This window comes from Lingula anatina, chromosome 10 (genome assembly GCF_051362555.1).
Source record: "Lingula anatina isolate TDL-2025a chromosome 10, LinAna3.0, whole genome shotgun sequence".
NCBI lineage: Eukaryota > Metazoa > Brachiopoda > Lingulata > Lingulida > Lingulidae > Lingula > Lingula anatina.
Genome location: NC_141776.1, coordinates 3550137 through 3818189, shown reverse-complemented (window position 1 = coordinate 3818189; position 268053 = coordinate 3550137). Strand labels below are relative to the sequence as shown.

The following is a 268053-nucleotide window of genomic DNA, read 5'->3' as shown; positions in this document are numbered from 1 at the left end:
AAAGAAATTCAGGTTTAGTGAGCATAACTCGGACAAAACAACTCAAATTTTGTGCTGTGTTTTTCAGATTCTTACTCATTCCAACAAGTTATTACTCCGTCAACTTAAACAGTGGCAAACCCTGTAAATATCGCGTGGATATCTGCACGTGGCCACACGTTTTCAGAAAAGTGCGCATAATTAGTCATTTTGTGGATATCTACACATAGTGAACAATGAATCTATAGATGGTAGCTATAGCCGTCTACTCATTCCTTGTCCAATGAAGATATTTGACTTATAATGTTAACCGACGTTAAGTATCAATACGATGATACTTGCAAGACAATTGCAGACCACCTGAAAGTCAAGCCTTGGTCTTGATCTTAGATTGGGTCTTGGTTTCTGCAGAAGTCTTGGTCTTGGCATTAGATTCATACTTCTTATCTAACGGAAGCATGTTGTAAATTCGATCACAAACCGCGGTGACATTTTTCTCGCCAAAAATAGGCATCCCGTGTGATTTGTAATATGTCAACAACCGGTCCACTTCCTCGTAATGTCTCTTTTGGGCTGCCATACATTCGGGATGCCAAGTCCAGTCCATCCGTTCATAATTAAACATGTCTCTTTGAATGGCGCTCCTATTGAAAAATCTACAGTGTGACGGACACATATCAAACCCACCGGAATAGCAAATTCCCATCAAAAGAGCTTGAGGGTAGTAAGTTTCCATGTTGTACGGTGTTTTGAGCAGTTCTTGTGGGGGTGTTGAATGGTATTTCCAGTGTATCGAGGTTCTGACAATAGGCTTGCGTTCTTCAGCTGTGAAGTTTTCTTTGTAGGTTTGGAATGGTACTCTCCCGGGGAGTTTGCCTTTGAAGTTCCAGTTTGGAAGTGGTTGAAGGTGAAAGGCGTACTCATTGCGATGAAGCGTGTAAATGCACTGACACATTATGCTGAATTGTGAATAACGACCATGGACTGCTAATTCTTTGTAGATAGCATCAAAAGATTTATTATGTAATCGCTCTAGGTAATGGCGGCAATTAATAATATGTTTCACTTTCATGACAACGGGGAAGTATGACATGCATCTCATGACCTCTCCAGTTCTGAATAATTTGGAATGCTTCATTGTTAGCACTTCCCAATCTACCGAAAAAAAATTACCGACGACTCCAACCACGACGGGTTTGCCGTCTCGAAAAAGGTCTCCCGGCGTAACGACCGTAACGAACAGAGCGTCTGTATCCACATAGCCAACGTACTCGGCCTTGGTGTAGTTTTCGGGATAAAACATCGACCACTGCTTTCGGTTCGATCCTTTATTGATGTTAATATCTGGGTTAGGATCTTCAAAGAAAACTTTCGGATACGGCGGTCTGTCTCTAATTGCTTTTTCCAACGCATGATCTTCTTTTGATTCGTTGTCTAAGATAACCATCACACGTAATTGGGGCGGCCAGAATAAAACCACGCTGGGGCTGAATATCTTCTCGTAAAGAGGATAAGTTTTGTGGAACATGCGGAGGAATATTTCAAGCGTCGGGACCGAGTCCCATGGTGATTTGTCAATCGCGTTTTTAAACACAAATTTTGTGACGTGGTCACGGATTGGCTCCTTCCAAAACAGCATTGCCATCAACCAGACGACAGCGAGTCCAATCACAGTGGCACTGAGAAATCGAGATTTCATGGTTATCATGCAGTAATTCTCCTTTGTATTATAGTTCTTTGACCAACAGACCATGTTTTAATGACGGAAATTTGCGTGGAAAAAAGACTGGAGTATCACAGCCAACGTTTCGACAAATATTCCAAGATGACTGTTGCTAATTCATGTAGTTTGTCCCGTCTGAAAATAAAGAAAAAATGAACAAATACATCATTATTTGGGAAAGCACATATGCTATGATAAGTAATTACACACACACACACACACACACACACACACACACACACTGGACAATAGAAGTGTCACGCCCTAAATCAGAGTAATTAGATTAGGCAGATCTTGGGTACTTATAATGCCTGGTCTGCTTATAATATGACTAATGAGTATAAAACCGCTGTACCATGGGATTGTATTTTTGGTCTTGTACATGTACAGCAAATGTTATTCCTGCCTTCCTCCAATATGACAAGATACATGCAATTATGTAACGAGTCTTTACTATTCTATATAGCATACACAAAACAAAGGCAAATACTAATTTGCCGACTAGCCTGGCCGATAGGAGGAGGGAGTCGGTTTTATTTCTTTGAATTGGAATTTATAACAATTAAAATAATACATTGAGTGTATTTCTGCTGTGTTATGTTATAGAAAAGAAAAGAAAAATAAATGGTGAATATTCCCTTTGAGTATCAAACTCAATTACGACAAATTGAATTAAAGCCCTTTTTGCTAGTGAACTGACGCAACATGATTGGACACCTCTTTACCGGATGAATAATTGTGCCGAACAATTCAAACACTTCACGGAAACTGTCCAGGACGCTCTTGACATCTACCTTCCCATGAAAACCATCACAAAATACAGTTCAGATAAGCCTTGGGTATCAGTTGAGTTCAAGGAACTCATCAAAAAAAGGCAAAATGCTTTCAAGCTTGGTGACATGCAAACAGCCCACTCTCTAAGGAATAAGGTGAACCGGATGAACCGTTCTCTGAAAGCCAGATACTATCAGAAAAAGGTAGAGGCCTTGAAAGATTGTAGTTCAAAGAAATGGTGGAATCACACAAAGGGACTCTCTGGAATATACAATCGGCCGAGTTCTCTACAATCCCTAGCAGATAAAACCTGTGGTGGTGACATCAACACCCTTACAAGTAGAATTAACAAGTTCTTTATCTCAGTGAGCCAAAATCTCATTCCATTAGCCCCACCGTCTTCAGAATACAAACCTGAATCCATTGCACATCTTTCAATAGACCCAGACGATGTCGAGAAATGCCTACTGAACCTCAACACTAGCAAGGCCACCGGCCCAGACCAGCTCCCAAACTGGGTGCTGAGGGATTTTGCAGGATTCCTTGCAAAGCCGATTTGCGCCATTTTTAACAGCTCATTGCGCGAGGGATTCGTCCCTGACGTATGGAAATCAGCAGATGTCATCCCTCTTCCTAAATCCTCTCCACCAATGTCTATTGAGAATGACTTGCGACCAATATCACTCACTCCTGTTCTTAGTAAAGTGTTAGAATCATTTATTGTTAAGTGGATTTGCGAATACATTAATATTGACAGAACACAGTTTGGAGTAGTCAAGGGCAGTTCCACTACACATGCAGTAACTGAACTCATTCACAATTGGATGCAGGGTCTTGAACCCTCTCAAAATCACAAGAAGTATGCCAGAATTCTTTTCCTGGACTTTTCAAAGGCATTTGATCTCATTGATCATAACATTTTACTAAGAAAACTTTATGACAAGGGTGTACCTGAACCACTTGTCAGGTGGGTGCAGTCCTTCCTATCCAACCGCTCCCAGAGAGTAAAATATAAAAGCTCTCTCTCTGAATGGCTACACCCACATGGTGGAGTACCCCAGGGTACCCTTCTTGGGCCACTGCTTTTTGCCATCATGATCGATGACTTAAAATCCAGATGTCCAGACTACAAATATGTTGACGATACAACAGTGTATGACATTTGTAATATTGACGGTCCATGCCACTTACAAAGTGCAAGTGATGAAATAGTGCTGTGGACACAAAATAACAATATGAAACTGAATGCCAAAAAAAAAACCCAAGACCATGACCCTAAATTTTACACGTTCTAAACCAGACCTCCCACCAATAGTTATAAATGACACGCCAATCTGTGAGGTTACACAGTTCAAACTTCTGGGCATCCATATTAGCAATGACGTAAAATGGGGTACTCATGTGGATCATATATACAAAAAGGCATGTGCAAGACTCTATTTCCTCCGTCAACTGAAGCGAGCTAAGCTCAGCCCTGCTGACTTAATCCAAGTTTACCAAAGTATAGTGCGCTCAATTCTAGAATATGCCTGCCCTGTATGGCATCCAGGACTAACTATAGAGCAATGCAAACTTTTAGAGACTGTCCAAAGTCGTGCTTTAAAAATTATTTTCCCTGACCTACACTATGATGAATCCCTGAACCTGGCAAATATGTGCACTTTAGAAAAACGAAGGGAAGATCTGTGCAAAACTTTCTTTTACAAAATGACTGAATCCTCTGACAAATTGAATCACATCTTAATTGAGCATCCCAATCGTCTTTTAAGATCTAACAATAGATACAAAGTGCCAAAATTTAGGACAGACAGATTCCGATGCTCTTTTATTCCATATGCACTTTTAAATTTCCAATAGTATTATGCTGTCTTTTATCCTAAGTACAATAATTTTAAAGTTCAGTTTGCAGTCTTTTAACTCAGTTTTATTCATGCAAATATTCATTTTATACTCATTATATATATATATATATATATATATATATATTTTTTTTTTTTTTTTAACATTCTATGTACAACTTCAACCCACTGGGTTGCAATCTTAATAAATTATTATTATTATTATTATTATTATTATTATTATTATCTTAATAAATTATTATTATTATTATTATTATTAATCTTCTACCGTTTACTTAACTTTGGACTCCGTTACATCATTATTATCATACAATTATTATCATACAATTATTATCATACAATACTGCATAAATTGTACGTAAAACACATCTCCTTAAGAATTAGATGCCGCCCAATAAAAACCATAGATAAAACTGTGCATGCAAAACAGCAAATTCACTATGGAAAACTGCGTCTGTAGCCACGCCTGGCAAAATATGGGAAAACATTCATGAGAAAAAAAATCTCAATAAGCTTAAAATGAAAACGTTAACGCTTTCATGCCAAATTTAATATGCCTTTGGCTGAAAATGCCCTTGCGTTATCTCCCTCTTAAATGAAGTTTTCCTTAGGCAAAACGCTTAAATTAACTATGTGCTCTTCGAATGCGAACAACAAAGACCAAAAAGGAGAGAATCTCCGTCCAGGTATAATTACTGTGTCTCTTGACCGATCTTTAACGTATTTTCTCAAAACTTTACATATCAAAGCAGTAGGAGGCACTATAAAATTATTTCTTTCAATCAAATTTGAATATGTTTATCCCGGACGTTCCGGGACACCATGCTCTCAAAAATGTTTGCATTTCTTATTATTATGAATGGCAAATAAGCCCCTGTCATAACGACAGAAAAAGGGATTATAAAAAATGAAAAACTTTGTGGTTGATACTCCAAACGTCTCTGTCGACAATTCTACTAAAAAATCGGCTTTATGACTGAGCAATCTCGGTATCCAGGTATAGGGAAAATAGCTATCTGTTTATTACTGCAGCATTTATGAATATCAATTGCGATGAAGTAAATTTTGCTCTTTTTATTTCCCACATTAAGAATATGTGTGACATTCATGTTGTCAGAGTTGACCTTAACTGAACAGGAAGACAACTCGCTAGGCATGAAATTCATGATTTTGTTAATGGATTTTAATACATTCCATGTTGAAATTTTACTAGCCTTTTGCGTGCTCCAAACCGATCTTATGAACTGACAAGTGTAGGGCGCTTTTTCTCACCGAAAAATTATCTGTGATATGTGTGCAATTTTCATTCAATTAAGGCTCATATTGTGCTTTAGACACTGTATTAGTACTCAAATCCGATAAAAACGGATATACCCCAGTGCTTTTCCTCAAATGGAGGTTATCGCTCGTCAAAGGCGCATTCTTTTTGTCGTCGTCAACCAAATGTGACGTGCAATGTACCCTCGAAGCCTCATACGCACTCGAATACGATAAAAAGGGATATAGCTCATTGCTTTTCTTCGCATTGAGAATATTGCTTGTCAGAGGCACATTCATTTTGCCATCGTCAACCAAATGGGGTGCGCAATGTACCCTCGAAGCCTAGAACACTCAAATCCGATAAAACGGATATAGCTCATTGTTTTTCCTCACATTGAGGTTATTACCTGTCAGAGGATCATTCATTTTGCAATCGTCAACCAAATGGGGCGCGCAATGTACCCTCGAAGCCTGGTACACACTCAATCCGATAAAAACGGATATAGCTCATTGTTTTTCCTCACATTGAGGTTATCGCCTGTCAGAAATGCATTCTTTTTGTTTTCGTCAACCAAATGTGACGCGCAATGTTCCCTCGAAGCCTCATACACACTCAAATCCAATAAAAACGAATATAGCTCATTACTTTTCCTCTCATGGAGGTTATTGCCTATCAGAGGCTCATTCATTTGGCCATCGTCAACCAAATGTGACGCGCAAAATGTCCTTAAAAACGCATACCCGCTCGGAACTGACAAAACGGGTGGCAACCAAGTTCTGTTCCTCGCAATGAGGCTCCTTCAAATGAGAGAATTGTTTTGCAAAACCCAGCCGAATTTGGCTTGTTATGTACCCTCGATACCAAAAATGCTGAGCAAAACTCTTGAAGTCGGAATCTCTGCTTGAATCAGGAAAATTTGAACAACCTGGAAAACCTCAATACTGGATGAAAGGCTTTAATATCGCTGTTCGAGTCTAATACAGACGAGTTAAACATGTACCCATCATAACCGCTGTCAGACGTGTCTGAGTATAAATCAAAATCAAAATGATCAACGCACTTCCTTGACTGATATCAGCACCGTTGTTGTTCCATGATTTTTTTATTTTCGAACCAAAATCAAATCCATTTGATTGTCTGTACGGAATTCATTGTTTTGCTTTTCTAGCTTGCTTTGAATTCAATACAAAAATAGCAAAATTTTGCTTTCAAACCTGGCGATATTCCCCAAAATGGAACTACAACTGATTATCTGTCCGACGAAACTATCAACAAGCTTCGCGCTTAACAATAATTGGCCTCTCTGTGCCCGTTCGAGCATGTCGCTTGAAACAGAAATAATACGTTTCACCCCCTCACTGCTGATTCTGAATTTGCCCGAAACAAAAACTCAATCAAAACTAAGCCTCGTAATAACCTGCTTCGGTTCCAATTCGCATTTATCTTCGGCTAGAACAAAACCGAAAAAAGCAATTCTTATCCGATTAAATTGCTGAGCCGACAAGAGCTAGAAAAATTGGCGTCTTCACCCAAACCATCATCCGAGCACATGACGATTTTGTGTCCCTTCGACATGATGTATTTGACAAAATGCCTTGTAAGTTTAGAAAATATGAATCCGGAAGTGTCTGTTCCGAATGGAAGTGAATTATAAACAAATTAAATTTCCTTTCCCGTCTATGATCAAACTAAATCCTAAAAAGGTGAGGCGATCAGGAAAAACTGAAATGTGGAAATAAGCCGATTTCAATTTGTATGAAAACACGTAGGCCATATACCGCCTTTTTTATCTCTTTTTTAAATATATCTCTGGTTACGTACGCTGGAATCTTCATACTTCAATTTTCATTTGAATAGGTGGGGATTACTGTGCCTGCAATCTAATACTAATTGAGTTTTACCGTAAGCGACGGAGAAAGGGTTGGTCACCTGGGGTTGGAAATGTACCTCTGATATGCAACTTTTGTCCAACAAAGCTCTAATTTCGCTGGATACGAAAGTAGCGTTTTCTACAGCGGATTTGTTGTTTTTGAGAAAAATCTTCTCAGGTGTATCTTAAAAAAAATTTTTTTTAACCTGATACAAAAAATTTTCAATAAGCCTCTGTGCCAACCCATTTTGAAATGTGACTTAAATCTATCTACTGTTGACAAAATACAATTTCGCTGTGCAAAACATTCTGTTTGGGATAACTGCTCAAAATCCCATTCTAATATTTTACTTTCGCTATTGTTTGAACATTTATTATCACACGATAAACATGCATCATCTAGAGGTTCAAAATTTCCTTTGTGAGTATAACAGTGTCTACTTATCGTTTCATTTTTTCATTTTTTTTTTTTTTTTTTTTTTTGGCATCGATGGGGCAGTCTTTGGTTCAATGCCCTCTTGTGCCGCACGAGAAACAATTTCCCGGCCTGTTTACTGGACACTGTCGATACCCCGTTCTCTTATACATGGCTCTAGGTATAGCTGAAATCTCCAGTTTCGTTCACTTTTTTTAAGGCTTCCTTGAGTTTTCCATGTTAGCAATAAGCTTTTGTGTTTAGTCCATGAACTCGGTGAATTGATTAATATTCGAGTCTGCGTCAATCATGCTCTGTAGTTTGGATAGCACAACTGTCTGAGAGGCGACGACCGCATTTTTAACTTTATGGGTTATAATGTCGTTTAGGGATTCAGTTTCTCCTCCGTTAGGAACCGACTTCCCGCCTTGAGACATCTTGAAAATTTTAGTGTGTCCTGACTTCTAAGCCGTCGGGCTAGAACTGAAGTGCTACTGCAAAGTACACCTAACAGTCACACCTGGCCCAGCGGGCAAATTATGTTGTTTTATCGTTGAAACAATGTTGAACCATAACGTTGAGAAGACATTGAATAAACGTTGGATTTGAAAGTTGTGTTAACCTCAGAAAACAATGTTATATCAACCCCACCCAGCGGGAAATTAGATTGGATGTGTTTAGCAGGACATGTTTGATGGCTAAATATATGTAGGGTATAAATGTATGGCCGTTAAGTTAAAATGTCCAAGGTTTACATTAATACATATAGTTCTTATATATATATATATATATATATATATATATATGTATATATATATAACAAAGTCACAGTCATCTTAACCTGTCTATCTATAACAGGTTACCAAGAACTGTTAACTCCCTCACATTTACAGCAACTTATTCATCCTGGTGTTAGCTGACCTTGCAAGGAATTCAGTTTATTGGAATGTATTTCTGAATAACAAGTTAAGAAAATTCACTAGTTAACTTAAGACACAAAACAACTGTCACTTTTACTTTAAAACCATTTTGTTATTATTTTGATAAATTTAGTTACAGTATTGATAAACAAAGTATCACGTTTTCAATAATTAATATTTTAAATTACAATCCATAACTGCAAGGTTGTGTCATTGACCAAAATACAACGTTGAGTCAACGTCACATTATGACGGTGTTTTAACGTGGCTGGATCAACGTTGATTTTACGTTGAATTTAGGTAGATCAACGGCAATTCAACGTATCAACCTGTTTTCAACGTTGATCCAACGCAACTATGCCTGCTGGGGTGACTACTACTCAGCACTGTCACATGCTTGTGACGTAACGCAAAGACAATCATTTTTCACTATACGCTGTACCGTGAAAAATATTCATTATAGACGTCAAATCATTAACTTAAACCACGGCTAGCACGTAGAACAAAAGATTCGGCCGTGCTGTATTCGACGTACAAGCACGTCATGTACGAGTGCGTTCCACGGTCTGTTGCACTACTAGTGTAGTAACCAATCAGAGGCCGTGGTTTAAGCCAGATACAACACTAGTCGCCGAGCTGTACGTGAAAATTACTCGTGTATTGTCTCGCCTGCGGCTCGCCAATACACTCGTTATATTTCACGTACAGCTCGGCGACTCGTATTGTATCTATCACATGTAGATTGGGGAATATAAGCAATGCCAGAATATCGATACAGTTGAATTGTTCAGTGAGAACCGTGTAGAGGGTCTGGTCTCGGTATAGAAACACTGTGTTGAAGTTAAAAGTAAATATAAACTTGCGCTGGTTCATTTTTTAATTTACATTAAATTCAAACCACGTGTGGCCAACAAACATGTCACAACTGCACCCCGCATGGAGTCCACAAACTACTCTCTTCACTCCTTTTTTTACCACTAGAGGGACCCACTGCAGTCACCTCTAACACAATTTAACACAACTGGTCACAACCATACAACAATATTTGACATTCTCCCCACCTTGAAATATATTACATATATTTCATTGAATTATACAATGATAATAAATCTTAGTTTATTACTAGCAATACAATACAGTTAATAGTGTGCCAATTATCAAGTCCATGTCCAGTCCTTTGTCTTAATTCCAGTTCATGATAATAATATTCACAGTTCACATTGAACATTCACAGTTCACTTAGGTCACAGTTTATCATAACAGTTCATAAGTCCAATATAGTTGGTTTTTTAATCTTTCTTCCATATCTTGAATATTGAGCAGTTTCTGTCTCAGTTGTGTTGTTGGGAGAAAGCGCATGATCAATGTCAAATTGTTGCTTTCTTGTAGAAATGTTAACCCCTTGATCATCTAACTCAGGTTCTACTGGCAAAGATTCTAAACCTACCCCACTACTAATTTCAAGGTCATGTAACTTTTGTATTGGTCTGGTAATTAACCCTTTACTAGTTTTGACCTCAATTGACCTGACTAGACCATCTCTACCTAGAAAAACCCTTTGCACTACTCCCAATTGCCATAATAAACGTGGAGAATTTTGGTCTCTCCTAATACTATCCAGGCACTACTCCTGATACTATCCAACCAAAAATGGATTTCTGAGCAATCAAATGTTGTGAAAGTTTCACGGTTTCGCCAGTGAAAAATCTCCAATATGAATCCAGGCCAATGAGGAGATCAATTGACACCTTCTCCCCGGGACTATTTTCCACATTTACCACTTCTCCCTCAAGGGAATTAAAAAATGTGGAGGTACTAATGGACAAGCAAGTGGTGCTGAAATGACTGGGACTCCAGTTGCCATGATTAAAATTACACACTGATTTTCTTTCAAGACCACATTGTAAACATCACTAAATGAAGTTTGGGTTGAATTCTCATTGCCAAAGTAACTATAAGAAACAAATTCACGATCCACCCATTCAGGTGAAACCCTGCACACCAAATCTTGGGAAATGTAAGTTTTATCAGACCCTGTATCAAATAACACATTGGCATAAACACTCTCCTTGGGTCCTTGAATCTGAATTTTCACAACTTGCAAAAGTACCTTGCCCTTCCCAGAAAGTGAATGGTTAGTTACACCTGACCTATGAGTAGCTTGGTTAGTCCCACCTGACCCAGGAGTTAAATCTCATTGACCTACACCTAAGTTGGATCTAACAGGGCATGCTTCAGTGACTGATTTAAATGCACCACAAAGTAATTTGTTGTGGCTACCATTGCATTTAGTACATGTAACCCTACACCTACTAAAATTGTGACCCTTCTTAACAGCTAAACATCTAAAACATGCACCTATCTGACGTAACATGCGCTTTCTCTCATTAGGTGAGACTGTAGTAATATCAAATCAGTGGTCAATAGAGTGACCTGTACGATGGCAATAGGCACATGAGTTACCTGAACTGTTCACACTTGTCTGCAAAGCTGCTGCAGTACATGGCAATGTTTTTGACTTTCCTGTTGAACCACATGTAGTAACTCCCATTGTGAATGACTGTGACCTTTCCATACGTTGAATTTCTCGGTGTAAAAAATCTCTGGACCATTCCAGATCACTCTCCTGATGCAGACTGTCACGAGCCCACTCCAGTCTCATGGTCTGTGGTAACCTTGATATCACCAAGGGCGTGAGGATAACTCCATATTGTCGTCCATGAATTCCTAAATTTTCCAAGCTCCTCACATGTGCTGTTAGGTCATTGTAGAATTTCCAGTACTGAGTAATGGTTGAATTGGATGGCAGAGTTATTTTCAATACTTCCTGGATGTGATTGAAAATGATTTTCTCACTATTTCCAAATCTATCTATTAATAGTCTTTTTGACACTTCGTAGTTGTCTTTGGTAAGTGTTAGGCCTGCAATGGTGGCCTGGGCCCTTCACTCTAGCAAAGAGCGCAGATACGCAAACTTGGAAATAGTGGAAATGTCCTTATTATTGTCAATGACTGCACAAAATTGATCGAAAAAAACGGGCCAATCCAAGACATTGCCTGAGAATTTTGGTAAGTCTATTTTTGGCAGCTTAGCGTACGGACAATGCTTTATATCACTGTACCTCTCGCGTTCGGTCACTGAAAGTTGGAGCTTCACTAGATACCCTCTTCGTGGCCTTTATATACCATCCCTTGGCCGTGTCCCTGAATGCTGCCGCCTCGCGTTGGTCTGCTTCCAACTCACCGTCCGATTCAAACTCTAATTCTACTTCCAACTGAACCTCATCCAGCTTGGAAATCCGCTTTTCAAAATCAGCAATACAGTCCTTTAGAGTGTCAATATCCTCTTCTTCTTCCAAAAGTGTTCTTATTTGTTCACAGGAACGAGCGACCCATCCTCTAAGTGAAGCTCTGGTTTTCCTTAATTTAGACATGGCTAAGGCGTGCAAATCCTTGACACTGTATCCCTGCTATACATGTATTCCCGGTGTGGCGTGTACCGCTCGGACCGTGAACCATCCGTTCTCTTCATGCGCACAAAGCGCTGGCAAATCTGAGATACTTCCGGCGTGTACAGTCCGTCTCTATAGAGTCATCAATACATTCTTAACTTTTAATAAACAAACACTGTTGAGAACATACTGCAAATTCAAACGTAAGCTTTAGAAGTATTCATATCTTATAGATGTTCACCTCTACTGCGATTTCCCTCAGGTGGTCATATCAACACACTAGCCTAGTAAAATCAATACAAAAATAGTAGCTAGCAGCTGAATAACGACGGCCCGTTCACGGTAGGTTCATCTATGAGTCGAACTGTAATTTGACGCTGATTCTCTATCAAAATTATCAATTAACACGTGAATTTTATCCCCATCATAGTAAATGTATAATGTGGTAGGAAATGAACTAGCCGAATATAACAGTACTGGTGAATAACAACGGATCATTTACGGAACGGCTCATACACGCGTCTGCTGCGTGTACAATCAGTCAGGACGGATGGTTCACGCAGAACGGACCGTACTCGTGACACCGGCTCGCGGCACCAAATGTTGAAGTTAAAAGTAAATAAAAACTTGCGCTGGTTCAATTTTTTAAAAATTATTTTACAGTTTTACATTACATTCAAACCACGTGTGGCCAACAAACATGTCACAACTTCACCCCGCATGGAGTCCACACTCCCTCCAACATGGAAAAACTACTCACTTCTCTCCTTTTTTACCACTAGAGGAACCCACTGCATAGTCACCTCTAACACAATTTAACACAATTGGTCACAACCATACAACAATATTGGACACACTGGATCAAGAGACAAATTGCCTCTGATGCGTCGTCAAAGAACAACTACTGACTACGAAGACCGACAACTGATATTGATGTCCAGGTTGTCAAGGTTCTACATTGCTTGTCAGTTGACAATACAGTGGAACAATTTCACACATAACAATCTGTCTGTGAAAACTGCTAGGCGTCGGTTACATGATCAGAGAGTGTGCAACAAGGTAGCAAGACTGCAACCTCTTATATCGTTACAAAACAGGCAATGTAGAGTGAACTAGGGCCAACAGGGTCTGGAACCGGACAGTCTATGGCAATTGGTCATATATAATTTTTCTGATGAGTGTCGCTTTGATCTGACCTCTGATGACAGACGGGTCCGATGCTGGCGAACTCCTGGTAAAGCGTTTGAACCACATGCACTGAATTTTTTAACCTGGAGCAGCATATCCATCATGGTGTTGGGCTGCATCAGCATCAATGGCGTGGGTGAATTGGTAGTGGTTAAGGTAGATCAGTCGTTACATGTTCCAACGTTTGAATTTTTTTAATTTTTTTTTTTTTGTTTGAAGGGACACCCAAGTACATTAAAAATTTGCAAAAAAAATTGGGGGTCACCGACCAAATAAGAGAACTAGCCCCAAATATGATACACCCTGCATATCGCACTAGTCCCCATTCAAATCAATGGGAAAATGGGTGTTTTCTCACTAAAGCATTATTTTTTATGACTTTCTGACGTTCGAATTTTTTTTTAAATTTTTTTGTGTAGAGAGGCCTCCAAGTACATTTAAATTTTACCAAAAAAATTGGGGGTCACCGACCAAATAAGAGAACTACGCCAAGTTGAAGTGCGCTACACCCTGCGTGACGCACTAGTCCCCATTCAAATCAATGGGGAAATGGGTGTTTTTCACCAAAACGTTATTTTTTATGATTTTTCTAACGTTTGAATTTTTTAAAAAAACTTTTTTGTGTAAAGAGGCATCCAAGTAGATTTTAATTTTGCCAAAAAAGTTGGGGGTCACCGACCAAATAAGAGAACTACGCTAAGTTGAAGTGCGTTACACCCTGCGTGACGCACTAGTCGGAAGTCCTCATTCAAATCAATGGGAAAATGGGTGTTTTTCACTAAATCGTTATTTTTTATGATTTTTTTTTTTGTGTGTGTGTGTGGAGAGACATCTAAGTACATTTAAAACTTTCATTATGTTTAACAGTTGAAGTGAGTATACTTAGCTATTTTCAGATTTGTCAAACTGATGAGAAGGTGTAAGCCATTAACTTTACAACAAAATTATTGAAGAGAATAATAAGGAAAATACTCATGCATATGAAAATAGTTTATTGCCGTTGTTATTTATTAATGAATATAACATGAACGTGACATCGTAAACACTGTGTTGTCAAGTAAAATGAAGCGTCTGATACAAAGTATCAAATGCGGCATTCACGTGCTTGCTTGCGGTGCGTTCAGTACACTTTGTTTACACTGACAAGTCAAGGTCAGAAGTGCACAATTTTTCTGTATAATATAACGCAGTTTCAATTTTGATTAGTGAATTTTCTTCAAGCTGTAGACCCTATGGCCATTTTCTGAACATTTGTATAAGCTACGAAATATTTCTCAGTCCAAATTTCTCTATAAAGTCCAAATGAGTGGCGTTACGACGCACTTCCGGTTTTCGTCGAAATCTAAACTACAGCAGCACATTCAGGGCGTTCTACCTCAAAATGTACGCAGCCGCTTTGATTGGAATTTACAACACTTATTCTTTACATGACATAGCACCTACGTGCATAATTTGTGAGCTTTAGCTGTCATACATTTTCTAGTGCCAATTCAAATTGGAAAAGGAGCTATTCCGACGATTTCTTGAAGGGCAAGTCTATGAACGTGCTACAGTTGTCGTATGGAATCATAGTCGACAAACGTTGTCGAAAATCTGTATCGATCATACAGAGTTACAGACAAGTTGATAATGTGTGTTTATCTTATAGATAATTGTTTTATTTCCTCAAATTGATAAAACAGACTGAAGTGTCGTTAGAGACGATTGACGATGCGATGAAATTGCGCAAATCGTCAAATTACGTAACGACCGATCTACCTTAAAGGGATAATAACGGGAACTCTTCGTTTCGGCCAAAAAATGAATTTTCCTGGAGTAAACAACAATTTTCCCATACTAACCAATGGTTAATGAATCCATTTTTACATTCAAAGTTAGTCCCTGGTTTTTTTCTTAAAAGTTTGATTTTTTGTTAAAATCTCTTAAGAGATTTTAACAGAGTATAGCCATCAATGGAGGTCACGTGGTCTAAAGACAAGCTCAGATATCAGAATAATAGCTATAACTGTCGTTTTTGTGGTAAAACAGAATATATTATATTTCTATGAGTTATTCACAATGTTTTTATTGTGAAATATAGATATCATACGAAGAGTTATTATCCCTTTAATGGAAACATGAATCACCAGAAATATATCGATATTTTGGATTCAGGCTTGCTACCATCTACTATTAACATGTTTGGTATTCAACAGGATGACAATCTCCTTGTCACAGACCCAGATCAGTTGATGATTGGTTGGGCCAACAGGACATTCGCAGGGTGATATGGCCTGCCCAAAGTCCGAATGCAAACATAATAGAAAATATGTGGAATGATACGTCAAACCTTTTGACAAATGCCCGTCCAACCAGCAGACAAACTCTGTTATATTCAGTGTTTCATGCTTGGGCCAGCATAAGTCCTGAACGCATCAGACAATTATATCAATCCTTGCCTCGTAGACTGGCAGCTATTATTAGGTCACGTGGCTATGCCAGTAAGTACTAATTTTTGACTTGAAACTGCGTGTCTTGATAAATGTATATTTTGTTCTCATTTTGTGTTTTTTTTTTTTTTTTTTTTTTTTTTTTTTTTTTTTTTTTGCAAAATTAAATGTTAATGAAATAATAATAATACTCATTATTGAAATATAGCAACCCGAAGGTTGAAGTTTTACATATATATATATATATATATATATATATATATAAATACTTTTTATTTATTTATTTTTATAATTTTTTAACTGCTGCACTCTATAGTCGCTCTCGCCTCCCTGGGGAGGGTACAGCCCGGCTGCCATATTAGGCGCTCTGAGCTAACAACGTATCATTTCACCACCGCCAGAGAGGGCCCTTGCTTCAACCCCTTAGTGCTGAGTGCCAAGTGGGGAGACAGCAGGTACCGTTTATAAAGGACTGGTATGTCCCCGGACGGGTTTGAACTCACTTCCCCCGCTTCGGTGGCAGACACTCTAACCACAAGGCCACCATGTCGGTCGGTTGATATCAGGAGCATACCATTCCACATTCATTTATCTCCCCCAAAGTATTGGTTCAGTAGGGGTGACGCTTCTTTTGTCCAGTGTGTGTATTTTTGTAATCATTATAAACGTTTGCCAATGACTAAAACGAGTCCATGCATATAAAGATGCTCGCACGTAAAGATTTGTCAGACAATCATTCATTGCAAATATCACGTGTGTAGCCCGTACGGACCACAGATATGATATAAAGTCAAGGCATAAGAAATATATTGAAAACTGACAGTGTAGCCGTGCTGTAAAAGACTTAAAACAAAATAGAAAACATATGAATCACAATCGTTATGAATTATATGCCATTGCCTATACCAAAATAATAATCTACAAATAGTTATTAGAAATGAACAAAGGGCTATTATATGTAGGAACAAGGGTAAATCATACGAAAAAGAAAATGGCAAATATCTACCTGTAGATACTAGAACAGTTTAAAGTATTTTAATTTATACTTAACTTGAACAACAATTCAAGATAACACGACATAATGAAAGGGCAGTTCAAAGTCATTTGGCATACTATATATCTTTATGTTATGTGAGGTACCTCCCGGTTGGTATCCTTCAGAAACTATGGCAACCGTGTAGGATTCGACATGAAGCCATATTTACAGCCTGTTTTGACACATATTAAACTAACACATAACACCGAGAATGTTTCTTTAAATGTACAGGCATCATGATAATTGCAACATCGCGAACTCACTCCAATGTTCAATCAAAGTGGTTAAATAATTCAGCCTTTTTCTCTTATCAATATCACTTTCCATTATATGTTTGTTTGAAAAAATAAATTATATCACGTTTTAATCACAATTCTGAATCCATTGCGTGCACATTTCACGCACCAGTGCACAGGGTTATGGAATCGTCCTTTAAGCTAGATAAAGCACTTGGCGCTGTCAGTCGCTGTGCGGCGCAAAGCATAGTTGGCACATGTGGGAGACGACTTGGCACGAAATGGATGAACACACATCTGGTATGTGTCAGGTTGTTCAATGCGTAGATCATCTGACCACAGGAAACGCATTGCACAACCGACCCACGGCTCTGCAGCACTTCGTCTCAGCGGCCCACAGCACGATCTACCGACCCACGGCTCTGCAGCACCTCGTCTCGGCGGCCCACGGCACGATCTACCGACCCACAGGTCTGCAGCACCTCGTCTCAGCGGCCGACAGCACGATCTACCGACCCACGGCTCTGCAGCACCTCGTCTTAGCGGCCCACAGCACGATCTACCGACCCACGGCTCTGCAGCACCTCGTCTCAGCGGCCCACGACACGATCTACCGACCCACGGCTCTGCAGCACCTCGTCTCAGCGGCCCACGGCACGATCTACCGAACCTCGGCTTAGCAGTACCTCGTCTATTTCAGTGACTTAACAATATCAATCTTTTCCATTTTATATCTATTTTATTCTACATTTGTTTGTACAGTATTTTTTCGTCATATTAAAATTATTATTTATTTATTTATTTCCGCCCTTGTTGTTTTTTAATCTTCAAAAATATCCTCAACCGTACCTTTTGTAAAACGGTTTTGAAAAGGAATCAACGATGTTTATATACAATAAAAAGCATCTTGTAGTAGTGGCAAAGGAAACATCTTTTTTCACAGTTGTTTCAGGGTTATAGTGTATGTGTGAATGGGGAGTGGGGGGTGTGCAAGAAAAACAACAACGTCTTAATAAAAGAGAACGAACAATGACCGTCCCGTAGACTTTGACAGCACTGGCCGTCGGTTTTTTAAACTAAACCTGTAGCCCCACAGGTCATAGCACTGGTCACTTTAGAATGTGTGTCTTCTCGAAACTTCTCATAGTCAGGACCCCCCTGACACCCCCTGAATCCCCCTAAAAATAAAACATCACGACTTTTTTTTTTAATTTCCGCCAATACCCATTGAAAAAAGAATCATTTCCATACCCATTCAAAAGTGGTCATTTCTGTGCAACAGAACTATAATATTGGACCACACCACTATTTTAGTTTTGTGCAAAAGAAACAGGTCAGTACGGTTTCTTTTTGTATTTGGAAAAGTGCTGGGACCGTTTAATACCCAAAATAGCCAACAACAGTCAGGAAAAAGTTTTTCTCATTATTGCTCTAATAATTGAACTGTATCCTGCTTCATTTTTGAATATTGCACTGAACACATACCTCATATTTTGAGTTGGCTTAAATCCGTTAAGTAGAAAAAATAATATATTACAGCTTATAAACGTTGCCCCAACTTAAAAGACTCCCAATCTTTGTTTCACTACGGTTTTACCTAACCTTACAGAATTTGAAATTAGTAAGAAATCATTTTGCTGCCAGCTGATAAATCTTAAAAAGCCTCTGGTTGCTACTTTTTTCAATAAGCTTGCTGAGAAATTTGCATGAACCAATTGTATGGAGGCACAATTCATTCCTCCAACATGGAGGCATCACGTGATTATACTCAAACCTGCCACCAGAGGGACAACGCTATGTCTCCTCTAACATAATATGAAGACCACACCGTTATTTCACATCTTCAATAATTATTTTTGATAACCTTAATCACTAGAATAGTAAAGAAAACTTTGCTCAAAGTCATCAAAATAAGTTAAGAGAAAATGTGAATCAACTGTTTACACCCGTACAATGTAAAGCATACTGCATAAACACTCAGTTTTCAAGGTCATAATCATAAGAAAGCCATGACAGTAGACCCTTCATATACTGATGGAATTATCTCGACCTTGTCCAAAAAACCAGATCTGGCATTTCAACCACATGTAAGTTCCTTGAGATATAAAACGCGGAATACAATTCTAGGGGAGAAAATTCTACACTTACTGATCTCTAGACGCGAGTCAACTTCAACATACTATTAAAATGTGACTGTCAAGGATGAATTTACATGTACATATCTTATTTTACATGTATCATAAATATGACGCCGTTAGTTCAGTAAGCTAATACTGAGTATAGAATTTAATTATCCATTATATTTACCTTCTTTTTCCAACGAAACAAGGCGCAAGTTCATATCCTTTTCTCTCATCATGTTACTTTGCACCACGCTATTAGATACGCATGGTACTCTTTGCTAAGTAGTCCTTTCATAAATCGACGGATTTTGCATTCATTTAGAAAATAAACAGCTACACAAACTAAAATGTTCTCTCTGTCCTTGAATATAACAACATGAAATAATATTGTTTGCAGTTTTACGTAAGACTCTCTAACAGAAAAAGACACTATGCCCAGTGATTTACCACATGTAAAGAACTATTTCTAGATTAAAACACACCCAGGGATAGTGGCAGTGACCTGAGATGACCTTGTGCAACACACTGGGATTCACTTATTGTGTCTAAAATTACCCCAAGATTATTTGACATTCCAAAGGCTAGCGAAGTGTGTGAAAATGAATGGGAGTACACCGCTGCACTCTGTGGACAAAGGGGCCGAGCGTCGGTGGCCTTATCTTTTATAGACTTGTCTGTAAGCAGGTTAATACAGAGTTTTGCAGCACAACGATTATGTGGAGGTCGATTTATTGAACCATTAAGAAAGAGTGCCTATGTCACAAAATTGTTAAGCGATGTTGTATGGAGAGATTAATCCTGATTTAACCGTCTGAGATATTTATATAGATATAAGGAATTTCATGTTCAGAAATTTGAAAGATTGTTGCAGTGCAATGTCACCGCTGTATATGTCAGAGGGCATATCAGGGACACTAACTGGATAAAACTTGACAGTACAAGCTTTTTTACTAGACGTACATTGGGTAAAATTCTGTGTGATGTCCCACAGTCAGTTCAATTAAAAATTAACAAGACCTCCGCCAGCGAGGGGACGAAAAGTAAAGTTTTCACCAGGTTTTTTGGCTGTTCACATGGTTGCACACCCTCTCAGTCGCATTTGTGAAATTAAGGAAACAAAATGGACCGGGTTATCTAGTATTTCGTCACGTCTATATTTGCCTGTGTCACTGGACAAAGAGACGAGGGCCCCGCAGAAGACAGCGTTGGTATGTTAGCCAGATTAACGAGTGTTTGTGTGATGATGGTATTGACTTTTGCTTTAGATGTTACGCCAGGTAGAAACAACAACGCCTTTATATTCTTTCATGTCATTTATTTACTATTTTACTTTGTTCTCCAGATTGATGCATATTTTAATGAGATTGTGCTGTATTGCATCCTTATAAAACAATTATTCGTGCCTTTTTCGAAGCGGTTATGAAAAGGAATCAACGATGATTATATACAATAAAAAGCATCTTGTAGTAGTGGCAAAGGAAACATCATTTTTCACAGTTAGTTGTTTCAGCTAGATTGCAGATTTTCCTTAAAATATTCAAAATGCATTTTTTCAAATTCATGCCAAAAAAGGAAAAGCTATCAAAGCTATCAAATGTACAGACAAAAGGCAGAAAATAATAATGCACAAAATAGGCTTCTGTCAATTCTGATGCAATAATACATTATGCTTAACCGCAAAGTCAACATATAATTAATCTACTTAAAATCTAATTAATTAATCACAACAGTTAAGACCTATCCAAGAAAAATGTGTAACTATTAGCATAAGGCTTCGGGCTCATGGGATACATTATGCTTAACCGCAAAGTCAACATATAATTAATCTACTTAAAATCTAATTAATTAATCACAACAGTTAAGACCTATCCAAGAAAAATGTGTAACTATTAGCATAAGGCTTCGGGCTCATGGGAGTTCAAGTCCATACTTTTAAATTGCCAGAATGAGAAAATTTCACAAAAGATTGCATAAATTCAAAAACAAATGATACTCCAATAGAGCTAGTATTCTAATTTGAGTAAAGTTAAAAAAATAATGAGTCACACAGTTTTCTTTTTTTTATAACGATTGTGGTGGCAGTGCACAAAGTAGGTTTTTTGATACAGTGTTACATAATGATTAACTGTATAATTACCACCAATTTTTAATTATCTGCTATAAATAATATGGACATTAAGAAAATTTGCCCGTGGGAGTCAAGTCCCACACTGAAAATGCAAATAGTTAATTCAACACATAGTGTATAATTTATCTGTATATAGTATCTGTCTTTTCACTCCTGTCCAAATCAGTTATTTGCCTTCGAATGTTGACTGACATTAAGTACCAGTACAATGCTTCTTGCAAAAAAGTCTACATCACTGGAAAATCAAGCCTTGGTCTTGAACTTAGATTGGGTCTTGGTTGATCTCAGAATTAAACTTTTTTTTGGTAGATTAGGTCTTAATCTGGGCATTAGATTGATACTTCTTATCTAACGGAAGCATGTTATAAATTTGATCACAAACAGCGGTGACATTTTTATCGCCAAAAATAGGCATCCCGTGTGATTTGTAATATGTCAACAAACGGTCCACTTCCTCGTAATGTATCTTTTGGGCTGCCATACAATCGGGGTGCCAAGTCCAGTCCGTCCATTCATAATTAAACATGTCTCTTTGAATGGCACTCCTATTGGAAAATCTACAGTGTGACGGACACATATGAAACCCACCGGAATAGCAAATTCCCATCAAAAGAGCTTGAGGGTAATATGTCTCCATGTTGTACGGAGATTTTAGCAGTTCTTTTTTGGGTAGTGAATGGAATTTCCAATGTATCGAGGTTCTGACGGTAGGCGTACGTTCTTCAGGTGTGAAGTTTTCTTTGTAGAATTGGGGTGGTACTCTCCCGGGGAGATTGCCTTTGAAGTTCCAGTTTGGACGCGGATGGAGGTGAAAGACGTACTCATTGCGATGAAGCGTGTAAATGCACTGACACATTATGCTGAATTGATAAAAGGGTCGATTGGCTGACATTTCTTTGATGATAGCATCAAAAGATTTCTTATGTAACCGCTCTAGGTAATGGCGGCATTCAATAATATGTTTCACTTTCATGATTACAGGGAAGTAGGACATGCATTTCATGACCTCTCCGGTTCTGAATAATTTGGAATGCTTCATTGTTAGATCTCGCCAAAATTCGTTAAGAAACTGGCCGACGACTCCGATTACGATGGGCTTACCGTCTGTAAAAAGATCTTCGGGCGTTACAACCGTCACGAACAGAGTGTCTGTATCCACATAGCCGACGTACTCGGCCTTGGTGTAATTTTCGGGATAAAACATCGACCTCTGCATACGGTCTGAACCGATATTGTTGTAAACTTCTGGGTTAGGATCTTCAAAGAAAACTTTTGGATATGGCGGACTGTCTCTAATTGCTTTTTCCAGCGCATGATCCTCTTTTGATTCGTTGTCTAAGATAACCATCACACGTATTTGGGGCGGCCAGAATAAAACCACGCTTGGTCTGAATATCTTCTCGTAAAGAGGATAAGTTTTGTGGAACATGCGGAGGAAAATTTCAAGCGTCGGGACAGAGACCCATGGCGATTTGTCATTCGCGTTGTCCAATACCGGTACAAGATACGTGACGTGGTCGCGGATTGGCTCCTTCCAAAACAGCATTGCTATCAAGCAGACGACAGTGAATCCAATTACAGTGATTCTGCGAAATCGAGAAGATTTCATGGTCATCAGAGTTTAACCTTTATAATTTAGTTGTTTAACCAATTGATGGTTTTATATTTATATATAACGATACGTTGCGTAGAAAAATGACTATAGTAGCACAGCCGACACGTTGAAGGATATTTCCAGTAGAAGTGATGCTATAGGTAGTTCATGGAACTGAAAATATAAAAATTGAAAATATGCAGCAAAGAGAAATAGGTATTACGGGTGAATGTGTTAGACAATTATTCATTGCAAAAATCGCTTGTGTAGCACGCAAAGGCTATAGATCTGATGATATAAAGGCATAAGTAATATCCTGGCTTCCTGTTTATTTCACTCCAGAAATTTACAGTGCAGCACTGTTGTAAAAACTAAAATAAAACATAATAAAAAAACTAAAAAAATCAACAGCGTGATATATATAATTTCAGATACCAAAATAATATTCTCTAAGTAGCAATAACAAATAAACAAAGGGCAATTACATGTAGGACTAAAGGTAAACCCTTATACATAAGAAAAGGAAAATGGCAAACATTTTGCTTCTACTAGAAGCAAATTTAATATACATTTAAATTCAAATTTTATATCAACAACAATTTAAGATAACACAACATAATGAAAGGGTAATTTAAATGGCTCACCATTTATGCCTTAAACTTTAAAATAAATATGTAAAGCTCTGTCATTGATTCTTAAAACCTAATGTTTTTTCTTTTTAGAAGAACCTACCGGTATGCTGCACCTCATGTCACGAGCAGGATTCAGGAAGTGGCACACTGAATAACTGTTCACTTATGCAGTAATACACCGGAAGTGCTTCAGATGTGCTAGTGTCTCTATAGCAATATCAGAAAGGTTGACATTGACCTCACAACGTGATCAGGGTGTTTGGAAGTTTTTGATTGGTCAATGGGCGTTTTTTTTTAATGTGTGGTGTCTCTCGGTTGGTGTCCTTCAATGTTAATGCCAACCGTGTAGGAATAGATTTTGAAGCCTGTAAAGCACTACGTACTTGCGTAGCGTCCACACAGCTATTTTATGGACTTATTTAAAGACACGGACACATTGTACGAGGGGTAAAGAAATATGTAATTTTGCAGTGCCTTTTTGTTAATCAGAACCCATTAGAATTCGATATTGATTGTTTTTAATGCCCGCACAACACGTACTCAACTCTTAGGATGCCACTGATATTTAAAGGTGAATAAAAAATTGAATACTGAATACTGTGCATAAATGATCTTTCAATAATGATAAAGGTTTAAATCGTAAAAAGTTAAAAATTAATATGGAGGTAGCAACATGATAAAACAGTTATGCTATATGAATGACTAACCACATTTTACATGAATTTTACTGCTTGAATGCTGTCGTTTAGATTTTTACACAAATTCGTTAAGTAATGATGCAAAAAACGTCGTAATGCATGTACCCTGTAGTACATGTACGTATACAGTTGTACATGTAACATATGTATGTATGATGTATGATTGTGGTTGTAGAGAAGTGTGTTCGTGACTTATCGTTTGTGTCCGTGTGTCTTCGTTTCTATATAAAACACGCCCCTCTTTGTTTCGCGGCACATTCGTTTCTTGTTTCTGCCATGTTCACACACAGGTATGATAGACTTGATTGGTTTACTTTTCATTTTCTTTGTGTTTAGATTTTGTATTTCTATAAGTTTAGTTTGATCATTTAAGTGCTTATCATTTATTTTCATCCTTATTTAGTTTAGAAATTTAGTAAGTATCTTTAGTTCATTAATGTTATTCATTTAATTTTTTCTAAGTTTGTTCAGTTCTGCATTAAGTTCATTTTATTTATTTGTAAATTATTAAAAGACATTCGTTTCTTGTTTCTGCCATGTTCACACACAGAGTACACTCGGGTTCGTAAATAAAGTATATTGAGAGCTGTTACATACAGTATATAGACAGATAAACAAGTTTCTGTCCACGCCAACACGTGTGCATTTTGTGATGTCATAAAACTTCACGTGTCTAATAATCTCATTAAACAGTTGTTTCTATCCCACTTCTACTTGTGATCCTCATCCAACGATAACTACTACTGCGAAAAGAGGTCATTGAATGTCGGTCACTTGTTGCCGTGGGCAAATCCTCAGACCAAGCGTAAACCTGCCTGACCAAGTCCGCTGTCAGCCGACGAGCTGAGTTCCGCATGCTTCCTCCATATCCGTGAATTCCGACCACCATCCAGTTATATTTGTCCCAAGTCCACACGGGGCTACCGCTTTGACCTCCTTCCGTGTCGTTGTCGTAATGGACGGCATACGGCAACACGCGACCAATCGTTCCCCCGGCAACCCAAAGAGTACCATCCGGTTTATCGCCAGGGTAACCAGCTATTGTTATCACACGTTTTTCTAAATCAGAATCATCTAGAAGCCTATATCCAAAACCGTACACCGCTTTAGGGATAAGGTTTGGATCTGTGACGAAAAGAGCCCCGTAATCGTACTCTGGTGATTTGGATTCTAGCCAAGCATCCGGGACTTTGAAACACTCCGGATACACAGTGAAGTGGCCGTATGGAGTGTTCCCCATGTCTCTTCCAGGGTACACTCTGATCTTCTTTGCATAGCCTCCATGATTGTGGATGTACAAATTGTGCGCACACGTCAGGATCAGGCCAGGTTTCCCAGGGCCTAACATAGTATTGAAAAACCCTGTTCCTTTGTACGTAAGTCCAGTTACGGTTGTTATTTCTAAATAACAAATCCACCTGTACGGTTGTGACGTGCATGGCGTGACACGCAACCTTTCATCAGCTGCGATGACATTTTCTGCTGTAAATTCCGAATCTGTGCTGTCAAAGTCGTCGGAGAGTTTCCGGATATCCGGACTGTTAACGCATGCGTATTCTGAAGAGTGGACAACATCCCTGGACATGACTGAAGTTTTTTCGCTGAACATGATTTCTTCTATTATATTGCCTGGCGCTATTGCTTCGGGAATAGGTTTGTTAATCACTGGAATAAATTAAAGCGGATATTAACTTTTGACCCAAGCGATCAAAATCAAAATCTTGCCTAAATGTTTTCGCTGAAATATTAAACGAATTCATCAAAATGCAAAATGAATTACGAATAATTAATAGAGCGAAAATGTACTGATGAATGAAATACTGAGTATGAAATAACAATTTTTTCAGATATTTTTACTCTTTATAGAGAAATTTGGGTCAATTGAGTATGAGTATGGAACATACATGTAAAGTAAACCAATACCGTCTTCAAAATGACAGTAAAAAACTTTATAGAAAGAAAAAACTTTATAGAAAGAATGATTAAATTTTATATAACTTGACTTGCCATAACAACATGTAGGTGGCAACATTTTTTTTTTTTTTTTTTTTTTTTTTTTTTTTTTTTTTTTTTTTGTAAATACCTACATGTATTCCCTGTCTCCTCTCTAGTTTCTGTGCGGCTACATGCACCAGAATTCACGGTGCTGCACGTGGTGCTGTCAATCTCGGATGTTGTCGCGGAGACGCCCCGCCCGAATTCGGATGATGGTAGTGAAAAGTCGGGTAATTCGCTCATTTCTGCACATCTGAAATCAATCAAAAGAGGTGAAGCTCATGTAGTAACTAGGTACATGAATGCTGGATTTACAGAATAGTACCTTACCATAACTAGCCGAAGCGTTTTTCTTTCAGAAAAAAAAAAAATATCCGTCGTAATTATACAGTAATAATAATAATTATTATTATATTAAAAATGAAAATATATAAACGTAACACATAATTCCTAGTAGATTCGGTGGGTACATGTATTATGACACCGTGCATCTGTATTTATATAAACTAATTTTATATAAAAATAAATCAGCCGGAGGTGTAAGGACTACTAGTGCCCTATCTGCCTCGTAACATGGTATTAATACAACCAGGTCACTGTTCAGCCCACATTGTAAGTTAAAGATACACGTATATGTTAGTCATCCAAATTAACCGCCGGGATATAAGTAACAAGGTGTTAAAACAGACATTTAATGTGTGTGAACCCACATGAGTTGGTATACCATTATATGTATTTTTTAAATCCTTTATAGTTATTATTTACTTTATTTTTTATTTTATTATTATTTTTTGAGTTACTGTTATTTGTCTGCATTTTGTAAAGTGGTTTCCATTCTCGCCTACACACTTTACTGAATCATGTCACAAGGTGTACAAGTACACGCCGACCTAAATAAATGTAGTAAACCATGACAAGGACAGGGAGAAGAACGCCCCGTGACCTCGTGATCAATGTACTAAAAGTATTCAACACATATAAAACACATACGAAACTGATGTACTATATGTACTAGTTCATTGATGTATAGGGACCTGTATAGGGATGTATAGACACATTGCGTAGATCTATCACGCGGTGTTTTATATTGACATACACCTCCTGTAGATACATGTTTACAACAGCCAAGGACAAAGAAGATCGGATTGTCAAACACCAGTATGATTGAAATACTGACCTGGGGCCTTACAAAACGGGCTTTCAGAAAACGCTACGACTACTTTTCAACAGACCTAAATGTACCGGGATAAGCAAGGCACAATATGTGGGGACATAAAGAGCTGCACTAAAATACAACTATGTTAGTACATGTACCTGGACTATCCAACTTAATTAATATTTAATGATACTTGCGACTTGAAGGCCTACATGTTAATGTGCTATCTCATTCTATATAAAGTGTCACATTCCCCTTACAGCAACATGTACAACTGTACCATATACAGTGCACCCCGGCATATACATGTCATCGTACAATGTACATAGCTATACACACAGGCCTGCAGTAACTGTTGACATGCACCTGTACTGGAAATAGTCAATTGTACATCTGCCCAATATACTGAACATTGTACCTGTACGTTCAATATACAGGTACAGTGTGTACATGTAAAAAGCGTACCTGAATTACAGAACTGGAACTGCTGTGCTGTCGTCTGTCTATATATTAAAAATGTATAACTGATGACACACTTTAAGTACCCAAAGACCTCAGGACGGATGAGACGCCATCCATTAAGTTCACCTCTTCCTTGTATCACTTTTATTTTTGGTTCCGAGTTCTGAGTGTCACAAGTTAAAAATAACCGAATAAGTCATTTTCTACACCAAAACCTCGTTTTCGATCAACATACCTGCATATTGCAGACGCATAGAGCGTGTGATTTAGTTCCGTAAAAGAGGTCAATGTGAGACTAATGACGCGACCATCATGATAAATATCCTCAAATGACACATTGTGGGTTTTTTACCTGACTAATACAGACACATACATCTAATGACCAAAAACCTGATGACAACTCTGCGTAGGCGGTGACAATTGACTTCCATTGACACCTATGTTTGATAATTTTGACAGTATATTTTTTCATTATGACGATTTGTTGAGAGCGATGCCTATTTTATCTGAAATATCAATTAACAGTTTCTTCTGAAACAGAGGTTGCTCAACTGTTTATTCTGATTTTAATATTTCATTGAAGATCGGTTTTATATCTTTATAATATATAAAAACGGTAATTAGTTAAAGTATTGATTAAGATTAATTAATTAATCAATAAATTTATCATTCAATACAGTTATTAAACCGCTTGAATAAAACACCTGTTTATTTATTTATTTATTTATTTATTTATATAATTTTACTTTGAAAAAAGCCCACTCATGAAAGTCCCATATGATAAGTATGGAGTTAGGGTAAGTCGGACTACTGGAGTTGGCATGTAGGACGAATGTCGCCTGTACAAAGTAATAGTGAACGGACTACGGTTCCTAGCGGACTACCATTCTTGTCATATCGGATTTCTAAAGGACATTTTGTTCAAATTCTGTGAAATCCGAACAACTTCATGAGAGTTCATGTTGTAATGCTGAAAGAAGTAATTTTGTGTAGGTCCATACAATACTATCTATACCACTCGAATTTGAGATGTGATTAAGTGATCACAGAACCCGTATGAAACAGTCATCAAGTAAGTGAAAGGCATTCAGAATCTATTGATCTATACAAAAAGAACTTTCTTTGTGAAGAAGTTGGACACTAAATGATGTGAATGCTATATATGTTGGTACAGAGGTAACTTCTTATAAAGCAATTTATAAGCAAATTAATCATTGATTATTATAATTGTTTTCATTATTATTATTATTATCATTATTATTATTATTATTATTATTATTATTATTATTATTATTATTAGGTCAAGCTAACCCCTTAGAAGTGTTTCACATGCATACGTCAATATCTAGCGAATTACCTTTACCTGTGCCGTTACACAGTCTAGCATGCCTTATTAGCTACACTGAGCAGTACTTCCATCCACGTAGCTTACTGTGATTGCAACCGGGTGAGAATACAAGTTTGACACCATGCAGTGACCTGTCTAGGTCATTGTGGACATTTATAACTGAGGATTGAGGAGGCGGATTGAGGAGGCACAGTGGCGCCATCTTTCTCTCTCTTTTAGTTGCCATCCCCCCCCCCCCCCCCCCCCAAAAAAAAAAAAAAAAAATCAATCAATAAATAAAGTACATCAAACGGACTCGGTCAACTTTTTCTTTGTTGCCCATTTTATTTCAGTTAATTTGACTTCGTCTTCTTCTTCAAATATGCTGAGATTTTTGTGCCCCCCCCCACCCACCCAGTCCCCACGTGCAAAATCCTATATCCATCAGTGATTACGCGGGTAAGTACAGGTATATTCTCTACCTCCCCAACAGAATCTACGTGTTGTCTCTCCTACAGCATTCAAATCTCTCTGAATATCGATTCTCGTCTCACCTACCACATTTTAAGCTCTTGTGAGTACCATATTTTTAACCATAATTTTTCAGCAGTGGTCAGTATCACAAAAAGTCTAAATTCAGTTTATCCAAATATAGAGCCATTACATTATTTTAACATTTTATAAAATTATACATATCAGGGAAATACATGTATCATGATTATCATAAATCTAATGTGTGATTTTCACACTTTCATATAAGCGAAGTAACCTCGTCTGTTTTGCACGTCATTTCTCTTCGTTTTGAACAAACAAAAGATTAATGTTTTTTGCTAATCAAATACGTGTTTATTCATGAAATCCAACCATAGCATCATAGAGTTTTGGTTGGCCAACTAACACTGTTACATTGTTTGTATGCTTACTAGTAAAAGTAGAAAAAAAACATGAAATTGTTGAAATTAGGAATAATTGAAGTTCAAATCAAAAGGCACATCGGAGAATATAAATTTTCTTTCTGTCATAATTAGCTACATTTAGATACTTCTAATTAGCCAGTTATAAGTAACAAACCTTAATCGGTAGGTTTTCCTGTTTCTTTTAATAATCATACTTAAAGATTATAGATTAAGAATTAATATATAAAACAATAAATGGAATGAAAAATCGATTAAAAAAGTATGCCTGAAAACATTTTGGTCTACTACTTTTGGTCTTTTCATTAAAAGTAGGAATTAAAAATCATAATACAGATCAAACATATGCATTTCTAATAAAAATTTAATTATTAATTGAAAAAAGTTATATATAAATATATATAACGCACAATGGTTATGACAAAAAAAACGTTAAAAGTGGTAACCGGAAGTGGTGCAAAAACATCTGGCTTAAGTGAAAGTTTTTTGTCTCAAAACAGCTGCATATAGCAACAAAAAAGGTATCGTGCAGAGAGTCGAGATCAGCTGTCCAATAATTCATAAACGGCTTCATATTGCACAATAACTTTAAATTAAGGCGATGCTTATTTAATGATTTCAGCCTCGTCAAATTCAGATTATTTGAATTGCACAAAATCTAAGCTATATAAATTCATTATTAAGATGCGAATTTTCAAGTTCAGAGCTAAGACAGTCGTTATCCAGTAATAGTCACAGCCTAATATTAGCAATGTCCAGTAAATAGTTATAATAAAAATAATTAAACATATAAATGTTCATCCATTAGAATAACTGTCATTAAAAGTAGTACATGACAACATCAGTGTTAAATATTGAATGTCAATAAAGAATTCTTCACATAAGTTGGTTGTGTAAAAATCACAATCATAAAATATTAAACCAAACAGTTAAGGACATTGGATGTCAACATTAATAATCATATTAGAGATAAATTGTTATAAGCTGTAAATGTTTGCTGCCCAGCTTGGATAGTAGCTATTGATTGGTCCTGTCTTAGTACGGGTATCCTGGCGGAATGTTTCCCCGGAAGTTGCTGAAACCTGATGGAAGTGCATTATTGTCTTCTTCTTCTTCTTCCTCTTTGTCGCACCTGTCATCAGGGTCGGGGTCTACTCCACCTGAGAATAAAGGTTTTTTCAATTAAAGCAAACGATAAAAGCAATTGCCAAGTGATGATAATAAATGGATATTCAAAATGTATAAAAACAAATGCATATCATGGTTTCAAACTGAATATTATTTGATACATGTATAACGATATTGGGAACCTGCACATGTGTCTACCTACATGTATATGATCAATTGGCGTAGACACGTGGTACTAAAATGCACCATTACAAACCTTCAGTTGGATACCCGCTTACATACTTTAACAGCTGTAGGCCTATTGTGATAGGCCTATAGTATATTAGAAAGAGCTATGTTTTTCAAGAGGAATGAAATAATGGCGGAAAACCCGGTATTTCTATATTATTAACGCACCTTTGCAGACGACTCTGTAGAAGAGTCTCCTGAGCTGTCCCCTCAACTGGGAGTAATCCTGCAGCCTGATCACGTGTCTTCGTGACGTAGCAATGATGCCGAGTTCCTTTGGCTCGATATTATCACCCACGCCGATGGCAATCAGCTCCACCCCCGCCTGTTTGGCGGCCTTAGCAGCAGCATAGATTGCAGGTCTGTTTTCAGATTTCCCATCGACAATGACCACTGCGATTTTCCTCACTCCAGCTCGTGCGCCATTTCGGACGCTGAAGGTTTCACGGGTCATGTATCTGAGACGCGCAGCTGTGGTCTGCTCAATTTTCTGAAATACAAAAGCGATGTGTATGTGAGAAAAAAATGTTTAAAAGACTCAAAAGATATAAATAATGACCTTCTCAGTTCCTGATTTTTCATTCCGTTTTATGTTGGAAACAACAAAAGCGGCTTTGTTTTATTATTTCGCCGAATCAAAGTAGCTGACTTCTAAATTATTTTTATCACCTGAACTTATCGGCATTCCAGTCGCCTTAAATATTAAAAAATGGCAATGTCAACATTTCTACAAACAATTTTATTACCTTGTATTTGTCCATGTGGCCCACCATGGATTCGTAAGTTGAATACTCGTTGAAGTGATACCCGGGTGTGTTGCACTCCTTCGGAACCATAGCAACTCGAATTTCGTTCGGGCCAATGTGCATGTCTGCGGTGACGTTTTTCACAAAATCCAGCGCCCTCCCTGTCGACACCCCAGACCTCGTGACGGTCTCGCCCAACACAAATGCCACGTCAGCAGTTTTGTTGATGCCGCAATTTGTGGTGACGTCACACGGCGGGAGGACTTCCGGGCAGGCTTCAATGGCGAGTTCCTTTTTGATGCTTTCCAGCCCATCATAACTGTTGACTGTGAAGGCGTTGTGGTCCTTGGGTTCACTGGCAAGATCCATTATTTCACCCATGTTTACCTGTGGGAATCATAAATGTTGAATCGCTTTTAAATTGTGTACATGTACCGGTACCTCTAGGTTCGATCGAGATATAACTTATTTAATACAGCAACGAGAAGAAATTAATAACAAATTGTTTTTAGCAAAAAAAAAGTCATTGAAATTGAAATTTCACAGTAATTGTCAAACTTGAACCAAACTTAACAACGTCATATATGAAGCCACCTGCAAAAATATTGTCTAGTCTATTATTTCATTTCGTGTGTACTTTTTTTTTCTTTCTGCCTTGTCACGTATGCGCACAACTTTCACTATAATTTATAGCCCTGGCATCATAAACCTACAATATTTTCCTCGCTCAGTCGGACACGATTTAATGAAATCTAAATTATACTAGTAAATATACATGTTATGTTGTAATGGAGTGTCAAAATGATGGATGACCCTTCTCGCTTTTAGACATTTTCATTAGCGCGGAATTTGAGGATAATTTACAACTTTTCACCCTTAGCGGATATTACCGGCTCTTAACACACATATTATCGCGCCCTTAGCTAAAATGCAGTCAGATGTTGCCTTATTTAGTTCCAAGTACACGACAGACTAACTGTTGCAGATGATTAATAGACCGATCTTAGCTGATATTCCCGCAAATTCTGTTATTAATGATCCGGTACAAGCTAACTTAACACGGTCATGCTTTTTGTTTTCTTTTTTCAATGTACAACTGTTCCCCCACCTCCTTCGGAAATTACAAGCTGTTACTTGAAGGGTGCCAAACCTAAATCAAGAGAGGACATGAAGTGTTCACCTCAAAATTAATGGCAAATTTAAAGGGGGAAAAACAGGGGGACACGAGCGCACCCCCCCCCCCTAAAAAAGTAAAGCCTCCCTACTACCTTTCTCCCGTTTTCCCCCCTCAAATAAGGTATAGCAAGCGTTTGAAGACAAATAAAACAAAATAAAAATATAAAAGGCCACTTCTGTTGCCTACATATTTCAGTAACTTTTCCCCGTGTGCTGTATCAGATTCTTTTACTCTCCCCCCCCCCCATCCTCCCTCCATAAAGTATTAAAACTAACAGCACGTTTATGAACAGGGAAGCACTCATCGACATGATACTTGTCACCTGATCATGAAATAAATTCTGACCTGAAATACAGTCAGGAAATTACAACTTGTTAGCTCTCATTCCGCGATAAAACGAACAGCCTCGAAAAAGTACAATGTAAATAAACCATTTTCCTCTTTCATAATCGTTCAAGTATAGTCTATATCATTCTAATGTAGCATGCTGAACATCTATGGTAACATAAGGTTTACACTGCTCAGATTTTACTAAGGGGGTTACATGTAAAACAGTTGTCGAGGGCACATTCAGTGATTGATATATAGGCACGGGGATGGCCAAAAATGCTCGGTTTTGTCTCGTTTTTCTTCTATGTTGTGTTTTGTAGTGGAAGATGGGTTAATCACTGAAGCTACGGAGTGATGAAATATAGTACGTGTCGCAATATTAGATTCCTATTTTGTTTAACACACTCTTTAATGAACAGATATACCAAGTAGCAAACTGGATTTTTAACTCTCATTTTTTGTCGTAACAAGAAACGTATCGAATGAACAATATTATGCCTATAATGATTGATTTCTAAACAAGAAATATATGAATTACCTTCAATCCAATGCCAAGAGAGATTATCTTAACACCTTTGATATCCTTGATTAGCTGGGCTTGTCTTGCAGTCTCGGGCGGGTCTTGTGAAACGCCATCTGTCATCACGATCACGATTTGTGGAACTTCACTGTGCATTCGAGCACCTAGGAAAAAGTAGCCATATTTTGATTAAATAGTTGGGTTTAGGTGACTCTAGTAGAATGAAAGAGATATAGAACTAAGACTCGATTACATACACGTATATTTTCACGAAGCAATAATGAAATACAGAAGTATTGATGTTATTTTAATAAATAAAGTTGATGGAAGTCGTTTATCTCATCCCTCATTTCCGTTCCCACGCACCTCTTTATAGCTCACCTATATCACATACTTCTTATTAAATTTTAACAACCTTATCAGTTATTACGGGAGGACCAGCCATACTGCCCAACCTAAAGGCTCACCCCACACATGGTCTTTACTTGACACAAACAGACCCGTAATCAACGACCATGACCTCCGACCTTGACCCTTGCCCTCTGACACACTCACCTGCTGCCTTGTTCAACAGCTTCGTGCGCACCATTTCCAAAGCAGTATCCGTGTATGTATTCCCGCCCATCTGCTTAATACCTTCAATAGCCTTCCTTAAGGCGGCTTTACCGAAGTGGTCGTTGAGGTCAAACGCTACCCTGGTCAGCTCGGCGTTGCTGAAGACCACGGCTCCTATCCGGGTCCCTGAACCATCGTCCTTGACGTTGAATTGGTCGACAACGTTTTGGATGAATCTGAGCTGCTTTGTGAAGTGTGGTGGCCAAATGCTGCTGCTGGCGTCGATGACAAAGATGATGTCTGATGGTTTACCGCAAACTGAAGGCAAAAGACAATGAATCTATTAGAATTCCCACACGCCCGTACAGAGGCCGAACCCGGTTGCTATTGGTTCGGGGGACCGTCAAAATGACCGGAAAAGCTTCCCTCTGAATTACAATTTGATTTACATGTTAATGTTGGTTTGAAGGATTAAAAAAAAAACACTTATAAGATCCACCAAATTTAGGTTGCCGCATTTTTTTTCTTTCTTTTTTTTTTTTTTTTTTTTTTTGAAAATTGTAGCTAAAACGGATGCCCTTTATATCCATGTTTACCACGTTTTTTTCTCAACGATATGACTGAATAAAATAGAGATTTATGCTTATACCATCAGCCTCACCCCGGACACGTGCACATTTGTAACCAAACGCGAGCACATTGCTTTAGTTTTTCTTTTAGATTGTTTACAAATCCGAGTTGCATGCCGATCTGAGGGAACTAATAGCAGGACCAGAGCATTCTTACGTCCTTTTTCAACGTAGTTTTCTTATCCTTAAGAAATTGGGTACTTACACTTATTCATTGCAAAAATCTACGTGATATAAATGCTTTAAAATAAAAAAAGCCAAACGGGAGTATAAATTGTTTTTAATTTATGTAGATATTTCTATTTTTCAGCCCACTTAAATATAAATTAGAAAAAAACCCTACCACGATACTACTACAAGCACATCTCGCTTCATATAGTTAAAGCAAATACTTACTTTTTTCTTCTGCCCTCTTTGAAACACTCGCCGCAGACGCCTGGTCAAATAAAAATCATAAATTATAATCGAGATAACAACCGGTATGAGAAGAAACACTTCAAGCTAGCTGTTGATGAATTGAGAAACAAATAGTCATTTACCAATTTAATATATTGCAAAACACTGCAAATAGATCTCTCAAAAGTATAGACTTTGTTTGCCCGTAACGAAAACGGGAAATAATATAAATAGTAATACAATTAACCATGATTAAGCATGGTTCTTTTGTATGGAGTCAACATACTAGTTTTAGAGTTAGATTTACAATAGTCCGTGCCTTTGGTCTGGAAAGTTTAGATAGTTAAGCGGCACACGCCTGCCAAGTGAGAGGGCAATGAAGTTTACCAAGCGATAAACACTCCGAGGTCATAACGTATGTCACGGCTTGCTAACCTAAATAAATACCAACAAGGGCGAGGAAATTTATAGCGCCAGCGTATACTAGAACTGTACTAACACTCATTCGTCGTCAGCATAAAGCGTAGTGCAGAACACTGGTGGGGATTTCCAACATATGAACCGTGACAAAAACTCAGTCAAAAGGTATCAAAACATCACTTGATTTGTCTTTTAGAAGTAACGTATATTTATGAAATCTTGTTGTTGTAAGCCGGTCAAGTACGACCCATGGTCGAGGTGAAATTGAGATTGAAATAAAGGATTTAACTACTCATGAAACCATTACAAATGAACACTGCAGTTAGATTGAAATATAGGAAGGATATGAAAAATAATGAATCGTAAAGCGAATATTGGTGGCAAATACACATGCTCTTTGTGACTTAAATTCGAGAACTGATGTGTTTTTTTCTGTCTTTCTCGTCTGACTACTTTGTTTCTTATCATATTTTGAAAAGGATAACGAATTTTGAAATGTTATACAACGCACGTAGTTTGCATCAATGATTTTTAATTTAAAATCTGCAAGTGGTTGTGTGCATTGAGATTGCCTTTTCGCAATGCAAGAAATTATATAGTGTAAATCCAATATATTAACATGGGACCAATATTTTGCTATTATTGAATTTCTGTACACTTAACTATATGCAACATATGTTCCACAGCGCTCAAAATAGTTTTGAACACAAGAATACTAAAATGTACTGTAAAAATACTTACCATTGAGCAAACCGCTGCCACTGCTAGTACAATATGCCTGAGATCCATGGTAAAGTGACTGTAGAAAGAGATAACTGAAATTGGAATTAAAGTCTGGAAAATATCCTAAGCAGTCCTTCTTTATTGTAAGTCAATTTCTTATAGAACTATCGTCTGCTGCTTTCAACTCTATAAATCTTCCCTTCTTGTGATTCGCGCTCTATCTTGTACACTTCCACTTGAAGTTGTGCAGTTACAGGTCTTTTCAGATGCTTTTATACCTTTTCATAACAATTTGAGCTATAAATAATTTAGTTTTTCTGGTACTAGAATGTTTCCGACATAGTATACCCCTGGAATCTCCCAGAAGTGACGTCAAATCCCGGGGGCCGGACATTGTCCATATATGGAGTCATAGCATGCGTTCCCGTGACCATATTTGGAATGCTTTCTTCCGATGGGCGGTGCATACAGCGGGAGGCAGCCAGTCCCTGCGATGAAAGAGCCTGATCGGCATGCGGACTGATGTCCGTTTGATTGGGGTTGAGAAGTTGAACAGGCAAAATGGGATCGACTTAATAGAGCCACCGGAGTTCACAAACAGTGGAACGCTCATTAATGCTCTAAATTGGAAGCTGTTAACCACGCAAGTGACGATCTCAATCAGCATTGAAATTACTGTACCCCTGTTTCAAAGAACAATCGAGGTTGTGGAGAGCAAAATACAGTCACCCCTTTCAAAAAAAAAAAATAGTGGATTAAAATTGAAATGAATAAAGGGAAGCAGGATACATATAGATCGGGCCTACATAAGCGCTTTTGAGTGCACTTGAACAAGTACACTTTTTATATCACACCAAAGTGTGTGTGTGTGGGGGGGTCTGTGTGTGTATGTTGGGGTTGGGGGTGGGGAGTTGAGGTGCAGGCAATTCTTCTTCTCTCCGTCATTTTGTATAATTTGGATCTGGCGGCGAGGTCTGAATTTTCTAGCAACTATTAATGCTAGTCAACTTTCAACACAAGAAACATTTTCTCTTTATTTTTTCCGAAGCAAGAAAAGAGTACTATCCTGTAAATTGGGTGGTTTAACTAAGTGCATGATTGGGATGGGATTCATAGTGTTTTTTTTCTCTTAAATGTCAAAACAAACGTGAATTATTCAGCCTATTTATACCGGTATCCATTCAGATTTTGCAAATCTGCAGCTATATTTAGATAAAATTCAAACGCAAGACATGAATGTTTTCCTCCTTTCTGTCTCATGTTAACGCGATTAGCTAACAGCATTGGTGTGAAGTTAGGAGATAAGCAATGGGTCGTCACGTTCTAGGGGTGAGTTTTATCCGATAACTGACAAACAATGTGTTCATCACTGCGCCTCGTGACCGCAGAGCTATGAACAAGTACACTGACAGACACGGAGGGTTTTTTCGTATATCTTGGCGGTACATTTTTTTTTAAATTTCTCAATTTAATCCATTCATTTATTCATTTGCTAACTCATTATTGGTGTTCGACTATTGTTTTCTTTTTTCTTTGTTAGTGTTATTAGTGAGGTTAATATTGGATACGATAAAGAATTGATGAGCTGGTTTCTCTAGGATCAAAAACATATTTTTCTGTGTTTCTGTGTTTTTTTTTCCTTTTTTTCAAACACACTCACGCTGGGGCTTACACCCTCACTCCACATCGGCAACAAACAAATACCGGTACGCTTACATGTACGAAATATAAAAGAATTCCAATTCCAAATCCGCCAACAGATGTTAGAGTTTTGCCTCAATTTCCCTAATTTTGCAGCTTGTATTTACGTATATACATTAGAATAACGTGTTAAATTCAGTAATTTTCAAATTACAGGCTTTCGTCAACAACATACTTGTCATCTATTCAAAAATGTTTTGCGATATTTATTCCAAATCACAATAATAGTTTCTTCAAACAACAACTTAACTCAGAATTACTAGTTTCACCACTCTCGGATTAAGTGTCTAAGAACAATCTTTCATCAGAGAATGTGGTGGGTGTTATACACCTGATATAGAGTCACTTTTAAGACAAAAAATGTTTTCTAGAACAGATCCATGTAGTTATCGAACACCGAACCCTCGCCTTCCGTAAGAACTGCTTCCCTGATTTTCTGCTTCAAAGAGCTGCTTAAAGCCTATCCCGGTCGTTTCAATTATGAGTTGAGGCGTATGGAACACTTTCTCTCTTTTTTCTCTCTCTCTCTTTTATCTCATTAGTGGATAAACCTCGCAAAATACTGTAACAGGCGACAAGCGCCTCAGAGGAGTTTTGATTTTACTAAATAAACAGGGGCGAAGACAGTATAGGAGCGCTTTGGTTGGACACCCTGGTGACAAAACATCATGGCGGCATAAACTCACGGGCGGATCGATTGGGTGAGAGCACAGCGGTACAGATAAACCCTTCCCTTTGATTTTGAGGCATCTCTCCCCCCTAAGCTACCCCCCCCCCCCCAAAAAAAAAAAATGTATAGCGAACAAAACGAGACAAAACCAAGTGATTTTTGTCACATGCGTGTTGAATACACCAGTGTTTACGCTAAATTACATGTTTAAGTGTATGGCCTTTTCTTTCTTGTCTCTCTCAAGTATGTTTAAGACTGCAGTGCGAATTAAACATTAGAACTCCGTGGAATTTAAAATTTATGCAATGAAAACCATTTGTTATCGAGTTAAATGCGATTAATTTTTTACTACAACTGGTGCACTCGTGTGCAAGAGGTGTCGGCATTCGAGTTCATTTTTTGCCCACGTCGGCAACGTTGATGTGAATTCCGTTCTTGCAAATACTCGGCTTGGTATTACAGGAAATAATGACGAGCAGCCTAGGCCCTTTTTTGCCATTTAAATCATGCGCTTGCAGCCAGAGATTAAGGAAAAGCTGGGGTCAAGTAAACAATTTGTTTACTGCAGATGATGATTAATTTTTCTTCTTGAATTGGCGTTGGTGGTGCGTGAATCACGAAGAATGTGAAAAAATCGCGTGGAATCTGGAAATTGATATGGAGAATAAATTATTAATTAATAACAGGAAACTTTCTGTGGGACCTGATATTCTGATGCGGAATGTTTGATGCATTGTATAGATGCTCTTCCTCTCTCTCTCTCTCTCCCCTACACCCACGTCTTTTACAAACTGTACTCATCGCTTTGCCAGCGTTAAATGTTTGATGTAGAGTCGTTGAAAAACACACTCTTCTCAATTATCTGCCGTCCTACTGTCGAAGGTCTCATTTTGGTCCAACATGACTCATGGTTGCATTTCAACCCTCGTTTGAATACATCAACTCAATACAAGTGATTTTTGTTAGCCGCTTTTTATGGCTATTCATGTTCTAAAGGGCGTGCCAAGGATATAAGAGACCATTCACATCTCATGAGTAGAAAATGCGAATTCTGGAAGAATAACTCCTCCTATATTTAGACACCAAGAGCGAAAAAAGGTACTCGATGAAATAATATCAATTAAATTGTTTACAATGACGCATTCCGAAATGGTCGATTATTCTCTCAAATGGGATTAATATCACCATTTCAGGGAAAAACGCATATAATCAGTAAATTCTTGGGATGCCATACATATTATGTTTTATTAAAAAACAAGGAAACAAGCAACACACCCCTTCACTCTGGCAATTACACACTCCTACCGGTAATGTAATTATGACATCTCTTTAGTATTACATTTCAATTGGAATGAAACAGTATCTATAATTTTTTTAATGTTTGCCATAAATCAGTTATAGGCGAAATACATATCTGTAGCTATAAATCATGTGTGAAAGTATGAAAAAAACAGGTGCTTAAAGAAAACGCACAATCTTACATATATCAGATAATTGCTGATGATCTTTTTCTTCTTTTCTTACTTCATCTACATGTACTGGGCCCCGTATCTCGAAAGCATCGCGTATTGCGAATCGCTTTATCAAATAGAGGCTACAATGTATAATATGGGACGAGTATGGGCGAGTTACGGAATCGAGACGCTTGGGCACGACCGCAATGCGCGATGCTTTCGAGATACGGGCCCTGGTATCTCTTTCTCTCTCTCACACACACATACACACACACATGCACGCACTTCGAAACTCGCAAAATCATGTGCAATAATGCACACATTTCTTTCCGGGTAAAAACATTGACGCCACCAAAATTATAAAGCTACAAATAAGGACATCCCCAATTCATACGTGCAACAAGTTACTCATAAAAACACCCTTCATTTTAATAATTAAGGAAATCACATTTTCATCCTTAAAAGACACACACATACCAAACCCCTGGCACAATTCCAAATATGTCAAAAGGAACACAAGCCTGTACCTTCAATGATATATATGAAATACGTACGGACTCACCAATTTTGCTATATACCACGGATTGCTACATGTTTCAACGCCAATTATGATAAAAGTGAGATACGTGTACTGGGAAATAACCTTCATGTCACTAAATTACCAACCTGTTTTAATATCCGCTGTCAACCACAAAAACTGATTAAAAGAGGAACTATTTTTGTTTTTGGGGAAAATTGCAGATGTAAGGTGTGCAACGGTTGTTTGTTATCGCAGGATCATCCTCTGATTGTTATACCGCATTTTGTCATAAACAATCAATCAATCAATTATCAGCCTGTCACGTACACCACTTCAGCATCTGGCAGATGGCCTCCGAAGACTAATTTCTCCACGCTTTGCGTGTTGTCGGTGAGGGTTTGAACTCTAAAGGGCGCATTCCCATAGCTTTTAGATCGATCTATCCCCGTGGGGAGTCTCACTAGATTACTGTCAGATAATCCGGCTTAAATTTCCGTCCAGCCTACTACAAGCTGTAAGGGGGTAATTAACTTTCGTGCCCGCTCGGCTGACAGCTATTTAGCGTAAACCCCCAGGGAGTTAGGTCGATCTAGTTGGATCGATCTTATCTCTGGGAATGGGGTCTTACTCACCGCGCTGGTTCAGTGTGGGTCGGTGAGTGCCCATGATGCCCGATTGTTCTAACGCAGTTTTTATAAACGGATTAGGCCTAGACTAACACTACCTGTAGATCTTTTAGCACTAACCCACAAATTAACCAACACTACCAGAGCGGATGGATGTTAGTGGCAGGTATCGCTTTGTTGGTGCTAAATAATTGTACTGTATAATTTGTGGGTTATGTGGTTTTATAGGTGTAAGTGCTAAAAGATCTGACTGTAGTGTTAGTAAACGCTTAATCCGTTTATAACACCTGTAGCGACAGGACCAAGCATAGGTTGCATCTGGTTACGTTTTACCCGTGGCTGATCTGGCTCAATTAACATATACGGTTGTCGTAAATCATTAGCTTATCTTTTGGCCCAACTGGGAGATAAAATGGGGTTGAAACTAACCATGGATTCATTGACTTATTCAACTTGACTTCTTAATAGTAGATTTAGATTGGGTTCAACTTATTTTTTTATGAATATATCCAGCATATACGATACAGATAAAGACACGCCCCCCAAAAAAAATAAAGGGGACAGGGCGAATGCTGAAATACATGTCAATACTACGACTACTACTAATACTACATTTACTAGCAATAATCATGATGAACAAAATTGTGAAAGACTTGTTTATGTTCCCTTTTTACATGCCATTGAGATAAGACAGAATTATGGATATTCACAAACAGGCAATCAAAAAGACGAAAAAACTACTCTAGTCGCAAAACTAGCGTCCATATCTGGTTCCCAGAATTCATTTACTCAGAAAAAGTGGAAGCTAGAATTGTGCAATGAAGGGTCAAACCAGTAAATGACTGAAAAACAATATACAAATACCAGTTTGAAGGACAATCAACTACAAGTCACGACGCAGCACCAAATGACATCAAAAGATGTGTATTATTATCAGTCACGACCAGCTTCCAGTTTTCCAGCTGTGTCTACCATTGTTGTGTCTACTTTGGTCAAACTCAATTTCCTCTGTTATAAAAAACGATTAGTACAGCCAATCCTGCAGATTTTTCCCCTTTATTGTAACATAAAATTGGTTTCACTGATCATATCATCTGTGGAAAATCGAAATTAAATTCGTGTCTTGTGGTAAAGGTCCTTTCTTGTAAACTCAAAAACAATTATAATATTCACTTAAAAATGAAATAGAACAAAAGATCTAGAATCAACCCCTCCCCCAATTAAAAGAGCCACACAAGGGAAATATCCAATAGTTGGTACAGTATTTTTTTTATTAGCTGTATCATACGATATGTGTAAATAGGTTCTTCTATCCCATTAATTCTATCAGTGAGTATCATTACCAAATTTATTATATATAATAAGTGGTGTAATCGCTTATTCAGTTCGTGAGTTGTTATTCTCGTGACTAGTGTGTGTAATTGTCTGGGAGTGATGCACTGGCGGTTCGGGAGAAGGGGGAAGGGGTGGGGGGGGGGGCGTGTACCTCTCCCCTCCTTGGAAGTACACTTTGAACTCCTGTAGTCCAAAAATAGTACATTTTGCGCAACGCAACAAAACCCAGTGCTATTTCAATATCTGTGCCCTGATTATACTGCAATATCTTCGTCGTTTACATTGGCTTGCTTCCTTCGGCAAATAAAGTCATTCCCTAAATTCTCACCTGCCCTCTCTCCTCCTCCTCCTCCTCTCCTCCTCTCCTCCTCTCCCCATTCACGGTATAAATAACAAAACCCTTGACAACCAATTTTCCACCCTTGTGCCCAAATAGTTAAATTGTCTACGACTACTATTACATATTCTATATAAACACTGCTGTATACTAGTTCTGCCCCCCCCCCTTCCACACCTCCCCCCCCCCCCCCATCCTCTTCGCAAAACCCTTGTTCCTATTCTGCAATGCACCAACAGAGTAACCCCAATTGGAAGTAAAGCACCCAATCCATCATGGTGATTATTTCAGTATCAAAAAATTGCGGAATAAATGGCCAATTATACAGTCTACAATCATCAAATGATACATAGAACCGTAGGCAGAAACACGTGTAATATGCCCATTAAACGCAATTGAATTTAATTGTGATTCACGACCATGGGAAGTTTGTTGACACTTTGATCATTGACCATCTTACATAAGGGCAGGCTCTGGTCAGAACTGATTATATGTATTAAACTATATGAAAAGTGTTTCTATTCTGGTAAAAACGACATGACCGTACCTACTTGGTGCACAATCTTATTACACTTCCAAAATAAAAATCCGCAGCAAAGGAAATACTATTGATCATGAGCTTTACTAAGGGGGCATTCCCATAGATTTTAGATCGATCTATCCCCGTGGGGAGTCTCACTAAATTACTGTCAGATAATCCGGCTTAAATGTCTGTGCCGCCGACTACAAGCTGTAAGGGGGAAATTAACTTTCGTGGCCGCTCGGCTGACAGCTATTTAGCGTGAACCCCCAGGGAGTTAGGTCGATCTAGTTGGATCGATCTAATCTCTGGGAATTGGGTCTAAGACACATTTTATAATTTCAAGACATGTTTTATTGCAAATTTGATCATTCAAAAGTCATTCTTTATTCATAAGATTAATACCTGGCAAAGGAAAAGAACCTTTTTGTATACCGTAGTATCAACCACGGATTGATTATTGTCAGACTCTGAGTGTAAAATCCATTGTGTACTTGTTTCTTTCGATTAAGAATCCTATTTCTGAATTGAAAAGGAAATTTTTGTACTTTGCATATCAGCAATAGCATCAATACGCTTGGCATTTTGTCTCAATAAAGCAGGTTGTTTAACTTTAAAGATTAATTTAATCAGCAACAAAAGAGTGGATGTAAATGTAACGTAGAAGTTTTTTAATGGCTTTAGTGTAATTCCCAGTCAGCAGGGGGTGGACCTATCTTAGAACGTCCTATCTTGCCTAACTTCTTTCCAGTATATGCTCACAATTCGAAGCAAATCTAAAGCTCCTTTTAAACCAGGTTTGCCAACACTTGGAGTAGGATTTTCTTCCCACTTTGAGAAATATTTATATAACAAAACAAAAGACTGGGTTATTTAAATTTCATTGAAACTGATATGTCAAATGTTGCCAAATCTAAAGGATTTAAAGGGAAAATGTTTCGTTCTCCAAGCGAGCGCAACGTCGTTGTCTCCGTCAGTCACCTAAATTGTCGCAGTACACTGTAGATTGTCTCCCCTTGTCAAGAATACTTGTGGTTAGAAACTGCACCCTACAACAAAGCCACAAATTGATTTTTCAATAGGTATTCACATATGTGTTTTCTGAATAATTCTACGCAATTTTTTTCTTCACAGCGAGGATTTATTTGTGGAATATGCGTCATCTCCCGGCTGGGTTCTGGTATAGCGTAGTTTTAAGTTAAGCAGACTCATAATGACTGGTTACAGGCCTCCAGCCACATGTTTTTACAACTTGAGACGCAATCTTGTGGTGAGTGTTCATGTAATAGTGTTTGACATCTTCTCACTGTAACGCAAATTGGGCGTTTAAGCGTGCTCCATTCATAAAGAGTTCCGGGCAATAAAAGTCTACAAGTGGTAATAAACATGCCTTTTTTGTTTTGATGTAAGAACACACATGTTTGCGTAGTTGTCAACTCTTCCCATTTACGAATTCAATAAAAAATTAGACATTTAAAGTTAATGAAAAAACAGAAAAAAAAATGTTGATTCCACCCAATTTGCAAAAAGTGCATCTTGTGTTGACTGCATGAAATTTTATATAAATAAATCGATAGATAAATGAGAAAATAAATAACCAAATTAATAAACAATTATATATTGATTATAGCAAAATAACAGATGAGAATATTAGTAGATGATAAATAGATCACTAAATGAATGAAGGAAGAGGTTAAACCAACGAGCGAGAGAACAAATTGAAACACAAGCACATACTGTACACGAGCACTTGCATGTGCGTGCATGCACACAAACAGGAAGCGGAAGAAAAGAGGGGATGACTGAGAGACAGGCAAAAGTATTGAAGGCATATTTTCAACTGTGCGTTTTTGTAAAAAGAAATAATAAAAAGTCGAAGTTGCCCTTTTCCTTAATGAACTCCTGTCAGTTCAATGCATGTTGCTCCTACAGGAGCTCATTTGAAAGCGGAAGTGAAAAAAATTGCGGTAAGCAGCTGCAAAGTACGCATTATTTCACGGTTTTTTAACAACTTATTCTTAAACAAAAAAGGAACAAATGAAGTTGTTTACAAAGATTTTCTAGTGAAACAACACCACATGTTCATATCATGTTACATAATTACACCTTTTTATTTCTATTAATGGTCAACGTTTCGCCGCAAAAATTAGGAAGATCCGTTTTAATTCAGACAGTCAACCATATCGTGCCAATTAAGCGATTTATTAACAGCTTCCTCGAGGTTAATCCACAATTCCCCCATCCCTTTCATTGCTGGTGGAAAAATGAAAAAAAAAACATTGAACATTAATGGTCGGTGTTTAAATCTAATTTAATTTTGGATGTTTTTGCAATATTTTATGACTTTTTTTTATTTGCGTTTCTATTTCCTTCCATTTTCATGAAATCTCATCAGTTTTATTTCTATATGTTTCTCACATAGTATTTGGGATAAATGCATGCACCTCAGCTCATTTTGAGATGTTGTATGGAAGTTCCTCCCTATTATTATTATTTTTCTTTCTTTTTATTGATCTGTGTTGACATCGCACCTACGGATAAAGAACGACCCAAGAGCAAAGACCTACGGCAATAAAACAAAGCAATAAACTATTAACAAAAATATTAAGAGTCCCGAATCCAGTTCGTATTAAAATCATTCCTTTCTCTTCCGAATTAATGTATATGCTGGGAATTTCACCAAATCACTAACGCCGATGAAAACATATCCTCATTTGCACTTAACCCCGTGCGTGGCAACGATTTGAGACACGTTCTTTTAAAAAGACGGATATTTTTTTATTTTTATACATTAAATACCAAATCGTAATTGGAATTCCACTTGAATAAATTTCAGTTGAGAACATCACAAAAACAAGTCGTCAGTGTGCTGCAAACGCTTTTTGATTATCCTTTAGGTTTCCGAAAAAAAATGAACTTATGTCTAAAAACTAGTCGAAACTTTCAGACTCAAACTGTCGTTTGCCTAGACCTATGGTGAGTCGATCAGGCAGCTATATTCAGTCTAGATGAACTGCTTGTCCTGAAAAAAGTAATCGAGGCTATTGTTTCAGACCAATACATTATTTAAGTTGACTACTATAAGTAAGCTACAACAAATTACTATATTAATCTTTGAGTCTTTAATTGTAGACCAATATACGAGTTTATTTAAGTTTTTTCGAAACCATGCTTTCCTTTGGGCTCCATACATCAAAGTTCTCTACCGCAGGGAGGATGGCGTCTGTTTCGCTCCTCATGTTAACTGACGGCCAACACAATGCGAGGGGTAATTTCAAAATGAAGAAAAAGTGGACCAATCCCTTAGTAAATTAAATTATTGGTCCTTGTTTTATGGTTTCCGCACGCTGGCAGGCCAAACACTACAGACTGGGGTAGCAGGTATCTGCCAGTAAAAATGAGTCTGGTGTCTCCGTGTCCAGTAGCGTAGAAAGTAGTATTTAATTGTGGTGTCTGTATGTCTGTGGGAGGTTGGGGTGGGATAACCATTTGACAAAAAATAGTGCCGGAGGGGGAATGTCAAACGTTAAGTACTTGGAGGAAGACGGTGACTGATTGTCTGGGGCCAAGCCCTCAGCTGCACCCCCCCCCCCTCATCTGTCTAAAAGTCTTTGACATAAAAGATGAAGTGTGCGTGTGTTTGTACATTACTGTAAACATTACTGCATTTGCTTTCCACATACATATATACAGTATGTCCAGAAAACTGAAGTACCGTGAGAATATTTCTGAAGATATCTCAACCACGCCACTGTCCAAACATATAATTGCTCGGGAGTTTCCGTTGGTGCGGTTACGGAAATAGCCGAATTGAGTGTTGATTCTTTACGACTAAATCCATTTCCTTTTCTTATCCGATTATTTAACCACAACTTTCCCTATGGTTTCTCAGTCTTGATTTTTAATGATGAATGCAGCTCGGATATTGCACAAACATGAATCAAGTGTGAAAGAAGGGTTTATTTCAACTGAAATTTTAAAAAGAGTGTTCCGGAAGACTGTTTACGTAATGTGTGCTTCGATCTTTATTGCATTTACCAACGTAACTCCTAGTTGAAATAAAATACATGGTTAAGTGACCGAAACTGTAACTGCGGGCTTATTTTTTTTTTTTAGAAACTGCGTTTTTCGTTCTTTTGAAGCACACAAACTCTTCAGATCTTTTTATGTGGTCGCTGCGGTTTGTTACTTTGTCAAAGATGCATTCTGCTTTTTATAGATAACTTCTCATTACTAGGCTACAGGAATGGAAAAAATTGTCAGAAGTTAGAAATTTACATGTGGCAGCTTGAATGAATATCATGTGCATTTGCTTTCCGTATTTAGACCAGTCACATCTTAACAAGTACGCTGCGTACATTCTAACACAAACAGCTTGATCTTGAATGCTAGTAGCGCAAATATATAATTCCAAAATACAGACTTGACATTTAATATGGAATATTTCAGTTTCGAAGGTATGCCTAGGTAAAAATACGTTCTTTTTTCAAAAACATCCTATCTCATATAAGATTTGTGAATGTAAAAGTGTGCAGTAAGGTGTGTCACTACCAATTAACTGTTTTTCATGCCTATTGCGCTGCTACATTATGTAATTTGCAGTGATTTAATTGGGTAGTGTTTCTTTGGGCTGATCAAAGCTTGGCTTAGGCAAAGCTTGGTTCTGCCAAAAAAGTATCCATATTTCGACAACTACTGCATAGAAGAATTTGAAATTTTGCATGCAAGCGGTCAGTTTTTCAGTGCGTAAAATGAGTCAAGTAGTGCATTACAAAGTTGTTAATCTAAGGCAGAATGGCGCGAAAAAGACAAACATAACCAGACAGATCATAGCGCCAAACGGAACGGTCCCCACAGCTTTATAGAGTAATGCCCAGACTGATGTACCTACACAGAGGTCACCCCCAATGTATCAAAATTTTACCTACAGGGTACAGGACCCACTGTCTATCGGGATACGCTGCTGCAACTAAACAAAAAACATTTAGTCCGTTCAGAACGAGGGGTAAATTGCCACTAAAATGCGTTTTTCAAAGCCCTTAGCGAACACCAAACTGGTTTTAGCAGGTAAGAACACCAAATGACCTCCGAGTTACCCACTGTATACAGCAAAACATCGTCGTCTGTTTCTCTCATGAATTGGGGGCCATGAACGATTCTGGGTAGAACAATGAAACTGCGTGGCTTTCTTTATTGAGGTCAGATTTCACCTGTACCGCCCAATTAGTCAAAACAGAGTTTACAGATATCCAGAAGAGGCCTACGACGAAGCATATGCCGGGTCTAAAGTGACAAGGGTGATTGACAGCGTCAATATTTGGAGTAGATTCCACATTGGTGCCAAAACACCAATGGTAGTCATCGACGAAAACCTGAACCAGATCAAATAAAGGAATAATCTCGGAACCACTTGACTATCATTTGATAGGGGGCACCTTAGGAACAAGTCTAAGTTGCACGATGAGGTTGATGGTTCACACAGAGCACTTTTAATAGCAGATAACTTACAGAACCAAGGGAATGACCAGCTTCCCTGGTCATCAAAATCGCCACATTTGAACCAAATAGACAATATTTCGGTAGACCATTATTCACCAATCAACTGCCTACATGTCCTACAACAAATCTGGACCAGATTGGACAATTTTAGACCGATGCCTGGAATGCTATTCCAGATTGAACTCTAAAAACCTACCCCCAAGAAATGCCTTGCCGCTTGAGAGCGCTGGCAACAGCCACGAAGAGGCCAGGCGTAACAACGAGCATTACTGTGACTAGCAACTGACATGAGGGTCTTTTGTGGAGCGTATTACCCTTTTACAGACGATAATTTGGAAAATATGGAGATCCAAAATATCTCTTTTAATGGTTGTCGTATGACATAGAATAGGCAATGTGTTTTTGTTTGCTTCTCTGGCGAATTCCATTAATAAACTGATGTCACAATGACATCAAGGAGATAATTAAAAGTTATTAAAACACGATTTTAATCCTTATTATCATTTATCAGTCAGCAAAATAGGAAAAAACTGATAAAAAATTATTTCGAAAAAAATATTCCATATTAAATGTCAAGTCTGTATAATCTCAAATACATGTAAAATATAAAGTGTAATTTTTTTTTTTTTTTTTTTTGGGGGGGGGTAAGGGGGCACGGCCGATCTTTTATCACTTATGTATTACTTATTCAGAGTCTTCACACTTCAAAGTGTTATTCCTCTCACTGGGGGGGGGGGGGGGGGGGGGGGCATGAGCTGTAGCTACACCCTTTGCATAACTGACACTTCACCGGGGATGATGAGTTTTATAAATATTTCGTCCGTTTGGCATATTCACATATCAAAGACCTTCAAGTACCTCGGCAAATGAATGCATATGACACTCTGTGGATCTTTTTATCTCTACTGTGTTTGTGTGGCAACAGTTTTCTCTCAAATTATTACTGCTTTGTAAAGGTCTAACGCTCATATGCCTCATTGTGTTAGTGGTGAAGAATAAAATGTTTCATCTTTGTGTTGTCCTACCAGTGCAAAATGTGACAGTAATTAAATCGTTTCCGAAATTGCGTTCGTACTTTTTCGTTTGTCTATGGAATAATCGCATTCCGCAAGGTACAACAAAGAACATCAAAGTTTTATTCTGTCTTTTATGATGTTTTGTGTATATATTGTCAATAAATCCATTTTGGTTCACGAAGCAGGCGCTATGTTATAGGTGTGCTGTTTTGGTGGGTTTTAAAACATATGGGCGAGGGAAGAACATTCAGCAGATACCCGGATTTGCATGTTATCTGTATGTAATAACGTATAATTTGTTGCCTTTTTTAAATCTGTAAGTCTGCACATGCACTTGCATTCGTGTGCCTGCACAGGAGCACTGGTGGAAAAGAAATCAAAAAAACTAATTTATACAGTTTGTCGCGCCTATATCTTTTTTATCTGGAAAAAGTTAATCACGACATCCGTTGCATGTCCGTACTAGCGCTTGGATTCAATAGTTTGCAACATTTTAATTTAGATCCAAAATATTTTGATAGAACTGAATTCGTCTTCCTTGCATTTCAGCAAGAATAAATATGGGCATCAGGTACTTTCATCGAATATTTTGTCTCTTTTACAAATATGAGATTCATATATTTTTACAATAAATACATTGTAAACAACCCAAAGAAATTAAATAAACTTCATATTAACATAAAAAGGCGCTTAACGCAAATATTCTGGAACGTGTACTTGCCATCGGTCCACGTGTATCTTCAAAGATGGCTACTCTCTGTCATAATCTGTTCAGAGATAATAATAAAAAACTTTAAAAAAACATGGACTAACTTTGAATGTCGGAACTAATTCATTAACCATTGGTTAATATGGAAAAATCGCCGTTTACCAAAAATGGTGTCACCAAAAATGGACAATAGAGCCCCAAGTGACGTATTTACATAAACTCCCAGAGATTTGCTTCATAACGTGATATTTTCGTATTATCCACAAGGATGTCTCTCTACGCTGCAGCACGTTATACTGAATATATGAACAACCCTCTATGCCTTAATTTCACTATACTGGTATGCGGGGGGTTTTCCAGCAAGTTCGGACACCAGTTTGCCGACTGAATGACTTTTGATCATGGCCTATCATAATTTGTCTCATAAAACACAACAAGCTGCGGTTAAATTACCTTAAAACGCATATAACACGCCAAATGCAGCAGTGACTTGCGTGAATTAGGCTACCTCCAGTACGAAACACGTTTTTATTGACGACTGTTTTGTTTTTTAATTTATTCGAAATGCTGCTGGTATGAATACAAAGAAGGATGGATGTTTTGCTTTCACACCTGTTTTGCATCCAGTATATCCTAATAGCTATTGCAGATTGAAATTATAAAGGCTTGAACTTCCGTGCTACAATCATCATCGCTGCGTTACACAGGAATTACAGCCAGTAGTTGCCACCAATTGCTTAATTTGAAGAGCTGATAACGGTGAGAAGCATTATATTTTCCTTCATTTTGCAAGAGCTTCATTTAAATTACACTCACATTGTAGCTCAGAGGGTTAGGTTACAGGTAAAGAGGCATTTTGTTTTGTTAGTATGCTTCGTCATTTGATATTTTTTGACAATAATCGACAGTTTATGACACAATTGTTTCCTTTCACTGTTGCTTGATAAAATAACAAGACTCCGTCGTCGTTTTGCTATTTCAGATAATGGCTGGTAGCCTTGTTGTTTTTTTGTTTGCAATCAGCCTTACGGCTTTTATCATTAAAGAATCGCATGGTGTCTGCTGCAATAGAGGTATCTCAAAAATATTTTGTTACGATTGTACACAGGTAAGATAGTATTTATATTATACCAATGTTAAAAGTTATCTAAGACCCCATTCCCATGCGTAGATCGATCTAGCATGATCGACCCGTCTCCGAAGGGATTCTTGCTAAATTGCGTTCAGATTAAGCGGCTTAGATGTCTGGCACGTCTACTAAAGCTTTTAAATAATAGTTTATTACCTCGACAGCTTCAGTAGGCGCGTCAAACCTCAGAGCCGCTAAAGCTGGATGTAATTTAGCGAGAAACCCCTCGGAGATGGGTCGATCTACCCTAGGTTCTAGATTCCGGTATTGCCAGCTCGATCTTGATTTCATATATAACCCATATCGGCAATACCAGGCTCTAGCGAACAGCGGCAACTCGGGGGCGTTCTTCTTCAAAATTCTGCCTGGGGCGCTTCCATATTTGGAAGTCATATGTCTCGTACGTCACAGGTTTGGCCGCCTGGAGCTGTCTTTCCCGCCTTGCGCTGAAGTTATCTCGTGCAGACGAGACAAGAAGCAATTCATGTAAAGTGCCTGACGCGGTGTTAGAAGTTTGAATTGAAAATATCTTGCAGTCGAAGGTTAGTGCCACAATACAAGCAATATTCTGCTGTAAAAACTGATTTTCGTGTAGCCATTGCGCAGCCCTTATAGTGGTATCGGGCATACAGTGTAGCTGTCAAATTTGGCACACGGCAAGCACGTGTATTTTGCACGTGTATTTCTCAGGACTAAATGTTCTTTGATAAGCAAAAAATACAAAAACATTAGATATATCTTTTCTTTTCGAAGAATATTTTTTTTCACTTAACATCTTAAATACAGCAAATGAAATTAAATAAAGCAGAATTAAATTTGTTTTACGTTTCATTTTAATGGTCTGATGACATTCAACTGCAGAATCACTGCGGAGCAGTTCTATTTGATTGACGGAAGCCTAACATGGCCGCTGTTCCTCAGAGCTAGTAAAAATGACTCCAAGGTATATTTAATATTTACAAGCTAATTTTTACGTTGCTCTGACACTCAGGGTAGATCGATCCTGCTAAATCGATCTACCTGTAGGTATAAGAATGGGGTTTAAAGGTGCATAGGGACGCATTATTTTTTTTTAACTTCACACATTTCACGTTTTTCCTGCTAATATGACATCAAAAGAAATATTAACTAGCTACCGTACCTTGTTTTACCGTAGTGTAAATCTAAGCAGTGACTTACAAAGGGATAATTTTCACTTCTGTAAATATATTCTTTAAAAAGGTAGACTTGCCTTTCAAGAAATCGACGGAAAATAGCTCTTTTTCAAATTTGAATGGTCACTGTAGAAAAAGTATGAAGCTAAAGCTTTCAAATCATGCACATAGGTGCGATATCATGTGAAGAATAAGTTTTGTAACTTTAAATCCAAGCGGTTGCGTATATTTTGAGATAGAACGCTTTAAATGTGCTGCAAATCGTAACGCTAATCCCTTCAAGATATCGACGAAAACCGGAAGTAATCGTGACGTCACTTTGTATCAGACGGTTCATTTTACTTGACAACACAATGTTTACGATGGGCAAGACAGGAAAAACAGTTTTAAAAAACGCGTGCTTCCGGTTTTCATCGATTTCTTGAAGGCGTCGATGTCTTGAAGGGCGAGTCTAAAATCACAACCTGGGATAAGCACTGTAAGAGTAGTTTTTCTGTCTTACTTGACAAAAATCACGGGCTTATGTTGATAACTAAGTCAATCCAGCGTGTACCTGAATGGACCATTCTTTATTGACGTCTGTAAATTTTATTGTTCTCCTGGAAATTTTGCTGAAATGCTCTGTTTTACCAATATTCTACATATTTAGTCGTGGAAAATGGATCTTGTTTCAGAGGCAAAATATCTATTGTGGGAAAGGAAGCTGTAATGTATTCGGCTGCGCTTGCGAGGGTGGCTGTAAACGGAACTGTGATCCCATACTCTACGATGTCAAGTGGTCGTAAGTTGAAATGTCTTTATTATTATATCTCTTCCATCTCTAACTGTAGCTACACTGTATAAGAGTGCAGTAAGATATAACTGTATAGGCACGATATATAAGTTAATTGATATTTAGCCTGTTAAGACCGCGATAATAAAAGCTAAACCCTGGATACTTCAGAATAAGATAATCCGCCGGCTAAATATGGCCGATCCCACTTCAAAAGCGATGTCGCTGATTCCCGATGGTCTTCCTGCCTCCAAGCACTCTATTAAACGGATTAAATCTCGGCTCTGAGGTTTAATTGCTAGGCCCCTGTAGCGACGGTTGGAGGCGGGGAGACCATCGTGATTTAGCGGCATCTCTTTTGAAGTGTTGTCGGCCATATTTAGTCGGCGGATCAGTTAGTACTCGGATCATCTGCCCCTAGTGAGATTTAATTACGATATTTAGTGATTGAACATGGAATAAAAATGTGAATCGACATTGATTTATAAGAGAACTGCAATATAAGATGACTAAGTACATGTAGATACAGCATCACCAAAACATTATGATATCAGTTACATACAAAGGATATGTGTGGGTCTTTGCATACTACTTTTCAATGTATAAGCCTATATTTGTTTCACACACGATGATAAAGAATAACCAATATTTTGTTATTATTTCAGTATAGGTGTAGGTGGTGCCTATTATAGTAAGTGCCGTTGTCGCAACAAGAGATCCGTAACAGACGAAATAAAAGATGGATATGTTGCTAGGGCTGTCTCTTTCGCTATCACTGATACAGACGGGTAAGAAACGCACTAACATGAGGATTATGTTACAAGTACACACACTGGACAATAGAAGTGTCACCCCCTGAATCAGAGTAATCAAAGTTATAATGCCCGGTCTACTTATAATGTGACTTGTGAGTATTATACCGCTGTACCATGGAGTTGTATTGTTAATCTTTTTGTGAAATTTGATGTTAATAAAATGATACCAGGAGCATATCAGTCCACAGTTATTTGTCTCCCCCAAAGTATTGGTTCAGTAGGGTTGACACTTCTATTCCCCAGTGTGTGTAGCTACACGTTAAAATTCTGTTGCTTCAGACAATGTATATGTAACTTCCAATTTGGAATTAGGCTTGTAGGGTTACAAAAGTAAGTTTGGTGGTGGATATTTAATTTGACTTATCAATTTTATCTATAATTTATCAAAATAATTAAAGAAACTTGGATGAGATATCGCATGTAAGAAAAGTATTCTGAAACCAAGTAAATTTCGACTAAATTGCTAATCTTGTTAATCTCGACAAATTATTTTTAGAAGATGGATAATCATTCCAATTAATAATAATAATAATAATAATAATAATATTTATTTCTTATATAGCGCATTCCATTTTTTACATTTCAATGCACTTTACAAATAATTAAAAAGTCTAAAAATAACAATACTAAAATACTTTAACATTTACTGATAAAATTAATTAATTAAAGAAAGCAGAGAAAATTTATTGATATAACTTTAAAATACTACTAAAATTAACCCAAGCTCACTCTTAATAAATGATAAACAACTAAAAGGTTTAAAGGAACACTAACCATAAAATTCTTTAAAAAGATGAGTTTTAAGACAGGCTTTAAAAGTATTATAGTCACTTTCAGCTCTGATACTAAAAGGCAATTTGTTCCACAATTTTGGAGCATAAACAGTAAAAGCCCGGTCTCCATAGAATTTGTTGCATTTTCTGTCTATTTCACAGTGATTGAGTATAAAATTGTTTTCAAAAGAGTTTCTTGTTAACCTGCGTGGTTCAGATGACTGAATAAGATGTGCAATATAGCCAGGTGTGTTTTCTTTAAAAGCTCTAAAAATTATGCACAACACTTTGAATAAAATTCTTTGTTTGATTGGCAGCCAATGCAATTCCTTTAACACTGGAGTGATATGATCCAAGCTCTGGTTCCTTATCTTTTTAACTAATCTGGCCGCTGAATTTTGAATCAATTGGAATTTTTTCAATTTGCTGTCACTCACCCCAAAAAGAATACTGTTGCAATAATCTAATTTTGATGTAATAAAAGCATGAACTAATTTTGTAGTTGTTTCTATATTTAGTAAATTCCGAATCTTCCCTATTCTCCACAGTGAAAAAGATGCCGACTTACAAACATTGTCTATATGCTTGTCAAAGATCCCAGCTGAATCAAAAAACACACCTAAATTTCTAGCACTGACAGATGCTTTCACAGACACATTGCCAATGCGAACATTAGTGTTAGTAGCACAGTCCTTTCTATCTTTAAATTTAGATGAAAACCAGATTATTTCCGTTTTAGTGTCATTTAGAGCCAGCTTATTTGAAAGCATCCACACCCAGATCTCATCAATACATTTCTCTATGTCTGACACTACAGAATAATCACACCGACTGTCACAAGTTACATAAATCTGAGTATCATCAGCAAAAATTGTGGTCTGAAGATTGTGCTTAGAAATGATCTCCTCAAGAGGCACCATATAGAGTGAAAAAAGTAGTGGGCCTAACACCGATCCCTGCGGAACACCATATTTCAGGGTTTCAGGGGCAGAAAGAAGGGAATTAATTTCCACTTTTTGTGTTCTTCCCTTTAAGTAAGAGCTCAACCAATCAATCGCCATTCCTGTAATGCCAAACCTGCACTGCAAACGTTGTAGTAAAATATCATGGTCAATCGTGTCGAAAGCAGCAGAAAGATCCAAGAGGACCAAGATGACATCACAGTGATTGTTTAATGAGAGCATGATATCATTTTGAACCTTTAGCAGGGCTGTTTCAGTACTATGACCCGTTCTGTAGGCTGATTGGAATTTACCATACAGAGAATGTGCTGTTAAGTAGTTGTTCAGTTGCGAGAATGCCATTTTTTCCAGAAATTTACTAATGAAAGAGCAGTTGGAAATTGGTCTATAGTTTTTCAGCTCGTTTCTTTCAAGACTGCTCTTCTTTAAGAGAGGCTTTACAACAGCAGTTTTACAGAGATCAGGAAAAATTCCAGACTCAAAAGATGTATTTGTTATTTTCATGAGTGCTGGAGATACTGCTTCTATGCAATCCTTTACTAAGTATGTTGGCATTGGGTCCAGTGAGCAGGATTTTGCTGGCATGGCTTTCATCATGGCAACTACTTGTTCGATACTCACTTGGGTGAATTTTGTCAGTACTGTTTGAGAAGAAACTGGTGACTCTATGAGCTTTGGATGACATTTTGTAATGGTCTTTTTGCTCTTTTTTCAGAGAATAAACTTTCTTGGAGTCCAGAATTTTCAAGCGACGAGCACATGATATGCACATATGCACATGAAAAGAAGCTGTGAGGATCATGTTTGATTCCAATAATATTATTAATATCAGAAAAATATAATTATCATCAATAGAAGTCGAATATTCAGCTAGTAACTCCCATATATATTACGTTTTTAATTATCGGAAATTTGCCAATTAATAAACACCGGATTTTGGTGATGTCTGTGTCCGTTTTATATGCTGTTTCTGATTCCGTGAACCTGAGAGGCGTTTGGGGTAGATCATTTTAGGGCTTTGTAATAATGTCATTAAATGTTGTTGTTTTTTAAACTTTCTTGCGGGAAAGCGATTTCCGAACTACCTGTATGTTTTTGGGTTGTGCAGCTTTCAAACAAAGCATCAATGGCTTGATTAGACTTGAGTTTTTCATTCATACAAACGAAGCTGTTAAAATCAGCCCGTATGTTTTAAGCGTAAACATTCGGTTTTTCTCAGCAAACTTTTCCCCCAGCAAATGTAATTAAGTCTTGCTACACATTGGTAACAGCTACGTCTATATTTTAATATGTAAAGTGGTAATTCTACATCTCTTATACATGTATAGTACAAATTATACGTGAACATTTACATCTTAACACGTGTACGTGCAAACAAATGTTTTTACCCGAACACGACATATTTTCAACTGGACCAAATTTAAACCGCACATTTCTATCTAAAGACACCGTGTTAAATTTAGATAATCGCTGCTTACATGTACCTTGTTCCTTTACTGGTTGCAGCCTGTGTAACGGCTTTTGTCATTGAAGGATCGCAAGCTGTGTTACATGTATGACGAAATAGTCTCGATAGCAATTTGTTATGATAAGACATATAACATATAACATACAAATGTATTTTGAAATGAGCAAACTAAATTTATTTTGTAAGTGAAGATTGGCAAAATGAAAGAAAAAAAGGCAATATTCTTGAAAACGTTGTTAACTGAATGAATATGCAAACAGGTAAAGATTATACAGTAGGTAGGTGTTGATAATGGACACACAGACACAACAAATGAATAAATAAAAAGGCCTATATGTAAATAAAAATGAAAATGGATTTTGAAAATTAAATTAAAAATTCGGTGAAATAAATAAAAATTAAAAGTTAACATCTGTGGCGCCACAGTGACGAACCCATGTTGAGCAATATGTGCACAATTTCTACTTGTCAAATATTATCATCTATTTTATCCTATAATGCACTACAAAATAAAGATAAATGAACAGTGATGAATTAAAGATTGCAAATATTTCAAGGATAAATCCCAGAATACCCTTTAAATATGTGTCTACATGGATCCATGGCCGTGTTGTAGCCTATATATAAAGCTTTATCAAAAAAGACCAAAAAAACGTGTATGCGAGGGACTTTGCACTTTGTAGGCCCTAACCACGTTTTGCATTGACACTCGATGCCTTGTGTTGTGCCCGTTCAATCCTATGTTCTTTATTACTGCATATTCATATACCTGCACAAGTAGCAGTAGCCCCCAATAAGAAGGGCAAAAACTTTGAATGGCACTGTCCTTACTTGACAGGAAAACATGGTTTGTTATTGTTACTCGGAATAGCTGTCTGGTGTGTTATTTATAGAAACTGCATTGTAGCAGGCACGCTAGGAATAACTAATTTGAAAAATGAAACACTTCAGTTTGGAATATTATGTTTAAATAATGAGAAAATATGTTGTTCATAATATGGTCTACCATGGTTAACCGATGTTTTTGTAAGATTCACGCCGTTCAGCTAAATGATCATCAGCTGATCAATTAGCGAATATGTGATTTTTGACCGAACAACTCACCTGAGCCGCCATCTTGTATTTCTTCACTACATATAGACAGAGAACAGTACGAGGAGGTGTCCTCACTACGGTGGGACATATACTAAAATTGGAACGATACAGAGAAGATTAGCATGGCCCCTGGCGCAAGGATGACACGCACATTCGTGAAGCGTTCCATATTTTTATCTAAAAGTTAACAGAAATGATAAGTGTATCAAATATTTACCTACCAATAAAAGTTTATAACCCAAAAACCTTATAAAATATCTTCAAAAAGTTTTTTTTTTAATTTTTATTTTACTTTAATCTTTATTATTATTATTATTATTATTATTATTATTATTAATTTATTTCTTTCGCAAACACGTTCCATTGAGACGCAAGGCAGTCCCTTAATGTTTTTTCGTGCCATCCTTGACAATACTGTCACCTGGGTCTATACCACAAGCCGGATTAGGCACAGAAATGATGTAAGGTTCGATTTTATATTCACAGATCGAGAAGAAGTAAACAACAAGAGTCGTAGATTTCCAAACAGCTTTATTCCCACTGCCTAAATTAGTTCTTAGGTCCTAAGTTATAAGTGCTCACTCCACCCACCACCAGTCCAATTTATATTCAGCTCTACCTTACGTGTCTTATTGAAATATTATATCTATAAACTTAACATATCATCAAGTCTCACTAGAGAGGTGTCACAAGAGGCGCGCGACATCTTATGGGGCGTGGCACATGCTAAGGGGCGCCTCCGCGTCCCTTACAATGATACGCGGAAAAAGGGCTACAAATTTTGGCATATAGAGAGATTTTGATGTCAGCATTTCGTGGCTGCTACTCCTCTTCATATGCACCGATTGACCTCAATCTCACATGAAAGGAAACCCCAAAGTGTAAGTATTCACCATTTGTTAAGAAATTATACATATTAAGTATAAATGTCCCAAATTTCTCCTAATTAGGATAAGCTTAGTTTAAACTAGGGCTAGAAATATGACATTAAGTTTTCAACATACTTAATGCAAAAATCCAAAGATTCCACGGTTCGTTTTCTCAGACAAGAGGACCATACTGTCCATCAAAGTGCGTTGTGAAAAAGTGAAAACTGATGTTAAAGGTATCTTCGCGAATTCTTCTTTTCTAAGTCCCTGATGACAAGAAGTTTTCTAAATCTTAAGCGACAAAAAGTGATAAATCGAACTTTTTATGTAAATTATGGGAAAACGCACGCCTGGCAAATATGGAGAAAATTTATGTATTTAGTAAAGAAGGTGTCAGCTGCATATGTTTCTTCAACCAATTTTTTTTTAAATAACGACCTTTTTGGATAATATTTGCAAGTTTTTAATAATAACAAAAATTAGAATGCAATCGAGGGTCATTACGAGATGCACGTTTTACTGACACATTTTGTCCTCGACCTCAAGTGTATTTTTACACAATGCCAGGTAATGAAGGTTTTATAAATTACTTTCTAAGAGAATCGAGCTTTGTCGTATTTCCTGTAAAACATAGAACTGTGCTCTGCCACCTTAACGTTTACCTAATTGTGGATTTAACTCAATTGAAGATTTTAATAATGGCTAAAACATTACATAAACATCAATCAACTAAAAGTTATGGCCGGTGCAACAAAAACAAATATAAAAAATAAATTTTTCAGTGAAGAGGAATTGTATTTAAACAGATAACCTTTCTGAAATAATACCTAAACTAAGCATTTCATGCAGTTCAACATTTTACTTAAAAGCCGAAGTGCCTTTCAACAAAAAGCGGCAGAACCAGGACATTTCTATATCATTTAAGGTAAAACTCAATGTCAAATATCATTCCATTTACAGATACGAGTTTAAAAAAATAACAAAGGTTATTGGAGGCCTAAAAATAACAACTTCGCTCTAGGCAAAAATATTATGAAGTCAACAATTTCAAATATGTGTTCTGGAGTTTCAACAAAGCAATCCTCGTGCACTTGCATTTGCCATATCTTCAAAGCCCAGTTTCTGTGGTGATATTTGCGCTGCCATGGTAACAACATCGCCCCTGGAGCTCACGTATCCATGGCAACAATAAAAGAATTCCACCGGCAACGAATAAAAGAGATCCGGTGATATAAAAGGTGACATCATAGGAGCCGAATAAATCATACAAACTACCTGAAATAAAAATGTCATTAATTATTTTAGATACATTTCTTCTAAAACAAATGTATTTAAATGCCTGGCGTGACAAAATCAGGTATGATGTAGAAAATAAAATTGGATAGATTTTCAACATACATAATGACTGTATTTATCTTCTTTATTGTTATTATTATTACCCCCGACAAGGAAGTTACACAGTGTATGTTTTTGGTGCTGTTACTGTAGTGTGTTTGTTTGTTTGCTTGTTTGACTGTATTCAGCCTCGTGCAAAATAAGTCACGAACGGATTTTGATAACGTTTTCACGATAGGCCACAAATTGACCAAGGAGTACGTCTTTAGTCTGTTTTGTAATTTAAATATATATTTAGATATATATCTTTCTCGAAAGTGTTTCTAAGCACATGCATTGTCAATTGTCTGTAATTTCTTACAGGTGAAGTCCTTGGAGGTTTGTGCTCTCCGAGTGTGTGTGTGTGTGTGTGTGTTTTTTTTTTTTCTTTTTCTTTCTTTTTTTTTTTTTTTGTTATCATTATAATTAATTTATTATTTTGTCAAACAATATATATATATATATTTATTATTTTGTCAAACAATATATATATATATATATACTTAACCATTTCTACTATGAACATATGCCTTGCAAAGCAAAAAAGGATAAGTCAATTCTCTCTATCCTATTTCGCTACATACCTCCAGCAGATAACAAGAGGGAACCCAAACCTTTGGCTAGCATGGTAAGTCCAAATGCAGGTCCAAGTTTCTCGATGCCGACTAGATCTCTCAGAACAACAGCAGTCAGGGAGATAATGGTGCCTGTAAGAAGAACAGATTTTTTTACTTGTGTGGTGTGTAGGAGGTTTATGTTGATACATTTTATCAAGAAAAAAATGTACTTTTATTGTGCGTTTGTCCGCTTACTACTAGCGTTGATCGGAGTGTTTACAAATTGCAGATTGTCTTTTCTTTGTCAAACATACCATCAAGCGAAGAAGATGATATTATGCTGGGAAGATATGATAAAATAAAATATGACTGAGATGTAGAGAGAGAGAAAGACTGTATCCGGTATGTTAGACACCAATGAGTTATGCAAATGAAAGCAGAATATTATAGATGGATTTCCTGGTTTTATTTTTGCTGTTACATTTTTTAATGTACACCAATATACAAACGCAACGTCGCCCTATAGTTATATAGAAATTCAAATGCAATAAGAAATACCTCGTGTGTCCATGTATACATGTACTTGCATGTAGTAGTGATTTGTGTGAAAAATACAACTTCTATACTTTTGTTAGTTGTCTATAACCATGCTTTTACACAATATAAGTAAGAATGAATAAAAAATATCATCTTAAATCCACTCACCAAATGATAACCCGTAAAACGTGCACACTGTTGCAATCACGCCGTACTCCTTCATAAACGGCAGTATGGCAACCATAACCCCTGCAATCATAACACTGGTCCCAAGCATATATCGCCTGTTAGCGCACCGAAAGTCTGCAATTACACCCATCACGACTCGACTCACCGTGCTAGTAATGCCTACGATGGAGACCAAGAACGCCGCGTTATTTACTTCTATCCCCACACCTACAGCTATATCTGGTATATACGTGCGTAACACTACGAACCCTATCTGGATGATTAAATGACACAATAGCCACACGACAACATCAGCTCTTCGTAGTAGGGAGATATGGAACATGTTTTTGGAACACTTTCTCGTTTTGTCAGTGAAGGATAAGGTTGGCTCTTTCTCAATCCCCTCGTTGAATTTTAATTCCGGCGGAAAAAGCAAAATGCTGAAGCCAACTCCTGAAAGAGACGCCCCTGCCAGAACAAGAAGAGCGTATCTCCAAGAAATGGTTTTAATCAGAATTTCTATACAGGGTGCCATAGCAAATATCCCAACGCCTGATCCGCACACTGCAACTCCCATGGCTAAACTTTTCCTCTTGTTAAAATGATCCTGAACGGAGACAATGCCTGGAAACCACATCAGTGCCAATCCGAGACCAGACATGACCCCGTATGTTAGAATAAGGAACGGCAAATTCGATGCTAATGAACTCACGCCAAACCCCGTCGCAGCGAGAACAGATCCAATGACTCCAACAGCCCGGTGTCCAATTTTGTCAGATAGGGCGCTTGCTATTGGACCTTAAATGTTTATTCGAAATATCTTATCCCCTTTGATTTGTTTAATAAAATGTCATATATTATGGTTTGAACTAACTCTATAATTAGAGAGCGCACTTATTCAAAGTATTCATTTTATATCAACATGAATCATCGACAATGTACAACTTTAGGGATTTTGAGATCAAATCTGTAAATTTGAATGGTTTCAGCGCATGCGTAAAATATACCGTACCCATACCCCAGGTCACAGCTACTTGAATGGAGCCAACCCAAGACGTCGCTGACTTGCTTTCTTCAAACTCATTTAGCAGGGTGATGTAAAACACACCGAAAGAATTCAAAATCCCGCCCACAATAAAGTGAATAAAGAAGGACGCCAAGACTACCAGCCAATCGATGCAGCGGTCGGTTTGAACTCTGGGACTCCTTTCAATCGACGCTCGCTTTGAGTCTGGAAAGCTCCACGAAGGCGACTCTAATGTCAGCTTGCTTTGTTTACCTGTACAAAAGCACAAAGTATTTTTCGCCAAGTGACCAAGTGATTTGATTTCAAAGGAGGAAAGTTTAACGACTGAAGTCCTATTTAAAACACCCTAAAGTTGAGAGAAATACAACCGCGTGAGCACTAAGAACACTTTTTTTGCAAGAACAAGTCAAACTTAAATACTTAAAGCAGAAAACGTCTACCCAGACATTCAGTCAGACATTCAGTATAGGACCAATAGCGTTGTGACGACAAGAACTGAGGGCGAATACTTCAGAAGCAAGTGCGTGATTCATTGAGTGAAACGCTTCTCAAACTGCACCAAAGTAATGTAACAGAAAAACCTATAAACTAGTCAAATAAATTACCTGAATAGCCATTTTCTTCTCCTGCGCCTCTCTCGCTTAATTCCTCAATATGTTTAGAACTAATTTCATTTTCATCACCATCAGAGTTGTCATCATGGGAGTGGCCGCCTACTGTATCGTTCTCAAATCCGTCATTGGTATACCAGTCTTGTTCTGCAGTTTTTAGTGCAGGGGTATTCGGCGATGAGTCGACCATCTTAGCAGCTTCCAAAAATGAAGCAAAGTTGTTTACAGAATATAGAAAAAACATCAAAAACATAAAAATGTCAAAACATGAATGGAATTCTATTTAAAAAACAGAGAACAGGCGCATATATTTAAAAGGAAGTTTTCTTTGCCTTTAATCCCACTATATTTTAATGCATTGATAACGACAATGACGCTACTTCTTAAAGCACATTTTAGAAACATTAGGCAACATTATTTAGCCAAGCACCTACGTGTCGTTATGTTAGGCGGTTTTTTTAATTACTTGTTTCTCAAACAAGTTTTATTTTTGTCAGAGGTCAGAGGGGGGGGGGATAAAAAATATTTTTCAAAATAATGACCTTTTGGTCACTCATTTTCAAAACTTCATTAGACAATGGTAAATACTGGTTTTAACACAGAATTTTTGGATACAAACAGCAATTCCTTTTCAGTGTTTTATTTGTCTGAATCATTGTTGAAAATTACAAAACAAAAAACACAGTTTGCCTTTCTATGCATTCATGATGGCAGTGCACAAAACAGTTTTTTGTCGATCATGATGCAATTTTATGTATGCTTTAATGATTAAGTGGAAAATCATCACCAAATTTAAATCATCTACTTCATGTAATATGGCCATCCAGAAACAATATGGCTTTGTGCCCATGTGAGTTCCAAGTCCCACACTGAAAACACCGATACATGTATGTGAAAAATGACCATTTCACAAAAACAGCTTTACTTCCATAAAAAGAATCCAAACAGGCTATATTTCAGACCTTTGAATCTTTCAATAAATTTGAGAACCATCTTGTAAAAAGGCCTTCCTTAAATGGTCACTATGGCAGCTGCACTAAGCTAGCCAGTCTCTCCCTGCATATGGGCTTCTATACCATAGCTCCTCTGTCAGTGTCTCTGCTATGCGTTTTCCAAGATTTTTGGCTTGTCCAGCCCGAAAAACAACATAAAGGTCTTCCACTACTTGCGAGACGGAATTTTACATTGTCTGTCTTGCATTACTTGGGGATTCACTGAAAACTGAACAAAATTATTTCAGATAAGTTAACTGAGTTGGATATGTGCCTTCTGTTAGCTGCATAGGAATTGTACAATTCAAAAGACAGCAAACAATTGCTTAGCCAGATTGTTAAAAATACAAAAACCAGCAAGGGTAATATGGCCTGTTATGGAACAGTGGTCTTAATTTTTATTAAATCTAAATGGCAGCAACAACATAACTTATTTAATATAATTGAATAAACCGCCCTGTTATCAGGAAAAAGGTCTGCTCTGGGTCAAAATTGATCTAGGTGCATGAAGGTTTTATGGTAAATGGTCCACTTTTTCAGAAAAAGAACCCTCTTTTGAAATTGCTGGCTACGGGCCTAGTTAACCTTAATATCTATATACGCATTAAAAACTTGGTGGAAAACTTAACTGAACTATGAATTCATGTTGACAGGCTCATTTTCCAAAGCAAATGATAATTAACAGCTATTACCTGCCTTAATTTAATTAAAAAATGGCAAAGACACGTTGCTTCAGTATAGAAACATCTGCTGTTGTGAGCGAGCAATTAGCATTTAACATACGTTTTTGTGAAAGTGCAAAAACGGACATTTATTTACCAACATAACAATGCCTAAAATATATTCACCTTAAAAAACTATTACACTTTAGACTGATAAAACGAAAAAAAATACTCACATCATTTCTGGAGACTTTCAGAAGTAGGCCTACGCGAGTGCTGCATTAAAAATCCAATGCGCTCTGTATTTGGATGCTCTCGGAGACTTAAGTTGAGCCTGCCTCTTTAGGTGTTCACTGCCAACTGTTATCTGAATGCACTTAATGTCAATATCTACCACCGTAGTGACCGGCATTCTTACATTCAGTTCAGAACCTATTTTTGCTCCCTGTTGAAACCTTCCACACGTGACAAGTGTTGCAGTTGATATTTTCATTTCTGACAAATAGCAGTCAATAAAATTGTCTAAAACGTCTGTAACACTGGCCGGACAGACATTTTTGCATAATATCTTTGATCCTTCCTTCACTATAACACTGAGTCACACAACAGTGGTCAATTTCCTGCTTAAGTAGAGACAGCTACTCGAGTATGCGTCTCCCGCCATGCTGCATTTTAAATTTTACACATGCAGTGTAAAATATCAGCCAAGCATCGATTGGCTTAAAAACCGTTAGCTGGGGGAAATGAATCAATCGTTTACTTTGGCTTAAATGCCCTTCGTTTTGAACTTGTTGGCAGTCATGTGACGCGGGAGTCCCGTGAAACTTGTGAGGTTTCGTGTTTCCGATATAATTCCCTGTTCTGATCGAACAGTACGATCAGTCGGACGTCGGGGAAAAAATACAAATAGTTTTGGTTTCAATTTTTATTTACTTTGGCCATTTTGAGGTCGGCGGAGCTTGAGAAACAAGTTATTTTACAAATTCAGTCAAGCTTGGGCTGGAAATAGGACATTACCTTTTCAACTGACTTAGCACAAAATGCAATCCAAATATTGAACAGTTCGTACCAGACCTACGCAAGGTCTAACTACGGTGGAACGTATACTAAAGTTGGAACGATACAGAGAAGATTAGCATGGCGCAAGGATGACACGCACATTTGTGAAGCGTTCCATATTTTTCAAATTAAGGTTAACATAGAGCGATATGTGTATCTTATACTTAGCTACCAGTATAATTATATAACCCGGGAAATCTTTTAAATATATCTGCATATTTTTTTTCTTTTATTATTTCCTAGTCGTGTAGAAGGAGATCATTTTGTTAAACTAGTCAAAAATACAATAAATGTTGCATGATTTCTTTTTTATTTATCATTAGTTTTTATTGTAATATACGATTATTTACATGTACATTGGGTTTGAAGTCATGTTTCACAACCAATTACTTCCGAGGTCACTTAAAAGCTTTAAAGAACTATATAGAGAGATATATTTAACTAGATTGGAACTTCATTCCCAGAGACTGTTGGACTGACGTGGAATTGAGTTCAGAGCTATACCTTTACACTATGACACTTTACGGTTTCATTGAATATTCAACCGGGTTGACTGGCACCAACATTTTCTAATACCCTTGAGGGGAAAATCGAGAATTTCGATTGGTACTCAATAAAAATTAGGACCAGGTTCTTGTGTTAAACGGTAAACATAAGACTCGATTTGCCCGATTTTGATTCACGCCAGTGCTTTTATGTATATATATACAAGTGTAGCTCAGCATTTTGCAAACACGTTCCCTTGATCGATGAGTTCCTTTAATATTGAAATGGATATATCATATTTAAAGTTTTATTCTATTATATATCAGATTTCTTTAGAATTGGGCACGTTTCAAAAATATTGCCTCGATAACATATCCACGAATAGTATTATTCAACAAATTATTCGAAATTTACAAACCATCCTATGCAATCCAACATTTTACTTTAAAGCCACTGTGTCTTCGATGTAACCCTAGTGTTTCATATTAAATGAAAGGTCGAAACTACTTCATAACATCATTTGATTTACTAAATCTAAAAAAAAAATAGGACAACAGAGGAGTAAAAATAACCAGTCTCATGGAAGGCCATGCAATTATAAAACTAACAACAATATAAGATTTTTGCACTTCTCCTCCTAAATTGGCATTTGCTATAGTGTCAAGGTTCTGTTTCTGTGGTGATATTTGCGCTGCCATGGTAACAACATCGCCCTTGGAGTTCACGTATCCATGGCAACAACAGAACAGTTCCACCGGCAACGAATAACAGCGAGCCAGTAATATAAAAAGTGACGTCGTAGGAGCCGGTTAAATCGTACAAACTGCCTGAAACAAAATAAAGTGTTTTTAATTACCTTAAAAGTGTATTTAAAGTTACGGCAGTTACCTGGTGTCAGCATTCATACAGAATTAATTAATTTATTTATAATTAATTATATGTTATTATAAACAACATATCACCTATCAGTTTGTACCAAATGGCATTTTTGTATCGCTTCAGAAAAATAATATACATAGTATACACCCATACAAAGTTCTATTACAAATATGTATCCAGAAAGAAAAGACATTTGGTCACATACCTCCAGCCGATAACAGTAGGCACCCCAAACCAGTGGCTAACATGGTAAGTCCAAATGAAGGTCCAAGTTTCTCAATGCCTACTAAATCTCTCAGAACAACTGGTGACAGGGAGAAAAAGCTACCTGTAGAACGAGCAGAAATACTTTAACTTGCGTGTAATGTAAACTATTTCTTTATTGCTGTAAAGTGTTCCATTATTGCAGCAAGACAGGAGGTGAAATAATTAAATACTGCATCGTGCATTGGTCATCAGGGAGCTTAACTGATGAGGAGGGAGGTTATAAGCAATAGCATTTTATATGCATATGGTCAGAACCTATCGGGAAGACTGTGTGTAGTGATTCGTGTGGAAGATGCAGCGTTTTCTTTATATGGACACTCAGTATTTTATGCCATAGCAAAAGCTATGCAAGAAAGAGTTGAACACGATGATCAGAATTCCACTTACCAAGGGATAACCCGTAAAAGGTGCACACCGTTGCAATCACACCGTACTCCTTCATAAAGGGCAATATGACAACCATGACCCCTGTAATCATAACACTTATCCCAAGCATATATCGCCTGTTAGCGCACCGGAAGTCAGCAAACAGACCCATTACGACTCGGCCCACTGTGTTAGCAATACCTACAATGGACATCAGGAACGCTGCGTTCTTCACTTCTATCCCCACATCTACAGCTTTATCTGGTATGTAAGTGTATGGAACTACGAGCCCTATTTGGATTATCAAATTGCACACTAGCCACAGGACAACATCAACTCTTCGTAGCAAAGAGATGTGGAACATGCTTTTGAAGAACATGACCGTTTTATCGTTGCTTGACAAGGTCTGTTCTGTCTCATTTTCCTCCTTGTTTATTAATTTAGGTGGCACAAACAGCATGTTCAAGCCAATCCCTAAAAGAAGACAGCCAGCCAGTACGAGAAGAGCGTACCTCCAGGTTATGCTTTCAATAAGATATTCTATAAGGGGTGCCATTGAAAATGTCCCAACACCTGATCCGCACACTGCAATTCCCATAGCTACACTTTTCCTCTTCTCAAAATGATCCTGAACTGAGACAATGCTTGGAAAATACATCAGTGCGAAACCGATACCAGAGATAACTCCAAATGTAAAATACAGCAAGTACACATTAGACGCTAACGAACTCACGCCAATCCCCGTCGCAGCGAGAACAGAACCAATGACTCCAACAGCTCGGTGTCCAATTTTATCTGATAGGGAGCTTGCTATTGGACCTAAAATGGATAATCAGTGTGCGTCATAGGCTTTGAATCTTTCATGATGTTTAATGCTGAAGTAACTCTTTCTCAGTCTATCACTCTCTTTCACAGACACACTTTGTCTCTGCCAAAAGAGAGAAATATTAAGAGATATTAACTTGGCCGACCTTCACTGTATTGGAATAAGATCGTTCAAACAGCTGTAAACCAATTGTTAGGTTTCGATTGTTAATATTATCGATAACACTTCCTACAGTGTAGTTTGCGTAACTCTGTGAACCGTATTAGCGCATGCGTAAACTATACCGTACCCATGATCCAGCTAAGAGCTATTTGAATGGAGCCAACCCAAGACGTCGCTGACTTGGTTTCTTCGAATTCATTTAGCAGAGTGATATAAAACACACCAAATGAGTATAAAATGCCGCACACGATAAAGTGAGTTAAGAAGGACGCCAAGACTACCAACCAATCCATGCAGCTGTCGGTTTGAACTCTGGGGCTCCCTTCAATCGACGCTCTTTTTGAGTCTGTAAAGCTCGATCCAGTCGCTGAACCCAGCCTGATTGGTTTATCTGTAATAAAAAGCACAGTGTTCACTAAACTTTTTTTACATGCGGATATATAACAATTGCTGTTTCTGAATAAATACCGATTATAATTTTTTAGACCTTGATGGGTGGGTTAACGTTTTTCACCAAGTGATTTCAAATGAGGAAAGTTAAACTGACGTCATATTTAAAGCACTCTTTTAAAAGTGGAGAGAGTTACTACCATGCGTGTATTAAGAGTCCTTTATATGACATATTTTCCTTTTCAAGAACATGTCAATCTTTAAAACTAAATGCTGGAAATGTCTGCTGAGACATTCAGCATGGAACCCATTGCGTTTTGACGCCAAGTATAGAGAAGGCAAGTGAGTCATTTACCGGAAAACTTTTAAACGTTTGGAGAACTAGTCGGTTGACTTTAAACTAGTCAAACAAATTACCTGAATAGCCATTTTCTTCTACTGCACCTATCTCCCTTAATTCATCAAGATGTTTAAAACTATTGTCTTTTACGTCACAATCAGAGTTGTCATCTTGCAACTCACCGTCTATTGTATCGTTCTCAAATCCGTCATTGGGATACCCGCCTTGTTCTGCAGTTTTTAGTGCAGGGGTATTCGGCGGTGTGTCGACCATCTTAGCAGCCTTCAAAATGGGGCATAGTTATTTACAGAATTTAGAGAAAACATAAAAAACATTAAAAGCCCGAACCATGAATGAAATTCTACTTAAAAACATAATTTACTTATAAGTTTTCTTTGCTTTTAATCCCTCTATTTTCTGTGCTAAGCAATTTTTAATGTATTGATAATGACAATGACACAACTTCTTAAAGCACATTTAAGATACATTAGGCAACATTATGCAACCGAGCACCTACATGCACGTGTCGTTATGTTATGGTACACTGTGCGCTCGCGACGATGATTAAAATGTATTGCTCTTGTAATCCTATTTGTAGCCGAATAAATTAAAATTATATGTATGTACAGGTATGTATGTATTGTATGAATGTGTGTACATGAAGATAATGGCAAAAGACAATAATTCTAAATCTGTTCATGAAACATTAATTGTTTCTTAAAAGGTACCTGTTTTCTTAAATGTCCACATTTCCTTATTAAATACATTGCAATGAACTTTTTATAAATATGAAGTGAATGTCCTAAACTTCTATAAATTGAACTTGATGTGAAGTCTGCAACTTCTTTACACTCCGTCTCTCAGAGCAGTCTTGTACAGTGTATGTTCTCCAAATCTGATCCTTCCAGCTCTCTCGAACGCTCTTCCTAACATCCAACTTACAAATACTTAAGGGACGCGGTAGGGACGATTAAATCTTGATTACTTTTAATTACAGGGTTAATTACAGAACTCATCGTTTTTTATCGGTGTTCTACTGTGTTTACACCAGACATTTGCCAGGTATTCCTTGAAAACAAATATTTTGCCGATGTGAAACACTGCTCCTGTCGACACCTGTCACGTGACTCGGTGATGTGTTTATTTATTCATTTTGCACACGAAAGCCACAGATAAACACAAGTCGATGTAACAATGTCCTGAATTAAACATGAACATGAAGCAGAAAATAGCTGCTATTAAAGATCCATAAAACTTGTTTGATTGCTCTAACATATAGCTAGAATAAATAAATATTATTCACTGTGATTTACAAAAATGCTTAGGAACTCCTGCTGACGGGTTCGAAAACAGCAACCAACATAATTTTCTTTCTCAGAAAACTCCTGGGTCTGCATATGAGTTTACAGAATGCTGAGAATATTATATTATCTTTATATCCCCCCCCCCCCCCCCATCACAGTATCTCGTCTTCCAAAATTCAGAGTACCATATATACATTATCTAAAAGTCTAATTAGGGCTCCTTCCCAAAGTAGAAGACAGAAGCTGCTGATTATGCGAGTACGTTGTAAACAAGATGTGTGTTAATTTGTTGATCTGATTGCATTCAGCGAGAGTCCCCGCTGAGTTGGATCGATCTACATAGAACGCTAGTTGCATTGGGAATGGGCCTTTATATAAAGCATAAACGCCTACGGTTAATAAATAAAGAAAATTCTTTGGTGAATTATTATGTAGTCATTAATATTAGTGTAATGTATTGTTAGAAATTGATGTTAGTGCATTGTAACTTACTGGCATATTCTGGTGTGATTTTATAGGTAAAGGCACAGAGTGGAAAATAGTTGAAATGAAATATATTTGTTTGAAGAAATGTTAGATTAAAGATATATAAAATCTGCCAAAACCGTTTTAAGAAAAAATGTGCCTGTTTTGATTTAAGGCGGTACTAGTTAAATTGGCAAAATAATTAGCGAAATTATGTTTTAGATAGAATCCCTCACCTCGGTCGCCATCTTGTATGTCACCACTACATATAGACAGAAAGGAAGTATCCTGTATGTCTTCACTACGGTGGGACATATACTAAAATTGGAACGATACAGAGAAGATTAGCATGGCCCCTGGCGCAAGGATGACACGCACATTCGTGAAGCGTTCCATATTTTTTTAACCTTAAGAAAAAAGAAAGTATAATCTGCGTTTCTTTCAGTACATACTTAGCTTCTAGTGTAGACCTGAAAGGGGAATTGTAAATCCTTTAACGAGATCTATATAAAGGTTATTATTCCATTTTCTTTTTTTTTACGGAAAAAGCACGTTAATATGATATAATAAATTTTGCACAAATAAATCAATGCATGTTCAATCATATTTCAATTTCTAAAAATAAGATAATTTACGTGATGTATGAAGTCATGCTTTGCACCACTTCATTCCCGAACTTTTAATCACACCATTTTGCTTGTGGTGTCGCTGTAGATTAAACTCCGTTTGCCGGAAGTATAACTTCATTTTACAGCTATATCACACTCGTTAATATGCAACTTTTTGGACAGTTCTTTTTAGGTTATTGAGAAGCTTCAAAGATCGAATCACGTGGATATTGGACTAGGATGGAACTGCATATAGTTTTTGACATAGGCCTATTTCCCTAAGCCGTTCGACTGTTGACTGTTTGACGGGGATGGCGTTGAAGCGGGGAGGGGGGGGGGAGGTGCCACGTGATCACGGCTATATGGCGACACAGTACTATGTATACTCAGTAAAGATTGCAGTCACCGTAAGGGTAATAAGGTAAAATTAAATACTTCTTTTTTTATATCAAATAAGGTTAAATTTATCATTAAGATGTTACATTTGATATCTGTGAAATGTTGTGCGGCTATACTTGAAAGAAGCTATATTAGCTGAGTAATTAGCGTATTTGAAAGCGTCACTCATCTAAGCCGCCATCTTGCATTTCACCACTATATTTTTAGAAAATTGAAAGGTAGTCAACGTCTTCATTACGGTGGGACATATACTAAAATTGGAACGATACAGAGAAGATTAGCATGGCCCCTGGCGCAAGGATGACACGCACATTCGTGAAGCGTTCCATATTTTTTCCATTTAAGAAAAAGTGAGTGAATAATTTCCGTATATTTCACAAAGTAGCTATTGCAGAAATGGTTCCAGTCTTTATCAACACGTGTCTAAAGAAATATATAAATCAATTTAAAAAAATATGCCCCCCCCCCCCCCCCCCCACACACACACACACATCCAGTAAAGGCAAATTTTGATTTAATAAGAATTTTAAAAGCCTCTGGTGGGACAAAGGTTTTGAGATGGGGAAGCAACGACAATTTTTTTAAATTTTGATCTGTTTATTTCTTTCTTCTTTAATAGTATTCATTTAATACACTTTATGATATAGTTGACCAAGACAATTTACTGCAATATGAATAAAAATACAGGGATGGATAAGATAATACACGCTTCTAGGAAAATTTTGCGTTTTTTGAGTTTTAATTACGGTTGTTGAGACTCGATTGCTTTTCTTCGATTCGCCTGTTTTATTTATGTATTTATTCAGTCAATTTTCTGGAGCAGAAAAATGGGGTTCTTCGAAGCTAAATGAGGGGGTGGGGCACATGTTCCGCCAGGACCCACTTGGATTTGCCATCATTCAAAACAAATAAACAAAATAATAAACAAAAAGAGACAGTAAAATAGCGGCTAATCTAAGTTATTTACGCTAATTGCACAGAATAGTAGTTTTATATCTAGATATAGAGAAGTACCAAATTGAGGTGTCATAAGCAACTACTGAAGGTGCACATTTTTCTTCTCAAAAATAAGGTGTTTGCAATCATGTATTAGTACCTTTAAAGACGTCTGCATGAATAATCAGCAGAGAAGTATTTTTAGTCAAATTTTAAGTGATGGCGCCAAATACCTTGTTTCGCCACGATGTAGAATTTCAGTAATAAATTAAGTAAAGATACGTATATTCACAGGATTTTATACGTAGATGTCAAGAGTTAACGGGAATTAACTTAGAAGATCCGCTTGTAGACTGTAGACTCCTATCTGCAGGTTTAGGGAACAGGCTAGCCCAAGGAGTGATGCTAAGATGGTGGCAATCAACGGCGGGCAGCGTACGTGGCAGCCCTGTAATCGGCGTAGGTACTGTATCTAAGGACACATTTCCCGAAGAAAAAGGGAGGGACTCTGACCCAGGACGCCATGCCGTTGATCACATCCATGTTGGCGTCGTCGCCAACAGCAACAATACAGATGGTAGTTCCTGAAAAAGGAACGCGGTTGTTTTCCTTATATGCAGTGATAAACTAGATAAAGTACAAAATTACTTACAGATAAATTAATTTCTGTTTTCCCAGTTTGCTTTTCTTTAATGGACAGCATTCGTTTAAGGGGACAGGCAATATCGCCTTGAAGTTGTGGTAGTGTAGTGCAGCGTACATGTACCAGTGTTACAGGAATGGAAGTCCTCTAGGAACCGCAGTCCGCCTCCTATTACTTTGTACAAGTGACATTCGTCCCATATTAAGGCCCCTTTACACTGGATGTGCGTCCTTTCTGCGTTCTCTGTGCGACTATGAAACTGGCATCGCTGTGGTCGTAGAAAGGAGGCACAAGTATCTCTCTGGTTGCAGAATGAATGCTCAGGAACGGCCAGCAGTCGGCACGTGATATAATATACTTCATTTCATTCTTAATCGGGGGCGTACTGCGGGACGCAGAAAGGACGCCGTACAGTGTAAAGGGGGCTTTACTGACCCCAATACCCCAACTAACCCTAAAGCCGCTTAAGTTGATTGCAATATAGCTCAAATCCTCTTGGAGATAGATCGATCTACAGTTAGTCCGATGGGGTCTGGGAATGGTCCCTAATTTGCACCTACACAGACTAAGCATTACTTGTGATTTATTTCCCTGTATGGACCAATCGTTTTATCAGACTCTGGATGTTATTTTTACTAATGAGTTATTTTTGTATTCCTTTAAGACATTGTCCCTGTTAACACCTGTTAACATAAAATGATGAATGACAATTAGCTTCATCTTTTTATGGGTTGTTATTTACATGTAGTTATTGTAAAAACGTCTCCTCTGGTTTATAGCCATCTCATTTCTATCTTCATTTTTTTTTACCTTGCACACAAAACACTCAGATAACCACATGCTTATGTAATAAAGTCCTGAATTAAACATAATCGTGTATCAAAAATAGCTTGTTTTTCTCTACTTTAGGATCCATAAAACTTGTTTAATTGGTCTTAGCTAGAATCCATGCATATAATTCATTGTGATTTTTAAATGTATAATGACTTGTGCTGTCGTTTTCTTAAACAGTACAAAACTTTCTTCCAGTGAATATACCTAAGTGCTTGTATATGATATGTGTAATACTCAAATTTTCTCTGAAAGCTTTTTATACAAATCTTAAGCGCTTGCCCATATTGTACTTGTAAATGCTGGTCGTAGAAAAAACAGTTGAAAATACGTAGCTTTAGCTTCTTGTGAACTGTTTTCAATAATGTTACAACGTATGCAGAATATAGAGATGCGCGTTGTGTCAGATACGGTTCAGGGTTTGGAAATGGACAGCCATACTCTGGCAACGATTGTACACCAAAAGAGTATACGATCTTCCTGCCTGCTGCTACATGGTAAACTAACAATATCATAGTATGTAACATCATGTCACCTCCCCCCCCCACACACACACACACACATCATTCTAACCAATGGAACGTGCTTCACCTCACAGCACAACCTGAGACCTTGAGATCCTGACAGCCTTCATCTCACAGTGCTTGGCGCAAGTTGGGTTACTTAATACCGTTTTCTGGGAATCATCAAATATTATTCTTTATATTTTAAAGTCAAATGGTTACGATTCCATTAATCGCACATCAAAAGAGTTCAACTGAATAAAAGCTAGACAGAGTGTGAGTATTATTTTTAGGTGGTCATTGAATGAAAAAGTGCGAATTTTTTCTTTTATTCTATATTAGACAAGACCAAAAAAAATCAACTCCATTAGGTTCTGGTTGATCTAGTTGATTTCACAATCAAGACGTAATTTTAAATGACCTTGCAATAACAACTGCAAAGTGGACTTTCCAAAATTGACGAAATAAAAATTAATATATCTTAGTTATTTAGCTTACAAAGATGTAAACTTGTGCTTAATGGGAGATTTTCAGAACAAGCAAAACAATCGTGTAAAAAATAATATTTGAAAAATCCAACTTGTCGTGGTCATTAGAACATATGAATTTTGATTATATGTTCAAAATGTTGGCCTTACAAGCCTTATGTATAATCTGACAGCACGGACGGATCATATCTGGCAGCTGCTCTGGGGGCAATACCTCGACGTTGTTGGTTTTTGAGCACCATTACTATCAAATGAAAAAAATCAGTCATTTCTAAATTCTGCTCCATGTCTGCGTTAAAAAACACTCAAATCTGATCTTTTTGGTCCTTGTTGTTTACCTGTATCTCAAAGGATAGTTTATAAAATTCGGCTCAAGGCTTTTGAAATTTTTAAAGGACGACTGGTCATTCTGCCTTAATTTACAACTAACAAGTCCCGTTAGAACACCTAGATTTAGTTGGCAAATCAAACTTATATAGCTAAAACCAGCAGATAACACTCTTGAAACATATGCATATTATGGTTTTGAAACTGCAGCATCGCTTTTATGGTCTATAATCTTATTAACATGTCGAATATTTCCCTTAATGGCTCATATCATAGTATTAAGATATTTCAAAAACAGTATTTATTTCAATGCTGCGTGATTTGATTTATGCCCTTTTAAATTTTGTTAATTTTATACACAAGTTTTTTATTTATCTTTGTAATTTAAAATTCTATATGTCAATAGTGCTGAGACGAATGTGTAGCTTGTTTTTGAAAAAAATCATCATCATTGTTATAACTACATTATTACTACATTATCATTATTAGCGCTGCCGATGTTTTTTTTTTTTTTTAAATTAAAGAAGCACATATCCGACCAATATTTCATACTGAAGGATTCAGAATCCATGCCCAGGTTTTAGCTAGTAATTATTATGTTTTTACTAGTAATTATTCTGTTTATCGACTGGTATATACGCATGCAGTCAGCCGTAAAACTCGTTAGTCCTCCACTCCTCCAAATACACATACATACTTAAAAGCAGTCCAATTAATAAATGAAAAGAAACAATAAATCAACTTTTGAAATAGTTTATTTCCACTGATTGCATAGACAAAATTAGTTTCCATTATCTAAATTTAAAGTACCAAATGCCAGTGTCATAAGGACAGATTCAGCGCCCATTATTATTACTAATTTTATTCATAAAATAAGGTGTTTGCAATATTAAAAGCGATATTTTTTCTGTATTTTTATCTTTATTAAAAGTTATCTATTAATAATCACAATTATTATTTAAGAACAATAAAGCTTTATTCATGTCCATTTTTTCATTAAATTGGATCTTGCCATATTTTGTTGTTGTTTTTTTCTGAACTATCCAAATGTACATTGGTAAAAAAACCATTGACAGAGAAGCCATTCTGGCTGCAATCAAGATATTCAAATCATGATTTTCAAATGAAGAGTTGCAAACAGTGGAGGAAGATAAACTTTACAAACTTGCAAGACGCAGACTTAAGCTGATTCTTTCCCATGGTATCACTCTCTTTCGGGCATAAAACGTGCTAATCATATGGGATCTATAGGTTTTATACCTAAAAACACACTTCTGAGCCCTGTAGTAGATGCGACCGCCAGAGACGTACTTGACTACAACCCACGATGCCATGGCATTTATCCTTCTCATGTTGACATTGTTGCCAATAGCAACGATACAAATTATTATCCCTAAAATGGAAAAACAGTAGCTTACCGTATATATAGTAATTAGTAGAAAAATGGAAAAGAACGCGTTTTAGAAATTCAATGAAACAAATAAGAGTGATTTCGTCAATATGTAAGGAAAATATAAACTAAGGTTTACTGTAGCCAATATTTCGTCCGCTGATCGTTAGACTTCATGCTGATTGTCAACATACGGAGTGTTGACTGATAAATATCGCCGAATCATTTTCTATACTGGTAGCTATTGACAAAAAAATTATTTAATAATATAGCTAATGGAACTATCTAACGTGAAGGAAGCCCTGTTGTCTCAACTAAAAATTATGTTAAGCAGTTTTGTTCATTTGCTGTAATCTGGCTTTGATATAGCGGAAGTACATACCTTTCCTCTTCATGGACTGCGCCTGGGCCACCGGGTTACCCCACATATTGTGATGTCCATCAGTGGTCATCCAGACTAGGCGTTTGCCAGAGGAACCAAGCTGACCATTACACTTCACCAAAGCATGGTGTATATTCGTCATTCCACCTGTGAAAATGCATGATATAGGAATGTATGAACCCATAGAACTGCGCCTTTCTTCGGAACGTGTTTATAAAAATGAAATTCTTTGAGATGGCTTTCGCAAGGACTGGATCACATACCGTGAAAGCGTATATCATCAACATCAGGAAGCACGTTGATGTAAATACTCTGGGTCTTGATGCAGCAATTCGATGTCAAAATATGTGAAACAGCGTTTGTGCTTGCGTGTGTGTGTGTGTGTGTGTGTGTGTGCTTGTTTATGTATATATATACATGTATGTGCGTATGTTTGAATGTACGTACATGTGGGTATTTGTGTGTAATTGTTGTTCATATTATGAGCTACGTGCATAGCGATATTAACAAATCATCGACCTTACCTATTTTAGGCGCTGCGGCAATAGCTGCATCATTCTGTGGGTAGAACGGGTAAGTCCCCAGGGCGAAAATGACCTTTGCCCAGGTAGAGAAGACTACCAGAGCAATCCTATGTTTCCAAGGTGCTATACTATTCGGGCCGGGAGTGTTATTGATGATGGCAAGGGTGTCCTGAAACAATAATCCTTTGGATTAAAATCAAATACTTTGTTACGCGTTACAATAACGTCTTGGGACTTATTCTCAATGAAACTATCGATTCAACTCCGCGGTGACTCTCGCTGAATGCAATCAGATTACAAAGATTACCACACCTCCTCGTTTCCAAAGTAAACGTATCATCGCGAACTTTTCTGTATTCTACTTAACACCAAGAACTGACATGTCGATCTGTTTGTATTCAGCGATAGTCCGAATGGAGTTTGATCGCTCTACGTAGAATGAGTAAAATTATGTCTTTAATAAATACGTAAATGATACCTGTAAATTTAATCTAAAAAATATAAACATTTGCTTGTCTACAAGTAATCTTAACACTGTTACACTGTCAGTTTTACAATGAAATGCTTTGATCCCTTTATTATTTTTCAGACACTTTGTCGTGCAAATTTATCTAATATTAATCGTATAATAATTTTTTATGCTTGTTGCCAAAATCTATGTTTTTATTTAAAATTTATAACTGGTATTGAAAGAAAACAATCGGAAAAAATGTTTAATGGCAAATGACTAAGTCCAGTGTACACGTATCTCACCCGTGCCGCCCATTTGGACATTTTCCATTCAGTTCTGCTAATGCTGTCGCTGCTGTCCAAAGCAAAGCAAACTTTCCAGTAGGGAGGACTGCCCATCAGAGTTTTGATGATCTGGTCGATTGTGAGAGCCTCAGTGCCCAGACCACTGAAGGCCATTCCAACAACAACCAACAGCACTAGCGCGGCTAACTTCATCTTCGGTGACGGCAGGAACTTGGTCCACGTGCAGTTGATAGAAGTGTGGCTTCCTCGGTTGTGTTCATAGAGACGGGCTTCCAAACAGATATTTATACAAATAGTGCTAATTTATACTTACTCACACTGGCTGCATTTATTACAATTCATTTCCTTGTATGGACCAATCGTTTTGTTAGGCCCTGGGAGTTAATTACATAAGTGACTTTTTTGTCAAAGGGCTGGAATCTTAGGCTATTGCAATGCTGGTAGCATACAATGTTGTAAAATTTGTTCCAAACAATCATTAGGTATTCCTTTAAGCCACTGCTCCTGTTGACTTAGAAAAGTGTTTGGGTTTAAACTTTTAAGTTTATTTTAAATAAATACATAAATAGACAATTTTAACCAGTTAAAACTGGTGTGCGAAACGCGGACCCGGTGTTATGTATCCTGATGCCATAATTTTCAAGAAGTATTTGGATGGTAACACTGAGCGGTGCAATAATAAACTTTGCAGTAAACACTCTGATAAGCACATGTTGATGTTACAGTGTCCTGAATTAAACATAAACATTCATCAGGAAATATGTGGTTTTATTTTAATTTAGGACAAAAAACTTGTTTGTCAATTACGAGTCTTAGCGAGAACTCATAAATACATGTATTATTTATAGTGATATATAAATGTTTTCTTAAAAAGACAAAAATATTTTATTGCAGTGAAAACCCGTGGCTGTATGTAAATTCTAAACGCACGTGCTTTTGCTACATGTTGCCCTGAGTGTCAGGGCACAATAGCTAGCTTGCTCACATTCATGCCTGTTCATGTGGAAGCTTTAAGTATTGCTGATATGGGTTACATATGAAATCAAGATCGAGCTGGCAATACTTAAATATAGAACCTAGGGTACTACATGTTGGTTGGATAGCAAAATCAGTTGAGAACATTTGTTCTGGGTTCCCGCTTACTGGTTTTTAATAATGTTACAACGTATGTAAAATAAACCGACGTGTGTTGTGTCGGATCTGGTATGGGGTATGGCAATATGTACGGCTTTATTTTGACAGTGTTTGGATTTAATATCATAGGCCCCCCCCCCCCCACACACACACACACACACATCAAACCAACCCCATGGAACGTGCTTCACCTCACAGAACAGTACAACCTGAGACCTTGAGATCCTGGTGGCAGCTTTCACCTTACAGTGCTTGGCACAAGTTGGTTAATAAATAGAGATGTATTAATGTTTCTTATTTTGAATTCAAATGGTTACGATTCCTTTAATCGCACATTAAAAGGTATTTAGTAAGTTTAACTGAATAAAAGCTAGACAGTCATGAAGTGTGAGTATCATCTTGTTATGTGGCAATTAATTGAATTTAAGAAAAAGAATACAACCAGAAGTACCATTGCAGCTAACCTCTTCTTCATTGACGACAGGCAACTGGTCCACGTTCAGAATTTAGAAGAGTAGCTATATCGGTCGTTCTAAGGAGAGACGTGCATCCTAACAAGTATTACGCAAAACAAACTCGATTGCCTTTTCTCTTACAGACATTTTTATGAATAAATATTTATTTCCGTGTACTGGCAAATCGTTTTTTGGTAGACACTGGGTGTTATTTTCAAATAAAAATCTTTCGTGGAAAAAAATACTTGTATCTAGACTACCGTTATGTTCACAAAAACCTTGAACCCAGGTCAGTTAATATCACACAGTATGTATATGACACTCCAGGTTAACTTCTGTCAAATATGTCAAAGGAAAGCATGCGGAACTGTAATCAATCCCTTCACTCTTATAAGAAACATTTAGATAGGCTATTTATTGGTGCGTGAAACGCGAACCTGTGAAGCTTGTTTAAAAAAAATCATTACCATCATCATTGTTATTACTACATTATTATTACATTATCATTATTAGAGCTGCTGATGTTTTTCTAATTAAAGAAGCACCTATCCAACCAATGGTTCATACTGACAGACGCAGAATCCATGGCCAGGTTTTAACTTGGGTTTTGCAGGCACTAGGAATTATTCTTTTTACTTATCTGCCGTCATATTAGGGGCGGATCCAGGTTTATTTGAAGAGGGGTCGCGGATTTGAAGCTGACACCCCGCCCCCTTTGGCGTGGGACCAGGGGTCCTTTAGCGGGCCCCAAAAATATTTGGCATTTCAGAGGACGAACGGTGTCATTTGGTACTGTTTAAAAGTATGATTCAGCTAGTCAAAATTCTAATTTCAAGAGGGACTATGAGTTTTTTTTTCTTTTTCAGAATTCGAAGGGGGTCAGGACCCCCCCCCCAACCCCCCTCTAAATTCGCCACTGCATATGCCATGCAGTCAATCTTGAAACTCGTTAGTCCGCCACTCCTCCAAATACACATACATAATAAGAAGAAACAGTAAATCAACATATGGAAAATAGTTTATTCCCATTGTTTGCATAGAAAAAATGAGTTTCCATAATCTAAATCTCGAGAAGTACTAAATGCCAGTGTCATAAGGACAGATTCAGAGACAATCATTATCATAACAATCATAAAATAAGGTGTTTGCAATATTAAAAGCGATGTTTTTTCTGCATTTTTATCTTTATCAAAAGTTACCTTTAATAATCACAATAATTGTTTAAGAACAATTGAGCTTCTTTCATGTCCATTTTTTCATCAAATTGGATGTTGCGATATTTTATTTTTGGAACTATCCAAAAGTGCACTGCTAACAGAATAAGTACTGCTAACAGAACACTTAGATAAGCACATGCTTATGTAACAAAGTCCTGAATTAAACATAAATCGTGTATCAAAAATAACTTGTTTTTCTCGACCTTGGGGTCCATAAATCTTGTTTAATTGGTTTTAGCTGGAATCCATGCGTATAATTCATTGTGATTTTCAAATGTATAATGACTTTGTGCTGTCGTTTTCTTAAACAGTACAAACGTTCTTCCTATGAAAACACCTGAGTGCCTGCATATGATATGAGTAATATTCAAATTTTGTCTGAAAGCTTTTTGTACAAATCTTAAGCGCTTGCCGATAAGGTACATGTTAATGGTGATTTTATAGAAAAACCAGTTGAAAATACCTTTTTACAGAGTATGCTATAGCTTCAAGTGAACTGTTTTGAATAATATTACAACGTGCGGAAAATATAGCGACGCGCGTTGTGTCAGATACTGTGCGGGGTTTGGAAATGGACAGCCATATCCAGGCAACGATTTTACACCAATAGAGTATATGTTTTTCATGCCTGCTGCTACATGTTAAATTTACAATATCAAAGTATGTAACATCATGTCAACAGAATTGTTACCAATGTTGAAGGCTTGTCGCGCCGTCTACAGGAGATAATTGCAGTACGCGGCAGATGCACACGCTGTTAGGCACGTGATCGTTAACGAGCACACCCTAATGCTAATTGTGTGTGAATTTGGTGACATTTGATGGCGTCTTTTCAATTTTATAGACCTTTCTTTACATCTGAAGAAGTCACAGTGAAACAGTCGATTTGAGGGGGTACCTCTTATAAATGGTATAAAATGTGTATATTTTCACCACTATTTTGTATTTTTTAACCATTAATCATGTTAGACACGGTATCCGTAATTAAAAGCACTATTGCTAACAGTTCACAGCGGTGAGGTGATCATTCGTAAATAAAAGTACATGGAAATGGGGGTGGGACAACATTTTTGACCAATGTTGTACATGTGTAATCTGACAGGACGTGCGCAAATCTGGCGGCTGCTCTGGGAGCAATATCTTGCATTTGTTGGCTTTTTAGCACTGTTACTATTACTAGTTGCAAACAGTGGAGGAAGATAAACTTTACAAACTTGCAAGACGCTGATTTAAGGTAACTGGTTCCCATGGTAACACTCTCCGTCGGGCATAAAACGTGTCGATTATGAACTCTTTAAAGGTTTTATACCTAAAAACACACCTCTTAGGCCAGTAGAAGGGCTTGACTACGATCCATGATGACATGGCATTTATCTTGATCATGTCAACACTGTTGCCAATAGCAACAATACAAATTTTTATTCCTAAAATTAGAAAAACAGTAGTTTAACTTATGTACAGTAATCAGTAGGAAAAAAGGGAAAAGAATACATTTTAGAAATTCAATGAAACAAAAAAGGTTTGATCACGTCAATAGGTAAACTAAGGTTAACTATAGCCAATATTTCGTCTGCTGACCGTTAGAGTTTATGCTGACAGTCAACATACAGAATATTGGCTAGTAAATTTCGGCAAATTATTTTCTATACTGGTAGCTATTGACAAAACCAGTATTAATTTTCTAAAGTAATATAGATAATAAAACTTTCCAACATGAATTAAGCTCTGTTGTCTAAACAAAAAAATGTGTTAAACAATTTTATTCATTTGCGGTATTCTGACTTTGATGTAGCGGATGTACATACCTTTCCTCTTCATGGACTTTGCCAGGGCCACAGGATCACCCCATCTATTATGTTTTCCGTCAGTGGTCATCCAGACTAGGCGTTTGCCAGAGGAGCCAAGCTGAGCATTACACTTCAGCAAAGCATGGTATATATGCGTCATACCACCTGTGAATATATGAATGATATACAAATGCATGAACTTTGAGTGGCGCCTTCCTTTTAAACGTGTTTATTAAAATGAATTTTTGACGGTCTTGGCAAGTATTGGATCACATACCATCATACATTCAAGAAGTATGTTGACGTAAAAACTTTGCTTAACCCTTCTACTATGGGTTTAAATAAAGTAGTTCGATGTCAAAATGTGCATAACAGTTATTGTGTTTGTGCAGGCACGTGCGTGCGTGTGTGTGTCTATGTACGTATGTGTGTACTCAATTTTGTATGAACACGTGTATGCACATATGGGTATTTGTTATAAATACCCAGCAGACTGTGTGAATTCCATAAAGTTATATATTGATATTAACAATCCATCGACTTTACCTTTTTTAAACAACGCGGCAATAGCGGCATCATTGGCAGAGAAGAACGGATGGGTCCCCAGACCATAGATCAGCTGTGCCAAGGTAGAGAAACGTACCAGAGCAATCCTATGTTTCCAAGGTGCTATACTATTCGGGCCGGGAGTGTTATTGATGATGGCAAGGGTGTCCTGAAACAATAATCCTTTGGATTAAAATCAAATACTTTGTTACGCGTTACAATAACGTCTTGGGACTTATTCTCAATGAAACTATCGATTCAACTCCGCGGTGACTCTCGCTGAATGCAATCAGATTACAAAGATTACCATGCCTCCTCGTTTCCAAAGTAATCGTATGATCGCGTATTCTACTTAACAAGGAGAACTGACATGTCGATCTGTTTGTATTCAGTGAGAGTCCGAATGGAGTTCGATCGCTCTATGTAGAATGAGTAGAATTAGCCCTTTAATAAATACGTAAAAATGTTTGTAAATTTAAGTCAGTACACCATGAAAAAGTGCTCCACCCATGGCGGCGGCCAGTGGGGAGCTGGTATAATCAAGAATGTGAATAACTTATCTTCCTCTCTCCATTTTATTTTTAAAAAAAGCCCTACGGCCGTTTCGGCCCTGAGGCCTCGTCAGGGGCGAAAACAAAACCGTTTTGTTTTGTCAGTTTTACAATGAAATGCTTTGATCCCTTAATATTTTTCAGACACGAATAATAATTTTCTATTCTTTCTGCCTAAATCCATGTGTATTATTTAATATTTATAATTGTTTTTGAAAGAAAATGAAAAATCGGAATGTGTAATGCCAAGTGACTAAGTCCGGTGTACGTGTATCTCACCCGTGCCGCCCATTTGGACATTTTCCATTCAGTGCTGTTAATGCTGCCGCTGCTGTCCATAGCAAAGCACACTTTCCAGTAGGGAGGAGCACCGCCCATCAGAGTTTTGATGATCTGGTCTGGTGTGAGAGCCTCAGTGCCCAGACCATTGAAGGTCATTCCAACAGCAACCAGCAGCACCAGCGCGGCCAACTTCATCTTCAGTGACGGCAGGAACTTTGTCCACGTGCAGATGATAGAAGTGTGGCTTCCTCGGTTGCTTTTATAGAGAACGGGCGCCCAGACAGATATTTATACAAACGCTAATTTATACTTACTCACACTGGCTGCATTTATTACAATTCATTTCCTTGTATGGACCAATCGTTTTGTAAGGCCCTGGGAGTTTATTACATAAATGGCATTTATTGCCAAAGGGCTACAATCTTACAAACTATTGTAATGCTGGCAGCGTACAATGTTGTAGAATATGTACCAGACAGTCCTCAGGTATTCCTTTGAGCCATTGCTCCTGTTGACTTAGATTGATGAAAAGCATGTGGGTTTAACTTTTAACTTTATTTAAAATGAATACATAAATAGACTATTTTAACCAGTTAAAACTGGTGTGCGAAACGCAGACCCTGTGTAATATATCCTGATACCATTAAAAAAAATTTTGCAAGAAGTATTTGGATGGTAACACAGAGCGGTGCAATAATGAACTTTGCAGTAAACACTCTGATAACCACATGTTGATGTTACAGTGTCCTGAATTAAACATAAACATTTATCAGGAAATGGATGATTTTATTTCAATTTGGGATAAAAAAACTTGTTTGTCAATTGCGGGTCTCAACAAGAACTCATAAAAACATGTATTATTCATAGTGATATATGAATATTAATGACTCATTCTGCAGTTTTCTTAAGAAGATAAATTATTTTATTTCAGTGAAAATCCATGACGGTATGTAAATTCTAAACGCACATGCTACATGTTGGTTGGATTGCAAAATCAATTGAGAACATTTGTTCTAGGTTCCCGCTAACTGCTTTTAAGTGTGAGATAATACACTGTCACCCGAGCGATATATGCCAAAACACCTCGAGCGTCAGCGAGAGATGTTCATGGCATATATCGCAAGAGGGTGACAGTGTATTATTTGACATACATACCGAGAAAAAAATACAGTCATTTCATCCTAAAACACCCCTAAAACCGAATAAAGTGACACTTTATCACGCTCTAGAGATGTTATACGGAATAAACTCGTCCACGTGTGCTGGTCACCTCTCGCCAAATTCTTACGTATTGTCTGACCAATTTGGTCAATTTTTGCTAAATACTTGTCGTGGACGTTCAACCTGCTTGAGAAATATTTTATCAACCGTCGACACTGACCATGCACGTCTCAGCTGAGCCACACCTAGCTGGGACTGCTGCGGAAACAAGGTCCCAAAATTAAGGCAAAACCTCTACTTTTTAGTAACATTTCTGATAAAAAAGGAGCGTGGGACCGGAATATAGTCAAACTAATTTTTCACAAGTGCAAAGGAGAAAGATATTTACTTTTTGGTGATATTTCTGACAACGAAGCAGTTTCGGACTATATTCAAAATCGACGGATGTTTATTACAAGTTCACGGGAGTTATTATTCTAGTTTTTTATTGTCATTTCTTACGACGAGGCGGTTACGGAATATAGTCAAAATCAAACGGATGTTTATTTAAAGTCCACAGGAGTAATAATTCTACGTTTTGGTGACATCTTTTTTACCACGAGGCGGTTTCAGAATATACATGTGCTGGTTTTCAGAGCATTCATGTGCTACATGTAATTACAAGTTCAAAGGGGGAATGCATTTGATTTTTACCGATATATCTGATTAAGAGGAAGAATGAACAGCTTAAAACCAAAAGGTAAATAACACAACCCTCGTTAAAAAGTTATAGATTTACAAATAATTTGTATGCACGTGTGATTTAAATGTAAACTAATTCCCGTTTTCAAACTATACCCATATGATATGACTTAGTGTAATAAAATGATAAATAATAATTGTTAAACGTGAAAAGTTTATGCTAATTTTTTAAGAGCGTGAGAGATTTTAAATTTGTCTACTGGTAGGTATATAACGCAAGCAACGTCACTATTCTCTTGATGCCAAGAAGGTCACACGATCACTCTGTCTTTGGCTTTCAGTATTTAATAGACCTCGACTGATTTAACCAAGATGTAGTCGTGAAATTCAAGACTACATCGAGGTTAAATCCGAGTTTTCCGAGAGACGCTACGCATAAATGTCGAGTGAAGCGAGACATTTTTGGGCAGCGGCTCGAGCTTGCCCTTGATCTTCACTGAAGCTTGCCTAAATGGACAGGCTTCAGTGATCATCATATCGCCACGGTCATGTAACATCCCTAGGTATGTATTAATGTGATAATGTGCGTTGTGTCGGATCTGGTATGGGGTATTACAGTATGTAGGCTTACGGTTTTATTTTGACAATGTTTGGATGTGATAATATCATACACATTCCCCCCTCCTCCACACACACACACACACACACACACACATCAAACCAACCCCATGGAACGTGCTTCGCCTCACAGCAAAACCCGAGACCTTGAGATGCTGACAGCTTTCAGCTCACAATGCTTGGTGCAAGTTGGATACCTTTTTCTGAGAATCATTAAATAGAGATGCGTTGATGTTTTATATTTTAAAGTCAATTGGTTACGATTCCATTAATCGCACATTAAAAGGGATTTAGTAAGTTCCACTTGCAGAATTTAGAAGAGTGGCTACATCGGTTGTTTTATAGAGAGGCAGGCATCCAAACATATGTTTCTGCAAAACGTTAATCAAACCCGATTGTCCTTACTCACACACACTTTCAATGAATGAATATATATTTCCTTGTTCGGGCCAATCGTTTTTTTTTTTTTTTTTTGTTGTTGTAGTTTTTTTGTATTATTTTTATACAAAAATCTTTCTTGAAAAAAAAACCTGTACCTAGGCTACCATAATGTTCACAACAACATTGAACCCAGCTCAGTTTATACCACACAGTATGTATACAACGCTCCATATATACATATGTAATGAAGATCGAGCTGGCAATACTGAAACCTTGAAACTAGGTACTGCATGTTAGTTGGATAACAACCCCTGTCAAATACGTTACAGGAATGCATGCGGATTCGAACTGTTATCAATTCCTTCACTGTTATAAGTAACATTAATTTAAATAGACTATTTATTGGTTCGTGAAACGCGAACCAATGTAACAGGAATGGAATTTCGGGCTCCCATATGATAAGTACAGGTTAGGGTTAGATAGAGTATTAGGGTTAGTATACTGTCACCTGTACAAAGTATAGGAAGCGGACTACGGTTCCTAGCGGACATCCATTCCTGTTACACCTGGTGCAATATGCCTTGATTCCATTTTTGAAATATCTAATTTCACATTACATCGTACGTTGTAGCTTCCCGTGAACTGTTTAAATAAATTTACAACGTGCTCAGAATATAGCGTTGTGTCAGATATGGTATATAAATGGACAGCCAATTCTGACAACGATTGTTCACCAAATGTTGGTAAATTTACAATATCAAAGTATGTAACATTATGTCAGCCCCCCCCCCCCCCCCACACACACACACACACATCATTTTAATCCATGAACGTGCTTCACCTCACAGTGCAACCTGAGACCTTGATATCTTATTGGCAGCTTTCACCTCACAGTGCTTGGTGCAAGTTGGGTCACTTAATACCATTTTCTGACAATCATCAAATATTACCTTTTTAAATTTTAAAGTCAAATAGTTATGGTTACGATTTCTTTAATCGCACATTAAAGTAGTTTTAGTAAGTTTAACTGAATAAAAGCTAGACAGTCATGAAGTGCAAGTATAATTTTTTAGGTGGACATTGAATTAAAAAGTACGAAATTGTTTCCATTTTATTTCTCATCTGGCAAGATAGAAAAAAATCAACGCCATGAGGCTCTGGTTGATTAGTTGGTTTCGCTATAAAAAAGTATAGTTAAATGACCTCGTAATAAAAACTGTAAGGTATACTTTCCAAAATTAACGAAACAAAAAGAATTGCTTAGTTATTAAGCTTTCAAAGATGTGAACTTGTGCTTAATGGGAGATTTGCAGAACAAGCAAAACAGTCGTGTAAAAAAATAACATTTGAAAAATCCAACTTCGCGTGGTCATTAGAACATATGAATTTTGATAATGGTGTATGTTAAAAACGTTGGCCTAAAAAGCCCTATGTATAATCTCACACCCCGGGCGAATCTCTTACCGTGTATGGCAGCTGCTCTGGTCAGCGCTCTCAGAGTGCTTTTCTAGTTACTTTTTGATTTGATTTATGTCCGTTTTAACTTTTGTTATTTTTATGCAGTATTAGTTTTTTATTTATCTTTGTAATTTAAAATTCTATATGTCAATAGTGATGACACGAATGTGTAGCTTTAAAAAACATAATCACCATCATAATTGTCATTACTACATTATTACTACATTATCATTATTAGCCTGCTGATGTTTTTCTAATTAATGAAGCACCTATCCAATTTGAAGGGGACCGCGAATTTGAAGCCGACCCTTCCCTCCCTCCTTGGAGTGGGGCTCGGGGCCCGCTAAAGGGCTTCAATTTTTTTCTTTTTATATTCAGCTAGTCAAAATTCTAATTTCAAGAGGGGACCGTTTTCTTTTTCAGAAATCGAAGGGAGGTCAGGACCTGACCCCCCTCTTAAACCGCCACTGTACAACCTTGAAACTGGTTAGTCCGCCATTCCTCCAAATACAGATACTGTACATAATAAGAAGAGGCAGTAAATTAAAAAATAGTTTATTTCCGTTGTTTGCATTGAGAAAATTAGTTTCCATAATCTAGAGAAGTACAAAATGCCAGTGTTACAGCGACAATTATTGTTACAAATTTTATTAATAAAATAAGGTGTTTGCAATATTAAAATCAGTATTTTTTCTGCATTTTTATCTTTACTAATTATTATCTATTATAAACACAATTACATGTATTATTTAAGAACAATTAAGCTTCTTTCTTGTCCATTTTTACAACAAATTCGATGTTGCGATATTCTATATATATATTTTTTTTTTGGAACTTTCCAGATGTGCATTGCTAACAAAATAATTGGCAGAGAAGCCGTTCTGGCTACAATCAAGATATTCAAATGAAGAATTGCAAACAATGGAGGTACATAAACTAACAAACTTGCAAGACGCTGATTTAAGCTAATTTTTCTCCCATGGCATCAATCTCCTTCGGGAATAAAACGTGCCAATCATGTGGGCTTTAATACCTAAGAACACATCTCGAGCCCATGCCATATATCCACGATGCCATGTTATTAATCTTTCTCATGTTGACGCTGTTGCCAATAGCAACGATACAAATTTTTATTCCTAAGATAAAAAAAATAGAAAAACACATTTTATAATACAATGAGTCAATTAAGATATTGTTTTCGTCAATAGGTAAGGAAAATATAAACATAAGGTTTACTAGCCAATATTTCGTGTGCTCATCGTTAGAGTTTATGCTGACTGTCAATCTGTCAATATACATGTATACAGAATATTGTTTGGTAAATATCGGTTAATTATTTGCTATACTGGTAGCTATTGAAAAAAATCAGTTTCAATTTTCTACGGAACTGTCCAACGTGATTGAAGACCTGTTGTCTCAACTAAAAGATTATGTTAAACAATTTTCTTCATTTGCGATTTTCTGGAAGTACATACCATTCTCCCTCATGGCCTTTGCCTTGGCGACCGGGTAACCCCACGTATTGTGATGTCCATCAGTGGTCATCCAAACTAGTCGGTTGCCAGAGGAACCAAGCTGACCATTACACCTCGCCAAACCATGTAAAATGTTCGTCATACCACCTGTGAATATACATGATATACAAGGTATAGGGACTATTCCCCCCGGACAATTCCCTCCGGACAACCCCCCCCCCCCCCAGGCCAACTCCCCCCCCCCCCCCCCCCCCGAGCATGTTGATGTTAATGCTTTGCTTAACCTTTCTACTCCGAGTTTTGATAAAGCAGTTCGATGTCGAAATATTCGTAACAGCGTTTGTTTGCGTGTGTGTATATATGTTTGTATGTATGTACATGTGGGTAGGCCTATTGAATTTTGTACATATGTATACCCAGCAGATTGTGTGAAGTTCATAATGTTGTTCATATTCGAGCTACGTGTATACTGATATTAACAAATTCATCGACCTTACCTAACTTAGGCACGGCGGCAATAGCGGCATCATTCTGTGGGTAGAACGGGTAAGTCCCCAGAAAGAAGATGTGCTGAGCCCGGGAAGAGAAACGTACCAGACCAATCCTATGTTTCTCAGGGGCTATACTATTCTGGCTGGGAGTATTGTTGATGATGGCAAGGATGTTCTGAAACAATATTCCTTTGGAATAAAATATGATGCTTTCTTACGTGTTACAAAAAATGTCTTCGGACTCATTCCTTATGAAAATACCGATTCAACTCCGCGGTGACTCTCGCTGAATGCAATCAGATTACAAATATTACCACACCTCCTCGTTTCCAAAATAATCGTTTGATCAGGAACTTTTCTGTCTTCTACTTAACGTCAAGAACTGACATGTTGATCTGTTTGTATTCAGCCAGAGTCCGAACGGAGTTGGATCACTATACGTAGAATGAGCAGAATTAGCCCTTTAATAAAAACGTAAAAGATTTTGGTAAAGTTGAAAAAAATTATATTTGGTTGTCTACATGTAATCTTAACACTGTTATACTGTTAGTTTTACAAATAAATGCTTTGACCAATTTATTGTTGTTCAGACACACTTATTCGTGCAAAGTTATCAAATACTAATCAAATCGAAAAATTATTTTCTATTCTTTTTGCCTAAATCCGTGTCTATTATTCAGTATTGATAATTGGTATTGAAAGAAAATAATCGGAAGGAAAATGTGCGATGTCAAATGACCAAGACCAGTGTGCACGTATCTCACCCGTGCCGCCCATTTGGACATATTCCATTTAATGTTGTCAATCCCGTCGCTGCTGTCCAAAGCAAAGCAGATATTCCAGTAGGAATGAGCACCGCCCATCAGAGCATTGGTGATCTGGTCTGCCGTGAGAGCCACGGAGCCCAGACCATTTAAGTCGATTCCAACAGCAGCCAAAAGCACCAGTGTGGCTAAGTTCATCTTCGGTGACGGCAGGAACTTGGTTCACGTGCAGATGAGAAAAGCGTGGCTTCCTTAGTTGCTTTTATAGAGACGGGCGTCCAAACAGATATTTATATAAAACGCTAATGAATACTTACTCATACGGCCTGCATTTATTACAATTAATTTCCCTGTAGTGATTTTTGTCAAAGGACTGGAATCTAATTGTAATGCATACAATATTGTAATAGCTGTACAAGACAATCATCAGGTATTCCTTAAAGCCATTGCTTCTGGTGACACCTGTTGACTAAGATTAATGAAAAGTGTGCGGGTAACGTTTAAGTAAATAATTTACTAAAATAAATGCATAAATAGACCATTTACCGGTATGTGAAATTTTTATAATATATCCTGATGCCATTTTATAAATGTTTATCTTTTGTAGGAAGTTTGTCCATCTGCATATCCCATACCACATCTGATACAACTTTTGATACAACTGGCAAAGTTTGGTTGCAACATCATACCCCCCTAAAAACAAACACACACACATACACACACATATACGTCATTCTAATCCATGCACTTGCTTCACCTCACAGTACAGCCTGAGACCTTGATATCCTGGTGGCAGCTTCTGAGAGTCGTGACATAGAGATACATTCATTTTTAATATATTTTAATGTCAAATGGATACGATTCTATTAATTGCACATTAAAAGAGTTGTAGTAAATTCAACTGTATAAAAGCTAGACAGTCATGAAGTGCGAGTGTCATTTTGCTAGGTTGTAATTAGTTTGATCAAAAAGATGATACAACCAGCAGCATCAGTGCAGCTATATTCATTTTCAGTTACGGCAGAATTTAGAAAAGTAGCTACCTGATTTACAGAGAGACAGGCAGCCAAACGTGTATGTAGAATATGTAGCGACGAACGCTGTATCACATGTGGTATGGGGTATGCAGATGGACGGCTTTGTTCAAGCAACGTTTGGATGTAACATCACCCCCACCCCCCCACCCCCCCAAACACACACATCAATCCAACCCATGAAACGTGCATCACCTCACAATAAAACCTGAGGCTTGGGGATTTAGTGACAGCTTTCACCTCACAGTGCTTGTCACAAGTTGGGGTACTTTTAAAATACCATTTTCTGAGAGTCGTGACATAGAGATACATTCATTTTCATATATTTTAAAGTCAAATGAATACGATTCCATTAATTGCACATTAAAAGTTAATGTAAATTCAACTGAATAAAAGCTAGACGGTCATGAAGTGTGAGTGTCATTTTGTTAGGTTGTTATTAGTTTGATTATAAAAGACAATACAACCAGCACCATCACTGCAGCTAACTTTATCTTCAGCAGAATTAAGAGGAGTAGCTTCCCGTTTATAGAGAGACAGACATCCAAACAGTTATTTAGGCAAAACATTAACTCAGTTGCCCTTACCTACACAGACTTTTCATGAATAAATATTTATTTCCGTGTACCGGCCAATCGTTTTTTTTTTTTTTTTTTTTTTTTTTTTGTATTTCTTTTCTGGAAAAATAGTTGTTTATCAATATTTATTTCCATGTACGGGCCAATCGTTATGGGAGAGTTTGAGTGTTATTTTGACAGGGAATTTTTTTCTGAAAAAAGTTCTTATATTAATTGACAACGTCATGTATTCAGCCCAGTATACATACATGTACATGTATACCAGACGGTTCAGTACTCAAGTCTTGCTTCCTGAGAGGAACAAAGCTCCAGTTTGACTACTGTCACATACTAGTACTTGTATATTAAAGAAATATATGAGGATATGAATTGTAATCAGTTCCTTTACTTTAACAAGCAACATTAAAATAGCCTATTTACTGGTGAGTGAAATGCAAACCGGATGCAATATACATTGATTCCGTTTTTGAAAAGATTAATCTACTTTAAGACGTGCGTACCTGGACGATAACACAATAAGGTGAAATGATCTTCTTTTAATCTATAAAGTGTCCCTCAATATCTTTCCAAGCCATTTCCACTTTTGCGAGTGTAATTTCTGTTTATGGATTTTGATAAAATGGTGATAAATAAAGGGAACCGGAGAAGATCAGCATTGGTCAGAATTGTGCCGGAAGTGACGTGCAGTGGTGTTAGAAACGAAGCTGAGTGGTCATTTTAACATAGAGGTGAACGGCAGTGAAGACGGGTTGTCGGAGGAAAAAGAAGTTTTCTAAACAACATGGTAAGATAACTCTCTTTTTTTACGCATTTTGGGCAGAGAAAACTTGTAGAAATAATAAATGCATGATATGAAAACGTGACACGGAACTTGAAGGTGCAAAATCGTGCTTAATTTGCGGTCAACTTGTTTAGAAATAAATGCTGCGTCGACCGCCAGCGCGACAAAAAGCGTAAAGGGGAAATAATTCCCGGGAGTCTATAAATCGTTGTCATGTGGAAATTTGGCATTAATATAATCCGATATGTCCATATCTAAGTATTTTTGGGTGTTTTATGGTATGGGCTGCAATTACAACGATGTTTTAGAGGTCTTGAAGGACCTTGTGAAAACCAGGAAGTAGTTCGTAACTAACAAGTGAAATGTACCGATCTCCGACTGCTGTGCACAGCTGTATCTTTTTTTCAATATATTGACGAATTTTTAGGTCTTTATATGTCCATCTGGCATGAAATTCCACACACATGATCACACTGATATACCTTTTACACTGGGGAAGGCGCTAATCAGAAACAAATGCCAAGACAAAGGTGACATTCTGAAAGCCTCTTATCTGAGTTAAAAATCACTGACAAAAGAGACTGGCAATCAATTTCCTCAGGCTGGCAATCATTAGCCTATAGAAATTGGTCATGTTACATTTTATCTACCTGTGAGAATCGTTTTACCAACTGAGTATTGCATAATAATGTCAATTATTAGTACTTTGAGCTACATTGTAGTCTTAATTACCTGTCAGCTCACCTGAATTCTCTTTTTGTCTTTTTGGGAAGATCTTGTCAGTGAAATGTTTTATTTGTCCTGTGACAAAAATTCGTCAATATATTGAAAAAAAGACAACCCGTCTTCACTGCCGTTCACCTCTATGTTAAAATGACCACTCAGCTTCGTTTCAAACACCACTGCACGTCACTTCCGGCACAATTCTGACCAATGCTGATTTTCTCCGGTTCCCTTTATTTTAATCTTAAAAGAAATATTCAAGTACATCAGAATGAAGCGAAACCCGACCAAATAACACCATATAATTAAAATAATGCATATATTACTTAAAGAAATACCAGAGAGTCTCGTTACATTCTTCCCGGAAAATGTCTGCTTAATAACACTGTTTTACTGAATGGAATGAAACTGCAAGTCAATTTTATCCGGAAAGCTGAATAATGCACAATTTTAAGGCCTTCACTCTGCTACCTAAGAGATAAATATTGGTTGTTTTTTGGCATGTGGATTTTATATGTGGTGTGTACAAAACTGGGTCTACATGTAATTTTCTAAATGTTACAAGGTTTTGTATGTCTCGTTTCATATGTATTTATAACTACACATATTTCAATTTCATTTTTTCGTTCTGTTTTACAAACTTTCATGGTGATGTCATTGGTAAGAGTTTTGTATTAGATTTTTGGTTTATTATTATTATTATTATTATTATTATTATTCGTACATATCATCGGACGGGAGCGCTGCACATCACGTGAATGTCTCTTTTAACGTGACGAAGAGGGAGTGGAAATATAGGCTACTCAGGTCTGAAAGACAAGAATGCGTTTCACAAAGAATATTTTTACAATGCTGACAAAAATTAACTTGAAATGTATGGTTATATAGAAGTATTTCATAGTTTATTGGTATATTCCATTATTTGGCAATACTGTGCTGCCATGTCTCTTTTCAACGTCCAGTTACTAAACATAAAACTCAATCTTCGTTATATTGTGAAAACCTTAGACAGCAAATCAGTTTAGACAGGTATTGTTCCATTGGCGAAAAATGTTCAATTTAAAAAAATAAACAAAAAGTACAGGCTAATGACTAGTGGTAAATTCAACATTATTTGGTATTACACATAACAGGCATCAATCTCAGAAGAGGTAGCTTCTGATAAATATTTTCACAAAAATTGGATGAGACATTCTGATCGTTGTTAAAGCAGGCCTATTACAGTAGTTTATGCCACTAAACCATTTCAGCACTGACATCAAAATGTATCTGGCGTCCTTCAATTTAACCTTGACCTTGACCGAGGCGTCACCATTGTGTTGTTTGGTCCACGTCCAGATGATACTGGGGTTGTTATACTGAGAGCTGGGCATCCAAATAGATATTTACACATGACACTTATTTGAATCTTCACAGACCAATCATTTTATCACACGTTTTATCTGCTACATGGTAAATTTACAATACCATACCATGTAACATCATATCAACCCCCCCCCCCCACACACACACACATCATTCTAATCCATAAACGTGCTTCACCTCACAGTGCAACCTGAGACCTTGATATCTTATTAGCAGCTTTCACCTCCCATTGCTTGGTGCAATTTGGATTACTTAATACCATTTTCTGGGAATCATAAAATATAAATTTTTTATATTTTAAAGTCAATTGGTGACGATATCTTTAATCCCACGTTAATGGGGTTTAGTAATTTCAACTAAATAAAAGCTAGACAGTTATGCAGTGCATGTTTTATTTTTTTTAGGTTGCCATGAATTAAAAAGTTTCCATTTTATTTTTTATTAGTCAAGAAAAAAAATCAACGCCACGAAGTTCTGGTTAATAGTTGGTTTCACCGTCAAAAAGTAATTTTAAAAAAAGTTGATAACAACTGTAAGGAAGACTTTCCAAAATTGACGAAATAAAAAGTATAGCTTAGCAGTTTAGCTTTCAAAGATGTGACCTTGTGCTTAATGGGAGATTTTCATAACAAGCATAACAATAGAGTAAAAAAGTAACACTTGAAAACTTGGCGTGGTCATTGGAACATATGAATTTTGATTATGATATACATGTATGTTCAAAACGTCGGCCTAGCAAGCTTAAAGTATAATCTGCCAGCACGGGTACATCACAACTGACAGCGGCTCTGGGAGAAATATCTTGGCGTTGTGGGTTTTTAGTACCATTACTATCAAATGACAAAAAAACGCAGTCTATTCAAAATTCTGTTCCATGTCTGCATCGCGGAACATTCAATTTTGATCACGATATACACATCAATCCTCTGTGATTTTGTTATGTTTACCTGTATCTCAAAGGATGGTTTATAAAATTTGGTTCAAATTTTTAAAGGGCGACTGGCAATTCTACCTTAATTAACAAATGCAACTAATAGAGCAAAAAGAGGTAGATAAGACTCTTGAAACATATATACATATTATGGATTTGACACTGCAGCATCGCATTTATGGTCTATAATCTTATTAACAAGCCGAATATTTCTCTTGATGACATAGTTTATTAGTTTATTATTTCCAATAGTTTATTTCCAACGATTGCACAGAAAATAATGATTTTCCATTATCTATATTTAATGAAGTACTAAATACCAGTGTCATAAGGGTCGACAGATTCAGCGACAATTACTGTTACAAATTTTAATCATAAAAATTAATGAGGTGTTTGCAATATTAAAAGCAGTACTTTTTTCTTCATTTTAATCTTTATAAATAATTATCTATTAATAAACAATTATTTTAAAGAACAATTAAGCTTCTTTCATGTTGATTTTTTCATCAAATTGGATTATTTTATTCACAGAGAAGCCGTTATGTCTGTAATCAAGATATTCAAATCAACATATTCAAATGAAGAGTTCAAAACAGTGGAAGAACATAAACTTTACAAACTTGCAAGACGCAGACTTAAGCTTGTTCTTCCCCATGGTATTACTCTCCATCGGGCAGAAAACGTGGCAATCATGTACTCTTCAAAGGTTTTATACCTAAGTACACACATCGTAGACCTATAGGTAACACTGAAGCTGGTGCTATCGACGTATTCTTTGTACTTGACAACGATCCACGATGCCATGGCGTTTACCTTACGCATGTTGACACTGTTGCCAATAGCAACGATACAAATTTTTATTCCTAAAATGGAAAAACAATAGCTCAACTTATATACAGTAATTAGAAGGAAAAAGTGGAAAAACATATTTTAATAATTCAATGAAACAAATAAGAGTTTGTTTTCGTCAATAGGTAAAGAAAATATGAACTTAAGGTTTACTAGCGAATATTCCGTGTGCTCACCGTTAGAGTTTATGCTGACTGTCAATATACAGAATACTGGCTGATAAATATCGGCAAATAATTCCCTAAACTAGTAGCTATTGTCAAAAACAGTAATAATTTTCTAATATAATAAGGCTAATGGAGCTGTCCAACGTGAATAAAGCCCTGTTGTCTCAACTTAAATATTATGTTGAACAATTTTGTTCATTTGCGTTAAACTGGCTTTGATGTAGCGGAAGTACACACCATACTTCTTCATGGCATTTGCCCTGGTCACCGGGTAACCCCACGTGTTATGCTGTCCATCACTGATCATCCAGACTAGGCGTTCGCCAGAGAAACCAAGCTGACCTTTACACCTCCCCAAAGCATCGAAAATATTCGTCATACCACCTGTGAATATACGAGATATACAAATGAATGAAGCCATAGAGCTCCTCCTTTCTTTTGGAAGTGTTTATTAAAATGAAATTATTTTTGACGGATTTGGTAAGTATTGGATCACATACAATAGAGTACCGCTTTCAATATTGCAAATACCTCATTTAATGATTAAAATTTGTAACAATAATTGTCGCTGAATCTGTCGATCCTTATGATACTGGCATTTGGTACTTCATTAAATATAGATAATGGAAACTCATTATTTTCTGTGCAATCGACATCAAGAAGCATGTTGATGTAAATGCTTTGCTTAACCCTTCTACTCCGAGTTTTGATAAAGCAGTTCGATGTCGAAATATTCATAACAGCGTTTGTTTGCGTGTGTGTGTGTGCGTGTGTGTGTGTGTGTATGTATGTATGTGTGTATATGTTTGTATGTATGAACATGTGGGTATTTGTATGTATACCCAGCAGATAATGTGAAGTTCATAATGTTGTTCATATTATGAGCTACGTGTATACTGATATTAACAAATTCATCGACCTTACCTAACTTAGGCACGGCGGCAATAGCGGCATCATTCTGTGGGTAGAACGGGTAAGTCCCCAGAAAGAAGATGTGCTGTGCCCGGGAAGAGAAACGTACCAGACCAATCCTATGTTTCTCAAGGGCTATACTATTCTGGCTGGGAGTATTGTTGATGATGGCAAGGATGTCCTGAAACAATATTCAAAAAGCATTGTTACGTGTTACAAAAATGTCTTCGGGCTCATTCCTGATGAAAATATCGGTTCAACTCCGCGGTGACTCTCGCTGAATGCAATCAATCTACTAGTACGTAGAATGAGTAGAATTACGCCTTTAATAAAAACGTATTATATTGTGGTATATTTGAAAAAGTTTATATTTGGTTGTCTACATGTAATCTTAACACTGTTACACTTTCTGTTTTACAATGAAATGCTTTGATCCCCTGATTATTTTTCAGACAGTCGGGCAATGTTATCAAATATTAATCTAATCCAATAATTATTTTCTATTCTTTTTGTAAATGAAAATGTGTAATGCCAAATGACCCAGACCAGTATACATATATCTCACCCGGGTAGCCCATTTGGACATTTTCCATTCAGTGTTGTTAACGGTGTCACTGCTGTCCAAAGCAAAACAAACATTCCAGTAGGGAGGAGCACCACCCATCAGAGTTTTGATGATCTGGTCAGGTGTGAGAGCCACGGAGCCCAGAACATTCAATGCGATTCCAACGGCAACCAGCAGCACCAGAGCGGCTAACTTCATCTTCAGCGACGACAGGAACTTGGTCCACGTGCATATGAGAGAAGTGTGGCTTCCTCGGTTGCTTTTATAGAGACCGGCGTCCAAACAGATGTATGACTTACTCACACGGCCTGCATTTATTACAATTTATTTCCCTGTAGTAATTTTTGCCAAAAGACTGGAATCTAGATTATTGTAATTCATACAAAATTGTAATAGCTGCACAAGACAATCATCAGGTATTCCTTTAAGTCATTGCTTCTGGTGACACCTGTTGACTTAGATTAATGAAAAGTGTGCGGGTAACGTTTAAGTAAATAATTTACTAAAATAAATGCATAAATAGAACATTTACCGGTATGTGAAATTTGTATAATATATCCTGATGCCATTTTTTAAATGTTTATCTTTTGTAAGAAGTTTGTCCATCTGCATATCCCATACCACATCTGATACAACTTTTGATACAACTGGCAAAGTTTGGTTGCAACATCATACCCCCCTAAAAACAAGCACACACACATACACACACATATACGTCATTCTAATCCATGAACGTGCTTCAACTCAGTACAGCCTGAGACCTTGATATCCTGGTGGCAGCTTCTGAGAGTCGTGACATAGAGATACATTCATTTTTCATATATTTTAATGTCAAATGGATACGATTCCATTAATTGCACATTAAAGGAGTTGTAGTAAATTCAACTGAATAAAAGCTAGACAGTCATGAAGTGCGAGTGTCATTTTGTTAGGTTGTGATTAAAAAATAATACAACTAGCAGCATCAGTGCAGCTAAATTCATCTTCAAGGACGGCAGAATTTAGAAAAGTAGCTACCTGATTTACAGAGAGACAGGCAGCCAAACGTGTATGTAGAATATGTAGCGACGAACGCTGTATCACATGTGGTATGGGGTATGCAGATGGACGGCTTTGTTCAAGCAACGTTTGGATGTAACATCACCCCACCCCCCCAAATACACACATCAATCCAACCCATGAAACGTGCATCACCTCACAATAAAACCTGAGGCTTGGGGACATGGTGACAGCTTTCACCTCACAGTGCTTGTCACAAGTTGGGGTACTTTTAAAAACCATTTTCTGAGAGTCGTGACATAGAGATACATTCATTTTCATATATTTTAAAGTCAAATGGTTACGATTCCATTAATTGCACATTAAAAGTTAATGTAAATTCAACTAAATAAAAGCTAGACAGTCATGAAGTGTGAGTGTCATTTTGTTAGGTTGTTATTAGTTTGATTAAAAAGATAATACAACCAACAGTATCAGTGCAGCTAACTTCATCTTCAGTGACGGCAGAATTTATAAGAGTGGCTACCTGTTTTATAGAGAGACAGGCAGCCAAACAGTTATGTGGGCAAAATATTAAATCGATTGCCATTACTCTCACAGACATTCTATGAATAAATATTTATTTCCGTGTTAGAGCTAATCGTTATTTGGTAGACGCTTATTTTCACACAAAAATCTTTCTTGAAAAAATACTTGTATCTGGACTACCGTAATGTTCACAACAACGTTGAGCCCAGTTCAGTTTATACCACACAGTATGTATGTTACTGGAAAGCATGCGAATTAGAATTGTGATCAATCCCTTCACTTTTGTAAGCAACATTTAAATAGGCTATTAATTGGTTTGTGGAGCATTCCTTTATTCCAATTTTGAAAACGTTTCTCTGTTTGACGACATGCGTATCTGGGCGGTTACACAGTGAGCTGTAATGATCGATTTGTATGGAACGACTTGTGAACATTACAAAAAGATTTATACTCTAGAAGTTTTAAGACGGGCGTCTTATGGATTAATATGAGGCCAGAAGCTGCGTCAAACTACTGCCGCGAACCCCGACTAAATGACGCCACATATATAGTTACAAAGAGTATATGTACATGTATTACGTGAAGAAATACCGCAGAGATTCGTTACATTTTTCCCGGACAATATCTACTCAATTTTTCTTTGCTTTAAGAAAAGGATAAATGAAAGTAAGCAAATCAGTTTTAACCAAAAAAGCTGAAGAATGCGCAGTTTTAAGACTTTCACTCTGCTTGTTTTTTAACAAGTAGATTTTATTTGTGGCATGTTCGAAATTGAGTCTACAAATGCATATAGGCTTATAAACGACACGAGGCTTTTTGGTTTAATTTCATAAGTATCTTTGAATAGGCCTACGTATATTTGAAATTTATAATTTCAGTCTGTTTTTACAACTTTTCATGATGATGGAATTGATAAGAGTTTTGTATTAAATTCTTGGTTTATTATTATTATTATTATTATTATTATTATTATTCGTAAATATCATTGGCCGGGAGCGCAGCGCGGTAGGCCTACATTAAAGTAGCCTACTATCGACCCTATATATATGAAATATTTCCATGTGAAGGTCTCTTTTAACGTGACAAATAGGGCGTGGACATATACTCAGGTTTGAATGACAAGAATGCGTTTCACAAAGTATAACCAGAATATTTTTACATTGCTGACAAAAAAAGGAAAGTTGAAATGTATGGTTATACAGAAGATTTCATAGTTTATTGGTAGGCCTATATATATTCCGTTAATTAGGAACAATGCGCTGCCATGTATCTTTTCAACGTCCCCTTACTATACATAAAAACCAACCTTCTTTATATCGTTAAAACCTGGGACCGCAGATAGGCTTAGACAGATATATTTCCATTGGCGACAAATGTTTAGTTTAAAAAAAATATACAAAATGAACATCAGAATGACTACAGTGGTGAATTCACCATTATTTGATATCACGCATAACAGGAACCATTCTCAGTTTGGAAGAGGTGGATTCTGATAAATATATACCGATGTTAAAATATTGGATGAGACATCATTCTGATCGTTGTTAAAACAGGCCTATTACAGGAGGTTATGCCCTCAAAACCATTCCAGCACTGACATCAAAATGTATCTGCCGTCCTTCGAAAAAACCTTGACCTTGACCGAGGCGTCACCATGGAGCGCACGTGACCCTCGAAGGGCCCCTTGGCACATAAAGCAATCATTAATTGTTTATCGTTATATACCCTTGTTTACACGGCGACTAAGAGATGTGTGTATAACTTTTCATTGGATGAGGACAGAAGTCTGTAGGGCAAGGATGAGACGCCATCTTTTGCCTGGCGTTTCTTTGAGCCTTGCAGAAGTGCCATTCTGAAAGACAATAAGTACATTTGTATATGGATCATTGTACATAAATGGGAACCACCAAATAGTTGTAAATACGACATTAATGATGCTGACATGCTGGACAAATAACAATGTCGAACTCGGACAGGAGACAACCTATCTAGGTCACAGACTAGTACAGCTACTGGACTCAAATGGTTGATATGAATTAAAATTCGCATATAGCTTTTGCTTTGATGAAATTTCTCCCTCATGAGGTGTGAAGTAGCGCTTAAGAGTTAAATGAAACAAGATTTCTCAGGATTTGGAGGACAGAGGAGGCAGAAACAATGGCAGACCCGCGCCTGCGGTGAAGCAATTTATTTTAATTACTGCACGAGTTCTGGCATAAAGGAGACAAAATTTTATCGTTGTTTTCGCATAAGTTTTGAAGAATTGCGGCGTTTTGCACAACAATGTGCATTCGCCATTGTTTGTTAGTTACTAATGGACTGCTTTCTAAAACGACATTACGAACACATAGAATCACATTGTACACCACCTTGGGTGATTTCCTTAAAGAAGATTTAATCAATGGCTGAAATCAGGGTTCTATTATTAAGCACGCAAAGTGCGTTCAACTTAGTTCATTGAACGAATTCAATTTGACCCGTAGTGGGGGCGTGATCGCTATAAATGTGACCATTGGCTTTAATAATTTATTTATTATTGCTATTATTATTTTTGCCCACCTTCTAGGATTTTTATCCCTGTCCCCGTGTATTAAGGACGTGTAACGACCTATCTCCGGTGGAACTCGCTCAAAATCCATGGCTGAGGCTTTCATCCTTGGGGTTAAAATAAATTATGTTAGTTTTAACGTAACTGCATTGCAGAGGTAAAGCTTCTAGCGGTGGGCCTATGCAAGAAGGATAATTTTGAATATAAAGATGGTACAGAAATAAATTGGTTTCTATATCAATGATGCTCCTTCGATATACATAATGTAGCAGACCGGAAATATCTCAGATTTAAACCTATTGAGCTCTCTCTCTCAACCTCTCTCTCTCTCTCTCTCTCTCTCTCTCTCTCACCTGTATGCCATGTCGTCGTCCTCTCCGCCCCACCCCCAGAACTCGTTCGAGTAACCGTTCAGCTTCAGGAAATCCTCACGAGGAAAATTCATAACTCCACCCACCAGAATAGTGTACCGCGTTCTGAAATAAATAAATAAATAAATAAATAAATAAATAAATAAATAAATAAATAAATAAATAATGGGAGCGCATCATTTACAAGCACATCATTTAGCGTTCAAGATCTAACGAAATGTATAATGCAAAATAGCACAAATAACTTAATATGGATACATCGTCGTTACGTTTAAAATCTAAAACTTAATAAAATATTATTATAAACACTTTAAGAAATACATATTCAACATCGGGAGTTAACCTGTAATTATCCTGGCTTGGCGCCGACGACATGTGAACTGGTAAAGAAAAACATTTGTACGTGTTGCGATCGTCCTCCGGCACTAGATCCACGTCATGGAAGATGACGCACTGGAAGTCGAGCAATTTGGCAGCTTCAATATACCCTGCGTTCATAACGCGTCCCTTGTTCCAAGTGCCTACTCCTGCCTATAAAAATAGATAGATAGATAGATAGATAGATAGATAGATAGATATATGCCCACCTGCCTATAAAAATAGACAGACAGACAGATAGATAGATAGATATATTCCCATAAAAGTGAAGCCATCCACCAGAAATTCAATTCACCAGAAATTTATTTTATTTCCCTTCTCTCTGTTCAACAATCTATCTCCCCCTCCCCCCTCTCTTCCACCTCTCTCCCCCTCCCCCCCTCTCTCTCCCTCCCTCCCCCTTCCTCTCTTTCCCTCTCTCTCTCTCTCTCTCTCTCTCTCTCTCTCTCTCTCTCCCTCCCCCCCTCCTCTCTCTCCCTCCCCCCTCCTCTCTCTCCCTCTCTCTCTCTCTCTCTCTCTCTCTCTCTCTCTCTCTCTCTCCCCCCTCCTCTCTCTCCCTCTCTCTCTCTCCCTCCCCCCCTCCTCTCTCTCCCCCTCTCTCCCTCTCTCTCTCTCTCTCTCTCGGGTTATTACCTGTTCTGCCACAAATATCCTATAGTGCACCTGTTGTCTCTGTAATAACGGGTGGAGGTACCTCAGCTGTACTTTAAGATGTGGCAAACGGTCACGATACGGGATGATAATTGCCACTTTGTGCCTAATGTTAGATAAATGAATAAATAAAAATGTAAATAGTCATAAAAATAATGATGAAAAAACACCAAGAATCAAATACAAAACTGTGATTAATGACATCATTAAAAAAAAAAGATTAATAAAAATATTGATAATTAAAGGTACATACGAACCGAGCATCGGTGGAGCGTGGATTCCCTGTAACACATGTACATGTAAATCACTTCTACTAGATTCTTATATGACTCAAATAAATTCGACATGCCAAGGGATAAACTGAATAGATCACTTGATCAGCCATAAAAGACCTTTAGACTGCTCCTTTCTTTAAATTTTTGGTTGTAAATTTAACCTTCTTTTGTGACCTACTTTCCTGCCCCATTGACATACAGCTTAGAATGCCAGCAGAAAAATCCGTTCAAACATCATTTTCGGGTAAAATTAAACAATTCCTTTTGGTAATTCTCTTAGTTATACTACTTGAAACTATATACTGGCATTTGGTTGGTTTTTGTGACAAAAAATTGACTTTGTATGCATCTTTAACGCCAGTAAACTGTATAACTGATAAAATATGGATGGAAACATATGCTATGAATCCAGTTATTTTACTCTCCTGGATCGCATTTGCACATATTAATAATAAATTTAATAGTATGTTCATACATTAAAATGTCGGGAGCAGCATTTGTCAACTATAAAATTACAATTTTATAAATCAAAACAGGTAGAAAAGACAGGCAATTCCCACCTGGGTTTACAGTTAGAAGGTTTCCACTCCCCCCAGTCCACGTCTGGCATGGCTTTCTTCTGTTCGTTGAGGTCTGCTGTCACGTTCACGTCTACATGTATGCGGCCCACTGTTACAAAACAGGACATATTAAATTAATAAATATTAAAATAAATAATAAGCAAATATAAATTTAAATCCTTGAAACCTCTTGGGGTTTGGAGAGACTCTAACAGACAAGTGAATGAAATTCAACTACAATTCAATGTATGAAAGGCGATTGAACTTAAAGAGATATAAACTCTTAATATGACAACCATATTTCACAACCATTGTAAACAACTCACAAATATAATAATTTCCATTTTAACACCAAAACAGCGGTAATTGCAATTATTCAGGAATCTGTGCTTGCCATCAAACCACTCGGATCTTCATAGATGGCTGTTCCTACATAATAATCTCAAAAGAGATTATTTTAAAAACTTTTGTGAAAGAAAAATAAACTTTGAATGTCGTTATGGACACAATGGCCATTGGTAAATCTAGGAAAGTCGTAGTTTACCTCAAGAAATCCGTTTTTTTTTCTTTTTTTGGACCAAAACGAACAATTGTTTTCCAATTAAAAAAGCAAGACTTCTTTGGTAGTTATTCTTTTTTTTTTTCACGTCCATTCTACCCCCCCCCCCCCCCCCCACTCTCTGTCTTACCCTTTCTCAACCTACTTGTCACCATACAATTCTTTTTCTATTTTCACTCACTCACTGTGAACACGACCTCGCTCTCCCTCTCATTCACACACAAATATCCTCGCTATCTTTCTTTTTGTCTGTGACTCATACATCTTCTCTCTCTCTCTCTCTCTCGCTCGCTCGCTCGCTCGCACGCATGCAAACACGCTCACACACACACAAACAGGCACCCACCACCGGCCTTGCTAATGCATTCATTGTGGCATTTCATTCTCTGTCTCTGTACCACCCTCCTCTTTCCATCTTAAGAAACAAATAAAGCTTCATTTTTCAATAGCTATAGAAAAATTAACATTTCTATAGATTTTAACAAATGTAAATTTATTTGTTTATTAAAAACACACAGCTAATGAAAATCACCCCCTCTTCCGTCTTGTCTCAGTTTCATCTCTCACCTAAAGTATTGGGATGTTCTTGGCAGTCTTCCTCCAACTTTTTCCTGGCTTTCAACACACTCTGGTTGTCCTCGTAATCGAAACCAACGCGCGAGTTGATGTTCTTGCAGATACAAGGTGGGTTCTTCTGTAGCTGTACTTCCGATGGGCGAGATAAGTACAGCATGGTCAGAAGTAACTGGACCCCCAGAAGACAGTACACAACGATAAACATGCAGTTTTGTGACACTCTCGTTCCGCGTCGGGAGACATTGACTGAATCCATGTTGGTAATTTATCAGTTAAAATAGCGAATAAATTAGCAAATAATTTTAAAAGCGAAAAGTTCACATTATCCGGTAGATTCGTAGATTTTCCACTGTATATTTATCTTCTCTCAATGCTGTCTGTATTTTTTATGCCTGCATCTTAGTTAAAATGTATATGTGGATTAAACTCACTGGAAAAATTGACTTTCGTAAATCATTCTGGCGGTGCTCTAAACATCCGGGTAGCTCTCAACTTTTGCAGGTGACGGCGCGTTTACCTCTAGCATTGACGGGTAAGTTAATTGTACAGTCCAGTGAAAATTGTCATCTTGTCGCAGGCAATTGTTGGACACCAGCATGTCTTTTCAATCATAACATCTTTGAGCATCTCAGGTTTCTTATTCAACTGCAGTGTATATGAGAAATTCTACACCAGGGCGGTAACGTTATTTCAGTGAATCCGTAGAAGAAAAGACGTGCGTGGACAATGGCGTTTGCCTGTGTATCAGCGATAATTATAATCGATTCACGGATTGGAGATTTTCAAAAGGTGTTCCCCAAACGCACAATGAAAGGCGTGTCGCGAACGAAGTAGGTAATAATGCTTTTGAGAAGTTAAGTTGATTACGTAATACAGTGGACGCCCGATGGGCTTTTAAGGGGTCACTTCCTAGGTGTTTTAGCGCTCCACCCAAAGAGCTTGTAAGTCCTGCCAATATATTTGCAGATTAAACGGCTACCACAGAAATCCCGGTCCTTTTATTATGGCCACATACTTGTCCAGGCGCTCGTTTTAAAAAGGTCTCCAACTTTATCCACGAGGGTGTCCTCTTTTCTTGCCTAGCGTCACATTGAAAAATGATGAAATCCACACTGTGGGCGGTTATTCGATCTCCCAAAGGGTCACAGGCTAAAAGAAGAAACGATCGATGGTTAATAAAGGCATATAATGCGCGTTTGAAAATAATCCAAAACAGTTTTCTCTGTCTACATATCCTGCATATCCTACAAAGCTACTTAAATTTCCCAATTCAGATCTTTAAAATCTATAAACCCTTCAAATAAAAGTACCTGACTTCCACAATTCCTTCTAAAATGTACCAGGAAGTCTGGCCACTCAGTCATGTAGAACTGAATCGTGACCATTAAATTAGAAATGGAACAAAACATCGAATTCAACTACAGGGACGGCTCGAGCAATGAATGAATCGCAAGTAGGAGAAAATCGCTTTTTACCCCGAAGGAAATTGATTTTGGCAGGCAAATCATGTAAAGAGTACAAGTAACTTTAATGAACAAACCAGTCAATTTGAATCTTTTTTTTTTTTAAATATATATTTGGAAAGAGTCGTATAAATGTCTAAATAAATCACTGTCAGCGCGGTATATCTACATACATCTTTACATGCTAAAATCGCCCCATCTTTAAAAGTATTCGCAAGTACACTAACCCACCCAAAGCAAATCTTAATGCTTATTAATAACGTACCCAAGTCATCAAATGGGATGTTTTCCAAATCAATTCACTCCTAGCCTATCTTTCAAATCTGACCACCTCGTCCATTCACGCCACTGACCAACTTAGAACGCATTCCACTTCTTAGGCTTCGTTCACATGCAATGTCTATTTTCTAAATTCTATTTTCTATTTGCGGTATGTCTTATGATCACAGTCTGTGCCCTGAATATCCCGCCGCGTAATTACTGGCAGCGCGAGCCAGTTACTATAAGTTACTATAAGTAACTGGCTCGCGCTGCCAGTAATTACGCGGCGGGCACAGACCGTGATCATAAGATAGCGCGAATAGAAAATAGAATTTAGAAAATAGACATTGCATGTGAACGAAGCCTTAGTCCTCCTCCCAATATGGACCAGGGACCGCAACTACCCTCTACCAGGGCTACAGATTGATTTTTCACTAGATATTAACAGATATATGTCGCCGGTTAAATAGCTGACTAATCTCTGTGCTGTGCCTCAGCAAATGTGTCCACAGAATAATAACTGCGACCCTGGTTAAGGGTACACCGTAAACTACAGCCGTTACAAGACGACTCTCCCCCACTCTACCAAGCGTCCATGCATTCTCTCGATCAGCGCCTGAGCGGTCAAATCACTGTCATATATCCTGTACACCACGAGTTACCTGTATATTAACCTGTATGTTCAATGAAATACACAGTGACTACACACCGCTTCTTCCTCTATTAACTACCACTTAACTTATTGACCCGCTGGTTGTGTTGTATTGGGGTTAACACTATACCCCTGTATGCTTGGGTCCAGTGTACAAACAATTTTCTAACTTCTGCTTAAGGGAATGTAAAGAGATACCCACAATACCCACCACAAATATGACCCCCTCCTATACAAACTCTGGGGTGCAGTATTTACCGTGGATTATATTTCGTGAAGAATTTTCAGCTTAATTAACTGCTTTATTAATGTTGTTGTTTATTAAATATTTTATCAATCGATTTGTCTGAGCATCCATTTACCCATTCATTGCTCGCTAATCTGATTATTCATCTTTATTTACCTTTTTCATTTTCTTACAGGTGTACTTGCAGTGAACAGTGGCGGATTTAGAGAGGAGTCAGGGGGGTCCTGACCCCCCCCCCCCCTTCGGTTTCTGAAAAATATATTACATCAATATTTCCCTCTTGAAATTAGAATCCTGGATCCGCCCCCTGGTGAAACACTGTACCACGTCCTAAAGCTTTCCTAGCTGTGCCACAGAGACGAATATTTCAATTAATCTGTAGTGAAGCAAGTTAATAATAATAATAATAATAATAATAATAATAATAATATCTTTCGGGCATAAATTGCTATAACGGGAAGCATATACATGTACATGTAGACTTGGGAAGCTGTCTTAGCAGTGAATTTAATGGTTGACATTTTTATTAATCTCTCTCTCTCTCTCTCTCCGTGTGTGTGTGTGTGTGTATGTGTGTATGTGTGTGCTGATAAGAAAAAAATCTGTGTCCGCCATGTAGGGAACAACATTTTGCACCTTTTACTAGTTCATTTTTTTCATTCAGGTTTGTTGAATGATTTTTTTGTGACACGTGCAACTATGGCGAAGAAAACAGATTATTTTATGTAATACATTGCATGGGGGGGGGGGGGGTGATATAGACATTTCCTGCTTTTAAGCTTTTAAAATTAGAATCCAAGTGCAGAGACAGGTCAGGCTGTGATATTCTCGACGAAAATTCACTTTGGCCCATAATGCCCGATCGGATGTATTTTACAGGTATCTCGTCCTCTTTGTGGGATTAAATTTTGGTAAGCTTCAGATAATCTTTCATAAAAGAGGTTTCTCCTTTTTTCAAAAGGTCTGAATAGAAAGACAAACTTTGCAAGATAAAGATACGACTTTAGGGCATTTTTAAACCGGCACTTTTACAAGTAATTCAGGTTCTAACCAGAAAGCCTCGCAGAAGTCCTAGCTATTTTCTGCACATATGTATAAAACTCCTTGCTTAGACCATAATGAACTTTTTTTTTATTTTTTTTTATTGCATATCTCAAAAAAGTACAGATCTCAACAAAAAATACAAAATTGATAAATAACTAAATAAAAGTCACACTCACTCTCTCACTCACTCACTCACTCACTCACAAAGAGACACTCAGTCATTTGCAATATATATATAGGTACTGACCATAATGAACTTGTCCCGAATAAATAACTGACCCATACTTGTGTCGAACCGCTCACTTTCCTTCCTTCCTTCTTTCTTCTTCTTCTTCTATTGAATAACTCTTCTCTTGCTTACTTGGTTATTATATTTATATAGTAGGTAGGCCTATATGGTATTTGACTTGAATATCCGGCTCAGTCTTTTACATACAGTGTATCTATAAGCCACGGAGACAATAACAAAAGTGTCACATGTCACAAGGGTTTACTCACTTTAATTCGGTTTTCTGTTTGAACACCACCAAATCAATACTTGAATATACAGGTGCGTCTAAGCTACTCTGTACAACCCGCCGGAGCCATATTTTACTTTTTCACATAGGCCTAATATTCACAGATATGTCTCTGGCTAATTTTGTGTACTTTTCTGTACTTTGTCCAGCGGAAATATTTGCATATGCTTGTACACCAATGAGACATCTTCTGGTAAAGATTATGTCCAAGCATGTACTGAATATACAGTGGCAGATATGGGGGGGGGGGGGGGGGGGTCCTGAAAAAAATCACACTGATGGTCCTCTCTTAAAATTAGAATTTTGACTAGCTGAATTAGAGTTCTAAACCTATGAAATACCAAGGGTGAGGTGGGAGTAGGGGTGGGAGGTCGGCTTCGCATCTGAGGACCCCCCCTTCAAATAATCCTGGATCCGCCTCTGTGTAACTATTTCTGTCTCAAGAAACAAAATTAGGCCTAAAACATAAAAATCATAAGTATCGGAAGAGTTTAGTTTTTCAAAGTTTTTGTTAAACTTAGCCTGAGGCCTTCTATATTAGGTAAAGTGGTGAGTACCATGCAACCTGGCGTAGTGAGAAACACCAGCTGACTGTTAGACCCCATTTCCATAGGTTTTAAATCGATCTATCCCTGTGGGGAGTCTCACTTGATTACTGCCAGCTTAGCCGGCTTAAGCGTCTGTCCCGCCTGCTGAAAGCTGTAAGGGGGTAATTAACTATCAGGCCCGTAGCCAGCAATTTCAAAGGGGGGGGGGGGGTCTTTTCCTGAAAAAGTGGACCTTTTACCATATAATCCCCATGTACCTACCTGTAGGTCAAATTTAGTGGACCTTTTTCCAGCAAAAAAGGGGGGTTCTTTCGAACCCCCCCCCGAACCCCCCCTGGCAACGGGCCTGACTATGGTGCGCACTCGGCTGACTGCAATTTAGTGTGAACCCCCAGGGAGTTAGGTCGATCTAAATCTTAATCCCTGGATCGATCTAAATCTCTGGGAATACACCCTTACTGTTTTAATACAAGTTGGAAATCTTAAGATGATCACTGACGTTATTAGAGGTCGAGACTCCGATCCATTCATACAGTATCAGCCGCCTTAAGTCAGGCTCAGGCGTTTGGCATTTATAGGGTTTATGTCCATGACATAATATATCTATGTAGCCCACACTGGTATGTGCCAATTATAAGCAATATACCCTCATAATAATTTGATACAGTGGGAAGACGGTATTTTGATTTTATTTAGAAGTGAATCTGAAGGAACGGCTGTCATGGAGGGGCAGGAACAGAAGATGAGCAGTTGCCAGTATTGTGACAAAAATGCGCTGACAGTTGCAGTAGTGCTACAGATGGAAATAATCCACATAAAAGCCAGAGCAATGACAGACAATCAAATGAAGGAGACCAAAGATTGATCCGTGAAAGGGCTCACAGAAGAAAAAAAAAAAGAGTCAAATGCCAGAACTGTGAGAAAAAATTCACTACAAGACATAATTGTAATAACCACGAGAGGACTCACACTGGAGAACAACCATTCAAATGTCATCACTGTGAAAAGAGATTTTATGCAAGAAAAGATTGTAAACAGCATCACATGACACATACCAGAGAAAAACCATTTTATTGTCAGTACTGCGAAAAGAGGTTCTCTAAAAAACAAGAATATGTGCTGCATGAAATGGTTCACACAGGAAAAAAAATTTAAATGCCAGTTCTGCGAAAAGAAATTTATTACAAAATTTAGATGCAAACTTCATGAGAGGGTACACACTGGGGAAAAGTTTCAGTGTCAGCACTGTGAAAAGAGATACAGTCGCAAGCAAGCATGTTAAGTCCATGAAATGACCCACACCGAAGAAAATACAGTGAAATTCATATGCCAGCATTGTGAGAAGATATTCAGTAGTAAACGGAATTGTTTACAACACAACAATCTCACACTGGAGAAAAATCATTTAAATGTCAGATCTGTGATAAGAATTTTTTTCTCAAAATATCCAAATGTTTATGTGCAGTAGCCAGTACACTGCCAACTATAAGAGGCAACAATAAGCACATGCACTACACATTCATGTAAAGTATGTGACCAACTCATATCACATAATTCATGTCATTAATGAATATTTTTGCCATATATTTTATTCAATATTGTGTCCAATTTCCTAGAATCACACTTTAAATATCACAAATGAATCAGTTTTTTGTGGAACCGGAATGAAAAATGTATATGCAAGTGATCAAATTTTGCTGATATGAAAGGGTTTTTCAAAGACGCTTATTTAAACAGATAATAAACATAGACAGCTTCATCCCTTACTAGCATGGCATGCCTTTTCAATCCATTTTTTTTCCATAGGGAAAAAACAATAAAGTCTAAATATACAAATATTCAAATTCATAATGTTTTTTATTTCATCTTATTCAAATAAAACACATCAAGAAATCTTTATGAAAAAATGAATGTAACCAGAATGGGCAAAAATAATAAACATAAAACTCAAAAAAGAGTTTTAGGAGTTGTAATTCAGTTCAATCTTTTGCTCGTATGCAAAATATTTCACTTAATTTTTAAAAATTCAACACTTTTACAAGTAGGTTCTTTTCACACAACTGGACGGGTCTGCCATGGTAAAATTACAAAGAAAAAAAAAGCACTAACACTTAATAAAAATAATTCTGGACGGATATTACAAGCACTTCCAATACAATAAACATCAAAATTAAAATAAAGTTGTCCATGAATATTTAGTGAAAAGTTCAACAAAATATTCAAGATCTACTAGTATCACAATAACTACAACACTTTCAGTTTTTTACTTATCAATCTTAGATCATATAGATTATCATGTTAAACATTGAGCTTAAAAAACTATGTCCGAAACAGATTTTTCTTACAAAAAGAAAAAAATATAACTTAAATATTTGGCAGTCAAACATTAGGTATTGTAACATAAAGTAAATATTAATTGTAAGTACTAATTTAATACATGACAGCTGTCATTTAACCTGAAGAAGCTAGGTTTTGGAATGTCTGAATCTTTAAATAATGCAGAGAAACACCCAAGACATTTTAAATTTAACTCCTATATACTTTCCTCCACAGCTGTCAAACTAATATAATCATTAATATATCTCTCAGCTACCAATATTTGATTGCCACTTCTTTTTGTTTACTGGCATAACTTCATCATCTAATTGTAAGTATGGCAATTTCAATTAGTATTAATTTATTCGATACACCAGTATTGAAATGATCTAATTAAGTGCCATATTTTATTCTCATAAATGTATGTATGCAGCATTGCAAAGGATATTTGTTTTTTCCCCCACTTTATAATAAAATAATGTTTGGAAATGAGTCAAAAGACCAGTTGCAGTAATATTTTTTGGTTTGTAACATTTTTTGATTTGATCTTCACATAATATACAGTAAATGTGATGCAGTTGTACCAGGTTATTATCCTAAAGATTTTTATGAACATTAAAATGTTCATCTATTCAAATATTTTTTTACTATTTACGGATCTAAAAACTTATATAAGACACTCGATAATTCAATAGGGAAGCGGTCATTTCTCTGTGATGCTTAAAATAGAAGAGACAATAAAGGTACTTACAGTAGAACCAAACGGACAACAACCGTGAACATCTACAATTGTACTTTTCAATTAACTATATCACTTATCATATTTGGTATGAAACACATCTTCCTGAATGAGTAACTCAATCAAAAGAACCATTGTATAATGTTAATATTCGCAATTCAACAGTGTGTCTCAAACTCATCACTGCACCAGCCACACTGCCTAGAAGGTCTTCAACAACTAGTTGAAATCAAAATTCACTCTTTTGAATATAACAATATATAATAAAAAAGCAACAATCTAAAATAATTTCTAAATTATCCACTAGTACGATTGGACTAGTATCTTAAAAAAAACTTCTTTTACAACTTCTTTAACTTTTCTGATGCCAAATCTATATTGTCTCAGACTGAGGCAGATTGTTTTAAAATGAGGCAGTCCCTCGGAGAGTTTCTCCCAAACATCTATGTGAGAGCTTTCACTTCCTCCTCTGCCATTATTGTCCTCTCCATTTCCTCAAAGTCATCCATCAGCTCCTCCTCTCTGGAGTTAAAAAATTGACAGTTTTTGTTAAATCAGGATGTACATCAATATACTAGTAACAAGCTTTACATTTTTACTGTCACGAATGGTATTTACTAGTCTCTGTCTCCATTTTAAAAGTGACTCTGAACTCAAAATTGCATTTAGTTTAAGCATGCACAATAGTAATTACCTCCCCTAGCAGGTTCAGTGTGTGTGACAGACATTCAAGACCCTTAAACTGAACGAAATTTAGCAAGAATCCTCCCGGAGTAAGATCAATCCTGCTAGTATGATAGAATTATGGGAACCCAGTCTAATTTGTACATAAACAAAACATTTACAATACCGCCTAGAGGTAAATTGGTAAAATCTGGCTAGCCAAAAGATTCATAAAGATTTTCCTTGAATACAACTAAATATTCATTGATCTTTGGGCTTGGAAAATATAAATATGCTTTAGGATGAATATTAGCCCTGACAAATATTTTTCAATACCTCAGTTCTCTGCTGATGTCATAGCCATCGCCATGGTTACTGAGCGCTGACAGCCGTCCCTGGATGTCCTGGTCGTCACCCCCATCACCAACATCCATCTCCTCATCTAGCAGGCTCATCCTTGACACCTTTCCATCTTCTGGATTAGTACAATTAACAGAAAGTATGAAATATATGTTAGGTATTACATGTGTATCTGGTATATTGAAATAGCTTAATATGTTAGGTATTACATGTGTATGTTGAAATAACAAGTGAAATTTCCAGAGATTTACATCTAACTATCTTTTCTCATGATCATTTCCATGGGAAAAAATGCATACAGGCATGCAGGCATTCCTGCATGGACACACACATACACACACATGCATGCACATTCAAACACTCTCCCGCACTCTTTTTCTCGCACACATACAAACACACATTCTTTCAATTTTTTTCCTTTTGCACATACACACACACACACATATATATACACAAACACACACGCACAAACATTCTCTATTTTTCTTTCTTGCACACACACACTCACACATACACACACATACACACCTGTAAGTCTCCCCTCCTGTGATGCCAGCTCCCACTCCAGCTGTCCAAGAGTCTCCGTGTCTTCCGCACTCTGTTCCATACTCTCTGCCACTGTGTCATACCTGGACAGGTCATCTCCATCTACCACTGGGAAATACAGAACACAGCCAGGTTAAAAACTTGCATAATATTTTGTAAACAAGGTTATATAAAACTAGACAGCAAAGCTTGCAAATAAACAGACACCAACCAGTTTTTTTTCACTGTGTCATACCTGGAGAAGTCATCTCCATCTACCACTGGGAAATATAACTGAACAGAACACAATTGAGTAAAGAACTTGTGTGACATTTTATCCATATATAAAAACTAGACAGCAATGCTGGCAGATATACAGATACCATACAGTCTGTCACTGTACGACACCTGGACAAGATACCTTACATATATGAAATAATGATAAAAATAAAACAAACACATTTCTTGTCTAAAAACAAAATTCTTTGTTTTCTGCTTATTAACTGTAAACATGTCTTCTCTCTACGTTGACTGGTCCAGTTAAGCAAACCACCCCATGTAAGAAGAAATCTAATTCCTTTCTCAAACTCACCAATAGCTCTAGACACTCTCCCGCTAGCTGTCTGAGGTCTAGAAACAGGTGTTTTCTGTCTCTTCGTGTCAATATCTATTGAGGTTTTACTTCTTCTGCCTAGCTGTGATAAACTTCTTGTAGCTGAGGACACGGTGGGGACCTGTCTTTGGTTGCTGCTTTCCTTCCTTACCGAGAAATGTCTAGAAATGTAAAAGAGACTTGGATCATTTTTATACCAGTATTCATATGACAATAATTCATTTTATAAGAGCTGTGTCTACTTATAAATTTATTCAATCACTATTCTGAAAATGACTGAAAACTAGTGAATTTTCATTTAGAATCAGTACATTTTAAAAAATTACAAAAAGAAAAAAATAATAAATAGAAATAAAGATTAAAAATAGCGATAAATTTATTAATAACTTAAAAGAAATGAAGAAATATGATACAACAAAAATGAAATGTTACATCTAGAATCTGATGACTTGACCAAAATACTTGTCTCAATCTCAATGACAAACTACATTCTTTCACTTTATACGTTTTCGCGGTTTTACTTACTGCACACTAGCTCCATCTACTGGTGTTGAACTGAGTGAAAAAGAAACCGTTTCCACTTCAGGTTCAATGGGATCTTGCAAATATTTACTGCTGTCAAACTCCAGGACATATTTCTTGACATCCTCATCAGGGACGTTGTCTCCTAAACTGCTGTCAGGGCGCCATGATCTGGGCGCCATCTGGTATACTGCAAATACATTGAAGATTTGAAATATTAAAATGTACTGGGGATCTTAGATTATGTGAAGTCTATTACATTTATTTCATTGCTTTATATGTTATAATATAATATAATATAATATAATATAATATAATATAATATAATATAATATAATATAATATAATATAATATAATATAATATAATATAATATTTTTCCACAACAAAAATACTTCATTTCAGTTTTAAACAATTTTATAAAATTATACTTTATAAAAATAAGTTCTTATATTTCAATACACTTTACAGGTATATAATACAATTTCCTAAAAAATTAAAATTCATCAAATGATAAGAACATGTCTTTAAGTTTAAAGACAATAATCAATAAAAAATGTTTTAAAAAGATGTGCTACCACATAAGGTATCACACAAAACACATCCACATCAACACTCACATCTATTGCTAACTTTGGCGGACTGTGGTCTCGATGAGGCTGCAGATCCAGGCCTCTTTTCCGAGAGATTCTTCTTATCCTTTGACGGGATGATCACTTTTTCTTTGAACGGCTCTTTTGGAGCAGGGACACCAGCAGTAAAGAAGGCTGCAATAGAGCTGTCATAAGCAGGTTCCTGGTACATCTCCCCCAGCCTGGCTATCTGCCTTAGAGTGTCCGAGGGGGCTTTGGTCAGTCCTCCATCCCTGAAGGAGAGAGAGAGAGAGAGAAATAAAGATGTGCCACTGTGATATTGGTTCAAAACATGACAGGCACCCAATGAGCATTAAACTTTATGTTGAAATATTTTTTTTCTGAATTTTTTTCTATCAATCACCAGTTAAGATACACAATACTTTAAAGACCCTCTGTTAATATTTATTAAAAGAGTGAAAATTAATACTTTCAATCTTCATCATGAGAGAAACTCAAAAATTACATCTACAAAAACAAACAGAAAACAAACAAACAAAAAGATACTTCACTTACCCATGGTCTGACATCTGTGAAGGTACTCTGTTACCTGTTGCAGAGGGTGGTCTTCTTTGTAGTGCACTCTTTGCCCTTTCGGCTCGAGATTTTGGTCTCTCGCTAACCTTTCCTTTGACCTTGGCACTGCTAGATGGCCTTGAGTTGACCTCAAGGTCAGAGAATGTTCTCTTGCTACCTGCAGTTTTCTGTCTCTTTTGGTCAACATTTGTCCCATCTCTTCCTTCCTTGACCCATGCACTACTAACCCTACTTCCTGCAGGATTGGGCTCATCTTGAACAGTGCTGCCCTCTCTCTGTTGACCTCTGACCTTAATGGCTGAATTTTCTTTGTCTTTAACTGGGGATGTTTTTGACTGAGGGCGTGACTTAGATTTGGCTGAAAGCGTAGATTTTTGTCTTGGTTTTTGACTGATAGAGTTGGCACCACTGCTAGTTGCTGCTTCTGGAGGATCTACCTCCTGGACATCAAAATGAGAACTCTGATCCACTGTGGAGTTCATCTGAAGAAAAAAAATACCACAGTGACCATTATCCATAGATGTCATACATCTTTGTGAATCTTTAACATATTTCTGTGGTCTGAGACAAAGTGGTGGGTGGATTTGAATATTACATATTTGATTCACCTACTTCAATGATTAGTTTTATAATATTATTCTAAAAAATTGTCATATGATATTTTGTAGATACTCTGTATGATCAAGTCAACAACTGGCTACCAGAACTACAATCCAAACTGTTAACACATTATGGAGTACTAGTATATGGATAAAGGGAGAATTGGTGATTAAGAAAAAAAATACTACAATTTCCAACGCTTTGTTACTACAATGTACTGGTATATAAAGGTCAAACATGCATTGTATGCTTTTCATAATCTTCTTAGGGTGCTTTCCCAGAGATTTAGATCGATCTAAAGATTAAGATTTAGATCGACCTAACTCCCTGGGGGTTCACGCTAAATTGCAGTCAGCCGAGCGGGCACCATAGTTAATTACCCCCTTACAGCTTTTAGTAGGCGGGACAGACGCTTAAGCCGGCCAAGCTGACAGTAATCTAGTGAGACTCCCCACAGGAATACATCGATCTAAAAATCTATGGAAATGGGGTGTTAGGGTGTGTTCACAAAGAATCTATTGTACTACTTTGTCTGCACAATCTCTAATGAATGCAATCAGATGACCTCTTCTCATGTTTTCAGCAATCTCCAGCTTTTCTGTATTCTACTCAATGCCAGGAGATGTGTTAATCTGATTGCATTCAGCAAGAGTCCCAGTGAATTTAGTGCGCACTAGCTGGTACAATAGATTCATTGTGGATGTACAGTACCATTACACTAAGAAGCACAACTTACTGGCATATTGCTGACATCACTAATGGAAACTCTGGATGCTGGCCTGGAAGTGGGCTCTTTGGCAAATGGTTTCACAGCATCAAACAAGGCTTGGAAGTTGACACGATCCCCTTGATTTATCTCTACAGTAAAGAACACCAGTATGGGATAAGTGATTATTTAACCAACGTATAAATATATCTAAAATTTATGTATATAATTTATGTAAAAAAGTACAGTAACTTCACCTAAGGACTTTGATTACTTGACTGAGTCCCTTACACTTACATACACATACAGATAAAAAATTCATAAATTTAAAATTTACCTCTCTGACGGGCTCTTTAAATAATAAAATAAAGTTAATAATATTTTAAAAACACAAATATAGTCATTTTCTAATATACAATTAACATGATACCACTGATGACTAAGAACAAAATGCCTCCAAAAATATTTTACAAGAACATACGGCTTATTCTACTGAATAAGTAACATAAAATAAGTGAATAATAACCTTCATCCTCTATATCCTCGGTATACATTTGCTCTATCCTTGGTGACTGTTTTAGTGGCTGTTGCCTTGGTGATATATTGGACAGTTCAAGAGGGGGCATCTCACCCAGTTCAGTCCTCCTGTGCTTCTTGAGCAACAATTTCTCTGCGTAGCTGACAGTGTGGGTGTGGAACTCCACATTGACTGGCCGTCCCCCGTCCACTGTGCCTGTGCCGTGCTCCATAGTGACTGCTGGAAGAGGAATAGACATATTATGGTGTGCTTACCATGAACTATGGCACTTTGAAGTTTTGGTAGAAATACATTTGAATGATACTAATTTCAACACAAACACAGATCAGTTCTACAGCCAGCAAGTTAGGAGGGAGGGACAGGGTCTTTTTCTTTTTTTTTTTTAAGTGGACCATTTAAGATTTTTTACCTGTTTTCTACTGTCGAACCAATGTACCAAATGGCTAAGGACCGATAAAATTGCCAACCTTTTTCTACCTGCCTCCTCTCCCAACAGGTAATCAGGTACAATGAATTATTATCAAGAAGTAATAAAAACCCCAGAAGGATCCATTGTTTTTAAATAAAAAATAAAAATAAAAGAGCTTCCAGACACTGGTGATGACTATCAGTCTGTTCTGATCCCAACTTGAGCACCAGTTAGTGGCGTGTTGACAAGTGTGAAATTACTCTCATGGCCTTCTCTGCCACATGTATGACATCTAAATTAATTCATTATCACTGAAATATTGGGAAAGTTGGGATATCAGATAAACAAAATAAATAAGTTGATATCTAAAATGAAGCTTGTCAATTACATATTATCACTGAAATATTGGGAATATTGGGATATTCAGTTTAAAAAGCTGCAGAAAAAATGACTCTTTTTGAGACTGTTGCAGGCATACTCAACCTGCCTTGATCACTAGATGGCACCACATTTGGAAGACTGACAGCAAGTATGTTTCCATGTCCTTACTTGCTATGATATTTATTACCAAGCTTATCAATAATCTAGTAGCTTATCAATAATTTAGTAGCTTATCAATAATTTAGTAGTGTTAAGCACACACACTTTATTTTTGCACACCCATTGGCTACTTCATTAACTCTGTCACTGATTTTTGCAGAGAGCAGACGTACATTAAATCATTTTCTGCCTGGTGACAGTCTAGGACCTGAAACATGCTAAAAGAAATTAAGTCCAAAAGTTGATCTTAACTTTTCTTCTACATTGCAATTCAACATTAATTTTGAATAGTAATTGTTTATTTATTAAAAAATAAAAAGTTGATTTTCACAGTCATAGTATATAAAAATTAGATCCATATTAAAAATATACACATATGAGAATCAAAATCATCACATATCAAAATTGCAATTGTACCAAAAATACTTGAAGTTATAAGTATAAATTGCATCCTACTGGTGTGAAAACCTATACAGACCACTAACTTGATCCTTACAAATGCATGTAGTTACCATACGTGTATCTTTAAATTGGCTCTAGTCACTTAAAAGCCTGCTAAAATCCATTTGCCTCTTCTCAGTCTATTAAGTAAGACATGGTGTAAACATGTCTTCAGTTTCCTTTTCTTCTCTTAATATCTTTGCCCCCTGGAGTTCTACAAAATGGTATTTCTGAAGAACTTCTCTCATTTCCCCCTGTACAAGTTGATGTACATGGTGAGATTTTATTGCCATCAAATACATCTATGCTGTGTTGATTTTTTTTTGTATAATACATAAATGTCAACTAGTGTTAAGATTTAGCCTATATATCCTATAATTTAAACCAGAAAAGCAGCATTCCATCTCAGAATTTATTTTTACTGTGGCATTTTTGGAAGGGAACAACTTATACAAATCACCCTTGTCAGTGCATGTTCTAAATTGATATTGATACTTTTGGCAGTATAGAAAAGTTCAGCTCTGTCTTGTTTATAGTTTTGACACCGCAGTAGGAAATGATGCTAATCTTGTTCATTACCAAAAGGGCAGAATGGGTTTTCAGAAAGGTTCAACCTTTCACATTGTGAACACTGACATGTGTCCTTGCTAATGAATAACATCACCCTTAAAAAGTGACATTCTAATAAATTTATGTATGGTTCCTTATAGAGGGAAACTTTAAAAAAAAAATGGAGCCTAAATTTTTTTCTTGTGGCATTTTCTGAGAGAAACTTTCATTTCTTCCAGCTTCAGATATGATTTTAACAATCCTCTACCATTCTAACTAAAATCTGATGTAAATACAACTTCATAGAACTCACCCAAAGCATTCTTGGAGAGACATTCACATTTTCCTCAGTCTTACTTAGATCTGAAGTAAACACAACTCCATAGACCTCATACATGGCATTCCTGGAAAGATGTTCACATTTTCCTTGTCTAACTGAGATCTGATGTTAACACACCTTCAAAGACCTCACCCGGGGCATTCTTGGAGAGGTTTTCCCCTTCCTCCAACTCATAAACTAACCATTAATTAAAAGTACTGGTAGCAGACTCCTACACCTAAGGGTGGTTATACACAAATTAACCATATGTTATTACTCTGTGCGTCAACCCAAGTGGGGTAATTAATCCTTGAATTAATAGGCACACCAACAGTCAATCCTATTTGTGCTATTTTCTCTACTAACCAATCTGTTTCTCACTTGAATCATAAAATTTGTGTGCTCCCAATAAAAAAAAATATGAACAATAGTTAGGAATCAGCTTTTATTATGAGAAAATGTTCCCAACTTCATAGCCATTTGTTTTGCCCACATTGACCGAGTGTTGGTTAGTGAAAGTCCATCAAAACTAACTAATAACAATTAGAAATTTAGATTTAACAACCAATTCTTTGGCCACTGAGAAAAAAATTAATGCACAATTTCATTGAGAGTCTTGAATTTGATTTTTACATCTTCACATAAAAATGGCATTTCTGTTAGGCTAAGCATGAAAAACAACTGTTGGCTACAAATGGCAAAGGCTAATTATATAGAACAATTTGCACTACCTAGTACGCTGCTGCCCTCCACTGCTATGTGAAAAGTTAATTTACATGATATATAGTGAGTAGTATTTTTGGATAATTTATCTCATTGGTATAATGGGGAAGTGGATTTCTCATTTCTGCAACATTGATGCCTAACACAAGCATGCAGCTAACTGGTGATCAACGCTGTTCTACGTTCTCCAGAGATCCAAAGGCGTTGAACTCACAAATGAGCACAAGAGTACAGCAAAGTGCACTTACACATACATCTGTGAGTATTTCTTACTTAGGATAATTTTATGGTAAAACCCATGAGGAGAATCAGCCAGTGGACTAAAACAGTATATTAACATCTGAATCTGATGAAATGGGTTTATTGTCTCCTGTGTTAAAGACGGTGCTTCAATGGTAAAAAAATCTCATTTTTGTCTTTAAGAAATCATTTCCCTTTCTACTGACATAGACATTGACTGAAAGGAACATTTGGCAATTGTTTTGATTTGCCTTTTGCTTCTGAACAAAGAGCAGGATCCAAGTTAAATGACACTGACCTAAGTTTTCTGAGGCTGAAGATGCTATGACTTTTGAGAATTTTAACCAAAGACATTTTTGCTTAAACTTGATTGTAGTCCACTGATGTAAAGCCATCAAGATAGTCAAGGTAAGCAAGCTTTTATTCTTTTTCATGTAATATGTTTGTAATTTAAAATTAACCTTTAACTCCATTATATTTATCACATTTACATTTTTATTCTACTTAATATTTGGTAAATTTAAAGAATTGTTTCTCTGTAATTTCTTTCTCATTTTTCAATTCACATCTCCAGTAAAAAATCAAAAAAATTACTTCTTAAAATTTTTTCAAAAACAAATATGTGGGAAAAGAAGTGGCTAAAAGTTAAATGCAGGAGAAAATTTCTAACAGGGAGAATATTTCAGAAGAGCAGGCAGTTTCAGTATCTTGCTCCTTGTCAAAAATGGCCTGTGCAAATTCTGATATCAGCAAATTTTTAAGTCATTCAGAAGCCAATTTTCATGTTTTTTCTTAACAAATGAACACCGAAGCGGCCATCTTGGATTTCAAGCATTTCTGGTACAAATTAACTCTTTCCCAAGCTAGAAAGGAACAATTTGTTCAATTTGGCTCATAGACTATATAATCAATGATAACAGCGAGCTTATTAAGACTATAAAACTTGGCAAAGTCAAGTTTTGTCTAAGCAACAGACAGCCTTTACTCTTGATAGCATCTTATCACAGCGCTAAAACTTACCTAACGTCACGTAATACCACCTTAATACCTGATGGCAGAATAATTAATGATACAAAAAATTTAAAGATGAAAGAATAAGGCAGGCAAAAGATCAGATGACAATCTCTTTTTCCCTTGATGATTTAAAAAAAACTTAACTGAAGAAATATTTGCAGCTGTTTACAATTTCCCTTGTCTATAGTATATCAACTGTGGTTCTTCATAACTGACAAGATGGAGTATTAACACTAGTGCACTTGATTAGGTCTTGACGTGCAAGTTTAGATCACAAATAATCTTACATGGTCTTAATTATTACAGCAATAGTCTTAAAATGACTGAGTCCACTTTTAAGATTAAAAAAAATATTTTAAATAACAAATACTTAAGTGGTCAAGCAATTTCCTCCCCTCATAATGGAGGGCATGCGCAACTCTGCTCACAACAGAAGTCAGTTCAGTAATGATCTTACTCATGGTTTGAGACCATGTAAAACTGTGACCTGAAAGTGCACTTTAAGTCCAAATCAGGCCCATTAGTGTTAACAATGTATAAAATGTATCAAAGTGAAAGTTTTGATTCATCCAGTTCTATTGCACCATGATAGCGAAATATGAACCTGCAGAAAGCCTTGTGATAAGGTTGAGATGTCCTGATATATGTTTCAATGTAAGATCAAGAATTAGCTCTAAATCTTTCATTATCTTCATCTTTAACATGTGTTTCAAATGGTAGAATCAATGTTTATTCTCATCATTTCAATTTTTAAAATATTAAATGTCTTCTATGTTTAATGTGTACTACTAGTTGTATTATGTGTGTACCAGGATAAAAGTTGTCATTATAAATAATCTTATGTAACCATTGCTTCTGCAAATTAGTTAATTAATTGATAATAAAAATTCAGCTCATCAATCAATCAATCAATCAATCAACCAATTAGTAATTCGTATGGAAAATTTGGGGAAAATTATTAATTGTGCCGGAGAAAATAAGATCGTGCCGAGTGGATAATTTCCGGAAAAAAAATAACCCTGCCGGCACGTTTATTTGGCACTTCAGAGTATTCAAATTCAATACTAACTATGGGCGTATCTTTGCCAGTTTTGAAAGTAGAAGCATTTAAATAGTTTCATTATCTTAATCTTTAACATGTGTTTCAAATGGTAGAATCAATGTTTATTCTCACCATTTCAATTTTTAAAATATGTTTAATGTGTACTACTAGTTGTATTATGTGTGTACCGGGATAAAAGTTGTCATTATAAATAATCTTACGTAACCATTGCTTCTGCAAATTAGATAATTAATTGATAATAAAAATTCAGCCCATCAATCAATCAACCAATTAGTAACTATGAAAATTAAGCAAAAAGAGCAAATTAATAATACTGAGAAATGAGCTTATTAATTAACTAAATTAACTAGAGGATCAGAGAGGCGATACCGCCTTCGGATATTGCACCACCAGCTGGAGTAAATGCATTCATATGGACCCCCCCCCAAAAAAAAGGGACACCACCACCAATCTTGTGCTTGACAAGCTCTATAAAATGCAATCAACAAGAGTTCTCAAAATATGAAAAAAAATATAGCTAAAAATGGTACAATCAAGCAGATTTTTGAATTGAAATGCATTTTACTAACAATGATCACTCCTGTGATTCTCTAGACAATAGGCCTATTGGTTTTCCTTGAAATGTGTTGTCACTGTTGCATATATGCTAACAAAAGAGAAAACCTCCCCGTGTTGTGTTTAAAATTTGGGGAAAATTATTAAATGTGCCGGAGAAAATAAGATCGTGCCGAGTGGATAATTTCCGGAAAAAATGTATATGGAAGGCCATTCAGGCACTATTTAACAGCCAAAACCTACTTTAACTATCTAAACTTAAATCTACTAAATTAGTTTTGGTCATTTTAATCATTCGTCAAAATCTAACAATCAATAAACGATTCAAAAGTCAGTTACCGCAACTCAACAATGTATTTTTGCGTGAATGGCGTGAATGCATGGAACGCCATTCATGCAAAAAATGCAGACGTCAATTCAACAATCTATCGGCACTATTTAACAGCCAAAACCTACTTTAACTATCTAAACTTAATTCTACTAAATTAGTTTTGGTCATTTAAATCATTCGTCAAAATCTAACAATCAATAAACGATTCAAAAGTCAGTTACTGCAACTCAACAATGCATTTTTTGCATGAATGGCAGGAATGCATAGAACACCATTCACGCAAAAAATGCCGACGTCAACTCAACAATCAGTTACCGTAATTCAACACTCAGTTGTCACAAATGGTCATTCGCGGACTTAACACCAGATGGCGCGCGCGCACCGTCAGCGATCTGAAACGTCCTTGACCTTTTCCATGTTTTCAATTCCGCATATTATGCGAGTACATGTGGTTCATCGTGTTCGTATTGTCATGATATAGTTAAGTATATTATAGTAGGATTGCATTCAATCACATCATACTGAAATTAGAAATGGCAATGAACCACATGTAGGGCCTACTCGCATAATGTGCGGAATAGCATAGGTCTTAAACTACTGCGCATGCGCGAAAAGTACGCTGTTTGAAATAAACATTTATTTTCTCTTCATTGTAATAGGGGAATTCCTTGCGCATTTATAGTGTTATATGTGGCACCAAGGGGATTTTCCACCCCTCCCCCACTCTTGATTAATAAAATTATTCATCGGGAGGAATGAAAATTATATTGCAAAATACATTAAAAATCGTAGGAAGGTTAATTGCAGATAATGCTGTGAGGATATTCAAGGGGGTCATGCCGATACTCCCCCGCACCGATACTCCCCCGCCCTAATACTCCCCCGCACTGATACTTCCCCTTAGTAAATTTTTGCATTATGCACATCGATACGACCCCACACCGATAGATCCCCGCATCGATAAATCCCCTCTAAAATTGCCGTTACACGCGCACCGTTACTCCCCCGCATCATTACTCCCCCTATGAAATTTCCACGAAACTGAGGGTCTGGGTAACGGAGAGTCAGCCCTCCATTTAATTATACAGGTCAGGGTCAGTCTACGTAAGTGGGTCAAAATCTAGGGCGGGGCCTTTATGCTTACAATTGAACATCGGTATTGTACAAAAGAAGCCGCAAAGTTCCTAAAAAAATCTTGGGCGACAACACATTAGTCTCGGTCACAACCGGCTGCACGGGCTCTTTCCACCCATTTGATTCCAAATTTTGCAGAGAATCTCATGTGCCACGCAAGTCCTTTATGCGAAATTTCGAGTTCGCACGTATGTAAGCACGTACGGAGGATACTGAACATTTCCAATAGATTCTACAAATAATCTTCAAACAGCGAGGCCGCAAGCGTAACTTGCTCTTTTTGCAAGGAGTTTGCGAGGAGTTTGCAAGTGAGACTTGCGTGGTCCAAGATGCAAGTCGCAAGCAATGAAAGAGAAAGTGCCCTTTGCATGTTGAGTACGGCGCATGCCCTCACATCTATGATGTGTTAAGTCGAAAACATGGCGGGACTGCGAGAATAAAAGGTGTGCTCACGACGCATGCTTGTGTCTCTACAATTTCGTTGTCCGACAATTTTCAAAAAATTTTGAATTTTGCTCAATTCAGATTCTAATATGCCTCCAAAAGACAAGGGAAAGAAGCTTAAAGAGCAGAAAAGAAGGTTGGAGGAAGAAAACTTAATAATTTAACAAAATCATGGTTGCCTGAAGAAAAGACATAGCTGCTTTATCTTAGATTAAAACTAACGTTGCTTTAAGTAAATAAAGAAAATAAATAAATACGGTAACTACAGCAGGAGAACAATATTAATTTTGCAAAAACATTTCTCAAAAATCACAAGGCAGAGCTGTAGGCCTATGTACTGTCAAGCTGCACACAAAGTCTGAGATCGACTTCGTGTAACGTTCTTTATTTTCCCCAATATATTTCGAATAAAATGTGTCAATTATGGGTCCCAAGAGGGTGGTGCATCTTGAAAAAAAAAGCATTATAGAAAGGGTTTTGAATCACGAATTGTGTTTACAAAGCCAAGGGAATCTTTGCTTTGGGGGAGTAGTGTTTTTGCGGAGTATTGGTACGCGGGAGTATCAGTGGGGGGAAGTATCGATGTGGGGATGTAAAGAAGCGGGGGAGTATCGTTGCGGGGGAGTATTGGTGCAGGGATGTAAAGAAGCGCGGGAGTATCGGTGCGGGGGAGTATTGGTGCGGGGACGTATAGGCATGTAACCACATTCTAGTTGGGGGCGAACTCGGCCAATATAAAATTTTTAACTTCGTCTTACGATTTTGGAGCGCCTGTTTTACTTTTTGAAAGCGAGGCAATGGAACCAAACAATACGAATCTCATAAAAATTGATATTTTTAAATAGAGTTTATAGCCGGGCGTACATCAAAAGGCGACTCGTTTATTATTGTGATATGTAATAATAATTAATATAAAAGATACGATATAATAGGTTCTTGTCGATGGCCTATTTATTAGCTTTATTGATTTTTTTAAAGTATTAGGAGATTAAAAACACAAAAGCTGAATGGTTTCAAATTGAGGCACCACGTATTAACCATGGAAAAGGTCAAGGACATTTCAGATCGCTGACGGTGCGCGCGCGCCATCTGGTGTTAAGTCCGCGAATGACCATTTGCAGTAACTGATTGTTGAGTTGCGATAACTAATTGTTGAGTTGCGATAACTGATTGTTGAGTTGCTGTAACTGATTGTTGAGTTGCGATAACTGATTGTTGAGTTGCGGTAACTGATTGTTGAGTTGCGGTAACTGACTTTTGAATCGTTTATTGATTGTTAGATTTTGACGAATGATTTAAATGACCAAAACTAATTTAGTAGAATTAAGTCTAGATAGTTAAAGTAGGTTTTGGCTGTTAAATAGTGCCGATAGATTGTTGAATTGACGTCTGCATTTTTTGCGTGAGGTGTTCCATAAAAATAACCGTGCCGGCACGTTTATTTGGCACTTCAGAGTATCTTTGCCAGTTTTGAAAGTATAAGCATTTAAAAAGTTGCAAAGTTCAGCTTATGGTGAAAAGTAGGTCAAAGGTCAATTTTAAGGTCACAGTTAGATTGCCAATATATGCCTTCCTATTCAAATTCAATAGTTAAAAAAAATTAATTGAAATAAAGAAAAGGTCATTTTGGTTAAAATTCTTGAAATGGGAGGTGTTCAGAAGTTCCAGATGTTCAATTTTCATGAAATAATGTCATTTTTGACCAGAAGTTGTCTACCTCGCCAAGCCTTATGTTTTATTTTCCAGGGGTTCAAAATTTATTACAAATTACCGTATTGCACATTTTGCTTTCACCACCACAATGTACTTTTTGATACAGCATAACTCGTAAACCGTATGGAAATAAAAAAAAAAAACGGAGATCACCCCTACTGTTGGGCTTGACATGCTCTACTAAATGCAAAAAAGAACAGGTCTCTAGCATTAACGGTTCTTGAATAAGAGACAGTTTTCAGTTTCGGTATCTTATGGCTGCTACTCCCGTGAAAATGCATCGATTGACCCCAAACTCACGGAGATGAAAGATGACCTGAACTGTAACACCTGCCAATAATATTATAGTTAAGGTCTGTGTAGTTTCTGAATATTAGCACAAATAAATTTTTTTTGTAAAAAATTTCGTTTTTTTGAAAATTTTGGCAGGTTTGACCTTGAAATAAAGGTCAAAGGTAAAATCCAAGGGCCTATTTGAAATCTCCACTTTTGACTTTTGGTCAGCTGTCTGTAGAAATTTTTCCCATAATTCCTTCGGTAGGGTAGATGATTAGCATTTAATTTTGTCATTTTTGGACAAGGGTGCATTGCAATGAGTGCCACACCTAGACCCCAGCACCGACAAAACCCAAATTTTACGTGGAACGAGTTGAGATTATAGGTGACCTAAATCCAAGAGATGGGTACGCAGGCCCTTGTAGTCTAGGAGGAGAAGCAGTAAGGGTAACATGTCGGCAGAGCCGGCAGAACGATCCGGACGGGACTAAAACCATGTGTATCGCCAGCACATACGCTGGTGGTACAATTAATCAATTACTAATGAACAAATGCTGAAACAGTGAGAATAAAGCTGTCATGGTGGTCTATTGATTAGATCTGAGTGCTTCTCTAGTGGAATATGGTATCACAAGGTTAAAGCCATTTTGTGCTAGAATCAATAAAAATGATTATAATCATTATTTATTAATTCATTTCATGACTTAAAGCTACATGATAACCAGAAAACTACATGAACTACTAATATATATATATATATTACACAACGTTACACCCAGGAATGAGTGAATGAGAGAATTCCCTTGACATTTTATGAAGACAATGCAATAAGATGACAGCCATTTGGTATAAATGTCTGATATCTTTTGCCTAGTACAATGGAAAAAAATCTTTTCTAGCACAAAACCAGCTATATCCTGGGCCAGGAAGAAAAATAATTTTCTCCATTTCTGCACATTTTTTATGGAGATCAAGGAGCGCATCATAAGAACTAACCAAAATGATTGTCTGCACCATTTTCAAAGATAATCAAATCTGTCTACCTCTTTCGATGCTAATGACTAAGTGACAAGCTTAAGGAGCATCAACACACTTCTTGGAGAAAAAGTTTGGAAGCCTCCTCAGTAACTCACAGTAGAGCTGCTCCAGATGCTCGCCAGAGCCATCACCATCTATACACATCCAGGAAGAAAAAATGGGAGATTTCTTGAAGCAGACGAAGAGATACACGAAGAGATAAGAGTCCTTTCAGATCAAAGAATCATCATCGGAGGAGCAAACAAGTTAAATACGTGGCCTGGACTGAAAGATAAGGAGTGGTAATAGAGAACAAGGAAAAGTGTCGTCAAGATCAATTACAACAGCAAACCACATGTGATTGCCTACTATAAGATAAGACAGGCAAACCTTTTGATAACACTATTTTCAAGCAGAGGTCTCTCCGGGTTCTTATAGACAAATGTGTGCATGTAGTAAACATTATTTTCAACCACGCGCACAGAGAGACGAGATAAGAAGTTGGGTTGTTCCTTTCCTTGGAGAATAAAATCAACTTGAGATGATATTGCTTACTCAGTGTGAAGAGTGCAGGAACAGGCATCTCTGAAAACGTCTGGATTTTGAGATTTTTCAGGTAAGTTTTTCATGTTTACAGTGGAATTGAAATCAGTTGATTTAAAAAAATCTCATTGTCAATGATCTGCTTTTTAAATTTTTATGACAACAGAGCAAGAAAGCTTACCCTTTTCATTAACTGTGTGGTTTGCAGTGGTATAAAATGGAATGTTTTGGGTCAAAAATTTAAAAAAATTATAATGCAGCTGTGCTTTAAATATTTAATTCACAGGATTACGGACATAACCCACAACAAAACTTTTTTAAATCTGTAGTTGACATATTATGTCTAGATAAAGAAGATGCTCCTGTATCATCATAACTCTACATATATCAGTTTTGTGGTCAGTGTTTCACAAATAAAGTAAAATAAATATTTTTCACAAATAAAATAAATAAATAAATAATACATAGGAATGACAAAAAAGGTTAAAAAGGAATCATTAACAAGCCTGAATTAAATTAACGAGCCTTAATTAGACTTAAGAATAAGAGAGAAACTCCAACTGATGAGAACATTGTGTTACATATCTAAGCCATCTGTTTTATATCTTATGTAAAGGGCAATTTCTGGTGGAGATACACCTGGAGATCAGAAAAATTAAGTGGAATAATTCGCTTAATGCTTCATGAAAAGTTCATCATGTTTTCTGATCAATGCTTTTTTTTCAGGTGGTGATCAAATTCTCAAATACCTGATAAGGTGTAATGCAGATGCCTTGGATGCATTTTTCATTTAAAAGCCTAAGGTTTATCAGTTTAAGCTGTTCACAAAAATGCTCTCTGACATAAATTACACTTGTTTTGATGCACCCCCAATTTACCTTCCCCATGTCTTGTTAACATAACACTTTGGGGGAATAAAGTTCACGAATAATCGGAATATCGTTTGAGCTTCCACAGAGATTATCACTGATGCTACCTGGACTTTGGACCTCTTCTGAACCCACTTCTGAAGTTAACACCAACCTTTGCCATGTTTTTTCATAAGGAAAAGTACATTTTGCAGTTTAACCTTAAGTTACCTATATACTTTCATGGTTTTTGTCAGGTTCTTATCTTACATTGAATGGGAGTTCTTAGAATCACGTAACAGCTCCACGATGATTAATGGTTGGCAGAGACAGCTGAATCAAGAGGTTATTTCCGAGAAAAAAAGTTACCACAAGTGGTGACTGGCAATTCATGTAATGGCCCCAGTTCAAAGGTGTAATACTGCTATTTGAGCACCTACATATACAGACACACAGTTGCTGAAAAACTGATAATAAACTAAAATAACTTCTACAAAATTTTGTTTCAGACTGCACACTACAATTTCCTTTCAGCAAATGTGGTAACAATGTAACTTTTCAATTTTTTTGTTTGCACTTTTTATAATAAGCATAAAATTCCAGGCCCTGTGATTTTTTGACAGATTTATGATTTATACGAGTGTATTCTGCAATAGGTTTTTTATTGTCTAAAGATGGTAAAAAAAAAGAAAGTGTCATAATCTCGTGTCTTTTTAAGCACATTTTCTACTTCAGCAGTAGTGTTCCTTTTTTAATAATAATAATAATAATAATAATAATAATTTCCCACTTCACCCTAGTCAATTCGCCAATTTTAACCTATATCAAGTTCCTTAAGCTATATCCCTCAGCAGGTATTTCTATTGTTTCTAAAACAGGCAAAATGTCTCAGTTATGTGGACTTCTACTGATTTACCTTGGGTCAAAAAGGATGAGAGAGAGAGAGAGAGAGAGAGAGAGAGAGAGAGAAAGAGAGAGGAATGAAATGGGTCTTTATGCACTTTGGTTGTGTCGTCAGCACATTATATCACATCCAGTCACAATGAGGATAGTCTCAACTAACACACTAAATTTAATGCTGTTTTTATATCTCACCCAGCTTATTTCATTAACAAATGAACAGAGCACACTGTTGTCATTATAGACCTTTAAGTCACCAGGAATAGCACTCTGTATAAATGTCTTGTAGTCAGTTATGCCTGACTGTCTGAGCCTAAGACCACTCTTTTCATTCTCTTTAAAATGCAAAACGATAAAAAAATATGAATCAGTGAAATCACTATGGATCAGTGAAAATAATATGTAGGCCACAGGGACGGAAGATTTGATTGATTTTGTCTATTATGCATGTTATACTCTTTTTTATGTGTGTGAGGAAAAGGGGGAAACTTAAGAGGGGGTGGTGAGGGGTAGGGTGTGTGCGTGGGGGGCGCGGCCATTATGTCCACTGGATGTCCCCCTGACGTCAGTGAGTTAAGAAAACAGCCAGTACATACAATATGATGCAGCTGCTTCTTTCATTATTGATCATCTTACACCAATCTCAGACAAGTCAAGTCATTTCAAAAGCAGAGGTCTGAGTTTTATAATCAAACTGTCATTTCCATAAATTCAGTGTATGACCAATAAGCACTGATCAAAGAAGTCAAAGAACTACCCTAGCTAAGGAAGTTTTGCAAAATCTGCCAAGTGAATGACATCAGTGTGGGAGTGCATAATATCCTCCCCACGTCTCTTAATGTCATTTTCATCCACCCTTCACTGATGATCAGAAGACAAATCAGTAAAAGGTGATGACCTGAAGATAAAGAAACTAAATATGTCCAAAATCATTGTCTACATTCTATATCTGACGCCTTAAAAATGTATTAATTCCAAGGCCTAATCTTTCGACCAACTTGTAACCAAATGGCAGAAAGAAACACAATAGACAGTAGTACTCTTGCTGACAAATTAAAAGAGAACAATTCAATTTTCTGGAGATATAATCAGGCGCTGCTAGGCCCAGGCAGGGGATTGCTTTACTAGAGTTAATACAATTGTCTCTGGACACAGTAGAAAAACAAACTCATTTTCCGTGTCTATGGGGAAATCTTCTTCTCAGGTTGATTTAGTGAATGGGTTAGCTTGGCAGGGCCGAGTTTTTGTTTTAAAGTACATGGGATGTGTTTGAAAATGTCCCAAAGTTATAATTTTTTGTCTTAATATCCTAAAAAGCAACTGACACAGGGACATTTATTTCCCTATTCACACCTTGAAAATTTGAATACAACAAAACCTTAAAAAAAAAAAAAAAAAAAAAAAAAAAAAAAAAAATTATATATATATATATATATATATATATAATGTAAAGCAAGATATAGCGGTCTAAACATCTGGACAGACATTAAGAACTGAATTAAATACGAATGGTATAAAATAATGTTATTAAATCCAAGTGCAGTGATGAATTCTCATAGAAAATTTGTTTTCGCATGAAAATTCGGTTACCTTTAATCACATTCATTGTGAATATTATTACATTACATTAGGTACGCTGCAGATAAACTTATGTAGCAGAAAATTGCTTTCTTCTCTGGGAAAATCTTGGATAAATACCTTCATCTTAAGGGGGAAAGATGGGAGGGGGGGTTCGAATGAACTGCCCTTTTAGCTTTAAAAAAAATTTAAAATGAATCTTATCAAAATTCTGAATTAGGCCCGTTTCTCAAGTTGGGTAAACTAAGGGAGTAAGAAGATCCACTTTTTATCAGAAAAAAATAATCTCCCACTGATACTGCATGGCCATGGGACCGCAATTTTTTCTTTTTTTCTTTTTATTAAAGTTCACTGTGAAACTACTGAATAGCCCTCTGAGATGACAGGTACTTTCAACTGTCATTACTGAAAATGCTACTGCAACATCCATTCTGTTTATCTATTCTTATACTCACCCAACCAAGATGTCAGTTATTATTATGATATCAAAGGGAACAAAGGGTTGCATGATTTGTCCAGAGAATTGTGAAATTACCTTCGGCAAACTCGGAAATAAGCCTGTTCACATCTACAGTGCAAAAAATGTCAGTGAAATTAACTTTTTATATGAAAGAAAACAACTTGAATGCTTCCAGGGAAAATGAACTCTTCAAAAAAGGTCAAAATGAAAAGGAAACTTTTCTTGATTTAATTGAAAATGACCCTTGAAAAGATGTAATCAGTGCATGTTTGAACTAGAATATTCCCAGGACAAATATTAACACAAGATAAAAAAGGAAAAAGAAATGGAACTCCTTTTCACATTGAGCGACACAATTTTTCGTATCACACTGGTTTCAGAGATTTTTGTAAAGGTGTTATCTAAATGGAACACTGTCACTCCACTCCTGTGCTGGCTAGTTAATCATGTTAACTGGACTGAGGCCTTCATAGATAGCTACCTTTCGTTATAATCTCCCAAGAAATAATTAAAAAAAAAAACTATTTAAAAATTTTTTCCCCAACAAAATGAAAAGTTGTCATTCCATCAGGCTTGTAAAAGGGAATAAAACCCTCTGTAGCATAATTAGGAGTTAGGACCAGAAAAACTGTACCGGACCTACCGGTCAATGTGAAATAGGCCAGAGTTTGTATTCAGTAGCCTAGTCATAATGAACCATCCTCCAATGGATAACTGGTACATGAGGACGCAATGTAGGGAAGGTGCAATTTTTCCAGCAGGAGATGCCTTCAACCACATGGTTTTTTCACCATGTCTATAATCAAGGTATAAAGGGAATTCCAATGAGAACAATTAGCACATTCCATTGGTGTTGGTTATATAGGGCTATCTTCCCGTTGGACATAGCTGACCATACTGGAACATGCTTAATTCACACGAGACTTGGTCTCAAATTGAGTTGTTGGACTTCAGGGTAAATTATTATTTTAGCTATATAAATATTTAATGTGTATTGGCTTCCTTTTAAGTAAAACAAGAAAAGCAGAAAAGTAAACAGGATGGGGGGGGGGGGGGGGGGGGGCAAAGTTATCCGTTGCAGTTATTTGATAATAATACTTTGACTAGCGTTTAATTTTTAAATTGTACCATTCCACTCACATATTCTAGTGATAAGGGAATAAGGAATCTCACATTCAAGCATAAACACACACACACGGGTCCAAACAGAAGAAAGTTTTTCACTAACTTGGAGACTTCACAGGCGAATAACCCCTGGCGCCCTCTTTGTCTGTCCCCTGTCTCCATGATCTAACTGCATCTTGGAATGATTTGGCACTGGCCTCTTCATCATACTCCCCATAGAAAAGCGCTCCGCCATCTTGTTTTCCAGTGGCACCATCTTGAGTGTTTTTTGTAACCACACTGTTCCCTTGGCGCCATTCGTTAAGGGCCTGTTGGAAATCTTTCGCATTGGCTTCTTCGTTGACCGTACCATCTAAAAGAGATGGCTGCTGTTTCTTTTGGGTGTGTTGATTGGACTGAATGCTCTTACTCTGGCGCCATTCATTCAAGGCAGCTTGGAAATCGTGTGCATTGGCTTCCTCGTCATAGCTGCCATGTAGGAGAGAAGAGCTGCCATTGCTGGCACCTACAGGACTGGTTCTAGGAATGTTCTGAAATACCATTATAGAATGACTTAATACATCTCTCATATATGTGATATCACACACATTCATCTGACATTTTTTTAATTTCTCAAATGTTAATATGAAAGAAAAACTAAATCACAATGTAGTAGAAGTGTCACAACTACAATTTCAATTCAATTCAATTTATTTCTGTACTGGTACATAGATTGTCATGACCTTGTACAATATGATATACAAACGACGATACAATACAGTTAGTGCATTACCATCTTTATATAATGAAGATAAGTACTAGTAAAATCACTCATAAAATATTCTACCTAAGCAATGAGATAAACCTTGGTGTGATTATAAATTTACCATAAACATACTATAAACATGTTACACAAAAAGAATATGTTTTTAAAAACTTAAAACCACCGTTACATAGCTGTTTACATGGCTGTTCAAAGCCAGTTTGATGACATTGATAATTACGATTAATGACAATTACATAAGACAGATAAGTAAATAAGTTACACAGATATAAATACTGTGCCATGTTCAGTCCCACTGCCGAGTCACTTCTCACAACAGTGGGACCATAAACTGACATTTTAAGGGATATGCTAAGAGTTACCAAGCAGAGCACCCACTTCACTTCTTTTCTTGAATGATTTGATTATAAAGTTGGAGAGGGACACTAAAGTATCTTTGTTGGCACTGTTAAATACATGGCATAATTGACTGTCTGATGACCTTGAATCAGCTTTTAGGAATGAGGTTTTACTGAAAAAGGTGACTCGGTCTGTTTTGTACATTGGGCATTGGAATATAAAATGGTATTCATCCTCAATTACCCCTTGTGTGCACAGGCGACAGATTCTGTCGCACCTTTCAGTTTTTGGCCTGGTGTGCCGCCCAGTTTCAATGTGGAGTTTATGGTCACTAAGACCTAGTTTAGCAAGGGTTGACAAGGTGTCGTAATTTGTTATTTTATCAACATAAGTTGCCCTTTCACACTTTTGGTTAAGTATACAGAAGAGAGATAATTTACTGTTGGCTTGAAGTTTGCTATTGCATATTTGGGTAAAGTGGTCAGTTTGTCTTTGTTTGAAAATTGTGGTGAAGTTTTTTTGGAGGTGACTGGCTAAGCCACACATCACCAAGGCCAAATGTGAAAAGGATTTTTCGGATACCCTCAGACCATGACATACAAGCTGGTCTGAGTGTGTGGACTGCGGGTGGGACATAGGGTGTCAGCAACTTGTAATTATTTATCTCTTGTATGTACGCTTGTTTCATTAGTGTGGCATCAGACATTTGAATAATTTTACACCATAGTTTGACAGATGCAAACTGTATTTTGGTATAGAGGGGAAGGCGGCCAAGTTCAGTGTATACACCATAGTTTGATACGTTTTGATGGAGGCCAAGGATTTGTTCGCAAAATTTTAAGTGCAACTTTTCTGTAGGGCAGATATCCGTTGACACTGAGTAGCCCCATATCTCTGAGCAATATGTAAGGATTGGGGAAATGAGGGTATCAAATAATTTCTCTTTTAAGGATGTGTTAACAATGAGTATATAGAAAAACTGTTGATTATAGAAGCAGTTTGTTAATCTGATTGTGTTCAGCAAGAGTCCCCATGGAGTCAGTGCCCATTAGCAAGGTGGACAAAATTAATTGTGAATGGTGCTGTATCTACATGTACCTGTTGATATTGTCCTGTATCTTTAGTATCGCTGTCTACACTGGATGTGCTATTGCTGGAGGACACCTTCAAAATCTGGGTCCTGGAAAAAGCAAAAATTGATTTTATGAATACAAAATTATAACAATTACTCTAATACTAGTAAAATGCTAGTATGTTATGAATTTGAGCCCTGCAAGAAAAAGTCAGCTTAATGTTATCAACAACAAATCTAATCCAGCCAATCTGAGGCTGGCTTTCAAACACGAGCTACAGTACACATTTTGTCCTTAGCATCATTCTCGTAAGTGTGAAGATTACTTGCATGGTTTTTTCGTTTTATGGCGTTAATGCAGAAAGTGTAGCTATGAACAATGACAACAGACTCAGATGTTGGCCATATGTACAGCCACATTGTTTGTCCATAAACAAATAAATTCACAACTAACACATTTCTGTACACTGTCTTGAAGAACTGTGTGTTCCCAGAGTTTCAGAGACCACTGGAAATGGACCTCTTACAAAAATGGCAGTGGCATGTAGATAGGTAGTACTAGTACAGTCCCCGGCAGCTATTAAATGCCATTGGGCATGTTTTATACCAGGTAAAAATACAGCTTAACTGAAAAATATCCATGCCATTTAGATGACCTTTTTTGGATATGCCGACAGACAAAGTATGCCACTTTTGCATTTACCACCGAGTGAGTAAATATGAGTCACTTTCATAACAGAGATCTGATCCATGTAAATTTCACTCATGGTCACGGTGACAATTAGAACTCAAGAGCTCAAAAAGCGGGTTCACAGATAGTAATTCTTTAAATTGTTTTGAGTAGAGTATACCCCTGTGATAATAAGAAACTAGTTGACATTTCAAGGAAAACTAATTACTCTGCCACACGACACTCATTGTGTGGCCTAATTATAATAACACAAGTGGGGAGTTTGACTGAAACTTTCTCCCGACTCATGATCATTAAATCGAATAACACCACCCTTGCTATGGAACTTAATACGTTCGCGTGTCTATTTTTCAATTGCAAGGTGTGCGGAGGTCATCGCGTGATGTCATGGGGGCCTTTTCATTGTGTTATACCCGTAGGGAGTTTTTGTGCAAGAAATCACATCGTATTTCAGGGGAACATGTTTTTAAAAATACTGTACTGACAACTTTTTTTAGGGGGGGATTATTAATATGATTAGCTATAGAGAATATGGAGACATGTTGGAGAAAAGAACTTTACTTTGGGTAGCTGGCTTCAGAGGATTGGATAAAATGTACCAAATCTGTTAAGTAATGATGTATCCCACCCTTAGAAAAATGAAAGTTTGCAGCAAAATTGTAGCAATATCTTAGTTTTAGTTTTATTTTGCAGCAATGAGTTTGCAGGAGTTTACAAGAAAAATTTATTGCTGCTAATTTGATGCCATATTGAAGCAAAAATTGCAAGAAGGAATTGCAGTTTGCAGCAATATTGCAGCATATTTGCTGTGAATTTGCGGTAGGCCTGATATTTTGCTAAGGGCAGCAGTTTATTCACCTGAAGTTTGGATAGTTAAAAAGGGCAAGGTCGTACTCGTAGCTGTTCCCAATTAACACCTATTTCTGTTTTAAATCTTTTCGACAAGGTGCGCTCATACAGCACAAACAACAATTAGTACATAACATACATTGCCACTAATAAGATTATAGAAAAAAATTTTTTTTTTTAAATACATCTTAATTTCATTAAATTTTTAGACTTATTAAATAATACTTTGGTTGGTTTTATATCTCTTTTAGTTTTTATTTTATTTTAATAGTTTTGAATTAATCTTTGCCTCCTCCAAGTGTTGAGTATAGAATACAAAAAAGCTGCTGAATACAAGTGTTTTTATTTGTTCTACTTTTCCCCATCATCCTTAAATTACAGATTTTGATTTCCCCTGGCCATCTGGGTGCACAATTACCCTGTCTCTACATGGATATTAGTTAACTTTGTATTTTTAAATCCTGTTATATAAATTTTTTCATTACTAATCTCCCTCTCTCTCTTTCTCATTTTATCTCTCTTGCTTTGGCTCTCCCATTCTCTCTTTCTTTTTTTTTTTTGGTTCTCTCTCTCTCTCTCTCTCTCTCTCTCTCTCTCTCTCTCTCTCTCACACACACACACACACAAACACACACACACACACACGAGTACACATTCAATCTCACACACACACACTTCATCTCTGTCTCTCTCAATCTCTATCTCTCTCTTTCTACCCTGCTATCTCCTAAAATACAATCTCACTAAAATAATCTCACTAAAATACGAGCCTGTTGTAAGCCAGCTCCCAGCTTAATTTCTCCTCCCCCATCCCCATACTTCAGACTTCCTGCCTGACAGCTTCTTCATTTTCAATTCCCACATGCACGCTTATCTAATAAGCAGCCATAGGCGAATACATGCAAGAAGCATGTGGAAATTTCAAAATGAAGAAACCACCCAGCCTACATTGGCCCTAAAGCCAAGAATCTTCCATTACATTGCTCGCTTAATAATGAACCTTGGTATTTCATCCTAAAACTATAATAGTCTTTCCTGTGTCTCATCAACCCGATGTTAGTTCAGCAATTACGTCAAATTTTCAAATGCATCGAGGATTTTTTATGCACTTCTATCAGACTCTCAGATCAGTTGTGGTTTTGGGCAGGAAACCAAATAACTTTTTAATAAGTTTGAATCAGCATTTGTAAATATCATGAGCAGACAACTATTTTTTTTTTTTTTTTTGGGGGGGGGGGGGGTAATTAATTTGTGTTGGCCGGATTTATTGAGTAATTACTGTAATGCACTGACAGGAAGCAATGGAACACCTCACTTGATTCCTATCAAAATGTGAGCACTTTTAATTGTAATGGGAAATTTGATCTCTTATCAATCAGGAAAATCTGTCCTGATGTATTAGGTCTAGTTCACGTTGCATTTACTGGTTACTGGTTATGAATCTGTCTTTTTAGGAGAGAGAGAAGAGGGGACAGAAAGAGAGAGAGAGACAGAGAGAGAGAGAGAGAGTATGAGAGGAAGGTGAGAGGGCGAGAGAGAGAGAGAGAGAAGAAAGGGAGAAGGGTGAGAGAGAGAGAGAGAGAGGAAGGGGGAGGTTGAGAGAGAGAGATCAATGTGAGAAAAAGGAAAGGGAAAGAGATGTTGAGAAGGAGGAATAAAGGAGTTAGGAAGTTAAGGGATACTAAGTAAATAATTAAAAAAAGGGGGGTGGGTTTCAAAACAATTATAATGGCAATATATAATAGAAATAATATAATTAAGTAATCCTTTATGGTTTTAATAAAAAAAAATACACAGAATCTTGAGTAAAAATACTCCCTTCATTTAAAGGGCATCTCATATAGAGTGCATCTAAAATCAACAGCTAAAAGTTGTCAACTCCCTAAAGTTTAGTTATAGGCAAATGGTTTACACATGGATGAAAAAAAATTAAAAAAAAAAAAAAAACAATTTTGCCTCCTGAATATAGTCCACAAACATATTTCATAGTTCACACAGTGCTTGGTGAATAGCTACTCGGCTAATGTTTGTACTTTCATTCTTTCCGACATGAAAATAAACTTTATTGTATTGTATTATAGGTACACCAGACTAACCAATCTGTAAAAAACAGGTGTGAACGCATCCCTGGTCACCATGGCGACCACACAATTGCTCCATTAAAACAACATCCTCAACTCTACCATCTTAAATGTTACCGTCTTGAATTACGATGCCGTGAGATGTGACAACATTATTATACGATAACATTAAAAATATGATCTGTCAATTCAAAGCGGAACCATGAAAAGACTTCTCGTCCTGAAAGAAACTAGTACTGGTTGTATTGATGATCAGACACAGGTTGTGCCATGAAAAAGGAATATATATTTTTTGGGCTATGACTGGGCCTTAACCAGCTTCAGGTATCCACAAGATGTAGTATGCTAAGTATCTAAAAGGACTGCTCTTACGTCTGACTTTACGTTTCACCTTATGGACGTTACACATATACTTGCAGTGGCAAAACAGATGAAAGAGCACCACACAATCTTTTTTTTTCTACTACTATGTCCCAGGAGTTTAATGACGAAAAAAAAATTGGTTTCATCTCATGACAGAGATCACTAGATACATCATATGGGATTTTAAAGTCAAGTCCTCTCCTCATCAAAGAAAATATTTTTGACGCCGGAGATAACCATTGCATGACCAGGAGAAAACAAAAGCTGTGAAAGGCACGGGACAGTTAAAGGTAGGTGAAATTGCGCAGGGGCACATTTAGGCCGTCTTCTGGGTCTTCCAGAAGACGGTCAGATTTTTCAATTTATACTCTTTTTTTTTTTTTTTGTTGGAAGACTGTCAAAATTGGAGGATGGACCAACAAAGATAATTTGGAAGACTGTCAGAAAAGAGCTCTGGAGCTGCCCCTGTTGCGTATGGTCTATGTGATAATAAATCTATTTAAAAAAAGCTTTCTGATGACTCTATCTAATTAAATTAGCAATGGGCCTGTGGATAAGTCATAGGAGATATTAATTAAAAGCTGTTATGTTAATAAAGACTTAAACATCTGACAGTATGAAAGCAGAGCTGGAAACTACACGTAATAAGAGTCATACATTACGTGTAAAACAAGGACATTAAAAAGAATTAATTACAGATGAACTAAGAATAAATCAGTTGAGGAATGTCCTATCTTAAGTATGTTGGAATGGCTGGGGAAACGCACCCTTGAGCAAAAACTTTCTAAGATAAAAGATGTGTATTACAAATTAGCGCTGCATTTTTTTAAAGATAGCGTATACACAAACACTGCTTAATCATCAGTAAAAGATAAACATTAATTTTTTTCTTACGTAATAATTTGATCTTTCCAAATGTTGTTTTTAAACATGAACATTAATGGCATATAAATCCCATTAAACCCTTCTACAGAAAGGAAAAAAATCCTGGGAATTGCAAACATTCTTCCTAAATTACCAAGATATATCCTATGTATATAAACATACTGAAAAAAATCAATGTATAAACCAGTTTTTAAAATTCTTAATGTGTATTTTACCATTACAAGTGTGATTCATATGTTACGTTACATTGTCATCGCAAAAGTGGCTCAGAAATTTAAAGCTTAGCTATCAAAATTGGGTTTATAGATTGTAATTCAGTGAAGGCTTTTGGATGTGGTGCATCTTGGCGAAAAACAGAAAAGCTTTTGAAATTTGTAAAACAGAAATAACAAACACTTTTTCTAAAGAATTTTTGAATGCAAAATACTTGTCAAAGATCTGACGGGTCATTTAAATGACTAGTATAAAAAAAGGCATAAAAGGCAGTATGATTTATGACAAAGGCGACTTTCTTGTGATGTTTAAACTGCAAGGACGGGCGAGAAAGGAATCTTGTGCGCCAATTACCTGTATCTATTACACCTTATTGACTTCAACCTTTTGAAGTTTTCAAAAACTTCTCACTTCAATTTTTTTCTTCAGGATGCACTCCTTGACACTTTGTAGTTGTTTAAATCTCAGATGTACACGATTTGGCAAAGAGGTAAGAATATACTACTTTTATCAAGGGAAATAAAATCCTATCATGCAGGTAAAGTAGAAATGTCACACCTTGCTTCTAGGGGTTGCGGTTGGGGTTGTACAAGGTGGGATAGTTCACAAAATATTGCTGGTTTTAGAAGGCATACATATCATATTTAAAAATGTAAGGTTACTAAAAATCAAAATGAGAATTCCAAACTTATTAAGTGAACCTATATACAGGGAAATTTACACACACATGCACGCACACAGGCATGTATGTGAGCACACACACACACACACACACACACACACACACACACACACACACACACAAACACACACACACTTGTACTAACTTTCTTTAAATGATCTTTATAGATATTATGGATTAATGAATAAAATTAAGTGTAGTTTTTGTCAGTAAAAGAAAATTATTCATAACCCCCCCCCTCAAAGAAAGTTTTTTTTCTCCTTGGACTATCTGTCCACATTAAGAGCCCTTTTATAAAGTAAACCTTCAATAAAAATTGTGAGCTTCCATATATTCTGATTACATGGAGGCAATCACCCAATTTTATATGATTAAAATCTTCAGAATATTTGTTCTCCTCTCCTCATCTCAATATAACTGTCGCCTCATCATTCAATTTCCTGACAATAATTGTGACGACAAATCTAACGAAAATTTGACAAAGCAGGAATGCGTAGCATAAACAGAATGAATCATTGAAAGATTAGCATCTTTCCTGGAAAGTACTTATGGGAAGGTTCCGAGAAGACGGGATTCACCAAAAAAGTTTGCAGGGATGATTTATAACCTGGCATTGTTAACTTTACACAGGATGTTTCATTGTTTTCTCATAATCAGCCTTATTACACGGTAGTAGGTTTATTGTCCCAAAGGAATCATTATTATTATCTTTCTTATAAATATTATACCTCATTCTGTCAAAATCTCTTGCATGAAATTGAATTTGTCAAGAAAATAATGCAAGAACTATAAATATATTGCCCTTCAGTGAATTGTTCTCTTGCCCTCTTACTCTGTTTTTATCTCTCTCCCATGCTCTCTCTCCCTCCTTCTCTCCGTCCCTTCTTCTCCATCTCTTTCTCCCACCCCACTCTCTCTCTCCCTCTTCCCTATCTCTGTCTCTGTTTCTCTCTCCTTCCCCTGCCTCTCCTCTCTCCCATCCCTCCTTCTCTCTCTCCTCCCCTCTCTCTCTCTCTCTCTTCGCCTCCCTCTCTCTCTCTCCCTCCCCCCCCTCCTCTCTCTCTCTCTTAACTTACCCCTGGTTCCCCTGGGGGCCTGCAGTAAGTGGCTGGTGTCTTGGAGAGTTGGTCTGAAAGAATCACAAGAAATACATTATATCACTGAAATATCCCTAGGAAGCACAATTATATCTCATCAAGGCTTATTGTCTCAGTGTTTAATTGATTTTTCAATTATAACAATCAATGTGAAATGATATAGCATCCATGTAGGGTTTTCTTAGAAAGGGATTATTTATTAATGGTTTTAGAGACAGTGAATGTCATATACAATTCAATTAACACGTGCTGCAAGAGTAACTTTACTGATCATGTTTTTTTTTGACAATATCATATTGTACTGTAGTTATAACTTACTCTTTCTATACCTTAATCTATGACAATCTACAATATAGCATTCAAGTGCAGTGCGTATGCATGCTTCTGCCACACACACACACACACACATGCACACACACAGACACACACACACACAGACACACACACACACACACTACCAGAAAAGTACACTGTGCACAAACTTGACTTCAGTAATTGACTGACTGAATCATGCTTGGATGAATGCACACAGAAAAACGCATAAACCAATACATGCACATACACACACTAATTCTTAAGCTCATATAATTACTAGAGCTGACTTACTGACTCTCTCTCTCTCTCTCTCTCTCACACACACACACACACATGCACGCACGCACACACACACACACACACACATAATGTACATGCACACACACACACACACACAAATTCACATACACATGTACTCCCCCCAACACACAAGGCACTGCCATATCCCCATGTCATCAATATGAAATATGATAAATATAGGGTTACACTTGGAATAAGGTGTGAAACCCTCTTTCCTAGAATATCATGTGAAATTACGGCCAGGTGTGCTTACAGGTAAAGCTGTTACAGTAATAAGTGCATTATCCAAACCAATTTTGACTTGACTCACTGGAATACCCTGATAGCAAATGTCAAAACAGACAGACTGATGATAAAATAACCTCCAAATAATTCGTATAAAAAAGATAATGAGAGAGAGAGAGAGAGAGAGAGAGAGAGAGAAATAGGCCTTAGTTGCAATTGTAAATTGTCTTTGCTCTCCTTGAAAAAGGTGGTTAAGATCTAAAATGGACAGTTTCAAAACTTTGATGGAAATACAGAAAGCAATATTCACAGTGTGGCCTTGATATTTCTTTCCCACTGGTTTCATATATATATTCCCATGTGGTAGGCCTTCAAAAACCACTGGCCGGAAGATGAAATCTGTAAATGATGGAAAAACAATCTCGAGCAACTGCTTCAAGTTATTGTAAGTTTTCGGGGACTGCTGTTAATCCCACTGCTGTAATTCACACTCGTGAAACCCTAAGTTATCAAAAGCAACAGAGGCAGTGAATAAAGACCCAAAACTCAGAAGGAAAACAGCATAGGACTATACTGATAATAGAGGTGCCTGCTGCAAAGTCCCAGCAAATTTGCCACAAATTTGCTACAATATCATATGACTGCAAATTAGCGTCAATAAATTTTTTTCTTGCAAACTCCTACAAACGCATTACAGCAAATTTTTAGTCTGCAGCAATATTGCTTACAATATTGCTGCAACTTTCTTTTTATTTTGCTAAGGGTGAATTTCTAGTAAACCCTGAAACTCATGGTGAAAACAGCTAGCACAGGGCTATATATATATATATATATACTGACAATACAGGTGGGTTTGAAACTCAGGATGTCTCCATTGACCCCTAGTGTACTAACAGCACCCTCATGCAAATTTTGTAAAAAAAAAATAAGAGAGAGATGAAAAAAAAAAAACAAAAAACTCCTGATGTATACTAGTTAAGTGTTAAGTGCTTTCAGTCACAATCTGATACCATTCAGTTGGCTGTATCTATGCACATATAACGTCACACAAAAATAACTGCTACTGGATCCTAAACCTAATTCCACTATGGCGTAAAATATTGCACTTTCTTATCTCTGTCTCTCAAGACGTTATTGTTCTCATATCATTGTGCACGCTTGACAAACCCCTGGAGCTGTGCAGTGTTCCTTGTCTCCAACCTAATCTGCCGTGTGCTGTAGTGCACATTTCAATTACATCCCTCCCTCCTATAACAGTAAGTCTTCTAGGAAAATATGACAGAAACGGAAATCACTGCAGGCCTATTTCTGGGGGAGAGAGGGGTTCTGGAGGTTTGAACTAACCACCCTTTTTGCTGGAAAAAGGTTTCGCCATGGATATCCTGATACATGAAGGTATAATGGTAAAAGGTCCCTTTTTTTTTTCAGAACACCTTACCCCCCACCTGTGAAATTGCTGGCTATAGGCCTGTACTAGCATACTACGATCTGAATGACTTTGCTGCATGGCACACCACTCACCTATAGTGGAGTAGGCTGTGGGTTTATAATGTTCTTTTTACTGAAACTGGTCTGTGGATAAAATACATAAAAAATAAGTATAAATTAAAACAAAAAGAGAACTGTCTCCTAAAATAAATAAATAAATAAATAAATAAATAAATAAATAAAGACATATTTTAATTCAACATTATCAAAATCATGATGTCCAATTTAATGAGCTTTTGACATTTTCATCTAAATCTTTTTTCTTTTGATTTTTGGATTATAGGAGACATTTTAGTAAAGAGAGACATCACTGATTCCATATAGTCAATAAAATATCACCCACTTTAAATTGTGTGTGTGTGTGTGTGTGTGTGTGTTAGTCATCAGTTATGCTGCTTATCAATTATCAATTGATTACTGGTATATCTCTCAATTGCTGTTTTTTTTACAAGAAAGTTATACAAAACATCTAAAAAATTGTCAATAACCAATCTTGTACCTGGCAATGTACCGTATTGATAACTTTTTAAGTCAATGAAAATCTTTTTTTTTCTTCATTTTTCTCCTCCAAGAAGAGAATATAAAAAGTACAACTAGGTTAAAAAAAAACAACAAAAAAACGTAAGGTAAAAAAGCATAATTATACTGAATAAATTTTAACAATATCCTTTTTATTTTGATTTATCAGTGAAAGATGCAAGAATTGACGTTCCATTTCAGCATATACATGGCTATTTATTGACCTAAGCACACTAATGGAGAAACTGAACAGATGGAAAACTATTTGAGAACAGATTATTTAATCAATGTGTTTGCTAGTAAAATATGGTGGGTGAACAAATTTAATTTATAGAAAAAACATGGAGAGATAAAAATCTTGTTATTGCCTCATGCAACTTTTATAACTTGAACCTAAATCAAAAGAATGTGCATATGCTGTACTGATTGATCATTCTATCATAATTTTTTTATGAAATAAATTCCTCATTTGCTGTGTTTCACCACCTTGCTAGGCAATCTAACTATGGCATTTTATCAAGCTATACGCAAATTGGAAAAATCATTAAAGTAACAAATGGACAAGACTATTAGTGAAAATAATTAAAAAATGCTTTGGATTTTTTCAACATTATTATTATTATTATTATTATTATTATTATTATTATTATTATTATTATTATATCATTATAATCATTTCATTATTAATATTAATTCCATCATCATCCTTCTCAATATCACCACCGTCAAATTAATATTACTATCACTTCTAACTACAATTAAGCCATCAAAGCTTGTCTTGGTAAATGGGAAGTCTAGGGCAAGTGCTGCCATCTGCAGGGAAAAGGGGAAGAACAGATAAGAAAACTCTCCATCACAAAACCAAATGAGCTGATTGATTTTCAGTTTAGCAGTCTGTTGCAATAGAGGAGAGAACATCATTTTATAGGATGCGGTGTCCTCACTGGGGCTAAACTCTCTCTAGGAGCAGCTGAGGGCTTCCTATTAAAGGTAATGAAGGCCTTGGTCTTGCAAATTTGGCAATTGCTTCATTAGTCAAGAAGAAGTTTTAGGGACGTAGGATAGTGATAAGTTTTAATAAGTTTTTTGGTTTCCTTGGTGTTAATTACTTTTTTTTTGTAAAAACAGATTATCTTCTTATACAATTTAAAACAAAGAAAAAAATAATATACTGAAAACAGAACATTCCGCTTCTACGGTATAAATATTGTCAAAATAAGTTTGGTGACTCTCTTCACAATGAAATCTCAAAATGATTTTCCCTAGTTATTCAAAATTCACCTCATAACAAAAGTATATCCGAAGTCATGTTGGCAGATGTTCTAAAAGGGGAAACTCATTCAATTTTTTCAATTATCTATTTTTATTTAACTAAAAATAAGCAATGAGAGATCAGTGCAGAAAGCCCTTATAATGCTCAGTCAACAGTGGGAAATGACATATAGTATTGATGATAAGTCACAACTCTATATCTAATCTCATCATTTATATGATCCTTTCAAAATGTGGTTTCCATTTTCATAGAAATAGGTTCATTTACATGTACAACTAAGCATAAGCTACTACAAAAGAATAATTCACAGAGATTCATTTGTTTAGAAATGTACATAAAGTGCAAGTAGAAATAGGGTCTTTAGGTACTACAGCACAAGATCCCAGAAGAAGCATTTTGGTTGACAAAAGCACCATAGAAGTATCAATTCAGACACAGACATCACCAATATACCAGTAGGCTGAATATAGTGTACTATGCTATCTTGTATTTTAATGCAGTTTGGGCTTCAATCCCGATTTCTGACATGCAGGACGATTAGTGTCTCTTGGCAACTAAGTATTCTCTATACACAGCTTCTCTAGAGAGTTTTTTTTTCCAGCAGATTTGAGGGAAAAAAAGATGCAGGTATATTTATACAGTATCAGTAGAGAATTTCAGTATGTTCAACAGACAGGATTTTCAGAAATATTTTAACTTAAAGCAAACGCAGAATATTTGTTCATGAATTAACAAAGCATTCCAATTTTTGAAAAAAAAAAAAAAAAAAACTGACCTTATATCTAAAAACAAAATTTACTATCAACCACTATAGCATCCTTAAAAAAATTCACTTGGAGATAAGCAGGATTTGTATCCATGAACTAGTACAGCTTCTCCATCTTAAAAAAAAAATTAGACTGACTTAGAAATAAACACAGGGATTACATCCATGAATCAGTACAGCTTCTAGGTTTCAAAAAGAAAAAAAAAAAAGAACTTAGAAATAAACACAGGATGCGTGTTGGTTCTATCACTGCCTCTCCTACATTCCCAACACCATTTCCCATCTAACATGCCAGAAGTTTTACAATTAGTTACAAACAATCAACTATTTCCCTCCATGGGAAGTTTTTTCTAATACTTCATGGTTCCAACATAAGAGTCAGGGGCGGAATTAGGGCATCTTCTGGGTCTTCCGGAATACGGTCAGATTTTCAAATTTACATGGATGGGTATCTAATTTTACTCTGTCGGAAGACGGTCAGAAATGGAGGATGGATCAACAAAGATGATTTGGAAGACTGTCAGAAAATATTTCTGGATCCACCCCTGAGAGTGACAGCCTACCTCCAACACAAAGCAAGAAAGTAATTATTTCGTTCACTGAGAGAATGTACATTTGGCAGCTGGACCTATTGGATTCTGGGCAGATCCTTCCCAAAAAGACTCCAGCTTGAAAATTGGTTCAATCCCTAGAGAACTTGAGACACATCTAAGATCATGATAACAATTTAATTAAGATCTAAAAGCAAATTAATGTATATGTTTGTCAATAGTTTTCTCAAAAATAAATACATTTAATTTTGTTGCTACAAATTATCAGATATTGTGATGACGCACGACAACACTATTTTAGAACTATGGCAAGTGCATGAGGACATTACTGAAAATGATCTCGTTATTGCTAACAGCCACTGATTATAACATTGATTTGCCTAAGATGTATCTACACATAACAACTGTCAACTGACTAATGATTCCCGAAATTTTGCCAAATGAGACAAGAGATTCAGACTAACAACTGATTGTTGGAGTGTGTAGTTAGAGGGTATGTATTGGCTTAAATGAAATCATTTCTTGTTAAGATTACAGAAATATGTCACCGACTGATAATTGAATATTATGTAATATTTTGTCAATAGTGAATTATCATCACATTAGTTTTCCCTGGTGTTGGTATATGTGTGTGAGCATGTCTGATTGCTTGCATACATGTAATAATAAGTGTGTGCACATCTGTTTGTGAGAGAAAAAGAGAGTGTGTGTGTGTGTGTGTGTGTGTGTGTGTGTGCATGTATGTGACGGAGAGAGAGAGAGAGAGAGAGAGAGAGAGAGAGAGAGAGAATCAGAGTGGCTGTTCACGTTTCATTATTTGTTAGTACAAGAGTGCATGTATTTGTACAACTGCATGCATGTGCCGTGAGATTGCTGCATAAGTTGCAACCCATGCGAGTACACATTTCACAAGTTACAATTCCAAACTGAGCACGACATTTCACTTTATAGATAAATACACACGCAGAATAATCAAGTAACACAGCTTTCAAAATAAATATATATCGCCATTATACCACATTAAGGAATTCCAATGCTGACCTCATGTTCTTCACTAAAAAACTATAAACTAAGCAATTAGTTTCCAATCAAAATCTTAATGAGACGTCAATCAAATCTATCTGTCAATTCAGGTTAGACACAATTGACAAAAGAAGGAGACAGATTAACTTATTGCAGTGTATCGTGCTATTGTTACAAATTTTGTAGAAAAAATAGAGGAAAAAAGAGATGAAAAAGGATGGCGAGGTAGAATTAATTAGAATAGGACACGCTTGGGAAAGAAAACGATGAGAACAAAATTTAAAGGTCGGTTTTAGTAAGGAATTTCCCTCCCAGAGATTACATCATTTGACATGCTCAGTGATTTTTGGGTAAAAAGGGTAGAACAAAGGGAGCTTTACATGTTCAGTTCATTTGCTAGTTTTTTATTTTTATCTTTTTTTAGCAAAATGGATTGTATATACTCTGGGCTCAGGTAACTTACTAGGTGATTTGGCATCACAGAAGCATTAAATAAAAAAATCCTCACATCAGACTAGTATATATTTCATAAAATTACAAATTTATTTTATATCAATTTTCCCTTATCTAAATATTTCAGTATTTCATCTTTGGATTAGTAAATAGTACCGCTGTAAAGAACCAGTGAGTTAGAAATTTTGATTCACTTTTTTGCCAATTTCTTTTACAAATTTTTAAAACCAATGTTCTGCCATGATGCTATCTTTTTCAATCGCCACTCAGTCAACAATACTACTATTTCTCCTCAATATTTCTACCTTTCACAGCAGGGCTTCTCTCACTGGCTTCCCAGCACTACTAACCCCAAAATCTACACAACTGAAAAATTGCACTCAATTATCAATGAGGGAAAAAATAACAGTTTCCCATTTCAAAGACCACACTTCACCGCTACCAGCTTGATCGACCTGTTAGAGCTGGCTTAGGCCTGCTCACACCAGGGAAATTCCTGACCGAAAACCGAATGTTGTTATTCCCATTAAGTTGTTATTTAATATATACAACTATACTTTTCTGACTAAAAATATTACTTTGAAGTGTCAGTTTCATGAAGAAAATTAAGACCTAAAGTTGATATAAACTTTAAGACCATAATTTTTATTTAACCAAAGGTAAAGCCTGTAACTAATTCAAATATTGCCCTTGTTGGTACTATTGCAACTGAATGAACTACTGTCAAAAAATGAAAACAAAAATCGGTGTCTAGTCTAGACAATTAAAATTTGCTCTTGAGCACTGTTTACACTCTCAAAAAAAAAAAAAAAAAAAAAAAAAAATGAGGTAAGCAGCCTTTAAGTTTTTTCATGAGATACAACTTACTATAGTGAAGATTTTTAGCAGTATTATCTCTAAATGAATTTCAACTTCTGTTTAAACATCATGAAGCACAGGCTCCAGGTTTAAAGTCATTACCTCATTCTAAACATACCCTTGTCTGAACTGGCCTCACAGGTAGAAGACGGGCCTAGATGAGCTTAGTTCACATAATTATTCAAAGTGAGCAGCAAGCCAAGACTGGTGAGTTTAATTCAAACAAATTGTGATAAATGACGCTTTTAAAAGCTGCTATTACATTGGTTCTTTTAAACTACAATGTTATCACATGGTAAAACCATCCAAAATTTGTCCATTTTTTTTTTGCTTCTCCTCCCTTATAAGCAGTGTCTTCAATACTTTTCAAGGACAGGAGGTCTAGAAAGACCCCACTTAGGTTAGGCTATTAAATACTGTTAGGGTCTTAGTGCTATACTGAAATTCAATGTTATCTACAGCAAGACCGGGTTGAGATTTGTCCTTTTACAATTTATGCATAGAGTGGTATGCTGTATATAATAATACGAGATAAGGGTAGGGTAGATGGGGGAGACACGGGGTGGCATTCAATGAAAATTCAATTCTATTTAAGCTTAGCAACAAGGCATTCCAGCATGTAGCAGCAGATTGGACAAGGCCATTGATCTGAATAATTGATTTCTCCCCCCAATCAGGTATTCTAACAAATCCCAGTTTCCTTGGGCATTAGAAACAAATGTTTCCTTCCTTCCTTTATTTCCTTCCTTCTTTCATCATTCCTCCCTTCCTTTTTCCTTTCTTCTTCCCTTCCAATTTATCTTTCTTTCTTTTTCATCCTTCCTTCCTTTCAGGAGTTCTTTCATTTTTTCTTTCACTTTACACTTCTCAATTTCTTTTGTTTTCTTTCTTTTGTAATACAAGACAAACTCATCTCATAATTTATTATGGGAACAGTGCAGTTCAAGTGAAATCATTAAAATGATTAAGAAACTCATAGATAATACAGAGAAAAAAATTGCCATCAATTAGAGCATGTAAGATACATTGGGCCTTTGATCAACATAACATTATTTGCCTGGAATTTTAAACAGTTTTTCCTCAGCATCCCAGTTATTTATGTATGCTTTGTACACCTTCTCGAATTCCCTTTATAAAATTATAATCTATCAACTGGTTAATAAGTTGTAAATATTTTATTTTCATTATCACTATTCAAAACCACTAAAAAAAAAAAATCACGACACCATATGTAAACTGGCTTTCAAGCTCTTGAATTCTAGATAAGTTTTACCATCATCAGTGACATTAACCAGTTTTTACATCTCCTTATATACGAGAGTGAAGCCTTTAAAAAAAAGAAACCCCTTGAAATTCAACAGTTTTGACATATCCTTATATAAGAGAGTGAAGCCTTAAAAAACAATCCCTTAATTGTTCATCATGAACATGACTGAATGGTTACATGTAGCAGAATAAATGAATTATCACTTTGTGTCATTTAGGAATCATATTTTAAGTAAAAAGCCTATGTGTAAGTTAAAACTTGCGTAAAAAACACCCTCTGCTCTTATCTTCTCTCAACTCCCAGTGGATTACTGCTTTGCTTTATTGAGAAAAGTTGTCTGATTCGTAGGCAGCAAAATATTCCCTAAGGATTCGACTCTTTTTTAGAATGTCGAAAAGTTTTTTTTCCTACTAATTGATATGTAAAACAGGGGCAGAAAAACAAGTTTGTCATGAAAGAATTATCTTTCTCTCTCTTTCTCTTCTCTCTGGCATATAATTGGAAAGGAGATCTCAATAATAATATACATATATATAATATTCATCTTTTTACTCGTCTCAAATGTTTGCACACACACACACAAACAAATATACATGCTCACACACACACAAATATACATACTTACACATATGTACGCATACATGCTTGCACACACACACGCACACACACACCGAATCACACCCACATCTCATTCAAGGTAATAAACATCCCTTTTTCGCAAACACTTTGCTCTGAGTTAATTGGCGAAATGAGCTCTAAAAGGAAAAGTAATTCAACTTAACTAAAACTATCAATGACAGTTAATAGATAAATGCAAAAAGATGAACCATCAGTGGATTGGGAACAGTTTTGAATTGGTCTTCAAGTAAGCTAATGACATCAAAGGCTTGGTTGCCTTAAAGGTTATACTTATTTTCTAAAGTCCAACAGAAAAAAAAAAATCACACATGTACATATATTTTATTAACTACCTATAAATAATAGCTGAAATGAATACTAGAAATTTAGTGAAGTGAGTTTTTTAAAATCTATTTCTAAGAACAGTAGAACAATTATCAAGCAGCATTCTAAAGTTGTGACAAGGCAGGATAATTATTCAAGATACGGTGATCTCCTGTTCAGAATGAATTTTTTATACTTTTTTAAAAAATCAAATGATCTAGTTCTAAAAGACTCCCTATGTAGCTAGTAATTTAGACCACCATGCTTTTCCTGACATTTCAGAACCAAATGTGGACGTCAGGTATTTTCATTTTAGGAGTTTATATCATTTCAAAGGTTGGAATAGGAAAAGTCAACTAGCTTTGCGGGAAGTGTAGACAAAATGATAATACGACTGTGGGACATTCTCAAATGTGGACATTACATCTTGAAGATCCATTTTCAGTCTTACCTATAGGTTATTTACGTAGTTTATTTACTACCCCAGGGATCATTAGAGCAGGGTTTGGCCCACTAAGAGAGAAGAAATCACCTATCTTATAAAGAGTAAATACCATTTTAGGAAAGACCCACAAGGGTTCAGTTTGGATGATTATATGACTTTATCAACCCATCAGCCCAATATTGATTCACCATACTGATGATACTTTTTCTGAAGGAAAAATGTTTCCTAAATTGGCCATATGGGGAATGGCATGGTATTCCGGGTAATAACTTACTCTTTGACATTTCCTTCTTTCAAATAAGTTATCACTATGATTCATCAATGCTATGTCAAAATTACAATGTGGTGAAATGGTCATTATCTCCATGCCTTTTACTAGGATAATCTCCGGTGTCTGTATCACATGTAGTTGTTATAAAGAACAAAGATTTTTTTTCTTATCAGAGAATACAAAAAGCTTACAGCACCGGTGCCTGGATGATTTCACTGAAATCATGTTGTTAATCTTAAAATGGAACGTTTTTTAAACAAATTGCACTTGTACAGTTTTCCATAAATCTACAGAGACAGTTAAGTTACTACTCATTAATATGTGGTGCACAGAATGGGGACAGCATAAGCAACTGCTCAACCCAACCAAGTAGCATAAAAATTGCAAAGAATACTGATATACAATGGAACAGTAAGAGAGAGAGAGAGAGAGAGAGAGAGAGAGAGAGAGAGAGAGAGAGAGAGAAATATTAACTTTTCAAGTTGAAGTCAGTCAAACAAGTCTGAATTCTTTGACAAAAATAACTTTTACATCAATTTATCAAACTTGCAGTTCATTTAAATTAGTAAGACAGTTCTAAAAGTGCTCCGTCTCTCTCTCCATTCATTTCAACAATCCCAATCATTAAATGAAGAAAAAATCTGCTCTGATTTTAGCTCTAAAGTAAACAACATTTAAAATGAGATAAGCAAAACACAAGTTTTAAGGTGAACGCCTGCACTTGATTTCCAGTCTCAGGTAAAAAAGAAATGTGGTTCGAATTGCAAGCTGTGATAAACCATAGGGTGAAATACACCTTCAGTAGTTTTCTATCACTTCTGTCTATCACTTTTACTAAATACACGCATATTTTTAGGAATAATGATAAAATAATGATATAAAATAATGATAAAATAATGATAAAATAAATAAATAAATAGAGGAAAATATAACAGAAATATATTTCAATCTTCAAGCTGATCACGAGCTAATGCTGAGCTGGAAGCTCTTTGCTATGATGTCACTTAGACTTGTTCAGACTAAGTTTATCTTTTACAGCATAAACCCACCACCATTTCACTTTTTACAGTAAGTTCAATTTTACTTGCATTTCAAGATAAAAACTACCAAAGATCTCTTATTTTTGCTAAACAAGAACACATATGAACAAACTCATGTAAAAAAAGTCTATTGTATTTTTTATCAATATAGAAAGTACGCCTTCCTTTTTTTTTGTTATCTTACTCGGCCCATATTTCATTTTTTGTTTGTTATCTCTGTATATATGAACACAACCTCCCTTTCCCCAGTGGCTGTGGAGTTATCTGTTGAATCTTTATCAATTCAGATAGTAAGTAGAGGGTAGGGGTACGGGCGGACTAACAAAAAAAAAAAAAAAAATTCTTATATTAGTGCCTTTGAAGGAAAAAAAATAGTCAGTGACATCTATTTAACAGGATGTAAATTACAGATTTACTCCTTTAGAAATTGTTATAATTTATTACAATAAGTTACACTTTATCACAGTCCTTAAGAACTTGATATAATTTATTACAATAAGTTACACTTTGTCACAATCCTTTAGAACTTGTTATAATTTATTACAGTAAATTATACTTTGCTACAGCTCTATTACAACTTGTATGATTTACAACATTCATCACAGTTCTGTTACAACTTGTTACAATGTCTGATAACAAAATTTTGTACTTCACTCTCCAAGCAAAATTAAACTCAAACAGCCTCCCGTTAAGACAAATTTAATAGCAGATAAGAAAGTGCACGTTTTTACACACAATCTGTTACCTGAAGGGGTGTAAACATGAAGTATTTACATCCCTGGTTGTCACTAATACAGCTTTAACCCCAACCTGATAAGACGTGAAATGACACGTAGTGAACTCAGAAGTTTGTGCCAACACTGCCGGATCTAAATCAGGTAATTACATTTCATCCTTGGTAATTTCTTTTGTGCAATTTTTGGTGGATAGAAAATTGTGATGTTTTAAAATTGGCCATTCTTATATTTTTTACATTTGCTGCAATGGATCAATCAAGACAAAATGCTGGTATGAAGGTGGCAATCTACCAGATCCTATATTTCAGGTAGTGCCAGTGTCCAAACTGGTCACTGGTATGACTAGATGACCAAATAAATAGTGGTAATATCAGTTTAATGAATCTATGCTCTATTGACATTTTAGATAGATAGATAGATAGATAGATAGATAGATAGACAGATAGCAAATAGAACTCTTCAGTGTGCTGTCACAGGATTTTTATTTTTTAAATTGTGGCTACCGGAGAAGGAGGAATATTTACCGGCTTTTATTGTGTTAGGCAACCTCTTGAAAATACCAGCTGTAAATCTTTTGAAATGCAGTTGTGGCTGCCTCTACCAGACTAGATGTAACTGCTAATTGCTAACAAGTGTTAGATTATTTACTGACATGAACACTGCATCTCCTTGCTGAAGAAAAGCAGCCAAAAATAGAATGTTTGGGGACACGACATTTACGGTGATTTTACGCTTTTTGGATTCACGTTTATCAGTTTGGTTGTCTATAATAACAAGCAACAGATGTTTCGACTGACAATGTTCATTAACTACTAATGGTTTTGTATCTTCTAGTTCTTCATCAAACAATGCTACAACCCAGTCACTAAAGGTGCCTTACTGGTATGTTCATTAGTGTTATCAGTTTGTGGTTCACTGTTTCCCAGTGTCCGAATAATTAAATTTCTGGGTAATTAGCTGTTGGATAATTACTCCTAGTATAATTATGATTAAATGTTATAATTAATGCTGTGATTGCACAATGCTTGATTAATGATTTCACCTAGCTAGGGCACCAAATGTAGTTAGTTATACGACCAAATCATGTAAATCTGATTTCATACCATCTTTCTCATCCAGAACTGGAAATAATAACTTAATTTCAGTAATAACATCACTTCAAAATTGCTGACTATGCCGTAACAAAAAATGCTGCTTATCTTAAAGCCTGTGATACTAAGCACACTGAGATACCTTATAAGATCAGTGTGTCTATGCCAAAAACTTCTCTGTCTGCATCTAATAGTCCTTAGGGACACCAAAGGCTAAGAATCTGCTGGCCCAAGGCAAAAACAGTGACTGAACAAATTTAAAAGATTTTACTGGTCTGGTTTCAATTGCATGTGGCAAGTGACTATCACAGCTAACACACTGTCACGCCTGATACACTGTCACAGCTATTACACTGTTAGGCGGCATTCACATCGAGTTGAGCCATGGCTCTGCAAAGCCACGACCTAAATATGGCAGACTTACATGAAAGGAAAACTGCCTAATCTTTTAATAGTCTTTCCGCCTCTCACACGCCTCCCCATGTGTCGTCCCTGCAGGGGTACAGTCATTGAATCTCAGCTCCATTGGAAGGACACATGGGGAGGTGTGTGAGAGGCAGAGAGGCACTCTCTGGTTAGAATCAACTCCCATCAATGTTTAGATATGTCACCAACATGTAGACACGAACAGCTTTGGGTGCATTCCCAGAGATTTAGATCGATCCAGAGATTTAGATTTAGATCGACCTAACTCCCTGGGGGTTCACGCTAAATTGCAGTCAGCCGAGCGCGCACCATAGTTAATTACCCTCTTACAGCTTTTAGTAGGCGGGACAGACGCTTAAGCCGGCTAAGCTGACGGTAATCTAGTGAGACTCCCCACAGGGATAGATCGATCTAAAATCTATGGGAATGGGGTCTTTGAAAAGAAACTTATTCCCAAAATATTTAACTTAAAAAAACTTAAAAAATCAATGATATAATATTTAAGTCATGGCATTCTTCAAATTTTTATAACAAACTATGTGGATTTTCTATCAAACATTTTGTTCTTGAATTCTTTAGTGATCTTCATTGACCGAAAATTATTTCATCCAAGCATATATATTTAATTCTATTGGCTATACAAGTTCTGATGCATTTATCAATATGGTTTTCAATGGCTGAAATTTATTTTATTTTACACCTGACATTTAATTTCATTGGTCATTAGTTCTTATCTTTATGTTATTATGATTTTCATTGGCTAAAAGTTAGGCTACTCTTACAACTCAAAGCCAAACTGATGTGGTAATAAACACGCCTAGTTGTCACAGATAACAGGTAATTACTTAGATATTTGTTATCTCTGGGTTACAGTCAGTTCACGACACAAACGTTTTAATGAGCATTAATCAAGCCAGTTGACTAAATCCAATAGGAAATATGGTTAATTTACTAGACAGTTGTAATGTTTGCCCAGAGTTAATCTTCTCTCTAGTGGCTGACAAATGGGCAAGATAAGAAAATCACGGCACTACACTGGCAGATGGGGTGTTTGTTTAACGGTCGCCATGACAGACCACTGTACGTTGGGTCTGGTCAGAGAATCTGCATATTTTTTCAATAATTCTGGGGAGAATGTTATCCTGAGCCTTGCTTGTTTGTTACCTGTCATAACTTCTTTCTAGAATCATGTCAAACTGAACAAGTTTGTAGAGATGAAATAGGGAGTAATAGGAGGCATTGTGATCATTGCGATTGGTTGACTTCACGGCTATAGTCTTTGATCATGGCTATTTGAAATTCACACAATCTGATGTGCATCAATGTAACTCACTCATCACTGACAAGTTAATTTTGGTATAAATAAAAGATAAGGCTACAAGGACGATTATGTCAAGAAGAAAGATAAAAGCTGCATACTAATGAGTTAAAATGTCAAAATGCATAAAATTTACTGAAATTCAATCCATAAATGCAATCATGCACTCTAATATAAAAAAGCAACTGAACATTATTAGACCTCACAGCATGGTGCAGATAATTTTCCCATCCTGTATACATACATAGTTTCATCCATTCCTCTAAAATGACTGACTAAACTCTCACAGCACAGTAGCAGCCTGCCGTTAAATAAGCATTTTACAACTGTTAGAAATACGAATGTCACATCCTGCTGAGAATACAATCAAATCCTCCCCAGGAACAAAGCCCTAAATTAGAAATCGGATCTGGCAAAAAGTGAGAGATGTGACATTTCACCTTTTTAAATTAATAGCTGCTACTATTTATGTTGTGCTAGAATTTCAGCAAAAGCATCATAAAGATAAATACCTATGAGGAAAACGTACGTGACATTTCTCTTTTCTCGGATTGGTCTTATATTTATTGGGATACTGTTTCAGTTATGTCATTATGGCATGAACAACAAAACCTCTGTAACCAGTTGCATATGGTGAAAGGTATAAAAGATGTGCATAAATATTCGTTAACTAGGTAAATGATCAAACCTTGTAATAATAATTATTTAACACAAGCTGGAATTTTTCACAGCATTATATCTTATGGCCAATCCAGAAGAGGGGCATGGGAGATCGATCCTCCTGAAATATATAACAGGCTCCTGGATACTCCACCAAGTAATGGTCAGGGAGCAACAGTATCTACTCGCATCAGTCTGACAAAGGTTTTGGATCGGGTAAGCCATAAGCTAACCATAAGGAAAAATTCCAATTTGTGTCAAATAATTATCATTATTTGTATGAAAGATAATTTGATAAAAACCCACCAGGTAGCTTGTGGATGGCACCAACTTCTAGGAAAGTTTCCACGTTTTGCTTTCCATTAAAATGTATTATTTTTCCAAACCTGATAGAAAAATATATACTTGTAAAACCTACCAAAGGGGACAATGTCTATTTCTATCAATGTATTTTCCTAGTTGTTTTTAGAACAAAGTTGCTTGCTAGATGTTGGGGAAAAACTATTTAAAACTGGCAATTAATAGGGTAACTCAAATCCATGACCATGACTGCTGTAAAGTCAGTTCAACAGCACCGTCAGCAAATTTGAAAAAATACATGTTTCACAAAAGTTCAGTTATCTCAAATATCCATTGTTGACATGGCCCTCACAAAAGATGCCAGAAACATTAGGAACTGTGTCAGCTTTCAACATGATCTCTAAATTGTCCTTCCAAGCTTACAATATATAATATCCATTTTCATAGCATGCTCTATCACGGAGGTGAAACATATCTTCTCAACTATACTCAATTGCACCACATTAGATATTTTGGAACTTTTTTATTACTTCTGCTATTAAGAAATCAACTATTAATTTAACATCCTGAGTGCATGCGTGTGTGCATCTGTGTTTCTATGTGTGAGCGAGAGAGAAAGAGAGAGAGAGAGAACTTTTATTTATTATATGTGTTTTTTCAATTAAGTATTTGAGACAAAATATAAATGTGCATTTACCACTTCATCTGGAAGGTGCATATTTTACATAGTTATTGGATAAACCAAATAAATAAATATGTGTATGTGACAGTATGTTAAGCTAATCTTAGACAGATGGTTATAAAAAACATCTAGTATCTAGATAGATCATTAATGGGTTTTCAAGCAGAATTAAAGAATCCCAGTGATGTTACATCAATAAATTGCTGAAGGCTTTAACTGACACAGCTTAGAAATCCCTGGAAAAATCAGATTACATCAGCAAACTGGCATTTGCAACTAAAATTTCCCCACATACATAACTTGTTTTGATCATCATGCCGATATGGTGTGACTGGTTTGATTAAAAAAAAAAAGAAAGAAAGAAAAAACATATTGATTGAGTTGCAGGAGTGATATTCAATGTTTTTTAAAGTCTGCTGAAAAATGATTTTGTACATGAACCAACTGATAAAATCTGCCTCAATTCAGCATTAGCCAGCTGAGGACAGGGGAAAAGCTCTGCATTAAATTTACACACACAGCAAATGAAGCCAGTGTCTTCAGGGGCTGTTCAGAATGAGATATGTCGACCTAGCTAACTCCACGGGGTCTCTCGCTGATTTCAATCCAATTAACAGATTAACACACCTCTTATTTCCAACATGCTCGTACAATCAAAAGCTTCCCTGTCTGCTACTTTGCAATATCAGGTATATGTCCACTAACAAACCCAGATCACTGAAAATATATCCTCTTTTCACAGACGTTTCTATTTGACTCTCTTTTCACAAACGTTTCTATTTGAAACAGATCTCATTTTCATGCCTGCATGAATACCTAACTTATCAATCTGTTAAGAAAAATTCAACAGGACAGCCTAAATTCATCTTTAATTTACAGCTGTTAGTAAGATAATTTAACACCAATTTTATAATTGTGAAGTACCAAAATGTCGGGTCATTTAGGAATATAAAATCAACTGCCAAATGTGTCTTAACTTGTTCATTTAAGTGCACTTTATCTATCTCCATTGAGGTATCACTGCCAACTCTTTTTTGTGAAAAGTATCACTTAGAACCACTTAACTGTGGCTGTGCGGCAAACAATTAAAGTGGATTTCTAGTGTACTTGTGGCAGTTTAACTTAATAGTATATGCTATCTAAGTAATGTCTTAGCATGTCATTATGATTAGTTTGCCAGTCTAGTCACCTTGTTGTCCCACTCTGTCACTTGTAACTGAATTAAACAGTGAATTGTAGCTAGCATTGGGTATGCTTTAAAAGTGTTATAAAAATCTAGCTTTTGAGTCTAGCTGGCACAAAGTTAGGTCATGGCATCCAGACAAGAACCTCGCCTAATGATGGTCTCTCTTCAGCTGGTAGGCAACACAAAATGGGACTCTGAACAGCTTACTGTAGTTGGGCAGCAACCTGTGCTGCATAGAAAACATTTCTGATCATTCACAGTGCAGAAGGTGGTTTTACATGTATCATACTTTCTCATCAGGACTGGATGGTGACTGATACATATACAGACTTGTGGTGCAGGGACATTGCAGAACAGTATTTTAAAGAAGGTATTACTGATGCAAGAAGGCAATACTGCTAGACTAAGTCTAGAAATCTGAACATTCTTTTTCTTATTTTCTCTCTCTCTCTCTTTCACACACACACATACACACGTTTTCTCTTACCACAGGTATATCTTAATTAATTAATTTTTTTCTTAAAGGGATAACAACTGTTTTTTTTTTTTGGGTGGGTGGGGGGGGGGGGGGGGGGCAAAGAAGAAAAGAGATTTTCCCAAACTTACCAAGGGTTAATGGATCAACACAGACATTCACAGTTAGTCCATGTTTTTTTTTTTTAAGTTTTTTTTTTTTTTTTTTTGTAATAATTTGTTAAGAGATTATTATGGAGGAATTGCCACCTGACTTCTGATGGCAAGCACAGATTCCAGAATTTGCGATAACCGCTGTTTTGGTGGAATTTATTATACTTCTGCAAGTTGTTTAAAGTGCTTCATGGTAGAATATGAATCTCATACAAACAATTGCTATCCCTCTAGAATCTCATATATATCTTATATCTTATCTTATCTTATCTTATCTCATATTTTGAGAAAGAGGATAATGCTTATGTTCAGATGGGGATATTATTATTAGGAGGGTCCAATGCTCTGAAGATTGTAAGAGCCAAGTTTTAAAAAATCGACCGCTGTTCCAAGGGTTTAATATAATATAATCTTTATTAGTTCTAGCACAATTTACAAAGGCTATGACCAAACAATTACATAAGTACCATATATTAATACTTAGTGTGTATACTTAAATGTACTAGTAAGTGCTGTTATCCACCCATTATCAGAGGTGAAAATAATATCCCCGAAAGGTAAGAGGGCCCTGATATTCCAAATGAATTTTAGTCCGAGGGTAGGCTGTTCCAAAAGAGGCTAGCTGCGCCTAAACGCAATGGTATTACTTACATATGCAAAGAGGCACCTTAAATTGTTTTTTCCCATCTGCTGATCCTGTAAACAGCATGTTGTATCAAAGGTATCGATCATGCCTAATCAATAAATAATCATTCAACCAGTCATCGGGTTTAGTCCGTACCTGATAACAAATATTTCAGGTTAATGTGGATATATTATAGAGCAAGGTACTATCTGAAGTCAAAGAGAATGTTTCAATAGTTTTTATCCCCATCATTACGTATAACCCTATGAAAAAATATCAACAACCATTTTTTTCAATTATCTATAAAGGTTTAATTCACATAAATAACCCCTTTTCTAAAGTAATCTGCCAATGCCTCACTCATAAAAAACTCACTCACTTCTAAAAAAAATGAAATATAATGGCTTATCAAATAGTGTACCAGAAAACCTAAGTGCTATGAGAAAAAAATGAGCAAAAATAAAAAGTTCATCAGTGTTATCTTCTTATTTTTGCTCTCCAGTTGCCATCAATGTGTTATCAGCTTATTCCCGTGAGATGTTTTAACGCTCAAAGACCCCACTGGTCGTAGCAGAGAGATAACTGATGTATTAGTTATAGCTGATTTTGGTGAAAGGTAGAGATACTAGCTGGGCCACTTTGTTATCAATTGTTTAACAGAAGAGTTTTAGGTTAAAAAAATCTCTAACCTCACAAAGGCATATCTGAATGTTTAGAAACAACTTTTATCATTTGAACACTCTGGGGTTAAAAAAGCTAACAGAAAAATTAATATAAAATCCTCATCAAAGCTATCAGCAGATAAAAATTTTCCGTTTTTTTTTTCTTAACTATCTCTGTAAAGGGCTAGCCTCTCCATCATCTGGTCTACCTCTGGAGACATGTTGTTTGAAAACAGCTGTCAGAGTGATAAACAGGGCGTTCAGCAAACAGGAAACCTGCGGAATGGGGATTGCAGGACTGAGGAAGGTACTACTTATATAGGCTGATCTACTCATGATTGATAGCTATAAACAACCTGTCTGTATCTCATTAACAAATAATAAATTGCGCCCTCCTCTCTTAAATGTACCTCTTTGAAATAGGAATTCATATTCGTGAGTAAATCCATATTCATATTTTAAAAATAATGCACGTAACGGCAAACATCTCCTAAATGCACCTCTTTGCAAAAGACTTCATATGCATGAGTGAATCAGTATGTAGTGTTAGGATACTAAGAGACCATTCCCAGAGAGCAGCGTACTAACTTTGGATCGAACTATCTCTGAGGCGATTCTCGCTTAACTGCAATTAACTTGGGCGGCTTGGATGTCTGTCACGCCTGCTGAGGCTGATAGGTGGTAATTATATTATAATTAACTATCGTTTAGCAGCTTTAGTGGGTGGCCCAAACGTCTAAGCCGCTTGGGCTGAAAGCAATTTAGTGAGGGACCCCATGAAGATGGACTGATCCTGTTAGATTGATCTAGGGATGGGAACCCAGTCTTAGTTAGGCAGTGCTGAGGAACTATGCCATCAAGACCTTTGCAGGGTGTACTACATAAGTTTATTAAAAAATACATTTTCATCAAGATAGACTAATGGGTTTTCCTTTAGATAAATAATTAATCATTAAGGAAATGTTGTATGGTTGTATAAAAAAAAAAGATATTTTTGCAGCTTGAAAATAATTCTGCAGCAGAATTGCATACAAGTCTGCAACTAATTTTATATCTGAATTGCAGACAAGTCCATTAGGATCCTGTCCCCTTGAATCTGATATGTTTTAGTTTATTTCCGTATTCCTGAGGTACTGAGTGTGTAAATGGCTTCCAGACAATCAGTTCACACTTGAGGAAGAACACCCACTACAGTATCGCATCATCAATCAAAGAGAAGAATGAAGGATCAGTCCTTTTGTATGTTTTAATTTGTGACAGTGAACTCATTTGTATTGTGTCTTGTTGTGTGTATTTACTCTCTCTCTGTTTTTTCCTATACCAACACAAAAATTGAAAAATTATAAATAAATAAATAAATAAATAAATAAATACATTGTGCCAAGGATCTCACCAAGTGTTTGTCTGTTAGGTAAAAATAATTACTGCTAATCTCCTGAAATCCAGGAAAAAGTTTGGCTATATAATAATGGTCCCTATATAATTATAAGGTCAGCAGACAGGAATTGGATGACCTACGGGAAAAGTCAGTCAATTGTATGGAAGAAATATGAATTTTGATCACATTTTTAACATTTTTTCCATCTAAGTTCAATGTTAACTTTCCCTCATACCAGCAGTCTCATACATTTATTCAAAGCCTGCATCCAAATGCATTTTCTTGTTCAGTGCATTCTCTTTCCATTATACACACACTTTTTTGTCCTCTATCTGTCTATTTTGATAGACAAAAACCTTATATCTTAACATACATGAGGCGTATTTAGGTTGCAAATTTAGGTTATCAAGGAAAAAAATCCTTTATTTAGATGGAAAAACTGTGTTTAGCGTGAAATTACTCTGTCCCTATGAGAACTTACATACCCAGTGACCTAGCTGCACTTAAACATCCATTTTCCAATTAATCAGAGAGGCATTTTAGAAAAATGTGATAGATTTATGCATGACTGTTCTATTATGGGAAGCCTGGGATTACACTGCCCAGTGATACATCTTTTTTTGACCGATCTCTGAAACTGATTTCTTGTTGCTAAAGAAAATAGGCACAGTTAACTAAAAGGGCAATAGGCAGAGGTCAAAAAATGGGTAGAGGTCAGGAAAATAGGCCGAGGTCAGGAAAATGGGTAAAAGGTCAGAAAAATGGGCAAAGGTCAGCCAGCGCTGCAGTCATCTGCAGTCAGCTGAAAATAAGACAGGAAAAGACTGGTTCACAGCAATAACTGGCCATTTAAGTAGAACAACAAAGCCCTCTCTTGACTTTTACCTTCATGGCCTCACTTTCACTCAAGGAAATGATGTGATGTTTTTTATCGTGTCTCTTTTCCACGTGTATAATGCAGATATTGCAATCTGCCATGAAAGCTGAGAAGATATTTAAGTACTCTTCAAGATACTTTTATATAAATGACTTAAAGGGTTTTATCTCCTTTAAGGTCTGAATTTGGGAAATAAAAGAAGCTTTGAAGGTTATAAATTTGAATCGAGGGGATTTCCAAATGCATGGAGATTTCCTTTAATCTAAAATTGTCATTTTCTGTTCTGTTTGACTGAGATAAAAACTACAGTAATCCATGATGTATAGTTTTTACATGCACTGCAGCTAAAACTTCTTTCCAGTGTATCTATTCAGATTATGAATTACCATCAATTCCAATAATCTGGTTTTTACCATCTTTACACAGGAGACAAAGAAAAATCCATCTCACTGCAATCTGATATGTCTTCCTCATTTCCACTTTATCACCATATAACTGTGACTCAATACTAGCTCTCAGCTCAGCCAATGTTTGTATGTGAGATAAAAAAAGGTTACCTGTCTGAGAACTTTCAGTCCCATTTACAATGGACACAATTATGAGAGACTGCTGGGGGGGATGGGGGGGGGGGGCAGTTCAGTTTGTGAGCGAAGAGGGAGGTCCAAGGGGCTTCTTTAGTTACCTTGCAGGGGCTAAATTGACTCTATTACTGCTGTCAAAGTTTTATCCCATAAGCCAGACCTGCCTCACGTAAGCCTGATCAAATAATAACCAGAGTCACTGAACATGTGCCTCTGCAAGGGAAATAAAACAGCCTTTTAAAGTTCACACGGGTTCTTAAGACAGAATCAATAAAATTCATTTCCGACTAGGATACAGAACACACCCAGTATGTGAGATTAAAGACGAGTTACATGAGGAAATCTGGTTAGTATATATAACTTCCAGTTCAACTATCAGTCCTCATGGAAACGGATCATGTCCTAGGAAGTCTTTCTTAAAGCATACAGTTTGAATAATAATAACAACAACAACAACAAAAACAACAACAACAAAAATAAAAGCAAACCCCGCATTTTCCCCATTATCAGCTATAATAATAATAATAATAATAATAATAATAATAATTAAAGCAAATCCCAGCATTTCCCAGCATATATCACCTAGAAATGCCCAAGCAAAACCCACTGAGAAGATCACATGATATATTTTAAAATTCATTGTGTGACTTTCAGTGTGTTAGATGTGACAATGCTTTAGGTGTGATAATGTGTTAGCTGTGACACTGAGTCAACTGTGTGTTTGATATTACAGTGTGTTAGCTGTGACAATGAATCAACTGTGTGTTTAATATATTACAGTGTGTTAGTAGTGACAGTGTGTTAGCTGTGACACTGAGACAACTGAGTGTTTGATATTACAGTGTGTTAGTTGTGACAGTGTGTTAGCTGTGACAATGAGTCAACTGTGTGTTTGATATTACAGTGTGTTAGTTGTGACAGTGTGTTAGCTGTGACAATGAGTCAACTGTGTGTTTGATATTACAGTGTGTTAGTTGTGACAGTGTGTTAGCTGTGACAATGAGTCAACTGTGTGTTTGATATTACAGTGTGTTAGTTGTGACAGTGTGTTAGCTGTGATAATGAGTCAACTGTGTGTTTGATATTACAGTGTGTTAGTTGTGACAGTGTGTTAGCTGTGACAATGAGTCAACTGTGTGTTTGATATTACAGTGTGTTAGTTGTGACAGTGTGTTAGCTGTGACAATGAGTCAACTGTGTGTTTGATATTACAGTGTGTTAGTTGTGACAGTGTGTTAGCTGTTACAATGAATCAACTGTGTATTTGATATTACAGTGTGTTAGTTGTGACAGTGTGTTAGCTGTGACAATGAGTCAACTGTGTGTTTGATATTACAGTGTGTTAGTTGTGACAGTGTGTTAGCTGTGATAATGAGTCAACTGTGTGTTTGATATTACAGTGTGCCAGATGTGATAGTGTGTTAGGTGTGACATTAAGTTAGATGTGATGGTGTGTTGGATATGACAGCATATTAGGCTTAAATTAAGTATGAGGAACTACTCTATGTGAAACATTTCACAGTCCATGAAAACAAAAAGAGTTGTGCATATTCAATATTCTCAAAACATTCTCACAATCATCAACACATGTTCATTCCCACCAGCTGTCTTTGGCAAGGTAAACTTGCTCTATATGGGGGCGTGTGCCTGAAACCCTGTCAGAGCACATTTGCCTTGTTGTGTTGACTTATCCCATCTTATCATGCGTAAAGTTGCTCATCGGCACAATATTTCCGAGATTTTTACCCTTTGCTTTTACCATGGGGATGCTATGCCTGAAAAGCATACATTCAAATAACTTGGCTATATGCTGCTGTAATGGAGGTAGAGAATAATTTATTGTCATAACTACCTTGTTATTTTGATTTATAATTCATCCAGATTTGCTTCAATGAAAAGCTACGGAAAGCTGTAATATGCTATTAAGCAGTAGCAATATGGGCAAAGACAATAAATATCCATACATAAATTGTATAATAATCTGCATTTAACCAGTAGTAATGGGGATGGAACATTTGTTCTGATTCATTTAATTCACAAGATTATGAATACCACCAAAAATGGCCTATAAAAAGGGCATCTTTCATTGGCCAATCACTTGACTGGATACAAATGAACATTACTTTACCATTTGATGTGCGCCAAAATGGTCATTGAACTCGTAAAATGTAGCTCAAAGAAAAGGAATTGTGCATCAAAAACAAATTAAGTGTACTGATGATGCAGAACTTATCATCCACAAATGACACATGTTTCACACAAGTACAAACACTTTGTTGAAGTACATCTGATTTCACATAAGATTAATGAGAAGTAGAAGAGATATATGGCATGGAGTACTTTCAAATGTCATTATAAGTCATTTCAATAAACAAGGTATTTCATGTGCCAAATCATATAATATTGTCAATAATTAGTTTTGAAGATAATGATTTAGATTAGACAAAGAAAAGTAATTAAAATAAAAAAGTGATATTAGTTGGTGCAATTGGTAACAAGCCTTAAAGTCTAAGGTCCTTTTCTTTCTTTTTCATTAAATCTAAAAATTACTGAGCCATATATATATATAACAAGATCTATCATCAAAAATGCCCTCACCCAACTTTGACCACCCAAAGAGAGAAAAAGAATTTTTAAAAGGCTGAATCAATTCTAAATGGGACATTTTCCAAATGAAAACAGCTAGCCGCAATTCAGGAGTCACTTTTTTTACCCGAAACTTCAATTAAGTCTGTTTGCATCCAATTGGATTGGTGTAAGCCTGACTGTCTGGAACACATATAAATTTGTGGCAAGAGTGATCTGGATTAATGAACAGTGGGACAGTTATAAGAGAATACTGCTCCTTTCAGGGCCACAGGCGTAGTTCAAACCTAGCTGTAGCAAATACTCAGTTGTATCCAACAACCAGTTGCTGCCACTGCCTGGTTGTAGGCAACATCTTGTAGCAGCCAGTACCTGGTTGTAGTCAACATCTTGTTGCAGCCAGTACCTGGTTGTAGGCAACATCTTTTTGCAGCCAGTACTGGTTGTAGGCAACATCTTGTAGCAGCCAGTGCTTGGTTGTAGTCAACATCTGGTTGTAACCAGTATCTAGCTGCAGTCAACAACCAGTTGCAACCAGTGCCTGGTTGTAGTCAATATCTGGTTGCAACCAGTATCTAGCTGCAGTCAACAACCAGTTGCAACCAGTGCCTGGTTGTAGTCAACATCTGGTTGCAACCAGTATCTAGCTGCAGTCAACAACCAGTTGCATCCAGTACCTGGTTGTAGTTAACATCTGGTAGCAGCCAGTACCTGGTAGTAGCAAATATTTGGTTGCAGTCAAAACACAGTTGCATCTTACAACCAATTTCAGCAAACAAATATTTTAGCAGTGAGCAAAGTGCAGCCAACATCTGGTTGCAGCCAATACCAGGTTCTAGTCAAAATCCATTTTAGTCAATTAATAGATGTTTTAATATGAAATAATTTACACAAACTAAATTAAAACCAATACAGGTTCTGCACCTGTATTGTTTAGTCCGTGTGAATGTATCTTTCAAATGCTGTAAACAAGTGGAGAAATCAACATTCCTTGTTCAATTGGTGTTGACATTCTGAAGATTAAACCCTCTGCAGTAAACAGGATTTGTGCTTATCATCATCAGTAATACATCCCGACAGACAGATACAGCACAAATGCTTTGGATTACCAACAAGTCTGATGGCAGGAATATTGTGGCACTGGAGTGTGTCACCGTGAATAGTGAAATGGAAAATGTGTTGTGGCAAAACATCATGTGGCTAAACGTACCAGTAGATTGATATCAGTGGGTTATCGTAGTGCAGCATAACCATCCCAGTCACGCTTCATATGCGTCTTCTTATTGATGACTGACACTGTCTAACAAGATGGTCCCAATGGGTATTTTTGTTACCCATGAAAGCCTTTTTTTCTTTCCCAAATGCGTGAAACACCCTGTTCCCCTGACTCGTGAATGCAACTTTTTATTTCTCATCTCCCATGAAACGAAAGCATTATACTTGGTGATGTTTGATTCCCAACTCACCAAACTCGCCGTATTTTCAATGAGATATGAATAGTTTTATTTACTGTGAATTGTGATTTGATGGTTTTATTTTAAGTGAACTGTGATCAAATATACCATACTTAACAAACTGAACCCAATGTCATTCCTTAAATGTCACACCTTACATAATGATTCAATAATGGAGGTACAAACTTCCAAATTTTGTTTTTGACAATAACAAGAAGATATATAGGCCTCAGCATAGATCATACGTTCCTCAGTGTTTTTTTTTTCTTAATTTATGTTATCTTTTTTGAAAGTGTACAACTTTGTGATGAAGGGAAAAACTAAATTTTCTAGGTCAATTCATACGTAAAGGATTAGTGCGCACTTAATGCCTTTTAATAAATCCCTCAAAATGCCACAATGGAAATGACATAACATCAAAATCACTGACAGCCCTGGCACTGCCACCATACATCGCCATGATTACTCAAATTACTCTGAGATTTACTACTGTTCTGTATAAACTATCACTGTAACTTTGAGTGCATACTATAACTGATGACAAGTCTCTCTGCTAGATTACAAACTGATCTCTAATCTTACTACCATTTTTATAGCTACGTAAACTATAAAATAGCATATCGGAAGGATAGAATAGAATGGGATAGGACAGAAAAAATTGGACAGAATATGATAGCATAGGGATAGATAGGATATTAAGTAAGGGTAGAATAGGATTGGATTGAATATAATATATGATAGGAAAAGAAAGGATAATTAGACAGTATAGGATAGTATAGGACAGGGAAAAAAGGATAGGATAGGACAGGGTAGTAAAGGGTAGGATATGAAGGGGTAAAACAGGATTGGATAGAATAAAATAGGATAAGACAGAATATGACAAAATAGGATAGGATAGGATCAGGTGCGGATCCAGAGATATTTTCTGACAGTCTCCCAAATTATCTTTGTTGATCCATCCTGTCTTACAAAAGAAATAATTAGACGCACATCAACGTAAACTTGCAAAAGCTGACCGTCTTCCGGAAACCCAGAGGACATAAGAGAATAGGGAAGGATAGGATAGGACAGGATAAATCTTATATATAGTAATGTGCCTGTCTAGCACTGGCCCCAGTGAGGGTTATTAAAAGTCATCGTTATCCTTTTTTATTAAAAAAAAATCAACTAGGAAATAAAGGAAATGCAGGTTAAAAATAAATAAAGAATCAGCTGTTAATGTTGTGTGTCCCAGATAATAGTGAAAAATTACATTTGATACTAAAATAACTCTAAGATAAATGTACCACCATCCTGCAGAGACAAAGGCACTTCTGACTAGCGAGCGACATGACACTTTTGCACCCAGCACACACAACTAGAACGTAGGATTACACACATAAATTAATAATGCGACGGCCAACAGGTGATGCCTATTTATTGAAGTAAATCTGGTCACTCAATATAAACTGTTTAAAAAGTAATACTCAGTCCTAAAAATTATGATGATGAAGAGTCTTGATGATTAGATTGTGTGAATATCCATATTCTTTACTGTTGTTATTTCCAACAATGAGGCACAGCACACACTGCACACTACATGCTGAGCTACTGACCTAAAGCAATCAATGGCTCAGCAAAACAGTCTACTTTGACCAAAACCAGAGCAAATGGGATCAAAATCAGGCATTCCTTGTTTCACACATTGGCACACACTCCTTATTAATATCCCAGAGGTTTTAATGCACATAGCTCAGCATGTAACTAATAGTGTGTGCTGGACTTCACCATCTACTTTTACCATGCAATCGGAACTGTCACTCACTGGTGTGCAGTATAAAAAAGCAATCTTTCTGAAGACATCACCTTGAATAATGCATTTGAAAACTGGCTAAATAATAAGTATTCAGGCGAGCACCAGATGGGTTCAGTAGTTCCAGATGAGCTGACTGAATTATACCGAGACGTGTGCAACAAAAGACAAGGTACAGTATACTAGTAACATAACACAAAGTGAAATTTTATCAGTATGTTACATGTATAAAAAGACTTCTGAGCTCGATTTCGAAAATAATCCTCTAGAATGTAAAACAATAATCTAAATGAAATGGTTGTGTGAGACAGATTCAGCTTCATCTCTCCCCTTAAAGGTAAAACTCAAGTTTTTGCCCCTAAAGAGATCATAATTTATATATATTAACCATTCTACTATTAACTTAAAAAGGTGCAATGCTTGAAATAATCTAAAATGTATGTTAAATTATTTAAGGTCATTTTAATCAAGAAAATAAAATTGTAAATGATGGTGACCGAGAAAAAGTGAGCACTATAACCAAACAAGCTATTAATTATATAAACAGGTGAGGGTTAACAGATTTTAGCAGATGTTAAAACACCTTATAACAGTAGAGCCTGTATTTACTCAAGCTTGTCCCTATGATCTGAATATTATCTGTTACAGTGTAATCATACCGAATATAAAATATCTACATGAAGAAAAATACGTTATGATACTTTTTTTGTTAAGAGTAACTAACATTTCTGCATTCAATTTGGAGTGTGGACAAAAGTTCTGTCTAAAATTGCTGCTGTTCTTTTTTATCTATGAAAAAAGCTGCAGACAAGACTTCAAGTGAAAAGATCTAGGATTGGTTTCACAAAATAACATCAAAATATTGGTCCACTTTTAAACCAAAACCTTTTTAATCTAAGCTTGACTACTATTGCCAAAGTAGACTTTTTGTAGACTTGTCAAAGTAGAAAGCTAGCCAAAGTGAACTAGACTATAATTTTTGATCAATTTACAGGTCATTTTGTTAACCTTGGCTGCTGCAGAAGGCTTAACTTTTACCTTGAAGGTGTTTTTATAATTATTGATAGGTGTAAATAAGCTAATTGCATGTCAAAAAAAAAAAAAAAAAGGAAATATATAATTTTTGAAGTATTTCTTCCTTATTAAATAGGACTAATTATCTCTATATCTGTCAGTAAAAAAAATGAATGGAAAAAAGGTTGAAATAAAATGAACCAGAAAGTTTTCCAAGAAATGGCTGTTACACTTCAAACATTTACTACAATAAAGGTCCATTTTAGAATTTTACGTTACAACATAAATCTTTTAAAAAGATGCTGCACGTTAAGGTATGCCATTTTAGATTTAGTAAGCTGCAATCAAATATAAAAACAAACTAAAAGGCTACGAAAACAAAGGCTGCTGACGCTCATGGCTTCACCACTTCAAACTTGGCAGGTTTTAGAAGCTTTACTGGCCTGTATCCTTGACTTAAGTTAATACAACAAAAGTTGATATATAAAAAAAGTGATGCGTCAGACAGACCTTCAAACACTTAACACACATACACACACACATACACACACACACATGCACACACACATGCACATACACACACATACACACACATGCACATGCATGCACACAAACATATGCACACACACGTCCACAGGACCTGCATGGACTTAAACAATTCACCACTTTCTTAGTAACATTGCTACAAAAGTCTGTTGAAGTTTCCCCAATCAAATAAGTTAGAACTTTTAAAATGATTCTATGCAAATGCTAACTTAAAAGACAAATTGGTTGCATATGGGTTAACCATGAAAAGTGCAATTAGCATTCAGTATTTACCAAGAATAAAATTAGAGACAGAACCTAACAGGTTTTGACAGAGTTCCCAAAGGTTAACAAATCCTAAGCAAATACAGCTGTTTAATACTAAACTAATACTAAACTTTAAACTCAGTTAATATGGTGATGATTCCAACATTTCAAATACAGTACCTTAATTCTTCTTCTGCTGTTTCTTTTCTTCAAAAGGTACAATTATATTTGCATTTAAAAGAACATACTTAGATGCATAACACCCCTGGATTGTTTCAAGATCTACTAGTGAAACAGTATTTTGGGTAAATACTCTTTATTTGATACGAAATAAGTGAGAAATTGCCATAGGTAAAGCTTAATGCAGCAGATATAAAATAAACATGGCAGAACTAAAACCAGTTGTTTTACAGGTAAGGAAACATAAAATCTACAATCTGGAATCTTTTTGAATGAAAGGGATATAGGGGCATATCATTGAAATAGCCAGAAAAATAGTTACCTACAGATGAGTATGTTATGGTAAATCTTATTAGATATGATTAAGATCCTGGCTTACAACTGATCATGAGGCAAAAGCTACTTCAGCACCTGTTTAGATTCACTCCCTGAAGACAATGACATGACAGCCACCAAAATACCTAAGAACGAGAGTTCTGATTTTTGCTTTCTTGTATTCCAGTGGTGAGGGTGTGGGCAACAGGGGGTGATGGAGGGGGGGGGGGTAGAGGAACATCTGGGTTAGAGGCTATTCCAACACCTTTAGCCTCATTCTTTGAAGAAGCTGACATGACAGACACCAAACTATTGAAAACTGTTTGGTGTAAACAGCTTATGCTTGAGAGAATGAGACAAATTAAAAAATAAGCTAATACCAACATAATGTCATGGGCTTCCCTTGGTCTGTTGCACACCTTGGAAACAAGAACTGATTTTTGCTGGCAATTAAATAAATCATTGTAACTAGGTTATCGGGTTCTTTTAAAGCTTTGAGGCTGACGTGGTTTAAATATTTTAGAGGCAGAAGGCAGACAGTAGTTCTACTGCTGGTGCCAAAAAAGACAAAAATGCATCGTGCTTTGTTTCTTTAATGAGACAAAGTATGAATAAAGGATCATTTCTGGAGCCAAAGTCTGAGACTTCAAAATCAGACAGATAGACTGTCTCTGTAAGGCATTAGTAATTAAATATCTCTACCTGGTTAAAGAAGTGATCATTGAAGCATTTTGCAAACTGATGATAAAATACTTGATGCTGGAGTAGCATTTTGCCAGAATCAAGGTGATGTAATAGTAAGTGAAGTCATCGATGACTGTGGCTTACCAACAGCGTCTGCAAGAAAGCCTCAAGAAGTGCTAAAAAGAATCTGCTTACAGTGAGTAGGTTGAAAATAATAAGCTGTTGTCTCTTTTAATTTTTTTTTCAATTTGCAAGTCAGACTTTTAGTCTTCAAGTTGGTTTTGTTTGGTTATTGAGACTAACTTACTTTAAAACTCCATTTTAAAAATGATCACATTTCATAAATTTTATTGCAGTGCCACGCTCTTAGCTCACATACCAATAACTGTTATCAATTTGATATATCCTAATTTATTTCTTGTGATATGTAGTGATAAACTTTTAAACTGTCTGTCACTTTCATGCACTACATTCATGTAGCGCTAGTCCGCTGTGACAAGAATCGTAGTTCTAGGAATGGTAGTACAGGGTCTGATATTATCAGTACAGATCAGGGTTAGTTAAAGTATCGGGCTTAGTATATATACTTTCACCTGTACAAAGTAATGGAAAGCGGAGTAAGATTCCTAACGGACTACTATTCCTCTCACGCCACCATTACTACTGCCATTATTATACAGTGCTCTCCTCCAAATCCCACAAAATCAGCCAAGTTACATTAAGTTGGATGGGCTGTATTGGATGATTCTCAGGCCTCTGTCTCAAACCAGCGACCAATACCACAGGTTGTATCAGTGGGGTTTCTAACCTAAAAAAAAAACCCTTTTGCCCGTTTATAACTTTTTTTATTGTAAACATCAGATAGATTGCATTGATTTCTAGTAATATCAAGTAATGTCCAAAAAAAAATTTGAAAGTACTAGCTAGTATGCCTGCAATGACATGGTCACTGAACCAATTCTCATTACGCCAACATCCATATCATCACCTTTATCGAAAACGAACAATTGCAACATCGCCTATCACATCAACAATCCTGATGATCCATATCTAAACTGATATCTATAAAATACGAAATCAATCTAATAATGGCTTTATCCAAGACGGAATCTAAATTAATATCAATATAATTAAGGAGACATTGCAATAATCCTATCTATATCTTAAGCGGAATATGATAAGGAAGATTTGATCAATTCGCAGCAGTGTTTTGCCCTTTAGAATACACGACTCTTCTCTCCGCGTCCCTCTAGCTCTCCATTTTGCTATCCCATGATCCCCTGAGGAAAGCCAATCAAAGTTTAGCATCATCAGACCCGAGACTTCGAGGACCATATTATCTTGTTTTTGCACTAACTGTCCTACCCTGTTGTAATTAAAACTGATTGTATTCCATGCTGTAAAGATCTATTCCCAGAAATTCCAACCCCTTAGGCATAGTCCGTAGTGGCCATTTTCTAGCAAAGGCTCCAGAATTCTACTGAAACGGTTACATTTATCTATTGAAACAATTTCAGAAAGCATGCAATTTTGAGCAAAATCCCTAGAATTCTAACAAGTGGAGATCTAGAGATACACTTGGCCACTTGGCCAAAAAGTCTCTGGAATATTTTTATACATTAAAAAAGTGAAAAAAAAAGAAGAAAAGAACACCCCCCCCCCCCCCCCCCCCGCACTTTTCTATATTTCTACATTTTCTCTCAAATGGGCTTTTGAAAAGTTGCTAATGAAGAGCCTTCATCAAGTGACAAAGTGTTTAGGTGAAATACAGGGGGCATATAAACAGCATCCTAGCTTATCTAGTCTAGTCTAAGTCTTTTAGAAGACTACATTGCCATCAGCATACTTTGTTTGAACTAAAATGGTTAAGTTGTTTTTTCCTGGTAAAAGATGCATTGGTGAAAGTTGTAAAAACTGAAAAATCCTGAAAATTCTCATCACATTTAGATGATGTGAAAAAAAAGCAGATTAAAATGAAGAAAGAAAATCCTGAAATCAGGCAAATTCCATGTAGGCGTTTAATTGCATTTATCATGTATTTTTTTTAAATCATAAGAAAATTTAATTCTTGTTAATATTTTGGTAACTTAAAATCTAAAATGTTCTAGTGTGCTGAAATTTTGAATTACACTATTCTGACAATGCTTGTCAACAGTTGAAATATTTCATATTTCTAAAAAAAAATTTCAGTGTCTAAAATATTCATCTCTCTCTAAAGATGACGGCCACATATTAAGTAACATGCCATATTTTAATGCATCTCATAATTTTAACAGTACAATGATGAATTTGACTTTTATCACATTGAGCATTTACAAACAATGAATTTTAGAAAACACTGACAAGTTAAGTTATAATGTAGCTTATTTTTACTATTGTTATTAAGAATTATATAAACTCAGTTGTCATGTTTTATTATTATACTGAGATGAGTTTTAAAGAATTTAATTAACATCCATTAAAACATCCACACCATCAAAATCAAACAGACAATTTTGAAAATCATCCAGAAAAGCACCAATCCCAGCTAGTAAACAAACCTCTCGAAACCAACCTGTCAACATTGATTAATGTTTGCATGTTTCATTGTTACAGGTTCAGGCTCATTTGACCAGGCATGGCATGAAGACAAAGCAATCCCTGGCAACCCTTGAGAACTGAGCCACAGACACTGGCAGCAGAAACAGGACAGAGCCACAAAAGCCTTTTGTCTCAACAGCGCTGCTCTCAGTTTTTAAATGAGCGTGGTGCTATGAGCAGTAGCAACACTGTAATCATGGACTCGAGGGATTATCATCAATAACTGGTGTCAATCCTATGGATGATTCTCTAGAAGGAAAATATTATTTTTTTGGAAAAAAAAGAGGAAAATTGCTTTTGTTAAAGGAGAAAATTATTATTATTACTGTTATTTTGCTAAAAAGAAGCAAATTCAGCGCCTAAAGACAGAACTGTCATGAAACGGCATATAAAAGTGGTGGACAACAAAGGAAGCCAATTCATTGTAAAATATTATTGTTGATTCATTTTTTTTTTCTTTTAAATACATATTTGTGATTGGGATGGACTGATACTGCATGTCTTGGATCATTAAGCAATAATTTAGCAACTGGATATAAACAACCAAGTTTAAGAAGACTGAGGAATTCTGCAATTTACACTGGGCAGTCAAAGTGTTGATATCTTTTCCTGGCTTCTCTTTGAAGATGGAAGGAAGTCATTAGACAAGTAAGACATTCTGTTTGTGTAAATCTAAAGCTGAATTGTGGGTATTATGTAACATTTCAAAAAAAAAAAAAAAAAAAAAAAGGAGAGTAAAAAAATACCATACTAGGGAACACTTCAATAATGAGTAGATACATTTCATCAGCAGCAATGAACACCACAGAAAATATCACCACGGTGCTACTGGCTCCTGTCGCCACAGAGGCCGTGAACAACAGTGGGGCCAACAGCACCACCTGCTCTATGGTCAACCTTCATGTGTACATTCCTATCATTTTCTGCGTCGTTGGAATTGTGATGAACTTTGTCTCACTTCTGGCCATAATTCAGATGATGCGGGACACTTTCTACTATCTCCTGGCCAACCTCTGTGTGGCAGATATTTTGATTCTTATATCGGCTGCTGTGGCATACGAGTACCATGATTATAGGTAGGGATTCTTTATGGACTTCAGTGTTACACAGTGAAAAATGATACCTCTCTCTCTTTTTCTCTCTCTCACATATTCTCTCTCTCTCTCTCATTTGATTTAATTATCACCATATAACAAATGGGTACCCTTACATACATATATATTGTAGTCTTGACTTGGACTTATAGTTATTATTTGCTTTATGACCACTGTCCAGTTTCACCGAAGTTCTTGACCAAATTTTAGTCTTAACTTAAAAGACAGAATATTCATTATACTTATGCAAAACACGATAGTATTAGTCCTTTTATATATATATGACATATTGCAACTGTTTTTTGACAAAAAGAAACAGTCAATCTTCAGACCAGTAGATACCCCAATTTAGTAGACCAACCACCTGTAATACATGTATGCCCTGATATGAATAGACCTAAATTTACATTTTTAAAGTTAAAACTAATTATCTGTCTTAAGTTTATCTATGGCACCAGCCCAATGTGCTAATGACAACTGCTATTCTCTTAGATACTACTGTGGAGTCACACCAGATGAATTGACAGAGGTGATGTGCATGATGAACCTGCTGTATTACCTCTTTACCACCATGATCTACAGTTCTGCCTTAACCACGGTCTCTCTCGTTGCCTACCAGAGCATCACCATCTTCTGTCCCTACACATACCGCCACTTCACCAAGCGCTCCCGCACAATCTTCATCATCGTGCTCATCTGGATCGTGTCCTTCCTGCTGGGGTTTGGCCCCTACATGCACCTTGCGCGTATCAGTATGGATGAAAATAAGGACATGTCGTACCGAGGAATCTGCCAGCTGTATGTGAACGACCCCAGTTATAATTTGTCCGAGAACATTGTGCTGGGTGAGTCATGGCAATTAAGGTCAAATTCAAGTCATATAAGGTGAAGGTCATGGTACATAAGGTAAAGGTCATATCATATAAGGTGAAGGTCATGGTGCATAAGGTAAAGGTCATATCATATAAAGAGAAGGTGGAGGTAGGTTTTACAGCCTGCTATCCGCAACTTGACAAAAAGTTCAATAATTACTTAAATTTGACTAAGAAGAAACTAAAACCAATTTCAGATGTTATTTTCAAGAAGCTAGAAATGAAAATTTGCCAGTCACAATCCTTTGAATATGTCCATGTCAACTGAAATTCAACAGCATATGCTTTCTCTTCATTTTAGGCGTGACCATCATAGTATCTGCCCTGACAGTGCTGGTCCTGTATGCCAAAATATTCCTCCTCGTTCGCCAAATGTCCCACCGTGAGATGCCGACCCAGACCCAACACAAGGTCAAGGTCGCTGGCACCATGGTCCTGATTTATGGCGTCCTAGTCTTATTCTGGATCCCACACGCTCTCATCCTGACAATCTCTTCCATATCATCGGAATCTCCGGATCCCGAACTTAAAGAGCGTTTAATGATAGGGCAGTATACGACCATGACCCTCTTGGTCTGTAATGCTCTCATGGATCCAATAATTTATGGAGTTCGCCTACCAGGCATCCGTAAGGGGTATCTGAAGCTGTGTCGCGCACTACACATCACCAATGATTACGAAGCAACAAAATGCTTCTGCTCTGATCGCTATGAACGCGACAGAAATACTCACTTGGACATGACAGAGACAACAATGGCAGTGCCGATGCACATGACACATCTTCCCAGTCAGGGCAAGGTTGTGTACACACAAGTGAATGGGCTCTCCCAGGAGACGCCAAATGGAACTTCAGAAGAATTGACCAAAGAGGACAGCATTTAACAATGCATACTTGTCCAAAAAATGTTACGTACTGGGAATGGACGTTCAACGTTCCCTTATCAGGGGCGGATTGAGGCTGTCTTCTGGGTCTTCCAGAAGACAATCAGATTTTCAAGTTTATACTGACAGGTTTCTAATTTTTTTGTCGGAAGATACAGGTTGGATCAACAAAGATAATTTGGAAGACTGTCAGAAAATATCTCTGGATCCGCTCCTGCTTATAGTACTTATATTTGATTTAACAGATGCCTTGAGTTCACAAGGTAAGACTAAGGTGGTCAATGAACATGGGGCATCTGTGGGTGTGAATAAGAGTGGAACTCTATCAGCCTCTTGGAAATATTGAAGAATAACTAATTCCAATCTTAGGTATAAAGCCATAGATGATTAACAACAGAAGTACCAAGTAGGGATTGACAATCACGTCAGCCAACAGCCTCAGTTGTGATCAAGTCTTGACGAAATTCAGACAAAACTGTCAAGATTCCAAATAAGCATGGACTTCATATTTATGAATATTATTTGTATGTAACCACTTACATATCCCATGAAACACTCATTATTTATCTTTTTCTTCAACGAAGAATATCTTTGAAAAAATGAAAGGAATGAAAATGGTTGTGTATGAGTTGTTAAATCGTCTCCCCCTGGAGGGTGAGATATCGAACATCTGGAGATACGATAGACACATGGAGGTCATTTCAAAAAGGTTTCTAGTGAAATGGATCTGTGGAAAATATCTATAATAAGACTAGGACGCCATATTCAGGCAAATGGAACCAGTCATATTACTGTTGAAATGTGGTACCAGTACACAAATCATATCCACAACATATCCATAATAAGACTAGGATGCCATGTTCAGGCTAATGGAACCAGTCAGATGGATATAACTGTAAAGTATGTACCAGTACACAAAAGATTTACTTTATATATATATATATATATATATATATATATATATATATATATATATTGATGACATATCCAAAATAATAAAAAGGAACTGAGTACAGGCAAATGGAGAGGCATGGTAACAGACAACAGGAAAAATTACCTTCACACTACAATATCGCTCAAGGTTGTTCACCGTTTTATTGTTAAATATTAAGAGGACATCTGTTACATATATATATCCATTCTGGTGATCACACACATTCATTATTCCACAAACTGGTTACTTGGTACTTTTACGGCCTAATATAAAATACACTGTTGTCATGTATATATTATTTTGAAAACTACTATTATATTATATTAAATGTGAACTATGAAATGGATTTGACACAGACGGGCAGCAAGAATAAATAAAACACAAGAAGTGATGGCCAGATTAGAAAAATGGAGAATTCCTGTCCCAGGGCCTGTAAAATGGACAAACTGATCAAAATCATAGTTAAAGGTTGTATGTAACATTTTCATGGGAAAAGGAGGAAGAAGCCAAAGTGGATGAAGCCTGGAAAGCGAGAATGAAGTACTAAAAACTGACATTAGTTTCTAAATACCGACTCTCAGAAAGAGAGGAGCCATGCGCTCTGGTACAGATCTGGAACTAATCTGATAAAAATCTGGTAGCATTCAGGAACAAATCCTTGACAAATCCAATACAAATCCAGAACAAAATCAGTTCAAATCTGGTTCCAATCTGGTAGAAACCACTGCCACTGGGGAGAGACATATGCCGTATATATACAATCTATTCTGTTTGCAATGTTAAAATGGTAGCATACAGTCTAGACACCTATCTCATTCAAACATTTTGTGAATTGTATTAATATTAAGTATGCTCCTGTCAGAAGTATATGATAAACTCACAAAGAACATCAAATGGCTAAAGAATGAAAGGCGTATTTTATTCATTTATTGTTTTTTTAAGGCAGAGGATTTTCACATTTTCGCAAATATTACTATCTCCACCAATGAAGGGGTAACATTTTCATAAGTATTGGTTTGTGGACAAAATTGCAAAGTTTCATTCATAAAGGTGAAGAAAAAACTCTAGGGCAAACCTCTACTTTGAAGAGGCAAGTATGTTATTACACCGTCTGCTGCATTTAGGTCTCCTAATATTTTAAAAGCATTTTCATTCCCTTTCTCTTAGAGTGCTCTTAACTTTTTATTTTATAAAACCAGAATTAATGCACAGCCATGCCATATCCTTTTCACAACTTAATCCTGCTTCTGCTCAAAATTGCAACATGCAAAGAATAAATGCACCAGTTCAGACTAGGAAAAATGTTCATAAATATTTATGTAGGAAAACCAGCCAACAGAATAAGTTCACAAAGGGGCACTATTAGAAACTGAATTAAGACGAGTTCAAAAGTCTAAACAAATGGAATTTGTATTTCTGTTGTGAGACTGTAAATGATTTAGTACTAATGTGTTCATAATATCAGAAACGCCATAAATGAGTAAAATCATTGCACTAACTGTCACTTTTATGTGCCATAGTATGTATATCCTAGAGCATGTAATAATATTCTTGCAGTGTTTTCCATGTAATATTACAAGCATCTGGTATGGCAGTAATTAGTATGGTATTGTATACACATGGTTCTTCTTTTGGTTTTATTGTTGGTATCATGGAGCCATTTTGGCTTACTTTGTTGGTACCATGGAAACGGCCACATGGCCATATGCAATCATGACTTTTTGACTGCAAAATTGTTTCATTTGAACAAATAAGTTTTAAAAAATGAACCACATCTCTGATGCCATCATGATTCACATCTTTTTGCAGGGGTGGATGGAAGCCGTCTTCTGGGTCTTCCGGAAGATGGTCAGAATTTTAAAGTTTACATTGTCAGGAATCTATTTTTTTTCTGCTGGAAAAAATGGAGGCTGGAACAACAAAATTAACTAGGAAGGATGTCAGAAAATATCTCTGGATCTGCCCCTGCTTTTGCATACTGAAAAAGCAAGTTTTGTGACCAAGTGAGGCACAACGAAATAATTCGATATCAATAATTGTTGTGGAAGATAATTTGCTTCTTGGGGCCTTTAATTGCATGAGCCAGCTGATGCCACTAGTTGTGTATAGTCCAGTACCAAATAAACATATCAATTTTGATGCAGACTTGTGCTGGTGAGCTATCTAGAACAAAGCCTCCCCTTGGTCTGGCTCTGTATCGGTAAGTTAGCCACCACAGAGAGTCTTCAATCCAGCCTGAGACTTTCAGGCAGACTGGAGTCTACAGGAACTAGACCAGTAATGTAAATGGTATCCGTCAATGATATATTATTAAACCCTACAAGTAACAGGTCTGATCTTCATGCCCCCCAGGGACACCCAAAAGAGTTCTGAAACTTCTTGGTGCAATTACAAAATAAGTGTTCCATGAGGAATACATATATCATAATAGCTTTTGGTGCTTAGTGATCTCAGACCCTCTGGGTAAAACTAAGATAACAGGAGACAAGCTGCTTAGTTTGATAAGTATGGGCATCAGTATGACCTACAGGGACCTGTCTACTTAAGACTTTAAGTTGGGCTAAACGTAAAGATGAATTTTTGGCCCATTTCAACTGGGGATAAAACTGTATTTGTCCACTATAATGCAGTAGCCACTGATCATCTTTAATTTCAAATTAATAAAACAGGTTCAATTTTATTGAGTCTGGATACAAAGCTGGCTTACTTTAGGCCAAAGTTGACTAACATATTGAACTTACAGTAAGGACAAAGTCTGTTGTGAAATACTGCTGTGGAACTGGGGCCAATGGGATTTACCTTAACAAGTACATACATGTACTATAAAACAGAAACACATGCTTTGGTTTTAAACCCTGGAAAAAACTGCTAGGTGATATGTCTAGAACAATCCTGACAGGCAAACTTACAGCAGTGTTCTGGGAAATGTGAACTGAGTCCTGAATATCAATATATCAAGGCAATAATTGCATCACGATGTCATAAATTGTTGCATGACCAGCCTGTAGCACGTCATTTTAAAATGGGATCTTTTTTTTTTTTTTTTTTTTTTGTAAAAAAGTATATCTTCTGTCATTATGGCATAGGAAAAAGATCTAATTTACAGTGAGAACAGACATCTCCCCAGCCAAAAGAGCAGGTTCACCCTCCCCCTCCTTTGCATCCCATCCCTCCACCCCCTAACTGCTGGCCTGCATGAAGCAGCTGTTTTGAAGATACATGTACACTTCAGTCCTGTAAAAGTAGGAACAAAATGTACATGAGCATTCAGTAAAGCAGAATTCAGCCATCATTTATCCCTCTTGACTACAGGGGGGAATGGGTTCACTTGTTTTCACATAGGTACTCAACAGGCTTTTAACCCTACTGTATAAGGCCACTGAGGATAAAACTCTCGAGAATTACCTAATGGGCTTCTTTCTGCCTTTTGAGAACAGTATTTTAGCAGGCTGCGAATTACCCTTATTTTTCCATTCAGGGCTGGGAAAGTAAACAAGGAATGTAATAACCCTGGCCTTCAATTTAATCAGTAATTTAAAATATAAAATGTACTAAAATGCACGTAGCTGTGAAACCTGCAAAACACTGTGTAAATATCATCATCCTTTACAGTTCTTGGCCATCATGTATCCACACTGACTTAAAAAGCTTTAACTGTTGTTTCCATGCGGGTATAATAAACAAATCAAATATATATATTTTAAACATGATGGTGGCCACTATTGCAATATAAATAAACGTGCCATAATTAAGACATCTATATTATCTTTCAAATGTGTGAAGTTTCATAACCAATTATTATGTACTATCATGATTGTATTCTGCTCAAGCAAGTTCACAGGCAGAACAATGCACTTCACTATACTAAAAAACAGTACAACAAGACATGACCAAATTTTCATATTTTTTCTTTGCCATACAGGTTATAACTGCAGCAATGAGGAATACCAGTAAGCATCTCCATGGCAACATGTGTTAAAAGTAGTTGTTAATTAATTTATCAAGTATGAGTGAAATGGAATAGTTTAAGTGAATGTATTAAGTGTATTAAGTATATTAAAATTATAATATTCATCAATATTGTCATATGTTAGTTAACAATAAAAGCTTTAAGTCTGGTACAATCACTGATATAAGCAGTGTTGGTATTTAGTGTTTGTTTCCATTAATTAATTCACAAAGAGGTGGAATATATAGATTTAGGGAGATTTTCTAGGTTTAGTCTTCAAAATCATTCAATTGCCACGCTTTAACTGAAAAAAAAAAAAAGTAAATGTTCACTGTACTATCCCAATAACTGGGAAAATAATACAAAACTGAAACATATTTTGTCTGGCAGTAATTAGATCTTTTTGTGTTAAAAGGTTGATTTAAAATTTGTTTTATGCTGGTAAAAATGTTCAAGCTATGTAAGACGTAAATTGAAAAGGAAAATTATTTTTCAAAAACAACATGCCCTGCAATATCACAATATTTGAACTATTCAACAAAACATGTTATTCTTAGTCAATAAGATCTGATTTTCGTTATTTTATCATTAAGTGTACTGTGTTTATTACAATGCTTCATTTCATAATTCAGGGCAATGGATAATGATAAAATATTTGGGTAATTCTTATTTTTAAATGTTACAGTATCCTTGTATCTAATGAGACATGATATAAGTACTAATATCTGTTGTGTAGAGAGAAATTAAAACAGCAGTGCTGTTAATACCAGATGAGCAACTTCTTTGATGTCAAAAATATTACTTTTTAAATACTATGAGCTCATATATAATATGTTGTTTGTGTAATAAAGTTGTCTTTTTTGAATCTGTTGAAAAAAAAGTGTTAATTGCATAGTTATCAAATAACGAATTTAATTTTATTCATCCTTATCTTACTGGATGCATCTCTGTGTGTTTTCTCTCTTTCTCTCTCTCTCTCTTTTAAAAAACTTAATCCAACAGCTCCATCATCTATATACCATATGCTTTTTTTACCATTATTTTGTCCTAGAAAATGATTTAAAAACATGCATCTGATATCTTTCTTTGGCTATCCTTGAAGTCAAATATGGCCTTGCTATTTAATACAAGCAATGCATCATCACCACGATTTCCCCCGTCTGGCATATTAATTGTTATGTGGTTATGTTCTTATGTCAATATCTAACTCACACGGTCCTCAATCTTAACATGCATGGGGAAACATTTTGCTTTACAAAAAGAAATCCAGCACTACACAACCAGGCATTTAAAAAAATACAGCCACAACTAACATCGCAGTCAATTTTTCATTTGTCTCCATGAGGGGGATCTAACCATCGCCATTTTATTCTCTCGGGCCACCTGCACTGCTTTAATCCATCAGTTTCCAGATCAGGGATTGTTTTGACAACGAACCGTGACAAGTCTCCCACTAAAATCTCATTCATGTCAGGGAACTTCAGACCAGCCATGCATATAAAATATCAATCATGCTTTAATTGTAACAAGACAGCTTTTTTTATTTGTCTTCAAAATTCAGTTCACATCACATTCTGTCTCACAGTGGTGCATGAGGTGCATTTTTGAAAGGAAAATAACAGGGCTTCTCTTTAAATGTAATCATCTACATTCTACCTTGTTTAACTTTTTAGGGTGACACTGAATGGCTCAAGGGGGGGGGGGGGCAGGGGGCAGTGTGGGGTTGGAGGAGGACAGATGCAGTTTCCTTAAACAAAATCATACATACATACATACATACATACATATATACATTCTATGTACATACATACATATGTACAAACATGCATACATTGTTGTAAACAGCCGTGTCCCCACTTTTTTCATCTTTCAGTACAATTTCATCCAATTAACTCTATCAATGAAGTATACAGGAATAATAAAAGAAAATTCTCTCTGCTGTGCTAAATTACAAATCCTCACTGAAAGCCTCCAACCCTACCCTATCCAAACACTATAAAAATCACCCTTTCTCAATAACCTTGCGCGCATTACACGTCACAGGACTTGCGTAACTACCCACGTGCTACGATTTTTCCCATGGGCGGGCGTCAAGCGGACATTTTGTACAGGAGCAATGCAAAGATGGGTGAAAACGATTCGTTGTTTTTAACCGAAGACGATGTCCCCGGGGCGAAACTGCCTACACCAAAAGTAAAGGATCATAGCAACGTTGTTTTGAAACGATGTGGTTAGCCTGTCAGTGGCGAGTTGGGGAGAAAAGAGCAGCACTGATAGCAAGGTACTGTGTACAAGTGAAATGGCAAAGTTAATGATAATTTCATGTTGCAAAAGCATAATTAAATTAGTTAGTTATTTTCCAAACGATATTATTTGAATAGCAGATACATATAGGTCAAACTAACAAAAACATAAAATTTTGATGACACTGAAAATCAAAACCTGCGGTGCACGATAGGTTGAGGAGGACACTGCCACAGCAAGTAATGCATGAAATTTTGTTACATAACACCCTATGCTTGTGTCGTTGTTAACTCTGCGGTATTATTGCTGCTTAAATTAATACCTGATATTATTTCTCAGGCTACCAAGTACATATCAACTTATTTTTGTGGCAATTGACCTCCATGTCCCATCATGTGTGCAGGTTGTTTATTATTATTATTATTATTATTTGTTCAAGCACATTTTGATAAAGTGGCTATGCTTTAACAAGAGAAAGTCAAAATTTATGCTGAAGTTTAAAAGATTAAATCATCATTAGTATGTACAATTAAAGCTATTTGATTATGCATATTTGATTTTCAATTATTTTGATTATGGTATGAGGTTTCTGCCTTTTTCGCTCGCCCTGAAATCAATATATAACAAGTAAATTGATGGTGCTTTATTCCAATTTTTGCTGTATACTTTCAAATTCAAAAACTGTGTAGCAGTTGGTAAAGCTGCAGAGATTGATGTAAGCAAAGACAAGGGGAAATAGTATTAGAGAAACTAGGAGGACAAGATAATGTAGATCCATCATCACAGCAAGGGTAGTTGGTGTGATCTTGTCCCTGAAGCTGTGCCACAAGTTTTCAACTGGTTGAGTCCTTACTAAGATAAGCTGCTGCGGTGTGAATCGCAATATGTACATTCAGGTTATATGTGGCAGATTTATGACAAAAGAAACCTTCACAATATACTTAAAAGGAGTTATCCTTGCGTCTATGCCTCCTCAAAAGTGCACAGTTACAGTGACAAGAACAATGTCTGCAAATAGTGAGGCAGTGAAGGCTGCAAGGTGCCATTGTTTTTCAGTATTAAGAATGACAGTACTGGTATCTATTTTTTTTTTTTTATTTTTTATTTTTTATTCATTTTTAATGGGAGGGAGATTCACTTTGTTCTTTCTATGCCCATTCAGTTTAGGGTTGGTGGCAATATATGGTAAATCTGTCATGTCTGTATGTAGAATTTCTCTTACTCAAATTTCTATATTTATTGAGTGCATTATGAAGTTTCCTGACTGATCAATGAGGTTACTTGTAGAAATATCTTTCTTACACACATTTTGTGATATTTTTACTACTTTATACATACGATTTTTCACATCTCAGCAGTGGTGTGTGAAGGTACTTGGTATTTGCATTTTAGAACTTTAGATCTGTGTACCAGCAGGGTAATATTGCAGTAACATCTGTTGATGTTTCTAAAAATAAGCTTCATGTTTGATAATTAATTGGTTTGAAAAATAAATAAATAAATAATCCAAATAAAATCAATTCATTTTATATTTCATATAGTCTGTTTTTATTTTTTCTTCTAACTAAGCATTTAATCATAACAGCTCCCATCATTACACTGTTATTGTGTAATAATATTGAAAGGTTCCAAGTTTTTATTAACAGGTTGATGCTAACGTATTACAAATAAATATAAGCATCACAGCATATTTCCTTACTGAAATATATCAAACACACCACTGGTATAATACCGGTAGAGATACAGGTAAAGATGGCAGCATTGATAACTGGGTTTACAGCCCTGTTAGTGCAGCATGGTTAGTGTCAGATTGTTATCTGATAAAGTTTGCTACTAGGACCTGGGAACAAAAGGTCTGGCACTTGACAATCAAGTTGATAAAATCACAAAACGCCTGTAGAAAATAGAGCATACCTGCCCAACATCGATTTGTTCAGATTCTTGACTAAGGGGTGCGTTACTGGTGTCAAGGGCCAAGACTTGAACTTAGGGGTTTGGCATGTCACAGGACATTACTCTCGATTTCTCCCCAAATCCAATAAAGCCTCAGTTACTTAACTTTTGCCAATTTTCCAATATCTATAGCTGTTTAATACTTGGGGTCTCTTCTCTGGCGGCGGTTAATTGGGACACCTGTGTGGCCTGTCAATGCACCTAGACCCACTTTTGCCAGTGCCACATTTTCCATTGCCGAAAATATCAAATTTGTGAATAGAATGAGGAATAATGACAGTAATGACAAAATGTTTGGAAGTACCTGTCACCTTCGCCACAGTAACCATATGGGCTGTGCCGCCCCCCCACCACAGGCGACACCTTGCGGAGCAAGCGCGTGTAATCCGTGGTGCAACTGAAAATAACCTTGTCGGGCGACCCTATTCACATCATGCATACCTGTGTGTACTCCCTACATCTAAAGTCAACATCCAAAATGTATATATCATTACTTTTCCCTTGCAACTCTCTCTCTCTCTCTCTCTCTCTCTCTCTCTCTCTCTCTCTCTCTCTCTGATATCAAACATTTGCAGCACAAACATCAGATCTCTTTCAAGACAAGAAAGTAACTGTTTATTGTTTGGAATAAAAATCATGTTGGTCCACATAACATCCCTGAGTCATTCAAACACATAAAAATATATCACCAATAATTTTACCATAATGGTGGCCTTCAACAAACAAAAAGCAAACAAATAAATGAGTGAATGAATAATCCTACCTGTACTGGCATAGATCTGTGTTTTCTCAAAGCTCCTTTGATGTGGAATGAGGCAAAACAGGCTGCGCAGTAGTCTTCACCACACTCCAGGCAAGACTGGGGGAAAAAAAAATATTCCAAAAAATAGTTTTGTTTCTTGCATAAGAGATAATAAAAAAGTGCAGAGCTAACATCAAGAAGATGATAGTTTGATCCAGACCCTTTAATCAAGGATTGAAACATCACATTTCTACGATGAAATGTGTTTTGTACGCTTAGAAAGCACAACTTTGAAGTTGTGGTTTTTACTTGAAATTTTCAAATAAGCAAGAAGTTTTATGAGATTATTACATCTAATTTAGTATATTTTTTATTCTTATAATTTTGTGAAAGGTTTTATTTTTGCTGAGAGAGAGAGAGAGAGAGAGAGAGAGACAGCCAAGCTACAAACCACATTTGCAGCCTTCTGCTCACACTGCCCACACTTCGTCCCCTTCACCATATTCCTAGGTGGCGCTGTATCTCTCTGTGCAATATAAGCCATTGTCCCAGGCTGTTTGCTTCTTTTTGGTAACTCTGAAATGGAGACATGTACAGTTGTTTATGACTGAAAAAACAGCCCTTAAACTAAACTGGGGTGTGTTGTTTTGTTTTATCTAAATATGCCAGGCTTGGCAATGATTTGAATATATCAATTTTCAAAGGCAACTTTAATGAAACTACTGTTAAAGGGATAATAACTCTTCATATGAGATCTATATTTCACAATAAAAACATTGTGAATAACTCAGAGAAATATAATATATTCTGTTTTACCACAAAAACGGCAGTTACAGCTATTATTCTGATATCTGAGCTTGTCTTTAGACCACGTGACCTCCATTGATGGCTATGCTCTGTTAAAATCTCTTAAGAGATTTTAACAAAAAACCAAACATTTTAGAAAAAAACCAGGGACTAACTTTGAATGTAAAAATGGATTCATTATCCATTGGTAAGTATGGGAAAATTGTTGTTTACTCCAGGAAAATTCATTTTTTAGCTGAAACGAAGTGTTATTATCCCTTTAATTGTGTCAGCTGTAACAAAATGGGGTAGAGAGAAAAATACATATTAGAAAAATAATAACAAAATAACTTGAGTTCTTAATATTTCTTTTAAGTTGAAACAAGAGTGATTCTTTTTTGTTTGTTTTCTTTTTCTCTGTCTTTTCTTCAATGAAATGGGAAATCTTACATTATAGCCTGAAGTTTGATTTTTCTGCTACCAGTGCTTACCTAGAGCATCATCTTTTAAAACCTTTACTTTCCTCGTTTTCTGAAATATGTTTGCAAAAAACATGAGCAATAAAAACAGTCAATATTTTACATTATCTATTACAGGCTGTGTTTTAGAAAATTAGTCAAATGTGGATCTTCACTAATAAATTTAGCACATAATGAACCAATGATTAATTAGCACTTATACTTTGCATTCTTAATGAGAGAAAATAGTATTTATATATAACATTTTAAAATAATTTTCAAATATTTTAAATTGAGAAGGCAAATTTGTGAAACATTTGGGGCTTAAAACTGGCAATAGATTCTAGAGCATCCCCCCCAGCAATTCCTTTAACATTTTTCAGTTTTGACAGCACCATAATCTAACTTAATTTTGAGCATCCCAAGACTAAGCTAACTTTTATAGAAGGAATTGTCTTAGTCATAAACCAATACCCTGTCTTTAGCCTTGTCCTCTTTGGGTTTCTCAGGAGTTCTTTTAAGGACTATTTTGTCGTAGGTTGTGACTGCCCCATGTTGACCCTTGTCCCAGAATCCACCTCCTTGGGCTCTATGAAGATTGGACAGATTAAAAATCATTTTAGGTTTAAATAAAGCATTTCTATACAATAATATCAGAATGGGATACAATGAGAAATTCAGACGCCAAATGTTTGCTACTCATACTCTACAGTTTTCAGATAACTGCTCATAAGACTTCCTTCAGTTCTAAGATTTCATAAGACTTCATAAAATATCTCATAAGAATTCCGTCAGTTTTAAGAATTATTTTATATGTCATGAGTTTGCGTTTACAGGAGCTTTTCAAAATCAAGACAAATGATTACAATCACATTTGGAGAGAGAGAGAGAGAGAGAGAGAGAGAGAGAGAGAGAGAGAGAGAGAGAGAGAGAGAGAGAGAGAGAGAGAGAGAGAGAGAAAAGGGAGAGGGAGAAAGAGAGAGAGAGAGAGAAAAGGGAGAGGGAGAGAGAATGATTGTACACAATTGCAGATGATTTATAGAATGGAAGAAACTGAATGACATGCTGTAATTTATTATATTTAATGATATATATAATATTGGAAAATCACATATAAGTACTTACTCTCTCTCCTCTTTCTCTCTATTCATGGCCAACTTTAGTTCCCGGAGCCTCTCCTCCATCTTTCTGCTCTCCACCTCCAACTGTTTGGTCTGTTTCTGGACATTCTTCAGATTCCTGCAAAACACATTTCAGTTTCAAAAATTAAACTAATCCAACATAAGAATCCAAACTAACATCATTTATTCTCCTTTCATTCCAGAACCCAAAACAGAAAAGGGGTTTTCAAACATTTCTTAAAAGGTATAACTATCTTCAGTTAAAGTTGCTAAAATGTTTGATTTTATAAAGCCTACTTCAAAAGTTTAAATCAACAGTAATATCAACCATTTCCAGATACACTATCATATACAGTTATACAAATTATCATATCCAATAACAATATCTTGAGTGATAAAGTTGTTTCAGTACTAATATAGTAAATATAAACACCATTGTCAAAGAGCATGCAATACATCATGATTTTTAAAGACTAGACTAAGTATGATATCAATTATATACCAATAATTGTACCAATACAGATAATGATACCAATGTTATACCATTTCCCATAAAGGTACTAATGATAGTATTGATACCAATAATGATAATAATACAGATAATAGTACAAAGACCAATAATGGCACCAATTTAATAGTTAAGGTACCATTTATAACAGGGGTTCCTCTTATAATAGTGGTACCAATATCAATACATAACTGCCATCATTTAAAAGTGATCTTAAAGAAACATGCAACATGCATCATGAAGGCCAAGTTTTTTTTTTTTTTTTTTTTTTTTTTCTGTTGGACAATCTGTGATGAAGAGTGCACCATGCATTTAAAAATACAACAAGTATTTCTATTTCAGCTTCTGGTTGTGTTTCCAGTAAACTTGGGTCTGTCTAGATCTAGCATGCAGTCTGAAAGTGGCAAACTACCTACAGGAAGCAATCCATCGGCAAAATGAAAAGTTTGAAAAAAAATGTTTGCTGCAAGAATAAGTAGTTGCCGCAAATTTGCAATCTTGAGAGCCTTAAGTTGGTGGAAAATTTGCAAAAAGTCTAAAATTTGGCTAAGGATAGCAATGACATGCAGCTTATTGTAATTTGCAAGGGGAGGTGTATTTTATTTAATTTGTCACTTTGTTCATTTTTTTATCTTTTTATTACTTATGTTTATTTCTCATTTTTATTATTTTTTGTGAATGTTGTTAAAATTAGCAATTCCTCTCTCTCTGTCTCTCTCTCTCTCTCTCTCTCACACACACACACACACACACACACACACACACACACACACACAATCCGCAACTACACCTAAATACAGCAAGTGTATGACCTTTTTGTTTCACATATAACAACACCATAAAAGGAAAAAAGGGCATGCAAACGTTAACCACCATATGAGAAGAAAATTTTACAGGTGGTGCTCTTAGGGGAAATATATTGTGCATATAATACTGATGTGCAGTGCTTCAGTAAAAATATAGAAATACATATCAGTTATATTAAAACATCTACTTACAAAACAAACTTCCTATTGTAAATATAACCATGAATAAAACTTACAATACATTAATACACTAAAATATCTTTTCTCTTCCACAATCATGATGACTTTTTTTTTTACCATGAACACAGGTAGAAAGGGGGGGGTGGAATAAAACTCATAAATTTTCATTTCTTACAGTGTATGAAATGGCCGCCTGCCCGCCAGCCCGAGGCTGGTAACTTTCAGGCCGGGCGGGTAAGATTTGCAAATTACCCGCCCAACGGGCTGGCTAATTTACAGCCTATTTTCACCTTTTATTTTGTCTATGTTCACAAGCGATTTCAGCAAAATAAACTCACTGTTTTCACCCACTTTCACAGAAGCAAAGAACTAACCATAGCTTGCAATCGAACGCTCGTATCGAAATGTAACCAACAGTCTCCCTCTCAGTGGCCTCGTTCTCGAAGTTCCGTCTGTGTGATATGAAGTTGAAAGACAATTTGAAACGAGGCACATTGTTCTTAACCAGCTTCAGTGCACAGCAGATAACGTTACGTCATTGTTTTGTGTAGAGGAGATACCGCGAGTAGCAATTTGTAGGTTGAGAGTAATAAAAATGTGAAAGTATAAAAAGTTACGATATTGATTAAATAGACTTATAGGTACATGAAGTGCTTATAATCAACAGTAATAAAGGCAACGGAGGCAAATTAAAGGAGAATTTTACAAAAATTTGAATCCAAAAATTATGAGTGAACGTGCGAGTTTACACCGTGCGTCAGATATAGTTCTTTTCCCACGTGCTTTCATCCTGGGCTGTCAAAAATGAAAAAAATTCTATCAAGTCCGATAGAGAAGTTCACAAAAGAAAAACAATTGAGGAAAGAAATAAAAATAACAAAGATTACGACAGAACCAGAACAAATTGGGACCCATGGAAATTAAGGTGACTTCAATTTGCAAATAGTCGAGCGGCAACATTTTTTGTAAAACCGTAGGCCTAACTCGAAAGTATCACGCATTGCGACCGAGCGCAAGCATCTCGATCCAATAACTCGCCCATACTCGCCCCATATAATATATTGTAGCCTCTATGTGATATATATATATAGCTATTCTCAATAAGCAATGCTTTCGAGATACGGGGCCTTCAGGACTGTCTATGGGCGATTAGCGTGCAGGGGGGCGTCTCGATAGTCCGAAGGTTCATTGGTCCGAAAAGCAGTAACATTTTTATCGATTTTTTAATCAAGGGTTCATTGGTCCGAATGTTCTATAGTGAACATTCGGACCAATGAACCTTCGGACTATTGAACCTTCGGACTATCGCTACGGCACCCCTGCAGGACCGTTCCCGACCGCTTTTTGAAGCTTAAAATCGATATTCAAAGGGACACTCATGCTGAATTCCTTCTTCTTTATTGTCAGCACAGAGATCGATTTATTTGACAACAATATATATATATTTGGTCATACTTGTTGCTACACAGAAAAGCAAAAATTATGATCAAATGATATCATGAAATCGGAATAATAGTTATAAATGAATTATTGAAGAAGAGATGAGACAGCCTGCAAGGTGAACATAAACTGAATTGACTACCCCCCCCCCCCCCCCCGCCCTCCCCCGCCCGCTAAAGGGCCCTGAAAATTTTTGGTATTTTAGATGGTGAATGGTGCCATTTGGTATGGTTTAGAACTATGATTCAACTAGTGAAAGTCTTATTTCAAGAGGTGAGTTTTTTTTTTTGCAGAAATTAAAAGGGGGGCGTCAGCACCCCCCTGACCCCCTCTAAATCCAACACTGACAAGGTATCATTCGGTAGAAAATCCAACCAATTTCTAAATTTCCATGCATAAGGCATGATATTGCCCTTTCATTTCCAAATTACTCTCCCAAGAATGCATTCTATACCCCCTCAGCATACCTCTCTTAACTCTAGGGGTTATTATAACTAGGGCAGGTAACTACATGGCCGGGCTGGTAACTTTTCAGAGTTACCTGCCCGGCGGTCTGGCTAGTAATTTCCTTGAATTTCATACACTGTTTCTTATTATAAATCTGAGTGTACTAGTAATCAGTTGATTTAAAAAAAATCACTTACTGAGCTTTCAACTTCATAGAGACATCTTCCTTTCTACCTGTTATGTTGAAGCCCGACATTCTGAAAATTAAGAAAAAAAATTAATCTACTGTACATAACTGACAAAGAGATATCTTACCTTGCAACTTTTTCAGGACATTGTGTTATCCATCTTCAAAAACTGTTGAGACAGCCTTGCAGACAGACTGATCCCTTGTAGCCTGAGGGGGAGGGGGGGGGGGGTCCATAGTATACACTTTACAATTATGTCATAGAACAGAATCCTCTACATACACTAAATTATGCAAAAAGGAACAGCCAGGATCAACGATAATTTCAACTTTTTTTTCTTTTAAATAAATGGTATCTGATTATCTGCACCATAACAAACAGTCTGTCTTCACTTGTAATAAGGCCATTCTCGAAGACCTCCAACACCAGCAATCATTCAGCAAAGCCCATTGCTGGTCAGTCGAAGCCGAGCCCCCAGTCAATTCAAAAGTTGGTTTTTACTGTCTAAACATGGTACTATCATGAAAGAGATTTTGGTATGGAAACTCAGTGGTACTTTTTATACCACTGCCCATGGCAAAGAACCAGTGGATGGGATCGTAGGGGAAATGAAACATCAGGTTTGGAGAGCAGTGCTCCAGAGAAAAATGGTTGTAGATACACCTTGTCAATTCTATTTGGCTGGCAAAGAATTATGCTCCAATGTCAACATAATGTACCTGTCTGAAGCAGATATTGTAGCAGCTACCGCACCCATCAGCAGTCACAGGGAAAACTGTCCATCTGTTCCAGGAATCCGAATTCAACACTTCCAACAGCTTCAGCCCCAGCCCCAGCCCCGTGGATATGTTCTTGTGTCAACCAATATGCTAAACTTATTCATATGACTGGGGACTTTGATTTGCCTGCACATCCGCACTATGACAATGTCGGTCAAGGCACAGCTCAGTCTCACCAGGGAGATTTTGTCATTGCGGAGTTTGCTGCCAGGAAAGGAGTAAAACAATTCTTAGGTTAGGTCACCCATGACACTGAAGATGGCGAAGTGGAAGTCATTTTGTTACATACGTACTGAAGGTTCTGGTAAAAGAAACTTTGTGTACCCTGCCACAGAAAACAAAGCATGGATTCCCATAAAAGATGCTAATGAAGTCCTTCCAATGCCTAGCATAGACACTCCTGGACTTAACTTGTTTCCATCACCTGTTAATGTGACTGGTTGAAAAAATCTCTAAAGTGCAGAAAAGATATATGTTCTAAGACTAATTGAAAAACAGGATTTATTATGTGAACTATCATGGAAAATGTTGATTGATATTGAATTATGTCATCATGAACTTCAGTAATGGACAGTGGATTACGTGAAAATTATACTGTGCCTTATCGCTGTGTCGATCATGATAATTAATTTATATTCTAAACATATTGCATCTGGTGATTTTTCTAATGTACAGAAATGCTTTTTTGCAATAACCATCAAGTAAGATTCATTAGATACAAAAATGTGGCTTTTTAAACCTCTTTTCTAAGATTTTTCAATAGTGCCCAAAAGTGTCCCGTCAGAGACGTCCCGTCAGAGACAGTGACTTTTTACACTCAACAGCCCATGCTGCCAAGGAAAGTAAACAAAACTGGCCTGTTTGTGCATTAATTGCTTCCCAAGACTTTTATCTTGCAATATGAATCACAAAAGTCTTGATTAAATGAAATTTCAAAGAGAATTTTGCATTGGAGTTTTGGTAAAAAAATACAGGGGTCAAAAATGTCCCGTCAAAGACCGACCTTTAAGTGATTGTCATTCCCACATTAATTTCAATACAAATTAGCTGCTTGTTTTACATAATCCTTTATGGTCCAGCTAAATAAAAATGTATTTAAAAGAAACCATGTGGATCGTTTACCAACTGTAATTTTTAAAATTGTCTCTAAAATGTCCCGTCAGAGACATTTCAAATACCGTGTTTTGACCCTATTACAGAAATGTGGCCTTTAGTTACAACCCTTTACATCCTCACAACACTACTTCCCCACAATATTACTCAGATAATTTTATTTGTGAGTAACCTGCATAAAAAACTCAATGCACTGAAAAGCTGACAATATACATCATTGTGTCATGTGTCAACTGGACTACCAATTATACCACCCTTAAAACATAAACCTGTTGAAGATCATCATTAATGGACTTCTGAATGTTGAAGTAGGTTAAGCAATCAGATTTTTAACCTGTTACTTGTTCAAGAAATTTGCCTCCAGGTAACAACAAACCCTGACATACTTTTTGCATTCAGTAGTCTGTTTCATGGCAGCATAACTAGATGTTGAACTGACCTTGCCTTCTGTATTATTCAAACTGCTGCCAATGGCAAGACTGGTTGAATTTTCAGCAATGTGCGACATGAGAAGGTGAGAGGTAAACAAAAGATTTGAAAGCCCCAGCATTAGAGGGGATGTGTACAATAGCCCTCATTTTACAATTATGAATTTTTTTCAACTGCTAGTACAAGTAACACCATGCGTTAGCACAATGATCTTACATGTACATGTCAGAATGTGTAAATAGGAGTATTGAAGAATGATACGGTCTAGTTGAATATAGTTACTTACAACTGGATGCCAGTCCTGAAGTAGAATTATGCAAACTATGATGGGAAAAATATAACTAGCCATGCCCACTGACTCTGTTTCAGTTTTTTTCTTTTTTAATTAAAATTAATTATGAGTCGGTGTGTCGGTGTTTGTCAAAATGTTACAATAACATTGACATTAATAGCGTTCATCGATAGTCACCAGATCTATATGCATAGCAGCCTACACTAAAATTAGCCTTATTTCACAAATACGCTTTAATTACGTTTTTAAGTGTAATTATCTCTTTTTCTTACCTGCAAAGTGCTCGGTTTCCATCCAAAACAAAAATGTAATATGGCGGTCCTCACTTCTCGCGTGGTTTTGCGCGAATCTTTTCAAGATAAGCTGCATAAGTAGTGGCATAACTATGCTAAAAAGTTATTTTGCATTATTTATTTCCTTGTATATTTACTTAACACCATGACTTATATTGTAAATGAGCATTTTTATTTCTTGCCTGTTACATGACACACGATAAAGATGTGGTTCAGCTGCATTTTGGTTGTTTTGTCTTTTGAGTTAAGAGACCCGAAATGAACCTTAATGAAACAAATGTTCTCGCTTCGTCCTGAACATTCCATCACATTCTGGAAATTACTTAGCTAAACCGCAAAAGATCGTAGAAGTGTCATTGTCAGATTGACAGCAGTTCTGGACGTAGAAAGGTATGTTTTTTGAATGGGATATCTACACCTACAACTTTTCTGTGGCTCGTTTACATTGCTTTGAAATTTAAAAAAAATCTTGTGCAGACGATGAGTGATGACGTATTGACGATGCCAGTTTCAATTTTGCATGGCTAGTTTTAAGAATTCTGTTTTAGCCGAATAATTTATTTTTAATGACGACTTCAAGTATGCACAACGTGTTTCTTTTTATTGATTACAACAGGGACATGGTGCTTGATTGTAATGTTTACCAAAGCTTTCATTATGAAAATAAAGACCAGTCAGAAAAACTTGTTTCATTTTCATACTTGGACGTAAGTACCCCGACTTTCAGTTTGTGTGTCAGTTTGTTTTGGATTAATTTTGCCTAGCTATATCATATTCCAAAGTGGTCACAGAATAACAGCTGCAACATTCATTATTTTTCCACTTAATTTTGCTTGTGTTTCCAGCTTTCGGTCCACCAAAGTTACCAATGGAGGGGATGCCACCCAAGTACAGGGTTATAGTGCTCAAAGATGGATACTCTTATCAAGATAACACCACAGGTAATTTCAACAATATTGTGTCATTTTACACTGCGCCTTAACAGACTAAAACTGTTCAAGAAAGTATGGCAAACGGCTCTTGTTTGATTTTCAATTGCATTTTTTTTACTCTCACTGTTTTTATTATTATTATTATTATTATTATTATTATTATTAATAATATTATTATTATTATTATTATTATTATTAATTAATTTATTTATTTATTTTTAATGTAATGGTGGTTTCGTCTTTAGCTATTGTAAAATTATTTAAATACAAACTATTACCTTCATTTGATGTTCTTAATGTTTATGCATTTATTCTCTTTTTTATAACACACACGTAAAACTACAACCTATTTGCAGTTTTCTAAATTAATAAATAGCAACAACATTATTTTATTATAATTATAAATATATATATATTAATTCATTCCTCAGGCCTATACAAGGCAGACTGTTCCATCACTCTAGTAAAAGGTCCACATAATGTGATAGTAGACCCTGGTAATGCCTGGGACAAGGAATTCGTACTGAATGGTTTGTATGGAATATTAATTAACCCCCCTTTCCCTCTTCAAATCTACTGTTTGAATAATATCTCCCTGGCTAATTTCAGGCTTATTTATAACTTCCATGCAGCAAGCAATATCTCTATAAAACATTAGGGGTCATTTTCTTCTTCTTGCAACAATTTACAGGGCAAGCTGAAATGGGGGGAAATTTGTTACAGTATACTTGACAATTACTTTATTTATTTTGTATCGAATAACATTTAATGTCTTTAATTTCATTTTTGAAAATTTTGAAGGCCAACTGTAATAGGAGATATATTTTAGTGTTAAAGAAGTCACTTAAATGTGTTATGCATTTATTTTATCAATATTTAATTATTTTTTTGGAATGTATTTCTTTTAATTAATTCGTAACATTTATTTATCTATTTTCATCCACAGCCTTACAGCAACATTGTTTGACCCCCTCAGACATAGACTACCTTGTTGCAACCCATGGACATGGGGACCACGTCGGCAACCTGAATCTGTTCACTAAAGCCACTCATATTATAGGAACAGAGATCAACAAAGAAGATGCTTACACCTTACATGACTTTAAGAGGGTATTGCAATTGCTAAATAATTCCAACAAAATTTTTTAAGGCGCACATTGAACACTAGAACTGTATATGGCAACCTGAAGTTTTCCTGGAAATTTTAACACTTTTCCAGCAATTACCATCTCCAAATCCGTTCACCAAATCAACATCCATAGATCAATTTTTGATATCTAATTTAATTTCTAGTTTTTGAGTCACTCTATGTTTGAAATCAGTTTGGAGTTTGGTATATTTCACTACAGTCTGAGTGTGGTAAAGATGAAGAATTTTAATTCTGTCAACAGTTTTGCTAAGTATATACCTTGTCTGAACACCTATGGCTCTTTTGCAAACAATTTTTGATGGCCTAAGCAATATGACACTATACTGTGACACCTGCTAAGTTTTTTCAGTTTTTACATTTTGAAATAAGAGAGAAAATTACAATAACTATTAATAAGTATTTTTATTTAAAATTTCATCATTCCAGGGAATTCCCTACGAGATAGATGACAATCATGTGGAAGTTATTTCAACACCAGGTCATACTGGAATAGATGTCAGTGTGGTGGTCAGAGGAACTGACCAGGGGACGGTGGTCATTGCAGGTACTGTTAGTGCCCAGTGGTCAAGGGGATTGCTTACTGCAAATAAATGGAACGCTAAAACCAGGCCCGTTGCCAGCAATTTCAGAGGGGGGGGTGTTTTCTGAAAAAGTGGACCTTTTACCATAAAATCCTCAAGTAAATAGATCTAATTTTACCCAGAGTGGACCTTTTCCCAGCAAAAAGGGCGGTTCTTTCGAACCCCCCGAACCCCCCCTGGCTATGGGTCTGAAAACGGATCACATTTTTCCATCTCAGCCTGTAGTAGCATTTTGCTGACGCAAAAAAATAAATAATATTATTTTTTGAATAATTTTTTTTTACTATAGGTGATCTGTTTGAGAAAGCAGAAGATTTAGACAATCCCGTTTTATGGCAGGAAGGCAGTGAAAACCCCAGGCTTCAGGAGCAGAGTCGCATCGACGTGTTAGAAATAGCTGACTACATTGTCCCAGGTCATGGACCCATGTTCAAAGTGCCAGAAGATTATAAACATGGTATCCAGGTTGTCATGAATCCTCAGTCAGATGATGATGCAGCATAAATATGTACAGTTTGAGACATTTGGACATCTTCATTTAGTGAAATATTAATTTTCCTGAAAATTGCAATAGCAATTTTTACCATATCCAACATTTAATTAATAGAATCTACATGTAACCTACATTAAAGGTAAAATTGTTGAAATTTCCAGGAAAATTATATTTTTTTCTATACAGTAGTCTGATATGCATTGTCTTTAAGTTGGGCTTAGCTTAGACTGCTAAATTCACAAAGTAGACTTATGCTAATTAGTCCATATGTATTGTAGAAGTTTGCTTGCAATTCTCTTAACAAGGTATTGGTATCCTGTGGGTGAAAGATTTGTGTAATTTTTTTTTCTATTGGTCAAAACCATATACCAGTATGTCAAAATGATTGTGACAAAATTTGGCTTCAAAAGCTTTTTTCATTCCAATTCCACCATGTGGTTCATTGTTATTATTATTATTATTATTATTATTATTATTTTGTTTTGCATTGATCAAAACCATATACCAGTATTGTGAAATGATTGCGTCAAGATTTTGGTTGACTTCAAAAGCTTTTTTCATTCCAATACCGCCATGTGGTGTTCCATGTTCTGTGAACTTTGTATGCGATGATGTATAAAAACCAAATTGTATTCCTGATAGGGCAGCTGTCTTGTGATAGTGACAATCAACTTTACCATCAAATAATCAATGGTAGATCCAAGCAGGGGATGGCACTGCAGGCTCTTGCCAGTCCTTTATCTTTTTTCTCTCTGACCCCTCACCACAAAACAGTACATTTACTGAGGGGACAAAACCAAGCACATTTTATATCTGTCACTTACATATGTATTATGGTTAAATGGCCCTTGACTGCTGCTTGATATTTGCTGAGAGAATCGAGGCAATCAACGTAAATTAGAATTTACAATTTATCCTTGCCCCCGACAAAGCTTTGGATCTTCCATTGATTAAAGAGAGTTATACTAGCATGTTAAAAAACAGATTCTTCAAACAATTTTTTTTAAATACCAAATTGCATTGTGTCTCAGGACTCTACACACCTCAGGATGCTATGAGGCCAGGATATTTGCATATAGTTTCAAGTGAGACAATCTTCATACATGTACAATTTTCATTTAGAACTAGAAGAAAAAAATATTTTTTGTTCCATAGGATTTGTTTAAAATATGATTTAGATAGAAAACACTTTAAGTATACAGTGTACTGTACCCTAGTATGTACTAGAATGTAGAATGATTTAATTACCATAAGCAGGGGCAGATCCACAGATATTTTCTGACAGTCTTCTATATTATCTTTGTTGATCCATCTTCAATTTTTGACGCGCACACACACACACACACATCAATGTAATCTTGAAAATCTGACCGTCTTCAGGAAGACCCTGAAGACAACCTCAATCTGCCACCTATCTCAATGTAGTCAAAATACATGTATGTGCCTGTGATTTGCCTTTCTTTCAGTATTTTTTCTTTACCTCATAGAAATATGCATTATTGTATTTCAATTTTAGTAATGAGGTGTAAATATTTAAGAAATGATATGATTTTTTTGCACTAAACATCAAATTATGTAATAGCGCAAGAGGTATTTAATTTGCACGATTTAACATAACATTTAAAGTATTTGCATGGTATGGCCTGGATGAAATTTTTTCTTGTCCCTTAAGTAACTATATATGTATGTAATAATACTTTGGTATATGCCAGTTTTGGTTTATGGTGAGAAATTGTCTATTTTACAGTGGCTGTTTTATTCTCATTTTATTTTTATAATTAGTTAATCTCATTTAGATTTACAATTTGTTTCGTTTTCATCATCCTAGCTGTGATGTTTTGCATAGCAATTCAGTGTGTTATCCACGTCTTTGTTTAAAAATTGACATTCTACTAACTGTTACTGCAGCAACTGCTGTTGCCAAGAGGCATTGTTTTTTGTAATATGCATGTTTAGAGAGAGTCGGGTAATCTGGTTTTATCCTGAAATCTGGATTTATTTCATCTGATAATTGGGTGGTGCATTTTTGCCCCCCTTATGCAATTTTTTTTTCTTCTTTTTTTTTTTCTTTTTTAAGGTCCTATTTGACCTGATAAGTGTGTTAATTATGTGAACCCATTAAGAATACTGCCAGTATGTGGATAGAATAAAGTTGTTACAGTATTTTGTGTCAGATGTTGTTTGGTCTGGTATGAAGTATGTTGTTAATTATTCATTGCACTCAGGGATGGTATCCACAAGTCTTAGTATCTGACCAGTAAATTTTGCATTGGACCATTAAACAAGGCATTAAAGCTGTCAAATGTACAGGCAAAAAGCAGAAAATAATGATGCACAAAAAAGGTTATTTTTGTCAAATTCACACATTGGAAATTCCAAAATCACAAAAAAAAAAAAAAAAAAAAAATCTGTATGCCAATCCTAAGAATTAACCTTAGTGTGAAGATGTGGTTCATGAATGTTATTATTCATTACATTTGCAAGTCTCAAGGGCACTTTGAGGTGACATTCTTGTTACCCATAAAGATGACATTGTACTCATTGCAGGACAACAAGTGAGACAGTCGGACTGAATTCATCCTTAATTTTGTGGAAGAAATTGAAAATTTCCTTTGTGCTTTTGTCAAATTTTTAGTTAATTATCAGTGTGATTGGCTTGTTTCTGAAGTAGCACCAGTATAGATTGAGACAGAAGTGCCATGTGCAGCTGCTTGTATTTGAAGCTGTTTAGGTAAGTCCATGGCAATAATTATAATCTTCCGCATAGTTTTAATTACACACACGCACACACACACACACCCACACACATACACACACGCACACTGTATACATATATCTGTGTGATCTTATATCTCAACTGGTTTTTAATTACAGCTGCCAATTGCTTTTACTTGTGGTGATAGTGTCCCCAGCTTTTGTTCCTAATAATCTTCATCCAATGGATCGGAAGCCATCCAAATACAGGGTTATAGTGCTCAAAGATGGATATTCATATCAAGATAACACCACAGGTAATTTCAACAATACTAGGTCATTTTGCGGTACATGTATACCTTCAGTCCAAACCTGTTCACAAAATTAAGATCTGTGACTCTGAGCGTCTATCACATTTGCTTTACAGGTCATATTATAATAATATAATTCTTTCATCGACAAGACACCAAGGTAGTTGTCTAGGTCATAACATAATAATTTAAGAACTCTTACCTTTATTCAGTGTTTTACTGAACCTTTTATACTTATAGTATTCAGTATATATATATATATATATATATATATATATATATATATATATATATATATATATATATTTTTTTTTTTTTTTTTTTTTTTTTAATTCCTCAGGCCTATACAAGGCAGATTGTTCCATCACTCTAGTAAAAGGTCCACATAATGTGATAGTAGACCCTGGTAACGCCTGGGACAAAGAATTTGTGCTGAAAGGTTAGTATATGGAATATGAGAGCCTTCCTCCCCTCCCCCCAATCCACTTTTGGGATAAATCCTCCCAAAATTCTAAGAAAGTTTGTTTATCACATTTATTTATTAATTTTATTTTTATTTATTTATTTATGTGTGTTCGGTTGTTTGTTAGTTTGTTTGAATTAGAAAAATATCTGTATAATGAGCAGTTTTTTATCTTTCTGTACCAGTCTATACAAGATGTTCAAGTTGTGTGAATGTACGGGTGTCTTGTAATGTATTGTTTTGTTTGCTGCATACAGCCATTCATTTATTTTTGTTAGGTAGATGAAATAATATCACAATATATACAAGATTAAGATTAGTTTAATTTTTTTTAATGTCATTTTATTTCTGCATTATTAGTTGATTTTTTTTTTTTTGCCATTTATTAATTAATTGTTAATAATTAATTGATCAATATTCACTGAAACATAAGCACACTCACATTTAGTCAGGTATTCATTTACTAAGTAATTTACTTATTAATCTACATCCACAGCCCTACAGCAACACTGTTTAACCCCCTCTGACATAGACTACCTTGTTGCAACCCATGGACATGGGGACCACGTTGGCAACCTGAATCTGTTCACTAAAGCCACTCACATCATAGGAATAGAGATCAACAAAGAAGATGCTTACACCTTTCATGACTTCAAGGGGGTATTGTCATTGTTGTAATTACTCAGATGAAATTTTTGACCGGAGTTATTTTGTTTTTATATACAGTACGTATATACATATCCTTTTGGTCTTTTTTAACCTGATTAAAATATTATTATTATTATTATTATTATTATTATTATTATTATTATTGAGTTTTTTTTTTTTTTAATTTCCATGTAAATATATTTTTCATCATTCCAGGGAATTCCTTTTGAGATAGATGACAATCATGTGAAAGTTATTTCAACACCAGGCCATACTGGAATAGATGTCAGCGTAGTGGTCAGAGGAACTGACCAGGGGACAGTGGTCATTGCGGGTATGTGACCATTGGTGGGGGGAACTGCAATGAAATGAAATACAAAAATTAAAACTTTTTTTTTTCACATTTTTCTTCTTTGGGTAACCTGTTTTTGCCAACTCACAGAAATAGATAGAATATATCAAATTCTTTCTACTGCAGGTGATCTGTTTGAGAAGGAAGAAGATCTAGACAATCCCGTTTTATGGCAGGAAGTCAGCGAAAACCCCACACTTCAGGAGCAGAGTCGTATCAAAGTGTTAGAAATAGCAGACTACATCGTTCCCGGTCATGGACCCATGTTTAAGGTGCCGAAAAATCATAAAACCCGACCGTAGGTTGTGATGAATCCTCAATCAGATGATGATCCTGCATAAAACTATGTTACTCAAGACATTTTTGGACTTGGATAAAGGGAGTGGCTGAGTTTTTTTTTTTTTTTTTTTTTTTTTTTTGACAGGAAATCTACCATATGTGGTCATATCACTATGTAGTGATAAAGTAAAAATTGGTGAAATTTCGTGGTTTCTTTCTCTTCCTTTATTGTTATTGAAAGCACACAGTATGTATTTAAATCAAAAAGATTTTTGGACCTCTCTCACAAAATGTCCTGAAAAGGTTTTTGGCTGAGCTTTGACTGATTTCTTTCTATTTCAACATATCATGTACCCTAGGTTCTAGATTCCGGTATTGCCAGCTCGATCTTGATTTCATATATAACCATATCAACAATACCGGCTCTAGTGAAGAGCGGCCATGTTAAACTTCCGTCAATCAAATAGAACTGCTCCGCAGTGAATCTGCAGTTGAATGTCATCAGACCAAAATGAAACCTAAAACAGCTTTAATTCTGCTTTATTTAATTTTATTTGCTGTATTTAAGATGTTAAGTAAAAAAATAAATAATATTCTTCGAACAGAAAAGATATATCCAATGTTTTTGTATTTTTTGCTTATCAAAGAACATTTAGGCCTGAGATGTACATGTGCGCAATACACGTGCTTGCCGTGTGCCAAATTTGACAGCTACACTGTGTGCCCGATACCACTTTAAGGGCTGCGCAATGGCTACACCAAAATCAGTTTTTAAAGCAGAATGTTGCTTCTATTGTGGCACTGACCTTCGACTGCAAGATATTTTCAATTCAAACTTAGTCAGGCACTTTGCTTCTTGTCTCGTCTGCACGAGATAACTTCAGCGCGAGGCGGGAAAGGCAGCTCCAGGCGGCCAAACCTGTGACGTACGAGACTTATGACTTCCAAATATGGATCCAGGCGGACACAGCTGTGACGTGTGACTTCCAAATATGGAAGCGCCCCAGGCAAAATTTTGAAGAAGAATGCCCTCAGATTGTCGCTGTTTGTCAGAGCTAGTAAAAGCGACTCCATCACAAGGTATATTTAAGCTAGTTAGCTTTTACGTTGCTCTGACACTCAGGGTACATAACATGATGCATAACAAGTAAATGTGTTATTCGGATGTTTAAGGTTGAAAAAGTGCATTCTATTTTAGTAATATATGTTTAGACATATAAGTATTCCAGATTTATCCATAAATCAAAATATTTGGTGTTGCTAGTGTCCCCCACATAGAACTGCACATTTTGATGCATGCACTTTCCCCAATTTATGTTCATTTCATGATCACATATTAACACTTATCACAAATTTGAATGTTTATCATTCTTTTGAATGAAATTTTTTTTTACCAAATTCCCTTTCTTGCACCCTGAGCTTCATTTATTTTTTCTCTTTACATCTTAAATACAGCAAATAAAATTAAATAAAGCAGAATTAAATTTGTTTTACGTTTTATTTTGGTCTGATGACATTCAACTGCAGATTCACTGCGGAGCAGTTCTATTTGATTGACGGAAACCTAACATGGCCGCTGGTCTTCAGTGCTAGTAAAAGCGACTCCACCACAAGGTATATTTAGCAAGCTAGCTTTTACGTTGCTCTGACACTCAGGGTAACATTGATAGACCAAATTTAAAATTTATCACATTCCCTATCTGGAAGGGAACCCAAACATTATACTAAAATTGTGACATTGTTTTTTATTTAAGAGTGTGATGAAATCATCTCTACAGTGACTCAGCTTACCAAAAAAATTCATCTTTTATTATTACACACATTTTCTGCTAAAATCTCTCATGCATCACTGTTCATGGTCACTTTTATGTGTGTGAATTACTGTTTATTCTTAAATGGTTTATAAAATTAGGTAGTGTGGTTTTCAATTTTATGAATTACTTGATCAACCAATTAGTGATACTGCCTCAACTCCTGAAAATCTTTCAGATTGGATACACATCCACCTACTACACAATTTAAACCTGGACAATTCGCGTAAAAATGCTCTCAATAACACAAAAAATCTAAAATGATTTTTATATGCAAATAGATCTGCTTTATTTATTCTTGCAGCGATTTCCACAAATTTGCAGGTTTTTTTGTTGACAGCTATGATTATTTCCACAGACTGGTTGCTTAACAGTAATTGTGTATATACAGACAGAAATTATACAAATTTTACAGAAATTATGCATATACAATTACAGAAAAAAAAAACAAAAGATGACAAAAATACAGAACCGTCCCGGCCTCATTGTGGTCAATCATCTACATACGAATTAATATCCATACAGGCCATTTGCTGACCTATATCTTTTTCCCCTATTAATCCAGTTCTTTTTACTCTTGGGCTAGCCGGTCACCGTAAATAAGAGAATACTTTTTCCTGGATAACTTACTGCCAGTTCTCTTATTAAATTATGAACATGTGATAATATTTTACAACAAATGCATACAAAATTTGATAAAATGATTTTATCAGCACACCACAGGTTCACTGGCACTACAAAGTATAATAATTACTTTTTGGAAAAAAAAATATGAACCAACAAAGTGTATTATTTCATAACATACTAAGACCGCATAACAATAAACCTTACTAAAAGATTTAGAAAGCAATATCATGTGGTATGAGTAACAACTTAGGTGGACATATTATATAATATCAATACCATTTTGTTCGTTAAAATGAGAAGTCCTATTCAAAAAAATATTAATTACACAACTGCTAAGCGCAGATAACTATCACATATATGCAGTACATGCCTGCATGTGCATTAATACATACAAAAACTGCGCCATGATAATTACTTATGATCACTATATGTACAGACACAACAACATTCAGCATAGTATATTTATATACACACACATACATCACGTAAAAACTAACTCCCATGTTTTTAATTATTTTATATAAATCAGAATTATCCTCATATATCCGTATATTCTTAGGAACAAGTGTGAGCTATTTCATATGTTAATCTATTTTAGGTGTCACCATAGTGTGTTTTATTATAATTAAAATCTATTTCTTGTCACTGCAGACACAGGTGCTATGAGCCTCACTCCACTTTTCCCTCTGAAATTGTATTTTTATATTCAAATTTGCCAACCATTGGAGGCAGAAAAACATTTTAAAACAATAATAATAATAATAAAATACACAAATAAAGTAAATAAATACAAATATAAATAAACAAGTGGGTTCCCTCCCCTCTACCCAAAAATGCCAGTGTTGATAGCTATCCAAGTAACATCCATTTTTGTCATTATTATCAAGATGTGAATAAGACCCCATTCCCATAGATTTTAGATCGATCTATCCCTGTGGGGAGTCTCACTAGATTACTGTCAGCTTAGCCGGCTTAAGCGTCTGTCCTGCCTACTAAAAGCTGTAAGGGGGTAATTAACTATGGTGCGCGCTGGAGAGTTAGGTCGATCTAAATCTAAATATCTGGACCGATCAAAATCTCTGGGAATGCACCCTAACACTGCAGCCACTACATATGTATAACATACATAAAGCACAATACGAAGCCCTTGTTTCTTTCACAAAAACCATCAGAATTTAACAGCCCTGATGACTAAAGCATAACCTGTCTGTCAAATCCTTCAAAAGTGATGAAATTTTGCTGTACATCTCCATGTGCAAAAACATGTTTGAATGATTAAGGAAATGCATCACAAAGTATTTGACATCCTCCAATGCCAGAGTTTTACATGTATTATCCACTTGGCTTGTACAGTCTGTGCTATTTTTACCTAGGTTCTGCAGTACACTGCATTTACAACACCAAATTCTAGTGTGTTCAGTAGGACAGTGTAATAGATGCAACAGTGTGAAAGTGTGCTAGGTGTGATAGCGTGTTAGGTGTGACAGTGTGTTAGGTGTGACATTATGCCAGATGTGACATTGTGTTAGGTGTGATGGTATGTCACATCTGACAGTGTGTTAGGTATGACATTATGCCAGATGTGACATTGCGTTAGGTGTGACGAGGTTTCACACGTCATCTCCTCCAATTCCTGGAATCAAAATTCTCGTGGGCTGCATTCTGTGATCCCTGCGATCCACACCAAGGCCAAGGTCACCGTCATCAATCATGCTCTGTAAACGGAACAGAAATTAAGTTCAAAATATGTGTATTATTATTTATGAAAATTGCATTTATTTTGTACAACATTTTGATCGCTGGTTTGGTGACTTGTGTAATGATGACTTTCTATACTTCACTATAATTATCATATTTTTTTTCACAAAAATTGTCCTTTCTAAATTTCCATTTTTTTTTGTATATTTATCCCTAAAATAAATTATGAATAATGAAAAAAAAAACTATCAGTGTCTTCTCTTTTAATCCAAATGCTTTAATAAGACATTTCTTTTCCAAAACTTCAACCACAACTTCCCTTCAACCACTTTGAAAACATATCCCAAATAGAGACCACCCCTTCAAACTACCCCAAATGCAGTTTTACTTCCCCCTACAGGAAACCATTTCAATCAAGTTGTATACAACATGACTGTAAATACAGCTAAAGACAGCTAACTTCCTCCTCCCCTATAGCCTCATAAAGTAATCCCTTGTGATTGAAAAAAAAAAAATTGAATTTGATGTGTAGAGGTGCGAGAGATAGAAAGAGAAAGAGAGAGAGATATGCTGATATTGTATAAGATATTTTTCTTAAGTGTATGTAGACTTGTGTATAAATATGTGGCTACTTGATGCATGTGTATAAACAAAAACTGCAAAAAATTTGAAAATATTGTTCTTAATGATCTCAATTATGAAAAGCAATTTGAAATACAACAATGATATGATAGGGTTTGTGCTGGTCCAGGACAAAGATTGTGAAAAGAGTAGTTGGGTGGGAAAAAAAAAGGGGGGGGGGATTATGTAACTGAAAAAATGAAAAAATATATAGGCAGGTTTATGCAAATAAAAGTTTAAGTCCCAAGACAAGCCCATCCCAAGGTAAATGCTTCCACCTGGTGATCAGGTAAACATTATCACATTCAGTAATCGTCCTAGAATATACTTCAAGGAGGACAAGTATTCAATAAAAACAATACAGGTAATATAAATATATATTGATACAACATAAATAATGGGATACAGTACAGAATTTCACTTTCAACCACGCCACTGGTAGAATTAAATGGTTTTCTTGCTAGGTAAGTAACAGAAAGACACTCAGAGGCAGTATGTAGTGGGTAAATAAAAGGAAAAGCAACTCAAATCTGAAATTTCAATTCTTCAAATAACATTTTTTAAACTACTCTGTCAAATCTGTTTATGGAATACAAGTTTTGTAACATTCTATTATGACAGAACTCAGATGGAGCATAAATAGTTATACAAAAATTTGTGTAACTGTTGTGGATAATATTTTTATGAGAAATTAAAATCTAAGTTGGCTGTTTTTCCTTTTTTTTTTTCACTCCACACCTTTTGTTTCTCCGTCTCTATAGTTATGTATATTTGTCTTTCTGTCTGTCTGTTCATATGTCCGTCTGTCTGTCTGTCAGCCTCTCTATTCCCTTTACTTTCAAATAACAAATGTGAGACAATATCAACCCCACACCAAGACAACACCTGGGTAAAAATTAAACTACTACATCCAATAAAAAGCCTCTATTATATACGTCTACCTCAGCTATTGGCTGTTAATGCAGGTTTTGCATTCATTCCATCTAGCAATAAGAATATCAGCATTGGTTATAATGAAGTCATACAAAAAAAAAAAAAATGAAAAAAAAAAAGAAATAAGAAATAAGAAACAAAACAAACAAAAAAAAACTAACAGTTATAAGCTTGGAGTGATTTTAGTAAGCAAATTAAAATTGCACTCTGAATTTCAGAAGAGCTTTGCCATATATTGTTTTCAGATAATAGTGAGAATATGGCAAAGCTGGATCAAAAAGACAGGCAGTACACAGGTGAAGCAAAAGACTCAAGTTTTTTTTTTTTTTCTCGCATGTGTTTCACAAATATGGCACTGAAATTCAGAGCAGGCAATTTTCAGGCAACTACGTTGATATACATGTAAAATGAAATAAACCAAAATAATAATAATAATAATAAATAAATAAATAAATAAATAAATATCAACAAAATGCAATGTTATCACAGCAACTCATCAAAAAGCTACCTCAAAGATTAAGTAATAGTGTTAACTCCAGGCTGGATGTCATCTAGATTTAACTGGAACAAGAACAAAATGACAAATAAAGCTGAAACTGAAATGTAATCAGTGCACTAATAATAAGAATATGTTGTAACAATATCCCTTCGTATCCAGGTTTCTGTTACAGAAATTATAGAAATCTTCAAACACTTCATTCATTTGTTTATCATTTTCGTTTTGTCATCTTTTTTTAAAACAATTGCTGCTCAGGGATTGACTGGACCAGGTATAATATTTAATATTAAGATGTGGTGTTACAGTAGTTACAAATTTCCTTGGATTTCTACCAATTTTTATGTGCAAATTTTCAAATAGTTTTATTTTTACAGAGCTATCAGTATACATATCTTTAAAGATCTCAATGTATCCATGCTTGGTCTTTTAGGTTTCTATATATGAGACTGGGTCTCTACTGAATCAAAAGCTTTGTTGTAGTCAACAAAAGCAACACATAGTGGAATGCTGTATTCATAACATTTCTCCATTTCTCAAACAGTTGGCAGTTAACAGAACAGTGTGTTACATATTTTATGTAGAAAAAGAAAAAAATCACTTTTCTAAACTTTTCCTTCCATCACCAAGGTTTTCCATACCAAAAGTCAGTGAAAAAATTGCAAGCTATATACTTTAAACCAGCTTTGTGTTCTAAAAATCTGGTTTCTGCCTCACTGTCCAAATGGCACTGGAGATCAGCAATTTTGACCTGTGTTAATAAATTAGCCACATTCGCTTTTGAACACTTTATAGTCTGAATCTTCAAGAACACAAGTATACAGTTACTTCATTTTATAAAAATTTATTGTTGACAAATACACCATTAATTCTGTGGAGGTTCCGTCCATTAATCTAATGGATATCTACACTATTTACTATGTATACACATTATATATACACATTATATATATATATATATATATATATATATATATATATATATATATATATATATATATATATATATATATATTTTTTTTTTTTTTAAAGTGATGTCAGAGCTTCATTCCTGACTTTTAAAAACACACATGTATATATTATCCATATAAACATTATCTATGATAATGATTCTATCTTTTCAATGGGAAAAAATCATCAATCTTTCAGATACATAATTTATAAATCATAAAAATCAAATTTCTATTGAGTATTTGTAGTGCTTTTACTACATATAATTAAACAATATGGTAGCCTGCCTTTCAATTTTGTTGCCACCACTCAATAGGTATGTTTTAAATTTAAAAAAAAATTGTAAAAATAACAATTTTTCCCTTTGAAAAGATAAGAGTTATTTTCTTGAGTAAAAGTGGTAATACTAATTTCAAGAGCTCACATTGATGATTCAATCACGTGACCAATGCCCTTTGATAAAGGGTGAAACTGTCAGGCTCCAAACAGCTAAAACACACCAGTCTTTATTTTTTTGCATCCATGTCTTTTTTTTTTAATTGGTGATTGCTGAGTTTCTCAAGAGCATTTCCTTTTTTCCATATATAAATATTAAAAATAATTTTAACAAACAATCTTGGATACAAAATGTCCAGGCAGGAGAATGGATGTAGCTTATTTCGTTCAACTTGGATAGCCAGCTACATAAAGTTCACTTTGTAATACTGGCTGAGGAGCTTTCAATTAAAAGATTGGACCCTGATAAATGTGGCTGAAAAAATTAATTGACATGAACAACTTGCTTATAAAGTTTTTTCCATACTGTTGAGTATAATTCTGTCTGTATGGCTTTTGTAGTAAACACTGTGTCTGTTTGTTTGATTATGATAAATGCAGTAAATCTTTGAGGTGTTACCTACTGTAAATTGCATTTCCACACTAACAAAACTTCATACTGTCATCATCCCTGTGTTTATCATCAATAACATTATACTGAATGCAACTTAATTTGCACTGTGTGTGTGTGCGTGTGTACATGTGCCCATACTTGGATACTGAAAACAGCAGCAGCTGTTTTAGATGAAGTATTATGCCACTTTTAAACTGATAGGTGAGACACAACATCACAACCAACACAACCAGGACTATTCAATGTGTTAAGTGAGACAGCATCACAACCAACACAACCAGGACCACTGAGTGTATTAAGTGAGGCACAAGGCCCATCCAACCCAACCTGGACCATTTAATGTGTTAGGTGAGACAGCATCACAATCAACACAACAAAGACCAAACAGTGTCAGTTTTTTTTCTTCTGGAAGTTGCTACACTTCTAGCATCTGGACATCATCTGAGCTGGCAGTAGAGGGTGTGGTTGTTGTAGCTGAGAGGTCCCCTTCCCCAACCTCAAAACAGAAACAAAACAGGACACAAATCAACACACAATCAAGACAAAAACAGGGCAAGAAAGATAAAAGGAGGAACATCAACAATTAAGATCAATTTCTCATAATCTGAATCAGTTCAAGATGAATTATCAGTCAACAAGTAAACATATTCTGTCCTTCATCTTTTTTGTTTTCAAAGGAAAAAAAATTAATTATTATTATGTACCAGTGCAGCATGAAAACTCCACTTACACTGCTCAAACATTACCAATAATTAGAACTTTATCAGTCAGAGGTCATCTCAAGGCCAGGAAATGTTAAACCAAGTAATCATCTTGTATTTTTATATAACTGATAGATATAATAGATCATGGGACAGAAAAAAGTAACTGTATCATGCGTGATGAACTCATATCATTCAGTGAAGAATTCCATCACTGATGTTACATATGAAGAATTATAATATTATAATTTTTTTAATTATAATATTAATTTCTTAAGGCAACTTTTTTTTTTTTTTTTTTTTTTTTTTTGCCCCAACATTTCAGTATCTCTTTCAATCCTCACACCCTGATGAAGGGTAGGGTCTTTTGAGACACTGGAAAGTTTGATAAGATAAGCTCTCAAAGGAGTGTCGCCATAGGTCGGCGCCATCTTGGAAACATGAAATTGTTTTTCAATAATAAAAATCAATTAATTAAAATTATTCAGTGTGTATATATTTATATATTTGGTGAGCTCACATGATTACTTTATAATTATTCAGATGAAGACCTCATTGGTCCAGTGTATTATAGTGAGAATACTGGAGTTTAATTATTTGAAAATCAAGAAACTACTATAATTATTCTAAATTTGGTTCACATCATGAAATCCAAAAATCAGCTTAAAGTGACAATACTATATTTCTACTGCCTGACTGCTGATGTAGTCTGAACAAAGCTATATAAAATGCCATATATAATGCCTTCAATGTTCACTAACAGAATATTTTGAAAAAAAAAAGTCAAAAGATTTTCACTTGATCCAAATTACAACTTATGAGAAACATGAGAAATTGACCTTAATCAACTACATCATTTCCACACATTTTATCCTGTCATTTAGATTTTATTTTCATTTTCAAATTCAATGGATTGTGAATATTTGAATTACAAAACAATTATCTGTACATCATTAACAGAAATTAAAAACTTAAGTTCTGCAGCAAAAGGAAAAGGGGGCCAAAACCAACCAAAAATCCAAGTCTAGATATTATCCCCGAGGTTATAAACTTACCCATTAAAATAGCTTTTAAGAAAGTAAAACATAAACCAAAAGAGAAAATGAAAGTAACACAAACCAAGCCAATATAACCTGAACCAAAATAAACCTAATATAAATGAATTTTACCACTTTCCAGTTTCCATATATCTTTCACAGCTAAGGCATTCATTTGTGTATATGCCTTACACATAGAAAAAGGATTTTCATAGTTTCTTGCGTAAAATTAGTAAAAAAAGCTCACATTGATGAAACAGCCCTGTGATCTAGGTCTTTGACGAGGGATCAAAAACACCATGCCTCACATATAGAAAAACATTTAATCTCTTTAGCAAAATTTAACATGTATATTTAGAGCAATATTTTACTTGTAATGTAATGATAATATATGGTGTGACACTGACGGTCGCGGCGTTGTCACCAAGAGTGACAGTGTGTTGGTAGTGAAGCTGTGAAAAGTGACAGTGTCTTGGTTGTGATATTGTGCCCATTAAGACATTGCGTCAAATGTGATATTTAGATGGTGTTCTCACAACCCTATATGCCACAGTACAGCTGGTGTCAATAAACTGATATCAACAATATTAATTATAACAAAACCTTTAAGACAGTTACCTAACACATAATAAAGGACTTCTTCAGTGCAATCCCCATTTTGAACTCCTCAAAATACCTGTTAAAATTGGAATAAAATTAAATCCCTTCCTAAATAAAAGTGTTCTTAAATTAATACTATGTGAAACATATCTCAAACTTATGCTTGTGCATGCTGTTAATAAAATGTAAAAAAATACCTAAGGGCAATTAACCTTAAAGGTCACTTTAACAATGCATGCTAATCAAAATCAGCATGCAATTATTGTCAATTATAATATCACAAAATTTGGCAATATAAGTATGAAGATAAGATCTGTTCTAGCTCATGCTAAATACCATGACAATGGTAAAGCAGAACATGACACCAACAGTAAGGCATCATCAGATTTACCGGTGATCAACAACACTTGATTCCTGTCTTCTGTCTGTCCTGATTTTTTTCTTTTTCTTTTTTTAATCAGTTTCTGATTGAAGGACTGATACTTAAACTATTATACCTATATTTTTTCTAATAAAAATGTTTCAATTCTCCATAAAAAACATCAACACAATACACATATTATCTATCAAGTGGTAAAAAATCTTAAGACTTAATGTGGAAAAATAACATATCACTGGATGAACTTAATGGATGGTACATTGGGAGTAAAGAACATCTCCACACTCACCTCCAATGTTCCCTTCCTTCCTGTTTCTCCGTCCAGGATTTCGCTGTTATTATCTGCGCCGTATGTCAATTCATTTTCATCTATAATCATATCTTCGTCACTGTCATCAGAACGTCCAGGCTCAGCCTAAAAACAAATATATTTTAAAAAAATTAATAAATGAATAAAATAACACCTTCAATTCAATATAATTTGACTTAGAAGCTATTTCACGATCTACTTTTTGAAATCAGTTTTTCAGCTTTATGCTTGTTCTGAGAACAAATTTTTTTTTAATGAATATATCATCCGTTTGACTTTTTAAAGTATAAGTTTTACTTCAAGAGACAAAGAAAAGCACTGTAACATATTTTTCCTGTGTTCAAACAAATTGCCATTTACCTGAAATTTCTCTAGTTACACGTATGAAGTACATTAAGAGCAATTCACAACAGCCGACTAACAAATCCACGGATCAAATATAGCTGACCCACTTGAATGCTTGTTGCAATCAATTGAGCGTCTTTTAGAAGGTTAAGCAGTAAGTTTTTTAGTGGGTTGCCACATGTGATCTATTAATCCACTGTTGTGAATGTGGTCTAACAGTGAGATGTGTTACCTGTGCCAACTGCTGCTCTGTTGTCAGGAACATTGCAAACCTCCCGCAGCAAGCAGGCAGTGTTTCTGTGAGTGGAGGTCGTGCATGAGTCAGTAAAGGTTTCATAAATCTAGGAAAAAGAAGAGACAATTTTGATTTTATATAATAATAATTATAAAGTCAGCCATACATTTAAGGCAATAACAATAACAACTGTTACAATAAAAATTTTCAAAAATATAAACAAACATTATTTATGATTTTGCTAATGATGATGATAATAATAATAAGTTTCATTTTAACATTGTAATTATTATTATTATTTCTATTATTTTAACAAAATCAATAATAAAAATCATTAAGAGCGAACAGATCAAACTCCCTCACTTTTGGTCAAATTTGTACCACTTCATCACCAGCCAGGCCTTCTCTGACTCCTGTATTCTCATGGGGGGAGGGGCTGCATCTGTGGGACTCTGAAACAGAGAACACAAACATGATCATGGAGAACACAAATGTTGAGACTGATTCAGAGGTCAGAGAGGGGGCAGGGTGTGTGTGTGTGTGTGTGCTGTACTTAATATTTGAGCTGTTTGAAAATTAAAATTTCATTGGCTTCTAGGAGAGAATGGTACAAAGTAAAACCTTCCTAAACCTTCCCAACTGGAGTGTTATGATGTCAACATGATTGTAACTGGCAAAAGATGGAAGAATCAACATATTTTCAAAGAAGGCAAGCAAAATATATTTGTGCAATTTGAAGGAATAATTGAAAGAAAACTGGTTAAGCATGTGTGAGTATTATATTTCAGTCAGAAAAAAAGTGTATAAAATAAATAAAATATTATGCCACGTGAATCTGTATTAAAAATAAGTACAGGTCTGTTGACTCCATGGAAGTGGAACAACAGTAATCAATATTTGAATCTCAGTGGGCCAAATTGCTGGTATAACCATGATTTGCCCAAATGTCTAAAAAAAAATCAGTTCATTTATGACCCAATCTTTTCAAAAAGGAAAATTGTGAATTTTACAGATACTGTCCTAAATTCTTTAAATCAGAATATCCCTTTTGAGTGGTAGCATCTTATCTGAAAATCAGGCTACACTGTACTTCTTTTCAATTTTTATTGTTGCCCACTGAAAAGAGATTCATTACCATACCTAGGAGAATGCCGTAGATCAATGGCTTAAGTGAGGTAAAACTTAAATATTTATAACACTGAATCAATTACCAAAATAATTTTACATGTCACAATAAAAACTGTTCAATACAAAAGCACAATACAAAGACCTTAGATTTACAAGTTGACTATACAAACAATGAGATAACATTCATATGCAGCCAGGTGGTAAGTAAATCAGGTGAGGTCTACATGTACATAAGTCAAGGTCATATAAAGGTCAAACTAAGGTCATACAGAGGTCAATAAAGGTCAGATACATGACATACACAAGAAACAACCCACAACTGACATCAAACAGACAGATGAGAAGGCACGAGGATGCAACACTGCCAGGTCAAGGTTATATGCAGGTCAAGGTTAAAGGTCATACAAAGGCCATGAAAAGTTACACATACGTATTACACAAAGTACATATATAGTGATTAAAATCTAGGTAATGGGTAAGCACACTACCTGGTATGAACTTGAGAAATTTTTACATATTAAGTTTTATCATAAAAAGACTAAAGACATATGTGGACAAAAGTTTTAAATTTTTCAAAAAATAATTTTTTTTATAATTATTATAACTGCTATTATTATTATTATTATTATTATTATTATTATTATTATTATTAGACTGCATTTGCACCAAAATACAAATAGGACAGATAGTTTTATCAGGACATCCTGAAACATTTACAATTACCATCACAGTTTTCAACTAAAAATTTTGGCAGGTAAACATGGCACATTTCACCAATATAGAATAGTAGAAGCTGCAACTTAAGTCAATTAATTATTTTATTTATTTATTTATTCCCTCATTCACTTATTGTTTTTTGGCAACATTAATAATGGAATTGCATAAATTAATGAAAATCTAGAAGCTAAAAATCATGAAATATCTTTCTGAAATAAAATATAGATTGAATATATCAAAGAATGGAAGTGCAACAACTACACAAACCAAGTCAGCAAAAGTGCATTTATGTTCTTGACTGCTTTGGGGCAAATTTTGTGAAACAGTCACAACCTCAAATCTTAAAACATTCTTTACAATGGTAAATGGAAAAAATCAAACAGAAAAGAAGAGAACTGTTGAAGAAGAATTACCATGCTTGGGGAAAAAAGAGGATGAGCATTTTGCAGAGCAGCTTTCTTTGCATCAGTAAAGGAGACATTCCATATCAAGAAGATGTTAATAAGTTAAAGATAGTATGTAAAGACTATGGTACAGAATTAAACATTCAGACACACACAAAGACTAAAACAGTCACAAAAAGACCAGGACTACAAAAGACAGCCAATACAAGTGATCAACAAAACAGTGATAAAAACAAACCGTAGTCATGTTCAAATTTGATTGGCCACTGGCAGTTGCTATGGCGTCTCCAGTATCTCCCCCCTGATTGGACGCTCCATTTGACTGTGCATCTGACATAGTCTGATAGCGTTTCTGTTTATTGATAGCCTGCAGAAACCCAGGATGAGGATAAAATATAGGTCACAAATGACGTAATTATAATAGGTGCGTGATGGTGTGTCAAGGTCAACAAAATTAAGGTCAACATAATCTAAGGTCAACTAATCAAAGGACACCAGTCAAGTATCTATAAATTTTCCATAATGACAATTTGGGTACGAAAAATTAAGAAAAAGAATATACTAAAAAGATTACTGCTACTCATTTTTTAATTAAGAGAAACCACATTTTCAATTTTTGTGAACAAAATGAATGTGCATGCATAATATAACAGTATGATAATACAAACAAATACAGTCAGTATGACAACAAAATTGTAGTGTTATATGAATAAAGCAGAGAAGCACACAGAAGCAAAGCATATTTTTTTCAAAGATTCTGGTGCCTGTTTCACAAAAGCACTTGGTCTTAATCTTTTAAAGAAAAATTATCTTCTCTGACCCAGGGTAAATCAACAGTTACCTCCTGTGCCAGTTATATTATTATATAATTATATTTTTTACTTCAGTCACTACAGATTCAATCTGTATGGGGATTATCCTAAAACTGACTGTTCACACTATGTGACATCACAGGACAGGCCATATGTGTAAAGTGGAGCTTATTTCTTAGGACAAGCAAAAAACACTAAATTTAATTCACCATTTTGCGACAGACTAATAATTCTACAGAAAGCAAACAGAAGAACAGTGGACAAATTCTGTCAGCTTTAATTTATTGCTGCATGGCACACACTAGACTGCCATTGTTTTTGACATCATGAAATTTTGTTAAGTCCTGGGACTTTGGGTATCTCAAATGATCCCCATCGCAGTACACCAATATACCAAGTCCTGATTTAAGACCATCTTTCAGTCTCAAGTAAATGTGAACCTGAGAATATTTATATCTTTAAATAGAATATACTAATATCCCACATTACAAACTCAGGTAAGGATGATAGAAAGTAAGATAATTTTAATTTCTATTCCAATGCCCACCAAAACCAGCCACGCAGAAAATGTCTGGACTTGAAAATCAGTCAGCATAACAATGTGTGCACATTTTTTTTCAAACTAGCTATTTAAAAAAAAAACAAAGACTGTTTGGTGCTATTTAACAGTGACATCAAAGGGTGGAAATGTGAACAAAATTTGAAATGATAATTGTATGTGTATACTCATGCTTTCATATAGCCGTCCTTTTAATTCAGCTCATGCTGGCACATTCAGTTTTAGCTATACACTAAAAGGCAGTCTAGTTTTTCTAAAGAATAAATAAGTGAATAACTAAAAATGAAAAAAAAAATGATAAAAATTGATAAATAAATTAGAATTGACTCCAAATACATGCCAGAGCCAGACACTCCTATTGCCAATTCTGACTGATGATATGAATTCCCATGCCAGCATTTAAACATAAAATATTTCTCCTTGTGTGACCATTAAAATAAAGGAAGCTGTATAATACTCACACTCCTTACTGCCTGGAAATTTTGAGCTTCTGATTCATCCTCCACACCAACCCTGAAAAGCAATAATTGTTAAATAAAATGCCAAATTAAAAATGCATAGATTTTTAAAAACCTGTAATATCTTGATTATCTGTCCTAGTTTCTTACACATCACTTAATATATATATATAATAAAATCAACATAAACATAAACATAATATAAATAAATAAATAAATAAATAAATAAATAAATAAATAAATAAATAAATAAATTATCTCTAGGGCAGCTGGGGATAAAAAGGCTTAAAACTGGTCATAAAATTGAACTTTTTTATTTACATTCCCACTCAATGAAATAAATGTTTTATTGTCATGATTATAGTTCAGAAAAACATCTCACCTTATCCGTAACCACTGCAACATCTGAGTGGTAAATCCCCCACATAAAATCACAGTTAAGATTACAATAAGTAGTGTGGTGGTAAACATCAGTTCTCTGGCGGGGGTCAGAGTATTTCTGATGGCTAATGCAAATGCTATGGCTCCTCTTAAGCCTAAATGTAAATGAGCAGTATTAATCAAGATTAGTATCATATTATAAGGCATGATTTATTATATTGATGAAAATTAATAATAATAATAATAATAAAGCATTAACTGTAATCTTTTTTTCGTGATTCATCAATTTCCAGTCACTAATCAGAACTGCTGAATATTTCAGCAGGTTCCATCAACAAAAATGTTCACTTTCATAACTGTTAAATAAATTATGTATATCTTTATTACCTGCATAAATTATGTATATCTTTATTACCTGAATAAATTATGTATATCTTTATTACCTGAATAAATTATGTATATCTTTACCTGAAAACATCATCATATGCTGGAAATTCATTGGAATTTTATTTTTTCTGCCAAGATTTAAAAGGAATGAAAGAGGATATACATTGAGGCCTCTGCCAACAATAATAGCTAGCTGTGCAAATATGTTAAGGCAAAATAAGTTCAAAATGTCAATTTTAATAAGTTACATAAATTTATCAATTATGGAAAAAAAGTTATTCCTTTAAAACTGACAATGTTCTAAACAACCTTTCACCCCTAGAAAGAAAAAGAACCCTCCTTTGAAATTGCTGGCTATGGGCCCGTCTAATAATGCTCAATAAATAATTCATACATTATTTTTTCTAATTCATCACATTTAGATCAAGGATACCAATGCTGCAAAGATGAAGCCGGGATCCCAGCGGTGACGGTTAAAAGTAAATATGGCCACTCCAATGTAGATAAATACAAAGTTCTCTGCCAGGAAGTTCAGAAGCTCGAACAACTGCAACAATACAACCATTTATTAATTACTTCACATTACTATGTAAACATCTTCAAACATTACAAATGGTAGAGTAGAATTTTTTTTTTATTTACATACCAGATCTTTTGCTACCACATTTTCAGCCATTAAGTTCAACAGCCAAGGGTATGTAAGCACTAAACCATGAGTCTTTTTAAAAGGAGAAGGGGTGCTTGGAGTCGACATACACTCTGAGCGCATGTCAACTTCAAGTCGTAAGAGTGCATGTCGACTTCAAGCACCCCTTCTCCCTTCTGGTGGGCATATCTTGCAGGTAATAACATTAAATTAATTTACCAAATCATCTTCTCTCAAATAACAGAGTTAACTTTTTTAAGGAAAATTTATTCATTATCATGCAATTCTAGTTGTAGTTCAGCCTGAAATGTTCTTGCACTGTTCAGAGAATATAAAGACAGTGTAAATAATTGCTCAAGTATGCTACATATATTGTGGCGACTTCCATACCTGCTTTGTTCTGACTTTGGACTCCTGGGACAGATTGTTATATGTGTAGTGAGCCTGGCAGATACCACAGAATAGCACAGCAACAATTCCTGTAGGAAAACATCAAAATGTGCTCAATCAAAAAAGTTCTGACGCATGAAATTGTGTATAGTATACTAGTATAGTGTGCATACAAGATAACTGAGAGGTTTATTCAATTTTTATATATTAAATATAATTTATAAAATACACAGAAAATGAGTATATATTCCATACCAGGTTTTAAAATATCAAATGAGATGAAGATTAAAAATTTAAGGTCAGTCTCAACAAAGACACATTCACTTATCACAATGATCTGTCACACCAAACACAATCTCAGCCAAGCCACACTGACCTGTAAGGCTTAGGGACTCTGCAGTCAGGAATGTGCTGTAAGACATGAGAAAGAACAGCGTGGTCTCCAGTAACGGGTAGTCCCTGATCTGGGTATATTTGGTAAGGTGGACTTGGTTAAGGAAAACTGATGGCAGATTCATTTTACTGTGTAATTATACTTAATCAAGTATAAGCATAAAAATGTGTATATTCTGTAAGGTAAATTTCATACACTAATATTGTTCTGGGATAAATAAAATGATCTGATAACTGCTCACTATGCCACTGGGTGTAACACCTGAATGTCCTCACTCATCAGGGATGAGACCAGTCCTCACTGAAAAAGTAGGAAAATTGGTCAGGGGTGTAGGTTACGATTCACAAGAATGACCCAAATGACCTCCCAATAAGTCATATCCAACAAAAGTTGGAAAAGTCTCATCAGTGCTCATATAACTATGGGTCACATTCATTTACAATGAGACCATACTCAGACCAGACAGACAGTCTCGGGGAGCGTATGAGAAAATGTGGGAGGCATTATGTCTTTATTATGACAATATACCTTTAGCTGTGTCCACTGCCTTAGAGGAGATTCGTCCTCTTAAACCAATTTCTTCTGAGGACAGTTATGTAGAGCAAGTGAAACTGATCAGAAGTGTTAATTCTATTTTTCAGCAATTGGATATGTCGGGCCAAGTGCACATGGTTTCTTTGCAAGGATGTAGCATGTATTGTATCATTTTTTCTCCCTTACTCTGAAAATTCAATAATTTACAGTCCGCCCTATTTCCACAATCAACACATGATAGCCCACTTGCAACAACATGGATTTGGATAAAATAAAATACGGAAAGGAGTCTTGCCAAAAGAACAGTCACAGTAGCTGCAAAGTCCTTAGAGCAAGCCATTAGTTTAGGAATAGCAGTGAAGGATTCAGATGAAATATTAGAGAGAAAATACCTACATTTTTTAGAAAGAACAAATGAATATAGAATAACATGCGAACAGACAGGAGCTGATATAGAATATAGAGTTGTTTCCAATGTGGACTTAGACCATGACGATGAACATGTCAAAAACACTTATCTTATATATCTTAATGCAATCAAGATGTACAAACAATACAGCAAAATAAAATGAAGATGAAAATTCAGACTATCTAATTCAACTTAAAAAGAGGGAGGTTCTCAACTTCACAGGTTATAGAAAGGATTGGACAGAAATTAAAAAAAACATATGGCAAAATATGGTTATACCAGTTCTATTAAATAGAACAGCATTGGTTGTTGAATTGAAAAAACTCATGTGATGATGGCCAGGCTTACGTTGGAATTTGCAATATTTCCACAGTAACACAGAACAATATGGTGGTGGTGCAACTTATAAAATAAAGACACAAGAATCCCTTCGATTCAATATATCCCAATACCAGGCATTAGACCAGTCCTCACTGAAAAAGTAGGATTTACACGATTCACTGGATTTACACAATTCACAAGAATGGCCCAAAGGACCCTAAAAGGTCAGAAAAGTCTCAACAGTGCAATACAAGTATACAGTGTGTTCATTTTTTTCCAGTGCCTATTATAACACAGAATCCAAAAATCAATAATAAACATTTTCATTTTTAAAATGTAAATAAAAATATCTGATAAAAAAAAAATTTTTAAGTGCACACACAGTATATTTATAAAATAATTGTCTCACCTTAAAATATAAGTAAATCAAATGAAATACCTCAGGAGGAATGATCATTCAACATAACAACTACAAATATACAACAACATACTTATACTGAACAACTTTTTCATCAGATTACAGCTTCAATACAGTTAATATTCAAGGATATCAAGGCAGTAATACATCCCATGAAGGACCCAATGGCAAAAGCTCCACAGAAAATGCCTAGGAAATTACCCAGTGACTCCAGTACAGCTTTATAGTCCACTGCGTCTGAGATCCCAGTGGCCCGCACATCGCTGTATTTCTCCACCGCACTGGAAGGAAATTTGAAACATATTCAATATACACCGTGGGTTTGATTCATAGGTAGATTCAGAAATAATTTAAAAGCTAGATTCATATCGCATTGCTCAGTTGTTCCTTATCCAGCTTTCTATCTCTTCCATTTTTCTCCTTTTAAGTTGATTATAGGATAATACCAATCTCTCTCTCTCTCTCTCTCTCTCTCTCTCTCAAAACAATGGCACATTACTTCATAAAACATTATCTTCACTATACAGAGTATTTTATCATTCTTAACTTGCCATCTTTCTTTCTCACATTTTCTTCACCATAAAAATTGTCATAGTTCTCACAGAATGAAAACAATAAAGATGTGAATGTAACTGCTGAGAGACGTAATCTGATAGTTTACTAAATACAAAGAACTTTGTTTCACATCACAATGGCTTTATTGCTGAAAGGAAGATAGGTTGAACATCCAGTAGGTATTTGTGCTGAGGAAAATGACAAAAAACCCGACACAGGAGTATTCAATAAGTTTTTCACATTAGTTTGAGAAACCACAAAGGGCAATAGTATACAGGAAGAAAATGTGAACAAAAATTCAGCAAAAATAAGTATACTTCCTTTCAATGTGGCATACCTTTCAAAAATTCTGAAAAAATGTGTCAATAGTTTAACAAAAGCAATTTAGGCTGCCACAACTTGTTTTTATTTTCTCTTATAGAGATCAAAGTAATCTTTTTTCCACCATAAATTAACTTTCACTTTTTGTAGCAAAATTTAAAAGACTTTAAACAAAAACAAAGCTTGACTCAACAGTCAATAAAACTGGTGTTATAGACATAAGCAAATTATCTGGTAACTTAAAAGTGTAAATTTTTCCATAAAATACTCACAATTAATCAAACCAAGAGATTAAAGAACATAAAAAAGGGAACAAAATTTCTTACAAATTCTCAATACTCTGAACCCATTGTTTAAAGTTATTTCAATGACAGATTCAATATCTCATTTATAATTCTTTAAAAAACAGTTGAAAAATTCAAGATTTGAGGATGACACTCACCCTGCTAACACAATGGCAACTGCGTCGTTGAGGACGCTTTCACCAAATACCAGTGCATACAGGTCCACGTCTACGTTAAGATCATGAAATATGGCTAATATTGTCACTGAAAGAAGAAAACAAGATGTTTTAATTTCATTAATTGAAAAATGATTAAAAAATTATTGGTAATTTACTAATAAATTTATTATATGAACAACTAATTTATAGCTTTATTACTAATTAATTCATTCACTTATCATTATTGTTATTATTACCTCAAATTATAAAAATTAATTGACTTCGAATATAAAACAGTTTCTTTTCCTAGCTTTCCTAGCTTAAAAGGTGAAAATGTCTGTCCAAAAAAGACAAAAATTTAAGTAATTTAATATGGCTTCATGTGTGACAGGATTTTAAATATAAATGATAAAACCATTCAATATTTACCTGGATCTGTAGCTGAGATTAAAGCACCAAAGAAAAGGCAATCTGTCAATCCAAAATTGGTGAGCCCCCACTGCTTCCATAGAGAGCTGTAAGTCACCATTAGACGGGTGAAACCATATAATATCCCACTGAAATAAAGTAATCATATTTAATTTTGCTGTCATTCTTTCAAACACCGTAATTGATAGATTCTGATATATGAAGATCTAACACACATTATGAGACTATAAACACATAAGAAATTAGAAAGAAAACAAATCAGATATCTAAAATATAAGTATACTCACCCCACAATCATACAAGAGACAGCCGTCCCAAGAAAGGCGAAAGTTACTATTGCACCAAAATTGCGGAAAAAGTGGCGCTTTAAAAGAAAGATGTGAGACTTTGATTACATGTATGTATAGACAGTACTTTTTTAAAGCAAACAAATCAAAATATTTTTTTATTAATATAAATTTCTTATTTTTGTTATTACATATGTCATTGCTGTATGCAAATATGTCCTTGACAGCTGAATAATATCAAACATGAAGAAAAGAAATGTAAAGACTCACCCTTTTCATACTATACCCTGCATGGAAAATAATAGGAGGAAGTAGAACATTGAAAAATATCTCTGGATCAAAGGTCGCCTAAGGAAGATAAAAAAAAAAAACAAATCCCATTTATTCAAGCCATTAACAAATCATAAAAATAGTTTAAAATTACTTAAAATGTTATACTAGTAATCAAAAGAGCTTGCAATTTTTCTTAAAGCACAAAAATTTACCTGATTGCTAAATATACGTAAATGAATTTGAATTCAGAAACTGTAATCAATAATCTTTACTGTTGTTTCCATTATTTATTGTCAATTATATTTGTAACTTATTTCTACATAATGCTCTATCAATAATTTCATCAAAGAAACAATCAATTATTACCATCAGAAAAAAAAGAAAGATATTGTACCTTATCTTCGATCTCTGTGCTCTCAGCGTTATACACCAGGCCTTTGAAGCTATACAGGTACTCCTGTGTAATAAGCTGCGTGTTATTGGCCACGTCGCTGAACAACGAAACCTCCAGATGGATGTTGTCAGGAGGATGAGAGAAATTAAAGGGACTCTCCTCTGGGAGGGTGAAATTTTGCCATAACTTTTGTTCTGTTGTACTGGTGTATCTGATGATGACTCCAACTATTAAACCTAAAATACATAGATTTTATAAATTAATAAATGAGAGAGAGAGAGAGAGAGTGAGAGAGACTATGGCTTCATTCTGAATTAAAATATCATTCTAAGTAAATTGATCCGACAACAACAAGCCCCCTCCTGGCCTTGAGCAATATATATATAGAAAAGCTGGTGATTATATATGTTGGAAACAAGTGGAGGCATGTTTCATAATCTGATAATCTACCTGTATTCAACAAGAGTACAAAAAGTTTCATTGGGAATAAACCCTATGTATACATGTAATATTATAAGGGAGGGGGGGGGGGGGGGGGGGGTGGGGGGGGGGGGGTGGGTGGGTGGGTGTGTGTGTGTGTGTGTGTGTGTGTGTGTACATGGACGTGTGACCATAATGAGTACTGTATGCTTATTTACATGCATTTTTTAAATCAATCCAAAGAGTCAGCATACATCATACATTTTACCTGCATCTGCGCAATAATTAGCTTTATTTAAATCCACATCCCAAAACCTGCCAGCATGACTTCAATATTTCTACTAGTACTCAGCTATTTGCCATGATAGCAAAATTTATGGCTTTCCTGAGAATTAGCAATGTTGTGTCCGTTTACGTCACATGGTGGTCCCAAATTTGATAGTCTTGATAACCTCTTGGGCCAGAGAAAGATTTATGTACACTATGCCTCCACCGTCAAAATGAAGGATGTCTCAATGGTCTTCATCAGCATAAGTTTGTCAATTTGGTAATGGATAGGTACCCAAAAATGTGCTTTACAAATTCTGATGATATTTTCAGGAAAGGCAGTTATTTTAGTGGTAAAGAAGTGATGACAATCTTGAATGAATACTCGTCTACTCACTAGTAGATTTTTGAAAGGAATTCTCATTGCCTTTTTCTTTTGTAAATATCCGCGATCTCAGAATGTTCTGCAGTTATTCTAGTCATTTCACACTACAGAAGGCTTTTTCAATATACTATGATGAAATTCTTTAAAACAAGGGTAGACAAAGTCATTATTTATCAAGCTGATAAAATATATAGTATAATGTCTGTGTGAGTACAAAAAAAAAAGCATCTGGTATGCACGTAATCCAGTGTTTCTACAGCTGTTTACTGCCTATAGAGGAGGATATATGATATAGTAACAGACATACAACTCTATTTAATTAAAGGAATGCAATGATGCAAGGTGTGTTAGACTATTATACCGCAAAAAAAAAAAAAAAAAAAAAAAAAAAAAAAAAAAAAAAACTGGCAGTTTCAAATTTCTTGAATATTTCCAGTAGATAATTAGCCTTTTTTCCAATTTCAAAATATCAAATTCAAACATCACTGGTAATATTACCAGTCACTGGCATCCACATTGTGAGAGTAAATCAAAAACTGCAAACATTTTTTCATCTTTTCAGTATTGCTTCTTATCTGGAAGGTGAATGAATGAATGAACAAACAAACAATTGAAGGAATGAATGGATACAAACAAACAACGAATTTTTTTTTAATCCCAGGCACTTATGATCAACCAAGCTCGGCAAGGCAACCTGCATTGCTTCCACATATAATCCAGACATCTACAATCCCTGTGACAGTAACAGCTGTGGTCTGGACTATTACAGTTGATGTATTAAGTAACAAATAAGGTGAAGGACGTGCCTGGATCAGAGACAGTATTTTGTCACATGTTCAGAAAGCAAGAAACACCTAAACCTGAAATATAGATGGGCACCATCACACCAGCATTACTAGTAATTCATATTTGATACAGATTCATATGAGCACATGCTGTCAACTGCTGGCTGTGAATGTTTCAACTGGAAGCTGTGATTTTATCTATTTTATGTGTTTTCACCTTATTTACTTCCATGCATCTCTCTCTCTCTCTCTCTCTCTCTCTCTCTCTCTCTCTCTCTCTCTCTCTCTCTCTCTCTCTATGTATGTGTGTGTGTGTGTTGACTACATGAGTATGCAAGTGTGTGTGTGTGTATGTATGCAAATGTATGTGCTTAAATATATAACACATACACATGCAGGAAACAAATGACAGGAAATGAAATCCATTCAAGTTACTCATGTCAAAATGGAATTGAAACTGAATATCTAATTTCATGTGGTGATAATAAATTGATGACATGGTGACTACAGCTGTAAGCAATCTCTCCTCCTTATATTATGAAATTTAACACTGTTCATGCACATGTCTTCTGGGCTTATTATAGCATCATTCACTTTAGTCATACATGTATATTGAACTTTTTTTTTCAATCTAATTAGGCTGAGGGAAATTAAGCATTTCATTATTTTTACCCCATTTTCCAATGGAATTCATCACTGCTGAAGTACAAAATTTAGATTTGGAATGGTGTACATGTATCTATATGGCTGCAAATAATTTTATCCTGGAGGAGGGCAAATCTGTTATTTGATTATCAACTTCAACCGTGCCAGTCCACATGAACATGTAATATATGAAAATCTGTAATAAAATTTGTAATTTGAACCACCAGCTTGAAGATGGGCATACTGTACATACATACTACTACCTGTAATTAAATTACTCAATGACAGTTTGACTGCAGGTTGATGATATAAAGCAGCCTTAATGACAGCAACAATAAGAACAGAGTTTGCTCTAGCAATGTTTGTTAACACCCTTTGAATATCGGCACTTATCTTAGAGCTTAATAATATGATAATTGGTGTTTTATATGTTTTTTGTGTATAGAGGCCAACAATTTATAAAGCATTTTTGGCAGATTTGTTGTCATGCTTTTATCAAATGAACTACAGTTATTCAGAAAATTTCTGTCACAGATATTCGAGTCAGCCGAGCAAATATTTCTCACATTAACTTCTCACTTCCTTAATAACAGATCTGCGTATCAATTAATCATATTGACAATTCAGTGACTTATTTCCCATTTTAAAATGTTACCAATCTCACCATATAGTATTCCCAGGCCTGTCTCGTGAACAAACCGCAGCCGTCGATGTTTAAACAGCCAAATTGTTAAAACAGTCATTGTCAATAAGATGAGAAAAATTAGCAGATTCAGACTGTCTATCCTGTGGCTTTCTTTTACTTTGTTCTCGATATTCTCATCCAGTCTACTGTTGCTGATTCCAGCCGGCGACAATGTCGCTGCTCCACCGTCTGCAGCCATTTCGCTCGTTGATTTTACTCGTCTGGTTTTCTAGAAACGCCTGTTATATTTTGCAGTGATAATTGGTTTTCGTTTATGCCTTACTCCCCCTCAAACAATCACTCCGCACAAAATAAAATAAGCCTATCTAAATAAAATGATTGTTATAGATTACAGGTGCTTACTTATTTGTAACAAATTTTAACATAGAAATTTGAAGACAAAATTATTGAAACAAATTGTTTATTGCATTTTTATGTCAAGCAGCTCCGCAGTAAATTCGACCGGAAGTTGATGTTTGCCACCTTCCGAAATACGAGCTGCAGCAGTTGGAGGTAATACTTCACACACAGAGGTGCCTTTATGACTGGAAGGTGAGTACAAAGAGACGCTGACATGTGTGGATGAGACTGAGTGTGAGAAAACGGATTTCCTTGATTTTGAGTGAATGTGGTCTGTTTTAGAAGTGAAAAATGAGAAGCTATGTCCATTCAACAGGTTTGATCCTTCTGAAGTCTGAATCAAAGCTCTAGCGAACCCTCTCTGATTTCAGAAAAGTTGTATGTATTGGTGATGCCCAGGAACAGCTGCACCCGGTTCCTTCTGCCAAGGGTCTTTATTGGCAGATGTTTTATGACATAAATTCCAGCTTGAACCAGAGCAATCTCTGTGAATTTACAACATAACTAAGTCATTGCCTGCTGGACTAGTATTTATAGTAGGAGACGAGTACTGGTTCTAGTGGTTAACTAATATTAACCCAGTGGTGGATTAAGAGGGGGGGTCCTGACCCCCCCCTTCGGTTTCTGAAAAAATCACACCAAATATTCCCTTTTCAAACTAGGATTTTGACTATCTGAATTGTAGTTCTAACCCATACCAAATGGCACCATTCGCCCTTTAAAATACCAATAATTTTCACAGACCCCACCTTCAGCAGGCCCTGAACCCCACGCCAAGGGGGGGGGGGGGGTTGGCTTCGCACTTTTGGATCCCCCTTCAAATAATCCTGGATCCGCCCCTGTTAACCCATAACTTTGGTTTTACTTAGATATTTTCTTTCAAATCAGGCCAAAAGTAAACATGCTGCTGATATGATGCCCTTTTTCTATGTGACAGAGGCCAATTCACAAAATGACATTCCTATATTTATATAAATTAATGCATGTTTATTGTAAGTTTATGTTTTGCTGTGATATAAGAGTATATGAAATTAGTTTATTTATTGATTTCACTGCAGAATTTTTAAGCAAAGTTTCAAACAAGATAACATTATAAAAGTTATTTAAACTAAAATTAAGACACTGACATACAAATATGTAAGAGGGCAAATCTTACAAATAAACCATAAAAATAAGAACATCCTGAAGAGAGGTTTAACCTGTTAGTTAGAGCACAGCATGTTAAGTCAAATGTAATAGGAGGAAGGGAGAACCTCACAACTTAGGAATGTTCTAAAGAATCTTACTCAGGCATTTTTAATTTGTTTTCTTTTGCAGTTTATGAACTCTTTCTCATCATAGCAATTAATATTTCTGTGGCCATTAACTGTTTTGTGTCTTTGTGCATAATTTTGAATTTTAACTCATATGGAAAATTTGTGAAGTGTGAATGTAGCACACTCAAGTCCTCAGTTATAAACCTTGGTGTGTTTTGATATTAGGGAATAAATGAAATGAAAAAAAAAAATGTGTCTCCTTCCTGTGCAAACTTCCATTGGCTTTTGGCAAAATTTCCCCAGTATAACAATGAATTGCTTCTTTGTTTGATGTCAGTGTTGGCTGTCTGTAGAATATGTCGTATATTCACAAGTTAGTCTGGGTTTTATTTATAGTATGAAATTCATGTTTGTTAATTTTAAGCTTTGTGTAAACTGGGGGTAATGTAGAATTGTTTATTTGTGTCTAAACCCCATATTGTTTTAATATTGCTCTTTGTCACATAATGTCCATTTGTTTGTCAGCTGAGCATTGTTCGGCACAGGTGGAACAAATGAGCATTGTTGGAGTTTTCTGAGATCTCGTTAAATAAGGTATATTTGGTTAAGCTTATTAAAAGTCTTAGTAAACAGGATGCATTTAGATGTGTGGCTTGGGGGAATTATTACTAGTACCTGTACCTTTGTTAAGACTTCATGAAAAGCTATGTTCATCTGTGAAGAAATATTAAAGAACAATAATTTCATCTGATGGATGCAATTTTTTTTTTTTTTTTTTTTTTGGGGGGGGGGCATGGTTAAAAAATGCTATAGAGTAGACAAGTGCAATTTTAATTATTATAATATTATGCAGGAAACATAATTGGAATGATCATTGGATTTGTCTAGTTTTACTTTCTTTAGTGTCTTATAATTTTTTTTATGAGAGAACTACATTATTCCAAGCTATTTGGGTGGGGGGGGGGGGGGGGAGCTTTTTCAGGGAAGATTTCAGGAGAGGGATACCTTGGGCATTTGGGGTACTTTCACCTCCTACCCTCCAGTCCACGCCAACCGCTTCCACCAGTCATTGTTAAATTTGCTTGAAAAGAAAAAAAAAAATCAAGCAACAAATTAAAAGACAAGCAAAATAAAGATGTTTCATCTACCACATTTTGGGTTATAATTTATAAGTACATAGAGTATTAGTATTAAGTGGAATTGATGATGATTTATCTGTATTAATTGGTAAATCATGATTTTGTGGTCTTGTGAGATAAAGTAAGCTTGCCTTCTGCTGACCAATGGATTGTTTTTGTCATCTGACTGTGCTGCCCCCTATCTACTAAATGTCAAATTTTGATGTGTTTTCGTGGTTAACCATCCTTTTGTTATCTTTGCGAAACACTTGCTGGTGACATCAAGTCAAAATTACCATAGTTCTTCTTAGTTTTAATTCATAAAAATTAGTTTGTCTTTAGTTTTTAAAACAAGGCTTTACCCAGCAAACCGTCCAGCAGTCCTTCGGATGGCCACAAGCATCACCTGACAGCCAATAATTTAAAAGATGATTGGACGGCTTATGAATTTTTTTTTTAATAATGGCTTAGACTCCCTGAAATTCTGCAGGAAATTACAGGTTAAAATTTTTGATGGCCTGTACCCCCAAACATGGGATAAGCCCTGTTTTAAAATGATGGCTATTAACTAGTAAAATAATTTCAAAGCATCTTTACAAGTAGGGGGGAAAATTCCCTTACCACTTATAGAAGTGATCAGAATGTATTGCCTTATAGCTGTTTGCAGTATCATTTTACCTAGTGCAAAAGGACAGAAGAAAAAATAAAAAAAGTCTACTAGATTAGCTTGAACAATTACGGTATATTTTAATGAGGTTGACCATGTAGAGTCGTGGTTGTCACAGGCAGGACTTTAAACAGGGTACGGCAGCTGTAAAGGCAAGGCTGGTTGCCTTTCTGACAGAATTCAAAGTTTGCCTTGACAGAATTAATTATGGCTGGCGAGGAAACTTCTGCAAAGTCACACCGACTGTCGCAGCTTTTAGATGAACATGTCTGTATTTTTGGGTAAGTTTTCTATATGAATTTCACTCATGTTTTCACCTTTATTATCTTTTGCCAATGAATGACTTGAGGTGATGTTATGTATGACTGTTTGTTTGTGGACAAGATATCTGAAAAAGTTTCTTTCAAAATATGATGAATAGGGTAAAGAGTTATGCAGTGAACAAAGTGATTACAATTTCAACTAATATCTTTTATGCGCTCCTCATTGCCTTAGGGTGTCTACACTCTTGGGGTGTTGTCTAGTTTAATGTTGCGATTTACCCTGGCTTGCGTCTCATTTTTTAATTTTTTTTTATTTATTTATTATTATTATTATTTTTTATTTATTTATCATTATTATTTATTTATTTATTTATTTATTTATTTATTTTTTTTTTTGAGAATGTTACTTCTTATCTTGGGAATTTTACTTAATGCAATTCTAGTTATAATCTTATGGATAGAAATATATTTAGTGAAAAATATCATATGTAAATGTGACCCTGAAAATAGACAAGAGCTGTAATAAGAGGGTACCCTTTTTTTAGGGTTATGGAACTTTTTTTATGCAGCATGCAACTTGTAAAAGGGGTTACTGATACTAAAATACAGCCACAGCTCATTTAAGAGGCTACTAGTACCCCTTCGTAGGTTTTTTTTCCCAACTTGCAACTTAACCTTGTGTAAGAGGCTGAGCTATGACTGCTAAAACAGGGGCCGTCTGTCTCTATCTCATTAACCTGTCTTATTTTGATAACAGCAGCTCCATCTAGTGGCAGGAATGTTTGGAGGCATTTCCTCCTACAGTGCATATATAGTCGTTTAGCAGATCCTGTGAGAGACAAGGCATAGAGAGCTTATAAATGATCTTTTCATCTGTTAATACTACTAGCATTTTGCACGTACAATTTTCTACGTCAGCGACAGGAGCAGTTGTAAGTTTACCTGGTGGGCCACAGCCAGAGACAAGCAGTTTTTTTTATCTATAAACAGCTCTAGACAATAGCAAGAGGTCTGGAATATTTACATTACGCTGTGTAGAGTGTGCCAAGAAACTAGAGGTGGTGTGAGAAGCATCCTGATGATCTTTTAGCTGTTAAATATCTAAGCAGTTAATTGCAGTGACTTATTTGGTTTGGGACAGAAGTCATAGACATCCAGTTTTTATACACTGGTTTATACCAGTAGTACTGGGGGTCTGTTTCCAACCTTTGCTGTGTTTTTGACTTATTACGAGAAATCAGATACCAGTACTAGTAAGAGACTTTAGAAATCAGTGAGAAGAATACTAATAGTATCTTATAGTAGTTGTTTACCTCCTGCATATTTTACTGTGTTTCACCTGGGACAAAGCCAAGGGCATCTGTGTAGGCTTTGTGTTATTTGTGCTATTTACTGTGTATGTAACAGCAAAAGCAAGGCCACAGTTTATAAAAACTGATATATTACACGGACAAGTGTGAGTCAGCAGCTGCCCAGCTTCCTGTGTTTTAAGGTTCCAAGAAGTTGTAGCACAATTTTGAAATCTTACCAAGCTTTATTCATAAGCTTGAGATCAATAAGTTACCTGTAGGACTTTTTAGAATCTAGTCTCAAGGTAAATTAGCCTAGAGGAAGAAGTACAAGAAATCTGCCTCAGATCTTGATCAGAACATATAAACTATAGGGGTGAAATACATCTGGTGTGGGATCGAGCTGAATACGCATCTAAGACCTTTACACCACTGAGAGGTAACGCTGAGAGGTACTAACGGAAACATATAAAGCAGAGGGAAGCAGACTGTAATTTAAACCAGGTTTTGGTGGTCATAAGCTTGCCCTGGGAAGGAAAAATTGTAGGAAAAAAGGCATCCAAATCAAAAACTGACCAGCTAGAAGGGTTAATTGCCTGTGCTTCAGCATACAAAGAAGAGGTTGCCAGCTGTGGGGTTCCTTGGCAAAACGTTGTTCAATTTTGAGGAGGATTCTTTTGAAATCTGACGGGAACATTTCTACAAAATAGTTTTTACCTCTGGTTCTCTGAAATCTCCAGCAGAAATTGGGTTTGACCTTGAGTTGGGTTAACTAGAGAAGATCTTCTGACTAGAGGGAAGTGAAGAGATTATGGCACCAGTTCTCTCCAATATGAGGTGAGTATTTCGCACCTTTGCTAATCAGAGAGATTATGGATCCGTTCACATGGAAAATCTATTTTCTAAAAATCTATTTGCAGTATCTTGTAATCACGGTCTGTGCCCTGAATACCCCACGGCGTAATTACGGGCAGCACGAGCCAGTTACTTCCAAAGCTGCAATTAATTCCCTGCGCTGCCAGTAATTACGCCGCGGGGTATCCAGGGCACAGACCGTGATCACAAGATACCGAAAATAGATTTTTAGAAAATAGATTTTTCATGTGAACGAAGCCTATGTCTACTAGTCCTTGTCAGTGTCTGTGTGTCTGTTTTTCAGACTCCTAGGTATTATATCTCAAAAAAGCACTTGGTGAAAAATTTTGGATGAAATGTTCAGAAAAAAAGTTTAATTCAGGATGGTAAGAAGTGACGGCAGTTTTACTTGAATTGGCTAATCCAAAAGCCAGGAAGACACCATTTTGGGTTTGTGAGTGAAGGGATAGGCCATAGTTTCTGTTGAATAATGAGCTTGTGGTGGATAACTTCCCACCTGGGAATTTCAAAATGATCTTGAGAACCTGAGAGAGAGAGAGAGAGAGAGAGAGAGAGAGAGAGAGAGAGGGTAAAAAATTCAGACCAACACCTACTAGTACTAGTACTTTATCGGTGTGTATGGTTGAGAATTATTAATTAATCTCCATATGAATCAGACCAAAACCTTGGTCTAAAACTAAAAAGTTCACACCAGTTTTAGGGCTCAAGTTCTTCCTGGTCCCTACACTCATTGACCCCTTGGTTCCCAGTGAAGTAATACATTGTCGTCTCATCATCATCAGTGTTGAACAGGGAATTTAACTCCAAACCTCAGCTAATAGCTGACCTCAGGGGTAGAAATGGGAGTTAATTATAGAGGAGCATGCAACATGAACCTGACTACTAACTTTGGATGTCACATGGCAAACACTGACATGTTTGGCAGGCTTGCTGTGCTGAAACCTAGATATTGCAGGCTAAATGGCTTGCTGGGATTTAAAAATGTGGCAATTCCTGACCAGATATATATATAATTTTTTTATGCTGTACTAGTAAGGTTTTATTTATCCTTGATATTATGACCTTAGGCTTCGTTCACATGGAAAGTCTATTTTCTAAAAATCTGTTTTCTTTTCGCGGTATCTTATGATCATGGTCTGTGCCCTGAATATCCCGCGGCGTAATTACTGGCAGCGCGAGCCAGTTACTATAAGTTACTTTAAGTAACTGGCTCGCGCTGCCAGTAATTACGCTGCGGGATATTCAGGGCACAGACCGTGATCATAAGACAAACCGCAAATAGAAAATAGAATTTAGAAAATAGACATTGCATATGAATGAAGCCTTAGTGTGTGGAATGTTTGTGAAATTAGATGTTAAAAATTACCCGGAAAGAACTTTTGGATAGTGCTACAAATGAATGAAAGGATAGTAGTATGTGAATGGATGGATGGAAGGAAGGAAGGAAGGTGTATGGGTGGTAGAATAAATTAATTAATGATAAGGTGAATTTGACAATAGAAATAAAAGGGAAATATTGCATAAGAGATAAGACTGTCTCATGGAGAATTTCACACCAAGAGCTTTTTAGGCCTGTGTCTTTTAAAACACTTTTTTGGGGGTTTCCCCTTTCTTCTTCGTGTATAATAGTGTTTTTCATTGAGGCTACATTCTGTAGAGTTAGGGACAAGGGTTCTTTGTATTGAGAATACCAAGAGTATCAAGTGGCACTTATAATTCTACCCTTGTCAATGTTTTCCTCAAATTAAGTAGATTACTATAAATCTCTAACCCTGCCTGGGCAATTAATGGTTTCAGAATGATTCTCAAAACATACTGACTTTCAGAGGTCATTGAAAGCTCACCTTTCCATCATCAGCAATTATTAGATATGGCAGAAGCATGCTACTAGTAATAGAAGAGAGGTGAGTTCAAGGAGCATCTGACATTCAGGGAGGCAGACTCAACAGGACTTAACTGGGGACAGTTTTTTTTTTTTTTTTTTTTTTTTTTGCGTGAAAGATACAATGTACAAGTTTCCCTTTTTTTTAAGTTTAAGTCGCTACAACATCCTACATTTCACTAATTGTACGAGCTACAGTGAATGTGCAAACTAGAACCACTGGTTGAGATTGTGATTGTGTTCTTGGTTGGCACAACTAACACATTGCACTTGATGTGTTACTGGATGTGGACCTATTTCATGAGGCAATGCTAACAATAGTCAGTAAGGTCAAGTAAGCAGAAAGAGATAGTAAACGGAGATAAGCACCCCAGGTATTGTGATAGTGACAGGGAGTTCATCTTATCTGAACAGATCCATGTTTTATTGTTAACACACGCCAGGCTGTGGATTGGCAGTGTGAAGACACAGTTACAAATGGGAGTATGCCTTCTCTGGTGTGTCTCTAGTGGGCCTAAGGCAATGGGGTGGGGGTCTCCCTCAAAAAAAAAAAAGTTGACAAAACTGCTACTAAGTACTAATTTTACCGCCCTATGATTAAAACTCTGGTCATTTTTATGACTTCATGGATGAGGGTATTTTCAATATCCGAGCCCATTCCTTTGCTTTGCTTTGTTTTTTATAGTAGATCAAAACCTCCTGGATGCTTTCCAAGTGGAGAAACATGGAATGGCATTCATAGTGATTCCTTACTCCACTATGACTGCATTAATGTACTAGTAAATATTCATACCGCATTCCAACAGCATTCAAAATATATTCTGATTACATTTGAGGGAGAACCGAAATATTTGGGCAAACCACAAGAGAAGACCCGAATATTCAGAGTGCACTCAGAATTATGACCCCTTTCCCCCCCCCCTCCCCAAAAAAAAAAGAGAGAGAGAGAGAAAGAAATCAAAACAACAAAACATCCTGTATCCACCAGTGCTTGTTACTCTGGTTTACAGAAATATTTTGGTATATATATCATACAGCCTACAGGCAATGTATTAATGTGACCCAGGAATGAATCTTAAATGAACTTGTGGGTTAACTTGTTATCTGATATGAAAGTTGTATCTGTATGTCTTTGAAAGTGGAAATGTGATGTTGACGAGATATGTTGTGATGGCAGTACTGCAAAGAGGGAGAAAAGTGCGTGTGTGTGACAGAAAGAGAGAGAGAGAGAGAGAGAGAGAGAGAGACTAGAAAATGGAAGGAGAGAAAAGCCTGTTTGAGATTTATTGGTAAATTATGAAATAGATAAATTGATGGATACATTGACAGTAAATAACTTAACAACTTGTAAAAAAATATTAACAAAACCTGGAATAAGTAGATGAAAAAAAAGCAGAAAAATTAATGTACATCTATTGCCTATGTTTTCACCATAGTTTTACGTGTTATTTTCTAATTAGATTTGTCCTTATCATGACTCATATCTATATATAATAATGCCTGTCTCTGTGTTCATGTTATACCTCATTTCCTATAACAATCAGCAAGTTATCTAATGTTGTCTGTATAGTGTGTGCTTTATTTCGGGACATCATGCAAACTGCGCAGGACATGGGATTTTACTGTAACAATTGCAGATAGGAATACAGGGATAAGGTCCTGTTTCTATTAAGGTTCGCCATTTTATGGTTCAAACAAGTTAATGTCAATATCATATTTTGAGAATGAAATTATTAAAAATAACAAGAATTCTGCATTCTCTAGTCTCTGCCCCATCCCAGTTTACAATGAGAAATTTATATATATATATATATATATATATATATATATATATATATATATATATATATATATATATATATATATATATATATATATATATATATATATATTGAGAGAGAGAGAGAGAGAGCAATATTGTTGGTATTAAATACAATTTTTATACATTACTGTTGTTATATATAAGGTGGAGCATATTTATAAATTTAAAAATAATAGAAAAAAATTGCAAGGTGTGTCTTACATTTGGCAGACATTTTTATGGTTTAAAACTTAAGTTAATTTGGAGAATTTTAAAATTTACTTCATTGTTTTTATTATTATTATCAGTGGTAATAAACCTATACTTTTCCTGCATTGATTTGCTTTTTAAAACAACCCATCGTGACAGCTACATTTAGCTATATAAAGAACCACGACTGGAATATGTTCTTGTGCAGTAACTTATAATGTTGAAAGGAGTCGATGGAACGTCAAGGACTTTATGAAGTGGGCGTGCAGATGTGCATGTTTGTTGTCACAAAGGGTGAAATTTAAACCCCCCTTTTAAACCTCCACCGGTTTATTATGGTCCTCAGTATATCTCCATCCAGATTGGATATTTCTTTCCCTGTAGCAATGAAAGAGGTTATGGTAATAACTTGGATAGTTTCGATGGGAGAAAAATTATCAATCTTTCACATTCAATATTTCGGTTTCATTATATTACTTATATTCTGTATGGGATATTTGGTACTTTTACTGTATATTATAGGACTAAAGGGTAGACTGCTTTTTACTTTTGTTGCTAACACTAAGCAATACAAATGGTATTAAACATAATGTCTTATCTTATAATATTAAATTTTATTTACTCTAATGCATAATACAAAAAGTGTTGAGATATATTTTTATTTCAAACTTCACTTCAAATATATTTATTTTTATTCAGGTGGGGCTTAAAACCAACTGTTCCATTCCACCTTAATATTTGTATCAGATAATGATATATAGACATTTATATACAAACCACACCATATAACCCTATCCCATTGTTACCCCGTGCCTCACCTATTGTTTTCCATTTATATCACAATGCTATCTCATCGGAATTGCCCAGTGTTGTAAAAATGGCGGTAATACACATATTCCGTGGTTTACGAGGACCAAGAGGCTTCTTGATAATGTTATTAGCGAGGAGATGACTGATCTTGCTGTAACATCCCGCATGTGGTGTCGCTGAAAGTGAGCGGCATTGTGATGCGGCATGTTAATGTAGATATACAGGTATTTTGGGGGCGGAAGAGGTCGCGTGGTGACTAGTGAAGCTTTCTAGTACAGAGATATAGTTTTACAAGCACAAGGGGGAGGCTTTTGATAGCATGTAAACTTTTTTTACAGTATATAGGTAAAGTTATTTATTTTGACTAAAGGGAACAGAAAATATATATATATGGTTGTATTTGAGTAAGTTTGTCATTGATTTTGATTGAAATAATAGATTTTGCTGACATTTTAGCTTCTGAAGGAATTGGGTTACGGTAAGTGAATCCAACGAGAAATTAGAGGTGAAGTAGGTCAAGCATAGACAGAGAGACAAAAATGATGATGGTTTTTATCTCTTTTGAGAGAATTATGGACCCAAAATGGAAGGAATTTGAACTTGTGTACCCGTGAAGCTCAGGACAAGTAGCATTCAAGCAAAGTTTTGTGTTTGATTCTTTACACACAATTTATTCCACGCTAAAATTCACGTTATGTTATGATTTATGTATACATAGAGGTCAGGGTCGTATTCTTCTGCAGGATATGGCAAACAAGGGAAGAATTTGCACTTCTGCACTTGGCGATCTCGTCACAAAGACCACGCAGGCAAAGTTTGTGGTAACTTTTACGCACCATTTATTTAGCTATAGCATTAGTGTTATTCTAACAGATGAAAACAGGTAAACAATAGACCCTGAAAGGGTTACAAGGCTTATTGATCTAAAAGGCAAATAGGCTTCGATTGCATGTGAAATCCAATCACAGAGATCAAGTTGAACTTAGTGAATAACTTTGTAGAAATGGTTCAGCGAGGTAAGATTACACATGTATACCTCAGCAACATTCTTATAGCTCTCTCAGTCACGCAACAACAATCGGCAAAATCAGGTTGCAGTTGAAAGCTTGTCGTTGGTAGAATGGTTGAATGAATTATTGGAGGAACTTATGTGCGGATGGAGGGAGAAACAAGAACAGGTATGAAGTTGTCAGTACTCGGCAAGGTATGACAATTTTTAAAAGTCCTTTGACAGCATTATTTTTCAATTTCTCTATTGTGTAGTAACATATATCATGTGAAATTTAAAGGACATGCAGTTTATCATCAAAACTAAACCAATGTGTCATTGGAGATTAGCCACACTTGTTGTGTAGGACTGAAAATCAAATCTAGCTTTTGATAAAGATCCGGAGAAAAGTCACTGAAGTTTGAACTAGCAGATCATGACTGGATTACTGGAATTGTCATGGAGAGAGAGAGATAGTGTGAAGCGGAACAGCAGCACTGTTTTGGAGATCAAGAAATCTGAATCTGAATCCCAACCAGGTTGGCCTAACTTGAGGTGTTTATTTAAGGGGGACATTTAATCTGATGCACTGGTGCCAGAATAAGTCCCAATCCTCTTTATAGCTGATTAACTTAATAGAATAAGGAGTCTGGTTCCTTTGCCTTGGAGATAGCTACATTTTGTCCACCAGGTTAGATAATTCACTGAAACCTGACCAGTATAGAGACAGTGGACACAGCGGAAGAAGTGAACGTAGAATGGACATAGTGCAGTAAATCTAGTGGACGCGGTGGACACTAACATGCAGTGAATACAGGAAGACAGAGAGCTTGGACACATGTAGTGGACACAGGGCAATAAACAGTGAATATACTGGACACAGTGTCCATATGTAGTGGACAGTGAATGCAGTTAAAGGAGGAAGGCACAGAGCATACAGTGGACATACATAGTGAATACAGCAATAAACAAAGTGGACACTGGATACAATAAGCAGCAACATACTTAACACAGTGGACATAGTTAATGTAGTGGACACAAGCTGGACACAGGTGATATACCTTGGTAGCAGTCCTAAGGATCTACCTTTAAGTGGATTAACTCCTCCATTGTAACTGGACACCTGGTTATGTAATCCTTTAGCCAACAATATGATCTGCTGTTAATATACCTCAGGTACTTCCATGTCTTAGGCAGACCTGGTGTTTACGGTCTGGTGTGTTTTATATGATCATTTCTGTCACTAGTAAATTGCCAATGCCATATGCCATGGATTATCACCTATTATTGGATGTCTTTTATTACCTAATCTCTTACTGTGGCATTCTGTGGAAAACCACTCATTGTCTAGGCAGATGTCATTATTTGTGCATCGTAATATTTATGATATGTGGGACCAAGAATATGTGAACAATTTTACGTAAATAATCATTTACAAGTAAGGAGAACTGAACTCATAGTCTGCTTGCGATGTGAGTTTATTTATTTATTTATTTATTTATTCATTTATCTACCCATGAATACTGTTAACAAAAAGTGTTAAATAATGGCATTGATGAAGAAGTTTGATACCACTCTGTGCACATGTTACTGACCAAACAAACCATATTTATCTTCAAGTGTGGACCACATGGACAATGCAGTGGGAGGAAGCGAATGCTGCGCTTTAGGATACAAAGTGATTTATCAAATATGTAAATAAGACAACTGAGGGAGTACTTACTGTGGAAATAATTGGAAGGTAGATATATACTGTAAGCCAGTCACTGTTCAAGTTTAGTCAGAGGAAGAATGGATACAACCAACTGACAGGGCAAGGTACCATGAATGGGATGAAGTCAGGTTTGGGTTCTAGTGAGTTATCTAGAGAATTCAAGAGTTGAGGTAGCCTTGAATTAGTTTTACAAGATTTCTCAAAGTTTAACTGAATAATAAGTCAGGACGCTAAGGCCAATAATTAGGTTGTGTCTCAGCATTCCCTGTGGCTACTATCTCTAAAGTACTTAAAAAAGAAATTTAAGTTTAAACTTGAAGACTAAAATTTTACCCTTATCTTTTGACTAAGATGGACCAGTAGTAGAATCTTTTACTGGAATATGTCCCTTTTTTGGCTAGAAAGAAATAGCTTCTGTTTAAACCAATACTAGTAATAGCTTCACTATCTTAAAACAATCCTGAACTGAGGTAGTAAAAAATTTTCGTTTTAAAATTCGTTAAGAATTTTCTATGTGAATAACAGCCACAGAAACCATGCTGTTGTCATTTAAACAACGGGGGCAGTTAAGACCATACAAAGCCAACTACAGATCCTTCCAATACAGAAATTGCCATTTTCAAAACAGAAATCATAACCTATGTGTTGAATTAATGAAATCTCCATACGACTGAAACATTAGGAACTTGGTGCACAGAGTTAAATTGCTGTCCAGACTGAAGTTAGGACAGTCTCTGCACTACGGGTTAGGATAAAACCCCACCAGAATACTGCAGGAAGAAACCCAATATGAAATTCAGAGGAACATATTGCCAAAGAGCCAGAATAGATTCCCCCAGACCATGGATTAGCTGGTTGAATCTTGGAGGGATATTTCTGCTTTCTATGCAGAGAAATGGATAATGCAGAGGCCCACTGGCACTCCAAACAGTCAAAATGGTAATTTCTGAAAATCTGAGGGAGGAATAGAAGCCGAAAGGGCTGCAGTGAGCTCAAAAACAGACATTTAGATGCTATGTGTTTTTCTTCAGTCTTTTTGATAAAAGGAAAAGTACTGGAATTTTCTCCATTAATTTATTTAATTTAAATTAATTATTTTCTTCATCATTTATTTATTTATTTAAATTTATTTATTTTATTAATTTATGCTATAAAGGGTGCATGTGCATTGTTTGCCTATAAGTTGTATATAGCACATCATTTGGAGAATTATATCTGTATTCAGCTAAGGTAGAGCACCAACCATGACTGCTGTATGGATATACTGATATTGGTTATGTCAACAAATATTATCTCTCCACAGCTGTAGATAGATATATCAGTATAAGAGAGAGAGCTGATTGTACTCTATCTCACTAATACACAGATAAGTTACCCAGGAAACATGGTGAGTTTCACGCACAATTGATTTATGCCAGGGTAAAGTTATAAAGTTAATAGCTCATGGCCGTAATGCCTTCATAATTTGCCAAAAAATGATTATTCATACATTTATGGAGTTAATTTTGATCAGCATGGTTAGTAGTAAACATAATTTGCTGAAGGGACATACTGGGGTGATTATTCATCTATTTATAGAATTTGATGGAGGTGGTGAAAAGATTGCATAGAGGAGAGAGATTTTATGGAGGGGAAAATTAGTGGAATTTAACCAGACCGTGACAAAGAGATAATTATGAAATAAACTGGCAGGGAGAGTGCTTTAAGTACCACTGAAGGAAAGTTGGGATTTCCTGGATGTTTACAGTTAGTGCGTACCTGGAGGAACTATTCACCTGGCGTCAACACCTGATAGCCTCGGCAATTTCAAAGGTATTTATGACCGTTGATGTTGATACCAGTCTCCCACTGACCACTGGTCAGTTAATCCCCCCTCTTGACCTGGTGTCATTAAGTCAATACACCCTATTGGTGCTGCACCTTGGTACCAGGTGATCTCCTTGTGAATTTTTCCACGGAGAAGTTGTGTGAAGACATTTATACAGACATTTGTATTCTGCATACAGTGAAGAAGATGACTGGATTTTACTGAAGAAGATTCTGGGTTTGTGTTCACAAATTATTAGTTTATCGTCTCAAGCAACGGATGTGTCATCTTCCTAGAAAGGACATGAGTAACGAGTCCAGTGTACTTACTCTAATAGCAGAGGAGGTAAATGTCCGTTGAAAGTGAGAAGATTCATAACAGGATATTCCCCCAGATTTGTGGACTTCGAGGATATTTGTAAGCGAAACAGCAATTTAGGAGTTTTTTCCCCCAAGGAATAGAGAGGGCTGAACACCTGAGCCTGTCTAGAAATACAGTTTCAGGAAATACACAGTTTTATATACCCTAGTCAACAAAGGAGATTACGTTTTTTATCAGCCTTGGTTTGTTAGTAGATAAGATTTCCCATAAAGCTCTTCACAAATTTTGACGAAATCTTCAGGGTGGGAAATTACTAGTTTTTAGGTAAGGAAAAATTACTGCAACTTATTATTGAATCAGTGTCTCCTAAGATTTAAAAAAATATTTTTGATTTCCTTGGTGAAATTCTGCTTTCTTGTTGCGGATTCCCCAAACCTTGGATTATTGAGGAGGAGCACGGCCATATGGTTTGAAAAATATATACTCCCCCAAGGAGAATTCGGAGGCAGTGGACCATGGTAAATTAACTGGGTAGACCTGATAACAACTATTTGCCTAGCTGTAAATGTGGAACTTGGAAGATCTATAGCAAAGTCAGTTATCCCCTTCAAAGCCAGCCATACTGTCTATGGTGGAGGGAGAATTGGATGCTAGAGTCTGTGGAGGAAGAAGATAAAGAGCACGTAGCGTGATAACAGGTGGTCCGCAAAGTAGCAAATGTTACCGGAGTAATCAGAGTTTTGAGTTTTTTTTTCTTTTTTTTTTTTCATTAATTTATGACAGATTTTATCTGCAAATGGAACAGAAATAGTATTTCTCTCTAGCCGAGGGTAAATTTTATTAGAAAAGAAACAAAAATGTTTAATCGCATCAAAGTCAATAGTGTTTGTTATTTTTATCGTGTTTACATTTTATGAGTTTTATGAGGAAATGTGGGTTAGGCAGTGTTCTTAAAAATCTGATCTGTAAAATTTGTTTGAAATATTTATAAATGATAATTTGAGTTAAAAGGTTACAAGTCATTTGAAGTCCACTTTATATCTGCAGAGAATACAGGAGTAAACATAAACTTGACATGCTGTAGTGTGTTAAACAACAGTGCATTAATAAGTTTTAAATGAGAAATACCATACCATAGTATTAAATGATGATTCATTTACCTGAGACCACATTAAATTAAGGTAGCAGTTTCCATACAGGTGTATATAGATATATAATTATAAGCCATTGTGCCTGATATTAAATACCAGCAGATATATATGGAGGTTATGTAAACCTTGACTGATGAATTTATTTTTATATATGTTTGTTTATCTCACCTGTAAAGTCAGGACACACATTTCATGTATGTGTTAGGAGTTCTTTGTGATTTTCTGAAAGGAAGAAGAGTTTGAAATTTGGTATCACAAACAAATGGTTTGTTGGTTTCAGAGAAAGGCCAGAGAGACTCTGTTGGGGTTCTGTGAAGAATAGAGTGAGCTTTTTGTTGAGGAGGACTGTTAAATGTCATAGTACTGACAGAGGATAATCCGGTATTGTTTTCAGAAGAGAAGGTTTCAGTTTACTTAAGACAGACACTGGAATTTCATAACATTTCTTCTCTAGAGTCATATGTCGCACTGCAATGCATACTTCACTTATTTGAAAAAAATATATATTGGGAGCAGTTGCACAAGTCTTGCTGCATGCTGAATTACTACTATCAGACAGTTAAATCCACTTGCAATGACTGTGCTCTGAAAAACCTGCATTTGATTAAGTTTAATTTTCGAGCCCAGCCGGAATCAATTTAAAGAACTAGTAGCTTTCTAGACTTAGCAATCACTCAACAGGGAAAGGAAGGATTGTGGTCTTGCCACAACACTGAAGAGAAATATTTCACCACTCAGGGGTTTGATCTAGCAGTACTTTGAACACTGAGGATTGAACAGTTTAAAATCATTGTTTGAACAAACAAAAAACCATGGCAGCTTTAGCAGCAGGGTTCCAGCTTCAGGCGTTAAACCCTCGCGAGAACCCGAGCCCGTTATTGCGACGGCGCATGCAGCCTAGGGATCCTGGTGTCCCGATCGATCACGTCCCTGACCCCACGTACGACGAGATACCAGAATTCAGGTAATGATGATCACAATACAATGAATATAATTTTAATAATTAAAACATTTTGAGGAATTGGGGACATGTAATGATATCTTTTATAATTATGTAATGAAAGCTACTTGGGAAGCAGGCAGTGCACTAGTATGCTGGCAAGATGTCATCAACTTTTAGTTAAAAAATTTTTTTGAAGGGAGGTAGTAAGTTCATGCTGGCATGATGTTATGTATGGTGTCGTATCAGGTGATGATGTTGTATGTGACACAGCTATGTACATGATGGTGAATCTATTACTGCTTGTGATGTGAAATGGATGGGAGAGTCAGTATATTTGGTCGAAACAATTACTTTTCACATAATTCTCACATTCGTAATGTCTACATATATATAACTTTGATGGTGTTGATGATGATAATTATAATAATACATATTTTAAAAAGCCATGCTTCACAAGTCTCTGGGCACAGTGTACTGTGGTATTCAACAGGTGTGCTGACAAGTTTAAGGTTCTGTCAATTACTATATTTATTTATATTTAATTAATTAATTTATTTACTTTCATGTTTATGGAATCATTAAAATGTGTTAGATGTGACAGAAAATATGTGGTTAATATTGTGTTAGAGGTGATAATATGGATTATAAGGACAGGAGCATTGATTAATTAATTGATTGATTGATTTTTGGGAAAGGGGAGGGGGGGGGGGTTCAAGAACCCAAGATATGATTAGTTAATGTGTGAAATGACTCAGGCACTGAAAAAACACATTGATTGTACCGTAGAGATTCAGAGCTTCATTAGGACACTTAAATACGACTCAAGAGGTTTGAAGTCGAGTGAGCAACAAATCATCTTAATGACCTCAGGGGGACAACCTGTCTGCAGAAATCTCTCTCTCTCGCTCTCTCTCTCTCTCTCTCTGTGTGCATGTAAAAGGCTGTGTGTGACTTTATTTATGTTGCACAGTAAATGATAAAAACTAAATGTTCATCAGCAATATTAACATTTTTGATAAAAGCAAAAAAGAAAAAAAAATCAAATAGATGTTTTCAGCAAAATCTCCAAAAAAATTACACAAATATACAGTGCAGACCAGTATACATGCTGATCCTTAATTCTCTTGATGGTAAAAGCTGGCGGTTCCATATCTTCTGCCCTTTTTCATTGTGTAATATAAAAACAGTGAGTGTGATTACAACGTCCTATGTGGTCTGTTTTTTTTGTAGTGGCTTTTGCACTACCCTGAATATTGAGAATGCTTCAAAAAGTTTTATCACGTTTTTGGAGAAACCCAAAGAAATGCGAGAGCTCATATCAAGGGTGATTCTAAAACTGAAGGAAATTTATTTTCATAAGCCTCATATGACATCCAGCTTCCTTAGCTGCCCGTATGCTCTGCTTGTGTGTTTCTTACTTGTTCTGAAGACGAGGAATAAATATATCTTACTTTCAGCACTGGAGGCAAATTGGAGTGAAGGCAAAACTGTGAGTGTATGAATTAGGCTGTAGTTGCATCATTATACTGCTACTGTACATATTTAGACATGTATAATCATGGTTATTTGTTTTTGTTTTATTCATTTGAACTGGTAATGGACCTGTGAAAGAAGTAAGATGTTGAGAAAGATCCAGTTGGAAGGAAAAGATTAACAGTGAAGTTTACTTTTTATCTCCCTTAATGAAGAAGGCTGGTTTTCATTAGTGCTGTGTTTTGTCTGTTTGTTAGTAGACAAGGTAATATCTCAAAAAAGTATGCATTAGGCTTCGTTCACATGCAATGTCTATTTTCTATTTTCTATTTTCTATTTTCGGTATGTCTTATGATCACGGTCTGTGCACTGAATATCCCGCCGCGTAATTACTGGCAGCGCGAGCCAGTTACTTATAGTAACTTATAGTAACTGGCTCGCGCTGCCAGTAATTACGCCGCGGGATATTCAGTGCACAGACCGTGATCATAGGACATACCGAAAATAGAAAATAGAAAATAGACATTGCATGTTAACGAAGCCTTAATTACTATATGAAATTTTCTGCAAAGAACAGTTACTAATAGTTATTAAGCAGGAAGGAAGTGGTTATAATTTCAAGATAATTAGGATCTCCTTATACCTTTTTCAATTACAAATTATTCACAATCATCAAATGAAGCAAAATGGTGTTTTTGGAATAATTATCAATATTGACTATGAATTATGTATTTAAATGTTATGTTTAAAACTGAACATCCAGTCCAGTAAGTTTCAGGATGTGCAGAAGTCATTTCACCTGTAGTGTACAAAGTGGAACATGTACCACAGAGCATTTAAGGTATACTTTACACCAGGTACAGTGCATTCTGGTGAAGACTTGCCGTTCTGTGAATAATGCCCAAATCACCCTGGTATGAACTGATAATTTATTTCTATTACTATTGTCATGCTAGTAGTAATACAGTGAACCAATTCACATGGGCTCAGTTCTGGACTGGTTTCTTGGTATCTTGAACCGGTTCGTATTTTGGGAAAATGTCCCAGTCCTGTTTGGTACCTACTTAAGTGTAAAACTTCTGACCTTCCATACCAAAAAGTTGGTTACACTAAGTTCAAGTAAAATTCACAGTAGTCCACTGAAGTACCGACTGTATTAGTAAGTGCTGTCAGTCTGAAACACAAACTGTGTCTTACTTGTTATAAGAAGATATTGCATGTCATTGGACTCTCTCTCTCTCTCTCTCTCTCTCTCTCTCTCTCTCTTGATTGAAATCCGTTTACTGGAAATTGACTGATTGCAGAATCTCAATCCAACGATTTGCTCTAATTCTCTCAACCGACAAAACCACAGTTTGATTAAAACAAAATTACGCTGGATTAAAAGAACCGAGCAGATAACATTCCTATTCCCATTAATCTAACACATGTTCACCTACTGACAACCAAATCGAGTCCTGGCTATCTCTCTGCTCCCATAAAAGTTGATTTATAGAAGATATTTCCCATTATGTTTAGCATTTATTGCTGAAGTCCCTCCATCATTGGCTGGTGTGTCCTCCAGTAACCCACATTAGATAAAGTTGGTATTGGAAGATTGTGGAAAACTAGTACTGGGGATATGATCCTTTCTTGTGGATTGGTTTTTGTAGAGGAGCGTTATGGATATTGATGCAATACAGGCTGAGTTGAGGTATGATAGAAAACTGTGGTAATTCATGAATGTTAATACTGTTAATGTTTGTGTGTGTGTGATTGTGTGTCTGATTAGTTTAAGTCATGTACTGTAGTATTTGAGTATGTAAATGTTTGGAATTTTCTTTAATTTTGGATGTTGAATTGTTTGCATGCATGATTGTGAGTTGAGGGGTATGTGTGGATTTGATTTTTTTTTTCAAATGTTTGTGTGCATGTGTGTGTTTCTGAGTGTAGCTCTGAGAATGTTTGTGTATGTGTGTGTGTTTGAGTGTCCATGAACAACTTGGTGTGCCTGGGCATGCATGTGAGTACATTTGTACATGTGGGCACACACTTGTGTCTGTCTAAGGGTTGCATGAGGCAGAGAGCTGAAATGGAAATCCATTTCCAAAAGATCATGATAAACTTGGAACTGGGGAAAATATTTCTGCCAAAGTCAGTTTGCATAGATCTGTCTTACTGATATTGATTGTGTATAGTGTTAGCTGAGGTTGGGTAGACCACCATGTAACTGAAACTTGGTAATCAGTTGTTTGTTTTTTGGTAAGAGAGGAGGAATTGGGAGGGAGTTTGGAGTTGGAGATCCAGTGTATGTAAATTTATGTAATGTTATGATACTTTGGGATGGAGTAAATGGCTGATGTATGTTTTGCAGATGGTAAGAGAAAGACACAACTGTATGTGTGAAATATTACAACTTTTGTCATACTGTATTGTAACATTGTAACTTTTCAATAATATCCATTGATTTTGAAAGATTTTATCTTGATGTAATTGTTATACTGTAACTTATTGCTAATTTGTATCATTTCAGTAATATGTCCATGGATAGGGCTGTGTGTTATATTGTTACATTGTATCACTTCAGTAATATGTCCATGGGTGGGGCTGTGTGTGTTATATTGTTACATTGTATCATTTCAGTAATATGTCCATGGGTGGGGCTGTGTGTGTTATATTGTTACATTGTATCATTTTAGTAATATGTCCATGGGTGGGGCTGTGTGTGTTATATTGTTACATTGTATCATTTCAGTAATATGTCCATGGATGGGGCTGTGTGTAAGAGGTGTGCAGAAGGTTTTGGCCCAGAAGAGAAGATTGTCAACTCCAATGGAGAGATTTGGCACACACAGTGCTTTGTGTAAGTTTGGTTTGCTTTATGCACGTTTGCGTACACACATGTCCAACCATGTGCACACATGCACCTGTACATATAGTAATACAGAGGGTTGTGGGGCTAGCTATGCACAGATATATCCCTTTCTTGAAATATTTTTATTTGATATATTTTGCTACATTTATTAATACATTGGATTATTTCCTTTTTTTTGTTTATTAAATGGCTTAATTATTTTAGCTATATTCATTTTAATTGATCTCAGTTAAAAAAACTCAGTCATTATCTTTTATCATTTTTACAGCAGATTTATTTCAATGGAATTGATTTTTCATTATGAAGCTTTGTTACAAAGCATGAGTTGCATGTTATATCTGTTTCATATGGACTGGTAATTAACTAATGGTGCATGTTTTTTTGTTCCAATTGTTCATAACATGATGCGACGGCCTTGACTTATGTGGAAAAATTCAACATTCCATTAACTTACTTGCTGGCACATTTAGGTGGAAAGGGGTAGAATAATATGAAACACCAAAGGAAAAAAATTACATGGGAAAAAAGTAAAAAATGGACAAGACAATAAAAAATCTGAATTCACATAATTTGTGAATCATTAAGCTTTGTTCGTGCAACTATTAGTACTTATGTTTCACATGGTCGAGAATGCAAAGCATGTTTCACGTAACATGTTTCACATGTTTGGTAGTATTTCACATTGCATGGCAGGATTCACATAGCAGTGTGATTCAATTCACATAGGAGGAGACAGGAATGGTAGTTGTTGTGATGATATGGGCATGTTCACTCCAGGCCTAACTTTGACCAGGAATTAACCATTTGACAAAAGCATGAACCATGTTATGTATATAAATAATGGCCTGATTTTGAATCTCTGTCCAGATTGGTCTCATTAACCCCAAAGACCCAACAGAACAAACTTGGGTCTGTCAGCTTTGGAAAGTGGATTCTTTCACTTTCATGGAAGATACGAGATGGCAGAATTGCTAATTGATTTGAAAAAGAAAGAGGGTGACCATGAAACCACATATGAATATGTTGACCACCCGCATTGTGGCGCCATCTTTTGAGACTCATACTTGACCACTGGCACCATCTTTTGAGTGGCTTGGATGTGAATGTATGCATGAAGGTAGGGTAGAACACGCATTGCACAGAGCTTGCACAGATGGAGGCACTTCAAGTGACCTGTGTTGGTATTCTGTAGTTCTAAGTGTGATTGGAGTATATGGTAGAGATAGCCAGGTAGACAACAAGATCTTCTGTGGTAGTTGGTTCGTTGGAAAGGTACCTGTCTTAACTTTCAACTCCTTTATGGCACAAAGTTTTTTCTGTTTTTGAAACTCAGGAGTCATCAGCTGATCTGCAACATTTTGATTTCTATACTAAAAACAAGCTATTTTTTTCAAGTTGAACTTTTTCCATGCAATATTTTATTGCTAGACTCTTTTGAAAAAAAAAATTGACGAACAGATGAATAATCTTTGTCCATAAAGGAGCGTATGGCTTGTAGTTTAGTTCCTTATGTGGCTTCAGTTTCTTTATTTTTCACACATATATCACTTATTATTTATTATAATTATTATTTCCTGGCTGTTCTTTCTACCTCCCTCTGCGCTGTTTACAGTCTAGCTGGCAATATGCCAATACAAAACACTGCAGTTTGCCAGAAATGTAGAGAAGGCATAGATACAAGTGAGTCCATGGTCAACTACAATGGCCAAGTGTGGCACCCTCACTGTTTCTCGTAAGTATAGTCATAGCTCACACACTGTCACACTTAACACACTGTCACAACTTGTCTGTCATAGCTAACACACTGTCACAACTTGCCTGTCACACCCAACACTGTCACAACTTGCCTGTCACACCCAACACTGTCACAACTTGCCTGTCACACCTAACGCACTGTCACAACTTGCCTGTCACACCCAACACTGTCACAATTTGCCTGTCACACCTAACACACTGTCACAATTTGCCTGTCACACCTAACACACTGTCACAATTTGCCTGTCACACCCAACACACTGTCAAAACCGAAAATGCTACACCTACCAAATTGTCACAGTTATATGTCACACCTAACACATTGGCAATCACAGATTACACTTCACTCCATCTTATCCATTACAACTAACATTTAATCTTGGAAATATTTCTTCTAGAAGAATAGTATAGAATATCTAGTATGCAAGTATAGATCTCAGAGGAAAATTGGAAGATCTTGATGAAATGAGGCGTAGATATGAAGTAGTAGTTGAAGAACTGATAAGAAATCCAGAAACATGTCATGCCAATGTTGCCTGGAATACATGTAGCTGATGTGAGCTATAATCAAACGTGAAGATTGCATTGTGCACCAAGACTGTAAGTTCAGCAAGGTTTTACTGCTTGTAGATTTTAAAAAAAAATATTCAAATATTGAACTCTTCTCTAATCCGGCATATAGTTTCCATTTTAAACAGTACTCTCAACAAACAGGAATGAAAAACTGAAAATGGAAAACTGTGCTGTTATTGGAGTTAGACAATTGTACACTGAAACTCATTTTTTTAAGTGATTGATGAAAATATAGACACTGTGAGACATATATATATCATTGCTGCCTGAATTATGCTAGGTTTGCAGCTTACTTACCTCAGGGTGTGGATGCTTGGAAGCTGTGCTTGGAATTTCCAGGGTGGCATACATTATATATATCCATGTGTGTGAACTATATACAGTGATTGAAGTGTGTTTTTATACTTGTGCATAAAATTGTATAAGCTATTTTCGAATTGCTAAAGGGGTAAATTAAACTCTGTGGCTTACGTATTTAATTTATTGGATTTAAAGCAAGAGGACCAGATGCCAGACCACTGAGGTGGTTTCTTCTCTCAACAGCTAAAATCAGTAAGCATTCTCAGCCTGTAGCTAGCACTCAAAGGATAAAAGTAGAGGGTTTTTTTTCTTGAAAAAATGGGGCATTGTTACCATGAAACCTCTGTTTGTGTATGAAATATATATCAAGTTTTGAGTCAAAGTTGACCTTTCCTCGGCCAAAAAATTTGTTTGAAGCCCAAAATTGTCCCCTTTGTTTGTCCCTACCCGGGGCGTATAGAAGCCGTTGTAGCCTCAGTCCTAGAAAGGCGTCAGGTGTTGAAATTTTGGAAAACAATCATTTTCCTTGAAAAGAACTCACAGATTCTGAATTCTTTATCTGGAGATGTTGACAAAATTTCTAGATAAATGTAATTGAACCAATATACGTAAAGTTGATGTTGTATTTGACAGGTGTGCCCAGTGCTTTCAGCCTTTTCCAGATGGTATATTTTATGAGGTAAGTACCAGGGGTTTGTTTCAGCAAATAGAACTAAAGTTTAGGGACTTTGCTTAGACAGCTAACAATAGATAGTTGACTATTTGAGTTTAGCAGTATAAGCTTCTGTTTATCTAAGAGTACTTTGCAAGTGATTGACCCATGTGAAAATAAAGTTGAAATACCCAATGTCATCACTCGTGGTGGGTATGATAGTGAAGATTTCTAGGGTTACAGAAGAAAAAACTACAATTTTTAGACTCTGGCAATCATGAAATTCCCGAGTCACATGCAGGTAAAAGGAGAAGCAATTCTACGTACTTTAAATCTGATTAGAATGCTATGATTTTCAGTTTGAGGGACGCAAATACTGTGAGCATGACTTCCATGTGCTGTTTGCCCCTTGCTGTGGAAAGTGTGGTAAGTTACAGAAACCTGAGGAAAAACTCAGTTATATATTGATATAACAATATACAAAAATATATATTTTGAAAACTGAATACTAATACTAGTTATTCTTGTTAAAATGCTCATGCTTTTATTGTAGCTTTCATATACAAAACTAATAAAGAAAAATTCATTCATCTATTTAATTATAGCTTTTTTAAGATGACAAAATGGTGCTGCTTCTTGGCCATTTAGAGGATTTTTATCGTTGCCTTTTGGCAGTTGATCTGCTTAATGTTTCTGGTGGTCATTTTTCAGGGGAGTTTATCATAGGGCGTGTCATAAAGGCCATGAACAACAGTTGGCATCCAGATTGTTTCCGCTGTCACACCTGTCGCAATGCACTTGCAGATGCTGGCTTTGTCAAAAATGCAGGAAGGTGGGTTCTATTCACTGGAGTAAAAGCACCACAAATTCTACATACAGTAGAGTATATTATTTTTGTGATTATAAAATTATGTGTCTGAAAGTTTGATCATTGTTGCCCATTGAAAAGATTGTCATTATTGTCTTTAATTTACTTTCTTTTTATTCCTAGGGCACTGTGTAGAGAGTGTAATGCCAGAGAGAAAGCTTCAGGAATGGGAAAATATGTCTGCCATAAGTGCCAGTAAGAACTGTTTTTTTAAAGAAATTGTGCTCGACTGTATTTTTGTGATTATAAATTAATTGACTGATTGTGAAATAAATAATATTTTTTCATGTTTGATAGAAGTGGAAAATTGGGAATGAAAAATGTTTTATTTTGTATAAATTTTTATCACAAGAAGTTGGCTATTTTGGTTTCTCTTTATTTTCTTTTACACCATTATTATATAAATTATTATAATTATATAATATTATATTATATAAATTATTATAAAATTTTAGTTTGAAATTGTTCTTCAAAAACTAAATTGGTATTATCAGCCACTGTGGTTTCCCTTTCTTCTTTTGCTTTCACAGATATGACAAAAAGATTGCAGTTAAAAATTGGCTTTCAAAATCCTTTCAGACAATTTTCAGAAGTTTTCTTCTAATTTCAGTGCCATAATAGAAGAGGGATTTATCAGACATAAGGGGGAGGTCTTTCACCCATATCACTTTAACTGTACCTCTTGCGGGTAAGATACCCTTTTACCAATAATAATAATACCAATAATAATAATTATTATTATTATTATTATTATTATTATTATTATTATTACTACCAAAAGGTTGAAGTTTTACATTCATAGTTTGAATACATTACAGTATTGAGTGAAAAATTAATTCAAATAATATATTAAAAGTATATACAGAATTTAAATCTTAGAAGTATAAGTTTGGTGAGATTTTGGTGCAAAAAATATGAAATACAAAGCACAAGCAAGGAAAACATTTTAAATATTGTCAGAAGATACACCTTGAAAAAGAGCATTTATTTGGTTTTGTTGCAGAGCCCCAATCATAGGTTTTGTTAAAACAATAAAAAAGATCTGCATGTCATTTACATTTTCACCATGTAAGAGAATATTTGTGAGATTTTATCAAATAATGTCATATTTTTGTAAGTTAAACAGGATCATGCTTAACATACATATTCTCAGTGCTTAGATATTTTTAATACTCCCTAATTTGACCTCCAGTATTGAGCTGAACGCCGATGCCCGTGAAAAATCTGGGGACCTCTTCTGCCTGCGTTGCCATGACAAAATGGGAATTCCAATCTGTGGTGCATGTAGACGACCAATTGAAGAGCGTGTGGTGTACGCACTGGGCAAGGCCTGGCATGTCGAGGTAAGGGTTACAGTTATTGTAGTGGTAGTAGTAGTGGCAGTGGCTGCTAGTCGCAAGAGCAGTAGTTGTTGATGTTGCTGTAGAAGTTGAAGTAGTAGTTTTGGTTGTGTTTAAATGCAGGTTCTAAATGAAGAAGTCTTCACATTATGTCATTAACATTTTCCAGCATTTTGTCTGTGCCAAGTGTGAGAAACCTTTCCTTGGACATCGTCACTACGAGAAGAAAGGGTTGGCTTACTGTGAAGTCCACTACCATCAACTATTTGGCAACATTTGCTTCACATGTAACAATGTCATAGCTGGAGATGGTGAGTTCCTGGTATTGTAAAAATGTCAAAAACTAAAACACACTTCTGCAAGAGTGCAGACCTCTGCCAAGAAAAAAGAAACATCAGTATTTTTTTTAAAGATGCTCGAGACCTTGATTGACTGTTATCACTTCTTTTTTATTCCTGACTAAGTGGCTACCTGAAAATTTCATCAAAATTGGTAGATTCATGTGCACTGTTATACAAAATCATGAATAATTGTGTTTTAGTACAGGAATTAAATAACATTTAAGTATACCAACGGCTCACCTTGAAATGTGGTATTTGTTTCCTTGATTTGCAGTCTTCAGTGCCTTGAACAAGTCCTGGTGTGCCCACCACTTCGCCTGCTCAGTCTGCGACAAGAAAATGAGTCAGAAGTAAGCGTCCTCTTTAATGTGATCAGTGTGCTTGTTATTTATATTTCAAATTTATTATTTGATTTTTATTTACTTTTTTTACCCAGTAGATCATGTCATCTTACTGTTCTATTCTATTGTTATATATTTATTTTGCCTGATATGTATTTACACATCGTTTAATAATTATCATTCAATTTTTTCCAGGACCAAGTTTTTTGAGTTTGATCTGAAGCCTGTGTGCACCAAGTGCTACGAGAGATTCCCCACTGAATTGAAAAAGAGGCTGAAGAAATTGTACGATGCTCAGAACAAGAAATAAACAGACATTTTATTTCCGAATGACATAATCCATGGAGGAAATGAATGAATGGTGTATGCAAAAAAAGATGCAATACCATAAAAAATTTAAAAAGATTAGCAGCCAACTTTGCATCTGCTTACAACTTAAAGATGTAAAGAAAATAGTAGATGCCAAATGCCAAGAAAACGCCCTTTTTAAAAAAGGGTTTGAAGTATATATGGCTTAATATCAGAGCATAAAGTATATGCTTAGCGGCCTTAAGTGTAAAGAGATGGTAGAAAGATGACTTTAGCTCTTGAAGCACAGAAGAAGAGGATTGAAGAACTGACCAGTTGCAGGTTAAACAAGTTTTGACCAAATACATAAAAGACTGTAAGCCTGAAAATTTGTCTAAACTTTTAGACCAAAAATTTAGTCTTCTTTAGGGCAGGAAAAATTCACAGTAATCGAATTAGATGAAGTGAGTTTCAGTCTAAAACATTAGTCATATCTAATAAAAGAGGGAAGGTCAAGGAGAATGACCACTGTGTGACCACTGCAAGGTGACAGAAATCGCAGATTGTTTAAATATTAACACATTTGTGGCCTGTGTCACAAATTGTCTGTCAATTTTGGGGCTGAACTTGGGCTGCTAAATTTGCATACTGTAGCTGTGTAGCTCAGTCAGCCAATCAGCAATATTGGTCTAGGAGCTTATTTTGAACAGTTGCCTTACAATAGATGTGGTTAATGTAGCTTAATGGCCTGTGTCACTGCTGTGCGTAAAAAAAACAAACATTGCCATGGCAACATTAAAAGTTAGACCAACGACAAAGTTTGAGGCATAAAGAAAGGGAAAACGGGTTTACAACCATGGCGAAACCCTAAAAAATCATAGAGCACGATTCTTGGCAGTTTTTGCTAGTGGTGTTCATAGTCAAGTCCTTTACAGCCTCACTTATTTTTGGAGCCTTGACCTTATTAGTTTTAGGCAAATACTAAACTAGCCAAAAGTAGTGGCAATGTTTAACAACGATACTGCTGATTATGCTAAATGCATATATATGTATATATGAGCCAGTGTAACATGTTGTATATGATACAGATATAGCATTGTGTAGTGAGCTTGTTCACTGTATGGTAACTACTCACAAGTTTTGAATACCTTGTGTAGTCCATTTTATAATTTAAAGGTTTTGAATTGTATGCACGGGTAAAACTGGTGTAGCATAGCTGAACTCTGCTCTCTATTTAAAATGCGTTTTTTTTTTTTTTTTTTTCTGTTTTGATGAAAACATTTATATTTCTTTAAGAAAGTTTAGTTAAAGCCTAGTGAAAAAAATTCAGGGTGCGTGACCCATGCTCAGCGTAAGTAATACACGCATTAAAGGAGACATTATATAATGGATTTGGTCATTTTGAGTTTTAATAGAATCATGAAAGTATGTTACTTTATGTGCTTTGGGATATACATTGTAACTCTAGAAATGATAGTTTTTTTGTAGTAGAAGCAATGGCACTTAAAGTTTTCCAGCTGATGTTAATATGAATGCCAGTCACATTTATGTCATTGTTATTTATATTGTATTGTTAGTTTTATTATTATATATTATACTGTAACATTGTCCCTGAAATAATACAATTATATATATATTTAAGAAGTGCAAGTAGTACTAGCAGTTTCTTAGGTTTTTTTTATATTTATTTATTTATTAATTTATTTATTTGTTCTATTTTTTTTTTTTTTTTTTTGTTTAGAAAACCATCTATCTCTTTTCTTTTGGAATGAAGATCCAATTTTTTTCCACATTTTAACAGAAAATGCCAGTGTCAAGTTGGTAGGAGTGAATCTTATGTTAGGTTATATAATTATGTACTAGGCGTAAAGATTAAAACTTGTTGTTTGCATGGTTGAAGGAAATCATTTATGGAAAGTGAACAGGTACTGAACAGGATTAAATCTGATTTATTTTTATTTATTTGTTACCGTGATATTTGGCATTGTCTTATAGTAAATACACAAATGTGTACCACAAATTACTATTAAAATTTCAAGATTTTTTCTTTTTCCGTGAAACAGGCTTTCAGCCAGGACTTGAACCAACTTTCACAAGCAAGCCTTTATTTTAGTTCTAATACGTAGTCAAAGCATTGCTTTGAGGAAATATATGTGCTATTATTATCATTATTGTACCACCAGCGTTAGCGCTGGCGGTACACATGGTTTTAGTCCCGTCCGGTCCGTTCCGCCGGCTCCGCCGGCTCCGCCGGCTCCGCCACCATGTTACCGTTACCGCTTCTCCTCCTAGACGGTAAGGGCCCCCATACCCATCTCTTGGATTTAGGTCACCTATAATCTCAACTCATTCCACGTAAAATTTGGGCTTTGTCGGTATTGGGGTCTAGGTGTGGCATTCATTGCAATGCACCCTTGTCCAAAAATGGCAAAATTAAATGCTATTTATCTACCCTACGGAAGGAATTATGGGAAAATTTTCTACAGACGGCTTTCCAAAAGTCATATGTGCAGATTTCAAATATGCCCTTGGATTTGACCTTTGACCTTTATTTCAAGGTCAAACAGGCCAAATTTTTCAAAAAAATGAATTTTTTTACGAAAAAAAAATTATTTGTGCTGTTATTCAGACACCACACAGACTTAACCAATAATATTATTGGAAAATGATACCCTTCAGGTCATCTTTCATCTCCGTGAATTTGGGGTCAATCGGTGCATTATAACGGGAGTAGCGGCCATAAGATACCGAAACTGAAAACTGTCTCTAATTCGGGAACCGTTAATGCTAGAGACCCATTCTTTTTTGCATTTTGTAGAGCATGTAAAGCCCAACACTGG

General features: G+C 36.1%; 14 protein-coding genes, 1 long non-coding RNA gene, 3 other non-coding genes and 1 pseudogene across 49 annotated transcripts; 8 read left to right on the top strand and 11 right to left on the bottom strand.

Annotated features, from left to right (window-relative positions):
- Nucleotides 1-20559: 20559 nt before the first annotated feature.
- On the bottom strand, nucleotides 20560-29408 carry LOC106159115 (uncharacterized). 7 transcript variants are annotated; one of them, XR_015331413.1, is made up of 5 exons: nucleotides 29294-29408; nucleotides 26405-26565; nucleotides 24917-25982; nucleotides 23720-24454; nucleotides 20560-23161 (listed from the first exon to the last, which is right to left on the bottom strand). XR_015331413.1 is itself a non-coding variant. In XM_013535306.3 (3 exons), exons 2-3 carry the CDS (start codon nucleotides 26553-26555, stop codon nucleotides 25003-25005), a joined length of 1131 nt encoding a protein of 376 aa, XP_013390760.2. In that variant the 5' UTR covers nucleotides 26556-26565; nucleotides 27934-28131; the 3' UTR covers nucleotides 24473-25002. The 7 variants fall into 7 exon arrangements, 3 of the variants coding, with proteins under 3 accessions (XP_086853717.1, XP_086853716.1, XP_013390760.2); XR_015331414.1 differs by having other exon boundaries at nucleotides 29288-29310; XR_015331412.1 differs by lacking the exon at nucleotides 29294-29408 and adding an exon at nucleotides 27934-28131.
- A 666-nt stretch (nucleotides 29409-30074) lies between these two features.
- LOC106159113 (matrilin-1) lies at nucleotides 30075-37286 on the bottom strand. The gene is made up of 7 exons (XM_013535303.2): nucleotides 37042-37286; nucleotides 35881-35920; nucleotides 34856-35173; nucleotides 34319-34464; nucleotides 32274-32660; nucleotides 31696-32017; nucleotides 30075-31331 (listed from the first exon to the last, which is right to left on the bottom strand). Exons 1-7 carry the CDS (start codon nucleotides 37087-37089, stop codon nucleotides 31207-31209), a joined length of 1386 nt encoding a protein of 461 aa, XP_013390757.2. The 5' UTR covers nucleotides 37090-37286; the 3' UTR covers nucleotides 30075-31206.
- A 22359-nt stretch (nucleotides 37287-59645) lies between these two features.
- On the top strand, nucleotides 59646-59753 carry LOC112042410 (U6 spliceosomal RNA). The gene has a single exon (XR_002886519.1). It is a non-coding gene; the product is annotated as a U6 spliceosomal RNA (small nuclear RNA).
- A 1231-nt stretch (nucleotides 59754-60984) lies between these two features.
- LOC106159093 (monocarboxylate transporter 12-B-like) lies at nucleotides 60985-64911 on the bottom strand. Its single transcript, XM_086997445.1, has 4 exons — nucleotides 64716-64911; nucleotides 63084-63707; nucleotides 62406-62528; nucleotides 60985-61722 (listed from the first exon to the last, which is right to left on the bottom strand). The coding sequence occupies exons 1-4, from the start codon at nucleotides 64909-64911 to the stop codon at nucleotides 61556-61558; spliced, it is 1110 nt and encodes a 369-aa protein (XP_086853571.1). The 3' UTR covers nucleotides 60985-61555.
- Nucleotides 64912-67458: 2547 nt separating this feature from the next.
- On the top strand, nucleotides 67459-67558 carry LOC112042413 (U6 spliceosomal RNA; annotated as a pseudogene).
- A 1022-nt stretch (nucleotides 67559-68580) lies between these two features.
- LOC106159094 (monocarboxylate transporter 13-like) lies at nucleotides 68581-71423 on the bottom strand. The gene is made up of 6 exons (XM_086997441.1): nucleotides 71228-71423; nucleotides 70543-70811; nucleotides 70354-70360; nucleotides 69454-70251; nucleotides 69005-69127; nucleotides 68581-68747 (listed from the first exon to the last, which is right to left on the bottom strand). Exons 1-6 carry the CDS (start codon nucleotides 71421-71423, stop codon nucleotides 68581-68583), a joined length of 1560 nt encoding a protein of 519 aa, XP_086853567.1.
- Nucleotides 71424-73213: 1790 nt separating this feature from the next.
- LOC112041827 (U6 spliceosomal RNA) lies at nucleotides 73214-73321 on the top strand. Its single transcript, XR_002886361.2, has one exon. It is a non-coding gene; the product is annotated as a U6 spliceosomal RNA (small nuclear RNA).
- Nucleotides 73322-74153: 832 nt separating this feature from the next.
- LOC112041830 (U6 spliceosomal RNA) lies at nucleotides 74154-74261 on the top strand. Its single transcript, XR_002886364.2, has one exon. It is a non-coding gene; the product is annotated as a U6 spliceosomal RNA (small nuclear RNA).
- A 4130-nt stretch (nucleotides 74262-78391) lies between these two features.
- LOC147759410 (uncharacterized) lies at nucleotides 78392-86925 on the bottom strand. 2 transcript variants are annotated; one of them, XM_086997716.1, is made up of 4 exons: nucleotides 86676-86925; nucleotides 85846-86014; nucleotides 85318-85464; nucleotides 78392-79047 (listed from the first exon to the last, which is right to left on the bottom strand). In XM_086997716.1, exons 1-4 carry the CDS (start codon nucleotides 86871-86873, stop codon nucleotides 78812-78814), a joined length of 750 nt encoding a protein of 249 aa, XP_086853842.1. In that variant the 5' UTR covers nucleotides 86874-86925; the 3' UTR covers nucleotides 78392-78811. The 2 variants fall into 2 exon arrangements, with proteins under 2 accessions (XP_086853842.1, XP_086853843.1); XM_086997717.1 differs by lacking the exon at nucleotides 78392-79047 and adding an exon at nucleotides 84697-84936.
- Nucleotides 79371-80946, bottom strand: LOC147759411 (uncharacterized). The gene is made up of 3 exons (XM_086997380.1): nucleotides 80704-80946; nucleotides 79951-80119; nucleotides 79371-79573 (listed from the first exon to the last, which is right to left on the bottom strand). The coding sequence occupies exons 1-3, from the start codon at nucleotides 80896-80898 to the stop codon at nucleotides 79371-79373; spliced, it is 567 nt and encodes a 188-aa protein (XP_086853506.1). The 5' UTR covers nucleotides 80899-80946.
- Nucleotides 86926-91581: 4656 nt separating the features above from the next.
- On the bottom strand, nucleotides 91582-93244 carry LOC147759409 (uncharacterized). The gene is made up of 3 exons (XR_015331532.1): nucleotides 92950-93244; nucleotides 92453-92599; nucleotides 91582-92113 (listed from the first exon to the last, which is right to left on the bottom strand). It is a non-coding gene; the product is annotated as an uncharacterized LOC147759409 (long non-coding RNA).
- Nucleotides 93245-99309: 6065 nt separating this feature from the next.
- Nucleotides 99310-104150, bottom strand: LOC147759408 (uncharacterized). Its single transcript, XM_086997572.1, has 4 exons — nucleotides 101613-104150; nucleotides 101060-101228; nucleotides 100373-100519; nucleotides 99310-99982 (listed from the first exon to the last, which is right to left on the bottom strand). The coding sequence occupies exons 1-4, from the start codon at nucleotides 101808-101810 to the stop codon at nucleotides 99732-99734; spliced, it is 765 nt and encodes a 254-aa protein (XP_086853698.1). The 5' UTR covers nucleotides 101811-104150; the 3' UTR covers nucleotides 99310-99731.
- Nucleotides 104151-104328: 178 nt separating this feature from the next.
- On the bottom strand, nucleotides 104329-113149 carry LOC106153491 (beta-1,4-N-acetylgalactosaminyltransferase bre-4). 4 transcript variants are annotated; one of them, XM_086997570.1, is made up of 8 exons: nucleotides 113010-113149; nucleotides 109049-110206; nucleotides 107923-108031; nucleotides 107070-107193; nucleotides 106402-106589; nucleotides 106041-106163; nucleotides 105699-105794; nucleotides 104329-104991 (listed from the first exon to the last, which is right to left on the bottom strand). In XM_086997570.1, exons 2-8 carry the CDS (start codon nucleotides 109311-109313, stop codon nucleotides 104871-104873), a joined length of 1026 nt encoding a protein of 341 aa, XP_086853696.1. In that variant the 5' UTR covers nucleotides 109314-110206; nucleotides 113010-113149; the 3' UTR covers nucleotides 104329-104870. The 4 variants fall into 4 exon arrangements, with proteins under 4 accessions (XP_086853696.1, XP_086853697.1, XP_086853694.1 ...); XM_086997571.1 differs by having other exon boundaries at nucleotides 113004-113142; XM_086997568.1 differs by lacking the exon at nucleotides 113010-113149 and adding an exon at nucleotides 111837-111929.
- Nucleotides 113150-115628: 2479 nt separating this feature from the next.
- LOC106153481 (uncharacterized) lies at nucleotides 115629-203707 on the bottom strand. Of its 2 annotated transcripts, XM_013527421.2 has the most exons (19): nucleotides 203570-203704; nucleotides 200694-200753; nucleotides 197120-197233; nucleotides 196469-196583; nucleotides 196028-196067; nucleotides 195202-195326; nucleotides 194772-194867; nucleotides 147777-147829; nucleotides 140963-141044; nucleotides 138866-139292; nucleotides 122529-122759; nucleotides 122033-122154; nucleotides 120676-121178; nucleotides 120148-120392; nucleotides 119532-119718; nucleotides 118986-119167; nucleotides 118397-118522; nucleotides 117845-117983; nucleotides 115629-117367 (listed from the first exon to the last, which is right to left on the bottom strand). In XM_013527421.2, exons 2-19 carry the CDS (start codon nucleotides 200750-200752, stop codon nucleotides 117289-117291), a joined length of 2925 nt encoding a protein of 974 aa, XP_013382875.2. In that variant the 5' UTR covers nucleotide 200753; nucleotides 203570-203704; the 3' UTR covers nucleotides 115629-117288. The 2 variants fall into 2 exon arrangements, with proteins under 2 accessions (XP_013382875.2, XP_086854397.1); XM_086998271.1 differs by lacking the exons at nucleotides 115629-117367; nucleotides 117845-117983; nucleotides 118397-118522 and adding an exon at nucleotides 118550-118674 and having other exon boundaries at nucleotides 203570-203707.
- On the top strand, nucleotides 125528-185875 carry LOC106153482 (adrenocorticotropic hormone receptor). Of its 7 annotated transcripts, none has more exons than XM_086998272.1 (5): nucleotides 125528-125779; nucleotides 133191-133924; nucleotides 182096-183156; nucleotides 183667-184019; nucleotides 184348-185875. In XM_086998272.1, exons 3-5 carry the CDS (start codon nucleotides 182849-182851, stop codon nucleotides 184926-184928), a joined length of 1242 nt encoding a protein of 413 aa, XP_086854398.1. In that variant the 5' UTR covers nucleotides 125528-125779; nucleotides 133191-133924; nucleotides 182096-182848; the 3' UTR covers nucleotides 184929-185875. The 7 variants fall into 7 exon arrangements, with proteins under 7 accessions (XP_086854398.1, XP_013382879.2, XP_086854399.1 ...); XM_013527425.3 differs by having other exon boundaries at nucleotides 125528-126169; XM_086998273.1 differs by lacking the exons at nucleotides 125528-125779; nucleotides 133191-133924 and adding exons at nucleotides 144631-145210; nucleotides 146448-146508.
- A 98-nt stretch (nucleotides 203708-203805) lies between the features above and the next one.
- LOC106153470 (metallo-beta-lactamase domain-containing protein 1) lies at nucleotides 203806-208922 on the top strand. 2 transcript variants are annotated; one of them, XM_086998277.1, is made up of 6 exons: nucleotides 203806-203980; nucleotides 204436-204531; nucleotides 204954-205052; nucleotides 205469-205632; nucleotides 206099-206216; nucleotides 206543-208922. In XM_086998277.1, the coding sequence occupies exons 2-6, from the start codon at nucleotides 204459-204461 to the stop codon at nucleotides 206755-206757; spliced, it is 669 nt and encodes a 222-aa protein (XP_086854403.1). In that variant the 5' UTR covers nucleotides 203806-203980; nucleotides 204436-204458; the 3' UTR covers nucleotides 206758-208922. The 2 variants fall into 2 exon arrangements, with proteins under 2 accessions (XP_086854403.1, XP_086854404.1); XM_086998278.1 differs by lacking the exon at nucleotides 203806-203980 and adding an exon at nucleotides 204064-204297.
- Nucleotides 208923-209132: 210 nt separating this feature from the next.
- LOC106153461 (metallo-beta-lactamase domain-containing protein 1-like) lies at nucleotides 209133-211631 on the top strand. The gene is made up of 6 exons (XM_086998276.1): nucleotides 209133-209477; nucleotides 209621-209757; nucleotides 210092-210190; nucleotides 210711-210874; nucleotides 211079-211196; nucleotides 211341-211631. The coding sequence occupies exons 1-6, from the start codon at nucleotides 209446-209448 to the stop codon at nucleotides 211514-211516; spliced, it is 726 nt and encodes a 241-aa protein (XP_086854402.1). The 5' UTR covers nucleotides 209133-209445; the 3' UTR covers nucleotides 211517-211631.
- Nucleotides 211632-213565: 1934 nt separating this feature from the next.
- Nucleotides 213566-237291, bottom strand: LOC106153488 (sodium/hydrogen exchanger 6). 6 transcript variants are annotated; one of them, XM_086997255.1, is made up of 19 exons: nucleotides 236952-237291; nucleotides 233786-234021; nucleotides 233389-233466; nucleotides 233119-233195; nucleotides 232832-232959; nucleotides 232403-232508; nucleotides 231213-231365; nucleotides 229385-229485; nucleotides 229009-229097; nucleotides 228406-228519; nucleotides 228054-228165; nucleotides 227587-227740; nucleotides 227208-227259; nucleotides 225614-225742; nucleotides 223490-223578; nucleotides 223124-223232; nucleotides 222526-222651; nucleotides 217692-217744; nucleotides 213566-215646 (listed from the first exon to the last, which is right to left on the bottom strand). In XM_086997255.1, exons 1-18 carry the CDS (start codon nucleotides 237169-237171, stop codon nucleotides 217700-217702), a joined length of 2118 nt encoding a protein of 705 aa, XP_086853381.1. In that variant the 5' UTR covers nucleotides 237172-237291; the 3' UTR covers nucleotides 213566-215646; nucleotides 217692-217699. The 6 variants fall into 6 exon arrangements, with proteins under 6 accessions (XP_086853381.1, XP_086853382.1, XP_086853379.1 ...); XM_086997256.1 differs by lacking the exon at nucleotides 217692-217744 and adding an exon at nucleotides 217192-217233; XM_086997253.1 differs by lacking the exon at nucleotides 217692-217744 and having other exon boundaries at nucleotides 213566-215460; nucleotides 215529-215646.
- A 122-nt stretch (nucleotides 237292-237413) lies between these two features.
- On the top strand, nucleotides 237414-267381 carry LOC106172461 (LIM and senescent cell antigen-like-containing domain protein 1). 9 transcript variants are annotated; one of them, XM_086997200.1, is made up of 13 exons: nucleotides 252071-252658; nucleotides 253766-254449; nucleotides 258636-258743; nucleotides 260368-260487; nucleotides 262017-262062; nucleotides 262395-262461; nucleotides 262747-262867; nucleotides 263027-263098; nucleotides 263514-263591; nucleotides 264096-264246; nucleotides 264413-264554; nucleotides 264859-264934; nucleotides 265121-267381. In XM_086997200.1, exons 2-13 carry the CDS (start codon nucleotides 254298-254300, stop codon nucleotides 265233-265235), a joined length of 1248 nt encoding a protein of 415 aa, XP_086853326.1. In that variant the 5' UTR covers nucleotides 252071-252658; nucleotides 253766-254297; the 3' UTR covers nucleotides 265236-267381. The 9 variants fall into 9 exon arrangements, with proteins under 9 accessions (XP_086853330.1, XP_086853334.1, XP_086853327.1 ...); XM_086997204.1 differs by lacking the exons at nucleotides 252071-252658; nucleotides 253766-254449 and adding an exon at nucleotides 237414-237524; XM_086997201.1 differs by lacking the exons at nucleotides 252071-252658; nucleotides 253766-254449 and adding an exon at nucleotides 240529-240654.
- Nucleotides 267382-268053: the final 672 nt, after the last annotated feature.

Bases quoted from the DNA above. Each gene is read 5' to 3' on its own strand.
- LOC106153488 (XM_086997252.1), bottom strand. From the start codon at position 237,171: ATGGCTGCAGACGGTGGAGCAGCGACATTGTCGCCGGCTGGAATCAGC. The intron at 232,509-232,831 runs GTAAATATTGAA...TTCTTCTTTCAG, and splicing joins AATCTCAGCTACAGATCCAG to TGACAATATTAGCCATATTT. The intron at 223,579-225,613 runs GTTTGTTTTTAT...TCTCTGTTTCAG, and splicing joins CAAATTTGAACATGACTACG to AGTCCCACAGATGCAGCCCC.
- LOC106153482 (XM_086998272.1), top strand. From the start codon at position 182,849: ATGAGTAGATACATTTCATCAGCAGCAATGAACACCACAGAAAATATC. The intron at 183,157-183,666 runs GTAGGGATTCTT...CTATTCTCTTAG, and splicing joins TACGAGTACCATGATTATAG to ATACTACTGTGGAGTCACAC. The intron at 184,020-184,347 runs GTGAGTCATGGC...TCTTCATTTTAG, and splicing joins GTCCGAGAACATTGTGCTGG to GCGTGACCATCATAGTATCT.
- LOC147759408 (XM_086997572.1), bottom strand. From the start codon at position 101,810: ATGAAGTTAGCCGCTCTGGTGCTGCTGGTTGCCGTTGGAATCGCATTG. The intron at 101,229-101,612 runs GTGAGATATATG...ATATTGTTTCAG, and splicing joins TGTCCAAATGGGCTACCCGG to GACATCCTTGCCATCATCAA. The intron at 100,520-101,059 runs GTAAGGTCGATG...GTATATTCACAG, and splicing joins TGCCGCCGTGCCTAAGTTAG to GTGGTATGACGAATATTTTC.
- LOC106159094 (XM_086997441.1), bottom strand. From the start codon at position 71,423: ATGGTCGACACACCGCCGAATACCCCTGCACTAAAAACTGCAGAACAA. The intron at 69,128-69,453 runs GTAAGTGGAATT...CTCGTTCTACAG, and splicing joins CTTTTACGGGTTATCCCTTG to GTAGCTTTTTCTCCCTGTCA. The intron at 68,748-69,004 runs GTATGTGACCAA...ATTTTGTTTCAG, and splicing joins CCTACTGTTATCGGCTGGAG to GCAGTTTGTACGATTTAACC.
- LOC106153470 (XM_086998277.1), top strand. From the start codon at position 204,459: ATGGAGGGGATGCCACCCAAGTACAGGGTTATAGTGCTCAAAGATGGA. The intron at 204,532-204,953 runs GTAATTTCAACA...TTCATTCCTCAG, and splicing joins TTATCAAGATAACACCACAG to GCCTATACAAGGCAGACTGT. The intron at 205,633-206,098 runs GTATTGCAATTG...TCATCATTCCAG, and splicing joins CCTTACATGACTTTAAGAGG to GGAATTCCCTACGAGATAGA.
- LOC106172461 (XM_086997200.1), top strand. From the start codon at position 254,298: ATGGCAGCTTTAGCAGCAGGGTTCCAGCTTCAGGCGTTAAACCCTCGC. The intron at 254,450-258,635 runs GTAATGATGATC...GTATCATTTCAG, and splicing joins GACGAGATACCAGAATTCAG to TAATATGTCCATGGATGGGG. The intron at 264,247-264,412 runs GTAAGGGTTACA...AACATTTTCCAG, and splicing joins GCAAGGCCTGGCATGTCGAG to CATTTTGTCTGTGCCAAGTG.
- LOC106153481 (XM_013527421.2), bottom strand. From the start codon at position 200,752: ATGTCGGGCTTCAACATAACAGGTAGAAAGGAAGATGTCTCTATGAAG. The intron at 122,760-138,865 runs GTTAGTGAAAAA...TTCCTCTTCCAG, and splicing joins TTCGCCTGTGAAGTCTCCAA to CAGTCACTATGGAGCACGGC. The intron at 118,523-118,985 runs GTGAGTTTGAGA...TGTATTTCCCAG, and splicing joins GAGAGTGTCTAGAGCTATTG to TGGTAGATGGAGATGACCTG.
- LOC106159113 (XM_013535303.2), bottom strand. From the start codon at position 37,089: ATGGATCTCAGGCATATTGTACTAGCAGTGGCAGCGGTTTGCTCAATG. The intron at 34,465-34,855 runs GTGAGTGTGTCA...ACTTTTTCCTAG, and splicing joins GCTGTTGAACAAGGCAGCAG to GTGCTCGAATGCACAGTGAA. The intron at 32,661-34,318 runs GTAATTCATATA...TGATTCCCACAG, and splicing joins CTCTTGGCATTGGATTGAAG to GTAAACATGGGTGAAATAAT.
- LOC106159115 (XM_086997591.1), bottom strand. From the start codon at position 23,008: ATGACCATGAAATCTTCTCGATTTCGCAGAATCACTGTAATTGGATTC.
- LOC147759410 (XM_086997716.1), bottom strand. From the start codon at position 86,873: ATGAAGTTGGCCGCGCTGGTGCTGCTGGTTGCTGTTGGAATGACCTTC. The intron at 86,015-86,675 runs GTGAGATACACG...TTATTGTTTCAG, and splicing joins TGTCCAAATGGGCGGCACGG to GACACCCTTGCCATCATCAA. The intron at 79,048-85,317 runs GTATGTACATCC...TTTCCATTTTAG, and splicing joins AAAGTCCATGAAGAGGAAAG to GGATAATAATTTGTATCGTT.
- LOC106153491 (XM_086997570.1), bottom strand. From the start codon at position 109,313: ATGGATTCAGTCAATGTCTCCCGACGCGGAACGAGAGTGTCACAAAAC. The intron at 106,590-107,069 runs GTAATAACCCGA...CTATTTTTATAG, and splicing joins GGATATTTGTGGCAGAACAG to GCAGGAGTAGGCACTTGGAA. The intron at 104,992-105,698 runs GTGGGCAAAAAT...ATTGTCTTTCAG, and splicing joins AGGGATAAAAATCCTAGAAG to AATGGCACTTCTGCAAGGCT.
- LOC106153461 (XM_086998276.1), top strand. From the start codon at position 209,446: ATGTGCAGCTGCTTGTATTTGAAGCTGTTTAG. The intron at 209,758-210,091 runs GTAATTTCAACA...TTAATTCCTCAG, and splicing joins ATATCAAGATAACACCACAG to GCCTATACAAGGCAGATTGT. The intron at 211,197-211,340 runs GTATGTGACCAT...TTTCTACTGCAG, and splicing joins GGGGACAGTGGTCATTGCGG to GTGATCTGTTTGAGAAGGAA.
- LOC106159093 (XM_086997445.1), bottom strand. From the start codon at position 64,911: ATGGTCGACTCATCGCCGAATACCCCTGCACTAAAAACTGCAGAACAA. The intron at 63,708-64,715 runs GTAATTTATTTG...TGTGGTTTCCAG, and splicing joins AGAAGAAAATGGCTATTCAG to GCATTGTCTCCGTTCAGGAT. The intron at 61,723-62,405 runs GTATGTAGCGAA...TTTTTATTTCAG, and splicing joins CCTCTTGTTATCTGCTGGAG to GTAGTTTGTATGATTTATTC.
- LOC147759411 (XM_086997380.1), bottom strand. From the start codon at position 80,898: ATGAAGTTAGCCGCGCTAGTGCTGTTGGTTGTTGTTGGAATGGCCTTC. The intron at 80,120-80,703 runs GTGAGATACGTG...TTATTGTTTCAG, and splicing joins TGTCCAAATGGGCGGCACGG to GACACCCTTGCCATCATCAA. The intron at 79,574-79,950 runs GTAAGGTCGATG...GCATTTTCACAG, and splicing joins TGCCGCAGCGCCTAAAATAG to GTGGAATGACGAATATACAC.